The sequence below is a fragment of the Lithobates pipiens genome, unplaced genomic scaffold, assembly GCF_037356315.1.
Source record: "Lithobates pipiens isolate NorthernLeopardFrog02 unplaced genomic scaffold, aLitPip1_a1.2 Scaffold_13, whole genome shotgun sequence".
NCBI lineage: Eukaryota > Metazoa > Chordata > Amphibia > Anura > Ranidae > Lithobates > Lithobates pipiens.
In genome coordinates, this window is record NW_027507718.1 from 285,405,475 (window position 1) to 285,693,832 (window position 288,358).

Consider the following 288,358-nt stretch of genomic DNA (forward strand, 5'->3'; position numbering starts at 1 on the left):
AAGTGGATCTAGTCTATGGATGAGTCCACTTTGACATTACTTGCAGCACAGAGGGATGGCCATCCAAAAGAATATGGGCATACTGTGGGGCGGGAATGAGCATGCCTGTTGGGAGGATCATCTGCCGAGTACTCATCAGTGGCTGACAAGAACTCAACGCATCTTCGAGCAAACAGTCCCGGAATTGAAGGGACGCACATGCACAATAGCGCAAGGCATGTCGGGACATTTAGTCCCTTAGAGCTATGTGACGTGGCGGCCGGGAGCTATCTCAGTCGAACGGAAGTTCCAGAAAAGGAAACCAGGAAGAAACATGGAAAAAAAACATATACACATATATACAAATATAACATGCTAATACAAATAGTAGTTAAAACAAGTTAAAAAAGCTGAGGGTTTAAAACTTCTTTAAGGCCAATTTAGGCACAAGCCAAATACCGTTTCTGTTTATGACGTGGTTTGGAGGAGACAAAGGGGTTAAGGAGTAGAGACTGAATATTTACTGAGCTCACTGAGTTTGTGGAATACGATGAAGCTACATTGACTTGAATCATCCAATCCGGTACCCATTTTTAAAAACAAATTCTCTTGCACTTTCTTTTAGTAAATAAACCACAATTTCTAGAATATATAATCATCATAGCTATATATTTGTCACTGAACGATAATAAAGGAGCCACTGAAAATATAGCACAGAAGAAAAATAAAATAATAAAAAATAAAAAACAAGGTTTGGTCTTAAGATAACAAAATTGGGCAACGTGTACAGTCTTCCTCTCCCTTCTCACCTTGTCACTTTTCATTGGCGAGTGTCAAGATAAGTGTGAAAAGTTTGAGGCGTTTATCAGTGAGAAAGGAGTTTCCAGTGGAAAGAGCTGGAAGTCAGATTGATGAATGGCAAACAAAAAAGATTGAAATTAAGGTAAATTGTAAAAATCAGTCAAAAAGTAAGATAAAACCAGTGCACCTGGGTCACCGCTAAAAGCAGCTTTTGGTAAGGAATTTGCTTGTGTCTGAAGTGCTTGTTAATATTGAAGTATAGTCCTCCCACTCTCTGGCATTTTAAAAAGTGAGCTGCTTTTTTCCTATCACTCAAGTCGAACATCCCCCAAACAAATCTGTTCTCCAGAGGTGGAGCTGCTGCCAGATGCAAATATATCTTATCATGTAGCGATGGTGGAGTAGAAGGTTTTTTTGTTTGCTTTATGGAGTTACAGTCATTCCCATAACACGGAGTAATAACCATTAAGGTTGTAATTCTGTTCTTTGTGGTACTGCTGTAATAGATCAGAGACACTAAGCAGCCTGCACACCCCATGATATAGCTATGTAAAAGTTTACTTTACTGGAATAAATTATTTTTTTTCAGCCAAAAAAACTTTGGCTGGAGTTGTACTTTAAGATAATTTTTTTGTGGGGGAAAATACATTTTTAAGAAGAGATAAAACATTACATGTGCACAGAACAGAAAAATAAAATAATAGGCACAAGTACTAATACCTTAAAGTGACACGGAACTCTAGTTTAAGAATTTATACATGAATAGAATTTATTTAAAGAGGAAGTAAACTTCCATCTTTACATTTTACCTATAGGTAAGCCTATAACAAGGCTCACCTATAGGTAGTGTAAATATCTCCTAAACTAAACATGCACCATTTAGGAGATATTTACGGTACATGCAGCCAGTGAAATCACTGGTGCAAGCGCTCTGAAGGAACGGCCGACCGTGCCGTTTCTTCAAAGCAGTGTACCGTGAGTGGTGACTCCCGTGCGCATGTGATGTTGTTGTGGCTCCAGCCAGTCACTGAGTGAACCCAGAAGCAAGATTAGGAATTATGGATCATGGTATGTGTACTGTTCAAAGAGCATGGCTGCAACTAATTTGATTAGTACATGTGTATGGACTATATTTGGAGAATAAGGATATTGTTTAGGATATTGTCACACTGAGGCAGTTTTCAGGCATTTTAGCATTTTAGCACTAGAAATAGTGCCTGTAAAGTGCCTGAAAACTGCCTCCCATTCGTTAAAATGGGTGCATTTGTGGGACATTCGGAAAAGTCCTGCAAGCAGCATCTTTGGGTCAGTTTGGGAGAGCTGTATACAGTGCTCTTAAAACGCCCCTGCACCATTGCAATGAATGGGGAGCGCTTTGGAAGCGCCTGAAAAAGCATTTCGGTAGTGCCGCAAAGCAAGAGTTTTTAACCATTTTTGGGGTTAAAAGCAAAAGCGCCACTTAGACAGCGCTAAAGCGACGCTAAAACAAGCGGCCATTTACCTCTAACTGCCGGCACTTTCAGTGTGAAAGCAGCCTTAATATAATTATTTTAATTGTTTAGTACATGTAAACTCAATCACTAAAGTCTCATATAAGTATGTAAACACGCAACAATTAACCCTTCCTATTTGCTCCCTTTTGTTTGCTAAGTGCACTATTGAAAGTTTTTTTTCTTGTATTTGCACCTTATGGTAGTTGTCCCCTCCAACAGAAAGATCTTCCCATCCACTAGAAGGTGAAATTAATTTTACAGCCTTTACTCAGCCAGAACCTGTAGAAAAAAAACATTTACACCTAATGAGACTGGTGGGTTGTGGTTAGTATATTTGTTGGTATAATTTACCTTAATTGTACTTTAAGCAACAATAACGATTATAATATTTCGTAATACAAACTGTAAACTAACAGGCCCTGGATAACTACAGAATTAACATTTTTCATAGGAAAAAAATAATATCTGCTAATATCTTCCTCCTGCACAGCATCCAACTTATAATGGTGATATAGTTAATTTTGTGACATTCTTTCCCAAGTGTCAGTGGTCCATATGATTATGACATTATTTACATCTTACAACTTTTATAAAGACTCCTTTGTGACCACATTTTTTTTTAATTTAGAAGAGTAGTGCCAAGTACTTCATTATACAAAACAAATGAGGGTAAATGTTCTCTACTCCTCAGGACTTCTCTTATTCCACTCCTCTTTCCAGGATTCCTCTCCCACATCATTTGGCATTGGTGAAACTCTCCAACCATAAAGCTGAACTCCAGGCTAAGCAAATATTGTCATGTGTCTGACTTTGTAAATCATTTGTGACTTGTGTGTTTCTTCTAAATCTGTGCAGCAATTCATTGTGAAGCTTTGCCCCTGTTGTGAAGATCGACCACTGTGTGGCTGTCTTTCCTTGTGCAGGGTGACTGGTCTCATATCTGCCCCCCTCCTGTCGTTTTCTGAAGGCAAAAAGTAGTAGGCAGACCTGCTAGGTCATTCCCACCGCTCTGCACAGACTATGTGCAACATTGTGATAATGTCACTGCTGTTTTTACAAAGTAATAACTGGGCTTTCAAAAGCATTTGGTGCGCACAAAATGCACCACGATCCTTTGTGGCTATTGAGGAATATATTTGATTGAAAGCTTTTGTGCATGGAGATCAGCTTTAAAGACAGTTTTACATAATTTAACACTCTGCTTTTCAGACAGCCATGTAATCTAGTCTTATATGCTGTCTTCAATAACTGGTCCACTGTTATTTACATCATCTACCAAAGTAGACAATGCCACTTCCTATATGACTAACTCTTTCCTTGATACTTGTTTTTACCCCCATTCTATTTATTAAAAGTATGATTAACCACTTGCTGTTTGCCCTATAGCTGTGTTACTGCTACAGAGTGGCAGCTGTGTGCCGGGTGACACATACAGTAGCTCACAAAAGTGAGTGCATCCCTAAGTGAAAATGTCCAAATTGGGACAAATTAGCCATTTCCCTCCCTGGTGTCATGTGACTCATTAGTGTTACAAGGTCTCAGGTGTGAATAGGGAGCTGGTGTGTTAAATTTAGTGTTATCACTCTCACACTGGTCACTGGTAGTTCTACATGGCACCTCATGGCAAAGAACTCTCTGAGGATCTGAAAAAAAGAATTGTTGCTTTACATAAAGATGACCTAGGCTATAATAAGATATCCAAGACCCTGAAACTGAGCTGCAGCACAGTGGCCAAGACCATACAGTGGTTCAACAGGAGAGATGCCACTCAGAACAGGCCTCGCCATGGTTGACCAAAGAAGTTGAGTGCATGTGCTCAGCATTACATCCAGAGGTTGTCTTTGGGAAATAGACGTATGAGTGCTGCCAGCATTGCTGCAGAGGTTGAAGGGGTGGAGGGTCAGTCTGTCAGTGCTCAGACCGTATGCCAAACACTGCATCAAATTTGACTGCATGGCTGTCTTCCCAGAAGGAGGCCTCTTCTAAAGATGATGCACAAGAAAGCCCGCAAACGGTTTGCTGAAAACTAGCAGACTAAGGACATGGATTACTGGAACCATGTCCTTAGTCTGATAAGAGGAAGATAAATGTATTTGGTTCAGATGGTGTCAAGCATGTGTGGTGGCAACCAGGTGAGGAGTACAAAGACAAGTGTTTCTTGCCTACAGTCAAGCATGGTGGCGGGAGTGTCATGGTCTGGGGCTGCATGAGTGCTGCCAGCACTGTGGAGCTACAGTTCATCGAGGGAACCATGAATGCCAACATGTACTGTGACATACTGAAGCAGACCATGATCCCCTCCTTCCAAAGACTGGGCCGCAGGGCAGTATTCCAACATAATGACCCCAAACACACCTCCAAGATGAGAACAACCACTGACTTGCTAAAGAAGCTGAGGGTAAAGATGATGCCTGGCCAACCAAGCATGTCTCCAGACCTAAACCCTATTGAGCATCTGTGGGGCATCCTCAAACAGAAGGAGGAGTGCAAGGAATCTAACATCCACCAGCTCCGTGGCAACCTATGAAGCTCTGGTGAACTCCATGCCCAAGAGGGTTAAGGAAGTGCTAGAAAATAATATTGGCCATACAAAATATTGACACTTTGGGCCCAATTTGGACATTTTCACTTAGGGGTGTACTCACTTTTGTTGCCAGCAGTTTAGACATTAATGGCTGTGTGTTGAGTTATTTTGAGGAGACAGCAAATTTACACTGTTATACAAGCTGTACACTCACTACTTTACATTGTAGCAAAGGGTAATTTCTTCAATGTTATCACATAAAAACATATAATAAAATATTTACAAAAATGTGAGGGGTGTACTCACGTTTGTGAGATACTTTGTATATATATATATATATATATATATATATATATATACATACAATGAAACCTTGGATTGCCAGCATAATTAGTTCCGGAAACATGCTTGTAATCCAACGCACTCGTATATCAAAGCGAATTTCCCCATAAGAAATAATGGAAGCTCAGATGATTCGCTCCACAACCACAACCACAAGAAAATAAAAAGGTTCAATGAGGAATGCATAAAGCCGAATACAGCAGGAGCTGTAGTTTGAACCTATCATTGTTCCTCTCTGTGACATTGACAGCCCCTCTCACTGAAGTAGCACTGAAGTCATATCAAATCATTATAAATCTCACAGTAGTAGTGCTGAAGTAGTGGTTGAAGTCGGGCTCTAGGTCCCTTTGCGATTCAACAGTACGACTTTAAACAATTTAGACACAATTTTGACACAAATTCAGCACGATTTTGATGTGATTTGGAAACAATACGACTTTATACGACTTTGCTGCAACTTTGGCATAACCAGCTTGTGCTTACAAAGTCGTACTGAAATAGTACTGAAATCGCGTCTATATTATTCAGGTGCGATTTGCATGTGACTTTGAGAGTTTAACATTGAGGCTTATGGACCTCAACTCGCATGGAAGTTTGACCAAAGTAGTGCAGGGACTACTTTGAAGTGGGCATAACTTGAAGCCGTAATAATATGAATAGTTGTCATTGGAAATCATAGGGAACGACATGTCATACAACTTTGCAGTCCCAAGTCTCTGGACAAGTCGTACAAGTGTGAAAGGGGCCTTAAAGTGAATGTAAACCTGATTCATGAAATTTGAGCTGGGCACATTTGTCTGCAGTGTTTTCTTATCTCTCTTTAAAGTCCTAAGTCCCGTGGCTTTCTCCTGCTTCAACTTTGATAAAACCAACCCAAATTTTACGTCAGGGTGGGTGCTATATATCAAGTTAAAATTTGTAAAACAAATTACTCTTGTAAAACACTCACAGACCAAGTTACTCGCAATCCAAAGTTTTACTGTATGTGATTTGGCTTTTCCACCTGTTGGGGGCACAGCAGAAGCCAACCTGTGGGTGCTGGGCACTCAATGTCCTCCAGCACCCAGACGATCGTTGGCAAAGAACACTGAATGTAAACAAGGCGGATCGCCATTCTGACAGGGTGGAAGAGATAGATTCTGTGTTCCTGAAAAGCAGGGACTAGAATCCATTTCTTCCCTTAGTAAAAACAGCACACAGTTCACAAAAACAATGTCTTGGCACACATTTAACCCTTTGATTGCCCTAGATATTTAACCCCTTCCCAGCCAGTGTCATTAGTACAGTGCCAGTGCATCTTTTTAGCACTGATTCCCACAAAGTGTCAAAAGTGTCAGCTAGTGTCAGATTGTTTACCTCAGCATTGCAATCTCACTATAAGTCTCTGATCACCACCATTACTAAAAAAAAAAAAAAAAAATTCCAGTATACAACCCATAGTTTGTAGAAGTTATGATGTTTGCGTAAACCAATCAATAATTTTTTTTTTACCAAAACCATATAGCAGAATACATATTGGCCTAAAATGATGAAGAAATTAGATTTTTTTTTTTATTGAATATGTTTTATAACAGAAAGTAAAAAAAATGTTTTTTTTCTTGTAATAGTTTTTTTGTTTAAATCGCAAAAAATAAAAAACACAGTGGTGATCAAATACCACCAAAAAAAGCTCTATTTGTGGGGTTAAAAGGACAGAAATTTTATTTGGGTACAGCATTGCACGGCCACGCAATCATCAGTTAAAGTAATGCAGTGCCGTATCGCAAAAAGTGGCCTGGTCATGAAGGGGTGTGAATCTTCCAGGGGTCAAGTGGTTAAAGAGGCCCCCCTCACCAACACCACCATCTTTGAAGGTCCACCACAAATGCAGATATGCCAAAGGGCTCTTCCCTTTGGGACCTGGCATGGCAGAGCCCTGCAGCACAGAGGAAGGAGGGACAGGAGGAAAAAGGAGGAAGTGCTGCCATGCAGTACAAAAAAGTTGAAAGTTTTTTCCAGTTGTGTTATACACACCGTCGGACTTTCTGCCAGAAAAAGTCTGATGGAATCATTTCATTGGATATTCCAATTGTGTGTGGGCTTCATCTGACTTTTTTTTTTGGGAAAATTCTGATGGACCTAGAAATAGAACATGTTTTAAATCTTTCCGACGGAATCAATTTCTATCGGGAAAACCATTCGTCTGTATTTTGTTCCGACAGACCAAAAACAACGCAAGGGCAGCTATTGGCTACTGGATATTGAACTTCCTTTTTCTAGTCCCGTTGTACGTCTAAACGAACGGACTTTGGTGTGATCATGTGTAGGCAAGTCCGTTTCAGCGGAACTCCATCGGAAAGACCGTCAGAGTTTATTCTGACGGAAAAAAAACGGTTGTATGTACGCGGCATTAGAGTGAAGGGGGATGGAGCCAAGTGCAAAGATTTTCTTTAGTGGGGTAACCGTCTGCTGAATGGTCTATTTTCATGTATATGCTTTTCTATGAAAATGAATTTATTTTATATGTTTTATGTATTTGTACAATCACTCTTACATTGCTAAAAAGCCATAGCATTTTTTTACCATTTATAATTAATAATAATTATTTTTATTACGAATTAATTCTAATAATATTAATAATAATACTAATGATAATAATAGTTGAAAGACTCACATTTCCTGGCATATTGTTGCGCTATGCATCAGTAAGCAAACATTTGGTTGGGTGTAATGAACTCATACTGACAATGGAAGGTTCAATCGGTGACAGTGTGGAAAGAGAAAGCAAGCGGACTATGCCAAAAAATAAAATAAAATCCAGAACAACAATAGCAAGAGAATTTAAATAATTTAATTTCGTTTCTAGGCTTAGACCAGACAGAACTTTAATAACCTCAGAGACTATTAGCAACCTGCAGGGACAAAAGGAGTGACTAACATATCAGTTCAGCCTGTAGCAGACATTTCCTGCTAAAAAGCCTGAACCAAATTGTAAATAAAGGGAAAACACTGATAATGACGAGTGCTTACAACTTAGCAACAGCTTCAAAAGTATCGTCACAGCATATGCACTGGTTTGAAAGCAGGCCAAGAGATAGTACGTGATAATGCTGCACAATTGAAGCAGCACTTCAGTATCTAATCTCTGGATTATACTTGATCTGGAGGTTTACACCACTGAGGCAGCTCTAAGATTGAATTTATAGTTGCATTTCTCTGATATAAATAAAAGTCATGGATTAACTCAGCATGAAAAGAATGAGGAAAGAAAGAGGAAAAAAATGAAAGAAAACCTGAGGAGATTGTGCAAGTAATGGAAACTTATCTTTTGGTCCAAGAAGACATAAAGTAGACATTTCATATAAGTCTAAGAGCATCTGTTTTCCACTAGTACCATGTATGTCTGAGAGTTTCCGAAGATGCTGTCTCTCGATAAATTTCTATGCCGAGTTCACTTCAGAGCCAGGTTTGCTTGTGAAACAAGTGCCCACCTCTTAACATTGTGGCCATAGACATAAGATAATTAATGACTGATTGGGCCTATTATGGTTAGTTCAGGAGATGAGTGCATGCCTATGGGCAGTCAAAGACTTGAACAGACTATTTTGGCCAGATGGGTCACAAATGTATAGGCCAGTGTTTCTCAACTCCAGTCCTCAAGGCGCACCGACAGGTCATGTTTTCAGGTTTTCCATTATTTTGCACAAGTGATTTAATCAGTTTCACTGCCTTAGCAATTACCAAAGCCATTTCATCTGCGGGAAATCCTGAAAACATGACCTGTTGGGGCGCCTTGAGGACTGGAGTTGAGAAACACTGGTATGAACAGAACATAAAACCTGCATATCTGGCTTATACTAATAAGGCACAAGGTTATAAACCAATATGCTCACAATCGGTGGTTTGTTGATTGGAATCAACAGCAATCATGTTGCAGCAATCATATGTTTATGATTAGTCACTATCATTAAGTGCAAGCAACATTGCAGCACATGGGTGCATAAAAATGCATAAGTCATACATTCAGGACAACACCAACAAATTTCAGGTCTCTAGGTCTCCATATTGAGAGTTCTTATCATAGGATATATATATATTCTCCTCCTGTTACCTGTGGTTCTTCAGTGATGCGATAGCACTGGCAGCATATTCTCTCTCGTCCACCGCATGCACCTGTGGGATGAGCCGACACTGCGCCGGCCAGATTGGCATAGCGATGTTACACAGGCAGGCTGAGGCAGACAATTTTTTTTGGTAGGTGACACTGGCAGGCAGTGACAGGTGGCACTGGTTGGCACTGGTAGGTGGCACTGACAGGTGACACTGGCAAGTGGCATTGCTTGGCACTGGCAGGGGGCACTTCCAGGTGGCACTGGTTGGCAGGTGGCACTAATTGTCACTGGCAGGTGGCACTGGATGGCACTAATTGGCACTGGCAGGTGGCACTGGCAGGTGGCACTGGATGGCACTGGCACTGGCAGGTGGCACTGATTGGCACTGACAGGTGGCACTGGCAGATGGCACTGGCATATGGCACTAATTGGCACTGGTAGGTGGCACTGACAGGTGGCACTGGTTGGTATTGGCAGGTGGCACTGGCAGATGGCACTGGGTGGCACTGATTGGCACTGGCAGGTGGCACTGATTGGCACTGATAGGTGGCACTGGATGCCACTGGAAGGTGGCACTGGATGGCACTGGCAGATGGCACTGATTTACACTGGCAGGTAGCACTGGTTGGCACTGGCAAGTGGCACTGGCAGGAACTGGCAGGTGGCTCTGGCAGATGGCACTGGCAGGTGGCACTGATTGGCACTGGCAGGTGGCACTGGCTGGCAGGTGGCACTGGCAGGCACTGGTTGGCATTGGCAGATGGCACTGGCATGTGGCACTGGATGGCAATTGCATTGCACACTTCCTTCTCCACACTCTGTTGGCAGTGCAGCATCGCATGGTTTGTGAAACTGTATGGAGAGAGAGAGGGGACAAATTCAGCGTGATGTCGGAAGTGGGCTGTCGGAGGTGGGCGGGACCCGTGGTGCGCGGGACCCGTGGTGCGCGGGACCCAGCAGCTATCCAGCTATCCAGCTATCCTATGGTTGGGCTATTTAAGAAAGGGGGTGGGGACACATACATGTAGCGGCCTGCCCAGATCCAATCATCATCCAATTGGCTGGTGTTGGATAGCAGGGTCCCGCCCACCCCGACATCCAACCTCAATTTTGACAGTTCCTCTCTCTCTCCATACAGTTTCACACACCGCTACGCTGCTCTGCCAACAGAGTGTGGAGAAGGGAGGAGGGACCCCATGCTCCTCCTCTCTTCTCCGATATATTGGTCGACCTCTACCTTCTTACGATTCCAGGAGGGGTTGCCCCCCTTGCCCTATGCTGTGGATGCCCATGATTACAGGTATTCATATAAATACCCGGCTGATGATTGCTCTCATTGCCTTGGTATCTTCCTTGTGCCCTGATCCGTCCCTGCTTCCTGAAGACCTGAACCTGTTACCTGATACTGTCTCCCTGTCCTAATCCCTATCCTGTCCCTCCTGTTACCTTGTATCCCTGCCCTGCAGTCTGATCTGTCCATCCTCTCCCTGTCCTGTGTTCCTTACCCCAACTGCTGATCTACCGTTGATGACCCTGGCCTGGCTTGCGGCTGTGATTCTGGAACTTCCCTTTGTTTATCTGCTGACCCTCTGTGCATGACCCTGGCCTGGCTATTGTTTATGATCCTGGTATTTCCCATTTATTGTACATATCTGTCTGTTGTTATTTGTGGGTCTCTGTCTGTTGGTTGGTTTATTGCATTGCCTCATAATGGAGGTGGTTGTATTCATATTATTCACTTACCTTAATAAATGTTTATATTCACTTACATGCGTTTTTGGTTCTCTCTGTGCAGTCCACACAGTCTGGTCTTACCAATTTATGACACTAAGACAGTGAATATTTGAACAGTATATACATTAAATGGAAACACTGACAATACCTATAACAAAGTCATTTGCTTGGTTTACACTTAAAAAGTCAACACAGAATGAAATTATCAGCCCCTGATATTTACTGGCAGTTGCAAAAATAAATCACAGATTTTTACAAACTGTCAGTAAATTTACTGGCCGTTGCCAACCCTGCTCCCTCGCTACATTTATACATTTATCCCAGCGTTTAACTAATGCCTGGAAAGCTTTGACATAGAATGATTTGCCAGTATACCTGGACCATCATAGTAAAGCCTGCTTCCGTTTGCCATCAGTGCTGAAATGCTGTCCTCCAAGGAACTCTTTTAGAGTCCAGACAGCCTTGGTACCCAGCGTGTGCTAACTTTTCAAAAATATCAGGATTGTCATTGACGGCTGTATGGCCATCTTTCAAACGGTTACACCATTCAAATGTCTTACATCTCATCACTGTACTGTGCTTGAAATCATCTTTAGATATCCTTGGGCTTTACACCTTTGTTCACAAGAAACTACTACTACAGTTACTACTGTACCCTACTGTAATACTGTACTCTACTCTACGCTAGCATCCCTTTTTATACCTGTAAAATTAAACACTTGAACACCCTTAGTGTATACTGTATGTTTATACTATATATATATATATATATATATATATATATATACTGCAGTGGTGGCTGGTGAGGCTCCTTCCTCCTCCTAGGCGGCCAATAGGATCGCTTCTCCTATCAGCCAATCAGGTGAGAGATCTCAGGACCTGCTTCCTGTTTGGCCAGGAGGAGAATCGGGAAGAAAATAATGAATATTCATTCGCTATTGTCACACAACTGGGTGGGCTTGGGGCGCAGTTCTCTATACCTCAAACCCACCCTTTTTTAAGTCAATTAGAGCCTCAGGCTCTAATCACGTGCTTCTAAAAAAACAAAACAAAAAAAAACATTGGAATCCATGCATCCAGTGCCCTGCATATAAATTAGGGGCCAGGCGCATTAATTAAGGGGGAGCGCCCCTGTGCCCCGTATGGACAGGCTGCCACTGATGTACTGTATATTTATATTAAAATTGTAAAGCAATAGTTTAAAACTTTAAAGATGAAAATGAGGACCAACTAAAATTAAATGGACCCCGTTAAAGCTTTCCTTAATATTAATGTAGGCTGGAAGAACTAACTTCCTGTGTACAAGCTTATCCTGTTAACATGTCAAAATTTTGCATACAATTTCAAGATGTACAGCTATGTATATACATACTGTATATATTATATTATATTCAATGTATTTTGGTTGTTTAGAAGCAAAACATAAAAAAAAAAAAAAAATCACATTTGGTTGGGTGTGGGGCAGCACCCAATTTATAATACCTTTGTGGAATCCTGCGTTTTTGCGATTAGTTCCTTAGCTGATAACCTCATGATGCTGCAATGCACAAAATGAAACACGTTTCATGCTGTGTAAGCTACTCACTGCTTGTTTTTGATCATATTAACAACAACGGAGCTAATCCACTTCCCAGGATATCCCACAGAGTTACAAGGCATTTTATCAACTGCAATCATTGCTTTCAGTGAAGTTCTGCAGAGGCAAGGAATCTCCAATTTTAAAATCCCTAGCATTATAAATGTATCACACACTCACAAGGATTATAGTAACTTTACAAGATTCCAAGTGAAAAAAATTACTAATTGAAATAGGTCTGAAAAAATACTCTCCTTATAAATAAGATAACTTCTTTGTCATCTTTCTATGACTGTGGAAACCTGTACTGATACAGTATAGAGGCTCACATTGTCAATATCCGCTTTCAAAAATGCTAAAATGTTAGTTGACAGGCTTCCATGCCACTTAATTGCTTTATTACTTTGCTTCACAGATCCAGAACGAGGATGTAGATTAGGAATTCTGACTTTTCTGATCTACAGGTTAAAGCAATTACAAATTTAGTGGTTCTGCTACACATTATACAATCTGCAACCCCAGATAAATAAATTCATCCCTAAAATGAAAAGTATGCCCCAGTAGGCCGGAGAGATACTTGGTGTACTTATGTGGGGCTAGGTCCTCTATGCTGGTACTTGATGTGGAGAGAAAGAATAGGTTTCCCCTTATAGGCTATCTTTTCTGACAGCTTTTTGGAACTCCCACCATCAACAGAATAACCTGCAAGGACTTGATACCTCTACCAGGGAAGTGCTATGGTCTGTAATCTCATATTACAGGCGGTCCCCTACTTACAAACATCTGACTTACAAACGACTCCTACTTACAAATGGAGAGAGACAACAGGAAGTGAGAGGAAATCTACCTCTAGGAAGGGAAATTTTCTCTTGTAAGAGTTAATATGGGAAAAAAGGTGTCTCCACTGATGCTTTATCACCAATCCTTGTTTCCCTAATAACCCAAAATTTTCAAAATCCAATTGTCATTGGGACAGAAAACGAGGTGAAATCTTCTGAACAGGGGCACATACAGCACAACAAATTTTACAGGGGTATCAACCCTTCTCTATGCAATCCAAAAAGCTTAAAAAAAAGATTTTTTTGGCTGGAGCTACACTTAAAAATTGTACCTGTTCCAACTTACAAACAGATTCAACTTAAGAACAAGCCTACAGTCCCTATCTTGTTTGTAACCCAGGGACGGCCTGTATATTGCTATTAAAAAAGTGCCTTTTTGACAGACATTACCTTTATGCATAAAAGAAGTGTTCAACCTGCAACATAGAGTATGTTGTACCATTTCTGTAAACGACCTATTTTCTGTAATTAATCAATTTCTACACAATAAAGTAACATTTAAATACTAACGTGTGTTTACTCCTCCCACTTTTCTGAGTACATGGGCTAAGCCTTGCCCACACGCTAATATCAGGAGCACAGAAAATGACTTCAGAATTGTTGCCACAAGACAGAGATCTCTCATTGCAGCTGGTGTAATTAGTTATTGTGACCCCTGAAGGACTGGTGTTCTGCTCAGGCTTGTATGCTTGTTAGGGGAGCAATGTAGATGGTGAATACATCCGCTGCTGCGGGAGTGCCAGAAAGGGAGTGGAGCTCATTCCAGCTCCTGTCTCTACTAGAGAGAGGAGGGAAGGGGTTTCCGATGCCACAAATCCACGCAAGTAGTGCGAGAAAACCTCTGCCAGGCCACGCACCCAACATGTTTCGTCCACCCCTCGGAGCTTAGTCATGGGGATGGCCTGGCGGGAGCCCAGACAGAGGTTTTCTCGCACTACTTGCACTACTCACTCTACTTGGGAATTTGTGGCATCGGGGACCCCTTTCCTCTCTCCTGATGGGAGCCCAGGCTGAGGTTGTCTCTCCTACTATCACAATACTCACATGAATGTGGGGTATCAGGGACCCCTTCTCTCCTCTATCCTGTAATTAGTTATTCTTGGGTGAACCCATAATCTTGAAATAAAGGACTTTAAAGGTGGGTGGTCTTTCAAAGGAACATTGCAACCTACTTAAAAACAACTTTACTTCATAATAGTTTTTTTTTTTAAAGCATTTAAGGGGTAGCATTTAAGGCCCCTTAGATGGCATGATTGTTTAGAACTCCATATAGAAGCTCAACCCCATAATGAATGAAAAAACATAATGCGCATTCCCAATACCTATGATATGGTGCCAAATATATGTATCTCAGTTTGCACCAATATAGTGTTGATGTGAAGCAATGAATATTCCAGTATATTCCAACGCATTTTCCCCAAAATAAAGGAACTTCTTCAGGAAAACAATAGGGATTATTTCTGTTAAGAAAGAATGAAGATTAAATAAAAAAAAACATAAAATTATTATAGAATAAACATATAATTGTAACTTACAAAGCATATAATTGCAGCAGGATACACATGTAAACTTTGCATGAAAAAAAGCAGCTGTTGTAGTAAGAAGAATTTGTTTAGATGTATTAGAAATGTAAACGTATTACCCTCAGAGCTTCTAGTCATCCTAGCCGGCACTGAAAATAAACGAACATCTAAACAGTCTTCCTTCAGCTGAATGATCTTGCAGGGAGTGACTCTAACTTGCAGTTATCTATACGGCATGGGTGCTCAACATGTGGCCTGTCAGTGGCTTGTAATGCCTCGTGGGACTTGCAGCTTACAAAAAGAGAAATGATATTCCCACCTAAATTATGAAATAGTAGTACTCACCGATTGTATATCGGTGGTGTAATCATTGTCAGTACTGAATTAAGAGAAAAAAATTAAAAAATAAAGCGATATATACACACCCTAAAGAGTTAACTACAACAATTCAGGGAATAAACAGGAATTTTTGCTTGCTGTGACTTTTTGTATTTTGCTCTTTTTAAGCAATAAATTGTACTGTAGTTAACTCTTTAGAGTGTGTATATATCTCTGTATTTTTTATTTTTTCTCTTGATTCTGGACTTGTAGCTCCACAATATAAAAAAGATCACAGAAGCTGCACAGACACTGGCTCTTCACAACAATGTCTCTATGACTCAGTCAGGGTAATGTGGCTGCATCGGATAGTCTCTATAAGACCCTATAACAACAGAGTCAATACAAGAATCACTACATCTGTATAATAGCTTAGAAAACAGATTCTTGCAATTATCTTTATAAACAGCATCCCTCACAGTGAAATCCATGGTAGTTCTGATGACATAGGTTAACAGCTGGAAGGATTCAAGGTCATTCAAGGACAAAGGTACCCTTTGGTCCTTATAAATCTGAAGCAGGGGTCTATGTTTATATCTGGGAACTTTGAAATTTAGTATAGAGGCAGAGTGGGGCTAATAGTATCATGAGTATCACACCATGTTGAATGGTGGATGCAACAGAAAATACACTTACAATGGGAGTGGCTTAAAATTTGTCTAAGTACATAGTGCAGGAGTCAGAAGTATGTAACATACACAGTGCAGGGGTTTAGGTTGGGTAATGTACATACTGCAGGGATTTGAGGTGGGTAACGTATGCTGCAAAGAGATCAGAGTTAGATGTATGTAGCATACATAGTTTACGAGTCAGAAGTATAAACAGCCAAGCCCCCCCCCCCACTGCATACAAATGCATACAACATACAAACAACTGTAGCACTTAACTTGAAGACGGTAATAACTCAGCAACTGGAGCAAAATTCTGGTATTGCTGGGTCAAATTCAGTAAGTTCCCAGGTATGACTATGTTGAAGCACACTCAGCACACTGTGCTGAAAAGTTTCTATGGCTTATTCATAGCACCACAAAAACACAATAAGGCCTCTTTCACACGGGGCGGATCAGTAAAGATCCGCCCCGTGATGATCCGCTCGCTCAGCGGGGATCGCTCCGTTGTCCCCGCTGAGCCGGCTGCGGACAGGGCGGTCTCCGCACACTGTGCGGGGACCGCCCTGTCAGCTCTCCGCTCTCCTCTATGGGGATCGGACGAGCACGGACCGTGTGTCCGTGTTCATCCAATCCGCTCTGCAGACGGACAGAAAAATAGGATTTTCCTCCGTCTGCAGAATCGGACAATTGCGGAGGCGGACAATAGCGGGTGTCTGCGGATGCTCATCCGCAGACACCCGCTATCCCATAGGGATGAATGTATGGCCCGTATTTCATCCGCAAACGGATGGATGAAATACGGACATACCATCCGCATGTGTGAAAGGGGCCTTAGTGTGCATATGAAAAATCTGGAAAAAAACAAGAGATGTTTAAGTGTATGTACAGCAACAACAATTCTTTTTAGTTTGGGAGGGTTGAAACTTCTGTCAGTTTATGCTAGTTTATTCAGAATGTATTTCTTAGTGAAAACCGTGCACTTGTGCACAAGTAACAAATAATGTGAAGCAAACGATAAGAGCAGCAAACACAAACAAGAAGATATACCTCCTAGTGTATATGATTAAAATATAAAAGTGCTGCGCTAAACAATTACAAGCAAAAATATACAGTGACTACTATGTATTAATATGAAAAAATTAAAATAAAAACCTTACAGAATCTCACAAAAGTGAGTACACCCCTCACATTTTTGTAAATATTTTATTATATCTTTTCATGTGACAACACTGAAAAAAATACCCTTTGCTACAATGTAAAGTAGCGAGTGTACAGCTTATATAACAATGTAAATGTGCTGTCCACTCAAAATAACTCAACACACAGCCATTCATGTCTAAACCACTGGCAACAAAAGTGAGTACACCCCTAAGTGAAAATGTCCAAATTGGGCCCAATTAGCCATTTTCCCTCCCTGGTGTCATGTGACTCATTATCGTTACAAGGTCTCAGGTGTGAATGGGGAGCAGGTGTGTTAAATTTGGTGTTATCGCTCTCACTCTCTCATACTGGTCACTAGAAGTTCAACATGGCACCTCATGGCAAAGAACTATCTGAGGACCTGAATAAAAGAATTGTTGCTCTACATAAAGATGACCTAGGCTATAAGAAGATTGCTAAGACCCTGAAACTGAGCTGCAGCATGGTGGCCAAGACCATACAGCGGTTTAACAGGACAGGTTGCACTCAGAACAGGCCTCACCATGGTCGACCAAAGAAGTTGAGTGCATGTGCTCAGTGCCATATCTAGAGGTTGTCTTTGGGAAATAGACCTATGAGTGCTGCCAACATTGCTGCAGAGGTTGAAGGGGTGGGGGGGTCAGGCTGTCAGTGCTCAGACCATATGCCGCAGTTTGCTGAAGACAAGCCTATGGATATGGATTACCGGAACCATGTCCTGTGGTCTGATGAGACCAAGATAAACTTATTTGGTTCAGATGGTGTCTAAAGTGTGTGGCGGCAACCAGGGGAGGAATACAAATACAAGTGTGTCTTGCCTACAGTCAAGCATGGTGGTGAGAGTGTCATGGTCTGGGGCTGCATGAGTGCTGCTGTCACTGGGGAGCTACAGTTCATTAAGGGAACCATGAATGCCAACATGTTAGTACCCATGTAATACCCACAAAATGACCCCATTTTGGAAAGCAAACACCCTAACATATAATCTATGAGTCATAATGAGTCTTTTGAACGGTTAATTTTTTTCCAGAAGTTTTTGGAAAATATGGAAAAAAATGAAAACACATTTTCTTTCCACAAAGTTGTACATTTTTAAGATATTTCCAACACATAGGATGTACAAAGCAAAAATGACACCCCAAAATACATTCTGCTACTCCTCCTGAGTATCGTGATACCATATGTGTGAGACTTTTACACAGCCTGACCACATACAGAAGCCCACCATTGAAGTAGCAACTTCAGGCATTCTAAAAGCATACATTACACATCTAATTTCCTGACAACCTAACATTTTTGAAGGCCTTTCATATTTCTAACACATAGCATTTACAAACCAAATATTACACTCCAAAATAAATTCTATTGAGGAAAAGGTAAAAAAAAAGTATTACCTGTGGTTTTAGTAGTTTTCCCAGAGGAGAGAATTGGTCCAGGCAGGCAGCAGGCAGCAGGGAGCAGGCAGGGATGTGCTAAGCAACAATAGTAATTATCCAGACAGCAGGCAGGAATATTGTCTATAGACAGCACAAGGATATCATCAGCACAGCCAAAGCATTTGTTCATAGAAATTGTCTAGGCAGAGAAAGCCAGCACAGCCATAATATTGGTCCTGGTTAGGGATGAGCTTCGAGTTCGAGTTGAACTCATGTTCTACTCGAACATTGCCTGTTCGCCTGTTCAGCGAACAGTGAACAATTTGGGCTGTTCGCAGCAAATTCGAAAAGCCGGAACACCCTATACAAGTCTATGGGAGAAATCTAAAGTGCTAATTTTAAAGGGTAATATGCAGGTTACTGTCCTAAAAAGTGTTTGGGGACCCGGGTCCTGCCCCAGGGGACATGGATCAATGCAAAAAGAAGTTTTAAAAACGGCCGTTTTTTCAGGAGCAGTGATTTTAATAATGATTAAAGTGAAACAATAAAAGTGTAATATTCTTTTAAATTTCGTAGCTGGGGGGTATCTATAGTATGCCTGTGAAGGGGCGCATGTTTCTGGTGCTTAGAACTGTCCCTGCACAAAGTGTCATTTGTGCAGGAAAAAAAGTCTTTTAAAATCACTTGCGGCTATTGTCGGGTCCCGTAATACAGAGAACACTCAATGAGTGTTCTCTGCATTAGCCGACAATTCATTCATTCATTGATAAAAAAAAAAGCGTGGGGGTTCCCCTAAATTCAATTACCAGGCCCTTCAGGTCTGATATGGATATTAAGGGGAACCCCGCATCAAATTTAAAAAAAAATTGACGTGGGGGTCCCCCTAAAAATCCATATCAGACCCTTTATCCGAGCACGCAACCTGGCAGGCCGCAGGAAAAGAGGGGGGACGAGAGAGCGCCCCCCCTCCCTCCTGAACCGTACCAGGCCACATACCCTCAACATTGGGAGGATGCTTTGGGGGTCTGTGACCCCTCAAAGCACCTTGTCCCCATGTTGATGAGGACAAGGGCCTCATCCTCACAACCCTGGCCGTTGGTTGTGAGGGTCTGCGGGCGGGGGGCTTATCAGAATCTGGAAGCCCCCTTTAACAAGGGGACCCCCAGATCCCGCCCCCCCCCTGTTTGAAATGGTAAGGGGGTACAAAAGTACCCCTACCATTTCACAAAGAAAGTGTCAAAATGGTTAAATAAGACAAACACACTTTTGAAAAATTCCTTTATTAAAAATAAAAAAAATAAAAAAAAGATTCCAGCGGTGCTAATCCACTCTTGCTATCCAGCGACGGGTCTCCGGGGTCCAGCGATGGATGATCATATTCAGCGACGGGGGATCTCTCAGTCCAGCGCTGTCCATACATCCTTCTTCTATCTCCACTGCGGAGACTGCAGAGATCCCAGCGCTGACGTTTCTTATATTAGGAGGGCGGGCCACCCGTCACCTGACCCCGCCCCTCTGATGCTGGAGAGGAAAGCTAGGGGTTCCCCAGTGACGTGTGGGTGACCCCGCCCCCTCTGATGTAACGCAGGTTTCCGTTACATCAGAGGGGGCGGGGTCATCCACACGTCACTGGGGAACCCCTGGCTTCCCTCTCCAGCGTCAGAGGGGCGGGGTCAGGTGACGGGTGGCCCCGCCCTCCTAATATAAGAAACGTCAGCGCTGGGCTCTCTGCAGTGTCTCCGGAGTGGAGACAGAAGACGGATGTATGGACAGCGCTGGACTGAGAGATCCCCCGTCGCTGGATATGATCATCCATCGCTGGACCCCGGAGACCCGTCGCTGGATAGCAAGAGTGGATTAGCACCACTGGAATCTTTTTTTTATTTTTTTATTTTTTAATAAAGGAATTTTTCAAAAGTGTGTTTGTCTTATTTAACCATTTTGACACTTTCTTTGTGAAATGGTAGGGGTACTTTTGTACCCCCTTACCATTTCAAACAGGGGGGGGCGGGATCTGGGGGTCCCCTTGTTAAAGGGGGCTTCCAGATTCTGATAAGCCCCCCGCCCACAGACCCTCACAACCAACGGCCAGGGTTGTGAGGATGAGGCCCTTGTCCTCATCAACATGGGGACAAGGTGCTTTGAGGGGTCACAGACCCCCAAAGCATCCTCCCAATGTTGAGGGTATGTGGCCTGGTACGGTTCAGGAGGGAGGGGGGCCGCTCTCTCGTCCCCCCCTCTTTTCCTGCGGCCTGCCAGGTTGCGTGCTCGGATAAAGGGTCTGATATGGATTTTTAGGGGGACCCCCACGTCAATTTTTTTTTTTATTTGATGCGGGGTTCCCCTAATATTCATATCAGACCTGAAGGGTCTGGTTATGGATATTTACGGGGACCACCACGTCAATTTTTTTTTTAAATTTGACACGGGGTTCCCCTTAATATCCATGTCAGACCTGAAGGGCCTGGTAATTGAATTTAGGGGAACCCCCACGCTTTTTTTTTAATTTTTTTTTATCAATGAATGAATGAATTGTCGGCTAATGCAGAGAACACTCATTGAGTGTTCTCTGTATTACGGGACCCGACAATAGCCGCAAGTGATTTTAAAAGACTTTTTTTCCTGCACAAATGACACTTTGTGCAGGGACAGTTCTAAGCACCAGAAACATGCGCCCCTTCACAGGCATACTATAGATACCCCCAGCTACGAAATTTAAAGGAATATTACACTTTTATTGTTTCACTTTAATCATTATTAAAATCACTGCTCCTGAAAAAACGGCCGTTTTTAAAACTTCTTTTTGCATTGATCCATGTCCCCTGGGGCAGGACCCAGGTCCCCGAACACTTTTTAGGACAGTAACCTGCATATTACCCTTTAAAATGAGCACTTTAGATTGTGAACGTTCGAGTCCCATAGACTTTAATAGGGTTCTAAAGTTCACACGAAGTTTAGGTCTGTTCGCAGGTTCTGGTGCGAACCGAACAGGGTGGTGTTCGGCTCATCCCTAGTCCTGGTACACCATTACCTGCCTGCACTCATTATTGTACCGCTCTCCAGCCCTTCATAAACATACTGCATCTTGCTACAGCTAATTATTTCCATAGTCTGGGTAGTTGGCAGAGGTGTGGTCAGTTAATGCGGCAGGCAGAGGCATGATGGCAGTAAGTCAGCAGCAGGCTGAGGGCCGCAATCAGGTAAGACCTGTGCATAGGGGCACAGGGGTAGAGGCTTCAACCCACCAAATCTCTATGAAGCCTCCAGACTCCAGACCCTAATCCAGAAATTACGAAATCCGGAGAAAACAAAAAAATAGTTTCTCTGTCCGGAAAACTATTTCTGGAGCCCCTCACATGTAAGACCCCTGTGTACTACAGTAGCGGGGCAACAAAACAGTCCAAGCCGTAGGCAAAAGCATAGTCCATTAAAACAGACCAGGGTCAGTTCACGGGCAAGCAGTTCAAGTGGTAGGCACAAGCGTAGTTGATAAAATAGGCCAGGGTCAGTTCATGTGGAAGCAGTCCAAACAGTTGGCAGAGGCATAGTCAAAAAACAGGCCAGGGTCAGTTCACGTGGAAGGCAGTGGTATGGTTATTTGAGGAAGCATGGGAAATGGTCAGCACAGATGATAAAAATGGGAAAATGGTTAAGATTATGGGCTAATATTTTAGGGATGTGTGATATAGTCTGAAGCATTCACCAATGCAAAGGCCAGGTTCTGAGGAACACTTGGGACAATGGTAGCTGGTATCACTTCAAAATCCTTTTTTGCTGCATACTCGACATATTTTTTGGCGTCTTCGGCCTGCTTCATATGGTGGAATGTTGTCCGGGAAGTGGCGTTCATGAAGTCGGCTAACAGCATCAGAGCGATGGTTTTCTAGGGGGGGTCTTTGATGGTAGACGTGACAACTTCTTCAATTAATTTTAAGAAGTGGGTAGGGCTTTCTGTGGATTTGGTGTGAATTATGTAGGCATTATAAATGGTCAAATGAATTAAATAGATTGCTACTTTCTTGTACCAGAAACTGGACCTCCTTATTGAAGCATTTGGTCGTTGAAATCCACCCCCCCCCATGTAGAGATTGTAATCTTGTACACATGTTGGCTTTTCAATGGGACCTCCTCTTCTCTGAACTTCAACTGCAGTGTCATCATGGATGGTGGACATCATGTACACATTCCTGGTATCCTTCCACCTCAAGGCCAGCACTTCGTTGCATCTCAAAGTTGCTCTTTCTCCCCTTTCTTATTCACTGTGGCTCGTGGGAAGCCCTTCCTATTTTTTCTGGAGGTTCCACAGGCCAGGGTTTCTGTGAGGTATAGGTGTTTGAAAAGGGGCAGGCTGGTGTAGAAGTTATCCAGGTATATGTCGTAACCTTTCTTCAGCAGTGGGTATGCCAGGTCCTATAAATTTTACTAGTTGTGCCCATGTACGCCAAGCACTCAGGGGGCTGGAGCTGGGAATCTCTTCCTTTGTATATGCGGAACACATACAGATATCCTGTGACTCTCTCACAAAGCGTATATCATTTCACTATTTGACCCTTTTGCTAGGAATGTATTGCTTTATTCCTAGCCGGCCCGAAAAGGGTACCAGGGACTCATCTACACATATATACTGATCGGAGACATTGAGTTCTGCAAATCGTTGGGAAAAGAAATTAATGAGTGGGCGAATTTTATATAATTTATCGTAATTTGGATGATTGCGGGGAGAGCACTGGATGTTGTCACTGAAATGAAGAAAGCGCATTATCATCTCGTATCGCAACCTGGACATTACAGAGGAATAAATGTGCATGTGGTGGATGGGGTTGGTGGACCAATAGGCATGCCACCTGTCACTGATGGGTGACAGGTGACGGGGGACAGGGACTGTCTCTGGCGGTGATTGGTGCACTTTATTGGACTGATAGGTGACAGATGAGGGTCACAGATGGGTTATTAATGAAGGTCACTGATGGCGGTCACTGATGACGGTCAATGGCAATGGTCACTGATGGGTGACAGGTGCACCGCTGAAGGCAGTCTCTGACGATGACAGGTGCACTTTATGGGCATTGATGGGTGACAGTTGCACTCTGTGGACACTGATGGGTGACGGGTGCACTTTGTGGGCACTGATGTGGTGACTGTTGGGTGACAGCTGTAATGGGGGGGTGGGGGGGCGATGTGACAGGTTCTCTTTACTGTGGTGTTAGTGCAGTGCACTACACTACATAGGTCAGTAACTCACTACTCCTGGCTCTTCTCTCCTCACACTGGAAACGGTGTGTGAGGAAAGAAGAGCCGGTAACAGCCAGTAACTGTTCTATGCTTACATTTAGTGATCGACTGTAAATGGACCACAGCCGATCATGAAGTAAACAGCCACCAGCCATTAGCTGTTTACCCTTGTCTGTGACGAGCAGTGTTCCTGGGAACATGCCCCACTGACATGATCCCGCTGCACGCTCCTGATCACGTACATGTGTGGTCTTAAGAGGGGAATACCCATTTGTGATCGTCCATGAAGTAATTGCGGCCGATCACATGGTGAAGAGCCATGCCCAATGTCTACTTACCCCTGTCGGTGACGTGCTTTGTCTCAGGGGCACACCGCCACCGACAGTGCAGGGCTACGTGCCCGTATGCCCTGTGTGAATGGGCTGCCATCATATGACGGTGGCCTAGAACAAGAGCCACACTGCTCTGCCATCATATGACTGCGGGCGGGCGGCAACAGGTTAAAGGTCAATTAATTATAGATATAATCAAGTTAGAATACTGATGTTGCCAAATTCACTTACCAACAATACAGTGTATGCAAGCTCCCTTGCCAGTGCTGGCAGCTTCACCTATGCTTCTTCTGGGTTTGGAATCTTTGGCCATCTTGATTGCACATGGAAGTTAATTTATCCTGGCACCTGGCACATACAGGAACTGTACAATGATCTGGACATTTACAAACAAGATGGTAAGCAGTTTTTTTTTTTGCATAAGAGATACACTGCATTCTTGCTTGCAAAGGTTTTTCTAAAAGATACGCTTATTTAAAAGGTGGATACCAAAGCCGTCCTCATCCTCCTCATCCTCCTCATCCTCTGTCACCCAGGCTCAGAGTAGTGTACCTTCAAATGCAGCTGCCAAAGCAGCCTATTCCACAGTCACTCCTTCCGTAGCCCCACCATCATGCATGGAGGAGTCCCGAGAATTATTCCACCACAGTGTCGGTTACCTGCTGCTGGAGGATGTGCAGCGATTTGAAGGCTCCAATGTTGGTTCACAGGTTGAGGAAGGGAGTAACGTGAGCCTAGAGAGAGGAGGTGCCACAGAAGGACAGGAAAATGTCAGTCATGTTCCCCCAGCTGCAGCATGCTGCCAAGTTTGTTCCAGTGATGAGGAGGGAGGGGATATTGAGGTCACTTTTCTTGGGTGCCTAAGAGAAGAGAGGAGGAGGAGGCACAACTCCAACAAGGCAGGATGTCTTCTAGGGGGCAGCTTAAGGGCAGCCACCCTATGGCATCACACCACAGAGCTCCGCAGATGCAGGGAGCTACTGATTCCCCGCTGACTTTTAAAAGTTCCTTGGTGTGGGTCTTTTTCAACATGTGTGCAGCAGATTGCATCATTGCTGTTTGCAACCTATGTCTCAAGCGAATCAAGCGTGGCCAGAACAGCAGCCGCTTGGGCACCACATGCTTGACCGAACATATGACAGCCTGCCATGCAGTCCGTTGGCAACAGCATTTCTGCGGGTTTGTCCTCTGAATCAGCAGTACTCCATAAGTGTTCAAGGAGCTACGCAAGCAGTCAGGCTAAAAGATGCCATGCGGTGCTTGAGTTGGTCTGCCTAGGGGACAGGAGCCACACTGGGGCAGAGATTCTGTCAGCTCTACAGGGACAGTCTCAGAGGTGCTGGACGCCACACCATCATCAGCCAGGAATGGTTGTATGGGCCAATGGCACCAACCTTCTCTCTGCCCTCCAACGGGGACACTTGACCCATGTTCCATGTTTGGCACATGTCCTGAATTTGGGGGTGCAGTGGTTCTTGACCAGGCTTACAAGATCTCCTGAGGCAGGTCAGAAAAGTCATCATGGTGGTCATTTCCACTGGTCATTTCCACTGGTCATTTCCATCGGTCAAACAAGGCCAGTGCTCGGCTGGCTGACATTCAAACGGAATGCAACCTGCCCACTAACCCCCTCATTTGTAACATGCCCACCAGGTGGAACTCAACGTTGGCAATGCTGCAGCGGCTGCCCCACAAAGCAGAGGGCCATCAATAAGTACCCATGCGTGTATGGCACCAGGACAGGATCAGGGGAGCTTGGCTTCTTTTCGCCATGCCAGTGGCTACTGATCAAGGTTGCATGCACTGTCGTGTCACCATTTGAGAAGGCCACAAGGAAGGTGAGCAGCGACAATGCATGCATCAGTGACATTGTCCCTCTAGTGCTCCTGATGGAGCACACGCTTCGTGGAATCATGGACAGGGCAGAACAGCGCGAGGAAGAGGACAACTTCTTTTCCTTTTAAGGCCCCCCTTTATCCAGATAGCATTCCTGCGGGCCCACCAAACACAGAGGAAGAAGAGGAGGAGGAGTATAATGTCAGCATGGATGTAGAGAATAACACTCAGCAGCAGTCTTCAAGGGATATTTTTCAGTCCCAAGAAACCCAAGGAGTTGTACGTGGCTGGGAGGAGGTAGTTACGGATAATGCGATCCTTAGTCACCCAGAGGACTCAGAATTGAATGCCTCTGCAAATTTAGGCTACATGGCCACCCTGATTCTGCAAAACATGCAAAAGGACCCTAAGGTTCATGGTATCAAGGGGATCATTATCGGCTTGCAACCCTTCTTGATTCATGTTACAAGGGTAAAGTTGCAGATCTCATCTTGCCTTCTCAGAGGGAGCAGAGGATGAAACATCTTCAGGAGGCCTTGAAGAAAGGTTTGTGTAATGCATTTCCAGACCCTGGAAGGTTACCATTTCTTGTTGCTGGACAACATGTTGCCGAGGCTTCATTCAATCAGAGGAAGAAGGGTGGAGAAGGTGGCCGGCTGACCGATGCTTTAAATAATTTTTCAGTCCTCAGTGCCAAGGTCTGATATGTTCAAGCAACCATCGCCAGCATCTGTATTATATGGTGCAGAAATATCTAGGGGCAAAAGCAGACCTTTCCAACAGAGCATCCACTGGGTTACTGGTTCTTGAGAATGGACCACTGCCCAGAACTTGCTCAATATGCTATTAAGCTACTGGCCTGTCCTGCATGCAGCGTACTCTCTGAATGCACATTCAGTACTCACATTTATAAAAATGAATCAGTCCTGGATCAGCAGCTATCAAGCACCTGATGCTGATGTAACTGATTGAATTTGCTATAGATCTGGGATCCCTTGAAGACCTTGGCTATGCTGCCTATCCTATTCCTCATGAATCTTGATGATACTAGTTTTCAATTTTGTATATAATATTTCACAGCAGGGCTCTTTCCTGCGTCCAACAAGAGTATCTGTGAAGGGTTACAGTGTTGTGGCACCCCCACCACCCACCCAAGGCCCAATTTTTCTGCCCCTGTTTAAAAGGGGCATGTAATTACAATTTTTGATATAATATTTCACAGCAGGGCTCATTCCTGTGCCCAACAAGAATAACTGTGAGGGGTTACAGTGTTCTGGTACCACCAAAACCAAAGGCCCAATTTTTCTGCCCCTGTTTAACAGGGGCATGTAATTACAGTTTTTTAAATAATAGTTAAGCAGGGCCCATTCCTGCACCCAACCAGAGTAACTGTGAGGGGTTACAGTGTTCTGGCACCACCAACACCTAAGGACTAATTTTTTCTGCAGAGTATATAGTGCAGTCCATATAGTATATATACTGCTGTTCAGAGTATATAGTGCCGGGGGGCCTGGGGAGCCCCACGCCATTTAAAAAGATTTTTTGATATGGTGTTCAACTTAATATCCATACCATACTGAAGGGCCTGGTATGGATTTTGGGGGGGACATCCACACCATTTTTTTGTGTAGTTTTGGCCCGGGGTTTTTATCTATATTGCCGACAATATACAAGCTGTATTTTAAATGACATTTATTCCTTTAGAAATGTCATTTTGCTGTGGTACTGCTATAAACATGGGAAAGATGCGCTACTTTACAGGCAGACTAAGGAGACCTCCCAGGCATGATATTTAAAGGAATATTTAATTTTTTTGGTTTCACTTTAAGCATTTTTAAAATCACTGCTCCTGAAAAACGTCAGTTTTTAAAACTTGATTTGCATTGATACATGTCCCCTGGGGCAGGTCCCAGGTCCCCAAACACTTCTTATTGCAATAACTTGCATATAAGCCTTTAAAATTAGCACTTTTGATCTTTCTCGCATGTTCTGCTGCGAACTGACCCAGGGCGGGGGGATTGACTCAACCCTAAAAACCAGCATCATTTTGAAACTAGAAGCCCCTGCTGTGGGATCCTGGTACAAAAATGGAATGTAGATTAATGTTCCCTTGGCATGAGGCATCTAGAGATTGCAGGATAGAATGGGTTAATTTGTACGACGTAAGAAGACCTATCTGGAACCAATTTGTTAAAACATAGATGAGACCAAAGATGAAGCTATGGTAGGAAAGATTTGTAAAGCAATTCAAGCAACCTTTAAGCTCACCTTGCTGCAGTTAGTGTAGACAGGGTATACTGCTATCTCAGAGGAAGTGCAACCAAGCAGTAAGTAGCAAACCATCCATACAAAAGCTCTTAATTAGGAACATCTTACATTAGTGCAACAGGCAGTTAAAACTGAACTGTGGTCATACCATCTCCTGTCATGTGCCACCAACACATTACAGAAAGTAAAATCTTTTTTCCTGAAAGTATATCTGGTCTGGGTTTCATGGGGCAGAATTCCTTTTTCTTCTTTTCCCAGAAAGTTAACAGACACTAAAAGAAAGTGTTTTCAAATGTGCCACCAACACATTACAAAAAGTAAAACCTTTTTTCCTGAAAGTATATCTATATCCAAAACTGTTAACCCCTGTTGAGTTTTTTTTTTTGGGTGTCTGGGTTTTATGGGGTAGAATTCCTTTTTCTTCTTTTCCCAGAAAGTTAACAGACTAAAATAAAGTGTTTTCAAAGTGAGGCAAAAATCTCTTCTCAGACAGTTGTCTCTTAAACAGGGATTCCCTTTGGAAAATATTACTCCGAATACAACCACAACATTTTGGATTTCTTATCTCTCTAGAAAGTTCAAGTCTCCAGCCGGGATACAGACAACTAGAAAAAGCTGACATAGTCTCCATTACCTACTCTATCCCTAATTTAAAATAAGTCTTGGCTAGACATACGCCTAACATGAATTTCGATTTTTGCATGTAGAATATAGTTTTCACAGGCACCCACCAAATGTAATATTCATAAAAAACATAATTGGAAAAATAAAAAGCAAGATTGTTAACTAGATTTATAAATAACAGGATATACCAAAAACCTTTGAGTGATGTGCACTGTTACATCTATCACCTTTACTTAGTCACCCATAACAATATAAACATGTAAATGTAGCTCTGGGCTGCTGCACTTGACTGTTTTCTTGGGTTGTGTGATCTTGTGCAATTGTCTATAATGTTTATGGCCTGAAATGTGAGACCTGCAATAAAACTGTTGTCTGGCAAAGATCAAATCTTAAAATGACAAAGAAAACGCCATATACTGGAATGCAATAAACATATAGATCATAACCTATTTAAATGTGTAGTTCACACTAAATATTTATAATTGTAATAATTCCATAAAAGACAGATCTGTACAGCATACCTTCATATAAATCTAATAAACTGAAGATGATATCTTATACATTAATGACATCAAAAGGTAATCTTCACATATGTGGAGGAATTGCAATTCCTTCTTCCTATTTTACGCGACAAAATTATTATTCTTTGGTTTGACAAAGAGAGTGAAAAATATAAAGTATACGTATAAAAGTAAAATCTAACACAGTGGCCATCAACCCTGTCCTCAAGGCCCACTATCAGATAAGGTTTTATGTATTACCTTGGGGAGATGCAGACTAGAATACTGCAATCACTGAGCAGCAAATTATATCACCTGTGATATATTTCAGTTATCTTACAAACCTGGCCTGTTAGTGGGCCCTGAGGACATGGTTGATGACCACTGACAATAATGGCTGTAATAAATGTATAGGCCCTGGTCCCCAACCTTTGGCCCAGGACCACATGCAACTATTGCAGTGTGAGCAGTCTGTAGTGGATTGTTAAAGGGGTACTAATCTCATATAACATTTCTCCAGTTCTTATGTCTTCAAGCAGTTCCGTAGCATATCCACAGTCTCTGACCATCATATTCTTAAGGGCACATTTACACCAATGGCTGCTCTAGAATGCAGCTGCTGGTGTGCTGTAGGATGACAGCAGTGTTGATGCATTGATTGTCATTGATTGTCATTGATTGAATCTTGTTAGGGTCTTGCAATGTCTCATGGGACTTGTAATTTCAAAACAGCTGGAGGGCCGAGTTTGCCTACCCCTGCTTTAAAGTCTCTACTAAAAAAAAAGCCATAATGTTTGGGGGTTCCAGGAAATTTTCAAGCAAAAATTACTGATTTAAACTTTTTTTTTTTTTTTTTTGAAGTTTAAGTTTTTATTAAAATATAGCAAATAAAACATAACCTTAGCTCCCGCGCAGGGGATTACAGTAAAGGTAATGCAAGACAGGAATGATAGCTCAGAGAGCCAAAATAAAAAAAAAATAAAAAAACAAAGAAAGACCAAAAACGAGATAGGGACCCCTCCTGATGAGGAAGAGGCTCCAAGTCTGAGAATATCAAGACCATCCAATGAGTAATATTCAGTGTTCTGAGCAAATATCAAAAAGAAAGAGAATAAAATCCCTCAGGCAACAGAAAGAAGTCCAACAAAAGGCAGCAAAAGACATATGAGCAGGCGGAAACAACCTCTAGGAAGACCGAGGCCCCGACACCCCAACTGGGAGCACGCTGTGCTGGGATCTCGAAACCCCCCTATCCTGCCGATGTAACTGGAGGACTTCATGCCTAACAGTAGCGAAAAACGACTGGGTTAAGTAATAGGTCAAGAGAATGTACAATGAACTAGTTGTAGGCCTCTGAGAGTCCCAACTGCTAACATAGCTTCAGACAACGTATGAGGCAAAGGCCCAGGAGTGATGGGACCAATAGTGCAAAGCTAGTGAGTCTAAGGCCACGAGGCGAGAAAAAACAAAACTGCTATGACCTGTCCTGAGTCCTAAAATTCCCCAAAGCCCAGTCCAACTGGGCTTGACGAGGGAGATGATGTAGACGAGAGAAAGATAGGAAAGAATAGGAAAGAGAGAGGGGAAAAGAGAGAGTGAGATAGGTGTACAGAGAGGGGTGCCTGGACCAAGGAGAGTCCATGGAGACCATGATACAAATTGGAACTGGGAGCTAAGCATGAACCGAGTCCTGAGTCTGGTCTTATAAAAGGATCCCAATAAAGTTGGCCCAAGGTTCCCACACCCGCTTAAATTTGTCTATTTTGTCCAAAATTGAATGAGAAGTTTTTTCGTTGAACATAATCCAAGTAATTTTTTGTTTAAGTAATGGGAAGGAGACCCTGGGGGACTTCCAAGACCTGGCTATCGTCATTTTAGCACCAATGAAGAAAAAGTGAATCAGGACTCGGCTATGTTTAGTGGTTAGGGGTATCGTTTGATTTAGGAGGGCAATTGCTGGGGATTGCGGAATAGCAAGACCAGTGACTCTACGAATAAGGCCAAAGGTCTTGTTCCAGAAGTTTCTGATCCTGGGGCACTCCCACAGGATATGGAGGAGCGACCCTAGATGGCCGCAGCCCCTAAAACATAGGGGTGAGGATTGGGGGTAAAATTTGGCAAGACGTGTCGGGACCAGGTACCAGCGAGAGAAGACTTTGACGTCTGCCTCCATCAGAGAAATGTTAAGGATCCCCCTGAAGGCACTCGAGAAACAGGAGTGCCAAGTGTCCAAATCCCACTCAATATCGAGGTCACGCTCCCAGCTCAGCATGTATTGCGCTTTTTCCTTTGGATCGGCCAAAGCAGAATAAATCAGGGAAATGCCCCCCCTCACGTCCATGGCTGACGAGCACCAAAGTTCATATGGGGAAACAGAAAGGGGGAGGGGATGATGGGAAGTCAGAGTGTGTAGGAAATGGGCAATTTGGCGGAACCTAAATCTTTCTGAGTCCGGCATCTCCAGTTTAGAGATGCAATGCCCAAGTTTGAGTGGTCCAGACGGATTGAGAAAGTGCCCTATTCTATAAAGGTCTTTATCTATCCACCACTGGAATGCCCTAATATCCATCCCAGGTGGGAATGAGGGATTATTGAAGAGATGTGTAAGAGGTCGCCACTCTGAGGTGAGAATGTTGGCCTTATAAAGCGTGTCGCATAGAGCGAAGGAATGGGAGAGGGTAGGGGCCATGATCGGGGGTCTAGTTTTCGGGGGGCGCCACATCAGAAAATCAATAGTGTGTTTGGGGATAGCTTGTCTTTCCATTTCCAGCCATTCAGGCTTTGGACCTCTAGAATATACGTTAGAAATCTGGCAAAGTTGTGCTGCCTGGTAGTACCACCAAAGGTTAGGCAGCCCAAGGCCGCCCTTCCGTCTAGGTCTAAATAGCGTTGTCTTAGGGAGTCTGTGGTTAGACTTGCCCCAAGTGAATCTAATGATCGCTGACTGTAGGGTTTGGATGTGGGATTTGGGGACCGGTATCGGTAGTGATCGGAAGAGATACAATAGTCTAGGGAGAAGAGTCATCTTGACAGCATTGAGCCTCCCAATCCATGACAGCTTGTGGAGGGACCAGTGCTCCAGGTCCTGTTTAAGTTTCTTAAACATGGGTGGGTAGTTATGTTTATATAAGTGTTCGATGGTGGGCGTAAGCTGGACCCCTAAATAGGTAATGGACGAGGTGCTCCAGGAGAATGGGAAATGCTCCTTGAGCCTGTTTACAAGGTCTGAGGGAACAGAAACATTGAGGGCTGTCGATTTGGCCATATTAACTTGCAACCCGGATACCTCCCCAAATTTTTGGAGGAGTTGGAAAATGTTAGGAGTCGAGGTGAGGGGAGAGGTTATAAAGAGGAGGACATCATCCGCGAACAAAGCGCATTTATGTGTTGCTTTTCCGCATTTAACTCCCTGAATGTCTGGGTGGCTCCTAATGGAAATAGCTAAGGTTTCAATGCCAATGGCGAAGAGGAGGGGGGAAAGCGGGCATCCCTGTCTAGTACCTTTCCGAATCAGAAAGGGTTCCGAAAGGTGGCCCTGGAGTCTGATTCTTGCCCTAGGTTGGGAATAAAGGGCTTCCAGGAGAAGAATGAAGTGCGGGCCAAAGCCCCACCTTTCTAGCACGCCAAATAGGTATGGCCAAGTGATAGTATCGAAAGCCTTTTGCAAATCTATAGAAAGGAGGAAGCCTTCCTGTGAGGATCCCCCGTCCCATCCTGATTTAAGTAGAGAAATAACATCAACCGCTCTTCTTATCTGGTCCGGTCCCTGCCTTCCTGGGATGAAGCCAACCTGGTCCTTATGGACATAAGCTCCAATAAAGGAACCCAAACGGTTCGAGAGAATTTTAGTCATTATTTTTAAATCGTTATTAATCAACGAGATAGGTCTGTAATTGCTGACCAGGCTCTGGTCTTTACCCGGTTTTGGGATGACTGAGATGTAAGCTAAGTTGGCTTCAGGGTCCAAGGGTGACGCTCGGTTCAGGGAATTGAAGAACCGGGCCAGATAAGGGGACAGGATCTCAGAGTAGGTCTTGTAGTAAGGTGTGGAGAACCCATCTGGTCCAGGAGCGGAGCCATTCTTAAGGGTTTTAATGACTGCTTTAATTTCAGCTTCTGAGATGGGGGCTTCCATCATTGATCGGTGTGCTTCCGATATCTTGGGGAGGGGAATGTTATCCAAGAAGGTGTTAGACGACTGTGTGTTGTCCGGGTCAGGGCTAGAATAGAGCTTCGAGTAGAATGCATGGAACGCATTCAGAATATGTTTTGGGTTTTGTGTGAGGGAGCCAGAAAGAGATTTGATTTTAGGGAGGGCCTGGGTTCTAAATTTAGGGGACAGCTTCGCCGCAAGGAGAGGGCCGAATTTGTCCGAATTAAGATAAAATCTGCCCTGCACCCATTGCGCATGCCTTTCAGCACTAGAGGTAAGGGCAGTGTTGAGGGCAATTTTGGCTGCCTCCAACAGAGCTAGGGAGGAGGCCGTGGGATGTTTCTTGTGTGCTTTACTTAATGCCCGGAAATTTTTCTCTAGGTTAATAATGTCAATATGTTTTTCGCGTTTAAGACGCGAGGTGAGTTGTATAAATTTGCCCCTCATTACCGCTTTATGTGCCCCCCCATAACACCCCGGGGGATATGCCTTCAATATCGTTGTTGTGAAAGTATTCCTTGAGGTCACTTTCAAGGGCAGTACGATGAGCTGAATTGGATAGCAATGTTTCCTTCAATCGCTATTGTGGAGTATTCGCTTGGGAGAGGCAGCCCGAGATTTTCAGGAGAACCAAGGAATGGTCCGACCAAGGCACCTCGACTATAGTAGCGTGAAGCGCTTGGTGGATATCAGAGGAATGTAGGAAGATATGGTCTATACGGGCTATGTCCTATGTGGAGCAGAATAGTGGGTGTAGTCCTGGGACGTGGGATTAAGTTCCCTACAGGAGTCGATCATGCCCAAGGCATGAAAGAGTCTAGCAATGCTGAGACTCTGTTTGGGAGGTCTTTTCAGGAGGGCTTTATTAGGGGCAGACTTGTCTAGCACATGATCAAAGGCGACGTTAGAGTCGCCACCTATGAGCACCTTACCTTCCAAATGAGGGGAAAGAAGGGTTAGCATGGAGGAAAAGAATCGAGTTTGGCCCTTGTTGGGAGCATAATAAGACACCATAGAGAAGAGAGATCCATTGACATGACCTTTGACTAAGATATATCTTCCCTCCTCATCCCTGATAACTTGGGACAGTGCGAAAGGGGTGCGTTTTGATATAAGGACTGCTACTCCCCTCTTCTTGTCATCTGCATTGGCCAGAAAAAGGGTAGGGTAGTTTCGGTGCAGGAAGGAGGGGTTAAAGCTTTTAGGAAAATGCGTCTCTTGGATGAGGACGATGTCCAGGCTCTTGGAATGGTAGCTGTGTAGGGCTTTGCGCCTTTTCATGGGGGAGTTTAGGCCCTGTGTATTATGAGATGCGATCCTAAGTGGATGTAGTTTGGGGTCGTCATCAGCCATGGGCGTGAGGGAAAAAGCGCGAGTGCATGCTGGCATTGCTTACCTGATCCAAGCGACCAATGGTCCCGACACGGGGGATCCGATCATGACCCAGTATCCGAAGGGGTATAAACCAACTCGCTCTCCTTGGAGGCACCTGAGAGGGAAGAGATCCGTAAGTACCAGGAAGAAGGAAAGGACAGAGGAAAAGAGAGAAGAGAGAGGAAAAGAGAGAGGGAGAGCCCAGACGGAAGAGATGTCTGGATTCCCCAGGAGAGGGAGGGGGGGTGGCAGGTCCGAACCTGCTCCGATTCCCTCTGAATTGCAGGGATCGGAAGGAGGGCAACCCACAGCTGGGTTGCGGTCCTGGTGTCACCAAGGGGGGGTTAGGCCCCAGGCTAACAGCAGGTGGAGTGGCAAGCAGGCCCGCTCCGGCCATGCGGCACCTGCCATTTAAAAAAAAAAAAAAAAAAGAAATGACACCTAAGGCAAAGAAAAAAACAACGTTATAAACATTAATAACGAGAATAAAATGTAGGAAGGGCAACTTTAACATACACTTAGTAACCATAGTATAGGGGAAGGCCCCTAGGGAAGAGTCACTCATGCCCTGCGGGCATATTAGAGTTCACTAACAGCGAGATTCTGTTACAAACCAGACATTCAGGGGAATTGGGACAACCTCTGTGGAGGGGTAGGGGGGGCTAGCTGGAGGGGGGGGGGCGTGGGTAGGGTAGGGAAGCTGTGGCCCTTCAAGAGAAGTGAGTTGGGGGGCCCCCAAGTTCACCTGGCCTGTAATGAAAAAAGAAAGTCAACACTAAATAACAGGAAGGGGGGAGGGGGGGAGGGAGGTGTAACAAGTCAATCTGAGATGACTCTAAAGTCATGGATGTGAGGACATCAATTCCAAAAGATCCGGTTAGGATGTAAAGAATCAGACAGACCCTTAAGGGTCAGAAGTGGAAGATGATCATCTTGGGGGAATCGTGTCCCGCTGTCTCTTAGGTTGTTGCTTGACCCAGAGGGGGGTCAGAGGGCTCGACGGTGGAGGTCTTTTGGATGAGGTCGGGCGTGTCTCCATTTGTTCGGGTGACGAGTCCTGGGAGATGAGCCCCAAGTGGAGGAGCAAGCGTTCGCCACTCTGGAAATCCGTGAAGCTGTGCGACTTTTCCTTGTAATGAAATTGTAGGCGGAAGGGGAAGGCCCATCTGTATTTAATCATCTTCTGGGAGAGAACATCAAGTAAAGGTTTTAGAGCCCTCCTTTTTTGGATTGTATTGGGGGAAATGTCTGCAAAGATTTGGATTTTGACGCCATTGAGAAAGATATCTTCCTTGTTGCGTGACATTTTCATTATTTCCTCCTTAACCCCATAGTAGTGTGGCTTGACCACAATGTCCCGAGGGAGGCCGTCTTTACGGGGGGGTTGCAGGACTCTGTGTGCTCTGTCCAATTCCAGCCTCTGGTCCGGGATGTCAGGGATAAGGTTTTTAATCAGGGCTTTAACAGAGTCATGTATATCCTCTTGCGATTCCAGGATCCCTCTGATGCGGAAGTTGTAACGCCTGCTCCTGTTCTCCAAATCGTCGATTTTCGATAGGGCAGTGTCTAATTGATCTTGGAGAGTCTGGATACAAGCAGTATTCTGATTTGTGCGGGCTGCGTTGTCATCCATTGTCTGCTCAATGACATCAATTCTGCTTCCCAAGCTCTGGATGTCAGCCTTAATAGCTGCTGTAATCTGAGCAGCATTCTGGGCCAGACCCACTGCCAGCATGTCAGAGAAACTGTTCAAGAGCTCTGACACATCAGGGGGGTAGATGGGCTGAATGGGAGAAGCTTGTGGAGAATCAGCCATGCAGCTGGGTGGGTTAGACAGCAGGGAGAAAGGATTCTCGGTCTGCAGCCTGCCCAGGAGAGATTCTGTGGATGCAGGAGAAGGGGAGAGATGCTGTGGGTTACTCACAGGTACAGAAGGAGTTGTCCCAGTAGTTGTCATGTGTGTGAGGATTGCGGCCTCGCCGCATGTTGTTTTAGCTGCCGCCATCTTGGGAGGCTGGGGGCCCGTCAGGCCGAAGTGTAGTTTGCGGCTTACGTCTTTCTTGGCCGTCTTCCCCGGCATTCAGAAAGTTGCCCCTAGTGTTCCGGAGCATGGGGATGGTCTCCCCGAAGGTGTCCGCTGAAGAAAGCGCTGGGAAAGTGCCACGGTGCGGAGCTCCCGTTCAGAACGTCTTCCCGGAAGTCCCGCGCATTCGCACTCCTGTGATGATTTAAACTTTTAAACAAAACGTTAAAGAAAAGGCCTGGTCTTCAAGTGGATACTAAGCCAGCGACCACTAAGAAAATAAAAATCTCAGGAAGCCAGACTCAGGAAGCCATACTAGTCCCATGTATAAGGTCATACCCCTTCTATTGCCTTTGTGGCGGTGTTAGCTTGGTTGACCCCTTAGGGCACATCCCTTAAAAACCATTCCAGAACTAAAAGCGCCCACTCCCAGTCTAGATTAGAAATGGCCACAGCAGATTTTTTTGTTTTTAAATTTAAAGGATAAGTTTACCTTTCGTAACGTGTAACATGTTACGAATGGACCCGCTCTTGCCCCTCCCCAATCCCCGCTGTGACATCTATCAGGGTTCTTCTCCCTCCCCACTAGCTGTCACAATTTAAAAAAAAATGTTGCCAAGTGAGGCTCCGTCTGCCCAGCCGCATTACTGGTTGACAGGGCTCTGTGCAAGGAAAACGACAAGTTCTGGAAGCCTTTGTGGCTGTTACCTTGTAGTTTTCAATGAACTACAACGGCACTGTGGAGCGCTGTGGTGGTTCATTCATGCTTCCGGTCAGATTGTATCTGCTTACTCATATGGGGTGTATGAGCAAGCAGATACACTGGCAGAACTGCTGGAGACCTGTATGGCACCAGCGATCTGCTGATCACTTGTGCAATGCTTTACAGGCTCCAAAATAAATATAGTAAATAAATAAATGTACATTTTTTTACCTGCAAAAAAATGTGCATTGATTTACTTTTTTCCAAAAAGTGAACTTATCATTTAATTTTTATTATGAGCACTGTATGAAGTCCCAGAGAATATAAATATAAATCCACATATACATTTCATTATAAATCACATCCACAGAAAAATAAACACATTGATAATCACCGTACAGATTGAGAAAGACCTGAAATCCATCAGTTATTCACATGCAAGGAAGTCCAATAGTAGATGTGAAATTAGCAAAGGGTATCATGGCCTCTCAAACCTAACTTTAAGGCCCTCCCTAACTAGATCACCCCCTAGCACTCTACCAAGAGACATTTTAATTTCTATAGGGAAAGAATATACATATCAAGGATATTCCTTGTAATAGAAGGGAAAAAAAGAAAAATGGGGGAAAGGGGAAAAAGAAAAAGGGCAAAAAAACTGAAATAAGCTATCACTGACAGCAGCTTAGAGGAAGAGGAATAGAAGACTGAAGATAAGTGCAAATAGCTAGCATTGAAGTTTCACGTAATTGCTTCTTGTGTATCATGAAGAAGATGGGCACTATATTCCTCAGAGGAACAGAAATCATATGTGTGATACCATATTCTGCAAAATTTCCCCTCTCGTTGATAGAGACAAGCAAGTAGATTTTCCATCTGCATGGTCTCGTTATTGCGACACAGTGGGCAAAGAGAAATAGGTATACACATGCTTGCTGCATTAAGTGGATAAGCAAGTAATATTTATGCCTTTTAATTAATAATGGCATGAGGTGAAAAACAAAAGTCAACGTAGCATTGTCGATAGAGACACCTGGTAATTTAAAGCAAATAAGCCTACATCTCTGACCAAAACAAAGTGAGGAGAGGACAGTCCCAAAAATATGTAAGAGAGTATCCTTTTTCCAACAAAGCAGCAAGTGTTGGGGAAAACATTTTATTTAATGCAATCAAGGTTATATAGCACTTTGTAAGAAGTTCCCAACTACGGCACAACCTGCCTGGGATTTGCATGTTCTCCCTGTGTTTCAAGGTTTCCTCCCAAACTCCAAAGAGATGCTGGTGAGTTAATAAGAGGGACTGATGTGAAGCCATTAATGTCTAAACTGCTGGCAACAAAAGTAAGTACACCCCTAAGTGAAAATGTCCAAATTGAGCCCAAATAGCCATTTTCCTCCCTGGTGTCATGTGACTTGTTAGTGTTACAATGTTTCAGGTGTGAATGGGGATCTGGTGTGTTGAATTTGGTGTTATCGCTCTCACACTCTCATACTGGTCACTGGTAGTTCACCATGGCATCTCATGGCAAAGAACCCTCTGGGGATCTGAAAAAAAAGAAGTGTTGCTTTACATAAAGATGGCCTAGGCTATAATAAGATTTCCAAGGCCCTGAAACTGAGCTGCAGCACAGTGATCAAGACCATACAGCAGTTTGACAGGACAGGTTCCACTCAGAACAGGCTTCACCATGGTCGACCAAAGAAGTTGAGCTCACATGCTCACAGTCATATTTAGAGGTTGTCTTTGGGAAATAGACGTATAAGTGCTGACAGCATTGCTGCAGAGGTTGAAGGCATGGGGGGTCAGACTGTCAGTGCTCAGACCATACACTGCACACTGCATCAAATTGGTCTGCATGGCTGTTGTCCCAGAAGGTAGCCTCTTCTAAAGATGATGCACAAAAAGCCTGAAAACAGTTTTCTGAAGACAAGCAGACTAAGGACAGGGATTATTGGAGTCATGTCCTTTGGTCTGATGAGACCAAGATAAACTTATTTGCTTCAGATGGTGTCAAGCGTGTGTGGCAGCAACCAGGTAAGGAGTACAAAGACAAGTGTGTCTTGCCTACAGTCAAGCATGGTGGTGGGAGTGTAATGGTCTGGGACTCCTTGAGTGCTGCTGGCACTGGGGAGCTACAGTTCAGAGAGGGAACCATGAATGCCAACATGTACTGTGACATACTGAAGCAGAGCATGATCCCCTCTCTTCGGAGACTGGGCCACAGGGCAGTATTCCAACATGATAACAACCCCAAACACACCTCCAAGACAACCACTGCCTTGATAATGAAGCTGACGATAAAGGTGATGGACTGGCCAAGCATGTCTCCAGACCTAAACCCTATTGAGCATCTGTGGGGAATCCTCAAACGGAAGGTGGAGGAGCGAAAGGTCTCTAACATCCACCAGCTCCGTGATGTCGTCATGGAGGAGTGGAAGAGGACTCCAGTGGCAACCTGTGAAGCTCTGGTGAACTCCATACCCAAGAGGGTTAAGGCAGTGCTGGAAAATAATGGTGGCCACATCAAATATTGACACTTTGGTCCCAATTTGGACATTTTCACTTAGGGGTGTACTCATTTTTGTTTCCAGAGGTTTAGATATAAATGGCTGTGTGTTGAGTTATTTTGAGGGGACAGCAAATTTACAATGTTATACAAGCTGTACACTCACTACATTTCATTGTAGCAAAGTGTCATTTCTTCAGTGTTGTCACATAAAAAAATATAATAAAAATATTTACAAAAATGTGAGGGGTGTACTGACTTTTGTGAGGTTTAAGATACTGTATATATATATATATATATATATATATATATATATATATATATATATATATATATATACTATAGCACTATATAAGTACCTGTAATAGATAAACCTGTACCTGATAGATAATTATAAATTGGCACAGCAATTTAATGATTCTTAGCATTTCATCAATAGCTTCCATAGAGACAAGAGCTGCTGATGCCAATAGCAGCCACATTTTGTTAACACTCTGGAGGGTGACCCAAATCCCGCTCAATCAAAAGAGCAGAGGGTTTAATGTTTATGGGCTAAAATGTTTAAATATACATTAGTGGAAGCTCCCTTAATTCCACTTGTTCTGACTATAAAGATTTTTTCCAGATGACAAGGTTTATAGTCTGACAACCAACAGATTATTGAACAGAATGAAATTAAAATTGCATATACACTACTATAGTTCCTATACATATTCTCCATAGGAGATGTAATGTTTTCCAATCTACTTCTGCACCTTGCAATATACTGTAGGTGTATATGACTGGTTGTTATTTTCTTATACATGTATAAACACTGTTTATGAATGTAATTTTATCACAGAAACAAATGGAATATGAATGAATTTCGGCTGGTAGTTAAAAAAAAACTGACTCAAAATGTGCACATTTTCAAACTTTTAAATTGATTTTTTTTACGACCAGTTTACAACAGAACTAATTGAGAATTCTGGCTAACTGGCCTGTCATCATCCCTATGACCAATTAGGCCAGCTGACTGCATGGTCATTGCAAATACTTATGAAATCTGCCTCTCTATTTTTACATAAATAATAGCTCTCCAACAATAGTTACTGATAATATAATTTACATACAGTTTTCCTAAACTGCTGTCAAACACGTTCGCTTTAACAACATCCTCGCCAGAGACCCAGCTATTGCAGTAATATAGTTGATCACACAGTGAAGCTAAAAAAATCAGTTCATGAGCATTTGCTTACTTAGGCCACACACATTTTTTTCCTGAACTGAATAATAAAAATAAAATATAGGTTGCATTACAAGTGGGATGTGACCTTTCCAGTGACACTGGAAAAGGTGCAGTAATTTTAGATAACACCATCTAGAAAATTTAGAGTTGTGAATACCGAAGAGGATAGATAATATAATCCAAAATGTGGAGTTTACATATAGAGATTTATATACCTTTCATGGAATGAAATGGTCTGGAATGTAACCATGCAAGGTCATGCACTTAAAGTCAAGTGACAAGGAGCACTCTCCCAAGGGCCAAGATGGAACAAGGGGAGTGCTATGGGTCTTGGATTACATTTTGGTACTATATTAACTCACAATGTTTATAGCATTTGTGACATCTCTATGGTAACCAAATACTCTCAGAGGATTTACTATGTTCAGTTAAACTTTTTCATTGTCAGTATTCCAGTCTTTAACTACAGCAGAACTCATTATTTAACCTGCTCAAGGTGTGCATGGATTTATCAGATTTGTACAGTGAAATGTAGCTCGGGAGTCACATGCATCCTTAGTGGTTGTAGAATTGAACTAGAACAAGGACATCCTAGAGCCTTGGCACAAAAGCATGCAGTACTATTTTTCTGTGTGCCTTATATCTAGAGCCTTAATTTGTATGTACTTCCAAAATGCTATAACTGCTATAAATGTTTATTTCAGTACCAGTCGTCATTGTTGCAAAATTGACTAAAGCACTAGGAGGTTGCTGCTTCTATCGCATGGCTGAAAATGGCAATAAGAAGGAAGCCTCGGTATGATGGCTAAGTGGTTAGCATTGCTGACTGGTACCATTATCCTCTTGTTCTTTGTGTATTCTTCATACTGCTGGGACAATTGGCCACGATGTGCACGAGTGTGAAAGGGAAGATAGAGTGTGAACAGGGACTGCTATAAATGGATTTATGTTAGGTGCTCCATAATATATTTTTGCCATATAAAGAAGTAAAATGAATACATTATGCAAAAGAAAATAATAGTTTAAAGAAGAATAAATAGTATCAGGTGTAGAAAATGTGTTTGGAACTATTGCAACCATAATAACACATGCCTAACATAGTTACATAGTACGTAGTTGGTAAGGTTGAATAAAGACACCGGTCCATCCAGTTCAACCTGTGTAGCTATGGGTCTGTGTTTTTATGTCAATACCAATTCCCATATCCCTGTATATTCCATTTGCTAAGATGTCCATCTAAGAGTTTTATGAAACTATTGACACGTCCCGCTGACACCACTGATTGTGGAACGGCGTTCCACATCCTTACTGCTCTGACAATAAATTACCTCCTACGCAGTTTAAGGTTATACAACTCCACCAGTTCCATTGAGTGGCCATGTATCTTCTTAATCCACCTTAGCTTAAAGGGGTTGTAAAGTCTCAAGGTTTTTCACCTTAATGCTGCCGGGGGGAACCCCAGAAAAGGAGGATCGGGACTGCTCTGTTCGAAACCTTTGCACAGAGCAGGTAAACATGACATCTTTGTCATTTAAAAAAAAATAAAACAAACCTTTACAGCCACTTTAAAGAGGAGCTCCATGCTCCGTCATAAAAAAAATAAAAGCCAGCAGCTACAAATACTTTTAATATTAGAACACTTACCTGTCCAGGAATCCAGCAGTGTCTTCACCTGAGCCAATTTTTCAATTGGATAGGGGAAATGCCATTTTGGGAAAGGGAAATTGGCAGTGGAGCTTTGCGGCTTCACAGCCAGTAACCTACTGCGCAGGCACGAAGTACGCTGTGCTTGTGAATGGTCTGGTGGCGGGGGAAGGAGTAGGGGGGACAAATTTCCAGATGACTTCGCCCTGCTGAAGTCACCCGAAAGTGGGAGGGGGTACCTAGCAAAACCAGGTACTTGCTCCTCCTTCCCCAAAAGATGCCAAATGTGCCACGGGGGGGATGGTGGAGACAAGTAAGCAGTGCTTCCCCTTTAGGGTGGAGCTCCACTTCAGGTGCATTTACAACATGCAAACATGGTTGATTTGACTTCCAGAGCTATTGAGTTATATGCATACACATTGAGGGTAGTTACTCCCACTCTTTTAGGGGAGTTTGTAGTTGTTTTTAATCCCCTTCTTACTATTATTGTAAAAAAAGATTATGTCTGTCTTTTTATAATTATGAATATGATTATCACATTGTTAACATTGTGGTTGAACCTTAAGCCCCCTAAACATGATCATACAATTGTACAAAAAATACCAATTTTGAAGCGGTCCTACGATAATCTGATCATTAGTACACAGCTTTTTAAAGCCAATCAGGATAGGTCATGCAAAATTATCCAGTGTGACAAGCACAAAAAGTTTTTTTACCAGAGCATGTGATTGTACTTTGGAGCACAGCCTGCCTGTACTCCAATGATCAGGCTTGTATTGACACATCCCCTTGCACACTTCTTCACAGGGAAAATCAGTGTACTGCTGTTCCTCTGTCTCCTGCTAAAACACTCCCCCTGCAGTCTCCACCTCCAGCTCTCTAAACCCCTTATGAAGTTGAGAACAGAGGCCATGTGATCACTTAGAAAAAAAAGAAAACATTTTTTATTTATAATAAGACCATTAGAGATATTTCCCCTTATTTTGTATTATTTTGACAACAGTTCCACTAGACAGGAAGTGAGAGTAAATCTTCAATGCCAATGCAAACAGAAAAAAAGCTTTTTAGGCAGAGTAGAAGGCTAAACTCCTTGTCAGCTTTTTATTGCTTTCATTTTTTCAGTTTAAAATGAACACCGTCCTTTTTACTCATTATTCACCTTTGAGTGATGTTCTTATTGCGCTTTTTAGCATATCTATACAAGTATTAGCTATTTTTAATTGTGGGTTTAGTAGTGATTTCCGGAATGCAAGTCATTTCCGGCCTGTGGAAAGCACTAAACTTCTGTTGTTTAAGTCAGCCCGTCCCCTATAAATAAAAGTATCACACGCCCTAACCACGCCACTGATGATGCATTTTCATGACAAAACGTTGGGTGGAGCTAAGTACGTGTGACATAGGACATGGACCAGGACACGTCAACCATCTTGTTGGTTTAAAACGCTGGTCGTTTCCATATGTCTGCTAGTAATTTTAAACATGTGAGTTTATCAGCCTTTTTTCTTATTTAATAAATTGATTGCTTGGATGCCTGTGCAATGAGCGTTCCTTTCCTTTATTTTAACGGGGATGCTGAAGTTTATCTGTTGAAATCTTAAATGAATGGAAGCGATCTCTGTGTTCCTTGGCTTAATGTGAAGAGGATCATTATAAATCTTTGTGGAGTGGATCGATCTGTGCAGGAGGATCGCTGGTGTCATTACCTTATAAATTTATTGTGTGTTCCCTACACACTGATGGTAAGAGTCAGTAGTATTGGGTGCTGGTGGTGGTTATTCTATTAATTCTTATCCGGACTCATCGAGTTGTGAACTTTGCCTCAATGGCTTTCAACAGCTCATCATTGATGAACGTTATTGTTTATTCTTATATATGTTTTAGCACTACTTCTTTTTATTCAATTTTTTTGTCATTGTGCCCAGAAATTGTGTCAGCTGCTATTTTATTGTGCATTGCGTTTTAAGCGCAACAGATTTGTATATTTTATTGTTGTTCTTGGTTATATTGTGTTGCAGCTTATTAGCCATTTTTAAAAAAAAAATTATTTTTTATTTCCAGAGCTTCATATGCTATCAATACAGAGGGTATTTTTTGTGAAATCAGTGGCCATACTGATGGTATCAGTGGCCTTTTTATGCGACTTAAAAACCTGGTTACCACTGAGCTTCATACAAATTGGGACATAGCCTTTTTTGAGAAATATCTTGCCGATAAAATGGTCCCGAAAAGCTTACGGTGGCATGTCACCCCTTTAAGTGTTATCCCGGATACCAAAGAATGGTTCCAGTATTTTAATCAAGCTGGTTTGAATCTCGTTCAGTTTCTACTTGCTAGGAAGCAACCACAACTCCTCAAGTTGTGTGCTCTTAGGGAAAAACGGAACCCCTATAAGGGAAATGAGGACTATATAAAAAATACGAATTTTTAAGGAAACATTCGGAAAAGGGGGAGATAGAACAGAGAAATAAAAAGAAGAAACAATATCTTAGGGATGTCTCTGACTACAAGAATAAGGGAGTCTTTAAATGGCAAATGAAAGACAGTATGGGTGGTAGCATTTTACCAGTAGAAGGAAGAGTGAATGGGGTGTCGACCACTCAGGGTCAGGTTCTAAATGTCCCCCAGTCTTCCCCTGCACACTCTGCTCTTAATCAACCTTTGTGGTCTACCTTTAGAGGCGGTTTATTGAGGCAGAGGGGGGAAGGAAGAGGGGAGGATAACAGACATGCCATACTCCTTTGCCCACTGCTGTCCACAATCACTTTGGACTCTTGGGGAGCAGGGATAGTCCCCATAGGGATGACAGATATATCACTCAGCGCCCCAATAACTGGATTCCCCCATTAACAATCGCAGAATGGTTACTCTCTGAGGACCCCCTTAGGATGTAATTGGTGGCAACAACAGAATCGTCCCTCTGTATTTAATTATGCGGGAAGAGGTCATCCAGTCAGTGATAGTTATAACAGTAATTTTTTTCACGGAGCTCAAAAGGAGGCATAGAACCAAAATGGGTTGCAGAGGGGGGAGGAGGATCCACTCTAAAAAGGCAGATCTAAAGGACTCCGGCCTTTTTAATTTGATTAAAGCCAATTTGTCAACTGAAGAGAATCATGGCCTGAAGTTTGCCCCTTTGATAGCTTTAAATAAGTTTGAAACGTTTATTGACGTTCAAAAGTTCATACGCAAGGTCAGTATTCAACGTTACATGATTTCATACCCTTATCATTCTAACACGGCAGTCTGAGTTGATATGAGGAATTCTAAGTTCATTGTTCAACCTTCCGCGTCATTTGCCCCCTTTAATCTCCATTTTTAGAGGTTTGGTTAACAATGACTTGCAATCGTTACAGATTAAGAAGAATAGGAGAGAGTTCACTTTTAAAAAGGGACTGGAGCTTCTTAAAGAACGAAATGACATTATCGTACGTCCCGCCGATAAGGGGGGTGGGATTGTCATATTAGATAAGGAAGCTTACAATATGGAAATGCTAACGTTACTCTCTGACCAGACATACTATATTCTTCTGAAGGGGAATCCTACCTCCAAATACAAAAAAGAATTAGCTGTATTCGTGGAGGAGGGATACCAGAAGAGGGTTATCTCTGAAAAGGAGAAAGCATTTTTAATCCCAGTGGCTCACAGGGTTCGAGTAATTTATTACCTGCCCAAAGTACATAAAGATCCGATTTGCCCCCCCTGGGAGGCCGATCGTTGGTTGGTATTTGGTTACTTCCACGGTGGGCAAATACATAGATCATTTCCTACAACCTTTCATGGTCAATACTCCATCTTATTTGAGGGATTCCACAAAGGTTATCAATGCACTCAAGCTTGTGGAATGGAAGGAGAACTATATTTTTGCCACTGCAGATGTCTCTTCATTATATACAGTAATTTCACACTAACATGGCAGAGAAGCATTGGAGTTTTTCCTGAAAGCTGATACCCTTCATGATAAGCAGAGGTCTTTTATATTTAGCCTCTTAGATTATGTCATGGAGCAAAATTATTTTTGGTACGATGGTTCTAATTATGTGCAGAATAAAGGGTGTGGCCATGGGGGCTAAATTTGCCCCCAGTATGGCCAATCTCTTAATGGCCAAATGGGAAGAGAGTGTCATCTATAAGGAATCCAGATCAGAACTGGTATTCTGGAAAAGATATATAGACGACATCCTCCTCCTGTGGGATGGATATTTTGAATCCCTTAATAATTTTATAGCAGGGCTGAATATCAATGACAGGGGCATTTCCCTTACACATGAAGCCAGTAAGTCTGATATACATTTCCTTGATCTTCGGATTAGAGTTGTAGACAGTGCAGTGATCACATCAACCTACTTCAAGGAAACTGATCATAATGGCTACATTGATTCCAGGAGTTGGCACTATAAATCCTGGCTGAAATCGATCCCTAAGAGCCAGTTTCTGAGGTTGAGGAGAAATTGCACAAATCAGGATGATTTTGTGGAAGAGGCCTCAATACTCAAAGAAAGATTTTTAGAAAAATGTTGTGATGGTAATGAGCTTGAAGGAGCCTTTAGATCGATGGCCTACTGATTCCTAAATCTAGGAGTCTGGAGTTCCTTTTTACTACCTATTTAAACCAGCACTATGAAATTTAGAAAATTATGCAAAGGCATTGGAAGGTTCTAAATGGGGATAGGGTTTTGGGATCAAACCTACCTGACATGCCTCGAGTGGTTTATAGAGGAGTCCCTCTTACCTTATTTTTTTCAGAACACGGGGGGTTTCTTTCCCTGTAGGAAATGTCCAAATTGCTAAATAAATGCTAAAAGGAGTAGGAGAACCCAGTCCTTCCAGTCCACCTCGACTCAGGAAACATTTCCTATTAAACCTTTGATTACATGCTCTACCAAGTATGTTGTATACATCGTTTGGTGCCCCTGTGGGCTTCAGTACATAGGGCGCATTATAAGTATATAATTGCCAACCACTTCAAAGACAAGATTGATGCAATTCGTGAGGACACCTCCGCTGTGCGTACATCTTCCCCACCCAACATACCTGGCCCAATAGCACATTCAACACTCTCCTCTTTTGAATTGGCTACTACTGAAGAGGTTGCAAAACTTTTCTCAGATGCTCGCCTAACTAATTGTCCCCTGCACCCTGCTCCCTCACAACTATTAAGGTCACCCTCTAATTCTATCCTATGCTCCCTCACTCACATCTACAATCTCTCACTCTCAAGTGGCACCTTCCCCTCTCTGGACCCCACCAACCTGAACAACTTAAGACCTATCTCGTTGCTCCCATTCACCTCTAAACTTCTAGAACGCTTAGTCTACAACCGCCTTAGCTCCTACCTCAGTGAAAATAACCTTCTTGACCCATTACAGTCTGGCTTTTGCTCTCAGAACTCCACGGAAACTGCCTTACTAAAACTCACTAACGATCTACTAACTGCTAAAACCAACAGCCAGTACTCCATACTCCTACTACTTGACCTCTCTGCTGCCTTTGATACTGTTGACCACCCACTCCTCCTCAATAAACTACATTCCCTTGGCCTCCGAGATTCTGCGCTTTCCTGGTTCTCTATCACAGCGCTCCTTCAGTGTCACCTACAACTCTGTATCCTCCTCTCCATTGCCCCTTTCTGTGGGGGTCCCCCAAGGCTCTGTTCTTGGACCCCTTCTCTTCTCTATTTATACCTCCTCCCTTGGTCACTTGATAACAGCCCATGGCTTCCAATACCACTTATACGCCGATGACACCCAAATCTATCTGTCTACTCCTCACCTCACTCCTTCAGTGTCCTCTCGCATTACTAACCTGCTAACTGACATATCAGCATGGATGTCACACCATTTCCTTAAACTAAACCTCTCTAAAACTGAGCTATTAATAATCCCCCCTGCACATGCCCCCCTCCATGATTTTTCCATCAAAATCAACAATGCAACCATCAGGCCCTCCCCTCACACCAGGGTACTAGGTGTAATCCTAGACTCTGACTTGTCATTTCAGCCCCAAGTCCAATCGTTGTCAAAAGTTTGTAGATTTCACCTCCGTAACATCTCTAAAATTCGCCCCTTTTTAACAAATGAAACTACCAAGATCCTCATTCACTCCCTTGTTATATCTCGCCTTGACTATTGCAACTCCCTTCTCATTGGCCTGCCTCTCCATAGGCTATCTCCTCTTCAGTCTATCATGAATGCTGCTGCCAGACTTATCCACCTTACCAACCGCTCAGTGTCTGCCAACCCTCTCCTCCAATCCCTACACTGGCTCCCAATCACCCAGCGAATTAAATTCAAAATACTAACCCCCACATACAAAGCCATTCACAACTCTGCCCCGAGCTACATCACCAATCTTGTCTCCAAATATCACCCAAACCGCCCCCTCTGTTCTTCTCAAGACCTCCTACTCTCAAGCTCTCTCGTCTCCTCCTCCCACACTCATCTCCAGGATTTCTCCAGAGCCTCTCCAATCCTCTGGAACTGGCTACCTCCACCGGTCCGGCTATCCCCTACTCTTGCTACCTTCAGGCGATCCCTGAAAACTCATCTATTCAGGGAAGCCTATCACATCTCAAACTAATCTCCTACCACTTCCATCAACTCATTCCCGACAGTTATAACCTTCTGTACCACCTGCCCCACCCTTTTAGATTGTAAGCTCTTCTGAGTAGGGCCCTCTTAATCCTCTTGTATTTAATTGTATTGTAACTGTATTGTCTCCCTTTTATATTGTAAAGCGCTGCGTAAATTGCTGACGCTATATAAATCTTGAATAATAATAATAATAAAAAAGTATGTTGCAGACTGGGTGAGCATATGGCCAATATAAAGAGGGGTTTTCCTAAACATAGTCTTTCTAAACCCTATGCCCTGAAGTACGATTGTAATCCTGAAGGTACCACCTTCCAGGGAATCAACAAGTTTTCTGGCTATTGGAGAGCTAGCAATATGGTCAGGGAGGTCACCAGTTTAGAAACTAGGTGGATCTATCAAGCACAAACATTCATCCTTTGGAATGAATGTTGAAAGGGATATTAATTATTTTATTCATAATGGTTGAATTGTACTAATGTATTACAATCTATCCTGTTGCTATTTAGTATTATAAGTGTCTGGAAGAGACTTGTAATTGCATTTGTTTTGTTGTGGAGATATATGTGTTTACCCTTTAGATAGATATGTATTAGAATTCCTTTACATTTTCTGTACTAAATTCCTCCATATCCTTTGGTGATGTAATATTGTTTTTTCACCACAAGATGTCGCCGTTTCCTAAGTCCGTTTGTCCACATAAAAATTTTTCAGTTTAAAATTCATGTCATCCCCTTTGCTCATTATTCACCTTTGAGTGATCTTATTATGCTTTTTAGCGTATTTATACAAGTATTAACTATTTTTAATCGTGCCCAGGGTTTGGTTGTGATTTCCGGTTTCTGGAATGCAAGTAATTTCCGGCCTGTGGAGTGCACTAAACTTCCGTTGAGTAAGTCGGCCCATCCCCTTTAAATAGAAGTATCACACGCCCCAGCCACGCTCCTGATGACGCATTTTCATGACGAAACGTTGGGTGGGGCTAAGGATGTATGACGTGTGACGTAAGACGTGGACCAGGACACAGTGGCCATCTTGTTGGTTGGAAACACTGGTTTCCATATGCCTGCTAATCATTTTAAACATGTGAGTGTATCAGTCTTTTTTCTTATTTAATAAATTGATTGCTTGGATGCTTGTGCAATGAGCGTTCCTTTCTTTTATATTAATGTGGATGCTGGAGTTTATCCATTGAAATCTTAAATGAATGGAAGCGGTCTCTGAGTTTCTTTGCTAAATGTGAAGAGGCATTGACTTTAATACCTTATTTGATAGGATAACCTGGAAGAGAAAAAAAGAAATGCAGCTAGTGGAAAGTTTGACCTATAACAATTTGGAGGGATTGGCTCCCAACTACCAAGCATATCTTCTTTTAGGTCTGTTTTAATACACTGGTAAGCATGATACAGAGGAAGGGACATGTACCAACAGCCTGTTTATAGCTAATGAAGAAACAGGAAAAATTGGGACTTTATAGGTGCAAATCAATTGAGAAAGATATCAAATATAGTATATAAAGAAAAAACTCTTTTATTTTGAAGAACAAAAAATAAAATAAAAAATTAATTAAAAAAGGGTAGATACAATAATGGCTAGTTTAAAGCTAGGTTGTTACTTACTGGATGCTTTTATTGAAATATTACATAGCTAAAACTAATTTGTATATGCAAAAATATTACATATTTCTGAACAATCTTTATATACTGCATTCCAATATTTGAATGTAAAAAAAACAGCATCTCTTGCACAACCAAGACCAGTTCATATATTTACAGTAAATATGGCTTTACGAGTCAGCAGGAAGATGCAGAGTAGATGTTTGAATTCCTAGGTAATGTAACACATTGAATGGGCTTTATAGCTGCACCATATGTTTCCAAATGGGGGCAGCACTGCCTTTTCTTTTCCAAATCTTTAATTTTTGCTAAAGCTTAGTTCTAATGGTATGCAGGGGCTCCCTCTTCTGTTTATAAATGTTAATATTACTAATAAAACAGATCAGATAGAAAGCTAGTGCAGCAAACACTATAGAGGATCTGTATTTTAATTTTTTGTAATATACTTAAAATTAATCTGTAAATGATATCGAATTTTAGGTAATACAGAAAGGAATAACACACAAAGCGTAATGCACTCACTTTGCAATGTACATTATCAAACAAAGGTCAGGGCTTAGATACATTATTTTTTGTAAAAGTAATTACAAAATCTGTCATAGAAAGTTGGCATTAATGCTTAAAGTGATTGTAAATTATTTTTTTAAAAATAACAAACATGCCATACTTACCTACTCTGTTCAATGGTTTTGCACAGAGCAGCCCCGATCTTTAATTTTTCTGGTCCCCCGCCAGAGTTCTGGGTGCCTCCTCTTCCCCATGCGCCACCACTGGAAGCCACTTGATTCTAAGCCAGGCTATGTGTGCCCATTGACACACACAATTCAGACTGGCCCCACCCCCTGCTCCCTTGTCACTGGATTTGATTGAAAGCAGGAGGGGCCAATGACTCACGCTGCTCTCACTGAATCCAGTGAGGAGGGAGAGAGAGGGAGCAGCACCACTGCTCTTAGGCACAACGCTGCATCAAGATCAGTCTCTGGCAAGTATTTGGGGGGCTGGGGGCTTACATTAGAAGGTTTTTAACCGTAATGCAGGATTCACTGAAGTAAAAAACTTCAGCCTTTATAACCGCTTTAAGGTGCACCACTGCATTATGAACCACACCTAACTCAACTGTTTTTAAGCCATACATTTGCAGGTGGCAGTGCATATTGTTCGATCACAAGCTATTTGTGGTGTATTATGAATTAGTGGTGACATTAAATAGGTTTCCTACATTAAGCTATAAAAGGGGAATACCCACACAGTTTTCAGTGGGCTCTTGATGGCATGACTGTAATGCAGCAAACAGTTCCAAGCACAATGGTAACATTGTAGCTTTAAAGCAGCACATTTCAAATAGCTGGTTAGTAGGAATAGAAAGGGGAGGACTAACAGTGGTCAGAAGCTTATGAGATGTACATCAGTTGCTATTTTTGTTGAAAAGTAAAAAACATCTTTAACATATATTGCAGTATCTGAAAGCATTTTGATGTTAATGAACACATGGCTTCTCCAATTGGACCCCTTTTACAGTTTTACTGTGTTAAATAAAGTATTTATTTCCTTATAAACAAAGCTACATAACAATGCATCTGAGCATGACATGGCTATGTTTATAAACAAAGCTATGTAAAATATCTAACAATTTATTTTAGCAAATTTTATCTAGTAGTGCAACATAGAGAATTTAAAGGCTAGGGATGAGCTTCAGATTTGGGTTAAACATTGTTTCGTAGCAAACCCAACTAATTTGCAGTTTATGGATTTGGCAATCTAATGTGGCTACTCATCACCATAGCAACTAACTAAAAATAATGGACTTTCCAGCCTGTCAACGTGGGTCAGGTCGATTAGAATGAATGGTAATGGGAGAATTATGATGTGTCAGCCCCTCACTATAAAAAGACAGGGATACTATCCGGAAGAGATGGGCCGAACAACCCCCTGTTTGGTTTGCTGCACAGCTTTTGAACATGAAAGTTTGGAATTGAATAATGAACCCCATTGAAGTCTATGGGACCCGATGTGGGAAAATTAAAAGTGTCCATTTTAAAGACTTATATGCAAGTAACTGAGCATACAATGGTTTTGGGGGTCCGGGTACTGCCATGGGGGACATTTATCAATCAAAAAAAGTTTGTAAAAAACATACTTTTTAAATGTGCAGTTATTTACTGATGCTTAAAGTGAAACCATCAAAATGAGAAATAACCATAAAAAAATTAAAAATATCTTTAAATATAGTGCCTGGGGGGTCCCCTTAGTCTGCCTGTAAAGTAGCACACTTGTACTGTGTATAGAACATGCTTCAGCAATAATGACTTTTATATAGCCAAAAATAAAAATTAATTTCCTTCAAGCTTTCTTTATTTCATAAACAATGGCATGGGGAGCCAGACTGTATGATGTGGCCACAATTTAGTACACTCGGAAAAAGATTAGAGATTTTTTGGATAAATTCTGGTGTCTCTTTCACAGACTTTGGATAGAAGTAACACATGCAGAAAAAATGGGCTTTGGGTGTTGGTGGTGCCTTCACACTGCAACTGCAACTCTATAGAGGTACTCTAGATGAAAGCAAGAATTGGCTTTGCTGTCAAAAATTTTAATTTGATGCCCCGCTCAAGCAATTGCGGAAAAATTGGTCTTTGGGTGTAGGTGGTGCCTTCATGCCCGTAACCCTATAGAGGTACTCTTGATGAAAGCAAGAATTGGCCTTGCTGGCAAGATTTTTTATTTGATGCCCCGTTCAAACAGTTGAGGAAGAATTGGCCTTGCTGTCAAAAATTGCAATGATATGCACCTTTTGAACAGATGTGGAAAAAATAGTCTCTGGGTGTCGGTAGTGCCTTCACACATAACCCTATAGAGGTACTCTTGATGAAAGCAAGAATTGGCCTTGCTGTCAAAAACTGCAATAATTTGCACCTGTCGAACAGGTGTGGAAAAATGAGTCTTTGGGTGTCGATGGTGCCTTCAAACCTTACACCTAATGAAATACTCTTCTTGGTCCAAATTGGTCCTTCTTGCATCGCCTCTGACGATATCCTGTTGGATGAAACATGTCAGGCGGGCAGATGCAAGCACGCTGAGAGCCGTGGACGTTACACATCATGATGATTGTTTTGCTGTTTTAACTGTAAGTTCACTACAATAAATCTGTTTCTTTTACTTGACAGGCTTCACTATTGTTGCGTTATTCTTTCATTTGTGAGCCATTTACCTTTTGATTGGATGACCATACTCACTCTACAACTGTAATTCCTGTATCTGGTGACCTATTGTGAGTAGTGTCTGTTACAAGTGTATTCCATGATTGGATCATCTTTATATTTTCCATCATTGTCAGTTGTGATTCCCTGTGATTGATTTCTACATGCTTATCTATCTCTTCCTTTTGGTAAGCAAACTTGATACTCACTGGGTGTAGTGTGCTTTCCTACACACACTGAAGTTGGTGAAGGGTTCCATTTCTTCTTTCCCTTCTTGAAAAAGACTGAATAATTTAAATAGCACTGCATATGGGCTTTTACTGATATATGCTGCATTAAACATGCAGTAACGCATTGATATATACTGCGTTAAACATATAGTAACACACTGCTATATACTGTGTTAAACGTACAGTAATGCACTGATATATACTATATTAAACGTACAGTAAAGCACTGCTATATACTATGTTAAACGTGCAGTAACACACTGCTATATACTGTGTTAAACGTACAGTAACGCACTGATATATAATGCATTAAACGTACAGCAATGCACTGATATATACTTCAGGAAACCTGCCCTGACATAATAAACTGACACCAAAGTAAAAACTTATGTCACACTACACACACACCGAACTTTCACTAGATTCACACTAAACTGATATTCTACATTGACTAAAATAATCAAAATAGCACACTATAGCACACTAACTCGCTAGTTACACTGAACAGAGCCCTATCTCTCTCCACGCCAATATCACACTGCATATGGCCACTATGGGGAGAATTTTTTTTATAGTGTGGGGCGGAACTAAGAGCAATGAGCCATGATTGGATAGAGTGATCATTACTTTCTCCAATCATGGCTCTGACAGTGCTCTGTGCCCTGAATGGGCAAAGCTTTTATTGCTTCAGCCAATCAAAGGCCGATAATTCAGGTGAACGGACGAACAGCCAATGTTCAGCCCAAACTCATGCTCGGGTCAAACTGTTAAACCAACTCTAACCATTAGCCATATCTAAAAATGTTTTTACCTGGGATAGGGAAAGTATACGTTTTTATTGCCGAAAAATTGCATAGGTGCACAATAATGTAGGGCTTGTATGAGCTGAACTCACTTAAGGCAACATCCTATGACGAAATGTGTAAGGTGGAGCCTAGTACGCACCAACATCGCTTCCGGTTAGTGGTGTTCCAACGGGTGGAACACACGCTAAATGGGACTCTGCATTCTGTTTTCTTATTATCAATACGGTAACTGGCTTTGTTACGCTGTGCCATTTTAAACTTTTATTTTAATAAGATAGGAATCGTATGGAATTATGCTGAGTGCCTGTCTCTTCTATACATATGAGGATAATCCACAGCTTTAAAGTGCCATGGAGGAGGTGATCATCCAGGATTTAGCAACCACGTCCACCGATATTCATCCCAGTAAGGACACACGCTCTGGATGCCTCAGGATTGCATACATCAAGGAGGAGGACTGTTCCAGACATATCCCCACTTTATGAGAGTTACCCCTGCAGGGGTTTGAGGATCTGGTGAGTGGGGAACCGAAGGGGAGCACGAACGTCACTCCATGTTGTTTGTACAAGATTTAATTTAGGAAAGATCTTTGCAATAGTCACTTTGGATATTTTTGCACTTTAAATAGCACTTTAGACTGGACTTATATATCATTATTTTGCACAAAAAGAATTTTTTGCTGTTTTCATGATATTTTTTTGGATTCTGTATATTATATTCACTTAAGCTATCCAATTACATACCTCTGGATGTACATGTAGGGATTAGTACATCCTGTACAAAGCGTACACCTACTCACTTTTTTGGTATGATACACTCCTTTTCATTTTTATTTGGCCATAGAAGATATCATTAAGGGTTGTATTTTGGACTATATCATCACCCTTTTGGATCCACACATAGGGATTTACCAGCACTCTTATACATAGTCAGTTACTGTATCACACATGTGGTATGATATAGTTTAACAGGGTATTAATTAATTACGTGCACATCACACTTGTCACTCTCCAGGTTATAGGCAACGCCACCCACCCCTGTGTGTATATATATTTATATATATATATATATATATATATATATATATATATATATATATATATATACATACACTTTATTCACTTAAAAAACAATTAGTTTTTTCGTCTCTCTCCCATGTGTGTTTATTTTCTGTGTAGGCACATAAATGCCATTGACTACTATATTGCTCATCCACCAGAAGTTGTGGCATTTGATCACATGCCTAATGTGTGCAGATGTGCTACTGGTCTTTTCCAGTGGCACATGTGACAGGCGGCACCGATTCAAGTGGAAGTTTGGCCCCCCTCCTTCCCCTGCAACTGTCTGGGACACATCATAGGTCACAGAAAGCGGCAGAACTATTCACAAAGCACAGCATGACTCACGCATGCATAGTAGGAAGTCGGCTGTGAAGCAGCAAGCAGTCACAGATAGCATCCGAAAGTAAATATGGCTGAAGAGCTGGCTTGGGTGAAGACAGAAGCGGATCCATGGACAGGTAACTGTACTGTATTTGTAGCTGCTGAATTTTAAATGTTTTATTTCTAGGGTGAAGAACTGCTTTAACTACTTGCCATCCGCCAATTCCTTATAAAGGGATGATCCTGCTCGTCAGTCCTGCCTACTTAAGCCGTCCAGTCCAGAGGAGCTCTGCCTTTGCCTTGTGTTCCTGTTTAAAGACTGGCTTTGCTGACATCCCTTCTGGCTCCAGATCCTGCTTGCTGTTCCACAACTTTGATCCCCGACTTCTGCTTGGATGACTATCCTTTCCGGTTACTGAACTTTGGCTATGTTTTGACTATGTTTTTTCTTTTTACTTTTATTACTAAACAAGTGTGATTTAACTGTACTTCTGTCTCGGTCTGATTTCATGGTTTCTGACAATTGGTCACGGCCATATACCATACCAGCATCCTGTTTACCACCATACCCTTTATCAGCGTTCTGATCACCCCATATGCCATACTAGCATCCTGATCATCGTCACCACCTATACTAGCATTTTGATCATCCCCTATGCCATACCAGCATCCTGATCATTGCAATACCCCATACCTGCGTCCTGATCATCGCCATACCCCAAACCAGTGTCCCAATCACCCCATAGGCCATACTAGTGTCCTGATCACCAACATGACCCATGCCAGCATCCTGACCACCGCCATTACTCATACCAGCATCCTGATCACTGCCATACCAGCATCCTGCTTTGGCATCCTTTTTTACCTTGTCAGAAATCCCTGTTGCTAGGCAGTCTTCCTAATCTGCCTTCTTCCTGCTCCTCGGTGATCTTCGTCTTCTCTCCTCATCGCATTGTCTTCTGGGTAATGGGGCACGCTATGTTCTGGGAACTGTGTGTTCCCTAACACAGCGTATCCCATTCACAAAGCACTGCGCGAGTTAGGAAACGGGCAGTGAAGCTGCAAGGCTCCACTGCCGGTTTCCCTTAGTGAGGATGGCAGCGCTGGGGCCCGAGAGCCGAGGGACACGTCGGCCTCGGCAGCCAACATCGCGGGCGCCCTGGAAAGGTAAGTCTCCTTATTAAAAGTCAGCAGCTACTTTTTTTTTTTAGCTCCTGACTTAAAAAAAAAAAGTTTTCAGCTGAAACACCGCTTTAAGCACTGTTTTTGGATTTTTTTTTTTTTTTTTTTAGCAAAATGCATTTTTTCGGAGTGCAGCTGTCCAGAACCATTTCCTATTCAATGATCTATATCCACTTCCCAACCGGCGCACGCCAATGTAAGTCGGAAGAATGGCACGGGCAGGCATATTGGCGTACAGGTACGTCCATTTCTATATGCCGCCCTGCCATCCCCTATTTTGTAAACGCTATAACTTTTGCGCAAACCAATCAATAATCGATTATTGCGATTTTTTTTACCAAAAATATATAGAAGAATACGTATCGGTCTAAACTGAGGGAAAAAACAGGTTTTTTATATATTTTGGGGGGATGTTTATTATAACAAAAAGTAAAAAATAATGCGTTTTTTTCAAAATTGTCACTCTATTTTTGTTTATTGCGCAAAAAATTAAACACTCAGGGGTGATCAAATACCACCAAAAGAAAGCTCTATTGGTGGGGAAAAAAAGGACACCAATTTTGTTTGGAAGCCATGTCGCGTGACAGCGAAATTGTCAGTTAAATCGACGCAGTGCTGAATCGCAAAAAGTGGTCTGGTCTTAAGCCAGCAAAATGGTCCGGTTTGAAAGTGGTTAAAGTTGTATATAAAATGCACTTTTTATCTTTCAAAAAAAGTGTTTCTCAGTGCTAAACCTTTCATCCAAATTCTAAATTGCTGCATTTGTAAATTTTAAAAGCCAAAATTAAGGAAAAGTAGCAGTTAAAAAAAAGCCCTTGTGGATTTAAAGTGAGGTGCCCCTAGAAAAAAAAAAATTTAAGTCAGCAGCTACAAATACTGCAGCTGCTGACTTTTAATAATTGGACACTTACCTGTCCCAGGGTCCAGCGATGCAGGTGGAACAAAGCCCCCCTCGTTCCCCGATCCCCTCGTTCCCTGATGCCGTCATTCGTACTGTGGGCACCCGGCTGTGGCTTCACACCCGGGCACCCACTGCGCATGCGCGAGCGGTGCAGGGCGCCGTGATACACCGCACAGTCACCTGGGACACGTGACAGGTCCCAGATGACTGTGCGGCGCGAGGGGAAGCGATGTCACCAGCCCGGGCAAGGAAGAAGGCAAACTACGAGGGACCCCTAGCAACAGGTATTTAGAGGTGAGTAAAAAAGTTTTTTTTCAAATTATTATTATTATTTTTTTTTTAAGATTTTTAGTCACTTTTTTTTTTTTTGGTGGCAACACCACTTTAATGAACCTTTTTTTTCTTAATTCTCCTTTAAGGGGGTGTGGCCGGGGGCGTGTCCTATGCCTACATGCGTTTGCTAGTAGGTGTCCCTCATTCCCATCTCAAAATGTTGGGAGGTATGAACCAGGGACGAAATCCACCTCTGCAGAGTCCCTTATTGGAACCGCGCCAGGGACTAAGTACTGCAAAGCAGGAGGGCAAACCACTTAGCTACACCATTACTTGAGAAAACATTTAGGAAACAGGACCCTAATGTGTAATATTTAGGATAACATAAAACGTGCTCACAATTCATGTGAAATAATCCTAGCATTGTGATAAAGGAAGTAAACCACTGTTTGCTTCCTGCGGCCAATTACTGGCAGAATAAAAACAATGCATTCGTCAAAAACACTCAACCATCCGTCCCGACACAAACAGTAGACACTCCAGCACTCAAAAGATTACTGAAATCCATTTACTGGTTCTTCAAACCAAGTTGTAAAAATAAATCTACATTTGTATTGTACCTGTGCAAGAATCTGAACCATTTTCAGCACAAGGCAAGGAGGTGTTGAGCAACTTCTTGACTGCGGGCTATAAATGTCAGCTTCAGAAGGAACATCTTTTGTCTTTTTGTTTCCTAGGTTTAGTTTCCTAAAGATACACACTTTTCAGAAACATTCACAGCCCAGCAAAGCCAGTGAGTCAGCAGCTTCACATAGCAGCCATTTAGACAGTCACTAATCCTCCCTGCATTTGGCCCCACTGTTCCTGCCTGCATTTCTTGCCTGTACCCGCCTCTGTGCTCTGAAAACTTCACAAAGCAAAACAAAAGTGACAAAATGCTCTTTTTGTTTCTGAGAATGCCAAAACATTTTTTAGAGGCAGGTACACTTCAAAAGATTCTTTTTTTTTTTTTATGATTGCTACAGAGTTTGGTTACTTTTTTATTTTTTTGGACTCTCCAACATAATATTTATAAAGGATCAATCTTGAGCTTATAATTACATGGAAATTCCAGCTTTTAAATAATACCTAAGATTTCTCTTTGTTACTTTTGCATTATATACATATACTTAAATGTATTATATCCCCATGGGGAAAATATTTCTTTTTTTTTTTTTTGCTGGATTTGGTAATATCTGGGGTTTCCAACAAATTCGAATTCTCTTTCAGGACACGGTCGGTCCTGCAGATAAGTCAAAGGGGTCATCTCAGAGGACCACAGTGTACATAATTCCTAGTGTAGCACATTTATGAATTGAACCATAACAATGTATCATATATTTCAAATGGAAAACGTATGAAATGCTGCATATCACTAAATATTAATGAAAAAAGCCCATTAACAAACAAAGTTGATCAATGCAGAAAATTAGAAACATTTGGAGAGGCAAAACTGGAAATCAGGTCCAGCTAGCTAAAGCGGAGCTCCACCCAAAAAGGGGAAGCTCTGCTTCATTTGCTTCCTCCCCCCTCTGCTGCCACCTTTGGCACCTTTCGGATGGGAGAGGGGAGTGGGTACCTGTTTTTGACAGGTACTTGAACCCACTTCCGGGAGACCTTGCCACGGCGAGGTCCCTCGGAAGTATGACCCTCCTCCTCCTTCCCCCACCGCTGGGCCATTCACAAACCGCAGCACCCTTCGCGCATGCGCAGTAGGGAACCGGATGTGAAGCTGCAAGGCTTCACTGCCGGTGTCCCTTACAACGAATGGTGGCAGCAGCACCCCGAGAGCCAATTGGAAAATCGGCTGGGGTGCTGACATTGCAGGATCTCTGGACAGGTAAGTGTCCTAATTTTAAAAGTCAGCAGCTACAGTATTTGTAGCTGCCAACTTAATTTTTTTGTGGGTGGGGCGGAACACCTCTTTAATGTAATTAAGTCTTAATCCCACTAATTTCTAGTGGATATAATCTTATGTGGATTAAGCTAAAAGTTAGTCCATCTATCTGGAAGAATTCAGTGATATTTCTAGAACTTAAAGCAGTATTAAACCCAAAAAACAAAAATATATATATTGCAGCTTACCATTTCTTCGATATTTTGGCTGCACTGTTTTCTTTTTTAATCTTTTATTCTTTTTTTTTTTTTTTTTTACCTGTAAGGCCCCTTTCACACTGGGGTGGTGCGGGCGCCAGCAGTAAAACGGCGCTATTTTTTACCGTTGTCTTAGCAGCGGTATTTGGCCTCTAGCGGGCGGTTATACCCCCCTGCTAGTGGCCGAAAAAGGGTTAAAACCACCGCAAAGCGCTGCTGCAGCGGCGGTATAGCCGCGCTGCCCCATTCATTTCAATGGGCAGGAGCGGTGAAGGAGCAGTATACACAACGCTCCTTCACTGCTCCAAATATGCTGCTAGGAGGACTTTTCCTATCGGGCTTCCACATTGGCGTGTGAGGAGCGGCTCTTTCAGGACGCTTTGCAGGCACTATTTTTGCACTGTAGCAGCTGCAAAGCGCCCCAGTGTGAAAAGGGTCTAAGTCTGTTATTTTGCAACTTCCTGTAACAGACCAAGCTGTCCAACAAAAGCTCAAATTAGAAGATTGAGACAAACCATTTAACACTGACAGGTGTGCTTACAAAAAGAAAGTAAACTGTTGCTGCAACTGCTTAACCAATAGAAAGGTTTTACCTCCTTCATGACCAGAGCATGTTTTGCTATTCAGCACTGAGATCATTTAACTGGAGACTGTGCGATGCAACACTACGCAAATGAAATTTTTATACTTTTCTTCCCATAAATAAAGATTTATTTTGGTGGTATTGGAATACCACTGAATTGGTTTTATTTTTTGTGATATAAATTAAAAAAAAATTAAAGAAAACAAAACAAATATTTTCTACTTTATGTTAAAAAAACATATGCAATAATAATAAAAAAAAAAATCAAATTTTTTCATAAATGTAGGCCATAATGTATTCTGCTACATGTCTTTGGTAAAAAAAAATCCCAATAAGTATATTAATTGGTTTGTGCGAAAGTTATAGCGTCTACAAACTATGGCATACATACTGGAATGTACGCAGCTATGACACTATACTAGTATGGCAGCGATCAGTAACTTATAGTGTGACTGTGATAGTGTGGCAGGCAATCCGGCGATAGCTGATGCTGGCTGGGAGGTACACTAACTAACTGATACTGATATCAACTGACATGACATCATGTGTAATGTGTGTTGCTTTTACTACCTGTCTGTTTTTTTATGCTACTATGTTTTTATTCTGCTTTGCAGGGAGAAGAAGCAGCCAGATCGCTGTTGATATTACACAGTTCGGTGTTTTTTTAAACACAGAACTCAATGTGTGATTGGCTGAAATCAGCTGCCAAACTCGTGCTGCATCCAATCACAGTATGGGTCAACAGGGGGCATGTGCATGCACTCCCCGAACCCAGAAGAAAGGCTGTGACGTACAAGTACACATGGCCAGATCTAGCCTGTCTGATCTGGTGGGTGCAGTAAAAAAAGTAAAGGGGACTACTCTCCAAACTAAAAAGAAAAAAAAAAAAAAGATATATAACAAACTATTAAGATAATATAACAAAGACAATGAACTTAGGTAACACTAGCCAAATGAAGTACATGTACAGTACATGCATGCACACTGCACTGCACATATTTTTCTGCACTACACACCACATCATAGATAAACCTCAAAACAATAATTTTTAAAAACTGAAACCCTTCCATTACATATTTTTTTCTGCACACGTAATATAAAATGAGAGATAACACTTTGAGCCTACCATAAAGAAGGAGTTCATTAATATAGTCAAGGACTACTTTAAACCAGCAACTGTTGAGACAATATACACTTTAGTCAGCAGTTTGTAACTACAATATAGCATATGAGTATAGGGGTCAGGGATTTATAATGCACAGAGTGTACTGATCAGAATTATGTCTTGTATACAGGGCTGGATTAACGTAGGGGCTATTGGAGCTGCAGCTCCAGGCCCATACTTTAATATAGACCCAGCCACCCAAAAAGGACAGCCTGCCCATGGAAAGCAATGGGCCAACAGGAAGAGATCTCCCCTGACGGGCTCTGCATTCCACATGCATCGCCTGGGCAGGGTGGTGGGATTGATAATGGGCACTGCATGAGCAGTCCTAACAGAAGCCTGGGGCATGCCAATGCAGGGCTCTTACAGAAGTCTGGGGCTTCCATAGTGTTAGGCCGGCGCAGCTGCACTCTTTCAGCTCAGAGTGCACACCAATGCACGGCCCTTACAAAAACTTGGCAAATCAAATGCCAGGCTTCCCTAGTGTTATGCCTGTGTGGCTGAGCCCTTGTGAGTTTGGACACATGACAGCACAGGCTCTTGAAAAGCAGAAGGGTGCCCAGTAAAAGATCCACCAAAATCCTCAGCACCAAGCACATGATGCTCTTAATTCGGCCCTGCTTGTACAGTACACAGTATAGAGTGCAGCAGTCATGATTATACAAGATACAACAATAAAAGTTATGTACCACACAGCACAGCATACAGAGTATGGGCAGGATCATGTAATGTGTGCTCTACATTACATAATCCCACTGCAATCTGTATCCTGTATCGTACATTGCATTCTCCCAACCACTACACTGTATTCCGAATTGTACATTATGCAATTCTTACCTCTGCTGTTTTTACGCCAGGCTATGTGTTACATACACATGAGCATTGCACTCTGTAAGCTGTGCCGTACATGACATACTTCTGACGGTGGAATTCGGACCATGCATACCATTGTCTAATGGTTTGCTGCACTTCGAGTATACAGAGTGGTGAGGATTACATAATGTATAGTCTCACATTAAGCATCCACTACTCACTTCTACATCCTTCTTCAACAGCTCACCTCTACAACTCCTGGTCACACCTCATCCCCCCACTACAGCTTAACTGTGCATCAACCATCCATATCTCTCCTCTATGCTTCCGTCTACAGATCTTCCATGCTTCCCCAGTTCACAGCTCCCCTTTGCATCCCCTGTCTACTGCTTACATCTGTGTCCCCATCCACAGCTCATCTCTGCATTCCGTGTCCACAGCCCACCTCTGCATCCCTATCCACATCTCACTTCTGTGTCTCTGTCCTCAGATTACCTCTGAGTTCCTGGCCACAGCTCACTCTGTGTACCAATCTATAGCTCACTTCTCCTCAGTCCACAGCTCAGCCCTGTATCCATGTCTACAGCTCACCTCTACATCTCTGTCCACAGCTCACCTCTACATCCCTGTCCACAGCTCACCTCTATGTCCCTGCTTACATCTGTGTCCCCATCCACAGCTCATCTCTGCAGTCCCTGTCCACAGCTCACCTCTGCATCACTATCCACAGCTCACTTCTGTGCCCCTGTCCACAGCTCACCTCTACATTCCTGTCCACAGCTCACCTCTACATCCCTGTCTACAGCTCACCTCTACGTCCCTGTTCACAGCTCACCACTACGTCCCTGTCCACAGCTCACCTCTATGTCCCTGTCCACAGCTCAACTTTACGTCCCTGTCCACAGCTCACCTCTGCATCTCCGTCTACAGCCCACCTTTGCGTCTCTGTCTACAGCTCAATGCTTCCATCTACAGATCTTCTGTGATTCCCCAGTTCACAGCTCACCTTTGCATCCCCTGTCTGCTGCTTACAGCTGTGTCCCCATCCACAGCTCATCTCTGCATTCCCTGTCTACAGCTCACCTCTGAATCCCTATCCACAGCTCATTTCTGTGTCCCTGTCCTCAGATTACCTCTGAGTTCACTCTGTGTACCTGTCAGAAACCATGAATCAGATTGAGACAGAAGTACAATCAAATCACACTTGTTTATTAGTAAAGTGTCCATTAGCCAGATCGGGTAGTCAGCCAGTCCAAAGTTCATTAACCAGATCAGGTAATCAGCCAGGCCTGAAGTCAGGGATACAAGGAGAGCAACTGCAAGCAGGATAAGAAGCCAGGAGGGATGTCAGCAAGCCAGTCTTGAAACAAACAGCAGGAGATGGTTCCTTGTGATGTGACCAACGTGAAGGCAAAGGAGAAGTGAGCTGGAAGGCTTTAAATGGGCAGGTCAGACAAGCATCATCGGGAACAGCTGGTAACTGTGGAAAGAGAAGAGAGCTGGCAATTAGCCGACAGCTGAGCGGCCAGCCCAGAGGAGGAAGGGCTAAGCCAGCCCTGACAGTACCCATCTACAGCTCACCTCTATGTCTCTGTTCACAGGTCACCTCTACATCCCTGTCCACAGCTCACCTCTATATCCCTGCTTACATCTGTGTCCCCATAAACAGCTCATCTCTGCATTCCCTGTCCACAGCTCACCTCTGCATCCCTATCCACAGCTCACTTCTGTGTCCCTGTCTATAGCTCACCTCTACATCCCTGTCCACAGCTCACCTCTACGTCCCTGTCCACAGCTCAGCTCTACGTCCCTGTCCACAGCTCAACTTTATGTCTCTGTCCACAGCTCACCTCTGCATCTCCGTCTACAGCCCACCTTTGTGTCTCTGTCTACAGCTCACCTCTGCGCCTCCGTCTACAGCTCCCCTCTGCGTCTACAGTTCACCTCTACGTCTCCATATACAGCTCAGCTCTGCGTTCCCATCCACAGCTCACTTCTGTGTCTGCGTTCACAGCTTACCTCTCTGTTCCCATCCACAACTCACCTCTGTGTCCCCGTTCACAGCTTACCTCTGTGTCCCCATCTACAGCTCACCTCTGCATCCCCATCCACAGTTCACCTCTGTGTCCCTGTCCACAGCTAAAATATGCGTCCCCATGCACAACTCATCTTTGCACTCCCTGTCCACAGTTCACTTCTGGGTTCCTGTCCACAGCTTACCTCTGCGTCCCTATCCGCAGCTTACCTATGCACCTTCTGTCCACCACTCACCTCTGCATCCCTGTCCACTGCTCACCTCTGCACCTATTTCACATCTCATGTCTGCCCCCTTCCAAATCTTACTTCTGCACCCCCTTTCCACAACTCACTTCTGCGTCCCCTGTTCACAACAACACTTCTACACCCCCCTGCACACCTCTTCTCTGCCCCCCGTCCACATCTCACTTCTGCAACCCTGCACCTAGAACCATCCCCAATACACAGCTGTCGCCTTTGCACCCACCACCCCACTATCTAAAGTTCTCACCTCTGAACTCAGTAGACCCCCTTCTCTCCTATCCACATTTTTTTCTTCTGTGCCACGCACCACCTATCCTTAGCTCTCACTTTCAGCTCTGCATACTCCCTTCTTAGACTCACTTTCCATTTCCTGACATCACTCTATTAGGCAGTGGCCAGCGGGGGACACAGCACATATCACACTCGCTACTCTGCCTCTCACACAACAGCATGGCTACTGGGCAGTATTGGCTCCTGGGGCACCATTATAGAGATCTGGGGCACATATGCCAGGTGCTGGTGCTTGCAAATGCCCTGTCCCAGTTTTTTTTAAGGGAGCTCTACAGTGTGGTAACTAGCAGAATAGAGAGGAGTAGGAGCACTTAGAACCATACAACATCTGAAGTAGCCTGGGGGGGGGGGGCGCCACTTAAATCTGGGGGGGGGTGCTGCCTATCCTTTACTTTGAAAAAAAAAATTGGATAGATGAGGTGTTTAAGGTTTAGAATCCCTGTTAGGTTTTTATTGGTGTGTGTCCCCACCTAGATTTGGCCCTGGTCGCACTGCCTGGAGCTGCTTTCCACTTGCAGTACAACTACAGTGGACAAGCGGGAAGTAGGTAAAAAGCATTAAGTGGAGTTCTGCTTTAATTAATTATTTAAGTCCATCTAAATCTGCTAGCTCATCTAACACCACCCCCTCTCCTGATTGACAATGCTGCTGCCCAAAGGTGTCTCTGCTGCTCCTCCATTCAGAGTGGGGACACCCTAAGACAGGAAGTGTTTTCTTGACATCCCCACCAGGTGATAATAAAGGGAAAAAAGGTTAAAAAAATCAAATGCTGCCACCACTTCTAAGGACCAGTAAGCTGCAATATGCAAAATTTTTGGTTTTAAGTTTAATACCACTTTAAGGCACAGAATGCCTGATACTGCAACAATATTAACTAAGGTAATCCCTGTGCTATTGCTCCCCAGAGTAAACAGAAATATTGCTTCATATAAATAGTTATATCACTCCTCTATAGGTCTTTTTCTCATGAAAAAAGTAGAATTGTGGATGAAAGTATGAGCACACTAGATTATATAACTTTCAGTTATATATAACTTGAACAATGTGTTTCCTTGTCATAGACCAGCAAACTAAACGGAATGATAAAAAAACAAGTTCCATGTGATACTTAATTATGTCACTGGAACAGACACATTTCTCTTACATTCCGACACTAAAATATTCTGTGGTTTAACTTTGAAATAGTTTCGTAGAAGACTGCAGGGTGACAGGGATATTAATGTAAACTGCATACAAATGTTGTAATACTCGATTTGGCCTGTAATCAACACTGAACAGAACTAGTGACCATATATTTTTATCCTGGGTAGTGGATGCTTAGCAGAAAAACACCTTTCCATATAGGATAGATATTTAGCATTACCAAAAAGTAAACCATGTTGCAAACCATATGACTGACAGGCTTCAATAATTCTGTTGTCTTTATTTGATCACAAAACAATTAAAAGTTCCAATACAATAACACAAATTAATAAAGAATTGTATTCTATTTATTTTTAAAATAAATGATTAATAATAAAATGAATTATTTATTTATTAAATAAATTATTAATAATAAAACATACCAAAAAAAAATAACATAACGACTGTTTAAAAAGGGGGTCTTTGATTACTAACATTAAACAAGTGTTGCTGATCTTTCCTCCCAGCAGCCTCTGCAAGTCCTATCCCTGTGGTTCCTCCCTGACCCATGACCCATGACCTCTGATCAGGTAAGGACTATTATTTTCCTCGAACCTTTAACTCTTTCTTGGGGACTATTCTTACCCTCAGTCAAACACCCCCTTGGTCTATTTCCTGTTGTCTCTCTTTCAGTGAATTGCCAAGAAAGTGTCTAAGGGCTTGTAAAGATGGGTAAATTCAGAATGCTTCCAGGTTGCATTTAAATTAAGCTTTAAATGCTAAGAATCTTTAAAAATGCTTTTGACCTCTTCTGCTGAATTAAGTTGCTACAAAGCTGTTTTAGAATTCCCTTTCCTTGCTCGGGTTTGGGCTCCCTGATAGTGACAGTTATGTGGACTGTGTACTTGTAGTCTTCACCAAAAAGGTATGTGACAGAAAGGGAACACAGTTGGGAGACAAGAGCTGAGCATTGTCATTCTATAATAAGATTTGGCTGGACTTGAACCTTCATGGCAGGATCATCAGTTATTATATTCAAGAAAGCTACAGATTTTAAAGATTGAAACAACTCTGGAAATTACATTAACCTATTTGTGACTGAAATAGGCCTCTATAAGCCCAAATGTAAAATGCTTGCCGCAAGAAAATAAATTCATCTTCCAGCAGAGAACTAGGAATAGGTCACTGTATGTGTACCTAGCTTTGAGACCTGCTTTCAATCTTTAAAATGAGTAATATAGTCTTTGTCAAGTGAACTGAAAACTCTTTGCATGTAAGGGTTAACATGGGATTATGGTTTATAGGAATTTTAAGTGATTGGGCTTAGATCTACTTTAAAAAAATGGACAGAAACTTTCAACTGTGTTTCTCAAGCTGGCCAAACATGGATCGAAATGCAACCAGTTCAGCAAGTATCAGCCAAATTTAGATCCCTGTATGGCCATTCTCATTCATGAGTAGTCAATTCATTGAATGACTTTTCATTAACTGGCTTGTTGGTATATTTTCACTCAATCAGTGTATGCAGCCGATTGGCTGCAGCTCTGATCAGTGTATTTTGAGGAGTCCCACCATTAGAATACAATGGCAAGAGGGTAAGATCTCCCAGTCCACCTCAAATGTGTGGATTGGGAATTAGGTGCAGTTTTTTTTTCGTTCAGCTACCTGGTTGAACAAAAAACAAACAAGCCATGTGTGGCCAACTTTAGGTGTCAAGCAAGCTAAACAAATATAACTAAAGTCTGGGTTGATTTATTTTGCTAATGTCCAGAAATCTTTGGGCTTACACACAGGAGATTTTAATCCTCTGATTATCTATCCTTTACAGTTGTGTACTAACATGTAATTGGCTGTGTCCCAAGTGACATTATTCCTTGTACTCACAATTGGAAATTGTAATATGTGTTCATTCACATGTACATCTATGGGGTGGTAAAAGCACACACTTGAGCTGTGGTTTTATTCCCTTCATTGCCCACCTAAGCAAAGGCATGCAGCTACTCAGGGCTGTATACAGTTAGTGGCAAACTGCATATCGCATTTGGCGAACAGTATTGCCACTGAGCATGACTCAACCATGCTACAACTATATGAAATGCATGTGGTTATTGTGCAATGGTTCATATTTTCTAGGGTTAAAAGAGGTAGTGAGATGGTGACATATCATCCCCTTACCGGAAACACCCCATGAAAAGGGCAGCAAGTGCTGCTGCACGTAAAAACAAAGCATAAATGGGTTGTTTTATTTAAACCATTTGATTGAATTGACGCATGATCCCAGATTTATGTTGTAGCAAAGCTGCTCGCACTTCAAACTCTGATGAAGTGCTGTTGCAATAAACACATCTGGTTGCAATGCTTGAATATGGCCTGCTTCTATTTTCTGTGAAATTTAATGAAAACTTCATTTATCTTCAGGGATCTTAGAGAGGTTCTTTTTATGAAGATCTTGGAATAAAGGTAGTGGTTCCAAGAGTTATTGCATTGTCTTAACAGACCCCCAATTCGAAAAAGAGTAGTTGACATCAGTCTCTCCAAGGAGAGGAACACTTCTACCCAGACACATTAACACCTTACAATTTTTCTGCTGTAAAATTGCCCTGCCTACAGGAATGAACTGAAAGTTTGACAGTAATGCCAGTATCCATATTTATTATCTGAGGTCGTTAAACATTTACTGAAATTGTAGATGGTGAGGAACCAATACAGCCAGGTCTCAACTGTGAAATTACTGTTTGAAACATTATTTTTGTATTATAAGAAAAAGTTACTAAACATGATCAAACGCTATGTAAAGCATAAAAAACGTGCATGGGGAGACTTGGGACTTTCAAAACGCTTTTCGCAGAACTCAAATATTACCTAACGTCTTCCAGTGTTTCACTCTATCATTCAAAAATGCCAGACTAATTTTTAACATTTATTCTTTCCAGAAGACACAAGTGCTTCCAAGCCATCCTCGCAGTCACCTCTTCTTGCTATTGTTACACAATGCAGAGTCCTGGACAGACACGAACATTTACACCATCCATACTGAATATGGAGAGAAAGAAAAGAACTGACATAGAAAATGACATTCCAAGGCAAAATCTAAAGCAGTGCTTAATGTTTATACAGAGGATGAGGAAACCGCTTAACCTTCGGCATACATATTATGCTAGAGACTCATACCAGCTAAGCTCATAAGCTAATAGTTCCTAGAGAAAAATGTTTTTGTAGTTATTTAGAATTAAGAAAACAATATGAAAAAAAAAATGATGCCTAGGATTACTGAAGTGAGTGCTCATAACTTGGACAATGTGAAAAAATCAGTGCTAAAAATTCCTCAGTATTAAAACAAATAATAGTATTTTGGTTCAATTAGGCAGAGCTCACACTATCTTTTAACTAAAATTCAGTACACATGCATGTTGTCTTTTTCCTCATTGAATAGATTTTCTTTCACTTCCTGTATTGTTTCCAATATATAAACTGAAGGGAAATCACCCAAGCAAGAAACAGCCAGCAAAAAAATGAGGATGATGTTCTGACCCTCCCCAATGTATTTTTTTGTATTTCTGTGTTTTCCCTAATGTCCTGGCAGTCATTAACTGCAGAAAACTAAGTAAAGCTAAATTGTTCTAACGGGGCACAGACAGCCATAAGAAATTCAAAGAGTTTGAAAAACATACTTGGAAACTGCAACTTGAACAACTTGAACAAGTTATCAAATATATTTATTTACATAGAGTTTTGAGCTCTAGATCAAATTTCCTGTCCGATAAATTGCAGCTGTATGAAAGGGCTTATTACTACATTGGAATCTTCTAACGAAAACCTCTTGGAGTCTCATTAAAGACACCCACGTTCCCCAGACTTTCCTAGGCAGGTGAGTCATGATTGAGGGAAAAGACTGGTTTCATAAACTGAATGACAAGTTTTGTACTGACCTCCCTCATTCCAGAAAAGACACAGATATGTTTTGGAAATTAAGCTAAATCAAACATATGTATATTAAATCTGATTGGTCAATTTTCTATCAAATCTAAAATTTTACTTTAACACATATACATCACTTATGACATGGTTACAACTGACAACACAAATAGTGGTTACCATTGTTTTGAGAACATATCAAGATACTAATATGTAGTCAGCCACAAGAATGCACTCTAGTCTGTTTCAGGGGCTCATTCTCATGAAATTTTAAGCACCCAGCTTTCTCAGGAGGCAGCGACTGGACACATGATGCTCCTAGAACTGTTTGAAGCCAGGCCGAAGTAACACATTTTATTTTCTTAAGAGCTTAATTTTTAAAACACCTACATAGACTATCTGAGTTTTGGGGAGTGAGAACCATTTAATAGAGTGGATCTTTAATTATTATGGAATTCTATCCACTGCGGACTCAGACTAGCACAGTTCAGCACATGAGAAGAAACGTTTACAGTGTCCTTGCAACATTTTTATGAAGCCTTTTTTACACCACCTGTATCTAGCTGGATAAATAATTTACACTGTCATGTGTATTCAAAACAATTAAACACTTTTGATTCTCTAAACAATATCCAATACCAGTGGCTCCATGTGAATTCTTCCTATACCAAATTAGTAATACTTCATATATATATACATAAACATTACGAACCACATAAATAAATAATGAACTTATATACATAACTGTGGCAAATCCATGTGTGCAGCTGGGGGCTTTGCCAGCTGCTGGAGAAGAGAGCTGTGTGTATGTGTGTGTGTGCGCCTGCTCTTCTCATTTTTGCCCCACCAACAGCGTGTAGCTGGGTGTGCTTCCAGCTGCATGTCTGAGGAACGAGCTCTGCATGAATTCTCCCCACTTGCCGCCCTTCCTTTTGGCAACACCAGAGAGCGGGCTGTGTTTTGCTCTTACCGCAGCCACTGCACTGTGACAGAAGTTGTGTGTGCTCCTACTCCTTACTGCCCCATGTTACCCCGCTGGAGGTTCTCTAAAGCAGTGGCTCACAGCTGATCAGGGTAAGAGAACTTGCTATAGAGCCCCTCACTCCCTCCCTTTTGGGTGATGTTACTGAGCCTGGGTTTCATGGGATATGTTGAAGCCCACAAGTAGTGCTGTGCAATTGAGGCTGATGGGCTTTAATACCCATGATTCCCTGCATACAGTGGAGGGGAGGACAGAACTTTCCCCAGACAATTCTGTTGAGATCTGGGCAGAACAGCGTCAGGAGCCAGAGAGTGTGGACCTGTTGTTGGGGGTGTCTGCACCAGGGAGACAGCCACAGAGGGCTGGTGCACAAATTTATTGAGACTTGTGAGGACTTGATCATGAGGACTGAGCCTTCCAGGACACCATGCTACCAAGCATATTAGGACCGGATCTGTTGCATACCCGGAGTGGTAAGCAGAACTACCAATCTTAATCCCTTGCTGCACACAGCTAACACAAGAGACTGCTCCTTTCTTTGTAGCCAATCAGCCATCTATGACACATTCTTAAAGGGACAGCTTCACATGCACCACCCTACAGAAGGGCCACAATGAAAGCCGGCTAATACTGACAATTAGGTGCCAAGTACTTTACAGCCATCTATAGGGGTACCCCCTTTGTCAGGAGCACATACACCCACATATTTTTGGGACTTTATGCATAGTATGCACACAAAGACCTTTATTCTTGGGATAGTTAATGCTGATGATCTTAACACTGTTTACACCAGTTATACATTTGTTTAGCATTACTACCATTCAGTTGATTGGCATCTTATGGTTCACTGTCCACATTATCTGTTCAGCATCTTAAATCTAATCAATTGTCTGTTTATTAATTTATGCATTGTTTAAATGCATTGCCATAATTCATCCATTTAACCTACCATCCAGTTGCTTGTGGCCTAACTTTTAAGTTACCCATGTGTGTCAGTGGGGTCTGAGCAGCTTAAATAGTCATGGCAAAACAGACGATATTTCTTAACAAGCACCTCCTCTGGGGTAATGCTACATGTGTATAGAAATGCCTGTGACAAAAATATACCATACAGCATCCATAAATAAAAATAAAAAACAAATGCTTATATAAGTGAAATGCCCAAAAGACTGCCTGTCTTTTTCCCACACCATGCAAATATCAGAAATAAGGCTGTCTGGTGTTAACCCCCCCAAAAAAGCAGCTCACCCTCCTTTTTGACCCCCAAAATGGAAGGTCAAACAAAACTAAGAAATCCACCTTTGACAACCACTTCTCCATTGAATAATGAATCCTGGAGGACATGAATTCACATCAGTATATTAATAAAGAAAAATAGACTCACGATAATGAAATACTGTAAAATGGCTTTTATTAAAATAAATTCAATTATGTTCAGGTGACTGAGATTTATAAAAGCATAAAAACATCCATAAACAGCTGGTTGGCTTGTAAGCGCACTATTGGACCATCCAGTCCCATGACGGCATTGAACATTGTGCTGCAATCCACAGGTTAAAAAACTCACCTCCTTCCCTGCGGTTTGCAGCACCTGCTACGAGCATGATATGTTTATATGGAAGCAATTTGTTTTGAATAGCAGACATTTATTTGAACCATAAGACTTGTATATACTCTTCTTATATGTTGAACATTTATGTGTAAAGCTATGATGAATGTAGGATGCTAATATATATATTTATGCCCAATTTTCAGAATACCACAAGTTCCTGAAGAAGCTTAGAGGCAAAACATTTCTATACCAATACAGGATGGTTACACCATATCATAATAATAAATCTCTAGTTATATGTTGAAGTTAGTATACTGTACAGAGGGAAAGACAAATATAGTTATGTATACGCTACAATGTATATGTGTACACATTACATTGTAACTTGCTGGCATTTTACTTTTATGTTGGTTATTTAATATCTTTGTGTTTTGTATAAAAAAAGTTAAAGCTTAATTTTAAATTGTGTAATGTAATGCTATTATTGATGGCTAGCCCCTATACATTCCCAATACTCTCTGGTAATTATTTTTTGACTCTAAAATAGTTTTCAATGGCACTTCGATAATTATTCAATCCAATTTATACATGCTAATTTAGCTCAGTCATGCTTGACGACTGTCCTGTATTTCCTGGGACAGTCCCGCTTTTTAGTAAATTGTCCCATGACAGCTGTTTTTCCAGCATTAGGCTCACCTAGGTTTACTGCATTTACTTGTAAACACCGAGCCATGCTTTACAACAGTCTGGGATTTTGCAGGACTGTCTCATATTTTGAAGAAAACCCTAGGGTCCTATGTACTCCAGGATGATCTTGATGTGCCCCACTTAAGCAAATCAAAAGTCCTGCTGCTGAATTGCAAGTTCATGGAGTGAACTTCATCTCTCTCATAATGAATGAATGATGTCATGCCCCCTTTCATATTAATGAATGATGTCATACTTGTGTGCTGCCCATAGCTGTAAGCAACAGTGCCATATTAAGAAGGGGATAGGGTAGGCTCCAGGTTAGACGAGGGAAGAAGAAACCTGAGCAACAATAAAACTGCAGGTGGATCCACCATGCCATGCTGGGTGGTAATCGGCACAAGCTGATTTACAGTCTGTTTGCTCATTTGTTTTTCCCATAAACGGAGTGTTGCTGTTGTTTTTCTCTGCTTCCAGTGTGTGTCACTAGTACCTCTATAATAGAATGAGATACCAAAGTAATAAACAGTTATGAATATTTATGTTTCTTCTGGCCAACCAGTGGCAGGTTTATTGCCACTGGTGCATGCTATGGGAAGTGCATAGATATTTGAGATGGAAATTGTAAACTCTCTCTTCCCCCTGGGCTCTGGGCTGAGGAGAGTGTGTGATGTACAGTTGTGTGACTAGGTTTGAGGCCTAGGAGGCCTTTGTATGTGCTAGGTGTTAATGTCTAAGAGCAGAAGACTACCTGTCTAGTGGGACCATGCTGTTGGAGGTCCTAAGCTCAGGAAGCTTCAAAGAGGACAGTAGTCTGGAAGGAGAAGTGATTCCTTGAATGGAGTACCAGAGGTGGCTCTGGGGATTCTGAGGCTGTGAAATTAGTGGAAAACCTGGGAAAGCATTAAGAGGATCACCAAGGTTGCTGTATCTAGGGGAAATACTATTTCTTCAGGAAAAAGTACAGGTTGCAGGATTCATCTTAAGGCCCTTTCTGCCTGTACTGAAGTCTATGGTTGGAGTCTGTTAGTCAGTAAGGATGTTCTGAATTCCCTATTCCTCTCTCCCATGTTTTGCTGTGAGGAATAACAGCTTTATAAGGTCTTTAAAGTGACTGGTGCCCAGTTGTTACACCCTCCCCCAACACCCTGACTATATGTCTCCGAGGTTCGGGGAGGTGCTACATGGAGAACACCTTTACACCACAAATTCCAGTATTGAAAGATGGTGAAAAATGTGTTTCTGTCTTTACTGTTTACATTGTCCATGTCAGGTAGATGTATTATTAAGGCCAATGTTCTGCTTCACCTTATTTTAGTACAGTTATATTTAAACCACAGACCTCAATGCCAGCTCCCCCACAAAGCTCATTCACACTAATCAGGCGCATTGCATTGCGTTTAATGTAAGCAGGATAAAGCACTTTATGTCGCAAATTAACATGCAATGCATTAAGGCAGCTGCCTAACACATCACAACAAATGTAAATTCCTACTTGCTGTATTTTTTTATATAGAATCACACCAAAGCACAAAGAAGTGTGTTGCCAAGTGTTCCAATGTGCTGAAATGGTTGGCGTGTCATTTAAAATTAATGGCACCAACACAGAGTAACAGGTGCATTACCACAGCATATTGCAAAGAATGGACCCTTATAGTTCAGTGTGCTCAACCACAGGCACTGTGCTCTCTTCCTCAACTCCAACATTGCAGTACATTGAAGAAGGCCCAATGATTGCCCACCTCTTTGTGTCCTTTTCTCCATTTAATTCTTTGTACAGGAGGGAGCAGTGCTAGGGAATTTTTGAGGTGGAGGAGAGTTTCACTACAGGGAGATGATTGAGGAGGAGCAGAGCCATCATATTAGATAAGTTACATAAGATTGAGATTGTCAGGTCACCTGAGACCAGGTGACACATGCACTCCGTGGAAGTCAGGAGTGTACCGCTAAAGTAGTGGACTCTAGAACTGACTGCTGCGGATTGAACCCTGGGAGGTTCAGGAAGCAGGTCTACTGGATCACTAACACAGATCCCACTGGGAGCTATAGCATAGATTGCCCAGGGAGCAGAGTCTAAGAGCCAGCAGGTGTTCACCAGAGCCTCTAGTGGTGAGGATGGACTGCGCTGCAGTCTGACTCAAGGTCATGGCCTCCAGGGTCTCAAAGCTCATGCTCACGGTAGACTACAGGAGAAGAGGAAGGAGGCAGCAGGCTGGAACAAGGAAAGTAAGGGATAAGCTAAATGTTGGAGTGACCAGCAGACAGGGCCGGATTAAGAGCATCATGTGCTTGGTGCTGAGGATTTTGGTGGACCTTTTACTGGGCACCCTTCTGCTTTCCAGGAGCCTGTGCTGGCATGCGCCCAAACTCAAAAATGCGCAGCCGAACAGGCATTACACTAGGGAAGCCTGTCATTTGATTTGCCAAGGTTCTGTAAGGGCCGTGCATTGGCGTGCGCTCTGAGCTGAAAGAGTGCAGCTGCGCAGGTATAACACTATGGAAGCCCCAGACTTCTGTAAGAGCCCTGCATTGGGGTGCCCCAGGCTTCTGTTAGAACTGCTGATGCAGTGGCTATTATCAATTCCACCACCCTGCCCAGGCGGTGCACGTGGAATGCAGGGCCCGTCAGGGGGGATCTCTTCCCGTTGGCCCATTGCTTTCAATGTCCTTTTTGGATGGCTGGGCCTATATTAAGTTAGGGGCCTGGAGCTGCAGCTCCAATAGCCCCTACGTTAATCCAGCCCTGCCAGCAGATAAGGATAAACATAACTCGCCAAAGGTCGGGATCACAGGCAGACAGGGATAGTCGAGAACAGGCCAAGGTCAGTAACTGGAATCAGACATAGGAAACACAGCAAGTACACACGGAAGCTAACACACAATGGTTGTTCAGCAAGGTTGGCTTGCAATGCCCAGGTTAATATAGTGTTCCTAATTAAAGACCGGGGTACTTTCCTCCACCTACTATATTTCTAATAACTCTATAGCTTATATCCTCTATTTTTTTTGAACAGTGACTCTCATGTTGACTACAGTAGACCACTTTTCTACACAAAAGGAATTTTACCTTTGCCTCCCTTAACCTCTGTATTGAGATTTAAGTTATTACAATTACGCTATTTTCCCTTTGCTCTCTCCTCCTGCTGTCTGTCTATTATGTCAGGAACAGTACAGGGAGGTGATAGAGCAGGGGAGCAGCAGGGAAGCAGTAAAGGTAGATGTCTGAGGTGACAAGAGGACTTGTACAGGGAGATGATTAAAATAGAGTAGAAGAGCAGGACAGGGGGGTGACTACAGCAGGGCAGATAAGAAGTACAGGAAGCTGGCTGAAGTGGATGGGGGGAGCAGTAAAAGGAGATGATTGAGATAGAGTATAGGAGCAGGACCGGAGGATGAAAGGGCATATAGCAGGACAGGGCAAGGGCATATAAGTACACAGAAAGATGGCAGAGGTGATGAGAGGACCAGTACAGGGAGATGCTTGAGATAGGGTAGAGGAGCAGGACAGGGGGATAGGGCAGATAGGAAGTACAGGAAGATGGCTGAGGTGGATGAGAGGAGCAGTACAGGTAGTTGACTGAGATGGATGAAAAGAATAGGACAAGTGAATGGCTAAGGTAGAGGAGAGGATCAGTAAAGGGAAATGATTCAGGTGGGCAACATGAACATTACAGAAAAATGGTTGAAGTGGATGACAGGATCAGTACAGGGAGATAATTGAGCTGGATAAAAAGAGCAGCACAGGTAGATGTTTAGTGCAGGGCAGAGGTGACATATATGGGGATGACTGAGGTGTAGCAGAGGAGCCATACAGAAGGATATATGAGACAGAGCAGAAGGGAAGTACAGGGAGATGAATGAGGCAAAGCAAAAGAGTAGAACATGGAGATGACTGAGGTGGAGAATATCAGTACAGGGAGATGGTTGAGGCGGAGCAGAGAAGTAGTACAGGGGGATGACTCTGATGGATGAGAGGACCAGTACAGGGGAATGAGAGAGGTAGATGAGAGGAACAATACAGGATGATTGAGATGGATTAGAGGATCCCTTCAGGGAGAGGACTGAGGAGGATAAGAAGAGCAAGAAGGCAGAGAGCAGAGAAGTATGTGAGGATTAGTGAAGTGGAGCAGGGGAGCAGTACAAGAAGATGATGGAGACACAGCAGAAAAAAGTACAGAGAGATCAATGAGGCAGAACAGAGGAACAAAACAGGGAGATGGAGGATAGGATCAGTACAGAGAGAAAATGAAAGTGGTTCTAAAGGTTGAAGTTTTTTTTATATTCACGCATTCTATGCATGAAGGTAAAAAAACCTTCAGTATGCAGCATCCCCTGCAGCCCCCCTAATACTTACCTAAGCCCAATCACGATCCAGCAATGTGCATGAGAGCTCTCCCAGCTTTATGCCCCCTCGTTGGCTGGGAGGCAAGAGCGGGAGCCATTGCCTCCCACTGCTGTAATTAACAGCCAATGAAGAGGGAGTGGGGGGCAGGGCTGAGCCCCATTAAGTGCCTTAAGGAGCTGCTCAGAGAAGAGGAGGAGCCAGGAGCACTGGCGGGGAACCCAAGAAGAGGATGATCCGACTGCTTTGTGCAAAACCACAGAACAGGTAAGTATAATATGTTTGTTTTTTCGTTTTTTTTTTTTTTTTTTTAAGTAACCTTTAATATCACTTTAAGGCTGAGTAGATAAGCAGTACAAGGATAACTGCAGCAGATCAGAGAAATAGTACAGGGAAATGACAGGTGGAGCCGAGGAGCAGTAAAGGTAGATTGAGACAGAGCATAAAAGCAGTAGAGGGAAAAGATATAAGCAGAGTAGAGAAGCAGTAAAGGGAGATGATTGAGTCAAAGCAAAAAAGCAGCACAGGGAGATGTTTGAGGAAGAGTAGAGGAGCTGGAGCTTCACTGAGGTGCTGGAGAGTATCAGTACAGGTAGATATTTAAGACAAAGCAAAGGATCTGTACAGGGAGATAATTAAGAAGAGCAGATAAGTACTAAAAGGAGATAACTGAGGCAGGGCAGAGGAGCAGTACAAGGAGATGACTGAAGCAGAGCAGAGCAGCAGTACAAACGAATGATTGAGGTATATGAGAAGAGAAGTTCAACGTGATGATTGAGGTGGTTGAGAGGAGCAGTACAGAGAGATGACTGGAGTGGAAGAGAGTAGCAATACAGGATGATGACTAAGGTGGGTGAGAGGATCAGTAGCGGAAAATGTTAGAGGTGGATAAGAGGAGCAATATGGTTAGATGATTGAGATGGATGCGAGCATCAGTACAGAGAGATGATTGAAGTGGAAGACGAAGCAATACAGTGAGATGATCAAGGGAGATGAGAGGATCAGTACAGCAAGATGACTGAGAAGCAGAACACGGAGATAACTGAGGTAACTGAGAGGAGCAATGCTGTGAGATGACAGAGGTGATGAGAGGATGGGCACAGGGAGATGACCGTGGTGGATGGGAGAAGCAGTACAGGGAGATGATTAAAGTGTATTTCCAATTTTACAGCTAAATTAGGATAACAACTGCTTTATCTTTGTTACATATCCCATAAAAAAATGAAAATTAAATATTGCAGAGAATTGCAATAATTTAATTGCTTAATGTAACTATTTTTACTGTGACAATACTGTTTTTTTTTCACAATAAAATGTATTGTATTGAAATTATTGAACAGGTTTTAGAATGTCACCTGTAACAAATATATCTGAATATGAAAGGTGAACATTTGCATATTAAAGTACATTATACATAACATATAAGCATATATGCATTTTAAATTCTCTTGTCTAAATAAGATGTATATCATTCTTTGTCTGAAAGGGGTACAAGTCTTTAGGAAAGGTTTAAATATTACACACACCAAGGGCAAAATATATTACATAGTCTTTTGTGTTCTTCCTAATTTTTAGACTAAAGGCATAAATGTACTAATTTTGTCCTCCGATAGAGTAAAATGATACCAATGTTCCCACATTTTGTGTAATCGTGAGGTAGATTCTTTTTTTAGGTAGATTCTTTTTTTATTGCAATAGTTTCTTCCATATCATATATTGGTTTTATTTTTAGTAACCAGTCTTCAATAGATGGTGTATGTCTGGTTCTCCAGTGTATCGGTATCAGGGCTTTGGCTACATTCAAAAGGTGTCTTGTCAGTTAATTTTTGTATCTTCTATATTAAAAGGAGTTGATGTGTAGGAGACAACACGCTGGGTCGAGTTTAAGCTGTGTGTAGGTGATATGGAGTGTTCATTCTTTGATTTGTTGGTAGTATTTTTGAATCAATGGGCAAGACCACCAAATATGTAGAAAAGTCCCTATATTGCATCTTCAACAGATGTCTGACTCTTGAGGGAACCAACTCTTCATTTTATTAGGTGTATTATACCATTGGGTGCATATTTTAAATGAAATCTCCTGAATCTGAGTGTTCGGTGAGCATTTATGGGTGAAGATGTATGCCTTTTCCCATTGTTTTTCTCAGATTTGCATTTTTAGTACCTCCTCCCAAATTTTTTTGTATTCATCTGGGGAATCAGAGTTAGGATGCAACATCCAACTGTGGGCCAAAGAGGTGACTTTCATAAAGGGTTTTTATTATAGCATAGATGTTCAAAAGTGGTAATTGGTCTCAACATCAATTCTTTTTGTATATCATTCTGGATAAAGTTGTGTAGCTGTAAATAGAACCAATACTTCATGGATGTATTGTTGAATTCAATCTTCAAATCTTTCCTTTCCAATCTGCAGCCAATGTAATACATTGCAATGTGGCTACCTGGAGTTTTCTGTACACAGAATGTGTACTGAACGTTCCTCAGAAGCATAATTTCCTGCATGTGTGATTGGCTTACCAATTTTCCCAGAAGTCTGCCTAAGATACAAGCAAGATTTCACTCATCCCCTGCAACAAAAATGGCATTTTTTTAGAGATACTTTCAATAGAAACACGTCTAAAGAGATGCAGGCCCAACAGATTTCTTCATTAGTGCCCTGTAGCTCCACACAAGCAGTTAATTAAAAAAAACACTCCCATTAGACTCACTCATAACAGAGACAAAGAGAAACACACATGGATAACTTCAGAATAACAAAAGGCAGGAATCTGCATCAAAGTTTGTTACAATCCTTGCAATGTACATAAACATAAATCACCCAGAGGGAAATGTTTTTTTCTCAACAAAAGTGGAGTTATGCTTTAAGTCTTGGGGCATCTTAAGTAAAAGAAAGTGATATACTAAGACAATGCTAAAACTACGCATCAGAGTGAATAATAGTCTTTACTTTTTGTTATTGCTAATATAATTGGTAATGGTGGGTAGGTTCCTGTCTTCAGGGGTAGTGCCTCATCCTTGTTAGATAAACTACAGAATATACACTCTCCACTCTCCTATATGGGGCTAATTTTGGCACAAAGTATAAGTTGAAATATAAAAGAGCAATTTTATTCATACATAATCCAAAAGCTAAAAGCATGGGTATGGCATACAATACTGCTGATACAGAGACTGTCCTGGACATAATACGTGGTACAGTGTGTCTTCCTTTACCTGACGTGTTTCAGAGAAGCCATGTCTCCATCATCAGAGGTATATGGAATGTCACATCTCTATAACATAATTAAGATATGTATAATACTAGGATATAGTATACATTACACAGTCATTCTTAAAGTGGAAGTAAACCCATCGATTTAAACAGTAAAAAAAAAAAGGCATGCCGGGAATGCTAACTGCACATTGGCTGTGCTCTCAGCCAAACTATCAAACCATCCAATGGCTGGTGTCATAACGAATCACATGTGCAGCACCATAGCAGTTGAAGATTAAACAGAGGCAAAGATGGCAGCTTCCTTGGCTGAAAACGATAGGGGAGTTTACTTCCACTTTAATATATATATATTAGTACAGAAAGATAACTTACAATCGCTTGAACAGTAATGTACATCACAATGCCTTACAGGGTTAAAAAGATTGGTCAAGTATCCTTTAACCTGCCCAGTGTACACCCAGAGTCCACCCAGAGGTATGCAAGGCATTAGCTCCACATGGGGAAAGAGTGGAGTCAACAAACGACCACTGGGGTCAGGATTGCCAATCCTAGAGAGGTATAGAGAAATTACAGGAGAAACCATACTATACCTGTAAGAGTATATAGTAAAGAGTGTAGACATGTAGCTGATTAGTCTGTGCATGTAAAATGAGGGGAAAGATAGTGATATAGAGATCATATAGATAATCATCCCTATCTGTTATGTTGGAATGAGTGTTGGGACTAGAATCCTCAGTATGGCTGTTCCAGATCCCAGAGATCAAGAAATTCTGGGATTTCTACTAAGGAGGCATTTGGGGCCGGTGGAGAAGATGGCCGCATAGCTGAGAGCTCCTGCTGCCTTGCGCTACAAAGCAACTCACTGCAACTTACCGGAGGGGTCCCCACTGCTTTGAAGCTGTCCCTGCCTTGGCGGACATCACTGGCAGCGATGAACAAATGGTGGAAAAACAATAAGCCGCCCCAGCACCTCACAGACTTTTATCCGGCGGTGCCACAGCAGAACATCCAAGATGGTGCCGGCGCCTGCTCCAGCGGAGGGAACCGCTCGCATGTCAGCCTTCAGAATTGGGTGAGTCAGGCTCCTGCCGTTCTGGCGGACACAGCGGAGATTTCACCCCCTTCTACCTCCACTATGCGCAGCCCAGCTAAGTCAAGACAGCGCAGAGAGGGAGATGAGTTCTCCGCTGGGCTGCAGCATGTCACCTCACAGCTCTCCTCACAGAGCACACACGCTGAGCCCATAATAGAAGTGTTCCCAGCCTCAGATCAAGCTATTTCAGAGAGCACCATGAAAAATATGCTCTTATCCCTCAGGAGAACCTTATTCAATGATTTTTCTGATATGTTTGCTTCTATAAACAATACTGTTCATATTCACTCTACCCAAATCCAACACTTGGAATCTAAAATGGTGGATCTTTATATTGCCCATAATGATCTCGTCAATGCATATGCTGATCAGGAATCTGAATTACAGCGCCTCCAAAATAAATTATCAGATTTGGAAGACTGCTCAATGTGGAATAATATCAAGTTCAGAGGTATTCCTGAAACTATCCCTCCGAGTGAACTCACTAATTTTATTCAACGCCTTATGAAATCCCTTATTCTGTCCCTGCCGGATATTGAATTGTGTGTGGACAGAGCTCACCACATTCCTAAACCAAAATTTCTTCCTGACACAGCACCCAGAGATACACTGGTGCGCATTCAGTACTACCACGTGAAAGAATGGATCATGGTGGCAGCTAAACAAAATCCGGTAGTCCCAGATGACTTTACTAGTATCTCTCTATATACCGACATTTCACAACAGACCGCATTGAACAGGAAGAAGCTTAATCCACTCACAAAAATTCTGCACAACAACAGCATAATGTACCGTTGGGGATTTCCCACAAAGCTCCTCGTCTCGTGGAATGGCAAATTATTCCCCATACATAGTGTGGAAAAAGGTATACAATTGTTTAAACAATGGAACCTGCTCCCTCCTGATGCACAACCCCCCCATTCAACCCGCTCCGGAACGCCTGGATACGGAATGGACTTAATCCGCCCTGTTGAGCCGGTCAACGCCTCTCCCTACCATTGCTACTTATTTGTAGCGTGTGGCACTGAGGTCAAACGTTCAGTTTGTCCCTTTCTTTTTGTGTCTAGTGCACCGCACCATTGGCCTATTTACCCCATACTGTTGCTGTAGCAGCTTTGGCTGCCCATTGTCCTATATTTACAGGTCCTTTTTATTCATGTTGTTCTTCATCCTCCTCTCCCCCTTTCTCATGTGGTTTCTCATTCCCCCTTTCTGTTGGGTCACTACCTATGGTATATATTTCACTACGATTGAGCATGGATTATGGAACCCAACGCCTACATGGATTGCTGACGAAAATAAAATATTGCTTTTTAAACTACTGGTAAGTTGCTTTATCCACATGACCGCATGCAATAAATTTATCCGGATCCCTATGCTTTGGCCGCACAGGTCTCATAGTTTCATAGTTTCATAGTTAGTAAGGTTGAATAAAGACACCAGTCCATCCAGTTCAACCTGAGTGAGGTGTCTACAATAGACCCTATCCCTGTACATTGCACACTCACATTGGTCCCTACCCTCAAGGTGCCCACAATCCAAGGTCCCCATTCATATACTAGGGCCAATTTTGGACAGAAGCCAATTAACCTACCTGCATGTCTTTTGATTGTGGGAGGAAACCGGAGTACCCGGAGGAAACCCACGCAGGCACAGGGAGAACATGCAAACTCCAGGCAGGTAGTGTCGTGGTGGGGATTTGAACCAGCGACCCTTCTTACTGCTAGGTGAGAGTGCTAACCACTACACCACTGTGCCGCCACTGTGGTCTCCTGAGCATCCTCTTCAATATGACAGGAATTTTCTGTACCGCAACCTCTCAGCACACAACCGATCATTGTCATGCCCTTGAAGTTTATGTCCATAAATGCGAAAGGCCTCAATAGCCCCTTTAAGCGATCTGCACTACTGAAGGAAGCCTGCTCACTTAAAGCGGATGTCATCTTCGCCCAGGAAACTAATTTTGCTGCCCACAAGTGTCCTAAACTAGACTTCAGAAACTACTCCCAAGTATTCACATCTAATAGTCCCAAAAAGACATGTGGAGTTCTAATTGCTATTAGGGATTCTGCCTTGTTTTGCCACATCTGCACCATCCAAGACCCCTTGTCAGGTACCTAATCCTTATCTGCGAACTCAACAAAACCATGTTTACGTTAGTCAACCTGTATGCTCCTAATACTCAGCAAAAAAAATTCCTTGCCCCTCTGCTTGCCACGATCTCAGAAGTTGTTCAAGGTACTCTCCTTATGGGTGGGGATTTCAACACAGTCCTAGACCCCACTATGGACTCCTCAGCCCAGTCCAGGAGACCTTTACATTCTATTGTCCCTCTGCTTGTGAAGTATGAATTATATAACATATGGAGATGTTTCCATGGCTCCGAAAAGGACTACACGTTTTTATCAGCGGCACATTCTTCTTATTCCCGCATAGACTTATTTTTGACTGGGAAAAAATCTCTCCAGAATGTCTTGGGATCAAATATTGGCACAATATCTTGGTCAGACCACGCACCAATTGTGCTGAACTTTGATGATAAACTACGTAATACAACCCCTCCACTCTGGAGGCTGAACGCCTCCCTTTTGGGAGACAAGCTATTGTGCCAAGCGATCTTACAAGAACACCAGAATTTCTTTCACTTTAATGACACCCCTGATGTTAATAGATTCACACTATGGAATGCTTATAAAGTGTATATGAGAGGGGTATTGCTTAAAATGGCTTCAATTGTTAAAAAAAAGAGGACGAAGCAGATTGACAACTTGTTACATTCCATAACCTCCAAAGAACGAGATAACAAACTTACACCAGACCCCCAACTAACGCAGGATATCCTTCGGGATAGACAGCAGTTGAGATCTCTACTTCTTTACAAGCAGGCCAACCCCCTTAAATTCCTTAAAGCCTCCTATTACGGGTTGCATAACAAAGCAGGAGCTTGGTTGGCTAGAATAGTGGAGGCAAAACAGATCAAACAAAGAATAGCCGTCTTTACCCATCCACTTACTAAAAATTCTGTTACCAACCCTAAAGACATAGCCAATGTGTTTGCGGATTATTATCAGTCCTTATATGACCTTCGTAATGATGTGCCCTCAACCATCTCCAGAACTTATGAATGAGTTTTTACAAAAAATAAAACTCCCCACCCTTTCTAGGGATCAACTTGATTCCATATCTCAACCATTTACAATCCAAGAGATCTGTTTGGCCATCAACAAACTTCCCAACCGTAAGTCTTCAGGTGATGACGGCTTCATAAATGAGTACTACAAACACCTCGCCAAAGAAATTGCCCCACATCTACAATCAGTCTTCAATTTTGCTTCATCCTCAGGAACTTTTCCACCTGAAATGCTTAGAGCGGTGATAGTGATGTTGCCAAAATCCGATAAGGATCGTACTAGTCCTACAAACTACAGGCCCATATCCCTCCTCAATACAGATGTGAAACTGTATGCCAAACTCCTAGCTACTAGAATGCAAACAGTTCTTCCCTGCTTTGTCCACTCAGACCAAGTGGGCTTTGTACCCGGACAGCAGGTCCCGGACGGTACTACTTATCAACCTAATATCACAGGCTGGATCCTCTCGAGTGCCTTCTCTGCTTCTCTCCTTGGATGCGGAGAAGGCATTCTACAGGGTCCACTGGGGTTACCTTAAGGCTGTACTCAACACCTTTGGAATTGCGGGATGGATACAGACAGTCATCTTAGCCCTTTACTCCACTCCTTCAGTCACTGTACTTACATCAGGGATTGCCTCCAAGCTGATACACATAACCAATGGGACAAGGCTAAGGTTGCCCCATTTAACCGATAATTTTTACACTCCTCATGGAACCACTGGCAGAACATATCAGATCCCATCACCACATCACAGGACTATCTATAGCTGGTAAAGAGCATAAAATCAGCTTATTCGCTGACGATGTTATGCTTATGCTCTCTAACCCCCCAACATCATAGACTGAGACACAGAAATTGTTGTAGGAATTTAGTGCCCTATCTTATTACAAATTGAATGCCACAAAATCCCAAATACTAGGTATCAATGTGCCTGCTTCCATGCAATCCGCTTTAGCCAGGGAATTCCCTTTTACTTGGTCTCCTCACTCTATACCCTTTTTGGGTACCCAATTGACCCGCCATACCTCACAAGTGTATACTTATAATTTTAAACCCTTTTGTAATCTTTACCCCAACAATTGTTGCATCTACATACCCAAGACCTGTCTACAATGGGTAAAATAGCGGCACTTAAAATGATTATCCTCCCTAAACTCCTCTATTTATTCCGTACACTAATAATCCCTGTACTGCGCACCTTCCTTTCCTCGGTACAAACAACATTTAACCAGTACATGTGGAACCGTAAACCACCTAGGTGTTCTATCACTATTATGTTGAAATATAAGAAACATGGCGGTATGGGTGCCCCTAATGTAACAGCGTATTACAAAGCATGTGTCCTGGATCAACTTAAATATTGGTGGACCCCCTCCAAACACAAAACATGGATATCCATGGAAGTCGGTAGTACTATAAAACTATAAATAGGGACCTTAAATCAACCCTTATTGCTATTCAATTAGGAGCCCCTGTCCCTTCTTCCTCTATACCCACAATCCAGATTTCCACCAAACTATGGTCCGAGCTCCCCATCTCCTCCATACCTAACCAGCCGTTCTGTAAAATTTCTACCCCGATTTCGGTCCTCCACCATTTCATACCCTACCTTGATTTGAAACTTTGGATCTCCAAAGGCATTACCCTACTCAAAGATTTATATCATGACACAGCCCTTTGCAAATTTGATTATTTGGCCTCTCGATTCCACCTTCCTTCATCAGCATATTTCACCTATTTACAAATTTACTCCTTTCTACTGAAGCACCCTTTACCTTTCTACTTGAAATTACCTTCATCTCTCTATAAGTTCCTTCAGGACCCTAGTAGCCCCATTAAAGGAATACCTCTGCTTTATGGTATTTATAACGCCCAAGACTCCTTTTCTAAAACAACTACTATCACTAAATGGGAAAAAATCCTAGGTAAGTCCTTCCCTGACAACTACTGGAAGTAAGCATTTTCTACTACGTACACATCCTCCAGATGTGCCAATCACTGGGAAAACTTTCAAAAAGTAGTTCACTCCTGGTATTTCACCCCTTACAAACTTAGTAAATTTTGCCCTGACCGCACGGCCCTTTGCTGGAGGGGATGTGGAGATGTAGGTACATTGTACCACATCTTGTGGTCATGTAAATCCGTGCATTCCTTCTGGAACAAGATTTTCACGCTGATATCTGACATATGTGATCAACGTGTGGATCCCACCCCTGAACTCGCGTTCACCTAACGATACATGAATTCCCATCCAAGACCAGAGTAGTGCTTACACAACTATTGCTAGCAGCTAAACTAACTATCACTCACTCTCAACCACCAGTGCGAAATGGAGAAACTATTAGCTATTACAGATCTCAGGATCACGCCATTTCGGATCAAATGGAAGGGCTGGTTATCGAACCCAAGGTGTACGGTTAAAGAATGATAACTTATTTTCCTTACACAAGCTACTCCATGCACTTATATATATCTTTCATCTTTGTCCTTAATACTTACACACGGTGACTCTCCCTCTCCCCCCCCCCCCTTCCTTTCTTCTCTTCCTCTCCTTCTTAATCAATTACAAGGGCACCTTCTCTTCAATATAATCCCCAGAATGGAATTGGGAGGCTATCTATGGTGACACTGTGAACAGTTATATTGGATTTACTGGCACCTTCACCAACCAGTGCTTCTTGTTGTTTGCACTTATCGTATCTATATATCGCCTCTCATGCTTTTCCTCCTACTGTACCCTTTCCTTCTGTGTATGTCTACGTCCCTTTCCTTGTTATCTAATAAATGTTTATTTTGACAGGTGGGGGGTTCCCTTCCCTCTCTGGCATAGTTTGATCCCATTGGGGTGCCAGGGAGGGAGTGGGGGACGCCTATTACCTGGTACTTCAGCAAGTTACTCCTACCCAACATTAATTTTCTTATTGTTAAGATTTGCCATAGTACGCAACTATTTCATGTTAGCTGTTAAATGTATTGCAGATACTAGTTATATGACTTTGTTCCATTGCTGTTTGTGTTATTTCTATAAAAATTCAATAAAAAACTATTGAAATAAAAAATTCAACAGACCTTAAAAAAAGAAAAAAAAATTCTGGGATTTCTAGAAGTATGCTGGCATCTATAGAGCAAGTATAGAAATCAAAAGTGTACATAGTATACTGAAGTATACACAAGTATACACTATGTGAAGTATATAGGGATCTCTCTGGGGCCATAAATTAGATGCAGGTTATTTATTATTATTATTATTATTATTCAGGAATTATATAGCGCCAGCAATTTACGCAGCGCTTTACAATATAAAAAGGAGACAATACAGTTACAATACAATAAAATACAAGAGGATTAAGAGGGCTCTACTCAGAAGAGCTTACAATCTAATAGGTTATGACATAAAAAGGGTTATTATTACTAGCATCATACGAGGGTCATGTGTCAGGCTATAGACTAAAAGAATCCCACAGGGGATTTAAAATATCAAGAAATATAGAATATAGAAAAGGGCACTTCTCTGCTACGGTCAATATCAAGCCATATTAAAAAGAAATTGCACCCAGAAGAGTCAGAGAGGTCCACAAATAATATCAAATATTGTAGCTCTATTGATGGGTCTTACCACGCAGTGGGAGAGGTGAAAAATGCAGTTGCATGTGTCCATGGTGGAGGACAGGAAGCTCTGAATGCCAAAGGGGTATCTCCTTATATGTGTTATTGAGCCCCCACCCAAATTGCAAACAGCTGGTCAAAAGGTGGGATCAGCTTGGATTGGCATCCTATGGCCCCCTGAGTTGCCTGCACGTGTCGTCAGCCCAATGTGCATGCGCAGAATGATAGTCCCATCTGGAGGAGTGTATATTTTATAGTTCACTCTTTGTTATTGGTATAATGAGGTTTACTTGCTCATGTATCTCTCTTCTTGTGTATTATTATTATACAGGATTTATATAGCGCCAACAGTTTGCACAGCGCTTTATAACAGTAGTGTAGACAGTACAATTACAATACAATTCGATACAGGAGGAATCAGAGGGCCCTGCTTGTTACAGCTTACATGCAATATTCTGTGTGCAGACCAGGCTGTTTCCAGCGAACGGCCTTAAGCAGGGCAGACTGATACTTGGGCCCAGTGGAGAAAGGGCAAAGGAGGCCCACTTGGTGGTGTGTTTCACATACTGTGAAAAGAATTGTGAATAGCAACAAGGAATTACATATTGGGTGCCCTTTCAGGTGCCATGGTTTAATATATTCTGAAAAACAAGGACACACTTAATCTTTCCCTCCATCTATTGTGTATCACCACTGCGCTAAACAAAACACTCTAAACTAAGCCGCCACTTTAAAAAAACAAAAATGTGTACAATATTCCTTATCTAAACAATAGAAAAAGCAGCGCTGAATATAAATCCACACCAGTGAATTCAAAAATATTAAAGATGATAGACCCAGTCCAGTGAACATGAATTACTAAATGTTACTACACTGTGCAAGCCCTGCCCCGAGCATAGAGAAAATTAATAGTTTGTATCGAAATTAATTAACACAAATTATTATATAGTGCATATCACCAGATGAATAGTGATAACAAATATATACGATCTGTTGAAGAAAATATCCTGTGACTAAATATTATTCAACACTAAAAAGTAAATAAACAAATAACAAGAATCAAATGAATTGTTTCAAGTTCTATCAAACAATGTCCACTTCCTAAAAACATTGTTACCAACACCACTGTGAAAAGCTCCTGAGAATATAATGTATCCCAGTAACATCATAGTCCATACGTTGAATCTTCAGATCATAATCCAAATAGTGAAAAAAACGTTTAACCAGTGTCTCTTGAATAAACAGCAGATTACATCTACACTCCTCCACCACACCGCTCTAGATGTGACTCCTCTCCCCTTATGTGATTACACTCACCCGCTGTATATGCCTCACACTTTCGTGTTTGGCTGGATGTGCTTTTTCCCTTTACAGGGTTTAAATGGGGTATCCAGGTTTCCACTCCAGAATGCAGGGCTAGTACCATGGCTGTTCTCATAGACGCCACGGATGTTTCCATAGGTGTCATGGCTGTTCCCATAGATAATCTCATGCAACAAAGAAAAGATTTGCTTCCATAGCGTGATACAGTATAAAACTTTTTAATCACACATAAAAATCTCTCACATTGCACTCACATCAAAGGATGAATAAACACGCCAAGTATAAAAATTCACAGCACTCTTGAGTAACCCATACTGAAGCATAGGTGGTCACGGCGGACCCAGGATATGCGGGAATAATGGATAGTCTCTCACCGCTCCTTAACTGTACCGCCGCTTTACAGGGATCAATGTAAGATGTTCAGCATCCTATATGTATCTCTCTCATTCGCCTGGCTACTAGGCGAATGAGAGAGATACATATAGGATGCTGAACATCTTACATTGATCCCTGTAAAGCGGCGGTACAGTTAAGGAGCGGTGAGAGACTATCCATTATTCCCGCATATCCTGGGTCCGCCGTGACCACCTATGCTTCAGTATGGGTTACTCAAGAGTGCTGTGAATTTTTATACTTGGCGTGTTTATTCATCCTTTGATGTGAGTGCAATGTGAGAGATTTTTATGTGTGATTAAAAAGTTTTATACTGTATCACGCTATGGAAGCAAATCTTTTCTTTGTTGCATGAGATTATCTATGGGAACAGCCGTGACACCTATGGAAACATCCGTGGCGTCTATGAGAACAGCCATGGTACTAGCCCTGCATTCTGGAGTGGAAACCTGGATACCCCATTTAAACCCTGTAAAGGGAAAAAGCACATCCAGCCAAACACGAAAGTGTGAGGCATATACAGCGGGTGAGTGTAATCACATAAGGGGAGAGGAGTCACATCTAGAGCGGTGTGGTGGAGGAGTGTAGATGTAATCTGCTGTTTATTCAAGAGACACTGGTTAAACGTTTTTTTCACTATTTGGATTATGATCTGAAGATTCAACGTATGGACTATGATGTTACTGGGATACATTATATTCTCAGGAGCTTTTCACAGTGGTGTTGGTAACAATGTTTTTAGGAAGTGGACATTGTTTGATAGAACTTGAAACAATTCATTTGATTCTTGTTATTTGTTTATTTACTTTTTAGTGTTGAATAATATTTAGTCACAGGATATTTTCTTCAACAGATCGTATATATTTGTTATCACTATTCATCTGGTGATATGCACTATATAATAATTTGTGTTAATTAATTTCGATACAAACTATTAATTTTCTCTATGCTCGGGGCAGGGCTTAATATATTCTGAGCCTAATCCACACTACAACACGTAAGAGAGTTTTTGTGTGTCATGGCTAAAGCTGGGGCTCTGCATGTGTGCTACTGGCTATTAGGGCAGAATAATATTTTTTCTCCCCTAGGCCAGGAAAATTGTCCCCCATCATACAACAAATGCTAATTGACCAGCACTTGCATTATTATAGTCAAATGAATACACAAAAACATGTCTGCAGAAACAACAAAAATAACATACTGCCTTAACCACAAATATAACCACAGAAACATAATCAGTACCATATTGACACAATCAAAAACAATCAGTACTGTACGGACACACCAATAAACATATCTGCATCATCTATGCCATTGGTTTTGTACTGAAACACTTGTCATGTATAGAATACAAAACACCTGAAGGTTTTATAGGGACAATTGTAGGAAAAGCCTGGGCTGTAAAAGAATATCATCTATATTTAAAGTGCCAATGCTCCTGGCCCCTCTATCCTGCTGCATACCCCCAGAGTAAGCAGCTTGCTATGGGGGCACCCTGCGTGCCCATTCACACAAAGAGTGGTGGCTCGGCCCCACCCCCTCTCTCTCCTTGTTGGCTCACTGGCTGTGATTGAGAACAGTGGAAGCCAATGGCTCCTGCTGCTGTCTCAGCCAATAAAGAGGAAGAGTCCCCAGAGAGCCAAGACTCTAGTGCACATCGCTGCATGAAGGTAAAAAAACCTTGAGTCTTTACAACTACTTTAATAACTTTCCAGTGGTCACTTTGAAAGTTACTGCTGTGCTGCACTGCAACCACTGCAGGTATTTCCATACTTTCAGGTTTGGTGAATACCTGCTCCACCAGATGTATGCTGTGGTTTTCCTTCCAGCTTATACAGCTTTACAAGACATAGGAACAGCATGTGGCATGCAGAGCAGGTATTCAACACACTTGAAAATACCTGTAGTGGTTGCAGAGAAGCCAGGCAGTTTTTAAGAGGCTGCTGGGAAAGTAATAAATATATATGATATTCTTTTATAAGTGACCCTGCAATTACATTTTTCTTCTTGATACCTTTAGGGCATCCCACCTGCATGTTTTTGTGCCTCTTATCTCAACTGTGTATTTGGTCTTTGTATCTTGAATCTGCTACTTGCCCAAAAAGTTTGTGATCAATTATTTGAGTGTTAAAAATATGAGTGTGGTTACTTGATTTTGTGTGTGGTTATAAGTGGGCGTGGTCAGTAGGATTGCCTCAGATTTAATTTTGAAATTCTCCTCACTTTAGTCAATAGGAAAGTCTCTGGAACAAACTTACAAGTGTAGATAGGTGTTGGAGTGCAGTTTGTCTGCTGACCTAAAGGTGGCACTGTACTACTTCTAATTTTTCACATTTTATGTGCTCCAGACGCCCATCTAGGGTGGCTGACATGTCTTATTGGATGCCGAAATCCCATGAGAAATCTTGAAGGGTTTTAATAGACATTTATGCATCATCATCATAAGTTAGGGATATAACCTAGCTTGTTAGGGAGAGAGCAGTAGCAATTGTGAGGCTTACAAAAGTTCTAGATTGGCTGGATGCAAGTTACTCTGGATGTACAACATATGTTGAGGCTTGTACATAAGCAAGACATGTGACACTCTCACCTAAATTCTATTGCAGCAAAAGGTTTTGTAATTGTTTCAGGTATATATGTGATATGGACTGTAGCTGATAACTGCTGTGGAACTTTTTATTGCTGCTGTATTATGCACTGCTGTACTCTGCAGTATGGACAGGGTTAAACTGAATATTCATTAATGCAGAAGTACAGCAGCCATATTTTAGGAGACCATTTTTCAATAATCATCTATGAAGTGCAGAGAGCAGCCTTCTTGTGTCTGGATTAACTGGAGGATAGTGATTGGCTGATGCAAGGGTAAGTATGTCAGTAGGCTGCCAAGGAAAGAGGAGAGGATGGGCTTGAAGCAAGCAGGTGCGCAAAAAAGAGACAATGAAGGGATCCCTGCCATAGCTGACCACAGTTGGGTGAGAACTCAGAGAAGTCTTCCCCTCCGTTTGTAAGGAAGGAAAAGAAGGATTGTGGCAGCAAGACTGAAAGAGAAACATCATAGCAACTTTTCCCTGTTTGACTTGAGCTTGAATTTTAATGAATCAGAGCTTGTGTCCTGAGACCCAGAAGAAATAACCTGGAAAGAGAAAGTGAGAGTGTTCCAAAATGTTGTAGTTGTCACATAGATGAAAATCTTCTAATGCAAACATTTGTTCTGCAGAAGACTGCCAGAAGTGAAATTTCCCTTTAATTTTTGGGACATTATTATTATTATTATTATACAGGATTTATATAGCACCAACAGTTAGCACAGCGCTTTACAACATGAGGGCAGACAGTACAATTACAATAAATTGAAACTTGCTTCAAATTACTGTATGTTTCTGTACACAAATCCTGCATATAATATAAATCTAATTTGGAGCAATTTTACAATTCTTGGTCACATGTGCAGCAAGGATATGCATGTTTGGAATTAGGCTGCCACCCGAAGGATGTATGCTTGACTCAGTATGTGCATTGTCACAGTGCAGGCAAGTATGTGCATTTCCTGCAAACTGTATATCTTTTATAATTGTGTTTGTTTTGATCAAATCTGAGCAAAGCATGCTTAGTGAGCAAACATATGACCTCCGGTCTAAATTACTCTAACTAAATAAAATGTAGTTTTTAGTAAAAACTGTTGCCATTTCTTTAATCTAAACACTCTTTTCAAAATGTTTCACTTTTATTTCAGCTCAGAGCTTCTGATCTCATACAGCCAATTTGCAGCTACTTCATGGTTATATGCATGCACTGCAGAGAAGGCTACATGCCATTTTTCAGAGCTTGTTTCCTGATGTTGACAATCGTTGACCATGCTCTGTCAGAAGCCTTTGTGATAGGGTGAGCAGAATTGGTAGACAGGGACAGAACACTGTCATTCTATATTACAGGGATATGCAATTAGCGGACCTCCAACTGTTGCAAAACTACAAGTCCCATCATGCCTCTGCCTCTGGGTGTCATGCTTGTGGCTGTCAGTCTTGCTATGCCTCATGGGACATGTAGTTCTGCAACAGCTGGAGGTCCGCTAATTGCATATCACTGCTATATTAGGATGTTTCTGAACCAGGACCATCATAGTAGAACTGAAATATATTATTTTAATAAAAGCTGACATTTAAAAAGATAGAAAATGACTTTTAAAAATGACATTAATATGTAAAAGCTTATATGAGATTTTATTGATTGGGCTTACATATGATTTAATGCTTGAACCTGTGCTGGAGATATACTAAAAAGGGATAACGCTCATTAACCCTTTCCCACTTGCAGTAACTGCAGGAGGCCAAAAAGCCTCTTGTTTAGACAGAGTTAAATGACATTTCAAATCTGATAGATAACATGAAAGAATTCAATTTGATTTTGATTGCTTTTAAAGACCTTTAACAAATACATCTTTCCTCTGGAAATGAAGCCACCTGGCTTCCTTATGTGTTCATTGATTTGCAAGCTGCAGATGCAGTGTAATGTAAAACACAGGCTATGGATTAAACATGTAAATCACACTCACTCATATTTTTTTTTCCTTTTTTTTTTCAAGCATGTACTCAATTGCTTTCCTCTCCAGCATGACAATAGGTTACCAGGCTGAAAAAAGCCGCCATACCCATTTGCAACGATTGACTGTACATCAGCATTACCGGGCTAAAGCCTCGCGTTTCACATCAGGCATTAAATGGGATGAATATTGATCTTCTAAAGAGGATTTATTTATTTCTAGCGCTATCCAAAGATCAACTGAGAGCAGCTTTCAGAGGATCTGTTCAGCTCTAACAGCACAAATCTATTGCACACATGACAGTGGACTTGACATTTTAGTGCTGGAAGAAAACCAAACAGTAAATTTAGTGCAATAATCCTAGATAAATGAGATGATCACTAGAAAAGCTGAGATAGTTAAGTGGGCTATCGCTGAAGTCCAAAGGATGATATTGAACTGTTACACAGCAGCATACTAGCTTGTGTCAATACCGACCAATTGTTGCCATATAGCCTGACTACAGCTCTTTTGGTGCTTTTATTAAAACACCTTGTGTTCTGCCATTATATAGCATAAATTATGGCATGCTGTGTACGCTAAAGTACAGGGATTTTGCAATCTTGATGTCAAAGTTAACATATTTTCTATTTGCATGAGGCAAATATTTTCATAAGATTCATCTATGACATATTTTCTACAATATACACAATTAGGTGCCTTCCTTATGAAGGCATGTTGAAATGTTGAATATATAGAATGCTTTTAACTTTACATAGTATTTTGTTCAAGATCTAAACAAAAATGTTCTTGTATCCTTTCTAAAGTGCATGTCATAATTAGTCTTGTACTGAAGCTGTACATGTAATTATTAGGCACACTGAATGCATACTTTATAGCAATATTTTAACATTTCAATGCATTAACAAAGCTTACTTAAATGTATTCTGTTTGACAGAGAAAGGAGCAATGATTTGCAAGATGCTGTAACTTGCATGAGTGAATTGTATCAGCCAACCAGAAGTATTCTTATCATGACTTCTGGTTCAGTGATCTTGCATGATCCTACCAAGCTCCCTCTATGATAAGCTTCTGGTCCAGTGACCCTGTATGATCAGCCAAGGCCTGCTATGGTCAGTTTCTAATCTAGTGACCCTTCATAATCCATCAAAAACTCTTCTATGGTCAGCTTCCTGTCCAGTGATCCTGCGTCTTTAAACCATGGCCCTGCTATGGTCAACTGTTAGTCCAGTGATCCTACATGATTCAACCAAGACCCTAATATGGTCAGCTTCTGGTCCAGTGACCCTGAATGATCTAACCAAGCCTCTACTTTGGTCAGCTTCCGGTCCAGTGATCCTGCATGATCCAACCAAGCATCTACTATGGTCAGCTTCTGATCCAGTGATCCTGCATGATCCAACCAAGCCTCTACTATGGCCAGCTTCTGATCCAGCAATCCTGCATGATCCAACCAAGCCTCTACTATGGCCAGCTTCTGATCCAGTGATCCTGCAATATCCTACCAAACCCTACTATGGTAAGTTCCTGGTCCAGAGACCATGCTTCATACAACTATGACCCTACTGAAAGATCCTGATAAAGTGACCATGTGTGATTAAAGAATGCTGGTCTTTTTTGTGGCATCAGGGGACTTCTGCAGACTCACAAACATTCCCAAATATAATTGTAAATGGTTGGATTGATTGTATATTGTCTTTGTAAATATCTTGATAAACATTAAGTTATGCAGCAGCATAATTAAAGTGAAAGTAATATTTTTATATCCCATTTCCACGCTGTGAAAATGTATTGTCTAAAACAACCCCAATAATAAAGTGTTTCACTGCTGCTTTTTTACATGTTAACTCGCATGTACATAAATATAAAAAAAAATGTGGAGAGCAAATAAGAGCAAAAGTTGCAAAAGTTATGCTTTCTTCTGTGACTGTCAGATTAATCTCATGTGTATAGAAAGTGTGCTTAAAGAGGAACTCCAGTCTGCTCACATAATGTGTAATAAAAACATCTTTGTCGTTCTGAGGCTTTCCTCCAACCACTTTGCATATTATTTTATATATATACTGTGATTCTGTACTTGCCAAGTATGCTGCAGAAATCTTCCTCCACTAAGTCTGGCTGCATCCATTTTACCCGTGGGCAGCTGAAGCTGCTGCCTGTTCATTCCCTGGATTTACACAGACACACACCTCCAACTCTATAGCTTTCATTGGCCCTCGTATGACTCATCCCCCCTCCCATCCTGGCAAACTCTCACGAGAGAGAGAGAGCTGTGCATGATGTCATAAGCGTAGGCTTTTTACCAGACAAGAAGCAGGAAGTGGGCTGTATAAGGTATTTACTGGCTGAAAAAAAATGTTTTACTATCCAAAGTTAAAACAACAAGGGCAGAAGATTTAAAAGATGGAAAGATTAAAACATGGCTGGAGGTTCGCTTTAACATATAAAACGTTCTACTTTATCCATGCCACTGCAATCTGATCTGCTTATTCAGATAAGAACATGCAGGGCATGCAAGAGCCCTGTGAGCACAAACTCTATAAAATGTAAAAAAAAGAAGAAAATAGACCATCTTCATTTCTACTAATCTTATGAATATAAAAAAATATATAAAATACACACACACATATACATATATATATATATATATATATATATATATATATATATATATATATATATATCCTGACCTTTAATGGAAGGCTTCTGGCACTTAAAATGTTTACTTTGACTATATGGAACAGTCAGCCCATAGCCAAACTTGTGCTGCCACCTAGCTGTCCTTCGTAAAACATTTGCACCCAGTGATTTGAGTATCCACATAAGGCCTTAGCTTTGAACATGAAAATGAGAACTTTCCTGCAAATATCAAATGAATCACATTACCCATAAGTGTCATGGATCATGCAGCTATACATTTATTTTATTTGAGTTTAGGAACATCTGGGGGTAATTGAATGGATAGATGAGTGAATTGGATCTCCATTTGCTGTTAGCAGATTTTATTTGCAGGCTAATAGTTTCTGTTGGGTAGTCTGATGTACGCCTTAAATAGTTGAGAAAACAAATTTTTGTTTTTAATAATGGCTGATTGGTTTAGATTGTAAGCTTTCACGAGCAAGGCCCCCCTGGCCCTCTTGTCTGATATTGTATTGCAACTATACTGTCTCCCTTTACATTGTAAAGCACTGCACAAATTGTAGTCACTAAATTAATCCTATTCAATAGTATTTTTTATTATTATTATTATTATTATTAGTATTAATAATAATAATAATAATAATAATACTTATTGTTATTATTATACTATTATTTTTAATATTATAGTATTGTCACTGAATGATATTTTCCATCCCACACACAAACAAAAGCATTTTTTCTAAAAAGAACTGTAACTGCTTAAAAAAATGTTAGCTGTTGTTTGCCTTCGGTTTCTTTAGTGTATCCAAATGTGCTAGTGCATCTAACACTACCCTTGTCCAGACTGACAATGCTGCTGTCCAAAGGTAAGATGCCCCTGTACTCCCTCATCCAAAGTTTAGGCACTCTAAAATAGGAGGTGTGTTGTTGGTCAGATCAGCAGGTGAAAACAGAGGGAAAAAAGCCTTGGAAAATAAAACTAATGCAGCCACCACATCTAATGATTGGTAAGCTGATATATATTATGTTTTTGGTTTTGGGTTTAAAACCACTTTAAGTAAATACCAAGCATAACTTCAAGCAATGAGGGGTAGTTTATGCATACCTATGGCCATTTACTAACCTTTACAGGTCCCAAGAAAAAAGATTTAGCCGCAAGGATTGTCACTGCCACCTATGATCCCCGTTATAGTATTTGTTCTGCTTGGAGTTGTATGCAAGCTCTATTATTATATTATTAAAAAACAACTCAAGTGTACTCTACCTTTCATCTATGGTAATTAAATGCTTAACTAAAATTTGTAATTTCAATGAAAAAGTTTGAAACTCGGAGAGACAATGTCATCTTACCTATGACATTTATAAAAATACATGTGCCTGTATAAATTAAAGGCTACGTTTACCTGTTGATTAAAATGGCCCATGGGATCAAGGGGCCCCAGTATGTTAACATACACTGTGCCATTTTGCAAAATGTACTTGGCACACCTGTAGGCATGTGCTGTCACCTCTGACGTGTACCTGAAATACTTCCATATTGTTTAAATTTTCTTTGAAAAAAATTGCTGCTGTGACCCTTGGAACAAACACCTAAGGTCCTCGGTGTCCCCAAAAGTTATAGGGCAAGATAATGTAAAAAATAAAGGAGTATAGTAGGGGGTGACAGCATAGGCCTACTGGTATGCCAAAAATATTAAACTATATTGTACAAAAAAACACAGTGCATTTTAACATACCAGGGGGCTCTTGTCTGTGTAGGTGGTTTTATTTAATATGTGAAGTAGTCTTTAAAGTGGTTCTATAGGCAGAATTTTTTTTTTACCTTAATGAATTTAATCCATTATGGTAACAAATGTCCCACTAGTTGTATTGCCCCCCCATTTCCCTATATACCTAATGGGTTCTATCTTGATCCAGTACTGTGCCCATCTGCAGTGGCACCGGTCTCTCTCTCTTTCCTCACAAGCTCAGAGACAGCAGCAAGAGCCATTAGTTCCTGTTGCTGTCAATCAAATCCTGTGAGCAGAGAGCAGGGGCGGGGTTAAGCTGTGTTGTTTGTTTCAATGGCTACGCACAGCTCAGCTCTGGAGTGAGCCTGCAGATGTGCCACCAGAGGAAGTGGCACACTGAGCAGAGGAGGAGCCAAAAGTGCCAGCGGGGGACCCCAGGAACAGAGGTGCTGGGCTGCTCAGATAAGTATACCATGTTTATTATTTTCCAATACATGTAGTGTGTTGTCCAAAAACCTCTTGCAGCATCCTGAAAATTCTGACAGATAGATAGATAGATAGATAGATAGATAGATAGATAGATAGATAGATAGATAGATAGATAGATAGATAGATAGATAGATTTAGTTCTTCAAGTTATGTTGAACATGGCCTGACCCTGTTTTATTCTCCTTTGCATATATAGGTGGTATAGAACGAAATAAGCAGGGATTGGACCTGCACAGAGGCCTATGGTATTCTGCTTGTTATCATATTTCATTTTACAGTAACTGTAATGTCTTAGCATTTTAGCACTATTAAACAGGTTTGTTGAGACAGTTCAAGTGCTTGGGAAAAAGCATCATATATTTTAGCCATCATATCAGTCAGCTACATTACATTTTTCCATTGTATGAGAGAATCCAGAAATGCTCGTAATATATTTAGTAGTATGCAGAATATATACAAAAGACACATACATTGTTATAGATAAAAAATGAATATAGGATATGTAACATATTACTATCAGTGACTTAGAAATAAAATATGCCATAAACACGTACATACTTTATATTTTTGCACAGCAAAACTTGAACTGATAATTCTTGGCAGTGCATGGTTATATAATAATACGCATAATATTCTTATGCAATCATATTAAATTATAATATGTTATCGTGCTATATACATTTGCTATATACATTTGTGTATTGGTAGGTGATCTCAAATACTGCCAGTAGTAACTTGTAAGCTTTGTTTAGTCTATAATGGCAACTGATATGTAGCATTTTTATACTTTAAAAAAAAAAATATTACTGTATACTCAATGGTCATTTTCAGTTAAATAAAAATGATAAAGATACAATTTCTGTAGTCCTTGATTTTACAGATTACGTGCCCAATTACATGAATGTGGGCCTTTGTGACACACAAAACTACGTCATGTGTCCCTTTTAAATCGACATGTTTTCGCTATTTGCACGTAGCATTGCGTCTAACGTGTTAGTGATGGGCCTGTGTCATGTTTGGTACGTAATGTAGCAAAAAAGCTTTATTCAGCTCGTTGGCCGAGGAATGCATAGTGGCTTTACCAGCCAGAAATAGGGCTAACTAAATCATCCCAGTCTTTAAAGATCTTACGACACTCCAGTGCAAGAGCCCTGTCAAGATGAAAGGCTGAAAGGATACAATGTACCATCTTAGCAGTAGCTCTCTGTAGGCAGACCTTACTGTAAATGTAACTCCACAGTAAAGCTGATTCTCATATACATGGCATAACACTTAATAAATCACAAGCAAATCAGGTGGATGAGAGCCAGCAGTGCCTAACTAGTAATAAGAGATTTATAGACAGACAGACTTGGTCTGGATTTTGCTCTTTATTAGGCTCATGCTGTGAAGAAGTGCCTTCCAGGGCTTCACAATAGAACATCCTCATTGCTAAAAACTCTGAATGTTAGTCAGGTTCCTTCATACATATGCCTATTTACCACTAGATGTCATCACTACTCTACTGTGCAAGCAAGAAGGATGAAACAAAGCGAACTGCTGGAAACACAAACTGGGTGCCTATTATTTCACTTTAAAAAAAAAAAAAATATATATATATATATATATTTCTTTAGCTATAATCATTGAGTCCACATGGCATTTATATATATTATATATATATTAAAAAAAAAAAAAAAAAAAAAAAAAAAATATATATATATATATATATATATATATATATATATATATATATATGTAGATAAATCTCTCTCTCTCTCTCTCTCTCTCTCTCTCTCTCTCTCTCTCTCTATATATATATATATATATATATATATATATAGATATATTGTTGGAACTCCATGATATGATTCTTGAATACAATTTCTAAATAGTAAAGTAATTAAGGCTAAGCCTCATTGCAGCATTCAGATTGTATTTTTTATTATAATGATGTGGTTATATTGCTGTATAATGCAAGCAATCAATTAGAGATTAGAAATTATTTTCTATTTCTGTTATTTGGGTCTATAAAGCACAGACATTTTTGCTCTTTTTGGTCTGTAAATTGCGTCTTTGGTGTATGGAGCTTTTATTATTATTTGGTATTTTAAATGCATAGTAATGCATGTATTTGCTTTTGTTTTTGTTCATGTTTTGTTTTTTTTGTTCATGTTTTTCAGTGGAAGAGGAACGTTTAAACGTATTAATTGTCTGTGTTGCTATAATTGCACAAAAACATTTAATACATGTATTTTTGTGAGTTACTCATTCATTCAATGGGATTTCCTATTGCACATTATTAACCAAAGATGCTACGTGTCTTATTGTTTAAAAAGTCGCCAAGCTGCAGTGCATAGATATGAGCTAACCACATAAAAATTAACTTGCGTTTTACTTGAAATGCATGTAAATGCAATAAAAGGCAACAGAAAAATGTGTAAATAATCCCTTAGTAAATATTAAAGCCTTGGATTTGTGGATATTAGGATACTGTATTGACTGTATGAGTTACTGAATCCCCCAGAGGTATCATATTGAATTTGCTCTTTGCTGTTTAAAATTCTCTATCAAAATAGACATAAATATCAGAGAAATACATCTTTTTCCCACAGGCTTTGTGCTATTTTACCAAATTTATCAACCTGTTCCTACAGTATAACAAAGCTATATACATTGGGGTTAATTTTCTTAAACTGGAGAAAGCAAAATGTGGTGCAGCTCTGCATAGAAACCAATCAGCATCCAGGTGTTTTTTTGCGAAAGCTTAATTGAACAATCTGAAGTTAGAAGCTGATTGACTACCATGCACAGCTGCACCAGATTCTGGGTGCTCCAGTTTTAGTAGATCAAATCCCCTTATCCTCTACATAAAGGTATTATATTGTGTAACCAATTAGAACACTTTAAAACTGATTTTACAGACATTTCTTAAAATGGCTAATATATATGTTTGCACATTTAGGATATTGCAATGATTATTTCAACATCACACTAGGAAGTCATAGGAAGATATACAAATGTTTTATTAGGATTTTTCTAAGTGTTTAGACAGTGTCTAGTGCTTAACAAATAAAATGTGAAATTAATATGAGTTACTTAAATAAATGTATTTATTTATTAAAAAATCTAAAATTGTTATAAAGGCACATTCCAGTCAAACATGTTTTCCTTAAAACTGATTAAAAAAATACAGACTTCCAAATGAATGGCTCTTATTTCCATCCAAGCGTTTATTAGTTCAGCTGTCTTCCCTGCTATCTAGATCCTAATAATTGCCAGTTTTCTTGTCATCAGAATTTGAGCCAGGGAAAAGGGGATGTGCTCTTTTCCTCTTGGATTAATCCTCCCTGAGTCCACTGCAGCTTTACTGTTGCACACCTAAGCATGAGTAGTAGGTTGCACACCAGTGAACAATGTAACAAGAAGTTGTAGTGCTGTGAATATTTTGCTGAACCTGACCTGTGAAAACAAAAATAAAGGGTCTGCTGTTGTTGACTCGTTTAAGCTGTAGGTTCCAGAGTACCCAATCCTGGGTTCTATAATGAGCTAATGGCTAATGAGTCATTAACCTGCAGCAAGTATTCAAGATGTAAGTTTCAGCTTTCAGTGGCTACATGCTTATCCCAGGTGAGTGTCCCACAAAGTAGTACATTTTGTATTTAGCCCTTTTTTTGTAATGAAAGTATTTATGTATTAGTGCAATAAATATTAAAGGGTATAAATAGCACTTTGGGCTTAGAGCTAGCGGTGTAATTCATGGTAATATATAGCAATGACCTAATGATGGTGTACATTGGGTTTCAATACTGAACTTGACACCTACCACAAAAGTATACTTTCCAACTGAGCTCAATTTATGAATTACAGAGTAGGACATTTCTACTAATTGTTACAATAGGCAAATGTTTTGTAGTGCAAATTAAATCTGCTTGCTGTAATCCGGAGAATGGGAAACTTTCCAGAATGCAGACATCTGAAAAAAAAAAAAAAACAACTTAAATTGTTTCACCCGAGGATGTAGACATTTGCCAATGTAGTTTTAGTAAACCGCTTCAAAGATACATAAACAGAAGACACGGCGCTTGTAAGAACAAAGACGACAGATGTGGCTTTATTGTCTAGAGAGATGCAGATGTTTACAAAATATGGGGAGGTGCTGCGACTTATAATGTGCAGTGGAATTCATAAGAAATGTTACCGCCACTAATAAATAAGAATTTCATAGAAATAATGATTTTGTTGTTATCAATTATCTATCTATAGGAGTCTTAGAAACGAAAGCCTAGTGTTTCCTGCACTGCTCATAACACACCACTAGATGTCGACACTTGACTGGTAAATGAAACGATCCCTCCTTTCCATGACTCTGCTTGATGCCAGTCTAAGGATACAGACAATATTAGATTAAATCAAAGGTTGACAAGTATATCCCTGAAGTTCTTAAGGAAATACCTAATCCAAGTTTGTTGATTTAGAAAACTTCACATTTAATCCAGGCTACTATTTGCAATGAGCATTGTTGGTGTATCATTATGTGTCGTGATTAAATATGCGCTCTCTGGCTTTCAAATTTTTCAAATGCTCATTTGTACCCCTGCTAACTGACAGTTGGGGACAATTAAAGAATTACAACAAGCCGGGAATTAAATTGGTTAAGTAATCCCTTCAAAAGTCATCATTAGCCCCACTATGGTCAATGTTTAATAGTATGGTGCAGTTAACAATAATAGTATACCACAGTGCCAGAAATGTTAGAGGTTTACAGAGCAGCTCCGAGAAACTAGTAAGCCAGGCCACTTCATAGGTTTCCAGGAAACACTGGACCTCATTCCAAGTGCATGGACTGATTTCCATTGTGAATATTCACATCAATTATCCAATCTTGCCAAATGCAAATTTCTGTTTACTTTGAATACCCAGTTATGTGCAGGTGCTTGTCACTTGATTGGATAATTGAAGTAAATATTCTTACAATTTGAAGCGGTGATTTTTATCTCTTTTCGTAAATCAGCCCCACTATGTTAAAGCATTGCTTTATATTATAAAAAATAAAAGCTTGCCTAATTTATAGAAGAGTTAAAAGTTTTAGGCCAGATTAACACCATGTATATTTCCTTCGGGTATAAAAATCTTATTTACAGAGATTTTTACATTCAGTAACACAGGGATATTTAGTGTCTAAAATTAGGGTAACTCCACTTTCATGGGGGAAAAAATAGCAAATAAAAAATAATAATAATATAGCATATACAATTGCGACTCAAGTCATATTGCAATTGAATGTTATTAAAAATGACCTTTTCTTTTCAATCTGCAGCTCTGTAATTTTCTGTAAAATGCAACGCAAAATGGTTGAACAGAATGTGTACAGAATGCCCCCCCAGAAACATAATTTCCTGCTTGCGTGATTGGCACACTGATTTTCCCAGATTTTCTTCTGACTAAGATACAAATCAGATTTCAGGCATCTCCTGCAACAAAAACATGGTGAAATACTCCCTATAGGAAATCACGTCTAAAGAGATACAGACCCTGCAATTTTCCTCATTAGAGCCCTGCAGGTGAAGCAGCTGGTTGATAATTATAAAACCACTCCCACACAGATTCACAGGGACACAGACAAACACACATGGATTTGTTCAGAATAACAAAAGGTAGGAATCTGTAACAAAGTTTGTTAAAATTCTTGTAATGTACATAGATTACCCAGAAGGGAATTGTTTTTCTCAACAAAAGAGTTATTCATTAAGTGTTGCTAAAGCCAAAACTTTTTTTTGTTTTAGATAGAGTGGGGAAGAGTTAGAACCCATGTCAGGTTTTAATGACTGTCTGTGTTCCTTATGTCTGTGTTCCTTATGGGCAATTTGCTCCTTTAGAGTTTACGATATGAGTTTGACTTAAAGGAGGCTGTTCACTCAGAAAACATAAAGGCTAAGTTCAACTTCAAGAAGAAAAATAATAAATTCTAATATTTTTGCAGGAAAAAAAAACTGCATTTATTATTTTCTTTCTGATTACCCTGCAGAGCATTGCACCCGTGATCAAGAAATCGTGGGTGCAGTGTAAGGTTCATGCAAACACTGACTCCAGCTTGTCTACCTTCATACTGGCAGACAGTTATAAGGTTGGAGGAAGTGTCAATGAACTTCAAGAACACTCACCAGCGCTCCTCACAGTTCATTGAGTACTACAAGCAGTCTGCCATAGTGGCAGATGGGACTTATAGCTCATTCATTCACAGATTACTGTGAATAAATTATTCGGCTGTGTGGGTAATCAAGGTGGCATAAGGGGGTCAGTGGAGCCTATGCTGGTAACGTGTAACATGCTCCAAAAGGTGAACGTGTCCTTTAATATTCACTTGCAAAGTTAAAGCGGTAGTAAACCCAGTTTCAAAAAACACTTACATTCCCAGCATGCCGGAAATGCTAACTTTCACATTGGTTGTGCTCTCAACCAAACTTTCAAACCATCCAATGGCTGGTGTCATAACTGATCACATGTGCAGCATTATGGCAGTTGAAGAATTATTAGAGGCCAAGATGGCAGCTTCCTTGACTGAAAACGATAGGAGGGTTTACTTCCACTTTAATGCTAGTAAATAGGGCAAGGCTGTGTTCACCCAGCATACCTAATCATGTGCAAGGGAATAAAAAAAAAAAGATTTATTTTTCTAGCACATGATTGAGCATTCAGAGTGAATGCAAAGTTAGCATTTACTTTGCTAAGAGAACAGACTCTACTATTTTAGTTAAATAAACTCAAGTGTCTTGTATAATCCAATAGAAAATGTCTATGGGAAAACGTCTATATTTTGTACTGCTGCGTTGTCAGACCAATTAGTAAAAATACATTGGGGTTGATTGACTAAAACTGGATAGTGCAAAATCTGGTGCAGCTCTGCATACAAACCAGCATCCTTTTTTGTCAAAGCTTAATTGAACAAGCTGAAGTTAGAAGCTGAGGCTACCATGCACAGCTGCACCAGATTTATCACTCTCCAGTTTTAGTAAATCAACTCTAGTGTATAGTTTTCCATGCAATTATGAGAAATTTATCCAAAACGTGATTTCCAGTTAGGCAATTCAATCTTCCTCCAGGTCAAATACATTTTCTTTACGATCAGCTTATGCTCCTGGTTTAACCAACCCATATATGTCCAGTTTGTAGGAGGCTTTGACAGCCCTTTATCACTGCTCTATTTAGGAAAGATACAGATTGTAACACTTCTTTTTTTTTTTATTGCCCATAAGTTGAAATCTGATATTAATAGATTGTCTGGATGGAACTGTGATGAATGGAAAACCAATTCAATCACGTGAGCAAAAAGGATTACTTCAAGTGACAACATATGTCATAACCAGGTCAATATTTTCATGGACAATTTTGTAGCCAAGGGTTATGACAAACAGAGATGTGAGTAGATTGAGTAGAGGCTCAATTGAGTGTTCAGAATTGTACTAATATAGGCCAAGAAAAGATATTACAGGTGTACTGTATATGCTTTTTTCATAACATCATTTGATAATCGCGACCTAGTAGTGTGCAAAAGTGTTTAAAAATATCGGGAGATTATTAGAACCATGTAAACTTTTCCAAATTTATAAAAAAAGGAGCAAAACATTGGTAAATTCTTTTGTAAATTTGCAAAGTCACCATCAATGTAAATGTAATAGCACATACATGCATACACAGAATAATTTCTATTGTACAGATGTATCACTTAATAAAAAATGTGGACAACTTTCCCCTAAAGTTGCAAATGCTCTTGGGCTCTGTGGATGGGCATTGTAAATACTGTATCTGGTACTGATCCTACCACACCAAATAGATCAAACACTGCATAAAAATGTTTGGTTACTAATAACATCTATAAAAACAAAACTGATGGTTGGTCCAGACATCCAATCTTGGTTCGTGGTTCAATCAAACTTTTTAAACCAGTGATTGAATCAGAATGTTCGGTCCCCGGCATTAACCGGGGGCCCGCATGGGACAGGGCAGAGGGCTCTTTGCCTGTGCATTTTCTCTCCTTTCTCTCAGCAGGGCTATTGGTGCAATATCCCTTAGCAACAAGCCGTCATTGGAGGAATTTGGCGGGCTGTTTCTTCGCGCCTATGACTGCTTATATAAGCCGGACGCTACCTCAGCTTCACAGCCACCTGAAGAGGACCAGTGTGCGCTCAGGTGTACATTTAGAATGGAGTCTCTCCTTCGTCAGCTTTTGGAAAAAGCAGAAATCTCCGGCGGTGAGGAGTGGCTGAGGCACTGCTTAGCTGAAGACCCTCCTGCTTTTTCTTCTCTCCCTGCCTGTCTGACGCCCATGCCGAACATTATGGAGGAACACAGGAATTCTCCTTCAGCTGGCAACTCCCGCACACCTGTAGGAAAAGGAAAGAAGCAGAAAAAGTCGGCAGCCCCTGCTGTTCCTTATTCTAAGGAAGATTCTTTCACTTCTACTTCTCGTTCCAGGTATCTTAAAGATGCTGCAACTTTATCCTCCTCATCCTCCATTCCAGAAACCAGCGCTGCAGCTCCTTTGGGACAGAATGCTGTATCAGATATTCCGCCTGGTGAGAATCCTGTTTCTTCTTTACCTGACTTAATTGTTATCCTTAATTCATTAGCAAATGCTTTTACTAGCCTGTCAGAAGGGGAACAAGGATCTCCCTCTCCCTCTCTCATTGCCAGGGCTCTGTTTGCAAGCGCTGGCAGTTCTTTTCAGAATAGACAGCAATTAAACAATGTTTCAGTTCAAACAACTATCCCTGTACAGGAGGCACTGCCTTCTGGTACCTTACAAGGGGCACATTTATTTGGTGCAGCTCAGGAGACACAGCCTGCTGGTGCTCCTATTAATACTATGTCAGGTGTACAGTCTTCTGGTACTTTTTCCTATAATTTGCAGCCAGGTGCACAGTATTCTGGTGCAGTGTCAGGTGCTCAGTATTCTGGAGCGATATTACAAAATCCTGTTAATCATTTGAATATTAGTACTGCTCCCCCTATTGGTGTAAGGGAAGATGTGCAGCCTTTGCTTGCTTCAGGTGCACAAAATATTGGTGCTTATCAAGATGGTACTGGGTTGCAGCAGTCAGTCACTGCGGATGCTTTAAAGGTTGGCCCTGTCTGGAACGCTATGCGTTCGCAGGGTAATGTTACTATTCCTATGGAGAAACAGTTTAACCCTTTAAGAACTCAGAGCATTTTAGTGAATACTGGTGGTCTTTTACAGCCTAGTTCTTGTAATAATACACCTTGTCAAGTAGCAGAAGCTTGTATGAAAGAGGCGCTTCCGTGCGAAATCTCCCCGTTAGGTTTCCACTTGTCTTCCTCAGTTAAGGAGAGAATTTGGAGAGGAGAATTTGTTGATTTATTATCCCTCCTGCCTTCTTCTAAAGAATTACTTTCTAAATTAGATAAGAAATCAGAGGAGCGTTCAGAAGAAGATAGAAGGAGAGCAGTACCTAGAACATTCCAGAATTGGCTTCAAGCATTCTGTATTTTCGCTTCAGTTATGGGTGAAAAATTTTCAGAAAAATGTTCTGGGCTATTTCAACATCTAGACATTGTTGCTGAGGCCTTTAGGCATTTCGGGGGTATTTTATGGTTTCATTATGATGAGAATTTCAGGCAGAAGCTGGCGGTACACCCTTCTCTGCGTTGGGGTGTGAAAGACGTTGGCCTTTGGTTAAATCTGATGTTGCCTCCAAAACCGCAGGTGCAATTCAAAGCACCCAACTCTACTAATAATTCATTTCGCAAAGGTTTCTGCTTTGCATTCAATGAAGGACAATGCAGATTTCTGGCCAAATGTAGATACAAACACGAGTGCTCATATTGTACAGGGTCACACCCGGCTTGTAGATGTTATCGAAAGGCCTCTGCCATGTCAGGTCAGCCTCAATCCAGGGATGGGTTTTCAAAAGGCACAGACAACGGTGACATTGTCAAACATGCTTCCTTGGCTAGAAATGTATCCAAACACCAGGATGGCGGAGCTGCTTTATAGCGGCTTCAAGCATGGTTTTTTAGTCCCTGGTTTTTCTGGGTCTGGTTGTAAGTTAGTGGACAATTTGCGTTCGGTCTTTTCACACCCAGAGGTTGTTAGGGTTAAAATTGAGAAAGAACTAACAGAGGGCAGGATTGCGGGTCCGTTCTTCTCACCCCCTTTCTCCAACTTCAGAATTTCTCCATTGGGCGTAGTTCCCAAAAAAGAGCCAGGCTCTTTTCGCCTAATACATCATTTGTCATACCCTGCTGGCGAGTCTCTTAATGATGAGGTTGCTGATTTCGATGCTTCAGTTACGTATGCTTCTTTCGATGAGGCCTTGGTTCTCCTTGAGCATTTTGGAAGGAATTCATTAATGGCCAAGGCGGATATTAAGTCTGCATTTCGTTTACTCCCAGTACACCCGCAAGGCTTTAGTTCTCTAGGTTTTCATTTTAACGGATATTTTTATTTTGATAAATGTATGCCAATGGGCTTCTCCTTATCTTGTTTTTATTTTGAGGCTTTTTCTTCTTTTCTTCAATGGGTAGTGTCTGTGGTGCATCCCGGTGCTGGTTATATTCATTATCTAGATGATTTTCTTTTCATAGGTCCACCTGAATGTTCTGTTTGCTCTGATTCTTTGTCAGCCTTCTTTGATATTTGTGAAAATTTTGGCATTCCCCTTGCCCAGGAGAAGACAGTGTTTCCATCTACTAGTCTGGAATTTTTGGGCATTGTCATAGATTCAAATGCCATGGAATTCAGATTGCCTCCATCAAAGCTTTTCAAGATTAGGTCGCTAATATCCTCTTTTCTATCTAGACGGAGAGTTCTGCTTAAAGATGTCCAATCTCTATTAGGCTTGTTTGCTTTCGCTGCAAGAGTAATTCCGGTAGCTAGGATTTTTTCTCGCCGTTTTGCTAGGGCTACAAAGGATTTAAAAAATCCTTTTTCTCATGTTACCATGTCAAAAGCCATTAAAGATGATTTAAAGGTATGGGATGAGTTCTTGTTAGGTTTTAATGGATCAACGGTATGGCAGAAAGAATTTATAGACGATTTTGAACTAGGCCTTTTTACCGACGCTTCAGGTTCTATAGGCTTTGGTGCCTTCCTGGCAGGTCATTGGTGTGCTTCAAAGTGGCACACATCTTGGAGGATTCCTGACATTGCGCGTAACCTAGTCTTGTTAGAATTATTCCCAGTAGTGGTGGCGGTAGTTATTTGGTGTGATTTGTTTAAAAATCGGAGAGTTTTAATTCACACGGATAATAAAGGTGTCCTATTCGCGATTAATTGTTTATCTTCTAAGTCTGATTTTGTAATCAAATTGCTTCGTTTCTTAGTTCTCCATTGTATGAAATATAATATTTGGCTTAAGGCTAAACATTTACCAGGTGTAAGCAATAGCATTGCAGACTCGTTATCTCGTCTTCAGTTTTCCAGGTTCCGCGAATTGGCTCCGGAGGCAGACCCAATTGGCTCCCAATGCCCGGAATTCCTCTGGGGCTTGATTTGGGATTAATCTCCGCCAATTTAAAGAACTCTGTTTCACTAAGAACATGGGAGGACTATCTGCGAGCATGGTCGAGATGGGATAGTTTCTGCTCTACATACAATTTAAGTATTGCCAGTTGTAATGCTTACACAGCTCTGTCTTTTGTTACTTTTTTAATCCATTCTAACCTTAGTGCAGCTTCTATACATAAAATTTTGGCCGGTGTTTCCTTCTTTCTAAAATTTTTTGACCTTCCGGCTTTGTCTTCTTTCTATACAGTACGTCAGGTATTGAAAGGTTTTAGGCGTTCCCATTTGGTTAGAGATGGTAGGAGACCCATTTCTATTGATCTTTTGGTTAAATTAATTCAGACTTTGCCTTCAGTATGCTATTCCCCTTATGAAATTTTATTATTTAACGCAGCTTTTTCTTTGGCATTTTTTGGCGCTTTACGGCTGGGTGAGTTTTCCGCCTCAAATAAGTCTTCATGCGCTATCCTGTTAGATAGTGATGTGTTTGTTTCTTCAGATTCTATCACTATATGCATCAGAAGATCAAAAACCGATCAGGTTGGGAAGGGACGCATGATTAAGTTGGGTCGGGCAGGGTATATTCCTATCTGCCCGGTCCAAAATTATTTAAATTTTATCGCCTTTAGACCTTTCTTTCACGGGTCATTCTTTATTCACAATGACCTGTCTCCTCTTACTCGTTATCAATTTTCTTCTGTCCTTTCTTCTTGTCTAAAAACCCTTGGTTTGTCAGGCTTTTATTTTTCATCTCACTCCTTCAGAATAGGGGCTGCCACTGCTGCTAACTCTATGGGTTTTTCTTCTGAGGAGGTTCAGAGGTTGGGTCCTTGGGACAGTGTTAGATATAAGTCTTACATTCGACCTGAGTTAGTTACTAATTAAGTTTCTCTTCAGATTTTCCTAGGTTCAAAGTCTGGATTATAGGCCATTCATTTATTCATTGGGCCTACAAAAGAGCCGAAGCACGGAATTTCGAAAAGACTTTGGGTTTTAAGGTTCATGCTTTGCAAATCTTTTGGCATGGTGTTAGGGGGTTACGTTGGAAAGATGTAAGAAATGAATTAATTTATTTAAATAATGTTTGGCCCAGCCCGGATCTATTAATAATCCACGCTGGGGCAAATGATATTGGTAAAGTTAAAACTTGGAATCTTTTATGTGAGATGAAACAGGATCTCTTTTCGTTTAAGGTCCTTTTTCCATCCGCAATTATCGCTTTTTCTGAGATGATTCCTAGGTTACTTTGGTCCCCCTCTAGCAATTTGTTTTATCTAGACAAGATTCGTAGACGCTTAAATAGGACCATTCATAATTTTTTGGTTTCTTCCAATGACTTATCCTATCGCCACGTTGAGTTGGAAGGTTTTATCTCAGGTCTGTATAGATCAGACTTGGTACATTTGTCGGACATAGGTCTGGACATTTTCAATGTAGGTTTGCAGAATATGATAGAGAAAGCCACGGTGCTGGGGGGCCTCAGCGTTTTGTTTCACAATTGGCTTCGGCCGGTGGGGTTCGTCTTCCAGTATAAGTCTGGAAGGACATGGTGATTGAGATCTGGTATTGGATCATTTTGTTAATTTTGAAATTTAATTCTATGCTGAAAGCTGATTTTTTAGTTAATGTGAATGTAGCTAATTTGGGTTACCCCTTGAATAAACACCGTGGCCATTTATGACCAAATATACTGTGTGTCAGTTTCATTTATTTATTATTAGCTACTCTGTACTGTCCCATGTCTATATGTCTTAGCCCAGGCGGCAATGGAGATTTTATTTATGGGTTGTCTTCAGGCAAAAACTACCTTTATCCATGCTAAAAAGACCTAAAGAACAGGCTGGTATGGCCCTTCTAGAAATGCAGATTTATTATCTGGAAGGTCAGCCATTGGAAAAATCTTGAAACATATCAGAAATCTTAAACCATACCCACTGTGATAAATATTAAACCATAAAGCTGCCATGTTATGCACTAGACATATCTTAATTTTCTGAGATTGTTTTATGTTGGGCAAATGGTCAAACTCTAAGTGCAGTAGATGTTTCCATGCTGATGCAGATTTCTGACATGCGATACTGGACTTCTTAAAAACATTCGAAGGTGATAATATCCTTTCTGGATAGATAAATACTGGAAATGTAAGAACTATACAGTGCCTTGAAAAAGTATTGATACCCCTTGAAATTTTCCACATTTTGTCATGTTACAACCAAAAACCTAAATGTATTTTATTGGGATGTTATGTGATAGACCAACACAAAGCGGAACATAATTGTGAAGTGGAAAATGATAAACGGTTTTCAATTTCTTTTTACAAATAAATATATGAAAAATGTGGCATGCATTTGTATTCAGCCCCCCTGAGTCAATACTTTGTAGAACCACCTTTCACTGCAATTACAGCTGCAAGTCTTTTTAGGTATGACTCTACCAGTTTTGCACATCTAGAGAGGGATATTCCTGCCCATTCTTCTTTGCAAAATAGCGCACGCTCTGTCAGATTGGATGGGGAACGTCTGTGAACAGCAATTTTCAAGTCTTGTCACAATTTTGACTTTGACTGGGCCATTCTAACACATGAATATGCTTTGATCTAAACCATTCCATTGTAGCTCTGGCTGTATGTTTAGAGTCATTTTCCTGCTGGAAGGGGAACTCCGTCCAAGTCTTTTGCAGACTCTAACAGGTTTTCTTCTAAGATTGCCTTGTATTTGGCTCCATCCATCTTCCCATCAACTCTGACCAGCTTCCCTGCCGCTGCTGAAGAAAACCATCCCCACAACATGATGCTGCCACCACCACCATGTTTAAGGGTGGGGATGCTGTTTTCAGGGTGATGTGCATTGTTAGTTTTCCACCACACATAAGGGTTTATTTACTAAAGGCAAATCCACTTTGTACTGCAAGTGCACTTGGAAGTGCAGTCGCTGTAGCCCTGAGGGGGACATGCAAGGAAAATATAAAACAGCATTTTTGTTTGTACACGATTGGATGATAAAATCAGCAGAGCTTCCCCTCATTTCAGATCTTTCCCTCATATTTGCAGTGACTGCACTTCCAAGTATATCATAGTGCACTTGTATTGCAAAGTGGATTTGCCTTTAGTAAATCAACCTCAGTGTGTTTTGCTTTTAGGCCAAAAAGTTCAATTTTGGTCTCAACTGACCAGAGCAAGTTCCTCCACATGTTTGCTGTGTCCCCCACATGGCTTCTCGCAAACTGCAAACGGAGTTGTTGTGGCTTTGCTTCAACAATAGCTTTCTTCTTGCCACTCTTCCATAAACACCAGATTTGTGGAATGCACAACTAATAGTTGTCCTGTGGACAGAATCTCCCACTTGAGCTGTGGATCTTTGCAGCTCCTCCAGAGTTACCATAGGCCTCTTGGCTGCTTCTCTGATTAATGCTCTCCTTGCCTAGCCTGTCAGTTTAGGTGGACGGCCATGTCTTGTTAGGTTTGCAGTTGTGCCACACTGTTTCCATTTTCAGATGCTGGATTAAACAATAGACATGTGCATTAGTTTTCATCCAAATGCATTTTCGTCTGAATTTCAGGTATTTTCGTTTTCGTTTTGACAAACAATAACAAAAGTGCAGAATCCGAAAAAAAGAAAGATCCGACATAAATAAATGCTTTATTTTGAACCTGTGGTCGAATGTGCCTAACCTTACCTCTATTAGTCCAAGATTATATAGAGAAAAGATTCTACAGAGAGAAAAGATTCTGGAATTTGGTGGGGGATGTAAAATAAAAATAATGATGAGATGAATGTTATTGGCTGATTGTAACCAAAGAGGAGGAGCAGTAAAATAGCTAGAACTAAGTACACACGTACAGCCAACTTACTTTCACTTACGATTGCTAGCAGAGAGAGACACACACACTGAATCATTTCAAAGACAGTCAATCTTAGCTGGTCCGTTTGAATTGTCACTTGTCAGAGAACCTGAATTATTATTAAGCATAAGCACAGCAGCAGAACAATAGTGAAGCAAGCTACAGTTCAACTTAGCTTTTTCCTAATAATTTGCTGCTATTGTGTTAGTGTGAGAACCTTATAGTGATACTAGTGTTGCTGCTAGTGTTGTTGTGATAGCCTCAGAGGCTGCCTGTTTTGTGGGGGGGGATTTATTATTACAGAATCTTGTTACCTGTCCTATCAGTGATCGCTATCACCAGTCCACCAGTTTCTGTTTGAACGAATATATAATATATATACAGAAACACTTGTAGATGGCCCAGGAACGTCCTCCAATGCCTCCATGTCGCTCTCAGAATGGGTTGCCGCCATATTCGTTATTATCAGTCACTCACTATCTGACACCTGACACTGTGAGACTTAGACCATTCATTCGACATGAATGACGGAGATTCGACAAAACAACGAAAACACACACGTTTATAATAATATTCGACGGAGCATCGAAACTGTACGACGCTGCAATCGTACATTTCTGGAGTCAAATGCTCCGCCTACAGGCTATATAGAGTTTAGCAGCTCTGTCGAATCTTCTTTATACATTCGACAGACACCATAAGCCTTCAAAGACAGAGTCGACCGTAATTCATGTGGATTTTCGGACGAATGCAATTTTTGAACAAAAAACTAAATACTGTAAATAAAAACGAATTTCGGGAGTAACTAAATTAATTTATTTTTCGGACGAAAACTAAATTCCGAAACGAAATATTTCACTATGCACATGTCTATTGAACAGTGCTCTGTGAGATGTTCAAAGCTTGGGATTTTTTTTTATAACATAACCCTGCTTTAAACTGCTCCACAACTTTATCCCTGACCTGTCTGGTGTGTTATTTGGCCTTCATGATGCTGTTTGTTCACTCAGGTTCTTTAATAAACCTCTGAGGGCTTCACAGAATAGCTGTATTTATACTGATTGATTGGTACTCACCCCATCCAGGTCACAGCTGCGGCTTCCCCCCTCCGTCTCCTCTGTGTCCTGACGGTCACTGCTTTTCCTCCCAGCCAATAGGGTCTTCAGACTTTTGACCAATGAGGTCTTAGGACTCCTGGCCAATCAGGTCTCAGGACCCACTTCCTGATTGACCAGGAGGGGAAACAGGAAGACATTAGCGAATATTAATTCACTACTGTCACACAACTGGGTGGGCTCAGGGAGCAGTGCCCTGTACCCCAAGCTCACCATTTGTTGACGCCAATTAGGTCCTCAGGCTCTAATCATGTGCTTAAAAAAAAAAACAAAAAAAACATTGAAATCCATGTGTCTGGCACCCTGCATGTAAAATAGGATACCTTATGGATGGGCTGCCACACACTGACAGTCTGCTGGAGTCCTGCATGGCCCCCGTGATCTGCTGATCCCGAGTGAATTGCTTTCTAGGTTCCTACAAAAAAAATTCAAAAATTTTTACCTGTCAAAAAAATGTGCATTTATTTTTTTTTTTTAAAAAGCAAACTTATCCTTTAATTAGTATGAATGTCTTTTTTTATGCCTACACAGTATCTAGTATGTAGGGGAATATTTAAGTGTATTTTTATAAAATTAGCTTGGCTAGTACTTATACAACATATACAGGATTTGTGCACTGTTCACTCTGTAACTGCCTTGTTTTCAATGCTGGAATGCCCATGTGTCCTTAAATGTGTTGACTGCATTTGTTTTCAGTTTCCAAGTCTTTGCACTTCATTTCCGCGCTGTCATCATGCGAATAACACGCTTCCTGTTCATTTGTGAATATGCTCACTTCTCCACCATCCACCATATCTATGGAAAGAGCCATTGTAGTCATACATACTGGATTTCAAATATGTCTGCCTTTGTTGCTGGAGTACTAAACGGGTGTGGGTGGTGCAGTCTGCACAAGGTGTGGACTTACTGGGGGGGGGGGGGGGCTGCGGCTGCCTGACACTAATCTTTTTGTGTTGCACCATGCTACATTGCAGTGCTGTGCAATACAAAAGAAAAGCGCTAGACGGCAACTGCTCCTCCACATCTGCAGCTTCAGTTATAGCAGTAGCTTAGAGTGTGAGCATGTCTTCCCCCTGCTCCATCCATTGCTTTTTCTTCCCCTCTCCAGAATTCCTCTCTGAGCTCCGACTGTACAGATCAGTGAGTATATAATAATTATATATATATTATATAATAAGCTATTACCTTTTGTACCACCACCCCCTCCCTTTAGAATGTAAGCTCTACGAGCAGGGCCCTCCTGTACCTTTTGTATTGTACTGTAATTGTGTTGTCCCCCCTTATACATTGTAAAGGGCTGCGTAAACTATTGGCACTATATAAATAGTGTATAATAATAATAATATAATAATAATGTGTGAGTCTGCACTGAGGGGGTAGGCTGGGAAGCGGGAAGAGGAGCTAATTATTACATACCTGGTGAAGACTGGAATGTTGAGTAGGACTCCCTTGCACTTCCCAAAGTGCAAAAGATGAAAGATGAAAACAGAAAGTGTAAGGCAAGGAGTGGCATGAGTGCTGTAGGTAGAGCTGGTAGTTGCAGTGTCATGGTTATGCAATAGAGTTCGTCTGCTTACCTGTCTGCATGTGTTCATTTCTAGAGACCAGCCGAGCCTCACCTGACTGCTTTTATAATCCATCCTCTGGCATGGCTCCACCCTAGCTCCTATCAGACAACTCTATATTAACCTGTGCACTGCTAGCCTATCCTGCTGATCAACCTTTGTGTGCTACTGTTTTCCGTTACCGACTTTGGCGTGTCTTGTCTATCCCTGTTTGCCTGTGATCCTGACCTTTTGGCGTGTACCCGACTATTCTTGTCTGCTTGTGGCCCCGACCTTGGCTTTGTCCCTCACCATCCCTATCCTCCTGTTGCCTACTGTGGGTGTGAGCTGGGGGACCCTAGGGGTCGCGACCTGGAGCCAGTTGCAGCCAAGTCCATCCTCACCACTCGAGGCTCTTGTGAACACCTGCTGGCTCTTAGACTCTGCGCCCCAGGGAATCTTACGCTCTAACCCCAGTGGGATCTGTCCCCTGTCTACAGCAGTCAGCCGTAGGGTCCACAACCTTGCGGTGCACCCCTAAATCCTACGGTGTGCATCTGTCACCTGGGCTCTAGGTGACCTGACATGCAGTCATCAGAACAGAATGCAACTTGGCACCAGAGCAGCAGGATCAAGAGGCAGGCAGTGGTCAGCAACAACCAAAGAGCGAAGAACCAGATCAGCAGGCAGAGCAATTCCAGGAGGCAGGCCAAGTTCAGTAACAGCCGGGCAAAGCAGTACAGAATCAGCAGGCAAAGATAAGTCCAGTAAACAGACCAAGGTCAGAATAATCAGGTGAACAGGGATGGGGCAGGAGCGGAAGCGAACTCCAAAGGCAAGCTGGGTCATACACAGATAAGTAAGTAGAGAGAATCAGGTCTCAGGAACACAGGAACAAAGCTGAAGACCATTCAGCAACTTCTCATAGTAACAGACCAGTTTAAATAATCCACTGGGGCCAAGTACGCACGCTAATTGGTAAAGTGGAACAGCCCATCTAACATTGCTTCTTCGCATGGAAATACAAGCATGCGTGCAATTCACATGAGCATCAATCCTCAGTGGTTTTCAGGTGCTGGAAATCTGGTTTACCTTGCAGTAATTTTGGCCATACTCTGTAAAGTCACCTGTGTATTACACACTCCTGAATCCTGCACTATAGACACGTTTGACATAAAAGAGTTTATCAAATTGAAGAAGACATAAGGTGAGCATAGTAACCAATCAATTCATACCGTATTTGCCAGTGTATAAGACGGCCCGGCATATAAGACGACCCCCTAACTGTACTGTAAAATGTTTTGCCCGTACTCACCGTTTAAGACGACCCCCCATTCCGAGGCTTCCGACGCTTCATATCCCTCTTCTTCGTTCTTGCTGGAGCCATTTCCTTCTTCCTTCTTGCTGGTGCTGGAGCCAATCACGGCGAGCAAGGTATTCTATTAATGAATACAAAGCCTGCTGGGATTGGCGGAGGCTGTAACATCATCAGCCCGCGCCTCTCTCACTCTCAACTCTCAAAGCCAATCGGAGCAGGCTACTGTGTGTAGCCTGCTCGGATTGGCAGAGATTGTTACTCCAATCCGAGCAGGCTCTGTATTCATTTGAATACATCGCTCACTGGGATTGGCTCAGTGGTATAAACTGTATGTAGCCGAAGCTACATACAGTATTACTGGACCTCCAGAAGGCATCTGACCCGGCGTATAAGACGACCCCTCCTTTTTGCCCAGTTTTTTTAAGTGTAAAAGGTCATCTTATACGCCGGAAAATACGGTAGTTTTCATTTTCAAAGCTTAATTGAACAAGATGAAGACCAAAGCTGAATTTTTTGTCATACTGCCCCAGATTCTATCTGCTCCAGTTTTGATAAATGATCTAGATGAAGGCAAACGCCCCCTCTCCAATAAAGCATCAGAGGCGGTTCTTTAATGTGTGCTCGCACGCACAGGAACCTCGTGGCCACCTAATTTGCCTGTGATTAATCACCAGGGTGGCGTTCACTTCTAAATACAAAAGCCTGGCTTCTGCAGAAGTGACAGCACAACTCTGGGAGGCCGCACTGACCCTTCCCCGCCCGGGTGCAGCTTGTGTAATGTACGGGAGGTGGGGAGGGGTCTGACATTGCAAGTTCCAGGCATCCATCCAGACGCTGCACTTGTTTGAGCCAGCAGCATCTCCTACACAAGTTTTTGCCCACCAACCTAACAGAGTCGAGGATGCTTTTCCTAGGCTCCTCCTCGGCTCTGATGACAGACCACATGAGGAGGAGCCTGGAAAAAAGAACATCTGCCCCCTGCATGGAGCCTGAGACATTTATGGAGGATAAACAAGGATTTATGGCAGCGGAAGACGGGGTACAGGAGGAACAACTTTTGCTGGTAGAGGAATATCAATCCTGTGTAGGATGAGGGTATTGTTTTTGTGAACTGGTGCCCAAAACTGAACTGCATATTCCAGATGAGGTCTTACTAATGATTTGTACAGGGGCAAAATTATATCTCTCTCTCGGGAGTCTATGCCTCTTTTAATACAAGAAAGTATTTTGCTAGCTTTAGAAACTGCAGCTTGGCATTGCATGCTAATATTAAGGCTATAATTTACCAGAACACCCAGATCCTTCTCCATCATTGACTCCCACAAACGTTCTCCTTTTAGAATGTATGATGCATGCATGTTTTTGGCCCCCAAGCGGATAACTTTACATTTATCAACATTAAACCTCATTTGTCACATAATTGCCTAATTTAATAGTGCATTGAGGTCAGCTTGTAAGTTGGAGACATCTTGTAAGGACATAATTCCACTGCACAGCTTGGTGTCATCTGCAAACACTGAAATGGTACTTTTAATCCCAAACCCTATATCATTTATAAATATGTCAAAAAGTAAGGTTCCCAACACTGAACCTTGGGGTACACCATTAATAACCTTAGACCATTCCGAGTATAAATCACTAACCACTACTCTCTGAATACGTTATTTTAGCCAGCTATCTATCCATTTGTAATCTGAATTTTTTAAGCCTGTAGACTTTAATTTACACATTAGCCTCATGTGGGCGAACTGTGTCAAACAATTTGGCAAAATTCTGTTTTTGCTTACTTCCTCATAAAAATAAATTATATTTGTTTGACAACTTCGGTCTTTAGTGAATCTATGCTGGCTATTGCTTAAAATATTTCTTTCTATGCGTTCTTTAATTAAACTCCAGTATCTACTAGGTAAACTAACTGGTCTGTAGTTACTTGATAAAGACTGGTATCCATTTTTAAACATAGGCACCATATGGCCTTACACCAGTCTAGTGGTACTTTGCCAGTCATTGAAGAGTCTCAAAAAATTAGAAACAAGGGCTTAGATATGACAAAGCTCAGCGTTGTAAGGACCTTTGGGTATAAGCTGGGTGCTTTATTCACATTTATTTTGTCTAAATATTTTTGCACCATGTCAATTTTGAACCATTGTATAATTTGGGGAGATGTCAATGCTATCCCCATTAACCGCTTCTGGACCATCTGCTGCAGTTTCACTGCGGCAGGTTGGCTCCCCTGCACTAAACCACATTACTGTACGTGTGCTTGTCGGCTGCACAGCAGGGTTGCCGATGCTCTTGGCCGAGGGTCGCGATGACCGCCAGCAACAAGCAATCATGACCAGGAGACACAGAACAGGGACGAGTGTGTGTAAGCACACACTTCACTGTTCTGTTCTGACAGGAGTGACAGTTCGTGTGTTCTTATTAGCTAGGAACCATGATCTATCACTTCCTGTAGTTAGTCCCTCCCCTTTTCAGTTACAATCACCTCCCAGGGAACACAGTTAACCTCTTCACTGCCCCTAGTGTTAACCCCTTCACTGCCAGTTAAATTTTTACAGTAATCAATGCATTTTTAACCGACTGATCGCTGTATTAACGCCAATGGTTCCTAAAATGTGTCAAAATTGTCCGATGTGTCTGCCATAATGTCGCAGTCAAGATAAAAATCGCAGGGGGGCGTGGCTTGGTGTCTGAGGAAGATGGACGCACGCTGCTGAAGCTCTCTCTCCCAGAGGTCCAGCGATCATTCCCTCGGCTACCTACTCCACAGAAAACATGGGGAGCACACCACAAAACTCCTCGGGACTACCCACCCGTTCTTCCAGGGGCCAAAACGTCCATGCCAGCCAACAAATACCGGAGATCTTCCGGGCGCGGCCTAGAGGCCCGGCGCCTGATCCGCACGCAGCACAACGCGAGATATCTCCGCATGGCAGGGGAGTTCCCAGATCCAGAAGCCGAAGCCCGCAAGTACACTCTCCAGACCCGCCACCTCCGCAGGCTCTCAGCCTAGCGGATTTACGAGCCATGACTGCGGACATCAAAGGGGCTCTAGCAGCTGCAGTCTCGGAACTGCGCGTCGACTTCCAGTCGATGGTCCTGAGGGTTGAGGACATTGAAGAGACACAGGCCCGCCATGACACCACTCTTTGCCATGTCCAACAAGTCTCCGAATCCCACGCAATCCACCTCAGAGACATCAACCGCCATCTGGAAGACCTCGACAATCGTGGAAGGAGACACAACGTGCGGGTAAGAGGTCTTCCAGAATCTATAGAACCCACACAGCTCACACACGCAGTCACAACCATCTTTAATGGCCTCTTAGAAAGGCCCCCTGACACTCCTATTATCTTGGAGCGCATACACAGGGCCTTGAGACCCAGAGGAAGAGAGACTGACCCCCCTAGGGATGTTATTTGCTGTGTAGCTGACTACATTCTAAAAGAGGAAATAATGAGAAAAGCCAGAAATGGGGGACGATTACATCACCAAGGAGCTGAAATTAAACTATTTCAGGACCTGTCAGCGATCACCCTACAGAGAAGAAGGGAGCTAAAACCCATCCTAGACCTGCTAAGGGCGCGTGCAATCCCTTACAGATGGAAATTCCCTCTCTGTCTTTCTGTCACCTATAATGGCCACACTGTTAATCTTAGGGTCCCTGAAGATTTGGAACACTTCTGCAGCACCCTTAATTTGCCACCTATGGAAGTTCCTGATTGGTACAGTGACTTCCGTCTTCCTCTGCTTCGCAGAGTGGACTCCATGGATGGCATAGCTGAGGCAGGCAATTTTAACATCGGTAGGCGCAGAAGAGCTCACCCGCCTGCCTCTTCTCCAAGGGCCCACGGCAACTTACGTAACCTCAGCCCCACTGCTTCTCCTGACCATAGGAAACCAAGAAGATCATAAGGATCCCTCCTATATCATCACGACATGTTGGATCACAGTTTGTTACACTTCGTACCTTGTTATCTTCGTCACCTGAGGCTTGTTCGGCTTTTTTCTCATTTTGTTTTGCTGTTGCTACAAGACTCTCCGTCCATCGCTACCTCTCCAGGCTTTATTGGTAAGAGGAGGATCTCACAGATGTTCATGTCTTGCAGATAACTTGTCAGCCATTTTGCTTATAACTTTCTCCCCACGGCTGCTGCCCACCCTCCCCACTTCTTCTCCGCCACAATTCTTCAAAGACATTGCGCTTGTCGTATGACCGTTGCTGGGCTATGTGACAAACTTCTCCATTAACTCAAACATTGGTTCACATCCTAGCCCTCTATCTTTGGAACTTCCCCTACCCTTCGGCTAACCTCCGAGGAATGGAATAGCATGATCCCCCTCATTATCATCCTTTTTTTAAGTAATGTACCTTCTTTTTTGATCTCCTTTGTCTGCTTTTGTTTTTTTTCTTTCTTCTTTTTCTTTCTTTTTTCTTTTATTTAGTGCCCGACGGATCAGCTGGACATACACCACGGGTAAAGGTATTGTTTCACTACTCCAGATTGCCTTTCTCTTCTCTACTTTAGCCTTGCTTAGCCCTGCAGCCGGGCTCCATATCAGTTGAATAATGTACTATATCTACCGTTACCAAGTTAGTACTGTCAGTAAGATCCCCTCGCCTGCTTTATTAGAGGGGTAGATGGACTTCTATAGCCTAGTGTCTTTACTGCGAAATTAATCACTGCTATGTTTATGGTCTCGGATCTCCTTGTTACTGAAGTATATGTAAGCCATTTTGTTACTCTTATTCTAGGGTACATGTTTTTCTTTATAAGCATTATCTTTCTTCCTCACCCTGACTGTATAACATTCCTAATACATTACGGAAGATGATAGCACATTACATTTCTATTACACCTGAAACCCCGGGTCTCCGTGATTACGTCATCATGCTCCCATCCAAGCTCATTTTGCCAGCCCAGCTCCTCTAGGCTGCTGACGATTAAGATGATCATTCCCCAGACACACACATACGTACACGTCTGCCCCCACAGTCTCGTTATGCTTTCTACCCTCTCACTCCCCATTCTAAAGCCATCAGACTCGTTCACTATAGGTATCCTCTTTACTCCCTTTTGACCTCAAGGGATATAGAGTCCACACTCATCCTTGCTCGACCACCTTCCACCCTCCACCACAGGGATCTCCGTGAGACTTCCCTGACCTATACTGGTGTTGTTTCTAGTCAGGAAGGTTCTAATTAGACCCCCTGACCCCAGTAATTGTTTTACCTCACTCCCCCCCCGCCTACCTGTATACACTTATACTCTCTACGTGACCTCGATCCCTCACCCCCCCCTCCTTTTTTCTTTTTTTTGTTGTATTTAACCCCCTTCCCTTACCCTTTCTTTCACTACTATTTCTGTAGCTCCGCCACTCGCCGTTCTCTCTTCCACTAACGTAATCCCCTCTCAATCATCATGTGCCCGCCTAAACCTCTACGATCACCAGGCTCTACCTCCCTTAAGGTAGTATCCTTAAACGCAAAAGGTTTGAACACCCCAGAGAAACGCTCTCAGCTTCTAATTCATATGAAATCTATGAAAGCCGATGTTATCTTTATCCAAGAGACACACTTTAGCTCTCAATCTGTCCCTAAATTTGCCAATTATCACTATCCGACCGGATACCATTCAACCACCCCCAATTCTAAAACCAAAGGTGTCTCCATTTTAGTGTCTAAAAGTACCCCTCTTCAAATCACAGACACAATGATTGATGACCAAGGTAGATACGTCTTCATTAAAGGATCCCTACACAACAAACCTATTACCCTAGCTAACATATATAGCCCCAACACGGCTCAAGTTCCGTTCTTCAGGACGATCTCAAACCATCTGGCGACGTTTCAAACTGGCCTATTGATACTAGGGGGCAATTTTAATGTCTCCTTGGATCCTCAAATGGATACTTCCGCAGGATCCTCCCACCTCCCCTATAGGGCCCTTAGACAAATCAAGTTGACTCTCCAAACTCTTCTTCTACACGATACCTGGAGGACTCTCCACCCGACGGAGAAGGATTTCACATTTTATTCTAGCCCACATGACAGGTACTCAAGAATTGATTATATATTCCTGACACAGACTGATCTTCCATATCTCACACAAGCGACAATAGAACCTATGGTTCTCTCAGACCATCACCCCACTTCGATTACTTTGCTCTTTCCGGTAATTCAAGAACGATCGCGTGTCTGGAAACTAGACCCAAATATCCTGACTGACACTACTCGAGCGTTACAGATCCAACAATGTCTCACTGAGTATTTCACAGAAAATAACACGCAGGACACATCCTTTATTACCCAATGGGCCGCCCACAAAAGTGTGATACGTGGGAAACTGATATCTATCTCAGCCCAACTTAATAGAGAACGAAAACGCCGCTTATCCGATCTTTACTCATCACTTAGGACACTTGAAACTGCACACAAACGTACGTTGGCCGAGCAGACCCTCCAAGAATTACAGCAGGTTCGTTCCTCCATTCAAGAGGAGCTGGGAAAATCCGTTAAGAAAAAATACATGCTTTCCCAGAAGCTTTTCTATGAGTTCGGCAACAAAAGCGGTCACTTTTTGGCCCGAGCCTTGAAAGCCAAACAATCTAAGAACACAGTACACTCTTTGCATACATCTTCTGGTACAAAACTTACATCCAATTCGGACATAGCTAGTGAGTTCGAAAAATTTTACTCTGATCTATATAACATCAAACAACCTGACTCATCCCCCTCTACCGCTTTTACCAGACAACAGACGATGGAACAATTCCTAAATAAATTTTGCCCAACCATCCAAAATCCTAACATAATATCTGACTTAGATGGCCCTATCACTCCATTGGAATGGACAAAAGCCCTTAAGCAGACGAAAAACGGCAAAAGCCCAGGCCCAGATGGGCTCCCCGCGGTTTATTACAAGACCTTTTCAGAAGTTCTCCAAGACCCCTTTAGGAGAGCCTTTAATTCCATTTCTGACACCACACCCCTTCACCAAGACATGCTGGAGGCCCATATTGTAGTCATTCCGAAAGGAGACAAAGACCCGACCAAGACTGGAAATTATCGACCAATATCGCTACTCAACGTTGACCTGAAACAGTTTTCCAAAATTATTGCCAACAGACTCCTCCCGCTCATCCCCACACTGATTTCCCCTGACCAAGTCGGCTTTGTCCCGGGCCGGGAGGCGCGGGACAACACGATAAAAGCTATCAACTTGCACCACTTAATTAATAGTACCGGACAAAAAGGTTTTTTTCTTTCACTCGACGCGGAGAAGGCATGCGATAGGGTTGCATGGGACTACATGCACTGTGTCTTACAAGCCATTGGTTTGGGACCCCAACTGCTATGCTTCATTAACGCTTTATATATCACACCGAGAGCTAAAATAAGAGTTAACACCCTATCGAATGCCTTCTCCATACGAAACGGGACCAGACAAGGATGCCCCTTATCCCCTATCCTATATATCCTCACACTGGAACCTTTCTTAAACAGTTTGAGACGAGATCAAGATATCTCAGGGATTCGTTCCAAATCCAAAGACTATAAAATTGCCGCCTACGCGGACGACATCTTACTGTTCCTGACCAACCCCCTGATCACGATCCCATCCCTTCTAAAAGCATTTAAACTATTCAACATGTTGTCCAATCTAAAAATAAACTTTAATAAGTCCTACGCTCTCAACATATCCTTAGACCACGCCATGACTCAACAGTGTAAACTTAACTTTCCATTCCAATGGACTGATGATGCCATCACGTACTTGGGCATACAAATTACAAAAAACATGAGTGATCTCTATAATAAAAACTATGTACCTATTTTACACAAGATTATAATGGACCTAAAACAGTGGAATAAACCAATTTTCTCCTGGTTTGGCAGGGCCTCCATTTTAAAAATGAACATCCTTCCTCGCATCTTGTACCTCCTTCAAGCAGTGCCAATCAAACTCCCTCCTGCTTTTTTCAAATCGTACAGACAAACTTGCTCCAATTTTCTGTGGGGTTCGCATAGACCCAGAATTAGCTACTCTCAGCTCTCTCTACCTAAAAGTAAAGGTGGTATAGGCCTTCCAGATATTACCAATTATTATAAAGCTGCCCATTTGACACGAATAATTGACTGGAACATTCATTCACCGTATAAAGACTGGGTCAACCTGGAAGCGTCATTTGTAGACTCTCCACTCCACTCTCTACCTTGGGTACAGCGTGCTCACGTCTTCCCCAAGGTCAAATCCCATCCACTTATTGCCCCGACACTAGTTTGCTTCCACACTGCCTGCATACAAGACGGTATCTCATCCACACCTGGGCCACTGACCCCACTTAAAATGAACCCAGACTTCCCCCCGGGTATGCACGAATCCTTTCTTATCAAGCATTGGACACAAGTACCTTTTACTGATCACATCTTTTTACAAAAACGGGCGGCTACTTACAGCTCAGCAATTAGCCACTGACCTGAAGACACCTCCTATTCCCATGTGGACCTATCAACAGATCCGACACTACCTACATTACACTAACAAAAAAACAGATTGTACTAGACCTCTGACCCCCTTTGAGAAATTTTGCTCTTCTAAAACGCCTCTGACTCATCTCATCTCCTTAACACACTCCCTATTATATCAAAGATATACTCCTGGAGATTCTTTGGCTTGCAAGGCTTGGGAGAAAGACCTCGATTTATCCCTTTCCAGTGAGGACTGGGAAAATATTTTTCTTAATATTCACAAAGGCACCCTCAATGTATCCACTCAAGAAAACGGCTTCAAGCTTCAATGCCGATGGTACAGGACCCCTGCTCAGATCCATACCTGGGATACTCAGGTATCTGATACCTGCTGGAGATGCCAAAACCACCGCGGCACTCTTTTACACTTATGGTGGCTCTGCTCGGCCATCCAACCTTTCTGGCAGAAAATACATCTGCTGATTAGCGAAATTACAGGCACGGACTTACCCTTCAATCCAGCCTTATTTCTTCTGCACCACAAAGTTCCCTTTAAAACATCTTATCGTAAATCCCTTACACTCCATCTAATCAGTGCGGCCAAACAATGCATTCCACTCCATTGGAAGTCTTCTACTACCCCCTCCGCTAATGCATGGCTTTGGAGAGTGGATAAAATAGCACAACTGGAAGAACTCATTCACATTAACAATGACACCCCGACCAAATATGGTTCGAAGTGGGCTCCTTGGCAACACTTCAGAACCACTGAAACCTTTCGCAACCTAACCCAACATCCCACCTAATTGACTGCCTACTGCTACATACTCATATGGCTCTGTACTCCCTGGAACCTTCCCATCGGTTACTGCCTACTTACTTCCATTATAGCATATCCGCTACAATTTAACCTTACAGAAGAACACTTTCTTCACCCAGGACCTGCGAACGGCGAGTGGCGGAACGCCCATAGTCCTTCTTATAGTCCTACCTCACCCAATTGTCTACCCAAGAAGTCCATCCTCACCGTAGGTCTTCCCTCCTATTCTTTCCCCCCCATTCCCCTTTATTCTCTCCCCTCCCCCCCCCACCCTCCATAACCTTGCACACACTCAGCATGATGGACGAAAACCTCCCCCCTATCCCTTCCTCCCTCTCCCTAATTTTTTTCCTGTCTTCCCTCAATTAGCTCGACATGGTATTCTAACAAGGTGCACATTGCAGACTCTCTCAATACACTACACACACGCAAACAAGAACGCTATATTTTGATTGCACTTAGCAACTTCTCCAGCACCTCTTTTCATATTGAACGGATGAACCCATATATTCTATATCTATGTTTCCACTGAGAAGTTGTATTCTATATTATTTGATACTGTTTAAACTGTTTGTTCACTTATACCGTTTATTTTCTCTCAGTAATGAGTACCTGCTATAAGGTATCTATTTCCTGTATACTGTTTTATTGAAACATAATAAAAAATTTTTGGAAAAAATAAATAAATAAAAATCGCAGATTGCCGCCATTACTAGTAAAAAAAAAAATAATAAAAATGCTATAAATCTATCCCTTATTTTGTAGACGCTATAACTTTGGCTCAAACCAATCAATACACGCTTATTGTGATTTTTTTTTTTTTTTTACCAAAAATATGTAGAAGAATACATATCAGCCTAAACTGAGGAAAAAAAATCATTTATAGATTTTTGGGGGATATTTTTTATAGCTAAAAAGTAAAAAATTATGTGTTTTTTTCAAAATTGTTGCTTTTTATGTTTATAGTGCAAATAATAAAAACCACAGAGACAATCGAATACCACCAAAACAAAGCTCCATTTGTGGGAAAAAAAAGGACGTCAAAGTTGCACGACAATTATCAGTCAAAGCGATGCAGTGCTGAATCACAAAAAATGCTATGGTCTTAAAGTGGGTAAACACAACTCTGCAGAATCTAGTCAATCATTTTGCCTTTTCTATGACCTCAGTAACTAACTAAAAATTATCTAGTAAAGGGTATACATACTCAGACTTTCCCTTTTTACTGTTAATACATCTGAAGATTTTTTGGGGATTTGTCCTACTCTCATTTGCAACCTTGCAAAACATTTGTTTTCAAAGTCTTAATTACCCTTTTACATATTCTGTTATATTCTTTGTAATTTTTACATGACTATAGTGTTCCTTCATTTTTATATTTTGAAAAATGTTTTTTTCTTATTATTTAAAGATATTTTAACCTTAACGTGAGACACATTGGTTTTATTATTAGCCTTTTAAACTTATTGTCCATGGGAATATACAGTATTTTGCAGAGTGCTTGTATACAGTTGATTTGAAGCATTCATTCACATTTCTGTTCTGTGTTCTTTAACCACTTGTCCTACGGAAGATGTACTCCCCTTCCTGACGAGGCCCTTTTTTGCGATAGGGCACTGCATTACTTTAACTGACAATTGCATGGTTGTCCGACACTGTACCCAAACAACATTTATGACCACAAATAGAGCTTTCTTTTGGTAGTATTTGATAACCTCTGTGTTATTTATTTTTTGCACTATAAACATAAAAATGATCAACAATTAAAGAAAAATCCAAAACAATATGTTTTACTTTCTGCTATTGAACATATCCAAAAAATTAAATAAATAAAAAAAAAAACACATTTATTCATAAATGTAAGTCAATATGTATTCTGCTACATATTTTGGTAAAAAAAAAAAAAAACAATAAATGTATTATTCATTGGTTTGTACAAAAGTTATACCGTCTACAAACTATAGGATATTTTTATTTCTTTTTTTTCCTTTTTTTGTTCTTTTTTACTAATAATGGTGGCAATGAGCAACTTATAGAAGGACTGCTATATTCCAGGGGATAATCTGACACTGACTGACAATTTGATTCTTTTTTGGTGACCAGTGACACTAAAACAGTGATCAGTGCTAAAAATATGCACTGTCACTGTACTAATGACACCGGTTGGTAAGGGGTAAACTTCAGGGGCAGTAAAGGGGTTAAATGCCTAGCTGGTGCTTTCTTACTGTGCGTGAGGAGCTTGTACTAGGGGGAGACATGAATCCATGTCCCTGCTTTGCCTCCTAAAAGAACAACCATCTGCCTGTGTACCGAGTGATCGAGTCCACAGTACCCGTCCATCGGCTCACGCTGTGAATTATCACAGCAGGGGCAAGCTTCCAGCGGCGAACATTCACATCCGCTTCCTGGAAGTGCAGGATCATGTAAATATACGTGATCCTGCACTACCTTGGATGGTTCTGCATTTATCATAGGGATTTCAGCCTTTTATAATTCTCACTTGGCTACTCTTATTCAATTTCTCACTGAGACTATTCATTTTATGGATATTACTTTTTATCCAGACAGACTCATTGGCAGTTATCACTTGTATCCACCATTTCCGTTTTACCATGAAGATCGGCAATCTGTGTTCTGGGGATGCTCTGTGTGTGCCTTGCTTGTACGCTGCTTTAGTACACCTCAGCTCCCGGGAGAGACAATTCTCTGGTCCTGGCCCCATGTCTACTACGTACCATTGCATTACTCTATGTAAGTAATCAGGATTGGCAACTGCTTTTTCCTGCTATGCTTAGTGCCCCACTAGATTAATCCTATTTTGTTTATTGTAGATTCAATTTGAGCATTTGCCCCTGAGGAAGTGTTTACATACACAAAACATGTCGGGCTCTTAGGATGCATTCTCATGCCTGTTAATAGGAACTCATCATCTACAACCAAAAACAATCATACTGTCTTCCTTACCATTTACCGCACTGCATAGTGCTGGTTAGACAAAACATTATATATATGAATTTGCATTTATTTTTTATCCATACTAGTTTTTGTCAATTCTATATGCCGTCAAATTGATATGTATATGTATTCATGAGGTCCACACCGTATGTGTGTGCGTGTGTGTGTGTGTGTGTGTGTATATATATATGAAATCATTTTTACTATTGCATCATTGTTATGTATTTTACTATGTGCACCATTGTTATGTATTGTTATGTATTGTTACACCCAATATGGCAATTAAATATACTTTCAAATTACGTCACCCCTACGAATCAATAACCTAATTTAAAGTCCCATTTTTCCTTTCTCTTATACTTGAACCAGGGATGGTGGCACATCCCGGGTGCTTCATTTAAAGTCCCAAATTCCCCCCATTATTTTATACCTCCAGCAAGGTGCATGCCACCCCGTGGACTTAACTCTGACAGTTTTAGTATGTGCTGGGAGTGCAGCTGTCATATTCCCAGAGCTCTCACAGGAAAGACACTGCCTTCTCTTACAGCAGCAGCTTTGCCTGCCCCTCCCCTCTGCTGTTCATTTACAGAAGTCCTTGTATTTTGTGAAATGGGTTCACATAATACAAAGTGCACTGTGACTGGGCAAGAGGAGGGGTGAGTAGTGTATCTGCACTGGATGTGCAGTTGCAGGAGTCAGTGCAGATGCACTACCACTACCAGAAGGTCCAACGCTGGAGTGCTAGATGTATAGCGACAGCTATGATTCCGGCACTCAGCAAGAATAAAAACTGTAAATTATAGAGATAAGTCCAAGAGACATGCACCTTTGTGATCTTAACCCCTAGTAATTCAGAACAAGTGGTTGAATTCCTGGAGTTCAAGGTGTTTGAGGAAGTGCCATGACCAATAACATTTCTAAAGTAGAATTTGTTACTATGTTGATAATCTAAAATGTCACTACGCAGGGTCACTGAAAAATATAAGACATCAAAGGCCTAAGTCTGCAGAGACAGTTCATCTGAATAGGGGTAATCTGGGATCCTCTTGCAGGAAATTGCACAAAATTTGCATAATGATAAACTGGGAGAAAAAGTGTCAACCCGTCCATAGAGGGCGCATGGGCGCCGCCTTCCATATCCATGAGTCCAGCCACCGGATCTACATATCAGGGCGCTGGACTATGGATTCCAATGCAGGGTGGGTGTTTTTTTGAAGCACCTGATAAGAGCCAGATGCTCTAATAGGCTTCAAAAAAGGGTGAGCTCGGAGCGTAGAGCATTGCGCTCCACGCCCACCCAGTTGTGTGACGATAGCGAATTAATTTTCGCTATTTTCACACTAAAGTTCCTCCCCGCCAATCTCGATTGTCCTGTTTCCTGATTAGCCAAAGTGTCTGGCGATCCTATTGGATGCCTAGCGCTTGGCAAAAGAGGAGACACACAGTGGAGGAAGCTTTAGGAGCGGACACCAAAGCCGCCCCTGCCCGCACACCAGGAGGGGACACCACAGCCCTGCCACACAAGCGGGTAAGTACCTGACCGCGCTGGGGCGGTGTTGTTTGTTTGCTGCCCCCCAAAATAAGAACCCACCAACTGCCACAATGTATGACTTTAGTACAGTTGCAGTGCTGGAAAGCATTAGTGGCTCACAGATTGCTTGTAATTGGTAACAATTACTCTTTACTACGGCATGTACTTGACTAGAAAGTGTATATAGGATTTTTAGGATAGGTTATGCTTGCAAAATGTACCCTTAGGGACTGCCTGGCAACAACAAGACTGAAACTTAAAATTCATTTTAGTTACATCACTTGGTAAATATATATAGTGACAAAAAAACAAACGATCAGTATTCTGAGATTTTTTTATGGACTGAATGACTAAAGAATGTTGGTCAAAAGCAATAACTATAGAGGGCAGTGTCAGAGGGAAGCAAAGTGAGTCACTATTAAAGACGGCTATAGTTTTTTGGCAGAAGATATACTTTTGTGAGCCAGATGGGAATGTCATCAGCAAGTTGAGGAATGCATTAGTGACATAAACAGATTTTTTAAGTTAGTATCAGACAGATATTGAATGACAGATACTGTTTGTACAGTAAAGCAATCAGTGGGATGTGGACATCTTCACTAAGACAAAATGTTGGTTTCAATGACCATGTATTGTATAATGGGCTTGTGTACAAAAATGGATACAAAATACTCTATTCACAATCACTGGCTAAAATAAAGATCCCACCTTTTTTGTTAAAGTTTTGTGAATTGAGCCTAAAATGTGGACAAGACAAGAAAAATGGATTGCTGGGCCCTAGGGTGGCAATCAGGACACCCTAATTAATAAATGTGCCACATCCTATTAATAGATTTGAAATGCGAAGAGAAAAATGGACTTTGCAGGCACATATAAAAAATATATCAAAAAATCTTTAATAGTTCACAATATAAAATATACAAATACACATCAAAATACAGATTAAATAGACAATACAAAAATAACAAAAAGAAAAATTGAAAAATACAGGGGGACCCATTGATCAACCTAAGAAGGGTAAAACCACTTAATTATACTTCCTGTGGGGTATTAATATCTGAATCAAGAAAACCTCCACTAGGGTATGACATAGGTTGATGGGATGTTCATAGGTTCTAATGGTTAAAAGACAACTGGATGCTCGACATGTTTCATGATTTGCATATTATCGCTTCCTCAGGAGCTTCACACTTAGTATTTAAAAAGGCTCAACCTTGCCTTGCTGACAAAATACTATCGCTAACACACCACAAAACCTCCTGATGGACCAAAGGGGGTGACCTCAAGGATCCGTGGGGTCCCCCCAAGAATTGAAAAGGACATCAAACTGCAGATTGCATAAATGGGGGTGCATTCGGTAGAACAGTATTATTATTGCAGGCCACTTTTCCAGGCTATTACCATGTATTGGAGAAAGGTTGTTTATACTGACTATATTAGGTTTCTAAACAACCCGGTCTCTATTCGAACAGCACTGATCCCAAAAATCCTTAGAGGGTAAGAAACAATTGCATGCTGGACATCTCCACTACAAAGAGCAACTCTATGTTGGCACATGGTTCCCCTTAATATCCATACGAGACCTGAAGAGCCTGGTATGAAATTTGGGGGGACCTACACGCAATTTTTTTTCTACATTTTGGTTTGGGGTTCCCCTTAATATTCATACCAGACCCAAAGGGCCTGGCATGGATTTTTAGGGGGACCCCCATGCCGTTTTTTTCAATGAATTTTATCTGTATTGCCGAGACCCGACAATTCTTTATAGCCGCGAGTAGTTTTAAATGACTGTAGTGGCCACATCCCTTGCTGGATGGCCTTGACTTGTTGGGCTTACCAGTTACCTTCTCTTGGCCTGCTCTTCCACGTCTAGGGGTTCTTAGGGTTGATACCCAATGACTTGAACACTGACATAGATGAAGTCCTTTAACAAAGTTCTTATTTTGCAGTAGAAACATCCAATAACGCAGTCTCTCATCAGAACAGAGGGCACGGGTGAAGAACTCAGGCACCTTGAACTGCAGGTCTAGCAAAGTCTCGAATTCCACCCAGAGAGTAGCCACTCGCAGCTGGGTACTTCAAGGCTGAACAGATCTCTAGCCAGAGATCATGGCAGTCAGCACGTTGACTCAGAACTTGAGGAAATCCTATGAACGTGTACAACTTGTAACTAACGGTGAACAGGAACCTTTTCCTCAGTACCTGGAACGTTTCCCGTCTCCTCAATGGTACTGGAAAAGAATGAGTTCGTCAATGTCCTTCCCAACTCAGTAACCAGGAACTTCCCTGGATGCCACTTGGCTAAAATGGTTTTGTTTTTTATGCTATGACTGTGCTGAGTTAAAAGGGGGAGCAGCACAAGATAGGGGAAAAAGAGCTCCAGCACATAGCCTGTGATTGACAACCACCAATGTGCATTCTTCCATGTACTGCAAGGGTATTGTGTCCCTTCCCTCCAATGAACTCTCATAGCTCTCCTCACTGAGCTCTACAGTGTGAAACGTCAAATCCCCACCTTCTGCTTTTTAGAGCTCAAAGACACATGTAAAATGTGTGTTTCAGAAGGCTTTATGAAGAGAGGGCTACAGATAAACAAGTACAACTTATGTAGGCGGATTTGTTAAATCTCTGTGTATCACCAGATGCTAGTTACTTCACTGGGTATATGTAAGGATTTACAATCACTTTAAGTCAAAGTCCTTTTCTGCATTCCAGGTCAGTGTGTTACTATTTTAAAGCATGAAGATGAACACAATAACCAGGCAAACAAAGAATTCAGCAGTAGCAACCTCTGTGTTTCTCCCCTGGTCTTTTGTACAGGCATACCCCACTTTTAAGTACACAATGGGATTTATTTACTAAAGCTGGAAAGTGCAAAATCAGACTCACTTCTGCATATAAACCAATGAGCTTCCAGGTTTTATTGCCAAAGCTTAAATTAAACAAGCTGGGGTTAGAAGCTTATAGGTTTCTATGCAGAAGTGAGCCTGATTTTGCACTTTCCAGCTCTAGTAAATAAACCCTATTGTGTACTTAAAAGGGAGGTATGCCTGTATACTTGAGTCATCTTTGGCAGAGGCCACTTATTTTGCCAGTCAGAGTGAAGTCCTCCTCCCTGAAACACTAACGATTTTAACCACTGCAACCTATGTAGCTTTAGCACTGTCCATGCACCCGGGTAGTACAGATTTCACATAAGTCAAAAACAATTAAAACACTTTGTCAGTGCAAAGACTTTACACAATATACTAGTGTATTATCCAACAGTCAATATAGATGAATTAAGAAAGTAGTTTAGCAGTGTGCATGCAGGAGTAAAATTGTTAGCACATAACACCCGACTTTGAAGTTGCTTTATACAATCAAGTTCTTCTTTTTGTAGCTCAAGTAATGATCTATATAAAGATTTTGACAGTATTCCAGGATGACCCTGAAATGATTAATTTTCTAAAGCAACAAAAAAAATAATCTCCCTGAGAAATTTACTCAAACCTGCCAACCGAAAAAACCAAGAAAGTGTTAGTGTAGAATTCATGACTTTCTATTAGCATTAAGCAATGATTGGTCTGCTGGCTCACTGATAACATATACATACTGAACAGTGTCAAGAAATGTGGTCAGGTCATGGAGATTTTATTCCTCAGTCAGGCTATTTTGAGTAGAAAATGATACCACTCAAGCTCTGAAACACAACTACTTAACCACATAGCAGGTCTCTTAAGGAAAATTCAAAGCAACCAAAGAATGTACATAATAAGTGCCACAAGCAATGTGACTACCCTTTGAAATAATAGAAAATTCAAAGATGATTGGATCAACTCCAAAAAAACCTCAACCCTTTTCTGCCATGTGATAATTACATGTTGCCTAATGAGACATATAAGAACATTTAAAGTATCAAAATCACATCTATTGGTTAAGCATTGGTTAAACACAAATAGCCACATTTACTCCACTAAATGGAGAGATTTCCTGGGTAGCTTAGCTCCTCTATGGGTTCAATATGACAGGCATAAAATGTGTACAGTCCTTACAGCATTAAAAATAATAGAAAATTTCCCAGAGCAACAGGGCCATGAGAACACTGCTAGGTAACACAAGGAAAGAAACATATACCAAGGGTGTTCCTAAAAAGAGAAGTTAATTGTATATAGTATTTTAATTGCATTCGTTTTCATTTTTTACTGGGTTTACACACAAACCCAACTTACCAGCGAAAGTAGTTGGGGGACAAACTATGACACTGCTATGGGTGCTTCCAAAAAAACTCCAAAAAAACAAGAAAGGTTGCTACAATGTTTAACCACTTGCTGATCACCCTATAGTACTTTTACTGCTACAGGGTGGCAGCTGTCGGCAGAATCATGTATATATACATGATTTCGCATATCTGTCTGCAGGGGCCACCGGCGGGCTGCTTCTGCTGTGTTAATTCACAACTGAAGCTGATCTGCGAGTCCCAGGGACTCAGTGTCCTCCAGAACCCACCCGATTGTAGTAAAGTCCGGAGAACTGAGATATGCCTGTGTAAACAAGGCATATCTCAGTCCGGACAGGGTGGGAAGGGATGATCCTGTCTCTCTGCAGAGCACAGGCAAGAATTGGTCTCTTCCCCTAGCGGGACAGCACATTGTGTACACAAACACACTCACTATGCACATAGTTAACACTTTTCGCCCACATGCTCTGCGTATGAGCGATCTCTTTTTAAACGTCTGTATACAGGCCTTTTTACTTGCTAGCAACTCTTGCTGTGAACCTGTTTATATGCTAATTCGAGACTTGTGGAAGCTTCCAAACAGCATTTGTATCATTTACTCCAATAAATCTTTTTGATGAGACAATATCACACTATTTGGAGTATCATCGCTTTTTTGTAAGATGTTCACAACGTTTTGAACATATGGGAAACTTACTGTGATTGAGAGACCGTCCAGGACACAGAGGTCATTGACAAGAGACGCCCAGGAGATCAAGGAGGCCCAGGAGATCTGGAGTTCATTTCTGGGGATCTGTGATCCAATTCGCGCTCTTTGACCTCCCTGATTAAGGGGGGTCGCTAGCGGTCCGGTAAGCCTTCCTTTTACTAGAGGTGATGGGTATCACGAGGTCAAGCAATCACACCAAGTCACATATTCATATGAAGATTTTTTTAGTCACTTTTATGGACTTCCTTTAGATATTAACTATATATTTATTTTTTCTCATCATAATATTACTTTTATTGTAGCATTCTCCATATAGCTTTTGGTCTTGTATATTTCTTAGTTTTACTTGATCTATGCAAGTTTTATTTATTTGCAGTATTCAGCAATTTCTTGGTTTATATGCAATTTTATATGCGATTTATGCAAGTTTTTTTCAGTATTTAGCATTTTTTGTTTTGTATGTGATTTATGGTAACACTGTTCACGTTATATGATCACTAATTTGCACTTTTTTTGTAAGTTGTGCCCAACAACTTTCTTCATATATTTTAGCGCTGCACTTTTTTCTACATAGTTAACACTTTGATCGCCCTAGATGTTCAACCTCTTTCCCAGCCAGTGCCATTAGTACAGTCAGTGATTACTTTTTTAGTGTTACTGGTTCGCACAAAGTGTGAAAAGTTTTATTAGGGGTTTATTTACTAAAGCTAGACAGGGCAAAATTAGTCTGCAGAGAACACAATCAGCTTCTAACCTCAGTTTGTTCAATTAAGCTTTGGCAATAAAACCTGGAAGTTGATTGGTTTCTATGGAGAATTGAAACACATTTTTCCCTTTCTAGCTTTAGTAAATAAAACTCTTAGTGTCAGAATGTCTGCTGCAATATCACAGTCCAGCTATAAATCACTGATCGCTGCCATTTCTAGTATAAAAATACAAATAAAATAAAAAATTCTATTAATATATCCCATAGTTTGCAGACTCTATAACATTCAGCTAAACCAATCAATATATGCTTATTGGGAATTTTTTTTTATACCAAAAATATATAGCAAAATACATATTGGCCTAAATTTAGGAAGAAATAAGATTTTTTACATTTATTTATTATTTTGTTTTATAGAAGAATGTAAAAAATATCTATTTTTTTTTTTTTCAAAATTGGGGCTATTTTTTTGTTATAGCACAAAAAATAAAAACCACAGAGGTGATTAAATACCACAAAAATAAATCACTATTTGTGGGGAGAAAAATTACATCATTTTTTTGGGGGGTACAACATTGCATGACCACACAATTGTCAGTTAAAGTAACGCAGTTCTGTATCCCGAAAAATAGCCTGGTCATGAAGAGAGGCAAATCTTCCAAGTGGTTAAGCACCCCTGAAAGTGTTAACTTTCTCCTAATTCCTATCCATTCTGCTGGACAACTTGGTCTGAATGGAAGAATAGAAATATTATCATTATTAAATGTAATTAACTACAGACAGCTATCAGAATATAATATTTATGTTGTAGTGAACCTGTTAGTCTGAGGTTTTTACCTTCAATTACAATTTGATTTACCAATGTGTTAAAGTGTATCTGAACCAAAAGCATAATATAAATACAGTTTACCAACACAAAAAATAAAAAAATAAAGCCAATGTAGCCACCACATTATCTCAACTTGGTGACTGTTGATGTTATTACCATAAAAAATAAAATAAAAAATAAAAATGTAAAAATAAAATTTACACTAGGAAATATACAAATGCAAACGGTGGTGTGCTTGTACATGTTCTGCAAAGTCTGCTATCAAACTGATTTTGACATATATTTATTTATATCTTGATGGGTGAGCACACATGCTAACACTTGTCAGAGACTGTATGCTTTTGTTTTAATGTAAGCATGGCATTCATTAAAAAATACTTGCTGAAGGCTGAGCAGGATACAGAATGGGGCACTAATGTCCATTGAAGGCACTGTTTTTGAGCCAGAAATGGCTTCATTTCAAGAACCGAGGGAGAGAAAAAATGATGTGTTAACTTATTTGTTGTGAAAAGGATTAACGTGGAACTGGTATTTTCAGTTGCATGTACTATGTTGAATCATTCATCTGTATAATATTGTTGTACTGACAAGCAGTTGTTGTTAAGTGGTTCTGCATTTTTCTGTCTGATGTTGGTCATGTGAAACTGCAGGGCTATAAAATTAAAGATTAGTTATAATCTTTAATTATAAAGTTATAAAGTTATAAACACACCAAATCCACTGAAATCTTAACCCCATGAACCTTGACATGACAAGAAAAACATGTCACCACAGTTGTATATAACCCACTGAGAAAATGTCACAAATAGTTGTAAAAATGATTAAACTGCCCAATATAAATCTTACCACAAACTGCATGTACATATGCAATCAGTAAAGGCAATTTCTATTATGGGATCTACTACGCATTTAAAAATTCAGTAGGGTTTATTTTTAACTGCTTCCCGCCCGCATCATTGTAAAATGGCAGGCAGGCGGGAAACCTATTGTTGTGGGAGGATGTCATATGACATCCTCCTAAGTACGCGATTCGCACCACCACTCCGGCGCGATCTGATATCCGCTGTGTCCACTGGACACAGTAGATGACTGATCAGTGTACCGGCCCGCTGCTGACACCTTGTGATTGCTGTGACCAATCACATCAGATCACATGATAGTTGTAAACAATGAATGGCTTTCTTTTATGCCATCCATTGTATGCAATTGTGTTGCTAGAAGTGGCCATTTACAGCAAATTACAACATAGACAGTGTCTACACACTGTGATTGAGTAAAATTATTTGCTTATAGCAGTGAAATAAGCAAACATTTTATGTAAAAAAATCTTATTGTAACACTATATTGACCTGGCCACAGTATGTAAAAAAAAATAAAAGTAAAAAAAAAATGTAATAATTAAATAAAAAAAAGATACAATGTAATGGACGGACGGAGGCTTACTGCTAACTGGGGTCGCAGAGCTGGTTTATGGTGACATCATCATCTTAGCACGTATGGCCATGTACACAAAGGCTTGTTTTTATCTACTAAATGTGAGTGCATATTTGTTACATGCTTTTTACGAATAAATTATTTTAAACAGTAAAGAACTATTGCAAGTTTTGCTTTTGCATGTGGGCAATGTAAATGGAGACCAAGGGTAATAATAAGAAAGAAGTATATCCCATGGTGAAAAGTGCTTGAGCAAACGGATAAGCCAAGGAGGAATATTTGAAAGGAGCTAATCAGAGAATTGATTACTATTCAAGGTGTATATATTAAGCCTATAAGGTGAGGGCACAACTGGTGGTGGTGATTACATGAAGATTGCCGGAGCACAGAGCTAGGTCAGTGTGAAGATATTGTGTTTAGTTTCATTGACTTCAGAAACCATATAATGGTCTGTTTTTGCTGTTTTGACAATTGATTGGATCTTATAAGGACACTGTGTGGCGTACAGAGCACATTGCACTTTTTTTGTTGATTCTGGCATTTATGGAAATTTTTCACATATGAATTTTGGTTACTGCACAGTAATTGATAGGTTATTTATTTATATTTATATTTCAATTTCATTTCACATGATGTATCTATGCATATTTGAATGTTTATGAGGTTCACTTAGCGCTGCACTTATTTGATAAATTACACTGTATTGCTCTGGCCACAGTATGTAAAAAAAAAAAAAAAAAGTAAAAAAAATAATTAAAAAATAATGTATTGTTATATATTTTTTTTACGTACTGTCACCAATTAGTGCCACTGGGCACCGCCACACCAGTTATATCATGATGCTGTACTGCACTGGTGACAGTATGTAAAAAATAATAAACAAAAACTTTTTTTCCCTTCATTACACTAAAAATTGTGACAAAAAATTATAACTTAAAAACACTTGCCATGCCTCTCACTAAATACTTCAGACTGTCTACTTTCCAAAAAGTCAATTTGGGGGGGTATTTGTACTGTCCTGGCATTTTCGGGTCTCAAGAAATGATATAGGCTCTCAGTATATCAGGACTGATCGATTTTCAAATATATATACCCAATAGTTTGTAAACTCTATTACTTTCCTATAGACTAAATAAAAAACACCTATTTGGGTTATTTTGCCAAAAAATGCAGCAGAATACAGTTTGGCCTAAATTTATGAAGAAAGGTTACTTATTTGCAATAGAAAATATTTTTTTTTCACAATTTATTTTTGCCCTTTTTTGTTTATCTAGCAAAAAAGAAAAACAAAAGGGTGATTAAATACCACCAAATGAAAGTTCTATTTGTGTGAAAAAATAAAAATGTCATATGGGTACGGTTTTGCATGACTGCGCAATTGTCATTCAAAGTGTGAGAGCGCTGAAAATTTGGCCTAAGCAGGAACGGGGTAAAAGTGTCCTGTATTGAAGGTGTTAGGGTAATAGAGCAGTTTTGCTTGCAAAATCTGAGGAAGACCTCTGTCATCCACTTAAATTGGAGACAAAGATAAAGAAACTGCAATCCAAATGAACACTCAGAAGTTAAAAAAAACATGGTTGTAACCAATAAAGAATATAACATTTAAAACCATTCCTTGAAAATAAAGGAATAACTCAAGTAACCAACTTCCAATACCTTGGAATATGGATTAATAAATAGAGCATAATGAATGTGGTGAGGTTTCACTTTGCAAAAGAATAACCAATCATGTGCTGGAAAAATAAAAACATTGAATTTTTTACTTGCACGTTTGTATGAAGCCAGCAGAGTTTCTCTTCATTTATCAAGTTCTAGGACACATTTGCTTGTGCAAATTCCCTTGCAAAGTTTTCAGTCTATTTGCCATTAGTCAATGGACCCCAATGTCTCTAAAAAGAAAATTAAGTTTTGAATTATGGTGCAGCAAAGAATCAATGGTTATGAATGAAAGGGTACGGCAAAGAATCAATAAATCAAACCCACATCTGTTTTAAGAAATATTGAAGAGAAAACGCCACATTTGTGTCCATATCACATGGCTGAGGGATGTGCAGATTATCGAGGCTCCGGTTTCCTGTAAAATAAACAACTAAACCCCATTCCTTCACCCCCAAGATTGATCAGACAACAAATATTATTTTGGAGTCGAATGGCCATAGCAGCCTTTTTTAATACAGCAAACTGAAATACAAATAACAACATAAACAATTGTAATGCATATAATACATTTTATACGTAACCAGAAACCAAAAAAACTCAGCTTACTCCTATCTGGTCTAAGGTCTTTGAAGTGCTAATTTTCTCTCGACCAACCGGTTGTTTCTGTCACCCCATGAAAGTCCCCCAGCTGCAACTTACACCAGCTCAGGGAGCATTACCAGTTTAGCATTGTATTATTAGGAAGGGAAGGGATACCCATACCTCCAAATGGGCTCAACCCCCCTAATTCTCCATTATTTTATCCAGCACCGCCTCCAAAGACCCCATAGACCTCCTGCCACAGCACACAAGCGTGAGACTTTACACTTGTGTCACCCTCCCAACTCGGAAGGCCCACTGTATACCATCCTGCAAATCCAACTGCCGTAGATCAGTGTCAATGGCATTCAGGTAAACACCATCCCATCATAAAAAATGCCTTTTCTCCTCCTCCAACTCTAGATGACATATTGCCAAGCCCCCATTATGTACAAAAAAACTTGGCTACTGCCTTGTTGACATTGGCCCTGGCTCTGTTGATACTGTCAACAGAGCGACGTAACGTATGAGTGACCCAGGACCCACACCAGGCATTCCTTTGAATCTGAAAGAAAAAGAAAAAAGGGGGGAAATATAACACCCCCAATAAACCCAAAGAAATCCCCCCACAAAACACAACACGGACATGATAATAAACCCTGGTAAGAGAGGAGAACAGCTTGTAACCCGGGCAACCACCAGCGAAAAAAACACCTAAACCCACAAACCCCCGAACTCACAATAATTGAGGGCGCATATAAGACCGAAAGTGAACAGTTTCCCATCAACCAAAAGGCTGTACCACCCCATCTGGCCGCTTCATTCGCCGCTCCAATCCGGAATGAATGGGAAGAATAATTGTCCGCACTCAACCCAGCTGCCAAAAGACATTTTTGGAACACAGCCTGAAACTGGAATCGGGACAGAGCATGTTTATAGAAAAGACCCCCGGGAATATCGGGCCGAATTCTGGAAAAAACCCCAACAGCCATTTCTGGGCAGACCAGAGAAGAGGGGACTGCACCCAACTTGATCCATCTTGGATTTAAGAAGAAAAAACCCCATGGTATCATTCTGCACTCACACATCATGGACCCCCAAACCACCCTTGCCCCACGAATGACAAGTTCTCCCACTCAAAAAGCCCCAAAAAAGGCCAATGCAAAGACAGCCTGGAATAAAGCAACTTCATATTTGGACAAACAAACCTTCCCCAAATGGTCCACGACAGCACCAAAGACTGAAAAGGAAACAGGGTGTCTAACATATGCAGGACTAACCTTTTAGGTAGCCCTGCATAGCTTGCTGGACCATAAAAAACTTTAGTGGCACTACGCTGACCGGCCAACTTAAACTTGAATGCCAGCCCAGCCAACTTCCGAGACATAGAAGAGACAGAAACCTCCTCCTGAAAATTCCTACCGATAAAATAAAGTAACAAATGCACCCCATCCTTCTCCCGAGAGCACCCCCCAACTTCACTTACCAGGTCCCTCCATTCCTCCATTCCTGCCACACCCTGTTGTTCGAAGTCTAAGTAGCCGCAGAGACCAACTTACATGTCAAGAGCTGGGAAGTGGCAATGCAATGCTCCACAGTCATTCAGGGCAGGGAATCTCATGCTGCCAGAAAGCGGAATCTGTCCCACTGGAAATGAGACAACACATCTGCCACTGAATTATCAATTCCCGATGTGGACCCCCGATGCTGCCAGTCGTCTACAGAAAACACGGCCCATGGGCATAATGCGGCAAGCAAAAGTCAACTTGCCCTAAAGAGATTGCAGATCCCTAAACTGAATTTCCTTGCTCTGCAAAGCCACGGAGACCACCCCCTTCAGATCCACAAGCTTGTCCAAAGGCAAATGGCACTCCATAGCCACGGTATCAATGACAATAGCCAAAAAACAAGTCTCTGTGTCCGGGCCCTCGGTCTTGTCCGCAGCCCATATGGGGACACCAAAAAACTCAAAAACATGTTGGACAGTAGCCAAAAGGGAAGCACAGATAGTACTACCAGCTAGCCCTATACACAAGAAGTCGTTCAAATAGTGGATGACTAAAGCTAGGCCGAAACATCCCGCACCACCGATTCCAAAAAAGAACTAAACTGTTCAAACAGCAAACACGAAATGGCTCAACCCTGGGTAAACACCTGTCAACAAAAATCTGGCCCTGCCATTGACAGCCTAACAGATGGCAGCAACTAGGATGCACCAGTAACAGACGAAAGGCTGCCTCAATATTCATCTTAGCCAGCCACGATCCCTGATCATACCAGCACACCCATGATATCGTTGTATCAAAGAAGTATATGACACCGTACAAAGGTCCGGGTCAAAGGATTTGACGCAACCCCCTCTTGGGTGAGACAAATGGTGAATGAGCCCAAACTTGTTTGGCTCCTTTATGGGAATAGCACTCAATGGAGAAACAACCAGATTGGGCACTGGCGGTGACTCAAAGGGGCTAGCCATGCGACCCAACGAAACTTCCGCAAATAATTTTTCCGTAATGACCTCCAGATGTGATCGAGAAAGCTGCAAGTTGTCAGCCATAGGAGGAACTACCCACAAATGACATAAACACTCACAGTATGACCCTTTATATATAGGGGTCCGCCCTGGTCTCTTTGGCGATGGAGGTTATCCCCACGGGCTCCCCGGGCTTACTGTTCCTTCTGGACCGACACACTAGCTGCACAGTCTGGAGGTAAACTATAAATGAATGTACTTATGCAATATAATCAGTTCATTTCATTCTTTTGACCAACCTTGCATTTGTGAGACACCACTGATCACCAAATAGAATGGTATGCAACTGCATTTTTGTTAAAGCTTTAGGCTGATGTGTTTGAGTTTCATTAGTGGGCAATCACAAATGCCCCACAATGACATTATGTTTTTATTGAGAAAACGATTTTTTACATGTTGCATATGAAATGTCAATATTCAGAAATTATTATTCCATAATGTTGTCAAGACTGTATTTTTTGGTTATTTGCGGTACTTAAATGTTTTTTGTGCTACTTTAAAGGCCCTAACAAAGCAGGGTTTCCCGTGAAAACATGTAGGCCACACCTCTGACACTTCATACCCAGACGTGCACACCCTGGACCAAAGAAACAGTAAGCTGGACTTTTTTCAGGCTGTAACATATTTTGAATTTCTCATCCATGGATGGCAAATCAAGTTTTTCTACATTGTTTTAAAATTCTGGTACAGATTGTTATTTAAACCCCCCGAGGAACATTTAAAGTCCCATTCTACCCTAGTTTTAGTTTGAATTTTGCATTTTCCAGGGATGGTGCCTCTGTGGAGTTATAATTATTTCACGCCTACTTCCACTGCTGTACAATACCCGTAACTTAAAGCCCTCCAAAAAAACAACAACCTAACAACAAAGCCACCTCCCGATTAAGGTAACGCTTTAGGAAAGGTGCCATCCTTCCTACCCTCATTGGCGTCCTCCTTTTTTCCAGCATCGCCCCCTGTACCCCTTCCTTGCTTGAAGCACTAAGACTGCAGATGAGACCCCCTGCAACCTGAACATTCATGACAGAAATGGCACTTAGCTCCGAACTTGCAAGTACCGGCATTGTATTGCCAGAAGAAACCCATGCGAGTGCCGACCAGTTATGCAGCTGAGGCTGCACCTCCGGCCTCACCCTTAAAGGGAGCAACCAAACTCCGGAGACAACATCAGCTTCATTCAAAGACTAATGTCCTTATGGTCCCATGCATCCCATGTCGCCAATGAAGTCTAGATAACAAAAGAGGGGGGAGCAATTTTCAGGGGCCTTTTCACCGATTAAGCTTGCCAAAATCCCTGCAACCAGTTTGCAAACGTGCGGGGAATAAGCCGATACCGCCGTTTCTCCTCCTCCTCCTTTTTACTTTCATCTGGTTTAACTTTGTCCAAGTTAAACTTCTCTAAGGGCAACAAAAAAACCTCAATATACTCACCCTTCCTGATACGCTCCCTCATTTTCGGATTCAAATGAGCACCCAAAGGACCCTCAAAACACACATAAACTTCGCATTTGGTGGCATCCGTAACACTTATCTTAAAGGGACATCAGTCCCAAAAAGGAAGAGGCAATTATGCCTCATTTATAGAGTCTAACAGTGCCCACAAGTGCCACCTATCAATGCCCACAAGTGCCACCTATCAATGCCCACCAGTGCCACCTATCAATGCCCACCAGTGGTGCCAATCAGTGCCACCTAGAAGTGCTGCCTATCAGTGTGACCGATCAGTGCCCATCACTGCCACCCATCAGTGCCCATCACTGCCACCTATCGGTAATACATGGTGTGTTTTTTTATTTTTAGGTGATGTGGATGTTGTGGAAGAAGAAACTAACTTCAACAGTGCAAGTGCACATGTCCTCATCAGCGAAATAATGGTGTGCAATCAGGATTTACAGAAGGTCAAGCAAAACATAAATGATGTTGAAAAAAGACTGACCAACATCATTGATATTTTAGCCAAAATATAAAAACAACAACAAATGTAAATGTCTTTATTGTTTATCTTTAAAGTAATTGCAAAGCCAACTTTTGAAGATGCACACAGTGTGTCAACATGTGCTATCTGCCATCATGGGATATCAATGTATGAGTTTTGTGGGTGCAACCCCTTCTTTGCAACTATAAAGTAGATGAGAGGAAGGGGTTGGACCCTGAACACGTCCATTGATCCCCCATGATGGGAGCTAGCACATGTTGACACAATGGGGCTTATTTCAAAAAAGCCAAACCACTTTGCCCTTCAAGTGCAATGCAAGTGCACTTGTAGGGCAAAGTGGATTGTCCTTTCTGAAATAAGGCCCAGTGTGTCAACATGTGCTAGCTCCCATCATGGGGGATCAATGGACATATTTTGGGGGTGCAACCCCTTCCTCTCACCTGCTTTAGTTGGGAGGAAAGGGTTGCACCCACAAAATGCGTACATTGATATCCCATGATGGCAGATAGCACATGTTGACACACTAGGGGTTATTTACTAACTTACCTTAATATAGTCCTTCTGCAGGACCTGAGTAATGGCAGAACAGGTCTCTGAAATAATGATTCCCAGAGCCTGGGGAGAGATCCCAGTTGTAAACGTAATATCCTGGAGACTTCTCCCCGCCGTCAAGTACTGCAAGGTGGCAACAAGCCTTTACTCAGGAGTGATGGCTTGCCGCATGCAGGTGTCCTGCTTGGTAATATAGGGGGTAAGCAAAGCCAACAGACGGTGAAAAACGGGGTCCGTTATCCAGAGATAATTTCTGAAATCATCAGGATTATTCTCCTGGAGCTCCCGCAGCAAAGGCATGTGAGAGAATCGGTCACGATTAAGTAATCAATTCTTGGCCCATTAACTCCTCCTCACCCTGTTCATGGACTGGACTTGGGTCAAAGCAAGAACTTCAACACCAAGCCCAACATTGGTACAAGCTCTCCGATGAGAACGTAACCACAAATGATCGGCTGCTCAGAACGAACTGACAGAACACACTGAAAATCAGAAAGGACCTGAGAAGAATGAGCTGAAAATCAGAAACGAGCGGACAATAATGCACAGAAAAACGGAAGCGAACTATAAATAGAATGCACTGAAAGACAGGAACGAACTGACAACACGCACTGAAGAACAGATACAAACCCACAAGCACTAACTGAAAAGCAGAAATTAACTGAAAAGCACAAGGCTGAAAAGCGCAAATCGTCTCTCACCAAACTTTTACTAACACGAGATAAACACGAGATTAGCAGAAGGAGCCCAAACGGTTGTGCATGGCTATAGAACTTCATTTTTGTATGCTCATCATACGTGTTGTACGTCACTTGTGTGACCGTGTGTATGCAAGACAAGTTTGAGCCAACAACCTTCAAACAAGAATCCATGGTTTTGTTGTCGGAAAATCCGATTGTGTGTACACGGCATTAGTGTTTACTTAGTCTAGCGATTAAGGTGAAACTGTACAATTTAAGCATCCAATTATTAGCATCCGTTTTTTTCTCATTTCCCTTAAACACAATTTGGTCTTACTAAGTTTAGTGAGCAAGTGGACAGCCTCTGTTATTGCTTCATTAAATCAACCCCAGTGTGTCCATTTATTTTTTGGTCTATATTTTGCTTATAGTATAAACAAATTCACCACTATACTTAGTTAGCGTTGCGTGAACGGTTTGGCCTGAGCATGAATTTGCGAACACCCGAATCGCTTGTTCGGACCACCGTGCGTTTACTGCAGTATATTGACATGTGTTAATGCACGTTTACTGCAGTATATTGAGGTGTGTTAGTGCACGTTTGATGGAGGCTCTTTACCACGTGATCAGTCATGTCCAATCACAGCTGATCACAGTGTAAACAGGAAGAGCCATTTATCTGCTTTTCCTCATTCACGTCTGACAGACGTGAGTGGAGGAGAGCTGATCAGCCGCTCTCCTGACAGGGGGGTGTAGCATGACCGCGCAATTGTCATTTAAAAAATGACAGCGCTGAAAGCTGAAAATTGGCTTGGCCAGGAAGGAGGGAAAGTGCCCCGTATTGAAGTGGTTAAACTGCATCAGTACACATTTACTTCAGTATATTAAACTGCTTTAGTGCACAGTTACTGCAGTATATTGAGGTGCTTTAGTGCACAGTTACTGCAGTATATTGAGGTGTGTTAGCGCACGTTCAATGCAGTATATTGAGGTGTGTTAGTCCACGTCTATTGCAGTATATTGATGTGCGTTAGTGCATGTTTACTACATTATATTGACGTGCTTTAGTGTACGTTTCATGCAGCACATTGAGGTGTGTTAGTGCATGTTTACTACAGCATATTGAAGTGAGTTAGTGCACGTTTACTGCATTATTTTGAGGCCAGGGTTGTCGGGAGAGGTCCTTGTCCTCATCAACATGGGGACAAAGTGCTTTGGGGTGGGGGGCCGCGCGGCCCCCCTTCCCCAAAGCACCCCCCATGTTGAGGGCATGCGGCCTGGTATAGCTCAGTACGGGGGGGTGCGCTCGCTCGTCCCCACCCCCTTTCCTGACCGGCCGGGTAGCGTGCTCAGATAAGGGTCTGATATGGACCTTGGGGGGGACCCGCATGCCATTTTTTCGGAGTAGGGCTTCCCCTTTTTAAGTCCATACCAGGTGATGGGGCCAGCGACGTGTCAATCTCGCCGCCGGAGGCGGCGACATTGACTTCCTTCGCTAGTCCCGGCTACCTGGAGCCGTGTTCAAAATAAACGGACCTTCCTCCGCGCGTGGGCAAGTCCGTTCATTTCAAAAGTATGGCGGATATTCCGGCGGACTATGTCCGCCAGACCTAGTCCACCAGAAAAGACCGGTGTGTGGGCAGGTCCGCTCGTTTGGAAATATGGCAGACTTTCCGGCGGTTTGTCCGCCAGACTAAGTCCGCCGGATAGTCTGATCGTGTGTACACGGCATTAGTGTACATTTACTGCAGTATATTGAAATGCATTAGAGCAGGTTTACAGCAGTATATTAAAGTTCATTAGTGCATGTTTACTGCAGTATATTGAGGTTCGTTAGTGCATGTTTATGGCAGTATACTGAACTGTATGTTTACTTCAGTACAGCCGTAGCCAAAAGTTTTGAGAATGACACAGATATTAATTTTCACAAAATCTGCTGCATCAGGTTTAATGATTTTATGCAGTTTGCATATACTCCAGAACGTGCCTTAGTCCAATTTTATGGCAGTATATTGAAGTACGTTTTACTGCAGTATATTGAATTGTGCTTGTGCACTTTTACTGTAGTATAGTGAAGTGTGTCAGTGCAGTTTTACTGCAGTATGTGAAGTGCATCAGTGCAGTTTTACTGCAGTATATTGTAGTGTGTCAGTGGAGTGTGTCTGTGTAGTGAGTACTCAAGTTAAAGTGCACCAAACAACACTTTCCATTGATTGAAGTGCATCCAAGTGCACATTTCCCCTTTTCTATTACAGTTTGGTATTAACCCTCCCCCATCATGTCTGGGAGGCCAATAAGAAGAGGCAGACTTTCCCATGGCATTGTGAGGAGGCCAGCAGCATCTGTGTCCACAGGCAAAGGTGGTCATGGTCCGTCTTCAGGCAGGACACCATTTTCTCTGTTTAGTGATGTTGCCTGTGCTATCCAGCCACAGCATGCAGAGGAGGCGGTGGACTGGTTTACTAAAGCATAAAGCTTACTAAAGCATCCTCATCCTCCTCACCCTCTGTCACCCAAGCAGAGATTAGACCGCAGCTGACAGAGTGGCTTATTCTGCCTCCTTGTCCACAGCTACTCCTGCCATAGCCCCAGGATCATGCATGGAGGAGTCAGCTGAGTTAGGTCACTGGGTCTTCAGATCCTATACCACAGGCAGGCAGCTGCGGTAATTAGAGTTGGTGTACTGTGTCATCTGCACAGTGTGTACCTAAAGCTACCCCAATTGCTGGTGCTCCAGTAATTACAGTTGGTGTATTGTGTTATCTGCACAGTGTGCACCTAAAGCTACCCCAATTGCTGGTGTTCTTCAGATCCTATACCACAGGCAGGCAGCTGCAGTAATTACAATCGATGTACTGTGTCATCTGCTCAGTGTGCACCTAATGCTACCCCAATTGCTGGTGTTTTCATCTCCCTGCAGGCCATTAGTATGTCTGGAAGGCCAACAAGGAGAGGCAGACAGTCACGAGCCAATAAAAGAGGGCAAGCAGGCGCAGTGCTGGTCATGGACGCAGTGCATCATCATCAGCATGTGGCCATGGGACACGCTTGTCCTTATTTTTGGCAGCTGGACGCGTTGAGCCGCAACATGCCGAAGACTTGGTAGAGTGGATGACCAAGCCCTCCTCATCCTCCTCATCCTCTCTCACCCAGGCTCAGGGTACTGGCAAAGCAGCTGCCAACACAGGCTCTTCCCCCGTCTCAATGGCATCAGTCACTCCTTCCCTAGACCCACCATATCCTCCTGAGGAGTCCCCCAAAACTGTTTGAGTACAGTGGTGGGTACATGCTCCAGGAGGATGCCCAGAGTTTTGAAGGCTCTGATGATAATACCCAGCTAGAGGAAGGCAGTAGCATGAGCCCAGATAGAGGGGATGCTCAAGAAGGATGGCAATCTGGCAGTCATGTTCCACCAGCTGCAGCATACTGCAAGGTTTGCTCCAGTGATGAGGAGGGAGGGGATGATGAGGTCACTGACTCCATGTGGGTGCCTGATAGGAGAGAGGAGGAGGAGGCACATCTTCAACGAGGCAGGATGCCCTCCAGGGGCCAGATTAAGGGCAGCACACCAACTGAATCACACCGCAGAGCACCGCCTGTGCAGGGCGCTGCCTCTGCGCGTTATTCCAAAAGTTCTTGGTGTGGGCCTTTTTTGAGACGACTGCATCAGATCGCACCGCTGCTATTTGCAACATATGTCTCAAGCGTATCTCGCGTGGCCAAAACATCAGCCGCTTGGGCACCACATGCTTGACCAGACATATGTTGACCTGCCATGCAGTTCATTGGCAAGCGTACCTTAAAGACCCACACCAAAGAACAAAGCTCTTTGCTCCTCATCAGCTGGGGGTCTCCAACCCCACTATACCTTCAGTCCTCTCTGAAACCTGCACTGAGAGGAATGAAGGTGTATAATTAGGTGTGTCACAGCCAAGTACTTGCGGGCACTCTGCTAGCAGTACACCGACGTCCGATTGTACCAGACAAATTTCCCTGCCCCAGCTGCTGGACCGTCGAAAGAAGTTCACTCCCAGCAATCCACATGCCCAGTGGTTGAATGCTAGCTTGGCTCAATTGCTAGCACTTCAACTGCTGCCTTTTCAGTTGGTAGACTCGCCCCCCTTCCGTGAGTTTCTGCAATGTGCGGTTCCTCAGTGGCAGGTTCCCAAATGCCACTTTTTCTCACGGAAGGCAATTCCAGCTCTCTACTGGCATGTGGAAGGCAATGTCTTGGCCTCGCTGGACAGGGCGGTCAGCGGTAAGGTGCATATTACCACTGACTCATGGTCCAGCAGGTATGGACAGGGACGTTACCTATCCTTCCCGGCACATTGGGAGACTCTTCTGGCAGCTGGGAAGAATGCAGGACAAAGTGCAGTAGTGTTGGAGGTTGTTCCACCACCACGCCTCCAAAATGCTACTACTGGTTGTGACACACCTCTCTCCTCCACCCCCCCACTTCTTCTTCCTCCATGGCCCCTTCCTGTGCTTTGTCCTTGGAACCAGCCGTGCTCCGTAGGCATCCAAGGGGCTACACAAGTACGCAGGCAAAAAGATGCCATGCCGTGCTTGCGCTGGTGTACTTGGGGGACAGGAGCCACACTGGGGCAGATATTCTGTCAGCTCTGCAGGGGCAGGCTGAGAGGTGGTTGACGCCATGCTAGCTTAAGCCAGGAATGGTGGTTTGCGACAATGGCAGCATCCTCCGACAGGGACAACTGACCCATGTGCCCTGTCTGGCTCATGTGCTTAACTTGATGGTGCAGCAGTTCTTGGGCAGATACACGGGCTTACAGGATGTCTTGAGGCAGGCCAGGAAAGCCTGTGTTCATTTCCGCCGGTCATATAATGCCAGTGCTCGGCTTGCTGAGCTCCAAAAGGAATTGAACCTGCCCAAGATCCACATTATCTGTGACATGTTCACCAGGTGGAACTCAACGTTGGCCATGCTACAGTGGCTGCACATGCAGCAGAGGGCCATCAATGAGTACCTGTGTGACTACGGCACCAGGACAGGGTCAGGGGAGCTCAGTTTTTTTTCCCCACGCCAGTGGGCCATGATCAGGGATGCATGCACTGTCCTGTCACCATTTGAGGAGGCCACGAGGATGGTGAGCAGTGACAGTGCATACATCAGTGACACTGTACCTCTTGTCCACCTGTTGGAGCACATGCTGCATGGAATAGTGGACAGGGCACTTGAGGCAGACCAGAGGCAGGAAGAGGAGGACTTCCTTGCCTCTCAAGGCCCCCTTTATCCAGACAATATTCCTGCTGTCCCACAGATCACACAGGAAGAGGAGGAGGAGGATTGTGTCAGCATGGAGGTGGAGCCTGGCACTCAGCATCAGCATCAGCAGCAGTCTTTTAGGGAAGATTTACATTCCCAAGAAACCCGTGGACTTGTACGTGGCTGGGAGGAGGTGGCTGTGGATCATGTTGTCCTTAGTGACCCAGAGGACTCCGGACCGAATGCCTCAGCTAACCTACACTGCATGGCGTCCCTGATCCTGCAAAGCCTGCGGAAGGATCCTCGTATTCAGCAGATCAAGGAGAGGGATTATTACTGGCTGGCAACTCTCCTTGATCCATGGTACAAGGGTAAGGTTGTGGACATTATCTTGCCATCGCAGAGGGCGCAGAGCATGAGACATCTCTGGGAGGCCTTGCAGAAAGGTCTGTGCAATGTGTTCCCAGAGACTGGGAGGTTACAAATTTCTGGTCCTAGATAATGTGTTGCTGAGGCTTCGGTCAGTCACAGAAGGAGCGGTGGAGAAGGTGGCCATCTGACCGATGCGTTCAGACAATTGTTTAGTCTGCAGCCCCAAGGTACCAGCAACCATCGCCAGCGTCTGATTTACACGGTGCAGGAATACCTAGGGGCAAGGTCAGACTTGGACACTTTTCCCACTGAAACTCCTCTGAGTTACTAGGTCTTGAGGATGGATCACTGGCCAGAGCTTGCACAGTATGCAATTGAGCTACTGGTCTGTCCTGCATCCAGCGTTCTTTCAGTGCTGCTGGAGGCTTTGTAACCGATCACAGGGTGTGCCTGTCCACCGACTCGGTTGATCGACTGACCTTCATAAAGATGAATCAGTCTTGGATCACCTCCAGCTACCAAGCACGGGAAGCTGATGTAACCGAAATTTTTTTTTGAAATGTCACATCCCTTCAAGACTGCCTATTCTGATGCTGAGTGACTATCTTGTTATGCTGAGTGACTATCCTCTTCCTCCTCAATGATCCTGCTGATATCTTGGAAGAACATTTTTGGTTCTGGATGCCGCCACCAGTAGCTAAAGCCCAATTTTTCAGCCCCTGTTTAACAGGGGCATGTAATTACAATTTTTGATGCAATACTTTGCAGCAGAGCTCATTTCTGCACTCCAATAAGAGTATCTGTGAGGGGTTGCAGTGTTGTGACACCAGCACCAGCGCCTAAGGCCCAATTTTTCAGCCCCTGTTTAACAGGGGAGTGTAATTACAATATTTGATGCAATATTTTGCAGGAGGGTTCATTGTTGCGCTCAACTACAATATTTGTGAGTGATTGCAGTATTGTGGCACCAGCACCAGTGCCTAAGGCCCAATTTTTCAGCCCCTGTTTAATAGGGGCGTGTAATTACAATTTTTGATGCAATACTTTGCAGCAGGGCTCATTCCTGTGCTCCAACTAGAGTATCTGTGAGGGGTTGCAGTGTCTTGGCACCAGCACCAGTGCCTAAGGCCCAATTTTTAAGCCCCTGTTTAACAGGGGCATGTAATTACAATGTTGCATGCAATACTTTGCAGCAGGGCTCATTCCTGCGCTCCAACTAGAGTATCTGTGAGGGTTGCTGTGTTCTGGCACCAGCACCAGTGGCTAAGGCCTGATTTTTCAGCCCCTGTTTAACAGAGGAGTGTAATTACAATTTTTAAATCAATACTTTGCAGCAGGGCTCATTCCTGCTCTCCAACTAGAGTTTCTGTGAGGTGTTGCAGTGTTGTGGCACCAGTGCCTAAGGCCCAATTTTTCAGCCCCTGTTTAACAGGTGCATGTAATTACAATTCTTGATATAATATTTCACAGCAGGGCCCGTTCCAGCGCCCACCGAGAGTAACGGTGAGGACTTACAGTGTTGTGGCACCAGCACCACCACCACCACAACCACCAAAGGCCCAATTTTTGTACCACTGTTCAACAATGGCATGTAATTACAATTCTTGATATAATAGTTCACAGCAAGGCGTTCCAGCGCCCACCAAGAGTCACTTTGAGGGCTTACAGTGTTGTCGCAACACTAACACCTTAGGCCCAAATTTCTGAAGAGCATATAGGGCAGGCCCCTACTTTCAAACATCCAACTTATAAATATTTCCTACTTGCAAACGGAAGGAGACAACAGGAAGTGAGATGAAAAAAGACGGACAGCAAACAAAAATTATACAGGGGTGATAACCCTTCCCTATGCTTTCCATAAAGCTTAAAAATTGATTTTTTGACTGGAGCTACACTTGAAAAATGTACCATTTCAAAATTGCAAATAGATTCTACTTAACACAACAAACCTACACAGTCCCTGTCTTGTTTGCACCGCCTGTATACTGCTGTTCTGAGTATATAGGGCCTGGGGCCCCCACGCCTTTCCTTTTTTTAATTTGGGTATGGGGTTCCCCTTAATATCCGTACAAGACCCAAAGGCACTGGTAATGGGCAGGGGGTGCTATCCATGCCATTTTTCATAATAATTTTCATCCATATTGCCGTAACCTGACATTACATTAAAACCGCAAGCAGTTTTAAATGACTTTTTTTCCGTTAGAAATGTAATTTTGTGCAGGGACTGTTCTAAACACGGGAAACACGTGCCACTTCACAGGCATACAATAGACACCCCCCAGGCACGATATTTAAAGGAATAATTCACTTTTTTTCACTTTAAGTATCATTAAAATCAGTGCTCCTGAAAAAACTGCAGTTTTTGAAACTTTTTTTTGCATTGATACATGTCTCCTGGGGCAGGATCCGGGTCCCCAAACCCTTTTTAGGACACTAACTTGCATATTAGCCTTTAAAATTAGCACTTTTGATTTTGAACGTTCGAGTCCCATAGACTTTAATGGGGTTCTAAAGGTCGCAGAAATTTTCGGTCCGTTGGCAGGTTCTGGTGCGAACTGACCCCGGGGGGGGGGGAGGGGGGGGTGTTCGGCTCATCCCTATTTACCTGTCACTTCTATCCAAGGTCTGAAAAACAAGACACCAGAATTCATCTAAAAAATCTCTAATCTCTTTCTGAGTGCACTAAATTATGGCCTCATTACACAGACTGGCTCCACAAACCGTTGTTTATAAAATAAAGAAAACTTGCAGGGAAAATGTAATTTTATTGTCTTTATAAATGTAATTTTTCCTGCAGCAGTTTCTCTACATGGTATAGGTGCGCCACTTTACAGGCTGACTAAGGCACTATTTTTAAAGGAATTTTTCATTGTTAATATTTTCACTTTAAGCATCAGAAAATCACTGCTCATTTGAAAAAATGTTTTTTACAAACTTTTTTTTCATTGATACATATTCCCCAGGGCTGTACCCAGAGCCCCATACCCTTTGTATGTCCAATAACTTGCATCTAAGCCCTCAAAATGGGCACTTATGATTCTTCCAGTTCAGGTCCCATAGACTTCAACAGGGTTCGTTACACAGGTCCAAATTGGCCCATCTCTATACTTAGTGCTACTCTAACACCAAAGAGCCACAAATATGTAATTTTTAAAGCTAAACTCAAAGGTCAACAGAAGGTTGAGAAGAGGTCTTACACACAAATATACACACAGCAGTGGATTCTAGCCCCTTTCTCTATCCAAAATTATTTAAAAAAAAATATGTACAGTACAAATTAAATGGAACACAAAGAAGTCACGCACACTCCTAAAGGTGTCTACTATTATGTACTTTTTCTTTATCTAATTATTTATATTTAAAGTGTAAGATAAGACTATCTATAACAATTCTTAAAAATGTTCCTTCCCTGTCACACGCTTAACCCTTTGATTGCCCCTGATGTTAACCCCTTCCTTGTCAGTGTCATTAGTACAATAACAGTACATATTTTTAGCACTAATCACTGTAATAATGTCATGGTGTCCGGTTTGTCCCTTACAATGTCGCAGTCACGCTAAAAATCGCTGATTGCAGGCATTACTAGTAAATAAAAAAAAATGACATAAAAAATTCCCATAGTTTGTAGACGTGATAGCTTTTGCGCAAACCAACCATCAATATACATTTATTGGCATTTTGTTTTACTAAAGATGTGTAGTAGAATACATATTGGTTTAAATTCATGAAGAAATTAGATGTTTTACATTTCTTTATTGGTTATGTTTTATAGCAGAAAGTAAAAAATATTGTTTTTTTTTTTTTTTCAAAATTGTGGCTCTTTTTTTGTTTATAGCGCAAAAAACTAAAACTGCAGAGGTGATCAAATACCACCAAAAGAAAGCTCTATTTGTGGGAAAAAAATACATCAATTTTATTTGGGTACTAAGGTACTGAGTATTAAGCTGGTAAAACATTCTGGGACTGAAGTGGTTAACCACGGCCAGGCCATTTTTTGCGATACTGCACTCTGTTACTTTAAATGAAATGAAAATTGCGCAGTCATACGATGCTGTACCCAAATAAAATGTATGTATTTTATTCCCCAAAAATAGAGCTTTCTATTGGTGGTATTTGATCACCTCTGCAATTTTATTTTTAGATTTTTGGTGCTATAAACAAAAAAGACCAAAACTACTTTGAAAAAAAAAAAAATTTTACTTTCTGCTATAAAACACATCCAGTAAGGGATTGAAATTAAAATTGCGCAGTCATACGATGCTGTACCCAAATAAAATGTATGTATTTTATTCCCCAAAAATAGAGCTTTCTATTGGTGGTATTTGATCACCTCTGCAATTTTATTTTTAGATTTTTGGTGCTATAAACAAAAAAGACCAAAACTACTTTGAAAAAAAAAAAAATTTTACTTTCTGCTATAAAACACATCCCAGGAGACAACAGTCATCATGACATTGTATCTAGGTCATCTTGGTATACCAGTACTCGTCCACAGTAAGCCTAGAGTTAGAAGTCACCAAGCGGACATCTTTATACACCCACCTAAGTCTTGCTTTTCACAGATATTTTTAACAGTAAACTCAGCTTATATATACTGTATTTCACTATATAAGATGAGTTTACTGTAAAAAATAACTGTGAAAAGCACGACTCCGGTGGGTGTATAAAGATGTCTGCTTGCCAACTTCTAACACTAGCCTTACTGCGGACGAGTGTGGGTGTACCAAGATTGCAGCAATACAACATCAGTTTGGTTGCATAGTCTGATGGGTAGTAGCTTTATGACAGGACACCGGGTCGAAGCTTCGAGAGATCAAGAGGTACATACTGGGCATACAGCATCACCATATCCCAGAAGAGACTGCTAGTGGATATCACATGTGCCCACAGTACAGATGGAAGAGCACTGCAGAGCAAAAATAAACAGTAAGTCATTTAAAAAAAACGAGGTTTAAGCGGTGATATGTTAAATGACATGGATTTAATGTTGTAATATAGTGTAAAAGAATGGATTACATTAAAAAAATAAAAATTCTGGGTGGAACTCCACTTTAACCACTTCAGATTTTACTCCCTTCCTGACCAGAGCACTTTTTTGCGATTTGGCACTGCGTCACTTTAACTGACAATTGTGTGGTTGTTCGCCGTTGCACCCAAACAAAATTGACGGACTTTTTTTCCCCACAAATAGAGCTTTCTTTTGGTGGTATTTGATCGCCTTTGCATTTTTATTTTTTGCGCTATAAACAAAAAAAGAGCGTAAATTTTGAAAAAAAAAAATATTTTGTAATTTTTGCTATAATAAATATGCCCATTTTTTTTATAAAAAGCAATTTTTTTCTCAGTTTAGGCCATTATGTATTCTTCCACATATTTTTTGTAAAAAACAAAAACAAAAAAACAATACGCGTATATTGATTGGTTTGCACAAAAGTTATAGCATCTACAAAATAAGGGATAGATTTATACCATTTTTATTATTTTGTTTTTTTTTTACTAGTAATGGTGACGATCTGCGATTTTTATCATGACTGCGACATTATGGCAGACACATTGGGCAATTTGTACACATTTTTGGGACCATTGGCATTAATACAGCAATCAATGCTATAAAACTGTGATCAAGGGGCGATCAAGGGGTTAACTGTGTTCCCTGGGAGGTGATTGTAACTGAAGGAGGAGGGGACTGATTAGAGGAAGTGGCAGATTGTGATTCCTAGCTAATAGGAACACACGATCTATTACTCCTCTAAGAACAGAACAGGGAAGTGTGTGTTTACATACACTCGTCCCTGTTCTGTGTCTCCTGCTCATGATCGCTCGTGGCTGTCGGTCATCATGACCATCGGCCACAAGCATCAGCACCCCTACTGTGCAGTGGGCGCACGCCTGCTATCCCGACCCCACGAGCTGACTTAAAGCTACGACGGCTTGTGCAGGGGAGCCAACCTGCCGCAGTATAATTCTGGCAGCTGGTTGGGAAGCCGTTAAACATTGTGAAGAACTTGATCCCTAGATATTGGAAACAAGGTACTTGCCCCACAGTCTTGGAATTTAATGGAACATGAATAACATTATGGAGGCTGAACGCTGGATCTATGATGTTAAAGTGATCGTAAATGATCGTCTTTTAAAACAACCCATTCAGTTTAAAATAAAAATGAAAGGCAAAACATGTTTGTATAGATATAAAAAAGTATTATAGCTAGAGAACTGACCACACTGTGTTCTCCTGCTTAGTGTGGTCAGTTTTTTTTATAGGAAAGTAGAGGGACTGGCAGGAACACCAGGGATTTTACATGAAGGAAGCATATAAAGAGAACAGTCTCATACAAGTACATGATACATAAAGCACATATCAGGAATATGAAGTGTTGGGGTAGCAAACGCTACCAAAGAAAAATTATTGTATTATTTCTTTGAGGTAGAGGATACATAATGGTATATCTGAAACATGCATACTCCTAGCCTAATTCTTGTGATGGTTTATTAATATGACTGTTGATCTTCTGATTGTATAGCATGTAATCCAATTGATTATTATATCTGGCCTCTGGCACATGGAATTCGATTTCTGTTATTGTTATTATTTTACTTGTGTGTTTCCTTAGTTTTTCTTCTCCTTATGGTTTTCCTCTTCATCTTCATTATTCTGGCAATGCACTGCCTAACTGCCTTAATACATTTCTTAGAGGGCCTGGCTTTAAATTTGTGAATGTTGCTCTTAATTACTTGTATTCATGTACTGTATGGTTCCTGCTTATAGGATAAACCAATTATAAAATACTATTTGAATCAAACCTGGGTCTAGGACTAATATTTTTTTCACAAAGAAATGACTTGGTCTTTACATTTTATAACTTTGAGGATTTGATTAATGTGTCATTAAAGCGGTAGTAAACCCGCAATTTTTTTTTTTTTTTTTAAACCTGCAAAGCAAAAGGCATAATGAGCTAGTATGCACCGCATACTAGCTCATTATGAAATACTTACCTTAGAACGAGGCCCCGACATCTGGCCCGATCCACGCCGAGGGAGCTGACGTGCTCCCTCAGCGTTTCTTCCGGATATCGCGGCTCTGGCGCTGTGAGTGGCCGGAGCCGCGATATCGTCACTCCCGCGCATGCGCGCGGGAGATTTCAGTCCGGCCGGTCGGCCGCTGCCGGATTTTCACGGCGAGAACCCCCTTGTGCGCATGCGCCGCTGCAGTCAGCGGCGCATACCGAGGGGAATATCTCCTAAACCGTACCGGTTTAGGAGATATTTCTTTTACCTACAGGTAAGCCTTATTATAGGCTTTCCTGTAGGTAAAAGTTAAAAAATTGAGCATACAACCACTTTAATGCTTAAAAATAGAAAACGTCATAATGTTCCAAAGGTGAAATGTGCACAGAGATCAATAAACAATAATCTGTTAAAGTGGAACTACACTGCATCTGAGCACCATAAACCAAAAACACTATTTCATTGATTTTTAAGATTCAAAGAACTCTTCCATGTCCCAATGCTTTATTTTGCTGAGAAATCGCTTAAGAAAACAGCATTTCTGGCTGTGACCATCTTGAGTAAGGACTGATGATTCATGTAGTATTTACTTTCTGGAATCCATCTGCCCTTAGCTCAGGTATGCAGGTTGGATGGTGTATTTAGCTGAGAAAATACCTCCTCCCCTCCTGTAGACTCCGGGGATTTATGACACTATTTGCCTAGGCCTGGAAATCAGAAAGCAACTGAAAATTTTTTTTAAAAAAAGTTTAAAACAAGTAAATTTTGATATACTTCTCTACCTATTTACCAATACTACCAGCATTAGGATCAAAAGTAGTCTATGTTGATTGAGAGAGTAAAGTTCCTCTTTAAGTGAAAAAATTCTCTAAAAAAAAAAAATTTAAAAAAGAGGAAAAAATGCTGTAACTGGTGAAGGTAAAAATATTCAACATAAAAAAATTCTTAGAACCAAAGCTCAGCAAATATTAAAGTACCAACCATTCACAAATTGAGAGTATCACCTCTGATAAGTATTGCTTATAATCAGTACCATCATCCACAAGACATTATATCCAGCAAAAAAGAAAAAGTCCCATTGGGGTAAGGGTACCAAGACTAGCTGCTTGTACTGATCCTAAAGGCAACTCCCTCCCAAAAAGGATTTTTTTTTGAAAATTGGACTATACCGGTACTATCAGAAAAAGAACAAATAACATTTAAAATATCATCCTGTTTAATAAACATATAAAGAGTACAAAAGACAAACAACACCTATATTAAAATACAGATTATACCCATCTCTGTCCCTACTTAATCTCCCACCGCAAGACTTTACTAAATCGCAACTGCGTCTCTTTTTGCAACTCACTACAGCTGGCAAGCAGACAATAGCGAAAGCATGGAAGTCCCCACTTCTGCATATTGCGGAAGTTAGGAATAGGGTCACCCAGGCTATGATACACAGCAAAATAGAGGCCACAATAGTGGATAGGATCCCACACCATCTTAAAGTCTGGCGCCCTTGGTTGGACCATTTTCTTCCCCCTGGATTCGATAGGCAGCTTTTGAAGCCCTAAGCTCTGCCCATAAAGGGCCGGAGAGGCTCATACTCATTTGTGACATCCTTGAGCCACCTGGTCAGTGCTACCCTCCTTCCCAACCCCCCTCTTTCCTTTGTTCCTTTCTTTCCTCTGTGGTATATCTTTAGTTCTGGTTCTTCTTTTTTTCTTCCCTCTTCTCTCTTTTTCTGTCTTACCTTTCTCTTTTTCCCGATATGCTCTTTTGATAATGAAGCTCAATCTACATAATGCGTGTACGAACACTGTTGCCACAGTAATCTGGACAGGGCCCCGTCCACTTACTTTCTTTGCAGTGTTTACTAGGCTCTGCCCTCGTGATACTACTAATGATGTGAGTTGTAGGCCCAAGTTCTAATCCGCGCTCTAGCGTGTAGTTCATCTCGCAAATCTGAATGTAGCCTGACTCTATCTCTATGTCCGAAACTTTGTTGTAAAATGTATTTTTTGGACATATGCTTGTAACAGTGACTGTTTATTCTCTATGCTTGTTATCAATAAAAATATTTGAAAGTAAAAAAAAAATACAGATTATACATATCACAGTAATAGCGTCTTTAATAACTTCTCCGAAAAGTGTGAAATTCAAAAGCACATGGGGGGTCTCCTCTACTAGTTTCGTGGTATAAAAGCCGCTTCCTCAGGAGGATATCTATACAGAATATAATGAATTAGTATAAAACAACAACAGCAAAATGTAAATAAACATAGTAGTCAATAGTAATCATTCGATAGAAAGGGAACAAAAGAATCAGCTCACACCTGACTTCAGGAGAATGGATTACACACAGCGGGATTCCCATATATATCTCCCCCACGGCGGACATGGGGGATTGGCCCAACGGCCCTAGTGGAGGAGAGGAGAACAGACTTCTTAAAAAAAAAAAAAAAAAAACACAACACCTTTTGGTGTGAGATTATAAATTGAATTAACTCACCAGGAAAGGAGAAGATTCAATTTCTTGATGTATCAATTGTGTTGGTCTATCAGTTAAAGATCACTAAATTGTGTTTAGTAACTGGCTCTGTATTGCGGTTCCATAAGGGTATCATGTGCAGTCAGGTAGTATGAATGGATTACCACCTGTGTAAGTCTGCAGATAAAATAAGGCACATGCCATAATGAGCCAGGTGAAAACAAGAGCATCTAATGTTAATCGTATAGAAAATAGTATACCTGGTAGTAAGGACTGCCAACACGAAAGTTAGTAAGAAAGTCTGTTGATCCGTCTGGAGCCTCCAACACAACCGCACGGTCTGCCCACTCAGCGGTCAATACGATCGCTAAAATAGGCTCCCCAACACACACGCGTCGTGACGTCGCAGAACGTTCGGCGGCGTCCGACGTCATGTGGTCAGTTCCTCCACACTGCGCATGTGCGGTACCATTAACGCAAATGCGGAAGTGCGCAGGGAGACGTTGACGGACCCGTAGGTCCCAGCGTTAACCCCTGCAAAGGAAAAGTATAGTCCAATTTTCAAACAAAATTCCTTTTTGGGAGGGAGTTACCTTTAGGATCAGTACAAGCAGCTATTCTTGGTACCCTTACCCCAAAGGGACTTTTTCTTTTTTGCTGGATATAAAGTACCAATCATAATGTAGAATGGTGAAGAAATACACTGTGTATGTGTATGCATGTGTATGTATATATATATATATATATATATATACACACCAAGGAACGGTGCTCAGAGGTGGGTAGGGGGTGGAACCAAGGAACAGTGTTCAGAGATGGGTAGTGGATGGAACCAAGGAATGGTGGTCGCAGGTGGGTAGGGGGTGGAACCAAGGAATGGTGGTCGGAGGTGGGTAGGGGGTGGAACCAAGGAATGGTGCTTGGAGGTGGGTAGGGAGTGGAACCAAGGAATGGTGCTTGGAGGTGGGTAGGGGGTGGAACCAAAGAATGGTGCTCGGAGGCAGACAAAAGAGGTGACTCGGAAGGAGGGAGTTCCTGCACCTATTCTCTGAGAAAAAAAGCCCTGTATATATATATATATATATATATATATATATATATATATATATATATACACACACACACACACAATATACAGTATATATATTCTTCAGAATGTTAATTTTTTTTTGTTTTTTTGGAGATTAATTTGGGAAAGCAGACCTAGCAGGCATGCATATGGACCTTTTTTTTTAAAACCATTTCTGTCCCACTTAACAGTGTTTGTACCCATGTCCCATCTGATGATAATCATTACAATATAAGCTGTGTTACACAAACGTAGCTGACCCTCATTCTGTTCTGGAGCATTGATCACTGTCTATTCACCTATGTCACGCTGTAGCACAAATCTGCTCAGGCTTGTTTCTTATACCACCACACCATGTGAAAACTCTGGAGTCTTTCTGTATAAAGATCTCTACTCTGAGGATGATCTTTCTCCCATGGGCCTGTGAGACCGCACCTCACTGGATATTCCACCAGTGCATCTCTGTATACTGTGTGGTCTAGTTCCAAGATGCATGAAAAGTATATAAATTGAAATCTCCAAAAAATAATCCACTTGTGTGATCATGTACATTTAAGAGTTCCTGAAGAAGCAGTAATTTCCACAAAACGCATTGACCCTAGTTCCTCATCTTGACAAACAGCTATACATGTTTGTAGTGGATAATGTTTTGCTGGTATCAGTATGCAAGCCATTGTCACAATTTGTGTCACAATTTGACACATGTTTTTAATATTTTATTGTTAAAATAAAGATTTTATACATATGTTTCTTACATAGGTGTACTTGTGTGATCTGGAAGTGTATTTATAACCTTACTATCTACCTTTTGTTGTAATATATCTACTAGTAACCTTCTATGAAGAAGTGAGTGGCCATCTAGATAAAGGAAGGTCCGTAGACGTGGTGTATCTGGATTTTTCAAAAGCATTTGAGACAGTTCAGCATAAACGTTTATTGTACAAAATAAGCTCCATTGGCATGGACCATAGGTTGAGTACAAGAATTGAAAACTGGCTACAAGGGCAAGTTCAGAGGGTTTTGATAAATGGGGAGTACTCGGAATGGTCAGGGGTGGATAGTGAGGTCCCTCAGCGTTCTGTGCTGGGATCAATCCTCTATAATTTGTTCATAAAGGACCTGAAGGATGGGGTAAACAGTTCAATCTCTGTATTTGCAGGCAATACTAAGCTAAGCAGGGCAATAACTTCTCCGCAGGATGTTGAAACCTTGCAAAAAGACTTGAACAAATGAATGGGGTGAGCAACTACATGGCAAATGAGGTTTAATGTAGAAAAATGTAAAATACTGCATTTGGGTGGCAAAAATATAAATGCAATCTATACACTGGGGGGGGGGGGGGGGGCTCTGGGGAAATATAGGATGGAAAAGGACTTGGGGGTCCTAATAGATGATAGGTTCAGCAATGGCATGGAATGCCAAGCTGCTACTAACAAAACAAACAGAATATTGGCATGCATCAAAAAGGGGATCGACTCTGGAGATAAAATGATAATTCTCCCACTCTACAAGACTCTGGTCCGGCTGCACCTAGAGTATGCTGTCCAGTTCTGGGCACCAGTCCTCAGGAAGGTTGTACTGGAAATGGAGCGAGTACAAAGAAGGGCAACAAAGCTAATAAAGGGTCTGGAGAATATTAGTTATGAGGAAAGGTTGCTAGCACTGAACTTGATGGGTACATTATCTGGGCACTAAGGCTGTCCTACATGCAAGATACCCCTGTATGGGTGATTGGAGCCGGTTTACATCTGCACGAGTGTCTGAGTCTTAAGGAGAGATATATATCCATTAAAGCTTTATGTGACATCCTGTAACGGGATGTCATAGACTTCTGGTAAGAAGTAAATTCTTCTCATCTTGGTGGTGGATCACAAACGGCTAATTATTTGAAGATTTCCTTTGGCTATTGATGGACTCTTTCTGAACTATGGTGTTTAATTTCTAATTTTTTGTTTGGCAAATAATTTTTTCTGAGGATACACCTTAAGCTGATCAATTGTTTTTCACTTTATTTAACTTTTGTATTTCTTAATTTCTATTTCAGCGTTACATCAGAGGGGGGCGGGGTCACCCATACGTCACTGGGGAACCCCATGGCTTCTCTCACCAGCGTCAGAGGGGCGGGGTCAGGTGACGGGTGGCCCCTCCCTCCTAATATAAGAAACATCAGCGCTGGGATCCCCGCAGTGTCTCCGCAGTGGAGACAGAAGACGGATGTATGGACAGCGCTGTACTGAAAATCACCCGTCGCTGGATCAGATCAGCCAATGCTGGACCCCGGAGAGATGATCATCCATCGCTGGATAGCAAGAGTGGATTACCACCGCTGGAATATTTTTTTAATTTTTAATAAAGGAATTTTTCAAAAGTGTGTTTGTCTTATTTAACCATTTTTACACTTTCTTTGTGAAATGGTAGGGGTACTTTTGTACCCCCTTATGATATTGGAAAGAACACACTGCTGACAAGAGCGAGAAGGGTGCTGCTCACCCCTATAAATCGAAAAAATAAAACAAATTCCCCCACCAACGGGGTTTTTAGGCAGCAATAAACAATAAGCGTAGCATAATATAAAAAAAGATTATTTTATTGTATGGTAAAAACATGAGCTTCACCCAGGTATTTAAAACAAAAAATAGATAGAACCAAGCTTTTGTATACAAAAAATACAATAACATCAATGGGCATACACTAAGCAGACCTAACTATAAATATACTGTATAAAATTAGTAACAGCAAAAAAATTATAGTTCTAACGCGTTTCAACCACTAGGGTCTTCTTCAGAGATAGTCTGTTGGTAGAGAGACAAGATAAAACTTAATAAGTCTATCGAATAGTATTAATATTAAACATATTCTAAATTTGTTAGTGTAGTTACCCAATATAGTATTGCCGAGAGGTTCACGTAAATTATAATGCTTAATGGTGGAGTTTACCCAGGTTCATGCTTAAACGTCCCTCACAAATCAAAGAAGGTACATGGTCCATACATCTCGCCACAGAGTCCAGCAGTGGGGTGAGGGTCGGAAGCCCAAAGGCGCGGCTCACGAGCGGTCACACGACAAAACCCTATGCCCCACAAAGGTTGTAGGAAGTAGGTGCAAATGTAGGCAGCCTGCCCGTATGGTAAGCCACGCCTGTGATGGAAATCCCAACATAATCGGAATTAGACATATATATTTTTATTTATTATATTTTATATATATAGGCCCACATATGTGGTATGAAGATATCATGTACATGATTTGTGTGCATATAGGGGGAATATCCCCAGATATCTGCATCCACATCTACATCAGAGAGAAAAAAAAAAAAAAAGGGGGGGGGGAAACAAAACTCAAAAACCAAACACACACTAAAAAGGAGGGACAGAATAATAAAACAAACGTAACTCTAATCGAAAGAAGACAAGCGTGAAATGACATGTAATAGAGATAGTGTGTGTAATAACATCCCAATACTGGGTAACTAGAGTGACTGAGTGAGTGGATGTGTGTACACGGAAGGTGAACTGTGAGGTGAAAGGTGTAGGTGTTGGTGTGGTGAAAAGAATTTAAAAGATGACATATAGGAAATCGGGGTGACAATGGAAAGAGTGCATTGGGGTGCTGGTGACGGGTAAAAATAAGATTGCATAAAGTACTAATGTGGGACTAGTGAAAAGTGACAAAAAAAAATAAATAATAATAATAATAATAAAATAATAATAACTATTCAGATGTAGTAAACCATGTTTATACTAAGGGTAATAACAGTTACCTGGATAGCTAGGCTGGACAGAAGATTCCCAAGGTGGAAAAGGAGAGACAGTAGCTGGGAAACTATCCCGGGAAGAGTGCCAGACACGGTCAATGACTCCTAATCCATAGGGGCACCCCCATCTAAAAATGAATAGAGTGGTAAGGCGAGCTAGCTGTTAAAAAAGCTAGTTTGAGAAAATTATTTAAGTAAAATGGGGGCATGTCAGCCAAGCTAGCAAATAGTCAAACTTACCAACCAGGGATTCAGAGATAAGAGAGTCCTTGTTTGTGTGTAGGAGCTGACGTTTACTGCCAAGTGTACTGTGTTATATAGTGCCCCGGGATTGCATCACAGGCAATGGCCGCCCACCCATTGGCTGGTACTGCCTATTATTGCTTGGCCGCCTAAACAGGTCGACCACGTGTGACCGCCCCGGCGTCCCGGAAGGTCGTAAAGCGACCCCGAAACGACGTCAGTTCCGACGCAATTGCACGACGCGATTGCATCACGTCCGTCCGTACGAAGGGTCAGACGAACGTGAGGCACGTCCGGAAGTGTTCAGGGACGCCGCTGACAAGGAAATACGTGTCTCCAATGGCTGGGCGGGACCAGCCCGCGCCAGTCATATGGGGAGACATCTATGGAGAGAGCCCTGCATGTGCACAGACAGGGGTCCCTCCTACCCTTGTCGGGGAGTCGCGCAAAAAAGGCAAACAACCCCCCACACACCACCTCCTCCACATAAAAACGGGAGGGTATTGGAGGCAATATGCAGAGGGACCGTAAATGTGGGGGACAAGCATAGACCCGGATCTACCCCCTTACCATTTCAAACAGGGGGGGCGGGATCTTATCAGATTCTGATAAGCCCCCCGCCCGCAGACCCCCACAACCAACGGCCAGGGTTGTAGGGATGAGGCCCTTGTCCCCATCAACATGGGGACATGATGCTTTGAGGGGTCACCCCCAAAGCATCCTCCCAATGTTGAGGGCATGTGGCCTGGTACGGTTCAGGAGGGGGGGGCGCTCTCTCGTCCCCCCCTCTTTTCCTGCGGCCTGCCAGGTTGCGTGCTCGGATAAAGGGTCTGGAATGGATTTTTAGGGGGACCCCTTTGTCAAATTTTTTTTTATTTGACACGGAGTTCCCCTTAATATCCATACCAGACCTATAGGGCCTGGTAATTGAATTTAGGGGAACCCCCACGCTTTTTTTTTTTTTTATCAATGAATGAATTGTGCTCCGTTAATACAGAGAACACTCATTGAGTGTTCTCTGTATTACGGAGCCGACAATTGAAAGTCATTTCAAAAGACTTTTTTCCTTGCGAAATTACACTTTGTGCAGGGACAGTTCTAAGCACAGAAATATGCGCCCCTTCACAGGCATACTATAGACACCCCCCAGGTACGAAATTTAAAGGAATATTACACTTTTATTGTTTCACTTTAATCATTATTAAAATCACTGCTCCTGAAAAAACGTCAGTTTTTAAAACTTTTTTTGCATTGATCCATGTCCCCTGGGGCAGGGCCCGGGCCCCCAAACACTTTTTAGGACAGTAACTTGCATATTAGCCTTTAAAATTAGCACTTTAGATTTCTCCCATAGACTTGTACAGGGTGTTCCGGCTTTTCGAATTTGCCGCGAACAGCCCAAATTGTTCACTGTTCGCTGAACAGGCGAACAGGCAATGTTTGAGTTGAACATGAGTTCGACTCAAACTCGAAGCTCATTCCTAGACCACAACATAGGACATATACAATGGATATACAATGTAATACTGATACATAGGTTGGACTTGTCTTTTTTCAACCTAAGCTACTATGTAACTATGTAACTATGTAACCATAGGGATGATACCCTCCACTGGCACAGCTTGCTAGTTGATCACCTCCCCTATTTATATGTTGTTTAATTTCAATTTCTAAGTACTACATATGTAGTCTGTTGCTAATTGTGAGAAGTGATCACTGTACTGACTCCGTTTCCTGAAACTCCTCCTCTCAGCTCCTCTGTAGTTCAGAAGGCAGGCTCTGTGAAATGTGTGACACAGCATTGCCGACTCATAGGACATAGCGACTACATGCCACAGAATTCAAAGAAGTGAATGTGTGGGGATCTTCAGAAAGTACGTTTTCCAAATTCAAGATCATTTAGAGTATAGGGAGTAGGCTACAAATAATAAAATATAATGTGGAAATGAATATATGATTTTATGTTTTGATCATAGATATGCTTTTGAAACAGTAGTTACCGAACTGCAGTTGGATCTGAACTGCATAATATAACTTCAGTGCAATTTCTGAGCCAACATTTTTTTTTTGATGTGCAAGAACATACATAAAAAGAGAAGTATGGAGTTTTTTTTTTTTTTTAAGAATCATACATACTGTACCTAGGATGATCTGTGCATCTGTTCCCCCACCGATTCTAACACTGAGAAGTGAGCAATCAAACACCGCTGATTGCTCGGTTCTCAGGGCTCCCTGAGCAGAGAGCTGGTGACTGCCAGTCACCGCTCTCTGCTCTCCCCCCCTCGTTCACTGGAGCACTGGAATGTGGAGGGGATGGGAGTGGTTGCCTCAGGCTTTCAGCGGCTCACTGAGAGGCTGAGCTAGGCTCTGGTCCAAGCATGTGGGTGGATCCTAACTTCATTGTCGCAATCTTGCCTGAGCCTGGACCGACTCTGTGACATCAGCTGTCAGCTAAGCCCGGTGTCTAACCACTTCACTGTAACAAGAATGCTTGAGTATGTTTGTTGCTCTTTTCACCGATCAGCATCAATTTTGTTTGTGATTTGAAAGGTAATGAGATAATGAATGGAGTATATTTCTTAACCAAATTATCATTTTTAACTGTCAAAAGCTACTATGACCAAAGCACAGCTACTCTGTCAGAACATGGCGCTCTGAATACATAAACTGACATCTAATTGGTTATTTTGGATTATTTCACTATGCACATCTTTAATGCTTTTTCCATAGCCTTCTTGCATGGGCCCAAGTGCTCTTTAAGTATTTAAACTATTCTTTCTTTTTTTTTGGAGCTACTTTTTGTATAATTTACAAAGCCCTGTTAATTGTTTTAATTCCATCTGGCCCACACAAGCAGTAATTTGCTGGCTTCAACAAGATGTAAATGGCTAGCAGATTGTGAGTGCTCATTGCAGTACAGACACTTCAACATGCTGATGGTATTTGCTCAATGAAAGCATGCTGGCCTCATTACAGGTAATTAGACTTAATAAGCAACAGTTGTTTTGACCAAGATAAAGATCAGCACTAAGAACTTTCCTAACCAGGCCTGTAACGAGTGTAATAGAGGATGAAAAAATCCTGATTAAACTTGAATGGTACCCAGTGATGTGAGAAAACGATATACCCTTTCTCTCCCAAACATTTCTTGTAAAAGAGAATAATTAAGGACTCTTCCCTCCGTCAGGTATGGGTACAGTATGTCACAATGACTTTCTAGTAATTAGTGTATTCATAGAAAAGTTGAGTAAAGTTGCAGCATAAATATCAATTTTAGAAGAATCAAAATAAGCTTTAGCTTACAAATTACCGTCACCTATGCAAATCAAAACTAAGAGCCTGCAGTCACAGTTCTCTGGCTTTTGTCCTCCCCAAAATCTCAGCAACAGTCCCTTATCTCATTGAAACCAGTCTCTCCATGTGTTTTCAGGCAGATCTACAAAACTATGGAAACTATTGAAACTATCGAAATGATATTTGAAGGTTAAAAGCAGCACTGAATGGCTGTAAAAAAACTAAAGAGTAGGTATACAAAATAACAAACACCATAACAAGCCAAGGCATTTTTTTTTTCAAAACATCTTGGGTGGTTTTAGTACAGATATCCTTTAACCGCTTGCCGACCAGCCGCCGCAGATTTACTGCGGTAGAATGGTACGGCTGGGCGAAACAATGTTACCTTACTTCGCTTCACCTTTTGGCCATTAGGGGCTCATGCACATCGCCTGAGGCACGCACGCGTGCCCACAGTGTGTGCCAGGAGCTGATGCGAGTGCCCGACTGGTGCGATGACAGCCGGGGCTCCCACAATCGCTTATGACAGAGCGAGAATCGGGATCTGTGTGTGTAAACACACAGATCCCAGTTCTCTCCAGGGAGTAGAGACAGATTGTGTGTTCATAATATGTATGAACACCTATCTCTCTCTCCTCCTAGACAGTCCCCTATCCCCCCTACAGCTAGAACACACTGAGGGGACTCAGTTAACCCCTTGATCGCCCCCTAGTGTTAACCCCTTCCCTGTCAGTGACATTTATACAATAATCAGTGCATTTTTATAGCACTGATCGCTGTATAATTGTCAATGGACCCAAAAATGTGTCAAATATTTCCGATCTGTCTGCCGCAATATCACAGTCCTTATAAAAATCTCAGATCACCGCCATTACTATATAAAAAAAAAAATAACAATAAAAATGCCATAAATCTATCCCCTATTTTGTAGAAGCTATAACTTTTGTGCAAACCAATCAAAATACACTCATTGCAATTTTTTTAACAAAACTATGTAGAAGAATACATATCGGCCTAAACTGAGGAAAACAAATGTTTTTTTGATAAAAAATGTGGGATATTTATTATAGCAAAAAGTAAAAGGTATTGCGTTTTTTCAAAATTGTCTATTTTCTTTTGTTTATGGCGCAAAAAATAAAAACTGCAGAGGCGATCAAATACCACCAAAAAAAAGCTCTGTTTGTGGGAAAAAAAGGATGTCGATTTTATTTTGGTACAGGGTCAAATGACTGTGCGCTTGTCAGTTAAATTGACGCAGTACCGTATCGCAAAAAATGGCCTGGTCATTGAGCAACCAAATCTTCCTGGGCTGAAGTGGTTAAAGCCTAATACTTTTTTTTTCTTGATGGCCTGGGCTCACAGGAAGTAGGTTAGATAACTTTGGGTGTCGCTCAGCCTAGAAGATTTGATGCGTTAGACCACGGAGGAGGACTCTCTGTGGGGGACAGCAATTAGGAGGAGGCAAGTTTAGCCTTTCAAAATGTCTACACCTGCTGGCTCCCAGATTTCCAGAGCCTATACAACTATGCAAGACTAATGGTTGGACTGGAGTTCAGTTTTAACCACTTAAAGGGGTTGTAAAGGTTCGTTTTTTATTTTCTAAATAGGTTCCTTTAAGCTAGTGCATTGTTGGTTCACTTACCTTTTCCTTTGATTTCCCTTCTAAATGTTTTTTTTTTCTTTGTCTGAATTTCTTACTTCCTGTTTCTCCTCAGTAAACTTCACACCATCATCCGAGTGGTGATTAGTCAGCCAGAACAGCTTATTGAACAACTTACTGAGGAGGAACTGGAAGTGAGAAATTCAGACAAAGAAAACAAAGAAAAATAAAATTTAGAAGCGAAATCGAAGGAAAAGGTAAGTGAACCAACAATGCACTGGCTTAAACTAACCTATTTAGAAAATAAAAAACGAACCTTTACAACCCCTTTAAGCCCCAGACCTTTTGGCTGGTCAAAGACCAGAGGACTTTTTACAATTTGGCACTGCACTGCTTTAACTAATAATTGCGTGGTCATGCAGTGTTGTACCCAAATGAAATTTGCATCCTTTTTTTCCCCACAAATAGAGCTTTCTTTTGATGGCATTTGATTGCCTCTGCAATTTTTATTTTTTGTGATATAAACGGAAAAAAAAATGATATTTTCTAATTTATGTTATAAGAAAAATCCAATAAACTCAAGTTTAGTCATACATTTAAGCCAAAATGTATTCAACCACATGTCTTTGATAAAAAAAAATGTCAATAAGCGTATATTTATTGGTTTGCGCAAAAGTTATAGCGTTTACAAACTAGGGTACATTTTCGGGAATTTACGCAGCTTTTAGTTTATGACTGCCTATCTCATTTCAAAGTACAACCCCCCCCCCCCCAAATGACCCCATTTTGGAAAGTAGACACCCTAAGGAAATTGCTAAGAGGCATGTTTAGCCCATTGAATATTAAAAAAAAAAATTGTCCCAAGTGACTGAATAAAAAAATAAATAAAAAAAAGTAAATTTTTGATTTCACTCCTCACTACCTATCACAGTTTTGGAGGCCATAAAATGCCAAGATGGCACAACCCCCCCCCCCCCCAAATTAGCGCATTTTGGAAATTAGACACTCCAAGCTATTTGCTGAGAGGCATGTTGAGTCCATGGAATATTTTATATTTTGCCACAAGTTGCGGGAAAATGACAACCTTTTTTTTTTGCACAAGGTTGTCACTAAATGATATATTGCTCACACATGCTATGGGCATATGTGGAATTACACACTTAATGCATTCTGCTGCTTCTCCTGAGTACGGGGATACCACATATGTGGGACTTTTTGGAAGCCTAGCTACGTACGGGGCACCGAAAACCCAGCACCTCCTTCAGGATTTCTAAGGGCGTACATTTTTGATTTCACTCTTCGCTACCTATCACAGTTTAACCGAATAATCAAAAGTGGCTGTGGACTTAATAGAGCATGGGGATGGTGGCCATGGATAGACGGGACAGCGCTCGGGTGCCCTTAATGGACAGGCCAAAACTGCAGGAGACACCTTAGTATAGCTACTCACCCCTGCTCATTCAACAAGGGTTAGGAAGGAAATTGTAAATTACCTCATTCAGTGGAGATAAACTAATGCTGGGGTCAAGTATCACATGACACTAAATAAACTGAAGAAAATGTATGTGCAGAGATGATGCTGGTGGCACACTTCTTCATTCTTGGTAGATGATCTGCCTCTTTTAGGATGAGCAGGTAAAATAATAAGGGAGTGTCTAGAAAGGACTATAGCAAAAATATTGTCTATGCACCCTGTCATTTAAAGTGGCTACAGCATCAGATATATTTTCTCATGTTAAAGCAGATCTTTACCACGTTTGGCATGAGTAGGCTTTTGCCTTAATGTGCTAATATGTGTAGATTACTTGCACAATTATGGCACACTTACCTCTAATGCCACGTACACACAATCGGAAATTCTGCCAGCAAAAGATCGATGAGAGCTTTTGGTCAGAAAATGTGAGCGTGTGCATGCTCCATCTGACTTTTTCTGGGCAGCAAAAGATTGAGAGCATGTTCTCAATTTTTCGGTCGTAAAAAGTTCCTATCCGAAATTCCTTTTGTGTGTATGCAATTCCAAAGGGCAAAAACACATGCATGCTCAGATTCAACTACGGGATGGAAGCTATTGGCTACTGGCTTTTGAAATTCCTTTTTTTAGTCCCATCGTATGTGTTGTATGTCACCGTGTTCTTGACAGTTGGAATTTGGTGTGACCGTGTGTACGCAAGACAGCTTGAGCGAAATCCCGTTCGAATTCCGTCGGGAAAACCATCAGAGCTTTTTCTGACCAAAATTCCTATCGTGTATACGCAGCATTAGTGTGCCCTGGTGTGCAGCAATACACCTCTCAACTACTGACATTTTATACTAGTCTTTTTGGGTCTGGTGTCTTCCAGCTATGTCATTAGGCAGTCACTGAATATGTAATTCCTGTGTACTTGAGTCGCATCATTCCATCAACAAACTCCATTCTTGGCAGTTTATGATGGAGCACTGGGCTGGACAGGCGCAGCTGGTTCAGGCTCTCATTGGCTCGTTGATAGGCTGAGCCAGCTGTCAGTACAGGCATCTGAGTGGATCCCAACATTAAAGCCGGGATCTCTTCAGAGCATGAACTGGCTCTGTGACATCAGCCCTAGCACTGTTTGAGCTTTGACTTGAAGCTTACACAAGACTTTCTCTTTTCACTCCCACAGACAAATGGAGCAATGGTATAGCAAAGGGAAGTCAGTATCTGCAGCTGCAAGAGCAGTGGTAGTTGGAGGAGGATGGTGAAATGTACTGATTGCTATGCTCTCCATTGGAAAAGCAAATCTTACTTTAACCACCTCAATAAAGGGCACTTACACCCCCTCCCTGCCCAAGCCAATTTTCAGCTTTCAGAGCTGTCGCTGTTTAAATGACAATTGCGCGGTAATGCTACACGGTACCCAAACAGAATTTTTATAATTTTGTTCAGAGAAATAGAGCTTTCTTTTGGTGGTATTTGATCACCTCTGCATTTTTAAATTTTTTGCTAAACAAATAAAAATTGAGCTAACATTTTGAAAAAAATAAAAGTTTGTCTTTTGTTTCTGTTATAATATTTTGTAAATAAGTACGTTTTCTCCTTCACTGATGGCCACTGATAAGGTGGCACTGACGGCACTGATAAGGCAAAACTGATGAGGTGGCACCAATGAGGTGGCAATGATAGGCACTGACAGGCACTGATGATGGACACTGATAGGTGGCACTGGTAGTCAGCACTTGGGTGGCACTAATATGCAGCACTGATGGACACTGATAGGCGGCACTGATAGGCACTCATGGGTGGGACTTGTGGGCATTGATGGGCACTGGTAGGCGACACTGATGGGCACTGAAAGGCTGCACTGATGGGTGCTTATGGGTCGCACTGATAGACAGCACTGCTGGGCACTGATAGGCACCGATAGGCGGCCCTACTGGGCACTGATAGGAGGCACTGCTGAGCACTAATGGACACTGATATGTGGCACTTATAGATGGCATTGATAGGCATCACTGATGGCACCGGCACTGGCAGGCATTGGGGATGGGCACTGATTGGCAGCTGTCTGGGCACTGATTGGCATTTCCCTGGTGGTCTAGGGTGGCATACCTGGTGCTCCTGGGCAGTGCCAATCCCTGGTGGTCCTGGCAGCAGGTGGTGCTGGGTGGGCATCTGAGGGGGGGCTGCTCTCATAATCAGCACAGACTCCCCCTTTCAGGAGAGCAGCCGATGTCAGGCGCGAGTGAGGAAAAGCCGATCAATGGCTCTTCCTGTTTACATTGTGGTAAAGAGCCTCCGTAAGCGGCTCTTTACTGAGATCGGTGTATTGGTGTATCAGACTGACAAACTGCACCACCGATCGCCATGATGCGTGCCCCCACGGGCCAGCAAGAGCGGTCGTTATGGAAGGACATCATATGACACTCACCCAGAATGAGAGCTGTGCTGCCTGGCCATCATTTGACTGCTGGGGGGCGTGAGGGGATTAAGGTTAGTTTGAGATCCGTTTGTTTACTGCTCCATACAAGACAACACAAATGCACGGTGCACACATGATGACAAATACATGTTAAATGTATAATGTAGCTCTGTAATCAATAATACATCATTCAATCTATTTCTAAATGCATGAAATGTAAGTACCTGAATTTGACCTGGCAATAGACTCTTCTGGACCCTGTACAACAGAGCTGGAGTGTGAAATGAATAAGCAGTACAGGGAGTGTGCTGACAAGAAGCATACTGATTGGAGATAAGAGATGAGAGCAGAGTGACAGAGAGTGACAGAGAGATGAGCTCATCAGTGTGCTTCTTCTTTCACTGTTCAGCCACAGGCTGGGGTGGGCCCAGGATGATCTGGGCTCAAAGGAAATGGGTTAAACAATGCTGGATATCAGACTGAGGACAGAAAGTGGTAGGACATTTCTGAAATTATGCTGAAATTACAGCCAGGGCTGGCTTTGCTATCTAATGTTTGAGTGCCCATTTTTATCTTGTATTTTTTGTCAGTATTTCTGCTTTAAAAAAAAACAAAAAAAACATTTCAGATATAGTCTTTATAAGATGAGAGAATTATAGGCATAAGCACTGACTATCAGTGACTGACAACACATCCCATAATTAGTAGCAAATTCTTATGTCCAAAAAAGACACCTTACATCACTATATTTTATATCATCATGTATTTTGTTGTGGCTGCATTATAGCATCTCGTTTACTGAATTATTCACATGCATTGTTGTGGTTGTTAACGCTGCAGCGCCCCACTCCTGAGGAAGCAGCAAGTATTGAGAGAGGCCTCATCCATATCCATATATACTTAGTATACAGTGCCTTGAAAAAGTATTCAGTTTGCCGATTTTCATCTTGATCATGTATATCATCATGTATTTAACCACTTCCCACCCGGCCAATGCACATATACGGCCGGGTGGGAGCCGCCTACTCCTGATATGACGTTCAGGAACGTCATTCAGGAGTAGCGGGATCGCGCGCGCGCGCGCCCGCGCAGCGGCGCGATCCCGATGCGCCCGTGTCACCCGGACACGGCGCATCTCAGATCGGCAGGAGGGCTCTGTGATTGGCCCTCCTGATCACATGACGGCCGTGTCCAATCACGGCCGTCATGTGATGTAAACAAACAGCCGGTTGCTAGGCAATCGGCTCCTCCTCTCCTCACACAGAAGTCATCGCTGTGGAGAGGAGAGCAGATCGCTGCAGCCGGCTGCTGATCAGTGAGTATGGGCTGCTTTTTACAGCTTTTTACTCACTGATCACCAGTCTAGTGTACACAGTAAACACACCACACAGTAAACACATCACACAGTATAAACACAATGTCCCCACACATGTCCCCAAAACATACATGTCCCCAAATAATAAAAACACATGTCCCTAATAATAAAAACATGTCCCCCACATATGTCCCACTAAAATCACATGTCCCAATGATTATCTGCACACATATGTACGTGATCACCTGCACACATATGTACATGATCATTTGCGTACATATGTCCGTGATCACACAAACCAATTATTATACACTTAACGGATTTTTTTTTACCAAAAACATGTAGCAGAATACATTTTGGCTTAAATTTATGACAAAATTTGATTTTATTGGATTTTTATTGAAGTAGAAAAAAGAAAATAGTTTTTTTTTTCCAAATTTCCACTTTTTTGCGCTTATATCGCAAAAAATAAAAAACGGAGTCGTGAATAAATACCACCAAAATAAAGCTCTATTTGTGCGAACAAAATGATAAAAATTTCATTTGGGTACAGTGTAGCATGACCGCGCAATTGTCACTGAAAGCGCTAGAGCGCTGAAAGCTGAAAATTGGGCTGGGAAGGAAGGGGGCGAAAGTGCCCTGTATTGAAGTGGTTAAAGCTATTCCACGCAATCCATTTGCATGCTGTAGAATAGTAAGTGATCCCACATGGAAAAAGAGTAGGCTTCAGAAGATGCCAACAAAGCTTGAATTACATGGGTACCCAACCATACTATTAGACATTAAAAGATTGGCTAATAGAGACATGATACAAGTCTTACAGTTTTAAGAAAAAGCAAAGACACATATGATTCCTTTTGTTTCCAAGTATCATAAATTCTCAAAACAATTATCTAGTCATGATATATATATATATATATATATATATACAGTGCCTTGAAAAAGTAGTCCTACACCTTGACATTTTCCACATTTTGCCATGTTACAACCAAAAACATAAATGTATTTTATTGTGATTTTATGTGATAGACCAACACAAAGTGCCACATAATTGTGAAGTATAAGGAAAATTAAACATGGTTTTCATATTTTTTTTTTTTTTACAAATAAATATGTGAAAAATGTGGCATGCATTTGTGTTCAGTCACCCTGAGTAAATACTTTGTAGACCCACCTTTCACTGCAATTACAGCTGCAAGTCTTTTTGGGGATGCCTCTACCAGCTTTGCACATCTAGAGATTGACTTTTTTGCCCATTCTTCTTTGCAAAATAGCTTTAAGCTATACAAGTGTCTGTGAACAGCAGTTTTCAAGTCTTGCCACAGATTCTCAATTGGATTTAGGTCTGGACTTTGACTGGGCCATTCTAACACATGAATATGCTATGATGTACATTCCATTGTAGCTCTGGCTGTATGTTTAGGGTTTTGTCCAGCTGGAAGAAGAACCTCCACCCCAGTCTCAAGCCTTTTGCAGACTCTAACAGGTTTTCTTCTAAGATTGCCCTGTATTTGGTGCCATTCATCTTTCCATCAACTTTGACCAGCTTTTCTGTCCCTACTGAAGAAAAGTATCCCTCACAACATGATGCTGCCACCACCATGTTTAACGGTGGGGATGGTGTGTTCAGGGTGATGCACAGGGTTCATTTTCTGCCATTTACGTTTTGCTTTCAGGCCAAAAAGTAAAATTTCGGTCTCATCTGACTAGATCACCTTCTTCCAAATGTTGCTGTGTCCTCCACATCGCTTCTCTCAAAACTGCAAATGGGACTTCTTATGGCTTTCTTTCAACAATGGCTTTCTTCTTGCCACTCTTCCATAAAGGCCAGATTTGTGGAGTGCGCGACTAATAGTTGTCCTGTGGACAGATTCTCCCACCGCCTGTCAGTTTAGGTGGACATCCATGTCTTGATAGGTTTGCAGTTGTGCCATACTCTTTCCATTTTTGGACGATGGATTGAATAGCGCTCCGTGATATGTTCAAAGCTTGGGATATTTTTTATTTATAAGGTTCTCTAACAAACCTACAATAGCTTCACAGAACAGCTGTATTTATACTGATATTAAATTAGGCCGCGTACACACGCGGGGACTGTTCGCTCAACTTTGTCCGTCAAACAGTTTCAGCAAACAGTCCGCTCAAAATTAGCATGGACGGACTTGCCCACACACGACGAACGAACAGTTTGCTGAAACCGTGAGCGATGACGTGAACGGCACGTACGACGGGACGGAAAATACAACGTCCTATACACTGCATTACAACTTTCGGCGTGTAAATCCTTTCTGAGCATGCGCGGAACTTAGTTTGACGAACAAGCCTACACACGAGGGGACTGTTCGCTGAAACCAAGTTTCAGCGGACAGTTTTTCGGAAATTCCGAAAAACCTTGTTCAGCAAACTGTTCGCTGAAACTGTCCGCTGAAAGCCCACACACGGGCGGACTGTCCGCCGAAACACTGTTCAGCGGACAAAGTTGGGCGAACAGTCCCCGCGTGTGTACGCGGCCTTAGACACATGTGGACTCTATTTACTAATTAGATGACTTCTGAAGGCAATTGGTTCCACTAGAATTTAGTTAGGGGTATCTGAATACAAATGCACGGTGAATACAAATTCACGCTATATTTCAGATACCTTATTTATTTGTAAAAAAATTGGAAAACCATTTATCATTTTCCTTCCACTTCACAATTATGTCCCACTTGTTGGTCTATTATATAAAATCCCAATAAAATGCATTTGTTTTTGGTTGTAACACCACAAAATGTGGACAATTTCAAGGAGTATGAATACTTTTTCAAGGCACTGTATGTGTGGATTTTTTTTTTTATACAATAAATAAATATTTTTTTTCATCTTCGTTGGGAAGAACATTTCAAGCATGCTCTAAAATCCATATGACCATGCTTCAGGGCTACGTGTTGCTCGTCAGCCCTTACACATTATCAGTAGTAGTAGTGTACATTAAGTACAGCATAGTCATCATCTGCAACCTGTTTAACTAGTGCTTGAAAACTGCCTAGCAAGCAATGTGTGCAAGGACTTGTTCTGTGCTTTACCAATGTAGTAAAATAAAGTAGCTATGATTTAATTTGGAGAACAGAAGCATCTCCAAACCATCTTGCAGCAATGAGAGCAATTATAAAGAACAATTCATGGCATTTCATGATTTGTAAGAATATGATCCTAATTTGTTTTTCCACAGGTCTGTGTGTATTTTAACAAGATGTTTAATCTTAAGAGCTCTTATGGTATAAAGCATTCCTCGGAATAATATAGAATATCTGAATCATCCATCACACAGCACTGCCGTACCACCGGGACGCTCTCTTGTAATTGGAAACAGGCTTTAAAACAATGATTTTTACAAAATGAAAGAACAGTGTGTATTGACTGACAGGTGATTTAGTTTTTAGCCATTAGAGAGAGTGCATGTGTTGCTTAATACTTTGAAGTATAAAACCAGTGAATGATAGATCATTTTTGTCACTTTAACTCTAAACATACTCAGAATAGACCAAATGGATCTGTTACCAGCTTTTAAAACAATTAAAAATTAAATATACTGAAATATATCTCTCCAATGTTACAGAATAAGATTGCTGTAGATAAATATTGATATAAAGCCAGGGTTACAAAAAACTGGAACTGTTTGAATATTTGAGTAATTTTCTGCATGACTGGCAACTTGTTTTCCTGCACTTGGTTTAAGGATTTGTCACGTAAACTGAGCAAGACAGTAAAGCCCCTCCTATGGAAAATGGAATGGTGAAATACTGAACACTTTGCTGAGCTCTTGATATTATCTGCTGGGGTTGAAAAAGCCATTGTCGGGCCCTAATGCTCTGATAGTGCTTATGGGTTTCCTCCCAAACCATTCATGAATTTCTTCAAATGTTCTTCCATTACCCAATGATGCTTGTTCTACAAGTGAGTGTGTTACTGAATCCCAGCTGCAGGAAAAAAAAGAGCATCAGCAATGATGATCTATGTACACCCCCCTCTGGCAGCAGAGCAATCAGGTTGGAGTAATAGGGGCTGCAGAGGTGGGGGGAAATATAAATGCATTTATTTTGTGCCTGAAAAGATTGCATTACTTAAATTTTAACTCCAGGCAGATATTGATGTGGCAGGGAGCTGGCTAACTTACCTGCAGTATCAGTTAGACTGTTTCCCTCTAGTGCCAGCTAAGACTTTGTGTCATCACATCTCGTCAGCAGAGTGATTACCATCAGGGAGCAAAGCATAAAGGGAATTGTAGTTCCAGGACTCAAGTTTCACATTCAGATTGAACTGTATGGAACTGCAAGCTCTGGAGAAGAGGAACTAAAGACCCCATCCTGCTTTGCTGAGGGATTTTCAGAAAGCACGAGGTGGAGGAAGAGATCAGACCTAAGCAAGAGGTACTGCCTCCTAGGTGATTTGACCATGCAATTTAGACCTCTGCCACCAGGCGGAACTACAAGCCTGAGTGAGGGGGTTCCCAGGTGCACATCCAGGCGCACCTGCACGGATGGTGAAGCAGTCATTCCAGTGTGAGGTGAACAGTCGGGCCACCAGGAGAGCCAGCTTGTTCCAGGATGTTCCTTTGGGTCTTGACCACAGGATTGGGTGAGGGGGCTTTTGCCCATTTGCAGGGAGCAGGCACACTGCACCACAGAAGATGTTAAATGGACACTGTATACAGACATCAATGCTGTTAGTCATCATGCTTACACTTGTAGTGCCACGGGGCTAAAGGATAAAGTCGTCCATTCCTAGGGACACTGTATACAGACACCATTGTCATTTCACCTTATTGAGAAAAATCTTGCCTTTCTCACTTGATAATCCGGGCCAGTTGTGTTGTTTGGCTGTGCTATTCAGGAGTTTAAGTGCATCAATGAAAGTGGCATGCTGAAGACACAAAGTCTTATCTTTTCTTTGAAAAAAGACTGATGCTACTAGTGCAGGGATATGCAATTAGCGGACCTCCAGCTGTTGCAAAACTACAAGTCCCATGAGGCATAGCAAGACTCTGAGAGCCACAAGCATGGCATCCAGAGGCAGAGGCATGATGGGACTTGTAGTTTTGCAACAGCTGGAGGTCCGTTAATTGAATATCCCTGTACTAGTGCCATACGGACACGCACACACATATTCAGGGCTCTGTATATGCAGTGAGTGTGTGTAGGACAGTTTATCTGGGAAGTTAAACCATTACATGTTGATTTGAATAAAGTGTTTAAAGTTGGACCTGTGGTGTCAGGGGGCAGAAGAGAGAGACCTGACATAATAGGGTCATTCTTCTGCTCTCCTGCCTGGACTCATAGAACTGACCTGAGTAAAGGTAACTAATCTGGTACAGATTGCCATATTGTGATTTATTGTTATTGAAGTGTTTGCCCCTGCTCTTGGGGTTATTCTCAAGTTTTGAATCCCCTGAAACCAGCCTGAATATGGTATTGAGCTATATTGCTCCTAAATTGTTACTAAACCCAGTAACATGAAAATAGTTCATTTGCTCCCCCCACAGTGTCCACAGCTTATAAAGCTTTTTTTTACATTAAAATACTGCCACTATATACCTTTTGGATGATCTGTATACCACAGTTGCATGATAAACTGTACAGTTTCTCCAATGCTGAGAGTTCAGGAAGGAGGAGATTTTCACTACAGCCTGCATACACGCCCACACGTGTGATGTTAATATCACGTGACCTGGCTAGCTCTGAGAATAAGTGACTGTTCTCTCCAGCATAAAAGACACAACTGAGCTTGTGCAGGTCGGCTACTCTGCCTGTGTTAGCTGGCCTTCCCCCGATAGACAGTGCAGGAGAGGGAGGATCTATGCATACAGGATAAGACAGCCTTTTTTACATAACACAGAAGATTAACCCCTTAAGTTTCACAGTGAGTATAACAAGCATGTTATGCTGCATATACAAACTGGTTTTCCTTTTGTGGGTTTTGTAACACTTTAATCTCAGTTAATGCTCTCCAATTGCATTACTTGAATATATATAGTTAATGTTTGTTATCTCTTCCACATAAATATTGTAGTAAAGACAATTTCTGTGTTTTATCGTAATGTGTGTTTCTCATTGGTCCTTACACTTATAGGATTGCCAGGTGTGCCAGAGGTGCTGGCTAGGGTTGAGAGGCACAGTACGGAACCAAACATACTTAAGCGGCTCCTACGGGGGTAGCGTTACATAAAAAAAACAATTAATGCAGTATGAATCTATTAAAAAATTTTATCAGGTTACTCTAAATCCAGCTCACAATATAAACTAGACATGTGCGATTCGTTTCGTACGAATCTCAAATTCGTACGAATTTCTCAAAATTCGTACGTTCCGGAGGATCCGAAATACGAATTGCCGTGCGTCCGAATTCTGTATGGAATACGAACTTTTATTTACGAATTCCGGATCTCAGTCATTATGCTTATTATGACTTGCAGAAGACTTCTGTGGTAGAAGTCAATGTAAATTGCCTGAATACATCAGTGAAGGACTTTCCTCCTCTCTGGGCTGCCAAGAAAATAACAAAATGATACAATGTTTCTTCTTCAATAGGCTGAACTCCCTGTGTAGAAGTTTTCAGTTTAACCATTTAAAGACTAACTCTTTTCTGACACTTGTTGCTTACAAGTAAAAATCCAGTATTTTCTGCTAGAAAATCACTCAGAAGCCCCAAAAATTATTTATATTTATATGACGCGGTATTTGCGCAGAGGTCTTTCAAACGCAAGTTAGCCCTTTATCACGGTGCAGGTGTCATTGCTGTATGTCACGCTGCTGATGTCAGTGCTCTCTGTCATGGTGCTGGTGTCAGATCACTCTATCACGGTGCAGGTGTCATTGCTGTATGTCACGCTGCTAATGTCACTGCTCCCTAGAGGTCGACCGAAAAACAAAAGGGCTAACTTGCGTTTGAAAGACCTCTGCACAAATACCGCGTCACATAAAATATTGCAACAACCGCTATTTTATTCCCTAGGGTCTCTGCTAAAAAATATATATATAATTTTTGGGGCTTCTGAGTGATTTTCTAGCAGAAAATACTGGATTTTTACTTGTAAGCAACAAGTGTCAGAAAAGATTTAGTCTTTAAAGGGTTAAACTGAGAACTTCTACACAGGGAGTTCAGCCCATTAAAGAAGAAACATTGTATCACTTTGATCTTTTCTTGGCAGCCCAGAGAGGAGGAAAGTCCTTCACTGATGTCTTCAGGCAACTTACATTGACTTCTATTACAGAAGTCTTCTGCAAGTCATAATAAGCATAATGAGCAATGTTTTTGCCTTTAAATTCATCGTAACGAACGTTCGTACACGTTAACGACAATTCATATTTCGTACGAAACAGAACGGAATTTCGGACACGAAATACGAAGTACGAATTAATTTTATTACGAATCGAAACGGAACAGAACGAAACAAATTTATTGACGGCGCCCATGTCTAATATAAACTCAGCATGTATGCAGACAACATGTTATTATTTATCACTCAACCCTCTATTCCTCTTACAAATCTGCTACAGACTTTTCAGGAATTTTCTACTCTTTTAGGTCTCAGCCCTTGTACACACGGTCGGACATTCTGACAACCAAATCCGTTAGATTTTGTCCGACGAATTTTGTCCGAAACTGTTGCATACACACGGTCGGACAAAGTTGTCGGAAAATCCGATTGTACATAACGTGATGACATTATTTCGTTACGACGGGACTACGTTCAGGCTAGTAGCCAATAGCTTTGGTCTAGGAATTTGATCTGAGCATGCGTGGCACTTTGTCCGTCGGAGTAGGCTACACATGATCGGAGTATGTCCGATCAGAGCATTTTGTCGGAAAATATTACCGGCAGGTTGGAAAAGTTGGTACATCGGATATTCAGACGGAAACAGTCTGATGGAGACCACACACAGTTGGAATATAGAACAAAATGGTCCGATAGGACACATTCCGTCGAAATCTCCGGCCGTGTGTACAAGGGCTTACAGTAAATATTGCCAAATCTATAGGGATGCCTATCAATATACCTGACTCACAATTTCAATTGTGACACTCTTTTACTTTTCAATGGTCAAAATAATCACTCTCATATCTTGGGGCCCCTGATTTGCATTCTTTATTCCTGAAAAATTACCCACCTTTGGTTTCTAAACACAGACAAAAACTTAAACTTTAGTGATCCCATCACATCTCCTTAGACAGAGTTACAGCAGTAACAATGACTATGCTTCTTAATTTGTTGTACCTATTTAGGGTCCTTCCCTCTTAAGATCACTAAATCATTTGGCACTTCATTTCAACAGGATATAAACAACTACATTTTGGCAGATTCCCCACCCCGAGAGTCTCTAAAACAGTTTTATATACGTTAACTTACAAAGGAGGTCTGGGGGTGCAGAATCTGTGGCATTATTACCTGGCATCCAGACTCTCCCAACTAGCTCAGTGGAATATCTATAAATCAAAGGTGCCTTGGGTAACTCCAGTTTGGAGTAAGCTAAAATCTTTTGCATCTTCAATAGCAGATAATCCGATAACGCTCACCCCACGCACTGCCTATTATTTGCCCCCATTTTAGAGGTTCCCACCTTACTGATGGGACTGATTCACACTATTTGTGTCTCTGTCCACTGGGTAGTTGCCTTACACTGGAAAACTTCCTCAGTTCCCCTCTCCCAAGAGTGGAGTCTATCAATAGAGTAGAGAAAATATTTCACACTCTATACAATACTATGCCTTATTATTACAAAAAAGTGTAACCCTTGGTTTAATAACCGTAACATTTTTGATTGAATTGCCCCTGGAATTTAGCACAGACTATTTGTCAGTTAATTGCTTGATGATGTCTTTCTTTTTGGTTTGCTTGGAAATTATTTTTTTATCTCCAGAGATGGCTTTTGCCATTCTTCTTGGCTCCTCATTCACTCCCTTGTTATCTCTTGCCTTGAGTATTGCAACTCCCTTCTCATTGGCCTGCCTCTGTACATCTAGCCTCTGTACATCTAGTCTCTGTGCATCTAGCTATTGTAATAAATATGTTTTATTTCGAGCTGTACCTTACTCAGGTGATATCTATATGTGATATAAGATGCATTTGTTTTATACTACATATTGTTATCTCTAAATAAAAAAGTTTCTAAGCAAAAAATAAAAATGTTATCTATTTTAATAACTAATGTAAGTACCTGAATTTGACTCAGTATAGCTCTCTTGTTATTCTCTGTTTAAAGGGAAGGACAGTAGAATGGCCAAATGGTTGTGTTGCAAGAATAAATGCTGTTAAGGAACCTACTGACTGAAGAAGAGCAGTGGAATTATCTAATCAGTTTGCCTCTGCTTTTTCCCTATCTAATCCCAAGTTAGAGGAAGGGAAGAGACCTGGCTGTGTTGCTTAGCTGCCATTTAGACAGGATACCAGGGTGACTGTGCGTTTGAGTGGTATAAATCCTAGATCCTAGTATGTACAGAAATACAAATTCTTTAGAAGTACCAGCTACTACACATGCTTTTTAACTGTATATTTAGCTGTTTGCCTGGAGTCCACATGGTTAGTTTAACCACTTAAGCCCTGGACCATTTGGCTGGCCAAAGACCAGAGCACTTTTTGCGATTTGACACTGCATCATTTTAACTGACAATTGCACGGTCGTGCAATGTGGCTCCCAAACAAAATTGACATCCTTTTTTCCCCACAATTAGAGCTTTCTTTTGGTGGTATTTGATCACCTCTACGGTTATTCTTTTTTGCGCTATAAACAAAAAAATAGCAACAATTTTGAAAAAAAACACATTATTTTTAACTTTTTGCTATAATAAACATGCCCAGAAAATATCTAAAAATATATTTTATCCTCAGTTTAGGCCAATACGTATTCTTCTACATATTTTTGGTAAAAAATAAGCAATATGCGTTTATTGATTGGTTTGCGCAAAAGTTATAGTGTCTACAAAATAGGGGATAGTTTATGGCATTTTTATTAATCTTTTTTTTCTTTTTTTTAACTAGTAATGGCGGCAATCAGCTATTTTTATCATGGCTGCGACATTATGGCGGACAGATTGGACACTTTGGCGTGATTTTGGGATCATTCATATTTATACAGCGATCAGTACAATTAAAAATGCATTGATTACTGTGTAAATAGGACTGGCAGTGAAGGGGTTAACCACTAGGTGGCAATGTAGGGGTTAAGTGTTTCCTAGGGAGTGATTCTAACTGTGGGGGGAGGGGCTATGTGTTACATGACACTGATCACCGTTCCTGATTACAAGGAGCTGTGATCAGTGTCAGTGTCACTAGGCAGAATGGGGAAATGCTTGTTTACATTAGCACTTCCCTATTCTTCCTCTCTGTGAGATGATCGCGGGTATCCCCGTGGACATCGAGTCCACGCGACCCGTGATCATACTCACAGAGGTCACGGCGGGCGCCCGCAAACCGCTTCTTAAAGGGCAAAATCTGCCTGTACGTGCCCTTCTGCCGACGTATATCGGTGTGAGCCGGTCGGCAAGCGGTTAAAGTGACACTAAAGGTATTTTTTTTAAATAACAAACTTGTCATACTTACCTGCCCTGTGTAATGGTTTTGCACAGAGCAGCCCTGGTCCTCCTCTTCTTGGGCCCCCCACAGATGATCCTGGCTCCTCCCTGTCACGATCGCCCTAACGTCTCGACTAGACATAGAAACCTTACCCGCCGGAGCCTGTCGTGGAGAGTCCGTCGTTCCCCGTCAACGCGCGTCAAAGCTAACGAACGCACTCGCGTCGACACGAACACGTGCACGCGTAGGTCACGAACGGGTGCACGTCTACGTGCGAGGGCGCGCTGACCCGTCGTACGTTCGCTTGGCGCCCTGAAGCCTTCTTTAGTCATTGGCTCCCTTCCATCTGTGCTGTCCAGTCTACAGCGTGTCCGTGATCCGTGCTGCTTGTATCCGAAACCTGTTATCTGATTCCTGACATCCGGCTTGTTCCTTGACTCTGATTGATTGCTGCCTGCCTACGACCTCTGCCTGTTTGACCACGTCTTCTGCCTCATCCCTTTGTACCTTGCTGATCGTCTCCTGCTGACCCGGCCTGTATCTGATTCCGCTGTTCCTGCTACCTACCTGAGTTCCTGCTTTACGGAACATCTGCTCACAGCCAGTTCCCGCACTTGTGCCTGCCAGCGACAGTCAAGCACCATCCGCTATACCAGCCTGTTATCTGTGCCCAGCTGACCTCCCGGACTAATACCGTCTACCAGGCACTTGTGCCCTCTGGACTGTTGAATACCTGTCTCCACCTTCAGGGGTTCAATAGCCAGGGGATACGAGGGGCCGCTCCCTGCACTCCAGGCTCGACCATCAGGTACGTGACAGTACTGGACAGCCATGTCCGAGCCTGCGCAGGGAGCCTCCCCCATGGATGAACTCTGCCACCATCTGGCCGGCCTTACACAGGCAGTTAAGAATCTACAAGAGGGCTACGGCAGACTGGAGGAACAAATCCAGGCGCTATCCGCCTCTGCACCAGCGGCTCCTGGGGCCCATGCCCCGCCGTCAGTCGTAATGCTGCCACCGGAACCCAGGGTCCCAACCCCGGAACGGTTCACAGGGGACCGGAGCAAGTTCAGGGCATTCCGCAACTCCTGCGAACTCTACTTCGCCCTACAGCCCAGAACTTTCTCCCTTGAGGCAACGAAGGTGGGGTTCGTCATCTCCCTATTAAGCAATGAACCCCAGGCCTGGGCTCACCGACTGTTGGAACAGAAGGATCCGTCCCTAGACTCCATGGACACCTTCTTCCGGGCAATGTCCAGGCTTTATGAGGATCCCCAGCTAGCCGCCACTGCCGAAGCAGCCCTACATGCCCTACAACAAGGACGCAGACCCGTAGAAGACTACGTCTCTGAATTCCGACGTTGGAGTGCAGACACGGACTGGAACAATGCGGCCCTGCGGTACCAGTTCCGCATGGGGCTTTCCGAGGCCCTGAAAGACGAGCTGGCACGAGTGGGTGTTCCTGAGACCCTGGAGGCCCTGATTGACATTGCTATCCAGATTGACAGGCGTTTGAGGGAGCGCCGCCAAGAACGATCCACCACGACTCCCCGTCCGGTTTGGATGTTACCACGGGTGCCTAGTCACCCACCTCCGCCTGTTCCAGTTGCATCCACATCGGACGCTCCGGAGCCTATGCAGCTGGGGCTACTACGCCCGTCCCTGACCCTGGAAGAACGCCAGCGTCGTCGGGTCAATAACCTATGCCTATACTGCGGGGAACCAGGGCACTTTGTTCGTTCCTGCCCGGCGAAGATGCGTAAGTGCCTCCGTGTTCCACCTGTCTCGTCTCCTATGTTGCCAGATAACATCTCCCATCTAGCTGTTCCTGTTCTCTTGCAGCTCCCAGGAAGGACTATCTCAACCCACGCGGTAATTGATTCCGGGGCATGCAGTGGCTTTATTGACTCGTCTTTCGCCCGAATGAACAGGATCCCTCTTAGACCACGAGAGAAGGGGCTCTCGGTATACTTGGCTGATGGGTCTACCTTGGAATCAGGACCAGTAATTCAGGAGACCAGTCCTCTACCCGCCATCATCGCCGGGTCTCACCAAGAACTCCTTTGCCTGGATGTCATCCAGTCTCCCCTGTTCCCCATCATCCTAGGCATGCCTTGGCTGAGGGCACACAATCCACACATCAACTGGGCCACCGGAGTAATCAAGTTCCCCTCTGACTACTGCCACCAGCATTGTTGTCCGACTCCCAATGGGGACTCGTCAGTCCTTCTCTGTCTGGATGCGGATGAAGAAACCCGACAGGCTGTACCTGAGCAATACCATGCGTTTCTCGATGTTTTCAGCAAGAAGGGCGCAGAGACTCTCCCTCCTCATAGGCCTTATGATTGCCCTATTGAACTGCTCCCGGGGGCAGAAATTCCGTTCGGAAGGATCTTCCCACTGTCCGAATCCGAATTAAGTACTCTAAAGACCTACCTGGACGATAATCTTAGAAAAGGGTTCATCCGACCTTCCACCTCCCCAGCTGGCGCTGGGATCTTCTTTGTCGAGAAGAAGGACCAATCCTTACGTCCGTGTGTGGACTATCGGGCACTAAATAAAATCACAGTTAAAAATCGCTACCCTCTGCCATTAGTACCTGAGCTTTTCCAGAGACTGGGTTCCGCTAAACTCTTTACCAAGCTGGATCTTCGGGGGGCTTACAACCTCGTCCGTATCAGAAAAGGCGATGAGTGGAAAACAGCTTTTCGTACCCGCTTCGGACACTATGAATATTTAGTGATGCCTTTCGGGTTATGTAACGCCCCGGCTACGTTCCAGCATTTTGTGAACGACATCTTCAGAGACTATTTAGATTTGTTTGTTATCATTTATTTGGATGATATACTAATCTTTTCCTCCACTTTAGTCACCCACAGAGAACATGTCAAGAAGGTCCTGACTCGCCTCCGCTCTCACGGCCTGTATGCCAAGCCAGAAAAATGCGTTTTCGAGAAGGAAAGTATCCAGTTCCTTGGTCTGATAATCTCGATTCGAGGGGTCGAGATGGATCCCCAGAAGATAACTGCAATCCAGGACTGGCCTGCCCCATCCGATAGAAAAGGAGTTCAGCGGTTTGTGGGCTTCGCGAATTTCTATCGCAAATTTATAAAGGGATTCTCCTCCATCATCGCCCCCATTACCGGGCTAACCAAGCTGGACACCAAGTTCCGCTGGACACCTGAGGCACAAGAGGCCTTCGAAGCCCTGAAAAAGCTATTCGTTTCAGCTTCGATTCTGAAACATCCTGATCCTACCCTGCCATACACCCTTGAGGTTGACGCTTCGGAGGTGGCAGTCGGAGCTGTGCTGTCCCAGAGGCAGGGACCTAAGTCCGTACTCCACCCAGTTGCGTTCTTCTCCCGCAAACTATCCGAAGCCGAGAGAAACTACGACGTGGGCGACCGTGAGCTACTGGCAATTAAGTCGGCACTGGAGGAGTGGCGCTATCTGTTAGAAGGGGCTATCCACCCAATCCTGATTTATACAGATCACAAAAACCTCGAATATCTGAAGACAGCTAAAAGGTTGAAGCCTCGTCAAGCCAGGTGGGCACTCTTTTTCTCACGGTTCGTATTCCACATAACCTTCCGCCCCGGATCCAAGAACACGAAGCCAGATGCTTTATCTCGCATGTTTAGCCAGCCGGAAGATCCACCTCTCAGTGACACCATCCTTCCTGCTGGAAACTTCCTCTTACTCCAAGGAGATGTGGTCTCTCAAGTTAAACAGGCCTCCAGAGGCGCCTCACCTCCACCCGGTATCCCGCTGTCCTCCAGCGATGATCTTATGTGGCATGGGAACAGGATCTTCGTCCCCCAGACAGCTCGGACCTTAGTTCTGGCTTCCTGTCATGACCATCCCATGGCTGGCCACTTTGGAACGTTCAAAACATTAGAATTACTCAGGCGTAACTTCTGGTGGCCGAAGATGAAGAACGACTGCAAGAGTTACGTACAGACCTGCACGACCTGCATTCGGAGTAAGGGCAACAAGTCCAGAGCCTGGGGCTTACTAAAACCTCTACCTGTCCCTGATAGACCATGGAGAATGATCTCCATGGATTTTATCATCGAACTCCCCCCTTCGGAGAACCATACAGCGATCTTCGTCGTAGTCGACAGGTTCACGAAGATGGCTCATTTCTTGCCCATGAAGGGCACTCCCTCTGCCGCAGAGACAGCTAACGTCTTCATAAAGGAAGTTATAAGACTTCATGGCATCCCCACCAATATCACGTCTGACAGGGGGGTGCAGTTCACATCTAGATTTTGGAAGGCACTCTGTGCAACTCTGAAGATCGACCTCTGCATGTCCTCAGCCTACCATCCGCAGACCAACGGTCAGACCGAGAGGACGAATCAGACCTTAGAGCAGTACCTGCGTTGCTTCTCGTCCTTCTCACAAGACGATTGGGTCTCCCTGCTACCTATGGCCGAGTTCGCCTACAATAATTCAGTCCATTCAGCCACCAAACAGTCCCCGTTTTATGCAAATTTCGGGTACCATCCGTTGTTCTTGTCTGGCGATCTTCCTGAATGTCCGGTGCCAGCGCTTCAGAAGAGACTTGCTTTCTTTGAAGAGAATAATAAACTCTTACAGGAAACCTTGATTAAGTCGCAGGAACATAATAAGAAAGTCTTCGACAGAAGAAGAAGAGGGGAGCTGGATCTCAAGACCGGGGATAGGGTCTGGCTGTCCACCTTAAATCTCAAGTTAACCTGTCCCTCCAAGAAATTGGGTCCAAAATTCCTGGGTCCCTTCCCGATCAAAAGGAAGCTAAATGATGTGGCATTTGAGTTGGAACTCCCTGAGTCTTTCCGAATTCACCCGGTGTTCCACGTATCGCTCCTCAAGCCTGCAGTTGAGGATCCTTTCTCTGACAGGACTTCCTGCCCTCCGGAACCGGTGTTGGTCGATGGAGAGATCGAGTTCGAAGTTGAGGCCATCATGGACTGTAGGAAAAGAGGAAACCAGGTCCAATTCTTAGTTAAATGGAAGGGCTACGGACCCGAGGAGAATTCCTGGGAGCCAGAGGCTAATATTCATGCCAAGAGACTCATCCGCGCCTTCAAGAACTCTCACCCGAACAAGTGGGCTCGATTGGGCATCCGGGGGCTGCCCCTTGGGGGGGGGCAATGTCACGATCGCCCTAACGTCTCGACTAGACATAGAAACCTTACCCGCCGGAGCCTGTCGTGGAGAGTCCGTCGTTCCCCGTCAACGCGCGTCAAAGCTAACGAACGCACTCGCGTCGACACGAACGCGCGCACGCGCACGCGTAGGTCACGAACGGGTGCACGTCTACGTGCGAGGGCGCGCTGACCCGTCGTACGTTCGCTTGGCGCCCTGAAGCCTTCTTTAGTCATTGGCTCCCTTCCATCTGTGCTGTCCAGTCTACAGCGTGTCCGTGATCCGTGCTGCTTGTATCCGAAACCTGTTATCTGATTCCTGACATCCGGCTTGTTCCTTGACTCTGATTGATTGCTGCCTGCCTACGACCTCTGCCTGTTTGACCACGTCTTCTGCCTCATCCCTTTGTACCTTACTGATCGTCTCCTGCTGACCCGGCCTGTATCTGATTCCACTGTTCCTGCTACCTACCTGAGTTCCTGCTTTACGGAACATCTGCTCACAGCCAGTTCCCGCACTTGTGCCTGCCAGCGACAGTCAAGCACCATCCGCTATACCAGCCTGTTATCTGTGCCCAGCTGACCTCCCGGACTAATACCGTCTACCAGGCACTTGTGCCCTCTGGACTGTTGAATACCTGTCTCCACCTTCAGGGGTTCAATAGCCAGGGGATACGAGGGGCCGCTCCCTGCACTCCAGGCTCGACCATCAGGTACGTGACACTCCCTCCTGGCGAGTGCCCTATAGCTGCTTGCCCCACTCTGTGTCCAAAAGACATGCGGAATGAGGCTTGGCCCAGCCCCCCACTCTCTCCTCACTGGCTGTGATTGACACATGCTGGATTGAGATCAGGCTCAGGTAAGGGCTGGGGGTAGCTGCATACTGAAGTTTTTTTTTTACCTTCATGAATAGGAAGCATGAAAGTAAAAACCTTCAGCTTTTAGAATCACTTTAAGATAATACTTTATGGGATATGATGTGCAGCGCTAAAAGTAAATAACGCAAATAATATCACTTAAATGACATCATCAGGGGCACCTGTGCCCCTGATGATGTAAGTTGTGACAAAACCGGTCAGGTGGATATACCACTACGCATGCACGGCCGAGGATCGGCCATCTTTCTTTGTGGAGTCATAGATTGTTGGCATTTGTAATGCTGTATATGCCTATATATGTCTGGAAACATGTGAGTGTACCTTAGTCTTTTAATAAATTGTTGTTTTAAACAATGTTACACTATTTCTGGCCATCTCTGCCTTTTTATATTGGATCTATCTGGATCTCTGGAGTACTTTAGAGTGTACCCTTTTTCCATTTCATGGTTGTATTGTATATTGGATGGTATCACATGCTGGGGAGTGATCGTTTGAACCAATGCCAGTGAGCTGGAATACACACAAGTGCAGATTGACCGCTCTAATAGGTGGTCACTGACTTTCTAATAAGCAGGATCAGAGCGTGTGTGGTGTTACTGGGTTCCTATGAGATTCCTACTAATCAACATGGCTGTGGGATTACTGCACTATCTGAACTATTTTCCTTGGGTTTTTTTGGGGACTTTCTTTTTATAATTTTATTATTTATGTATATTTTATATATATTTACATTTTTTGACCATTTAAGTGATATTATTTGAGTTATTCACTTTTAGCGCTGCACATCATATCCAATACTGTCTGTGTGTTATTGTATCTTTGGTACAGAGCATAGCAACTTTTATAACATTATTTCTGCCGTGGATTTATAAATTTTATTTTCAAGATAACACATTACTATGTTGAATAATGAAAAATAGGTGGCCTTTTTTTCACTGATCAATGGAGTTTCATACTAAAGAAAGTGGCACAGCATGCACCATAGTCAAGTACAAGTTCTAGCAGGGGTGGATCTAGAGTGTAGTCTCGGGAGGGCCACTGCCAGAAAATTTTGCGGGCAATTTGTCGGGGCAATGGCTGGTGTTGGCACTTCAATCATCATGGTGCTATGGTTGATATGGTGCCAGGATGATTGAAGTGCATTATTTCTATTATTACATTGTAATATAAAATTAAATAGTTCAACTAACCATAATGTAGAATCAGTGGGAGCCCTAAGTGTGTCACTTGCCACTGTTGCCTGACACCAGATGCAGCATGTCACTTGCCACCGTTGCCTGCCACCAGATTTGGATTGTCACTGTCCTGCCACCAGATGCAGATTGTCACTTGCCATGTCACTTGCCACATCACCTGCCACCAGATGTGGATTGTTACTTGCCAATATCGCCTGCCACAAGATGCGGATTGTCACTTGCCAGTAGCTGTGTCCCTATCAGCAAAGAGGTACTCACCGAGGCCAAGATGCAGAGAGCGGTGGCTGTTGCGACTCAGCGCACACCTCCCCTGGAGGTGATACAAGGAGTGGGTTGCACCAAGAGGCACAGGATGGACCGGACCAGAAGGTAAGTAGCAAACAAGTCTGTAAAACAGGTAAGAAAAGTGCAGAAACAGGCCGAGGGTCAAACACAAGTAATCAGTCCAGGAGCCAGCAAGGCTGAGTGCAGAGGATAATCCAGAGGCCGGCTGAGGGTCAAACACAGGTATCAGTCTGGGAGCCAGCAAGGCTAAGTGCAGCAGACGGAGGATAATCCAGAGGCAGACCGAGGGTCCAACACAGGTATCAGTCCGGGAGCCAGCAAAGCTAAGAGCAGGAAGTCCATTAAACAAGCCAGGGGTCAGGTCAGGAGAGAATCAGTGTAGTCTTCTGGCAATCCGGGTCACAACAGGAAGTGGTAAACAGGAACAGGAAGCAGAGGAACACAGGTGAGCTGAGACAAACCAGCAACTGGTCAGGGAATTCACATCATGCGTGTGCTTGTGCTCACTCGCGCGCGCCGCTCAGTAGGGCCGCAAATGTGCGTGCACCGGAGTGCCGATCCATGGTGAATTTGTGTGCATCTTTGCGCAGGGAGATGGTGAGCTTGATCCAAATTACTTCCCTGATAGTTCCAGAGTGAGGGAGGGCAGTGAGAGATGATGTAATCTCTCTGCTGCCCGCGCCTGCACAGTGATGGCAGTGTTCTGTCAGAAGCTGAGCTGCAGTGATGCAGAGGGGCGGTGATAGATGATGTCAGAAAGCCGCTACCCAACAAAAAATGCAACCAAAGTGAGGTTGCATTGCGGCCATCTTGGTACACCTGCACTTGTCCCCAGTAAGCCTAGAGTTAGAAGTCAGATAGCGGACATCTTTATATACCCACCGGAGTCTTGCTTTTCACAGTTATTTTTAATAGTAAACTCAGCTTATATAGTGAAATATAAGTTGGGTTTACTGTTAAAAATAGCTGTGAAAAGCAAGATTTTGGTGGGTGTATAAAGATGTCCACTGGCCCACTTATAACTCTAGGCTTACTGTGGATGAGTGTGGGTGTACCAAGATGGCGATGACACAATGTCACTTCAGTTGCATATTCAGATGGGTAGCGGCTTCCATGCTCACACACTCACTGGCCTGCTCACCAGCCTGCCCGTCCACTCACTCATCTGCCGGCCTGCTCAGTCACCTTCCGGTTCACCCGCTCACTATTTTCTCGGGGGGCAATTTCCCCGTTGCCCCCCCCTCGGATCCGCCCCTGCCCTGAACGGACAATTTTCTTGGTGTTATTTCCAGATTGATGTATAAAGAGATGTTTCCTTGTACCAAGCACAGTTCATACGTAATTTTATATTGTCGATCAACAGTGATAGAACCTTTCACAGCTCACAGATTATGCAAACAGTGAAGAGCAAGGAGTAAAGAAAAACCTTGGCCCTCTTTCATGCAGGTAAAAAATAAACACTGAAACTCAAAGCTTTATCTTCAATCATCTTTCTCCAACACAGAAGAAAAAAGTATGTACAGAACAACTTTCAGTTTTATTTGAATCTTTGCAAAGAGCCAAGATTATGATTTACCATTGTTTGCTTTAATCAGATGCATAAGGAAATCTAAATTTCTGTGCAAGAACTGAAGTGACATCTGCATGGGTCCCAGAATCTCTCACCTTATATAAGAGCAGCCTGGTGTCATAATTCCCATCTACACAAATCATCTTCAAGGCTCCAGCAGTCCAGCTCCTGTCACGTCGGCTCTGAGACTCTGATTCCTACATGACTCACTGACGTCACTCGTTGCTAGAAGCCAGACGGCCCATGTGCTGGCAATAAGTGCAGGGTTGCCAAGCCAGCAGTGCAGCTCCACCCACCTCCAGGCTCCTCCTGGTCCAGCCAGCATAATTACACCCTAGACGAGTTTCTCTCCGCTGATCTGCTGATGTGAGACAGACTTAGGCCCCTTTCACACTGACGATCCATTCAGGCCCGCCTGTCAGTTTTTCAGGCGGACCTGAACGGATGCTCCATAGAGCTCTATGGAGCGTCGGATGTCAGCGGTGACAAGTCCGCTGACATCCGAGCCGCTCCGATCCGAAAAAGTGTGACGGAGGAAAAAGCTATTTTTCCATCCGTCTGCGGATCGGATCGGGTGACAACGGACACTGCGGTCCGTCGTCATCCGATCTCCCATAGGGGAGAGCAGCGCTGTGACAGGTCTGTCCCTGCGCAGTGTGCAGAGACGGACCTGTCATCTCCCTGCTCAGCGGGGATCGACGGAGTGATCTCCGCTAAGCAAACGGATATCCACGGGGCGGATCAGCACTGATCCACCCCGTGTGAAAGGACCCTTAGGCAGAGCTGCAAGTGATATGTCAGTGTGATAGTTTCGGGGGGGGGGGGGGGATTTACACTGATGCCTCCCCCCTGGATGTGCCCCTGAGTTCTAGACAGGTGCATGAGTTTGGTGCATTCTGCACCACTTTTAGAACTCATTAGAGACACTTTTGCATAATATGTCTCTCCAGTTTTAATGAATTTCAGGGATTGTTTGTTTGTCTGCTTGTTGTACAAAAATTATTCAGCACTCAACTCTGTTTTAATGCATATATTAACAAATAGACATGAAGGTACACTGCCACATCAAGGCACCTCTGCAAAGTGATTTTCCGAACTCTAAACTATATAATCTCCCAATGTGTGACTCATACTGTATATAGCCATAAATAAAGTGAAAGCAGGCATGACTTGAAGGTAGCACAAGATACAACAAAAAATTAGCACAATACATAAAATGCACATAAAAAATAATGACTGCAATTCCTGGTAAAGTGGCAAAAGTTCAGTCCAAACCTAATATAGAATAAAATGTAAAAATCTACATCAAAATAAGTGGCTAAAAATGCATAATTCTATGCATTAAGATAAAAAGCCTTCTGTATGTAGCAGCCCCCCATCAGCCCCCCTAAAACTTACCTGAGGTCCCACCCTGTTCAGCAATGTCCACGAGTGTCTCAGCCATGCGAGATTTTCCCTCCTGATTGGCTGGGAGTCAGCAGTAGCGTCATTTGGCTGATGCTGCTGTCAATAAAAGTCAGCTAGCCAATCAGGGGAGAGAAGGGGCAGGGCCAGACTGAGGCTCTGTGTCTGAATGGACACGGGGAGCTGTGACTCGGTTCAGGTGCCCCATAGCAAGCTGCTTGCTGTGGGGGCACTGAACATTAGAGAAGGGCGAAGACCACAGAAGAGGCACCCGAGAAGAGGAGGATCTGAGCTGCTCTGTGCAAAAGCACTGCAACAAAGCAGGTACCGTATTTATCCGCGTATAACACGCACCCCAAGTTTAGGAGGGAAGTTTAAAGAAAAAAACTTACATTTAAATGCCCCTCAATGCAGAATTGTCAGTGCCATTTGCAGCCTTCCATTTCAGCCTTGTCAGTCATTTGCAGCCTTCCATTTAGCCTTGCCAGTCATTTGCAGCCTTCTATTTAGCCATGTCAGTCATTTGCAGTCTTGTCAGTGTGTTAGTCATTTAAAATGGCGCCATCGAGATACAGAGTGGATGTCCTGTGTATCTCGGCAGCGCTCGATAGTCCTCGTTGACTTTCGGGTTTTTTCGACTGCACTCGGCCGCTCTCGGCAGCTTTCGGAAATAAATACAAAAAAAACAAGTGCGGCCGAAAATAGACGAGAATGGCTGAAAATAGCCGAGAATGGCCGAAGATAGCCGGGAACGGCCGAGTGCGGCCAAAATACCCGGAAGCCGCAGAGAATGGCAGAAAGGGTTAGAAACAGTGGGGGGGGGGTCGGCGTATAACACGCACCCCTGATTTCCCCCTGAATTTAAGGGGGGGAAAAGTGCATTTTATACGCCGATAAATACGGTATGTATAACATGTTTGTTATTTTTAAAGAAAAAAAAAACGATAATTTGCAATCACTTTAATATAAGGAGGCGCATATCACATACAATATGAGTAGTGAGTAGATAATAGTAGTCAGAAAGTCAAAAGGAATATTTCCCTTTTCACCTTGACTTGTGTCTTGCAGGAAGGAGAGCAGGAACTCATAATGAAGAAGAAGGAAATTACATCACACAAAGGGGAAGATTTTCAGAAAATAACCACAATTAATATGAGTAATGGGAGGCAGCATGGTAATGAGCATTGTAAAGTCCCAGAAAATAAACATAAATGTAACTGAGTTTAGGAAAACTGTTAAAGATAGCTCAGCAGCAGATTGTTTAAAATATTACCCCTCTCTTCATTTTAATGAACTTATATTTCCTAAAATTATGGAAAAACATTTTCAATGGAATATGGTATATGAGTCATATACATCCTTGTAGATATATATTCTATAGAAAATTTTGCATCTAAGTCTGCATGGAAATTGCCAACACCCATAGTTTATGAGGAGCTGGCCCCACAAATCTGTCAAACCAAAATTTTGGAGTAGTAACTGTGAGATGGATGAGGGTGTAATAAGAATGCCCTATTTGCCTTTCCTTGATCCAACATTTGCAGGGTTATTAATAAAAAATGGTATTGCCCTTTAAGAAATGGTAGAAAAACCCACATTTGTTGGGCTGGGAGCATATAATCTCTTGAATTAAAATTTGTATTAAACAGCAGCTATCACAATATGCATGGACAAAACACAAACAAAATATATGGAAAATGGGGAAGTGCTTGAAAAAATTCCAACATGAGCCCAAAATATATTGCTGGCATAGACTCAACTGGCAAAAACATATAAATGTAATGTCCAAAGTAAGCCACGGGGATGTATTCTGAGGTATCAAATAAGTGAAGAGACCAACGCCGTCAGCCAAACACACTGCTTCTTTCCCATAGGTAGATGTTAACAAGCAGGATGTTCCAGGTGAGGGGTCAGTCAAGAGGAAGTAGAGAGGAGACATTTCTGGAAGAGAGGAGACATTACTGAAAGTGGTAGCAGAGGAGACTATGAAGAAGATACCGAGTCACACCTGTGCTGCTGAGGAGCTGTCAGTGATTTATATCCATGCTTGTTAACATCAACCAATGGATAAGAGGCAGTGTTTTGGGTGACAGTGGTGATCTCTTCACGTATTTGATAGCTCAAAATACATCCCTGTGGCTTACTTCTGGACTTTTAAAAGTGGATTACATGTTTATGCCAGTTGAGTCTATGCCAGCAATATATTTTGGGTTCATGTTCATTTTCCATATACTTTAAGAAATGGTGTTCCATTTTCTTTTGCATACAAACACAACTTTCTTATTTCCATGGCTTAGTAAAAACAAAAGAGCACAGCCTTACAATGTAGGAAGCGCACATTCCTGTAAGTGTTGGCCATTCAAAGCCATATCTATGAATCTTATATGGACATTTGCTGAGATACGCAGTTGTAAATGCAGACCTATGCTTTAGGTAATGTTTAGTGTAAGATAATGTTACAGCACTCGGTACATGTGTTTTGCTTATTTGCTTAATTGCTAATTGTTTGACCCATTACGCAGTCTATAGAAACACTAATTGTTTTGAAGCGAACCTTGGCTTCTCAGGTTACTTGCCTCTGGAACTGTCTGAACACTTATTTGTAATTACAGACTAGCATCTATTGTGCCTAAATAGACAAATGTTTTCCTCCAGGTGAGCTGAGAGTTAATCTGCAAAGTAACCTTGTGTAGTTGGAACAAGCTGTTCATTGTGTCAATATGTGTGTGTACCATATTGCCATCAGTGGATATCAGTAAGCCTGGTTTGCCTATTTTATACGCCTAATATCAGCAGTATTATAACTTAATAGATGGGAAAGAGTTAATGACTTCAGTTGAAGCTAAGGAAATACAAAGCCTTTAGTTGGATTACATATTGGATCACCGGATTTGAAAACATTTATAAAAGTTTTAGTGTAAAGCTTCTCAGAGTACCACACCCTGGGGAGAGGACATGTAATGGTCTTTAGTTTCTTTGTCTGTTTGGCTTATTATGAGGAAATCACTAGTGTTTAAATACATATTTTCTGCCATTTTGTACAATAAATGCTTCACATCAGTTAAAATGGCTATGTTTCTCCTATATCATGTATTGCATTTAACACAGACAATGCAGAAAGGATTATGGTCAGCTATGTGTTTGCTCTCAAAATCAAAATGGGTACATAGAATATGTATGCTGTCATCACTATGTCATTGACAGTGGCTTTCACTTAAAAAGATTACAGCTATAATGGCCTTATATTCAAGAACGTCTTTGATCTTTATTTTACATTCATTGCAAAATAGTAAATAAAAACCCAAGAATATCTTGTAGGAAGAAAATTAGGTAGTATATGGATTTTGCATGGATTATTAGTGAGTGCCAGGAGGGTCTTCCTGGATACTGGTGTTGAGAAAGGGATGCCTAGAAGACAAAAAGACCTTGGTTCCCTCACACAAAATGCAAAAAATAAAAAACCGGCTGTGGAGATAAGTTCTATTTTTAGTCAGCAAATGCAACTCTGTGCTCAGTATCAAAAACAAATAAATAAATAAATACAAAAAAACTGTTGTTGATTGAACCCAGAGGAGTTTTCATTCTCCCTTCCTTCCTGCTTTCTACAGCTAATAGAGAAGCTAGTGCTACATTCTTTCTTCAGAAACCACAAAATGTCCTGAAAGACCAGTGCCATACAGTAGGTACACCTTATGTTTAAAGCCTAACTCCATGTTGATGGAGATAATTACAGTTTACACAGCGCTGACAACTGCCACATGTATTGGTAATGGAAACTTGGTTTAAGCAAGCTATTTGAAGTTAAATTGAACCTGGAGTTAGGCTTTAATGTAATTTAAAAAATACTTTACATTGTCAGTTTAAAAAAAAAAAAAAAAGAAAAAGGAAAACAACGTTTTTTTGTTTTTTTTTCAAGGTTTAAATAACAATTAGAATCACTGTCAGGTTTTTTTCTACACCCCCTCTGGAAAGATGCCCATTGCCACAAAAAGAAAGTCATTGAAAAGATTGAAAAACTAACATCAAAACGAGTGGTGACATCTGTTCTGATGACAATGAAATTTAATTAAAGGAGAAAACAGGGCGCCAGGTCAGTGTGAGTAAAAACAACAACACTTTATTCCAATATCCACTTACATCTAAAAAAACGTACAGACTGCATGCAGAGGTGCCGAGATATCATGCATGGTAATCCAAAACGGTAGACAGGGTAGACTGGAGGGCTGCTGGCACTGTCTGGACACACAGAAGAGGATAACTGTGGCTAACAGCATAAGCAAACTCCAAGACTCCCATCAAGTGACCGAAGGAGATGGAGAGACAGCCGCTCACACAAGCCCAGACCCGCCACATAAGAGCGCAGGAGAATGGCGGTGTCACAGGCTCTCACGCATCACTATAAGCTGTAACAAAGAGCTGCCATCTTGTGTGATTTCTGTCCAGTCACCACCTGCCATTTTTCCCATTGGCCTTGTCATCCTGTGGTTTCAACCATTTATGGACTACATAAACTTGATTTACTATAATATTATTTTATTTTCTGTTCTCATCAGTCTGCATAAGTCTGTATTTTAAAAAAAATTATATTCTATCACTTATAGGTGTTAGGTTGGGGAAATGTTTACAATTGAAAATTTAATCACACTTTGCAGTTTTCTTCTCACATCCTGTGTCTAAGAGATAGCTAGTGACAGAAAGTCTCCCCAATTGAACACAGACAGCATAAGAAAAAAAAAAATCTATTTATTCCCTATTTTATTCAATACAAATACTGTACAGATGTTTTGGTTTTAGATATAATTTAATAAAACAGGACATTTTAGCAAATTTTCTTTTTCTTTCTTTTGTGGGAGTATTGTGGGCACATCTTCTCTTCCTATAAAACAACTACAAACTAAATAAAGAGTAGTCCACATGTTCAATGTCCTGTGTGCCCACTTCAAACCGTCTATTCCTAATGTGCGACCGTATCACATAGTCACCATTATTACGAGTCCATTGTTAGAGTCTACTGGAATTTGGTGTTGTGAGCCAAGAAAAGTTGTTTTCAACATGGAGATTTTGGCACCTGAACAAGTGTAAACAATTTCTCTGATACTTAACTTTAACTTAATCCTTAAGTTAACTTAAACCTTTAATGCTTTCCATGTCCAGACACCTAACCCCTTAAAATCAAACTTTAAAAGTGAACCTTCTCTTAAAGTACATGTCCACCCAAATCCTTTTTATCATTTTGGAGTGAGGAAGGGTTAGAGCGACTGCCTGATTTAACTACTTTCTGTGGTATGGTTCTGGGGATTGCCCCTCACTTCCTGTTGAAGGTGTCTAGTCGTATGGTTTCTACTTGCCTTTTTAGGCAAAGCATTCACAGCGTTCTCTAATTTATCCTTTGCGGTTATAAGAAACCTATACTGAGAGAACTATGTAAATTGCCACTGATGACCTCATTCTGAAAATTCTGGTTGCCTACTTCTGAATTACCTACCCCTTTACCTAACAACAAGCTAACCGTAACACTTCCTCAAAATGCCTACTTATTTTATTGATACTGAATGCTTACTATGCAAAATTCTTACAATCCTTGTACCAAGATCTTATAAAACCAACATTGGAGCACTGAGATGGAATGATCTTCATGGTCACATGCATATTGCAGTAATGCAAGTTGTATTGCATGGCAACTACAGTTCAAGTACAATTGAAAAAAAATAGTGCAGGCCCAATTTTCTTTTTTTTTCTAAATCAAAAGTTTTATTGAAAACAAAGTCATGTTTACAGTCAATGTTTGAATACACATATTTTTGCAGTCAATCTGTAAACAGTAAAAACAAATAATTACATCTCCATTGTGTTCTGATTTGGTTAACGATAAAGTATGAGGTGATTACACAATAGAAGACCTTAAATAGCGTACAATATTTGAGGAAGGGTGAGTATTGAGTGGGGTGTATGGGAGGGGGAGGGGGGAGGTGGTGGCAGGGGGTGAGGGGAGGGGAATGTAGGATGTGATTAGCCCTTTGCAATAGTATATAACTCCGCTTGTTACAGATACTCTTTGTCATTCTGAGCCTGGTTCCTACTCTGTTGAGGGTCAAAAGATGTTGGAAAGGTTAGCCTTTAAGTGTACTGAATTCGGGAGAGATTGTGAAGGCCAGCCATGGTTGCCATGTTTTGTTAAAATTTGTGCTGTTTTCATGTTTGGTTGCCACAATCTCCTCCATCTTGTAGACATATTGTACTCTGTTAAGCCAGTCTGTAATTCCCGGGGCTTTGGTCGTTTTACAGTGAATTGGTATCAGTGTTTTAGCAGCTGTGAGAAGATGTCGGGTCAGCGATTTTTTGTATCCGTTTAAATTGATGGGGACCAGATTAATCAAGCATGTGGCCGCATTCAATTCCAGGCGAGTTTCTGTGATGTGTTTTATCCAGGTTCTAATTACATCCCAATAGGTTCGTATTAGTGGACACTCCCACCATATGTGCATGAAGGTGCCTATGTGTGTTTTACATCTCCAGCATGTGTCCGGAGCGGAGGAAGACCATCTCCTGGCTTTTTGTGGTGTAATATACCATTGAGCGAGAATTTTATAGGATATTTCCTGGTATTTGGAGCTTAAGGAGCACTTGTGTGCCAAAATGCATGCCTTATTCCATTGCTCATCATATATACTAGTCTGGAGATCATATTCCCACTTTGTTTTGAATTTAGTTTTGTCATCATGTGACGCTTGAGTTAACACTGAGTATGCAAGAGATGTGGTATTCGCTATTGGTGATCTCTGTAGGCATATATTCTCAATCTGAGTCAATGGGAGGCAAAATTGATGCTTGTGTTTGTTATTTACCAGGAAGTCCTTCAGTTGGATGTAAAACCAACTTCCAGGAAACAGCTCGGCGTTTAGTGTTTCGAATGTCTTGACTTGTGAACCTGACATACAAGTGTGCACCAGGAAGTCTTGTGGCATTTTGTGGTGTAGGCCAGGAATTAATTCAGGGTTGTTCGTGAGTGGTGTCAGGGGACCTGGGATGGTTGCGATTTTTTGCGACTTTACCAGTGCTTGCCAAATCTTTATTGTGGTTTCGATTAATGGGTGGTCTATAAGTTTGGGCTTTCTGGAATGAAGCGACCATGGGAGGTAGAGGGTGTTGCGCGTTGCCAAGTTGCTTTCTAGTTGGACCCAATCCTTATGTGATCCGTGGCAATGCCAGTCTATCACTCTTGTGATGTGGGTGGCCTGGTGGTACTTTTTAAAGTCCGGCAGTCCTATACCCCCATCCCTCTTAGACAGTGTTAAACGCCAGAATTGAATTCTAGGCTTCTTATCTGCCCAAAGAAATCGTCTTTGAATTTGACTCAGTGTGTTAAAAAAGGTTCTGGAATTTTAATTGGTAGAGCGTTAAATACGTACAGAAGCTTGGGAAGTACCGTCATCTTTAATATTGAGGCCCTTAAAAACCAGGAGAACATTTTTACATTCCATTTGAGAAGGTCCCTTTTGATCGTGGCAAGTAGAGGTTTGTAGTTTACATCATATAGTGATTCAATTTTACTGGTTAAGTTTATGCCCAAATACTTAAGGGTGCCTCGTTCCCATTTATAGGGGTGATTGTCTTGTAAACTTTTAAGGTGGTTCTGTGATAGGGTAAGGTTCAGGGCCTCAGATTTCGACTGATTTACTTTAAAGTTGGATATATACCCAAAGGTTTGAAATATTTTGTGGAGGTTAGGTATCGAGATGTGGGGATTGGTGAGAAAGAACAGGAGGTCATCCGCATAAGCAGCAATTTTGTACTCTCTATCCTTTAGCGTAAAGCCCTGAATATCAGCGTTTCGATTAATTGTTCTGATTAGAGGTTCTAGGGTAAGGATAAAAAGGAGTGGCGATAAAGAGCAACCTTGGTGGGTACCATTATGGATGGATATAGGTTCTGAAAAAATATTATAAATTTTGATTTTGGCTTGGGGATTCCGATAGAGAGCCGAGATCCATGTTTCCGTTTAGGCCAATATGAGCGCATGTAGCCATCATTTAGTCCCAGGAGACCCTATCGAAGGCCTTCTCGGCATCGGTAGAGAGCAGCATGCCTTTGGTGTCAGATTTCCGTGCAAAATTAATTAGGTTCAAGGCCTTGATGGTGTTGTCACGGGCCTCCCTCCCCGGCATGAATCCCACTTGTTCGGGGCCGATTATTTTTGCTAAAAGAGGTTTTAGCCTAGTGGCTAGAATTTTAGCTAGGAGTTGAAGGTCTGTGTTAAGAAGTGAGATAGGTCTAAAGTTAGCGCAGTCCGTGTGTTCTTTATTGGGCTTGGGGATTACAGCTATATGTGCCATAAGGAAGGAGTGGGAGTCATGTTGGTTCTTTGCTAAAAAATTTAAGGCCGAACGATGGGGCTTTATAAGAGAGTTAGTGTAAGTCTTATAGTACTGAGACGTGAAGCCGTCGGGTCCGGGGCTCTTTCCTGCTTTTAAGTCTGCAATCGCGTTCGAGATTTCAGCGGTGGTTATGGAGTCCTCGAGTGCATTTGTATCTTCTGTCGTCAGGGAGGGCAGTCCACTATTCTGTAGGAAATCACGTATAGTGTCCTGTTTTTTGCCCGTCAGGTGAGATGGTTTGTGTTGGGCCGAAGTTTATATAATTTATAGGGATGAGCTTCGTGTTCGAGTCGAACGTACGTTCGACTCGAACATTGGCTGTTCGGGCGTTCGGCGAAATCCGAACTCTTGGTCCGTTTGCGTCAAAATTCGTATGGCACGCGCGGACCACAATGCACTGCGATGGCGCAGTGCATTGCTGGCTCATGATTGGCCAAGCATGCACTGTGACCCCGCATGCTTGGCCAATCGCAGCGCCAGCAGCGAGGAGAGCCATGATTGGCCACAGGCATCCTGCCTGTGGCCAATCATAGCTCAGGCTGTGTAGTGCATGCCCCACACTATATAAGGCCGTCTTTGAGGTGGCCTCGTGTAGTGTGTTGGCATCTGAAGCAGTGGGTGTTCTGTGTACCTTCAACACAGTTACACACCAATCGTTTTGGCTGATTTCCTATCTTGCTCTTGTGTAGTGGTTATTGTCTGTGCCCTGACCGCAGTATACACCACTATATTCACCTCACCTATATAGCTAGTGATCTATCTTTAATAATAGAGCTTGCAGTCAGTAGTGTTAGGAGATGCTGTGCTGTGCGTGCTGTCTGCGTGCTCTGTACCCAGTACATACCGCTATAATCCACCTACATAGCTGTTCTCTATTTGGGCCCAAGTGCCATCTGCAGGAGTTATTGGAAGTTGTGTGTGCTTCCAGCACAGCACAGTATACATCTGTATATACCCCTTTAACTCTGCTGTTTTCTGGTTATTGTCTGCGTGCCCTGACCGCAGTATACACCGCGATATTCACCTCACCTATATAGCTAGTGATCTAGCTTTAATAATAGAGCTTGCAGTCAGTAGTGTCAGGAGATAGTGCGTGCTGTCTGCGTGCTCTGTACCCAGTACATACCGCTATAATCCACCTACATAGCTGTTCTCTATTTGGGCCCAATTGTCATCTGCAGGAGTTATTGGAAGTTGTGTGTGCTTCCAGCACAGCACAGTATACATCTGTATATACCCCTTTAACTCTGCTGTTTTCTGGTTATTGTCTGCGTGCCCTGACCGCAGTATACACCGTAATATTCACCTCACCTATATAGCCAGTGATCTAGCTTTAATAATAGAGCTTGCAGTCAGTAGTGTCAGGAGATAGTGCGTGCTGTCTGCGTGCTCTGTACCCAGTACATACCGCTATAATCCACCTACATAGCTGTTCTCTATTTGGGCCCAATTGCCATCTGCAGGAGTTATTGGAAGTTGTGTGTGCTTCCAGCACAGCACAGTATACATCTGTATATACCCGTTTATCTCTGCTGTTCTATAAAAAAGGCATCTGCAGGAGTTAGTGGGTGTTGTGTGCCTCCAGCACAATATAAACTACCCAACTACTGTTTTACCCAACTCCCTTCAGGCCATTACCATGTCTGGAAGGCCAGCAAGGAGAGGCAGACAGGCGCGAGCCGATAAAAGAGGGCAAGCAGGCTCTGTGTCTAGAGACAACAGTGCTGGTCGTGGACGCGGTGCATTGTCATCAGCACGTGGCCATGGGACATGCTTGTCCTTCTTTTCTGCAGCTGGACATGTTGAACCGCAACATGCCAACGACTTGGTAGAGTGGATGACCAAGCCCTCTTCATCCTCCTTATCCTCTCTCACCCAGTCTCAGGGTAGTAGCAAAGCAGCTGCCAACACATCGTCTTCCATCCTCTCAATGTCATCATCAGTGACTCCTTCCCTAGACCCACCACGTCCTCCTGAGGAGTCTCCTGAACTCTTTGAGCACAGTGTTGGGTACATGCTCCAGGAGGATGCCCAGTGTTTGGTGGGCTCTGATGATGACACTCAGCTAGAGGAAGGCAGTAGCGTGAGCGCAGAGAGAGGGGATGCTCAAGAAGGACAGCAATCTGGCAGTCATGTTCCACAAGCTGCAGCATACTGCCAGGTTTGCTACAGCGATGAAGAGGGAGGGGATGATGAGGGCACTGACTCCACGTGGGTGCCTGGAAGGAGGGAGGAGGAGGAGGAGGAGGAGGCACATGTCCAACGAGGCAGGATGCCCTCCGGGGGCCAGCTTAGGGGCAGCACACCGACTGAATCCCACCGCAGAGCTCCGCCTGCGCAGAGCGCTTCCTCTGTGCGTTATTCTAAAAGTTCTTTGGTGTGGGCCTTTTTTGAGACGAGTGCATCAGATCGCAACGCTGCTATTTGCAACATATGTCTCAAGCGTATCTCACGTGGCTCAAAGACCCACACCAAAGAACAAAGCGGACCTCTCCTTGCCCCTCATCAGCTGGCATCTCCAACCCCACTAGACCTTCAGTCCTCTCTGAAACCTGCTCTGAGAGGAATGAAGGTGTAGAATTACGTGTGTCACAGCCAAGTGCTTCCGGGAACTCTGCTAGTGGTACATCCACATCCGATTATAGCAGGCAAATGTCCCTGCCCCAGCTGCTGGACCGGCGGAAGAAGTTTACTCCCAGCCATCCACATGCCCAGTGGTTGAATGCTAGCTTAGCTAAATTGCTAGCACTTCAACTGCTGCCTTTTCAGTTGGTAGACTCGGCCCCCTTCCGTGAGTTTGTACAATGTGCGGTTCCTCAGTGGCAGGTCCCCAAACGCCACTTTTTCTCACGGAAGGCGATTCCGGCTCTCTACCGGCATGTGGAAGGCAATGTCCTTGCCTCGCTGGACAGGGCGGTCAGCGGTAAGGTGCATATTACCACTGACTCATGGTCCAGCAGGCATGGACAGGGACGTTACCTGTCTTTCACGGCCCATTGGGTCACTTTTCTGGCTGCTGGGAAGGATGCAGGACAAGGTGCAGTAGTGTTGGAGGTTGTTCCGCCACCACGCCTCCAAAATGCTACTATTGGTTGTTACACACCTCTCTCCTCCACCCCCTCCTCTTCTGCTTCCTCCATGGCCTCTTCCAGTGCTCTGTCCTCATAACCAGCGGTGCTCCGTAGGCGTTGCAGGGGCTACGCAAGTACGCAGGCAAAACGATGCCATGCCGTGCTTGCGCTGGTTTGTTTGGGGGACAGGAGCCACACTGGGGCGGATGTTTTGTCAGCTCTGCAGGGGCAGGCCGAGAGGTGGTTGACGCCACGCCAGCTTAAGCCAGGAATGGTGGTTTGCAACAATGGCACCAACCTCCTCTCCGCCCTCCGACAGGGACAACTGACCCATGTGCCCTGTGTAGCTCATGTCCTTAACCTGGTGGTGCAGCGGTTCTTGGGCAGGTACCCCGGCTTACATGATGTCCTGAAGCAGGCCAGGAAAGTCTGTGTGCATTTCCGCCGATCATTTAATGCCTGTGCTCGGCTGGCTGAGCTCCAAAAGGAGTTGAACCTGCCCAAGAACCGCCTTATATGTGACATGCCCACCAGATGGAACTCAACATTGGCCATGCTGCAGCGGCTGCACATGCAGCAGAGGGCCATCAATGAGTACCTGTGCGACTACGGCACCAGGACAGGGTCAGGGGAGCTTGGTTTTTTCTCACCACGCCAGTGGGGCATGATCAGGGATGCATGCACTGTCCTGTCACCGTTTGAGGAGGCCACAAGGATGGTGAGCAGTGACAGTGCATGCATCAGTGACACTGTACCTCTTGTCCACCTCTTGGAGCATACGCTGCGTGGAATAATGGACAGGGCACTTGAGGCAGAACAGAAGCAGGAAGAGGAGGACTTCCTTGCCTCTCAAGGCCCCCTTTATCCAGACAGTGTTCCTGCTGTGCCACCCATCACACAGGAAGAGGGTGAGGAGGAGGAAGAGGAGGAGGAGGATGATTGTGTCAGCATGGAGGTGGAGGCTGGCACTCAGCATCAGCAGCAGCAGTCTTATAGGGATGATTTACAGTCCCAAGAAACACGTGGACTTGTACGTGGCTGGGAGGAGGTAGCTGCGGATCATGTTGTCCTTAGTGACCCAGAGGACTCCGGACCGAATGCCTCACCTAACCTACGCTGCATGGCCTCCCTGATCCTGCAAAGCCTGCGGAAGGATCCTCGTATTCTTCGGATCAAGGAGAGGGACCATTACTGGCTGGCCACTCTCCTTGATCCACGGTACAAGGGTAAGGTTGCCGACCTTATCTTGCCATCGCAGAGGGAGCAGAGGATGAGACATCTCCGGGAGGCCTTGCAGAAAGCTCTGTGCAACGCGTTCCCAGAGACTGGGAGGTCACAAACTCCTGGTCCTGGACAACGTGTTGCTGAGGCATCAGTCAGAAGGAGCGGTGGAGAAGGTGGCCGTCTGACTGATGCTTTCAGACAATTTTTTAGTCCGCAGCCCCAAGGTATGATTGGTTCCAGCACCCATCGCCAGCGTCTAATTTACATGGTGCAGGAATACCTAGGGGCAAGGTCAGACTTGGACACCTTTCCCACTGAAAATCCTCTGGCTTACTGGGTCTTGAGGATGGATCACTGGCCAGAGCTTGCACAGTATGCAATTGAGCTACTGGCCTGTCCTGCATCCAGCGTTCTTTCGGAACGCACCTTCAGTGCTGCTGGTGGCTTTGTTACCGATCACAGGGTGCGCCTGTCCACCGAATCAGTTGATCGACTGACCTTCATCAAGATGAATCAGTCTTGGATCACCCACAGCTACCAAGCACCTGAAGCTGATGTAACCGAATAATTTTTTTTGAAATATCACATCCCTTCAAGACTGCCTATGCTGATGCTGAGTGACTGTCCTGTTATGTTGATTGTCTATCCTCTTCCTCCTCCGCTGATATGTTGGAAGAACATTTTTGGTTCTGGGTGATGCCAGCAGCCCAATTTTTCTGCCCCTGTTTAACAGGGGCGTTTAAGTGCAATTTTTGATGCAATACTTTGCAGCAGGGCTAATTCCTGCAATAAAACTAGAGTATATGGCAGAGGTTGCAGTGTGATGGCACCAGCACCAGTGCCTAAGGCCCAATTTTTCTGCCCCTGTTTAACAGGGGCGTTTAAGTACAATTTTTGATGCAATGCTTTGCAGCAGGGCTAATTCCTGCAATAAAACTAGAGTATATGGCAGAGGTTGCAGTGTGATGGCACCAGCACCAGTGCCTAAGGCCCAATTTTTCTGCCCCTGTTTAACAGGGGCGTTTAAGTACAATTTTTGATGCAATGCTTTGCAGCAGGGCTAATTCCTGCAATAAAACTAGAGTATATGGCAGAGGTTGCAGTGTGATGGCACCAGTGCCTAAGGCCCAATTTTTCTGCCCCTGTTTAACAGGGACATGTAATTACAATTCTTAATATAATATTTCACAGGAGGGCCCCTTCCTGTGCCCACCCAGAGTAACAGTGAGGATTTAGAGTGTTGTGGCACCAGCACCACAACCACCAAAGGTCAATTTTTCTACCACTGTTCAACAATGGCATGTAATTACAATTCTTGATATAATCGTTCACAGCAGGGCGCTCCAGCGCCCACCAAGAGTCACTTTGAGGGCTTACAATGTTGTGGCAAAACCAACACCTTGTTCCGCCATTTCTGCAGAGCATATAGCCCCTACTTTCAAACATCCAACTTACAAACATCTCCTACTTGCAAACGCAAGGAGACAGCAGAAAGTGAGATGAAAAAAGATGGACGGCAAAACAAATTATACAGGGGTGATAACCCTTCCCTATGTTTTCCAAAAAGCGTAAAAATAGTTTTTTTGACTGGAGCTACACTTTAAAAATGTACCAGTTGAAAATGACAAACAGATTCAACTTAACACAACAAACCTACACAGTCCCTGTCTTGTTTGCACCGCCTGTATACTGCTGTTCTGAGTATATAGGGCCTGGGGGCCACACGCATTTCCTTTTTTTAATATTGTTTACAGGGTTCCCCTTAATATGCGTACAAGACCCAAATAGGCTGGTAATGGGCAGGGAGGGCTACCCATGCCATTTTTCTGAATGATTTTCAACCATATTGCAGGAACCAGATATAACATTAAAACCGCAAGCAGTTTTAAATGGTGTTATTTCCGTTTAATGTCATTTTGTGCAGGGACTGTTCTAAACACGGGAAACACGTGGCACTTCACAGGCATACTACAGACATCCCCCAGGTACCATATTTAAAGGAATATTTTACTTTTTTTTTCACTTTAATCGTCATTAAAATCAGTGCTCCCGCCAAAACGGCCGTTTTTAAAACTTTATTTTGCATTGACCCATGTCCCCTGAGGCAGGAGTCAGGTCCCAAAACCCTTTTTAGGACAATATCTTGCATATTAGCCGTTAAAATTAGCACTTTCCATTTCGAACGTTCGAGTCCCATAGACTTCAATGGGGTTCTAACGTTCGTAACGAACGCGGGGTCCGTTCGAAAGTTCTGGTGCGAACCGAACCGGGGGGTGTTCGGCTCATCCCTAATAATTTAGAATAGTAGGCATGGAACAATTCCGCTATTTCTTCCGAATTGTGTTTTAAAGTACCCCCTTTGTCTTTTAAGGCATGAATATGGTTCGACAACGTGGCATCTTTTAGGGCTTTGGCCAGTTGCTTGCCACTCTTGCCTCCGTATTCATAGAAAATGCTTTTCTTAAAAAAAAGAGAACGTTTAATCTTCATGTCTAGCAGAAGCCTCAGGGAGGTTCTGTGTTGTGTTAATTGGTTTTCTAGTCTGAGTGATTGGGATTGTTTATGTTGTAGTTCAAGGTTTGCTATTTGCTGGGAGAGTTTATTAACTCAATTTTCACTGCATTGTGGGGCATTGGCAGCCCATTCATTTGAAAGCAACATGCATTTTTTCATGCACCACATTAAAAAAATAGGCACTAAAGGATATCTCCAAATAAGTTGACTTCTTGTATAATACAAAACACACCATTGTGATGTAACAAAATTTTTTTTGTGAAGCCTGAGGCTAGCTGTGGTAGTTGGAATTTATGAAAGGCAGAATGAAAGATAGTGCAGGCAAATTGAAAAGAAAAGACATGCAGTGGTGCCAAAGTGTAGATCTGATATCAGTCAGGAAGATGTGTACACTGTGATGCACTTACCCAATGAACAGGCTGCTTGAACATTAGAAATCCTTCTGTAAACAGCCATGTAGAACTTCCAAGGTAGATTTGCAGTTAAATGCAAACAAAAAGTATTTTAGTATATTAGGCTTTGAAACAACAGTACCTGTTACATGGTACCTTAGTCAGAAGTGAATTGAATTCTTGAATGTACAATCCTAACCCTATCTCATTTTTTTTACCAGACATGTACATCCTCTTGTTTCACATCTTTCAGGTCTGTACAGAATTATCTCTTCTCCAAAAACGAAAAAAAAACTGATGAGAATTGCTCATTGTTGCAACATGTTCTTCCAAGGTTGCATTGCTTAGAGAACATTTGTTTCATAATTTTCCCCACTTTTTTTGTCAGATTATTGTATTGTTGATATAGAATAGTCCATATCAGACAGATATAGAATAGTCCATATTAGACAGTTTAATACAGTATAGTGCTCATGCTCAAGTTGGTATAAGGTCAGGTCAACCAGACTGTTGGCAATTTTTAATCTATAAAATTTCCTAGAATCTGCAAATATGGAAACATGGCCACCATTTGGAAAACATATATATTGCTTGGGATAAGTGAGAGATTTAGTACAAGCTTCTGATCTTTTGTTTGTCAGATGGCTGAGATACATAGCAGCTGGCATTGAAAAACCCTAAGGCATTGGCTTTTCTACTGGGTTTAAGCCTTCTATAAAGAAATCTTGACTGCCTCAGTGAGCTCTATCCACACATCTATATGAAACATTGGTTTCCAACCTGTCTGTCTTAACAACCACTGCACTATTTACTATATTTAATTCAAAGTAAAAAGAAAATAGAGAATGCTAAACATGGTTAAAGCTATGAATTTTAATTGGAAAAATATGCTTACTTTTGTTTTCAAATAATAATAAAGTAACAGGTATTTTGTCAGATGTGCTTTAATAAACTGTTAACTGCAGTATATCTTGTACAGTATATGAGTTTTATTTACCTTATAGTAAGTTTGTGATATTTATTACAATCACATGTCCTTCAGTAATTATTACTTTTCTAACATAGCTTGGGCTACAGAAAGTCATATATTTGCATGGTCTTTTCAGTTTATTAGTTCGTAGCATTGTCTTTTTATCAGACAAGTATGAATCTTAAGCATAAAAAATATAATACCTAGAGGCCTAATCCAACATAAACTGCTTAGGGTAAGGTTGGTTCTGACAAGAACCAGTGATCTATTGACTCTGGAAAGCCAGTAAGAAGTTTTTTTTTTCTTTATGTTCAAATGCGTGAGAAACTTTGCTCAGCTTTACACCAATAAGCATTGTTATCTGGCTTGTGGAGGTCCCAGTACATTCCTAGATTAGAATGCACACAGACGTAATACTAGCATTTTCAGAAATGACCAGAATTGGCAGCCTACATATATTTCAACAAGCTTGCCAAATTGCAATGACTTAATAGTTTTGATTCAAGGGAGCCTACCCTTTAAATTACCTGATCCATTTATTTATCTTCAGGCCAAGCTTGTATTGATGTTTGGTGTGTGTGGTAGTGGCTTTGAGGGGTTTGTGTACTTTTCCCTGAAGCAAGTATCTGAAAATGAAGCCTATATTAATCACAACCAAACACTGTTGGTGTCAATAGTGGCAGACAGAGAATGAAATGGACCCACTATAGTTTGGAGTAAAGAATTGTATTGTTTAGATTAGTCTCTTTTGTTATTGGCCTCCTGCTGGCATGTGGTACATAGATGTCACTCTGTCTCCAGGAACCTTATTCATAGGCATATTTAGGACTCAATGGTCCTTCCTGTTCTTCCATCATGTATTATATTGCCAAAAGTATTGTGATGCCTGCCTTTACACGCACATGAACTTTAATGGCATCCCAGTCTTAGTCTGTAGGGTTTGATAATCTATAACAGCTTCAACTCTTCTTGGAAGGCTGTCCACGAGGTTTTGGAGTGTGTCTATGGGAATGTTTGACCATTCTTCCATAAGCGCCTGGCTCACAGTCTCCACTCTAATTCATCCCAAAGCTATTTTATCGGGTTGAGTTCAGGACTTTGTGCAGGTCAGTCAAGTTGCTCCCCCCATACTGGTTCATCCACACTATATTTCTAAAAGTATTGGGCCACCCCTCCAAATTATTTGGTGGAGGGGGATTATGGTGTGGGGTTATTTTTCAGGGGTTGGGCTTGGCCCCAGTGAAGGGAACTCTTAAGGTGTCAGCATACCAAGACATTTTGGACAATTTTTATGCCTCCAACTTGTGGGAACAGTTTTAGGGTGGCTCCTTCCTGTTCCAACATAACTGCGCACCGGTGCATAAAACAAGGTCCATATAGACATGGATGAACGAGTTTGGCGTGGAGTAACTTGTCCTGACCTCAACTCGATAGAACACCTTTGAGATGAAATAGAGCAGAAATTGTGAGCCAGGTCTTCTTGTCCAGCATCAGTGCCTGACCTCACAAATTCACACCTAAACCTTGTGGACAGCCTTCTCAGAAGAGTTGAAGCTGTTATAACTGCATAGGATGGGCCATCTCCATATTGAACCTTATGGACTAAGACTGGAATGCCATTAAAGTTCATCTGTGTGTAAAAGCGGGCATCCCAATACTTTTGGCAATATAGTGTATATTTAATATACTCCTACTCCTTATAATTCCATGTTACTACAGTGACTGCATGGAAATACCAAAAGCCGAAACAGCAAAGGTGCCTATAAATAAAAGCAGTAATCTATAAATTTGAATTGGGATTATTTGAAGCACATGTTTGCCTGGAAATGATACTATGGTGCAACCCAGTCTACATTCAGCAAATAGTGTGTGTTGATTTATGCTTTTAAAATCCCTTCTGAGAGAGGTCCTTGTTGTTCTCACTGGTAAGTATTAAGATTAATGATTCTGCAACCAGATTTATTCATTCTTTATAACCCTTGTTGCTGTTTTGTATCTACAATGAAATCACTGCATCGCTTTGCCAATATCTGGCAGTAAAATCTAGCATATACAGTAGAGGGTTTAAGATAATTGCAATAGACAGTTATTTAGTAGGGGTCCTAAATGTGTTATTTTAATATTAATTATTATTCTTATTATTATAAACAGAGCTTTTGTTCCAGCCATGCATTTATGATATGAATTTTGTGAAGGAAGCATCATTCGTTCATTTTAATGAATACTAACATAGTCTTCTAAATTAGTGAAACACATAAAAAAAAAAAATGTTCATCTGTCAGTACTGGTGAATTGTAAAGAGCCCTGCAAAAGGAAACATTTTGTTAAATGTATACTTTATTTTTAAATTTTCATAAATATTGCAATCAGGAACCCACTTTTGTTTGGCTTTGCTCAGATGCAAGTAAGACAACGTTGCGAGAGTTCCAGGATCTTTGATTTTTACTAAATTCAATTTTATACTCATGCCAGACAGTTATTTTTGTATCCAGCCATGCCTGCCTTATCTTATCATGGCATATTAGGGGAAGACTGGTTGTGAGCTACCGAGAAACTATACTCCACTTTACTGCCAAAAAGTTGTAAACTAATAAATTACTTTTATGTTTTATCACTGAGATACAATATCAGTGCAGCATTTTTTTTTTTCATTTTACATAGTTACATAGTAGGTGAGGTTGAAAAAAAGACACAAGTCCATCAAGTCCAACCTATGTGTGTGATTATATGTCAGTATTACATTGTATATGCCCGTATGTTGCGGTCATTCAGGTGCTTATCTAATAGTTTATTGAAACTATTAACGCATCCCGCTGAGACCACTGCCTGTGGAAGGGAATTCTACATCCTTACCACTCTTACAGTAAAGAACCCTTTACGCAGTTTTTTAGGTTAAATCTCTTTTCTTCTAATTTTAATGAGTGGCCACAAGTCTTGCTAAACTCCCTTCTGCAAAAAAGTTTTATCCCTATTGTGGGGTCACCAGTATGGTATTTGTATATTGAATAATATCTCTTCTGAAGCGTCTCTTCCCCAGAGAGAATATTAGCTTTATTGGCTTTGTTGCCCTTCTCTGTATTTGCTCCATTTCCAGTACATCCTTCCTGAGGACTGGTGCCCTGAACTGGACAGCATACTCCAGGTGCAGCCAGACAAGATGCTTGTAGAGTGGGAGAATTATCGCTTTATTCCTGGAGTTAATCCCTTTTTTAATGCATGCCAATATTCTGTTTGTTTTGTTAGCAGCAGCTTGCCATTGCATGCCATTGCTGAGCCTATCATCTACTAGGACCCCCAGATCCTTTTCCATCCTAGATTCCCCCAGAGGTTCTCCTCCAAGTGTATAGATTGCATTCATATTTTTGCCACCCAAATGCATTATTTTACATTTTTCTACATTGAACCTCATTTGCCATGTAGTTGACCATGCCATTAATTTGTTCAGATCTTTTTGCAAGGTTTCCACATCCTGCGGATAAGTTATTGCCCTGCTTAGCTTAGTATCATCTGCAAATACAGAGATTGCACTGTTTACCCCATCCTCCATGTAATTTATGAACAAATTAAAAATGATTGGTCCCAGAACAGAACCCTGGGGGACCCCACAACCCACCTCTGACCCTTCCAAGTACTTCCTATTTATCACCACCCTCTGAACTTGCCCTTGTAGCCAGTTTTCAATCCATGTACTCACCCTATGGTCCATGCCAACGGACCTTATTTTGTACAGTAAACATTTATGGGGAACTGTGTCAAATGCAAAATCCAGATACACCACGTCTACGGGCCTTCCTTTTTCTAGATGGCAACTCACCTCCTCATAGAAGGTTAATAGATTGGTTTGGCAAAAATGATTCTTCCTCTGAATCCATGCTGATTACTGCTAATGATACCATTCTCATTACTAAAATCTTGTATATAGTCCCTTATCATCCCCTCCAAGAGTTTACATACTATTGATGTTAGGCTAACTGGTCTGTGATTCCCAGGGATGTATTTTTGTCCCTTTTTAAATATTAGCGCTACATTGGCTTTTCTCCAATTAAGCTGGTACCATTCCAGTCAGTAGACTGTCAGTAAAAATTAGGAACAATGGTCTGGCAATTACTTGACTGAGTTCCCTAAGTACCCTCGGGTGCAAGCCATCTGGTCCTGGTGATTTATTAATGTTAAGTTTCACAAGTCTAATTTTAATTCTGTCCTCTGTTAACCATGGTGGTGCTTCCTGTGATGTTTCATGAGGATAAACACTGCAGTTTTGGTTACTGAAGCCCCCCCCCCGAGGAGAAGAATAAATTCAATACCTTCGCCATCTCCCCATCCTTTGTAACCAGATGTCCTTCCTCATTCTTTATGGGGCCAATGTGGTCTCCCTTTTTTACTGTTTACATACTTAAAGAATTTCTCAGGAGTTTTTTTGCTCTCCTCCGCTATATGTCTTTCATGTTCTAGCTTAACCGTCCTTATTGCACCCTTACATTTCTTACTGCATTCTTTATAAAGTCTGAATGCTAATGATGATCCCTCAACTGTGTATTTTAAGAAGGCCTTCTCCTTTGCTTTTATATGCATTTTTACATTGGAGTTAAGCCATCCAGGACTTTTGTTTGCTCTTTTTAATGTATTACCCAATGGGATGCATTGGCTAATGACCTTATTTAATATGCTCTTAAAGCAAACCCATCTCTCCTCCGTGTTTTTTGTTCCTAAGATTTTACCCAAATTTATGACTTCTAGCAAGGATTTATTTATTTTATGAAGAAGAATGTAAGAAGATGCTTACACAGAATATGATTGAGATGTATGACCAGAAATGAATGCAACTAATATCTTTTGCCATGTTTGCCATCTATTAATTGTAATGGCAGGTTAGATTTAAGAGTAAATAGAGCTTAGTAATAATTACATTTCTTCAAATTTGGACTCAAAGTAGCAGAGCCTGTGTTGTCACCTACATATGTTTTCAGAAACTGGGACACTAGACAGTAGTGAAGGGCCATTTCAGAGGGAAGAGGAAAGTTAAACCTTAGTCTACGGAATTATGTAAGGCAAGCATGCTGTCACATTGCAAAAGAATTACATTTATTATCATGTACAAAAATAGGATAGTCTAACATACATTACTTATTAGATGGGAATAGTAGCCAAACCATGTTCCATCTATCCTTCGTTATTTGCGTGACTTGATCTGAAAAAGCACATTTGGATCTGTTCGATCCAATAGCTGTAAATGAGTTACATTCCAGAAGTAGATAAAATTTTACAAGGATGTAACTTAAAAAAGCACAAAACTATACATTTGGAAACCCTAGCATTCCCAAACATGCTAGTACAAACAAAGTAAACAATCATTTAAACAAGTTTATTATTGTAAATGTAAAATTTTGGATAGATTTAAAAAGAATTGTAGAAAAATTGCTGGTGTTTTATTTTATGTAGGAGGACCATTTTAATTCATGTTTAGCTGGAAATATATGACTCAAAGTTCATTTGAATAATCAAAACTTGTCTGGTGTCATCCACTAAATATTAACGTGCAGGAGAAATCCCCACTCTTCTCTGCTTGTTTCAGTGTTTTCATGTTTTATGCATTAGGGTTATTTGGTAGCTTCTATATATAAAGGACAGTAAGTCAAACAAGTAGGGAAGAGAAAACAGAAATATTTAAAGAGGATCATAGGCTTCAAAATCACCCCATAATTAACGCTCAATATGTAGATATTTTAGGGTGTGAGCAAATTAGACAGATGTTCCAGGGCATCTAATGCAAAGGCAAACAAGAGGAGACAGAGAGCACCTCTACCTCATGCCATTGTTTTTTTTTACAATGTTTTCAGTAAACTGTGGTGGGACATTTAGGTTCATAACTGTGAAAAATATGGGAATTCGTTAGCCCGAAGAAAAATATTTTTGACTCCAAAACTTTATGGAACATCAAACAGAACAGACCATTGAATGGAGTCATAGGGTCCTCCTATGGCAAGTTTTATGGCCATAGGAATATATATAGGCTTGGGTTTTGGGAGCAACAACAGTAACAATTCAGACTGTTTGCCAAAACCCCACTCATGAAAAATAAATACAGATGTACTGTGGTAGCCAATCAGCATCTACCTTCAGTTTGTTCAATTAAGCTTTAACACTAAAACCTGGAAGCTGATCAGAGCTGCACCAGATTTTGCACCCTCCAGTATTAGTAAATCCCTCACCCCTGTATCCAACTGTAGCAATTTCCTACCACTTCCTGTCCCAATTGGAAGTAAGGGGTATCTTTACTGGAGGCATAGACCACAACTTAAAACCTGACAGGGGTTTTATCTCTTTCCTACTTCTAACACAAAAAATAAATATTCAACTTGCCCTTGCCCAAGATGTCACAGAAAAAATAGCCCTAAGTGTAACATATTTCTAAAGGCAAAAGGTTCAGGAAGAAAATGTACACACATTGTCTGGAAATGTGTGAAATGTTTTATTATAGCATGTATGACATAGGCTGTTTCCTTACCAACAAAAATCATTACCAGGTTACCTGATATTTGAAGCTGGCTCACTGCCGTACATTACATCTGTAAAACTCACTGACAGTTTACTCTTGGCTGTGGCTACTAATAGACTGTGTTGGTTGCTTCCAGTTCATAAAGGCTTTAGGAACACTAACATACAGCATATGTCATTTTGACACAAAAAAAGGAATATGTGCATTTATCTTATGTGCTTATCCATTACAGATGAGTAAAATAAGAAAATGTCTGAGAAAATCTGTGTATTTATGCACCAATGCATCAGCACATTCCATGTCACAAATCAAGAACAATCCATTATAAAGTTTATGGCATTTTGTACACCTCTGTTAATGGTAACAGTAATAAATATTTCTGAAGCGTAAATGTATGTATTGCTGCAATAAAGAGAAACCCCTTCCAAAATTCTAAATTTTGTGTTTGATTAACTATATCAAATGAAAATGAAATGCTAAATCTAAAGCTGTTCTTCAGGCAGATCTTTCCTCCAAACCCATCCTGCTTTCAATGGCTTATAAAAAAGTTACTTGAAAGCCCCTTTTGCTTAAAGTGATAGTAAACCTAAAACCAAAAATTAAATATATTGTAGCTTTCCAATTATCAGATGTGGTGGCAGCATTCGTTTTATTTTTTTAAGTTTTTTCCACTCCGTTTTCACTTGATGATCTGGCCAGCAACACTGTTCCTGTATTAGAGAGCCTACGCTCTGGATGAAGGAGCACATAGACAACTTTGGACAGCTTTGTTAGAGTAGTGTTAGATACACTAGCAGATTTAAATACACTAAAATGTATTCCAAACTCCAGCTCACACTTTATAAACAGCTACAGCAATTTTTGTTTTCCTTTTGGGATAATGGTTTTCGATAAAAAATAATAGACATGTGCAGACTAGAATATTTTGTTTCGTTTTTTCGTTTTCGTCCGTGAATTTTATTTATTTAGTTACTCCCGAAATTCGTTTTTATTTATTTCGTTTTTCGTGCAAAAATTGCATTCGTCCGAAAATCCACATGAATTACGGTCGAATCTGTCTTGGAAGGCTTATGGTATCTGTCGAATGGATAAAGAAGATTCGATGGAGCTGCTAAACTATATAGCCTATAGGCGGAGCATTCGATTGCCGAAATGTACGATTGCAGTGTCGTATAGTTGCGACGATCCCGTCGAATATTATAAACGTGCAACGATCCCGTCGAATATTATTATAAACGTGCAACGATCCCGTCGAATATTATTATAAACGTGCAATGATCCCGTCGAATATTATTATAAACGTGCAACGATCCCGTCGAATATTATCATTTTTTTTTAATTTACTTCCCCCACCCAATTCCAGTATCGTTTGTCGATTCTGTTCTCTCTATGTCGAATATTTACTCTCTGTCGAAGCTTTTCTATATAATAGGACTAATAGAGGTAAACGAAACTTAGGCACATTCGACCACAGGTTCAATAGACATATGGAGTCATGTCGAATCTCCTATTATATATCGAACGGTCACTTCGAATCTCCTATTCTATATCGAACTGTTGTAACAACGAAAACGAAAAAAAGCATTTATTTATGTCGGATCTTTCGTTTTTCGGAATCTGCACTTTCGTTATCGTTTGTCAAAACGAAAACGAAAATACCTGAAATTCGGACGAAAATGCATTCGGACGAAAACGAATGCACATGTCTAAAAAATAAAAGCTGATCATTGCAAGCACCCCTAACGATGTCAAATGGTTTGTCTCATCCCTGTAAGAACATTGTCTGTAGAACAGCTTTTTCTGTTGAAAAACAACAGACTTACTGGCCAGATTGCCAGAAGAAAAAAAAAGGGAAAAAAAAAATGAAAAACACAACGAATGCAGCCATCACAACCAAGAACTAGTAAGCTGCAATATAAAAAAATGTTTGCCTTTTGGGTTTAATACAGCTTTAATAAATTATATTATCACATGGCAGACCAGGTCTGAGTCCTGTCTTCTTTTGGCAGCAAATTGGTGGGAGTCCTTCTTCAGTTATCCACATGGCTTGTGTTGGCAAGGGACAAGGACAACTCAGTCAGGTCAGGTAGGTGAAAAGTGGGTTATGATATTTTTTTTTCCAAAAATCTGTCTCTTAATGGAAGGGAGGACAGTGGTAGTTTGCCTGGAAAGGGCTTTAAGAAAGTAAACATACAAATCCTAAATATATTCTTTAAACTAAGCAATAGTAATGATGTTTTCACTCATTTACACTTTCCCCATCTCTGTCTACAAATGTAGATTTAAGAAGCAGTCACGCTTAAAGGACACAGAACAGACTCGGAGAAGTTAATTATGGGTGCAGACTGTTCACTTAGTAAGGTAGGTAAACCTTATTGGCCAAATGAATGTGTAAGGGAATTTGTAGTAAAGATCCTTTATAGTATTTCTGTCCATTGTTTATTTGTATACAGTATATTAATTTAGCTCCTTTATGACTATTATATTTCGAATGTTACCAATTTTTTTTTGCCATGGTTGCCCACCTTCTCTAAGTACTTGCAGTGTGCATGAATATTTTCTGCTGCTACTGAATCTACAGTGGAAACATATGCATAATTACCATAATATAGATCCTCTTCTCTGCATATTTGCATTTTTAATATGGGAACCGGCAGGCATGCTGCTTGCTTTGCTAATGTAAATGGCATTATATCCATACTCCACTATAGGAATACCCCCAGCGACTAAGTTATTATTAATATGATATACATAAACTCTTCAACTCATCCCACTAGGACTGGCAAAATGTAGTTGGGAAATATACAACCACAGATGTGAGATTCTATGCTAATGCATGACTCAAACAAAGAAATTTAGTTGAAACTATTTTTTGGTGTTATATGTCAGCTAACATACGCAAAAAAAGCTCCACTCTGGGCAGTTTAAAAAACATTATTTTTTACCTTCTCCACTCCCCTGTAAATAATCCCTAATTTAAGAAAAAGAAAAAAAAAAATTTTTTTTAGTTATTACTGTTCACAATACACAATACAGCCTGGGTCCTATTTACACTTCTACTGCCAAGCAGTGTGGGAGGTTCCCCTTACAGCATCTATTTTGCTTCCTAGTGAAGGATGCTGCCCATTGACTGATGAAAGTGTCCATCACAGGGGTGCCCAATGGGTCCTTTACTGTCAAAGAGGTGCCAGTTATGATGGAAAGACAACAAGGCCGGACTTCTGATCAGCAAGGAGCCATTAGCTCTCGCTGTGTCAATCACAGCCAGTGAGAAGGGAGCGGGTTATTACTGTTCACAATACAGCCTGGGTCCTATTTACACTTCTACTGCCAAGCAGTGTGGGAGGTTCCCCTTACAGCATCTATTTTGCTTCCTAGTGAAGGATGCTGCCCACTGACTGATGAAAGTGTCCATCCCAGGGGTGCCCAATGGGTCCTTTACTGTCAAAGAGGTGCCAGTTATGATGGAAAGACAACAAGGCCAGACTGCTGATCAGCAAGGAGCCATTAGCTCTCGCTGTGTTAATCACAGCCAGTGAGAAGGGAGCGGGGGGGTGGGACACACAGAGGAGGCTCAGGAGCGAGCATGCACAAGTGCTCCCAAAGGAAGCAGCTTGCTCTGGGGGCACTAGGTAAGGGGAGGGGCCAGAATCGCTGGCAGGGGACCCGAGAAAAGGACGATTCGGGGCTGCTCTCTGCAAAACCATTGCACAGAACAGGTATTATTTTAAAGAAAGAAAAAGGCTTTAAGAACCAGTTTAAGGCCTATGGTCAGGGATATCATGAGCAGGCCTCAAGTCAGCCGTTTGACACAATGAGGTTGATTTACTAAAACTGGAGCGTGTAATATCTGGTGCAGCTCTACATAGAAACCGATCAGCTTCCAGGTTTTTTGTCAAAGCCTAATTGAACAAGCTGCAGTTAGAAGCCGATTGGATAAAATTCACAGCTGCACCAGATTCTGCACTCTCCAGTGTTTGTCTGCCTATTATGGCAGATAGGTAACTTTACAACAGGTAGGTAGTTGTAATATCCAAAGAGAAGTGGGGCACAGACTTGCTCAATTTGGTGGCAACACCTGCCCTAATTGTAGTCCCCCTTACTGTCTATATGATAGCTAGGTAACTAAGATTTACAGATGGGTGCCAGCAATGGCAGCATTCATGTTTTTCTTATAACAGGTGAAGATGAGAAATAAAAAAATGTCTTTCTATGTACGAACCTACACCTTTAAGCTGTTATTTCATTAATTTTAAAGGCTCAGTTTTGTCATTTTTAATGTAATTGAATATTAAGATAAAAAAAAAGCATAAGCAAGAAAGTTGTGTTTGTATATACAGTGCATATATCTATCTATATATATATATATATATATATCTATCTATATATATATATATATATATATATATATATATATATATATATATATATATATATATATATATAGTTAGTAAAGTAGAATAAAGACACCAGTCCATCCTGAGAGAGTGTGGGTACATATTTGCAATTAACCTTAATTTATTTAAGGTCCCCAAATAGTGCTGTCAATTTATGCAGCACTCCACATGTACATTGCACACTCACATCAGTCCCTACCCTCAAGGAGCCCACAATCCAAGGTCCCCAAATCACATTCATATACTAGGGCAAATTTGGACAGAAGCCAACTAACCTAATAGCATGTCTTTGGAGTGTGGGAGGAAACTGGAGAACCCAGAGAAAATCCATGCAGGCACAGGGATAACATGCAAACTCCAGGCAGGTAGTGTCGTGGTTGGGATTTGAACCAGTGACGCTTTTTACTGCTAGGTGAGAGTGCTACCCACTACACCACTGTGCTGCTCTATATATGAACGAATGAACGAATGAACGAATGAATGAATGAATGAGTAACTTGTATAGTGCTACATGTGCAAACTAAATTGCCTCAAGGTGCTTTTGCCACCAGTGTCCATCTGGGTCTTCAGAAAAGATAGGTCTTGAGCTTCTTCCAGAAGGCCAGATGGTTTTCATCCGAGCGGATGTCCACGGGTAGAGCATTCAATAGCCGAGGTCCTTGGACTGTGAACCTTCGTTCGCCCTTTGATTAATAACGGATCTTGGGGATATGGAGGAGGTTCTGGTTAGTTAACCAGAGGGAGAAACTTGGGGTTTAGTGCTTTATTTTGTCACAAAGGTATTGCGGGGCTTTTCCTTGTGAGGCAGAGGGTCTTGAATGTAACCCGGTCCTTCAGGGCTAGCCAATGGAGGGTCCTCAGGGACAGGGAGATTGATTCCCAGGTTTTTTTTTTCCAGTTACCAGTCTGGCTGCTGTGTTTTGGATGACATGTAGACGTGAGATTTGATATTTGGGAAGTCCTAGGTAGAGGGAATTTGCGTAGTCGAGTCAGGAATTGATAATTGTCAATGGTGATTGGGGCCAAAGTAAATCTCAGTGATTGTAGAATATTTGTGTGGTTTTTGTCTTCTTGCTCTGGCCAAGTAGGGTTGCTTGCTATGTCCTGTTGAATTATTTCCTGAATGTTTGTGATTTTGTCAGTGAAAAAATCAGATAACGCATTGCAGAATTCTTGTGTTTCGTTTGCTGGAGGCTCTAAGCAGGTGGGGTTCATAGTCTGGGAGACTAATTTGAAAAGAGCACGAGGAAGGTTGATGTCTTTTGAAATGGTTTTGGAGAAATGTTCTTTTTTTGCTATGAAAATGGCTTTGTGATATTTTACGGTGAGTGATTTGTAATTTGTGTGATTTTCCATTGTTAGGTTCCTTCTCCAGGCTCCTTCAGATCTTCTGCATTCTTGTTTCAATAATGTAAGAGAGTCGTTAAACCAGCTGTAATTGTTTTTGTGGGTGGAGGCTCTGCGTCTTGGTGCAACTATGTCTGCTGTCTGTAATAATGCTGTGTTGAGTGAGTTGAGTGTATCTTCAGTTGAGTAGTTTTGGGTTAACACCGCTATTTTGTTGGATAGTGTAGTTTTGAAGAGTTGTGAGTGTAGTTTCTTCTGTGATCTTGTTCAGTGTATTGTTGTTGAGTGTGTTGGTTTTTGGTAAATTATGTTTATTTTGAATCTGTGGGCAGTGGCATGTTTTCAAGTGTGTTGATGTCAATGTTTTGTTTAAAGATAAGGTTGAGGGTATGACCCGAAACATGCGTGGGAGCATTTATCAGTTGCTGCAGACCTAGTACTTCCAGTTGGTTGATGCAAGCGATGGCTATGGGGTCCTGAGAGAAGTTTGCCCAAAGGTTAAAGTCCCCAAGTAGCAGGAGATTTTTGGTTTTCAAGGTGTGTATAGAGATAAATTCGATAAAGGGTAAAAGGAAGTGTGTCTTTGGTCCCGGTGGTCTGTAGCATAGTAGTATATGAATGGTGTCCTGGGGTGTTGTCTGACATTGAAGTATGAGTGTTTCCATGAACGGCAGTGAGCTCTGTAAAGTTAGTTTTGTGAAGGTGAGGTGAGACTTGTAGATCACTGCTAGGCCACCTCCTCTTTGTTCGACTTTGTGCTCAGTTAAGATGCAGTAGTTCTCAGGCACTAAATCAACTTTTCATGATAAAGAGACAGTCTGGGTTGTGTTGAGTGATAACATTTTGAATTTCATGTTTGTGCTTGACTGCTGATTTAGTGTTCAACAGGGTGCATAATAGGTGTTGTACTGAAAATGGTATAGTCCTGTTTTGGTTGGTTGGTTGCAAATTCGTTTTTAGAAGTTGTTCTTTTAGTAGTATTGTCTGGGTGGTGGTTGGTAATGTTGCAGTATTCCTTAAGCTGCAAAGAGTACCAGCTGAATAATTGAGCTGTTCAACTCGAGGTATATATATATATATATATATATATATATATATATATATATATATATATATACATGGTTGTGCTCATAAGTTTACACACCCTGGTAGAATTTATTATTATTATACACAATTTATATAGCGCCAACAGTTTATGCAGCGCTTTATAATTTTTAGGGGGGACAACACAATTACAGTACAATACAAAAAGTACAGGAGGGCCCTGCTCATAGAGCTTACATTCTAAAGGGAGGGGGTGGTGGTACAAAAGGTAATAGCTGCAGAGAATGATTTGATGGGGGTGAATTTATTATTTCTTGGCTATTTTTCAGAGAATATGAATGATAATATAAAAACAATTCTGTTACTTATAGTTAGTGTTTGGCTGAAGCCATTTATTATCATTTTTGTGGATGAGGTTCTTTATCTTCTCAGATTGTAAAGCTGCCCAATCCTCTTGGCAAAAAGCCTCCAGTTCCTGTAAATTCTTGGGCTGTCTTGCATGAACTGCACATTTGAGATTTCCACAGAGTGGCTCAATGATATTGAGGTCAGGAGACTGGGATAGCCACTCCAGAACCTTCACTTTATTCTGCTGCAGTCAATGACAGGTCAACTTGGCCTTGTGTTTTGGATCATTGTCATGTTGGAATGTCCAAGTATAAGTCCTATACGCAGCTTCCTGGCTGATGAATGCAAATGTTCCTTCAGTATTTTTTGATAACATACGGAATTCATCTTGACATCAGTTTTGACCGAATTTCCTGTGCCTTTGTAGCTCACACATCCCCAAAACATCAGTGATCCAACTCCGTACCTTTCATTATAGGCCTTGTTGACCCCTCTCCAAATGTAGTGTTTATGGTTGCGGCCAAAAAGCTCAATTTTGGTCTCATCACTCCAAATGACTTTATGACAGAAGGGTTGAGGCTTGTCTATATATATATATATATATATATATATATATATATATATATATATATATATATTATTCAGCTGTAAGGGATACATTGGGTGGAGTGGAGATCGTAAAGGGGAGAAATTGAACAGCTGAGTCCTGAGAGAAATAAAAGACATTTGGGGAGTGAAAATAAAGAGTTAATTTGAGACTTCTTGACTCATCCTTGAGGTGAGCAGATTAAATAGCTGATAGTGGTTTGCACAAGCAATACAAATTATTGAGAAGCACAGTGAGATGATAATAACACTGGAGCACTATATATATATATATATATACATTTTTTTAAAGTGTAGTGATTTCACTTACAGTGTATAGCAGCTGCAACTTTGCACTTCATTGATTTAGGGCGGCGTTGATGGCTTCACACATTTGTATATTGCATAGTAATGGCTTTCTTCGACCATGCAGCCCATCTTTCTTCAAGTGCCTCCTTATTTTGCATCTTGAAACAGCCACACCACATGTTTTCAGAGAGTCCTGTATTTCACCTGAAGTTATTTGTGGGCTTTTCTTTGCATCCCAAACACATTTCCTGGCAGTTGTGGCTGAAATTTTAGTTGGTCTACCTGACCGTGGTTTGGTTTCAACAGAACCCCTCATTTTCCACTTCTTGATTAGAGTTTGAACACTGCTGATTGGCATTGTCAATTCCTTGGACATCTTTTTATATCCCTTTCCTGTTTTATACAGTTCAACTACCTTTTCCCATAGATCCTTTGACAATTCATTTTCTTTCCCCATGACTGGATGAAAGATGCAAGGGTCTGTCAGGAGTCCAGAAACTCATTGACCTTTTATGCACACACACATTAATTACAAGCAAACATATCACAGGTGAGGATGGTTACCTTTAATAGCCATTCAAACCCCTTTGTGTCAACTTGTAAGCATGTTGTCAGGCCAAAATCACTGGGGTATGTAAACTTTTGATCAGGGTCCTTTGGGTAGTTTCTGTTGCCATTATGATTTAAAAAGAGTAAACACAGTTGATTTGATAATGTTTCAGCCAAACACTAACCATGTGTGAAAGAACAGTTTTTTGTGTTATCATTCATATTCTCTGAAAAATGGCCAAGAAATCATAAATTCTGCCAGGGTATGTAAACCTATGAGCACAACTGTATATATAGATAAACTTTTATGAGAATGGACATCACTGGCATGATTACAATGCAATCCTATTCTTGGAACCTGGTATATTAACAAAAATACACAAGAAGAAAGGGGTTAGTTTAAGCGGAGCTCCACCCAAAAGGACAAGCTCTACTTGTCTGCCTCCCCCCCTCTGGTTCCACAGGTTTTGACAGGTACCCACTCGGATTTCGCCCCCCTGCTCTTCCTCCCCCCTGCTCTTCCTTCCCCATGCCGCTGGGCCATTCACAAAGTGCAGCACGCTTCGCGCATATGCAGTAGGGAACTGGCTGTGAAGCTGCAAGCCTTCACTGCCAGTTTCCTTCACAAGCAATGCCGGTGGCAGCACCCGAATGCTGAGGGAAAAATCAGCTGGGGTGCCGACATGGCTGGTGAACAGGTAAGTGTCCTAATATTAAAATCAGCAGTTATAGTATTTTTAATAATTTGTACAGTATATGTATTTCTGTACAGTACTGTATTTGTATTATTTTTTTTTATGAAGGAGCCTGTACTTCCTCTCTAAAGTCATAAGTATTACTGCAATGTTTTAGCCCTTGTACACACGGTCGGAGATTCCGACAACCAAATCCATCGGAGTAATTCTGACGGATTAATTCTGGAAGAGGTCCGGAAGTGATGTTGCATACACACGGTGGGACTAAGTTGTCGGAAAATCTGATTGTACATAACGTGATGACGTTATTTCGTTACGACGGGACTACGTTCAGGCTAGTAGCCAATAGCTTTGGTCTAGGAATTTGATCTGAGCATGCGTGGCACTTTGTCCGTCGGAGTAGGCTACACATGATCGGAGTATGTCCGATCTGAGCATTTTGTCGGAAAATTTTACAGGCAAGTTGGAAAACTTGGTCCGTCGGATATTCAGACGGAAACAGTCCGATGCAGATCACACACAGTCGGAATATCTGACAAAACGGTCCGATAGGAAACATTCCGTCGGAATCTCCGACCGTGTGTACAAGGGCTTAGGCATCCCTGCCTTTAATCAAGCTAAACATTGCATGCCAATAATTAACATATATAACAAAAAAAGTAGCATAAAAAATGCACATTGTTGACTGGTACAGTTTAACAATTGGAAAATACAAGCATGGAATCAAGCAACATGCATGGTTAGTGAAACATACTGAAACTATATCAGTTTTTTTTTTTTTCAGTTTTTTTTTAATCCAAGACAATCTGAAATGAAACATATTGTAAAAATGACATAAAAAGATACACATCAAAGTCACAATTTAACCCACAAAGCAGCATTATATCCAAGTGTGTATCCAATTAATATACAAACATTTTGTATACTACTTCAGGTTTCTGTGTTATAATGTGTAATTATATGTAATGGATATTTAGCTTGATAAAATATTGATCTACTGTATATATATTTATATATACTAGATAGATACTGTAGATATAGAGATATCTATCTATATATATGAATATCTATCTATCTATCTATCTATCTATCTATCTATCTATCTATCGCTATATATAAAACTTTGTTTTTTGCTGAAAACCACATTTTAACCTGGGATAGCGTTAGGGTAGATGATGCAAGCCTTTAATATATCTTTTAAATTGCAGTTGTTAAAATATTTCCAAATGTTTATAATCAAAAGTGTTGCTGTCTGTTACTTTAAGGACAAGGGGTATGTAGGAGAGTGAATTTCCAACTTTTCTCGCACCTGGTGTATTTTTATACCACGTGTGATCTTAGCAGGGACAGACAAAAGTCAGCACACTTCAAACAGGATGTATACGTTAGACTTTCCATGTCATCACTATAACAAGTGAAAGTCACAGATCTGAAAAATAATATATTATATGTAAGGTCATTACTTTTCAGGCTGAATACCACAGTGTATTTTCTTTTTGAAGAAAGTGGAAATAAAAGCAACATTTATGTAAACCAAGCAGATGTTTGTGATCAGTTTTATTTTAACATTACCCAGCTGTAGGAATAATCTAGTAAGATGGGGCGAGGAGAAATCCTTAAATAATTATTTCTAGTTAATGTACTTGTTACAATTAACAGTCTGACTGAATACAGTTAATTTAAAAAGCAAGGATAGGATAGTAAACTATATTTCTAATATCTAATCATGTAGTTATTATTACTAATGGTCTATATCGCCAGCAGAATTTACTCCTGATATATTTGCTTTCATTATTAATACATTCAGTAAAGACATTTTACTTCATAATAGCACTTTTTATTTGTTTATTTGTATAAATGTACACACACAATGACAGAAATTAAACATGTTTTTCACTTACAAATATATAGAAGGAAAATTAAATTTATGAAGGAGATTTTACAAAACTGGTATGTCCTCTGAATCATGTTGAAATATACCATCATAACACTTTCTACGCTAGGAAAGGGGTTGTATTAGCCCAATATTTATATCCAATTTTTTTCATTGAGCACAAATTTAAAAGATTATTGCCAACAGAATCTCAATAATGATTGCCAACAGAATCTCAAAATGTGTACTTCTGTTCATTAAAGAGGACCAAGACATATCCTAAATGTCATGTACCAGGTTGAGACCTGTGAAGTGCCTTATCTGTTTCTGACTTTAGATGCATAGAATGTCTTCAACAGGATTCATTGGGAGGTTCTTACTAGGTTTGGTTTCTATGGTAATTGAAGGTCAGCTATCTCAGCTCATTATACCTTCCCTTCAGCACAGAACTATATAGAACTATTCAAAAGCTCCTAATAGAAGCCTTGGCAGAGAGAATTAGAATTCAGACATTAGAGGACTACTAGTTCCATAAAATGACTCTTTTTACAGATGACAGTATTCTGTGCCTATCTGAGCCATAACAAATATACAAGAGTTTTTAAGAATACATCACAAACGTAGAAGGGATCTATCCAAATTGTGTGGTAATTAAGATGTAATCCATGGGGACCATGTTCTCTCAAAATTGTCTATATTATCACAAACAATAATTTCTTTCTACTGTACTTAAGACTTTTTTTTTACCCTTGCTAACGAAAATGGAAATAGATCTTGAAAGAACAGGTCAATTTTATATTTCATTGTCAGGCAAGTTAGCATTCTTTCAAAATGCTGATTTTGAAATATATAACACCGCTATGCCCACAATGCTCTTTATTTAATGGTTCTCTCATCCACATGCTCTGGCGATGTTCAAAGCGTCATCGTTATTGGGATAAAGTATTTACAACCCTGAATTCATTATGCTCCACTTATTGATAATAGTGATGCCTAAACTTGCACTGTTGGGTATAATACCTGATGGAGCACTACCAGTAGATATGCATACTATGTGGATAAGATCCCTATATTTAGCACATAAAGTTATTTTACAAAAATGGACATCCGCTGCCCCTCCAACCCATAAACAATGGGTTGAGAAACTTAGTTATATACTTAAAAGAGAAAAATTAACATATAAGCATAGAGGTACACCTCAAAGGTTTGGCAAAATATGGCCACGCTGGATAGAATCTAGTAATGAACTATATGATGGTTTAACTGTTAGCCCTTGTACACATGGTCGGAGAATCCATCGGAATGTGTCCTATCAGACCATTTTGTCGGATATTCCGACTGTGTGTGGTATGCATCGGACTGTTTCCGTCGGAATATCCGTCGGACCAAATTTTCCAACTTGCTGGAAATATTTTCCAACAAACTGAACCGATCGGATCATACTCCGATCATGTGTAGCCTACTCCGACGGACAAAGTGCCACGCATGCTCACATTCAAATTCCGACACGGAAGCGCTCGTTCAGGTAAAACTACTGCTCGTAAGCGATATAGCACATTCGTCACGCTGCAATGTTAAAAATTCTTTCATGAAGCGCATTCTCTTGTTCTTTACAATGCTGCAAGAAGGAACTTCTTTTGATGCTCATAGTCATACACACTTCTCCCGAACGTATTTCATGACTCTTTTTTAACCATTTCGGCAATACAATTTTTCAAATCTACACAATTTTAGATTTTGTTTATTCTTTTTTGGATGCTTTTTTTTTTCTAAAAATCTCCTTTAAAGACAGTTTGCTCATTTCTCCTTTTTTTGGGGTGTTTTTTGTGTGTAAACTTACCACAACAACATTATTGTATTTTTTATCTTTGGTTTTTCGTTTTTAATCTACAGGAGGTTGTTTAGTGTTGGTGCCCCTTGTTATTCATTTCACTTTGTATTTGTGAAATGTACCTGCCTGCTCACAAATAAACTGGCCTTTTGGAAGGAAAACACATACACAAGTATTTCATCAAACCAAAAAAACCTTTATTTTGGTCGCAATAAAATAAAAAGAGGAACGCAGTGCTGGAGAAACTTGTTACTTTGGTGCAGCCTTTGGCCCCCAGGGCAGACATGAACAAATTAGAATAATAAAAATTGGTGGCCTGAGGAGTACATATCTCAGGGAGAGAAGTCTGGTCCAGAAGTCCTAGAGAACAGGAAATTCAGATGCCATTTATGTCCCCAGGATGTGGTTCTTCAAGAGGCTGCATCTTCTGGCAGACCAGACTGAACCCAGGCCCTCACTCTCTCGTCTTCCTTAGACACTTCCCTCCAGGCATCTTTCGAGGCTGTGGCTGGGCTCCTGTAGTTGGGGCAGGAGGAGGAGGGCGTTGGTCAACCTCCTGGCTGCCACTTGCCACAGCCTCCCCCTGACTGAGGTCTTCCTGTGTATGAAAAGGGGACATAGTTTTAGTTTTTTGCTCATCAATCACACCATTTTGTGCTCCTGGCTTTTGCAAATTGAATGTTACCAAATAGAACAGACTATCATTCTGAGCCCAGCATTTTTCTTTCCCGTCCCAATCATTTTTGGTCACTACTGTCTCTTGAAACCACTTTTTAAATCACAACTTACTGATCAATAAGAACATCTAGTTAACATCATTAAATGTAACACAAGAAATATGTTCAACAATGCAATACCTGTCTCAAGCTGGGCTACAGCACATATTGCTGCCTGGAAGGCCCAGGTTGGACGTTGGAAGCCTCAGCTGGGGGTGAAGGATGCCTTGAAGGAAGACTGGAGAGTGGTGGCCTGAGTGGTGGCCTGGGTACCCCCTGATCTACCAGAAAATGCAGCCTCTCAAAGTAAACCATCCTGGGGTAATAAACGGCATCTGGATCTCCTGCTCTCAAGGACTCCAGGTGCTTCTTTCTCTCCCTGAGATATGTAAGCTTCACGGCCACAATTTTCATATTCAGATAGGCCATGTCTGCCGTGGGGACCATGATCCGCACCAAAGAAAGAAGTTTCTCCAGCGTTACGTTCCTCTTTCTTATGTCGTCGTAAAACTCGTTGTGGAACTGCCACAGGCAGGGCATCTCCTTGTACATTTGGAGGAATAGCCCCATAAAATTGGGGTTTTGGAATGGATCGATATTGTCTGCAAGACACAACACAAGACAAACCCTCAAATACTAATAATGCCATTAAAAACCCTCCTAATCTTGTCCCAACATTGGCCTAGATAGAAGCAGTCTAGTCTAGTGATGCACCAAGTTAAAAATGTTACCTTCGTTTGCACGATCGTCGCATCCACGCCTCACTCTCTTCCCAGATCGTACGGACGATACACGCGTGTTGCGTTTTATACACAGTGCGCATGCGTGACACTCCGCCCGCCCCTGACGTTCTTTCAAGACTATTCCCCGCCCCTTCGCTTTCGGCGCAGTGGGGAGAGCACATGGCGGAGAAAACGCAGGTGTACACTAATAATATTTCCACTAACGAGGAGGAGGGGGAGGAAAGTCCAGAGCCTGAAATGCCCCAACCCAGGAAGAGAAGATTTAAGGCCTCAAATATGTCTTTTGGAGAGATGTTGGAGATGGTGGACATATTGAACAGGACCGACTATGATGGAAAGTATGGACCTTACCCAAACCCAAATATCAGAAAGGCCAAGATCATGACTAAAGTTGTGAAGAGTCTTCAGAAGAATTTTGGGGTACGACGATCCAAGGATCAACTGAGAAAACGCTGGTCAGACCTGAAACTGAAGGAGCACGAGCAGTACATAAGGATCAAGCGTGTTCTTAAAAAAAGTAAGTAGTTGTCGTATGTTCATATCATTATTCTTGCTTGCATACTGCTCCATGTGCTTTGATTTCATGTTGTGCATTTTAAAATGGCCACTTTCAAGTTCATGGTTTCATTTGTTCGTAAGCAACATCGTTCTGCAGGTAACTATTCCAGCTTAACAAAGTGTCCCCAATAATGTTCTAACCTTGGAACTCGGCCAAAAAACAATTGTACAACACTTCCATGCATTGTTTTATATTCCTATTTCTGCCCTCTGTGTAATAATTTTTTTATTTTTACATTCTCATAGGGGAGAGAAGACTCGGCAAGTATTAGGACACCAGGGACCACACCCCTCCCAAAGAAGGGCAACTTCGAAAACCAGAAACAGAGGAGGAGGAGGAGGAAGAAGGAGAGATTGTTGAGGTTGGGCAAATTGTCACCACAACAGGTGAGTGTCAGAGAACACAGCTTCCAGTAAGCTCATCAATGTATGTCACCATATTTTTATTACATGGTGTGTTTTTTGCTTTGTTTTGTAGGTGATGTGGAAGAAGATTCCCGTTTTACCAGTGAAAGTGCCCAGATCCTGATTGGGGAGATAATGGGGTGCAATCGGGATTTGCAAAATATATAGCAAAACATCAATGATGTTAAAAATAAAATGAAGAACATCATTGATGTTTTGGGGAGAGTGTGAAACTGAAAAAACTAGATAGCGTTTTATTTTTGCTATTTTAAAACACAACTTTTGTATTTATCGAAATTACAAATTTGGAAGATGCACAGAGTGTGTAAACATGTACTATCTCCCATCATGGGGGATCAATGTACTTGTTTTGTGTAAAGTGGCTGAGATGAAGGGGTTGCAGCCCCAAAGCATGTACATTGATCCCCCATGATGGGAGATAGCACATGTTGAAACACTGTGTGCATCTTCCAAATTTGGATTTTTCAGGGGTCACACCCCATGTGATGAAGGCAATATCAGCCCAGTTTGTACATACTCATGTCTGATATTGTCTTCACTTTTCAAAGTTGAACTTTGTAAGTTCCTGTGTTCTGTATTTTACGGTTTGATACATGCCTGTTTACACAAAAACACCAAGTAAACCAAATTTTGATTAAACTCTGTTTTTGATACACACAATTTCTTGGTTTGTTGTAAAAACCTTTTCTAAATGCACATGTGAATGTGCTTGGATTAAAAAGTTTAATTGTCAACAATGTGTGGCTTCCTTTTTCATTGCTTCAAAAATGTATTTGGAGTAAAATTTTAGTTTGTGCTGAGAAGGAGTGTGATTTACTAAAGGAAACTCCACTTTGCACTCCAAGTGCAGTTTCAGGTGTACTTTTGCAGTGCACTTGTAGTGCATCCTGGATGTGCCTTTAGTAAAAAACATCCACAGTGAGGTGTAAATTTGGACAATCATGCCATTTTCCTGCCATGGTGCTGAAAATGAGCACGATTTTGGTCAGTAATGCACTACATTAGTTACAAAAACAAGGTGTGTGTGTAGCAGACCCACAACATAATAAGATTATCTGAAGAAGAGACTGTCCCCTCATCTCGCTCTGAACTTGGGTTTGCACTGTTGTTGAAAAAGGCACAACTTGAAAAAAACTGGCATGAATTGAAGCACACACATCACATTTGTAGACATTATAGGGGGTGTTTAGGGGAAAGCAATACTATGGAGCTTTGTGAAAAACAGTGTAGCGCTTATTTGTTTTTACCACATTACAATGTGACCAATGTAATCAGTGCATACATTAGACTGTGCAAACAAATAAATACATTTAAACACTCTATGCTGTATATGATAATTGAAGCTAGAATGTCCAAACAAATATATGAAAAAATAAAAAAAAATGGGAAAACAACGTGAAAACAAGTGAAAAGTTCTCCAAATTTTCCAAATTTTCTGTGTATGATACGATGAAGTGAAAACAGTCCTACACCTTCTCCAAGGAATGATCGTACAATCACCGCGTGAACCCTCCACCACAAAAAATGGGGACTTACCAGATTTAATGGATCCTACTCAAAATTATATTTGGAGGATCATATAGGCTTGTAGATATACATAGGCTTTTTTGGTGTTGTCCTTTTCTGGAAGACTTTCAAGTGTGGCTATTTCCTCTACAGTATGTCTCCATCCATATAAATCATCATAGGTAGTGGGATAGATATAAAAGAAGAAAGCAGGGACCACAATAGTGTAACTCCGTTTTTCGTTTCAAATAATTTAATAAAAAATCATCAAACTCACGTGTACAAAGAACATAAGCGCTTTTTCAACAAAATCTCAGGCTGCAGTGAAGTCCCGACGCGTTTCGTCTTAAGCAGACATCATCAGATGATGTCTGCTTAAGACGAAACGCGTCGGACCTTTACTGCAGCCTGAGATTTTATTGAAAAAGCACTTATGTTCTTTGTACACGTGAGTTTGATGATTTTTTATTAAATTATTTGAAACGAAAAAAGGAAGTTACACTATTGTGGTCCCTGCTTTCTTCTTTTATATCTATCCCACTACCTATGATGATTTATGTGGATGGAGACATACTGTAGAGGAAATAGCCACACTTGAAAGTCTTCCAGAAAAGGACAACACCAAAAAAGCCTATGTATATCTACAAGCCTATATGATCCTCCAAATATAATTTTGAGTAGGATCCATTAAATCTGGTAAGCCCCCATTTTTTGTGGTGGAGGGTTCACGCGGTGATTGTACGATCATTCCTTGGAGAAGGTGTAGGACTGTTTTCACTTCATCGTATCATACACAGAAAATTTGGAAAATTTGGAGAACTTTTCACTTGTTTTCACGTTGTTTTCCCATTTTTTTTATATTTTTTCATATATTTGTTTGGACATTCTAGCTTCAATTATCATATACAGCATAGAGTGTTTAAATGTATTTATTTGTTTGCACAGTCTAATGTATGCACTGATTACATTGGTCACATTGTAATGTGGTAAAAAAAAATAAGCGCTACACTGTTTTTCACAAAATTTATTATGCCACATTTGTACACCTAGATGTTGTGTTAGCTGCTGTTTGTATACCGTCTACACATTTGAATAGCGCAGTGTTTTTGGTTCTTTTTGAAAAAATTTGATTAATACTATGGAGCTGACAAAAGACATTGGTAAGTGACTAGACTATAGTTTGATGGGCCAAGAAGAGCATGGTGGGGAAGTTAGTGAGGCAAATATGCCTGAGGACAAAGGGGCAGAGCATATGAATTAGAGCATATTGCAATGATGGTAATTAGGGAATGAGGAAAGAAATGCAAGACATTAGCAATCATGAAATACATAGAATGTGATGTTTAAGGAGAAAACTTAGCTTCATATAGTCCTTCTGCAGGACCTGAATGATGGCAGAACAGGTCTCTGGAATAATGATCCCCAGAGCCTGGGGGGAGATGCCTGTAGAGAACTTGAGGTCCTGAAGGCTTCTCCCTGTCGCCAAGTAGCGCAACGTGGCGATGAGCCTCTGCTCCGGAGTGATGGCTTGCCGCATGCAGGTATCCTGCCTGGTGATATAAGGGGTCAGCAAAGCCAGCAGATGGTGAAAAATGGGGTCCGTCATCCGGAGATAATTCCTGAAATCATCAGGATTATTCTCCCGGATCTCACGGAGCAAAGGCATGTGCGAGAACTGGTCACGCTGGCGCAACCAATTCTTGGTCCACAAACGCCTCCCCTCCCTGTTCATGGACTGGGCTTGTGTCAAAGTAAGAACCCCAACACCAAGCCGCTGCACAGCACAAACTCTACAACGTGTACGTAGACTAAACATGGTTTGAAAACGGTCGGCTGGTCAGAACGGACAACAGAAAGCACCGATAAACAGCAAGGCCTGAAAGAACAACCTGAATAGAAGAAGCAAGCAGACAATAAGAAATGCCTTTCAAAGCGTACTATACCAAGATATAGTCCACAATGAGAAACAAATACTTACTGACTGCACGCACTGATTATCAGATACGCACACACAAGCACAAACCGAAGAGCAGTAGCGATCTGAATCACTAATCTGAAAAGCGCAAATCGTCTCTCACCAAACTTCTACTAACACGAGATCAGCAGAAGGAGCCCAAAGGGTGCCGGACGTGGTGCTGAACTTCCCTTTTCTAGTCCCACTGTACACGGCTTACGTCACCACGTTCTTGGCAACCGCAAATTCCGACAACTTGGTCCGACCGTGTGTATGCAACAGTTTCAGACAAAATCCGTAGGACAAAATCCGTCTGACAAAATAATAACGGATTTGGTTGTCAGAATGTCGGACCGTGTGTACAAGGGCTTAGACTGGAGTGAAGGTAGAGGAGACAGACAGGAGCAAAAAGCTGAGGTAGAAGGGTGAGGAGTAGAAGAACGTTAGGGAGAGATAACTTGAAGCTACTTGGAGGAAGTTGCCATAGACTGATGATTGATACTGGATGAGCCCAAGATGTCATGCAGAATGTATTTATGCTTCTACTATGTTTCCTTTATTATATGTTAAGCTATTTTAGTCTGAGAGGTGCAAGGTTTGTTTGTTTTGTTTGCTCTCTTATTTCACGATATCTTATGGATTAATTTGACATATTATTTGTTTATATGTATCACAACAAAAATACCTTATGGATTAATTTGATATATTATTTGTTTATATGTATTATAAAAAAAAAGAAAAGTAATTATTTGATTAAAAAAATGCTGATTCTTCCTAAAATACTGTATGATTTCAAACCCTTTCCAATTTTACTTTCAAATTCAGGTTTTTTTGGCAACTTTAAAACAAATTTTGTGAAAATAGGTATGCTTCACTTGGAAAGCTAGATGTTCATACTCTATTCTCATTAGGCACAAGAAAGCAGGTGGTATAGGATTCCCTGATAAATTATCTGAGGCACTTCACTGGGTATATGTAAAGGTTTTCAACCACTTTAAAACCATAGATTTACACATGTCTTGAGTAAGATGGTCAGCCCACAATCGAAACATTAATACAATAAACATTGCTGATTTGCACTAGTTCCTGCTTCAAGACCAGTGAGTGCCTTCAACACATCTGAATATATATACACAGCCTTGAAAAAGTATTCCTACCCCTTTACATTTTCCACGCTTTGTCATGTTACAATCAAAAACATAAATGTATTTTATTGGGATTTTATGTGATAGACCCCCTTTACTCTGATACCTCTAACTAAAGTGTAACCAATTCCCTTCAGAAGTCACCTAATTAGTAATTAGAGTCCACCTGTGTGTAATGTAATCTCAGCATAAATACAGCTGTTCTGTGAAGCCCTCAGAGGTTTGTTAGAGATCCTTAGTGAACAAACAGCATCAAGAAGGCCAAGGAACACACCAGACAGGTCAGGGATAAAGTTGTGAAGAAGTTTAAAGCAGGGTTAGGTTGTAAAAAAATATCCCAAGCTTTGAACATCTCACGGAGCCCTGTTCAATCCATCATCCGAAAAAGAGTATGGCACAACTGAAAACCTACCAAGACAAGCCATAAGAAGTTCCGTTTGCAAGTGCAAGAAGCCATGTGGGGGACACAGCAAACATGTGGAAGAAGGTGCTCTAATCAGATGAGACCAAAATTTAACTTTTTGGCCTAAAAGCAAAACAATGTGTGGCAGGAAAACGAACACTGCACATCACCCTAAACAAACCATCCCCACTGTGAAACATGGTGATGGCAACATCATGTTGTGGGGATGCTTTTCTTCAGCAGGGGCAGGGAAGCTGGACAGAGTTGATGGGAAGATGGATGGAGCCAAATACTGGGCAATCTTAGAAGAAAATATGTTAGGGTCTGCAAAAGACTTGAGACTAGGGCAAAGGGCCACCTTCCAGCAGGACAATGAACCTAAACATACAGTGGGAGCCACAATTTAATGGTTTAGAGCAAAGCATATTCATGTGTTAGAATGGCCCAGTCAAAGCCCAGACCTAAATCTAATTGAAAATCTGTGGCAAGATCTGTGTGCAAAGCTGGTAGAGACATACCCAAAAAGAATTGCAGCTGTAATCTCAGCGAAAGGTGGTTCTAAAAGTTTTGACTCAGGGGGGCTGAATACAAATGCACGGCATACTTTTTAGATATTTATTTGTAAAAAAAATTGAAAACCATTTATCATTTTCCTTCCACTTCACAATTATGTGCCACTTTGTGTTGGTCTATTACATAAAATCCCCAAAAAATAACATTTATGTTTTTGGTCCATATGCACTGCTGGAGGTAGGGGATAGATGAAGAGACAGTAGAAGAGAGTACAGGTGGATGTAGAAATGAATAACTTCTCCCCAACTTTAGTGCATAATAAACACACACCACCGTGCTGACAAATATATCTTCTTACCAGAAACAGACGTAAAACAAGCATAGGGTAACTGGCACATCCAAACATTTAGGCAGGTAACATCATCAGCTGACCACCAAAATCACACCTGTGTGTATGTATATATATATATATATATATATATATATATATATATATATATATATATATATATATATATATATATATATATACATACATATATATATATATATATATATATATATATATATATATATATATATATATATATATATATATATATATATAGGTAATTGTTTAGAGTATTTATGATACTTGGAAACAAAAGGAATCATGTGTGTCTTTGCTTTTCCTTAAAACTGTAAGACTTGTATCATGTCTCTATTAGCCAATCTTTCAATGCCTAATAGTATGGTTGGGTACCCATGTGATTCAAGCTTTGTTGGCATCTTCTAAAGCCTACTCTTTTTCCATGGGGATCACTTACTATTCTACAGTATGCAAATGGATTGCATGGAATAGCTTTAAATACATGATGATATACATGATCAAGATGAAAATTGGCAAACTGAATAGCTAGCTACAATCTGTATTTTTAATTTCAGTGTTAGTAATGTCATGTTTAATATACAATGTATATCTGAGTGTCCAGAAATATTCAACAAAAATCAACTCAAATAAAAATTAACCTGAAACTAGGTCAGTTTTTCTTTAACTGTGCTGTTAGGCTAACGCTGACACTTAATCAATATAAAGTAAAGCAAAGGGTCCAATAATTCCACTCCTCATATACACACCTTTCCTCATGCTTCTTCTTTTGGCAGCTGGAGCGAGGAAAATAAAATCCTGTGTTAGCTCTAAACTGAGGTCATACGTGGCTATGGACCCTATTTTGCAGTGCTTCGCCAATCGTGGTGCACCAGTGCTGTCACATAGGTGAGGGGGTGAGTCACATAAAACAACCAAGTGTTCCAACCACTAGGGGCTATAGCTCATATGTCACTGAGAAGGGATGGGGTAAACCAGGCCTGACCTGTGCAACTGTTAATACACACTTTGGATAGTGCAACATCTAGACACATTCAATAATGACAGCGCTTGGGGTCCTCAGTGGTCACTGTTGGAGGAAATAGCTGCAGTTCATTTTATTCGTTTATTCAATTGTCCACAACATAATAAAATGGGGTTAAAGAGTAAAAATCCAATGATATCAAGCCAAGGTCCCTGGGCATTGATGGGATAAGGCCATCCAGTGCCGCAGCGGGGGGCTACTGAGTGGGGTGCCAAATCCAAAAGCCCTTCTGGAGATGAAAAACAAGCTGCTTTTGATGCCAGGCAGGGTGCGCCGGCACGCCAGGGGGATGTCACGGTAGGCCACCTGGTGGAAACCAGGAGGAACCAGCGGCAGCCTTAGGGTGTCAGCGTGGATTGCAAGTGTAACTAACTTTTGCCATGATGACGTGTTTCACGCATATGCGCTTTGTCAAGTCCAGGTATTGAGCTGTGGGATGGTAATGAAAATATGATATGTTCTTAGAAAGGGGCCCTTTTTACTTTGCCCTACATGAACAAAGAAAGGCATCACATTAACCCCACACAACCACCTGAACTATAAAGCCTAATCTCACCCCTAAAATTAACCCTTAACCCCTAGGCACTGACAGTATGCAAATATTCAGCTTCCCAGCGGGTGAGCTTTTGCCGCCGATGTTGAGGGAGTATGTGGCTACAATACCTAAACCTTGCAAAGAATCAATATCCCCTGCAAACTTTAGGTAGTGGTGGAAGTATAGGGGTCGCTAAGGTAGTCAGGGCGACCGGGCCCCATGCTGCAGGGAGCCCTTGAGTGGCCCTTGCCCCGTATACCTCGATAGGAGGAGTGACAAGGGTGGCTGAGACCGAGATCCCCGACCCTCAGCCGAACTATAATCGGCACTGCAGGGAGCTCATCACACTTATTTGACCTAAAGTGATAGCACAGTGGGGGTTATTTACAAACGGTAAATCCACTTTGCACTGCAAGTGCACTTGAAAGTGCACTTGGAAGTGCAGTCACTCTAAATCTAAGGGGTAGATCTGAAATGAGTGGAAGCTTTGCCGATTTTATCATCCAATCATGTGCAAGCTAAAATGCTGTTTTTTATTTCCTTGCATATCTCCCTTGGATCTACAGCGACTTTACTTACAAGTGCACTTTCAGTGCAAAGTGGATTTTCCTTTAGTAAATAACCCCCATTGCATGCTGTGCTCTTTGTCTCCCCCTACAGTGCAGTGCGGCAGGAAGAGGTAAGATAAAGCACTGCCATTTAGAGCTGGTAAAGAAGCAATATGTTACCTCCTGACCCTCTGTTTTAACCCTTTAAATGCATCATAACTATACTGCAACTGCATGCAATGCACACAGTTGCAAGCTGGCTGCAGTGCAGCCCCACTCATCTAGGGGTATACTTCAAGGGTGTCCTGACTAAAAAAAGATTGACAAACACTGGAATAGAGGAACCGATCTCTCCATTTTCCTCCTGCAGCCACTGAATGCCTGCGGGAGGGAGAGGAGGAGAAGCTGGGGGAAATGTGTGTGTGTGTGTGTGTGTGTGTGTGTGTGTGTGTGTGTGTGTATATATATATATATATATATATATATATATATATATATATATATATATATATATATATATATACATATATTCTTAATTTTGACATCAAAATGTATGCAAGCTTTTGTTTGTTTGTTGTTTGATGTTTGTTTGACATTCTCCCAAAATTGATTAAACCTGACCAGTATGTGTCAGCCATGATTAAAGACTAACATCTGAAACACGTTAGAATTAGCTGTTTTACAACTTTGTACATGTATTTAACGACTTAAGGACTGCCCCACATACATTTACTACGGCAAGGCATCTCTTAAGTGCAAAATCACATACCTGTACGTGATTCCTTCTTCAGGGTCTGAGGTGCGCACACACGCCGCTGGAGACCTGCTCCCACTTTGATTGGACACAGCAAGAGTCATTCAGCGGGTTCGGTAGACACGATGCCCGCCGGGAACCCAGCAATCATTTGTAGAGAGACAGATCGCCATCCTGCTAGTAAAAAAGATCTTGTGTTTCTATTACTATTTGGGATGTCATTCTGAGTGCCTACCATCCCTTTTCTTATTCTGATCAGTATGTGTTCACTAAAGGCAAACAGGTTTCCGATGCCACTAGGAGGATTGTCAATCTCCTGCATCATGCCGAGTCCAGCCGAATGCTTTCTCTACTTTTTTCTTTGGATGCTGAGAAGACATTTGACAGGATACACTGGGACTATAGGGAAAGGCTATTGATGAAATTTAGCTTTCAAGGATCCATCCTCTCAGCCAGTATGGCCCTCTACTCTTGCCCCTCAGCTCAAGTTTATACATTCCTCCTGTCCAACACCGTTAACATTACCAATGATACCCACCAAGGCTGTCCCCTCTCTCCCTCTATATTAAATCTCATAATTAAGCCCTTAGCTGAAGCTGTGCATTCCCACCCACAGATCAAGGGGTTTCACATAGGCCAGTCTACCCATACAATTAATTTATTTGCAGATGACATCCTTCTACTGCTTACACTTCCAACTACTGCACTGTCCCATGCTCACTAGCTTCTTTCACAGTTCAGTGCTATTTCCTATGATAAGTTTAACTGCTCTAAATCCCTAATACTAGACTTGAATCTCCCTAAGGCGCAGAATTATTCCTTGCAGAACTCGTTTCCGTAACCCTGGAGTTCACAAGGTATATCTCCCTGTGTACATCTCAATTAGCAGCTAGAAACATAAAAAGTTAATGCAGGAATTAGCTCATTTATCTAAATTTGAATTAGCCTGGTCAGGACGCTTGGCATCTGATAAAATGCTCATCCTCCCTCAGATACTCTGCCTTTTCAGAAATTTAGCAGTCCTATTTCAGCAAAAGTGCTACTTATACTTAACAATATGCTCATAAAACTTTGTCTGGCAAGGCAAAAGGGCAAGATGCTCTCTCTCTCCTACTTAAACATAGAGGTGCTGGTGACACGAGGCTAGTTGATGTTAAAGATTACTATTTAGCAGCACGTCTAGACCAGATTAAACATTGGTTTAACCCAGTAGACACCCTTCTTTGGACAGGAATCAAATAAATCCTCATTTAGGCCCCAGATCTCTGTACTTTGCTAATAGCAGATTTATGGCAACCCTTTCCACTGAAGGGCATATCTCCACCTATTAAAACCACGCTACTAGCTTGGAGAGCCCTACTTACTACTCCTGACTCAGAGATCTTTGACACATCAGTTCACTTTCCCATTGTTGTCTTGCCTTATCCTACCCCTCATATTACGATGCTTCCCTGGGTGTCTAAAGGTATCCAGGTAATTGACGATGTATCAATTGACGGCAGACTACATGATCTGGAGGAGCTGTGGCAAAGATTTGGGCTAACGTCTAATGATCACTATACATATTATAGGATTCAACACCTCCTAAAGCACTCCCCGCCCCCTGAATTAAAATTGCCTAAAAAGTTACTGAAATTGTATCTCTCAACTCCTACCAGACAAAAGGAATTTCCCTTATTTACAATATATTACAGGAGAAATTGATCTTCCATAAATCTAAACCTTTTTCAGCAAGGAGGAGGACTTAGATTCTACTTTCTCCACTTCACAGTGAAGTAATGCCTTGAGGTCCTTTTACAAAGCCATGCACTGTGTACAACACTGGGATCTGACCCAAAAAATTGCTCTCCGCTGTTTTTTTCACACCTCTACATCTGACCCAAATCTCTTCTGCACAATCTCCCCTCTGTTAGCCCTTGTACACACGGTCGGAGATTCCGTCGGAATGTTTCCTATCGGACCGTTTTGTCAGATATTCTGACTGTGTGTGGTCTGCATCGGACCAATTTTTCCAACTTGCCGGTAAAATTTTCAGACAAAATGCTCCGATCGGACATACTCCGATCATGTGTAGCCTACTCTGACGGACAAGGTGCCACGCATGCTCAGATCAAATTCCTAGACCAAAGCTATTGGCTACTAGTCTGAACGTAGTGTCGTCCTAACGAAATAACATCATCACGTTATGTACAATCGGATTTTCCGACAACTTAGTTCCGACCGTGTGTATGCAACATCACTTCCGGACCTCTTCCGGAATTAATCCGTCGGAATTACTCCGACAGATTTGGTTGTCGGAATCTCCGACCGTGTGTACAGGGGGTTAGAGAGGATATGGCCAAACAGAGAATTTCATTCACATGTTCTGGTCTTGCAAATGCATTGTAAGCTTTTGGAAAAAGATATTCTGATTAATGTCTAAAATAACAGGATTAATTGTGCTACCTTTCTCACATTTGGAAATCCTGAATCTAGGTATTGACAAAATACCCATCCCTTTAGGCATGGTAGTTACGCATATACTTATTGTGGCCAGACTCATGATTACCAAAACCTGGAAAGCCCAGTATGCCCCTGGGCAAGAATTGTGGAGCATATGAATTCATGTGGCACTGTGAAAAGGAAGTCATGGTGATGGATGGATTATCTTATCCTATCAGGCAATTTATCAATTGTGGGTCCCAATTTGTGAACTATGGCCTAACATGTCCATGTGGGCTACTGTGTGTGGGATGAACCTCTAGGTACCTTAGAACTAGGTCCACTAGGAGTCAACTCCAGTCACATGATTTCCTGTGTCAGTGAGCAGCATCTGCAGGGGAGAGGTAGGAACACTCAACAATGGTTGTGAATTCTGATTGCCGTGATGCAACTCAAAGGCTCCTGCAATCCAAGTTGTCAGCATTCTTTCTTATCCCCTGCAACAGCCACTGGATGAGGAGAGAAGAGCTGTGGTTCACATGTTCCGGACTGAAGCAGATTAAAAATAGGTAAGTATACACAGTTTTTTACACAGGTATCAGGAGGAGGGATGAAACATTTTTAAGTCTAGTTAGTGTTAGGCTGGAATTTTACATTTTACACCCTAAAATTTAAACATATCCACTAACCTCTATCGTAAACCTAACACCTAATCTTAATCTCTAAAATACTACATACCTTATTGGTGTCCACAGTCGAACATGAAATGCAAGCATGGTGAATGCAAGTGCTTCATCTGACTTAATCGTGACTTTTTTTTATCTGCACAACTATTTTTTCCCATCTCTCTTATCTTAGAGGGTATTAATGCCAGAGAAGTGGCAAGACATCTAGGCAATTAGCATTTACGGAGGGAGGTAAGCAGTTAACAGGTCTCCTTAAACCTGCTTGGGTGACTGAGTCAAGAACAAATTTAGAGCCTGATTTACTGAAGAAGTACAGTAATTTTTAGTTTTTGTGCAAGTAAACCTGTGCTCCCTTCAAAATGTTTACTTCTGTCATCGATCACCTGTCTGCTCTGACAAGTTCTGCTCGCCTTGAGTGGGTGGTGTGCAGGATTCTTGTTTCAAAATAGTTGCTTGCTGCTGAAAAAGAAAAAGAAAAAACACTTAGATCTATCTAAATGTATGCCTTACAAATAAATATTTATGGACATTGTCATGTTCTCTTGATTTTGTGCCTATTAACATCCAAGCTCTAAATGTATAGACAAAGAATGAATGGAAATATATAGCATGGCTGTTTCAGAGGTGTGTCTAACAAAGCCCATTCCTACTCACTTCTCAGAAACCTGAGTGTGTGCTGATGATAAGGTAAACATATATGACTCAATGTGTACAGTACAATTACAGCAGACTTTTGGAGAAGTCTTTTAAACTGCTACAAGCATACTACGATCCAAGACGTTTATGTTTAGCCCACCATCCTTGTGTGAGAGAAAAATGTCACATTATGTGATTTCTGCTGCTCTAAACTGTTGTAAAAATAAATCATTGTAATGTTCCACAAGGAATCTTACTGATATTTCCTAGTACATGTAATTGTTCTAATAATAAAATGATCCAGAAACACGTTTTTAACTGGCCTTCCACATGCATTTTTTTTTTATCAGCGTTGCCTTTAGAAATTCAGCTTCATAATAGACTTATCTTGTGCTCAGTTTAAAGGCTAGAATAATTTCTCATCAGTAATTAGTTGTTGTACAAGGCACAATGCTGTTACAAAAAAAAAGGGACATTTGATTCTAGCACATTGAATGAGTAATAATTCTCCTTTAGAGGTGCATTTTGGTAGAAAAAATTTAAGTGGCTCTGTTGCCATATTGAACTTGCCAAAAAATAAAAACTGTCCCTGCAAGGAAGAAATTAAGAGATTTTTCTTGAAGAGAAATCCCCAGCTAAAGCTTCTTCAGAAACTGACACTACTACAATCTTCTGGTCTTCCTGCATTCAGTATAGCCACAGTAGTGAGTAGGGATGGGTGAACGATTCGGCCCGAGCATAAGTTTGGTCCGAACTTTGGTTGTTTGGCCGTTCAGCGAACAACGTACATTATGCGGTGTTCGCGGCAAATTCGAAAGCCGCGGAACACCGTTAAAGTCTATGGGACACTAACATGAAAAACCAAAAGTGCTAATTTTAAAGGCTTATATGCAAGTTATTGTCATAAAAAGTGTTTGGGGACCTGGGTACTGCCCCAGGGGACATGTATCAATGCAAAAAAAGTTTTCAAAACCGCCATTTTTTCAGGAGCAGTGATTTTAATAATGCAAGTGAAACAATAAAAATGAAATATTCCTTTAACCACTACAGATCCGCGCTATTGCCAAATGACGGCAGCAGCGCGGACCTACATTTCCGGGACTACGTCTATTGACGTCGTCCCGGATACGAGCGGCCTGCGCGCCCCCTGAGGGGCGCGCGCGGCGCGCTCTGTGATCGGCGAGTCCGTGAGACTCGCCTGATCACCGATCCGTGCAAGGGGTCGATCCCGACCCCTTATCACGTGATCAGCTGTCAGCCAATGACAGCTGATCATGTGATAGAACGGAGCCGGTAATCGGCTATTATTCCTCCTCGCGCTGACAGCGCGAGGAGAGAAAAAAAAAGCCGATCACCGGCGGCCGTGATCGGGACATCAGTCCCGATCACGGCCAGCAATACAGCTGACCACCTGCCCCCTGCCAGTGCCCACCTGCCCACCGCCGTGCCATCCTGAATAAAAGTAAGTGCCCCCCATCAGTGCCCCCCATCAGTGCCCATAGTGCCTACAGTGCCACCCACAATGCCACCCACAGTGCCATCCAGCAGTGCCACCAACAGTGCCACCCACAGTGCCCACAATCTGCCTCAAAGGTGCTGCGACCCAGTGCCGCCCATCAGTGCCCAGCAGTGCCGCCCATCAGTGCCCAGCAGTGCCGCCCATCAGTGCCCAGCAGTGCCACCTATCAGAGCCACCTATCAGTGCCACCTATCAGTGCCCATCAGTCCCATCTATCAGTGGTACCTATCAGTGCCCATCCGTGCCACCCATCCGTGCCACTTATCCGTGCCACCCATCCATGCCATCTTATCTGTGCCCATCTTTGCCCATCAGTGCCGCCTTATCTGTGCCCATCGGTGCCGCCTTATCTGTGCCTATTAGTGCCGCCTTAACTATGCCTATCAGTGCCCACCAGTGCAGCCCATCAGTGCCCACCAATGCAGCCCATCAGTGCCCACCAATGCAGCCCATCAGTGCCCACCAATGCAGCCATCAGTGCCGCCTAATCAGCGCACTTCAATGAAGGAGAAAAATGACCCGTTTGCAAAATTTTATAACAAACTATTAAAACATGATTTTTTTTTTTTGCATCTTTTTTTGTTTGTTTAGCAAAAAATAAAACTCCGAGCTGTAACTAAATACCACCAAAAGAAAGCTCTATTTGTGGGAAAAAAATGATAAAAATTTAATTTGGGTACAGTGTTGTATGCCCGCGCAATTTTCATTCAAAGTGCATCAGCGCTGAAAGCTGAAAATTGGTCTGGGACTGAGGGGGGTTTAAGTGCCCAGTAAGCAAGTGGTTAAATATTGTGCCTGGGGGGTGTCTATAGTATGCCTGTAAAGTGGCACAGTTTTCCCGTGTTTGGAGCAGCACCACAGCAAAATGACATTTCTAAAGGTTAAAACTGATTGCGGCTGTAATAAATTGTTGGGTCTCAGCAATAAAACTAAAAATAAAAAATGGCATGTCCATTACCAGGCGTAGGTGTCCCCCTCAAAATCCATACCAGGCCCTCGAGGTCTGGTATGGAAATTAAGGGAAACCCTGTGCCAAAATAAAAAAATAGCGTAGCCCCCCCCCCCAAATCCATACCAGACCTTCAGGTCTGGTATGTATTTTAAGGGAAACTTTGCGCCAAAATTTAAAAAGAAATGGCGTGAGGTCTCCCCAAAATCCATACCACGCCCTTATCTGGGCACGAAACCTGGCAGGCCACAGTAAAAGAGGGGGGACGAGAGAGCTGAGCCTCATCCCCACAACCCTTGTCCCGGTGGTTGTGGGGGAATGCTGGCGGAGGGCTTATCAGAACCTGGAAGCCCCCTTTAACAAGGGGACCCCCAAATCTCGGCTCCCTTATGTGAATTGGTAATGGAGTTTGCGTGCTCAGATAAGGGTCTGGTATGGATTTTGGGGGGACCCCCAATAAATTTTTTTTAAAAAGTTTTGGTTTGGGATTCCCCTTAATATTCATACCAGATCTAAAGAGCCCAGTAATGGGCTGGGGGGGAGGGCCCATGCTATTTTTTTTCAATGTGTTTTATCTATTTTTTAATGTGCTTTATCTATATTGCCGAGACCCGACAATTCATTACAGCTACAATCAGTTTTAAATGACAATTTTTCCTTTAGAAATGTCATTTTGCTGTGGTATTATTCTAAACTAAATGCACCACTTTACAGGCATACTATAGACACCCCCCAGGCATGAGATTTAAAGGAATATTTCATTTTTCTTGTTTCACTTTAAGCATTAAAAAAATCACTGCTCCCGAAAAAACTGTGTTTTTTTGTTTTTTTTTAATGTTTGCATTGATACATGTCCCCTGGACCCAGGCCCCAAACACTTTTTATGGCAATAACTTGCATATAAGCCTTTAAAATGAGCATTTTTGATTTTTCATATTTGTGTCCCATAGACTCTAATGGTGTTCGTGTGTTTGTCTGAGTTTTCTGCCTGTTCACATGTTCTAGTGCGAACCGAACTGGGGGGGGGGGGGGGGTTGTTTGGCTCATCCTTAGGTGTGGTTGGCTAGGAGATTGAAACTACTGGAAGTGTTGATTTCTGAAATCACCCAGGGATTTCTATTCAATGGAGTAGAATTTGGTGACAAACGCAGCAGGAGAGATACATGACTGGTTTATAGCTGATGCCCCGTGTGCTGCATCTACACCATAATACCCCCAACTACTTGATTACTTTACTTAAAATAAAACACACCACACCTTCTGGATTAAATGGCCACCTGGCCCCTTTTATTAACAAATACCAAATTTCTAAAAAATAAACTCAATTTAAATATATAACTATTTATAAATAAATAAATAAATAAATATATATATATATATATATATATATATATATATATATATATATATATATACAACAGAAATATATATATATATACCACCTATATAAACCCAACTTTTAAACTACTGTTCTGTCTAAGGTTCGAGAAGGAAGGCTTATCTACCGCATAGGCTGCACCACCACCATCTCAGCATCCTAGCCTCTAGCCGTGATCCCACTAGCACATGCACAAACTTTTGGCGCCTTCTTGCCACTGCAGCCCGATGACTGGTAGCCCATTATTTCCATCTAGGGAGGGTACCCATACCGAGAGAGGTCCAACCCATCCCCACACCATATCCTGTTTACCTATCACCATTCCAACCTTCCTGAACCGGAGACCCATGCCCACATAAACCAATACACACAACATAACCCACAACTAAACAACTGGAGGGTGGTTGAGAAAAAACTCTACCTATACCTTCTCCCTTTCTCTGCTGCTCCTGAATGAATTAAACCCCTCCCTCTGCAGGGGTTAATTAACCTCTCCTCCAAGTGACCAATGACAAGCACTCCCCCTCCCTTTTTCCTACCTCACTTCCCATTGTAACAACCTGGTGCTCACCCCACAGCTGTCCACAGTCATGCTATCCCTTCGCCTAAGGTTCCCTTTAGCTACGGGCCTGTTCTTTTTTAACTTATTTTTCAGGACAGCTTCAATTGAGAAGTTCATTTTGGCAAATAAATCACTTTAAATTAATATTTTGTTACTGGGCTCCTAAGAATATAACTTTCAGCTGGATCTTCTTTTTTCTTTGACATCTTGCCTGCTCAAAGGATCAAATTCCACCAGAATTGTATCATTAAATATATGATATTTTATTAAATTATCCAACATTTCTAGGAAAAATCTAGTTTTATGAATGATCTACTCTAATATTTCTATTTTATTCACATGCCCTGGCTGACCAACAGTCGAAATGTCTTTGTTACAACGCTACTTCAAATTGAGAAACAAGACTTCAATCATGTTAAATCATTTGAAAATGCTTGACTTGATACACCACAATTCTTTAAATGTTTCCAGGGTCATCAAATTTCCTTTGTATTTATCATCAGCATTTTATGCCTGATCTATGGTTAAAAGTAGGGATGAGTTATTACCTGGAATGCATAAAGACTGATGCAAACAGATTTTGTTAAAGTATTTCACATGTGTTCTAAGTGACGCAGTGTGCACGAAATGTATGTGCCTGCCTAGAACTTAAACTTGATTTTGATGTGTTCTGTGTCACTTTTAGAATAAATGTGAGACACTTTCACAAAATCTGTCCCTGTAGGTGTGACGTACCTGGTAGTAGAGCCTGAAATGAAGATGACGGCCTCTCTTGCAGCTCTGACTTGGGGTCCCTGATAGAGCTGACAGGAAGCTCTGTGGTGCAGAGTCGCACGAGTGCCTGGCAGGATCACTGAAACCAGGGCTGGATTGGAACTCATGGTAGAACTGTGGAGGGGTGCAGGTACTGCCAAAGTCCAAGAACAACAGCAAGCAGGAAGCTGGAACAAGCTGGCACTGGAACCCCACAGGCAGAGGTGCTGATGCAGCTACAGGAGGGATGGTGGCACCTCAAAGACTGAAGAGAATGCAGGTACAAGCAAGCCGGGTCATACACGAGCGGCCATGTCAGGAACTGGTATAGAGGCAGGAATGGAGTCAGGATACAGGCCGGGTTGGCAATGGGCTGGCAGTGAAGTAGTAGAGGGAGAAGGCAGGTGCAGAGTGGAGGACAAGCCAGGATCGGATGCAGGCAGAAGGCAGGAACGTCAGGAAGCAAGCCGGGTCATGACAGGAACAGGTATCATGTATAGCAATGCAAAGTCACACAGGTAACACTGTAGAGCAGACAGCATTGAGTCTGGGTACTGACCCTGTTTAAATAGCCCATTTTGGCGCCATGAACTGTCACAGTGTGCATGCGCACCCCTATCAATATCCTAATAGGAACTAAGGTTCTGTGTCTACGATTTTGGTTGCTGACATGGCCTTCCTGACAGTGGGACAAAAGAAAGTTGGTGTTACTGAGCCAGATCCATCACTCCTCAGCAGGGACCTGCTAAAGGTAACACAGTTAAAAGAAATGCACCCTCTAAAAGCCCACAATCTCCCCCTTCATACCCCTTCATCTGGAAGCTCTGAGAAGGCAAGATTGTGGCTGGATGCAATGGATTCAAGCCAGGAAGAAAGTCGGGCCCAGATTCAGGGGAGGACACGAGGGAGCTCCCTGACTCAATTAATCTCTTTCCTACAAACAACCAGCCAGTGCTGGACAACACGCTAAAAGAGATGTTAGCGTCCCTGAGGAGCTTACTACCGGCTGACATGTTTTAATGTGTTCATAAATTTGGGGTAGAGCTGCAAGTTACATCTTCCAGAGTAGATCACATAGAAACAAAGATGGAGGAATTTGTAACCACCATCAATGATCTAGTGGATGCCCATGACAACACAGAGGATGACATGGAGGCGATCAAAGCTAAATTAGCGGACATCGAGGACCGCTCCAGACAAAATAATTTAAAAATCAGAGGGGTCCCAGAATCGGTCCAACAACCTAACCTGTGTGAATGTGCAGTGCAACTTTTCAAATCCATACTACTAGATGTGACGGATTTGAATATCACCATGGACAGGATCCACCGGTTGCCAAAGCCGGCACACCTGCCTGACAAACATACCCAGAGACGTCATCTTACATCTGCACTTCTTTCAAATAAATGACAATGGCAGCATCACCCACCAAGGATCTTTTCCCCTTGCAATACAAGGATCTCCAACTTTTTGCTGACCTTTTGTCAGAAACCATGAACCAGACTGAGACAGAAGTACAATTAAATCACACTTGTTTATTAACCACTTAAGCCCCGGACCAATTTGCAGCCAAAGGACCAGGCCCCTTTTTGCGATTCGGCACTGCGTTGCTTTAACTAACAATTGCGCGGTCGTGCGACATGGCTCCCAAACAAAATTGGCATCCTTTTTTTCCTACAAAGAGAGCTTTCTTTTGGTTGTATTTGGCCACCTCTGCGGCTTTTATTTTTTGCGCTATAAACAAAAATAGAGCGACAATTTTGAAAAAAATATTATATTTTTTACTTTTTGCTACAATAAATATCCCCAAAAAATATATATAAAAAAAATGTTTTCCTCAGTTTAGGCCGATACTTATTCTTCTACATATTTTTGGTAAAAAAAATCACAATTAGCGATTATTGATTGGTTTGCGCAAAAGTTATAGCGTTTACAAAATATGGGATAGTTTTATAGCATTTTTATTAATATTTTTTTTACTAGTAATGGCGGCGATCAGTGATTTTTATTGTGGCTGCGACATTATGGCGGACACATCGGACATTTTTGACACATTTTTGGGACCATTGTAATTTATACAGCAATCAGTGCTATTTAAATGCTCTGATTCCTGTGTAAATGACACTGGCAGTGAAGGAGTTAACCACTAGGGGGCGAGAAGGGGTTATGTGTGACGTTATGAATTTTTTTTATTGTAGGGGGCATGGCCTGGCATGTGACGTCACTGATCATCTTTCCCTATAACAGGGAACAGACGATCATTGACAGCCACAGTAGGAAGTACGGGGAGAGGTTTGTTTACACAGACCTCTCCTTGTTCTTCAGCTCTGTGACCCGACACCAGCAGCGATCGGGCCCACTGGTCCTGCGGCCACGGTCACGGAGCTCAGGACCGGGTCAGGAGCGCGCTGCACCCGACCCACGTCCCGACCCGCAGCTGGGCACTGAAAGAGCAACGTACCGGGACGTGCTTGTGCCCAGCCGTGCCATTCTGTTGACCTATATGTGCAGGAGGCGGTCCTTAAGCAGTTAATAAAAAATAAAAAGGTAAATAGAGTAAACATAGTCAAAGCATAGCCAGAGTCCAGTAACCGGATCGAGTAGTCAGCCAGTCTAGAGTTCAATAACCAGATCAGGTAATTAACCAGGCCAGAAGTCAGGGATCCAAGTGGAGCAACAGCAAGCAGAGCAAGGAGCCAGAAGGGATGTCAGAAAGCCAGTCTTAAAACAGAACCGCAGGAGATGGTTTCTTGTGATGTGACCAAGGCGAAGGCAGAGATGTGAGCTGGACAGCTTTAAGTAGGCAGGTCAGACGAGTAGGATCAGGAACAGCCGGGTGACTGTGGAGAGAGATGAGAACTGGCAATTAGCAGACAGCTGAGCAACCAGACCAGAGAAGGACGGGTTAAGCCAGTCCTGACACCTTTCTCAGTTCATTTTACAGAAACGCAGAAATCTGAATACCATCTCAAAAGCACTAAGGAACCTCAAGATCACCTACAAGTGGGGGTTCCCGACTAAACTAACCATCGCCAAAGAAGATAAAGATCACATTGTGGATACTCTAGCCAAAGGCATACAGCTGCTCAAAACGTGGCACATTGTACCACATTGTACCAGATGGGTCTCCACAACCCTCCAAAAAACAAAGCCCTGACCCAATTGTGGAGGACAGGAAACTAGTCACTTCCAAAAATGCTCACAGACACAGCTCAACTGAATATAGCCAGCAATGGAAATACTTGCTGCTCCCTGATTAGGAGAAAGCCATTAGGCGGAACTGTTCTCTGTTTATACCCCCTATGCACACATGAGTGTACCAATGCCACACCCAGGTCGCACTGACCTATGTTTGTTACAACTATTGCTACTTTTCATTTTGTTTTTGACATTGCAGCTAACTATTGTTCACGCCAGCAGCCGCAGTTCTACCCATCTCACCTCAGGAATGAATACGACAAGTCACAGATGTAATGATGACAACCACAACCTCAACCACCAACACCTCAGAACCTGGCTTACCAAGACAAACAACTCATGTAAGTGTTACTGACACCTGCTACATAACACCATCCTTGCTCAATCTCCAAGATGACCATCACCTTTCTAACCATGAATGTTAAGGGTCTAAACCACCCAGCAAAACACAGATCTCTGTGGAAAGAGGCAACACAAAATAACTGTGACATTTTGTGTGCCCAGGAAACCCACTTTACTATCCACGCCAAACCCTCCTGTTCAAATCCCAAGTTTCCGCACATTTTCTTTGCCAGTGCGGATACTAAGGAAAGGGGTGTACTCACTGCAGTAAGGGACATGGTAGCCTTCCACTTACACAAAGAGATCTCTGATGCTATGGGCAGATACCCGTTCTGGTTTGTGACATTAATCCATCAAACTCGCTTTCTACACAAAATTCTGAAAAAGATCTCACAGATCAAACAGGGTTACCTACTGCAATGTGGAGATTTCAATCTAACCCGGATCCTAAGATGGACTCCACCACATCATCTAATAGACAGCGCCAGGCACTCCAACTTCTTCTTCTCCATCTATCTATACGATGCATGGAGATGTTTACACGCTACAGAAAGGGACTACTCCTTTTTCTCCACAAGCCATAAAACATATAGGAGACTTGACCTTTTTATAACAAAAAATTATTGCTAACCAAAATTCAAATGTCTAAGATTAACACTATCACTTGGTCGGATCATTCCTTCAGTGTCTCTGCGGGTTGAAGATACATTTAATGCCAAGTCCACATTTATTTGGAGATCCAACCCATAGATATACCAGGATGATGCCTCCAAATCAGATCTAATGAGAAACCTTAAAGAATATTTTGAGCATAATGTGAATTCTGTGAATGACCCTTCTATAATTTGGAATGCACATAAGACATTTATGAGGGGCTTACTGATTCAACTGGGAACCAGAGTCAGGAAGTTCAGGGGACGGCAGATCCAAACTATTTCTTCCCGTATAAAAACTCTAGAGGCCCAAAACAAAATGAATACTACTCCAGCAATGTCGGATGAACTAACTAAACTGAGATATGAACTTCGTGTAATATTGCTGGAGGACTTTGAAAAGACCTCAAAGAGGCTGAAAATGTCCTACTACGTTAATAGCAATAAAACAGGTAAATTACTTGCCGCTCAGCTTAGAGGCTACAGACACAAAGCGAAAATAGCCTATGTAATTCATCCAGTAAACTAATCTAAATTATTCCATCCTCAAGCTATAGTAGACGCTTTCAGCTCCTACTACAGCTCACTTTACAATCTAAAAACTAGATCCTAGCACAATCCAACCTACCTCACACATGATCGCTGAATTTCTTAGTAAAATCAATCTTCCACAACTTACAGAAGAACATATAACCAAATTAAACTCTCCATTTATGATACACAACATAAGATTCTTTACCTAATAACAAGTCACCAGGCCCAGATGGCTTTACTGAGGAATATTTAAAAAAATGCACAGATATAATAACCCCCGATTTGTTGGAAGTATACAATCAAGCTGTCTCCTCATCTTCTTTCCCATCTGAAATACTTAGAGCTATGATTGTTGCCTTGCCGAAGCCGGGGAAGTACCCCAACATCCCATAAACTCCCGCCCTATATCGTTACTCAATAGCAATCTGAAGATCTACGCCAAATTAATAGCCAACAGTCTGGTGGGCATTCTGCCCTCTGTGGTCCACTTGGACCAATCTGGGTTTACCAGGGGACAGCAGACGGCTGATACTACCAGGCGCCTAATTAACATCATACATTTTGCACAAAAAATAAAACGCCTTCTCTGCCCCTAGCTTTAGATGGCGTTTGATAGAGTCCAATGGGATTATCTGGAGCAAGTTCTCCATAAATTTGGATTTCAAGGCCAGATTCTTCAAGCCATTATGGCACTATATACAACACCATCAGCCCAGGTTTATATTTCGGGCATGCCCCATTCAATATAACAATCGGAATATGCCAGGGGTGCCCTCTATCCCCACTGATCTTCAACTTTCTCATGGAACCTATGGCTGAATACATCCGCCAACATCCTAAAATCAAGGGATTCTCAATCGGGGGGGGGGGGAAGGATGCATATCATAAGCTTATTCACGGATGACATTATACTGATGTTAACGGACATTACATCCTCCCTGGCTTCTGTACATCAAGCTTTACAATTGTTCAACACCGTATCATACTATAAAGTCAATGAGTCTGAGTCTTACCTTTTAGGGCGCGGTCTGAACAGTGATATCAGGAAGGATATCAGCACTAATTTTCCCTACACATGGAAAGAAAAAGGCATAGGTTACCTCGGAATCGCCCTCACCCCCTAGTTAAAGAGAACTACACCCAATGCCTCCACACCTTACAACACAAGCTGGACAATATAGGGAAATTTGAACTATCTTGGTCAGTCAGGCTAGCTGCATTTAAAATTCAAATTTTCCCACAATTTTTATATCTATTCTGGACACTACCTATCTCAGTCCCTAAAGCATTTTTTCAACATGCGCAATCCGAGCTGAACAAATTTTTATGGAGGGGGAAAAAAGGCATGTTGCGCCTTCAGCAGACTTATTGATCTTAAACAAGCAGGTGAGGTGGTACATACACATTTACAGGATTACCACACTGCAACGCTCCAAGCGCAGATTAGGACATGGTGTGATCCTCATGCCAACACCCCGTGGCCCGAACTTGAAAAGATCCAGGTGCCAGGGGGTAACTTATTCGACTATCGGGTAACTAGCTCTTTTCGCATATCCAAACCCTCAACACTAGCCCCTACTATACAAGCATCTATAGAAGCTTGGCAATACCTCTCTAAAACAGTAGGAAGCTCACATACTCTAACATCTCTGAAACTACCAATCACAGCTATAGCTCTCCTGATACCTGACATGTCCTTAAAATCTTGGTGTAACACCAAAAATCTCCTTCTGGAAGATGTAGGACCAGTAATGAAGACATTCAGAACCTTACAGATAGAATATTCTATCCCGTCATCAGATTTATTCAAATATATTCAACTATCCCACCTACTTAAACACCACAAAAAACTCACCACTCTTCTACCCTGGCAATTAGATAACTGGGGGGTGGGTTGCGCTATGGAACCTTAAGAGTGAATATAGAAAAGAAAAGAAAAGTTGAAAGGTAAGAGCAGCCTCTATTGATTTCCACCCAAGGGTGGAAAGATGCAAAAACAAAGGGAGATAATAGATGTGGCGCTTATACCTATATGTGGGGACTAGTAGTGTGTTGATATATAAAATGTGAATAAAAGTGTGCTATGTTGTGTTGGTCAATTTTCACATGTGTGAGAATATATAATTCTTAAAGTGCTAATTGATTTTGGACCAAAATATGTATAATATATATTTTCCAGCGTGCTGGTTCAAAAACCCAAAATTAAAAATTAAATAAAAATTAAATAAAAATACAATAAACTCAAAGTGCACAACAATAGCAACAGATCACGATATGGCAAAACCTATAACTTTCATGCTATATTTATCTCTATGGCAATATGCAGTTATTAAGGTGCACGTGCAAATAAATTCCTGTAAAACTATGAGTGGAGACTAAATGTGATACCTGGTAAACTAACCGTGAGAAAAGTATATTAAAGTATACTACGTATATTAAGGTGTCAAAATATAATAAATAAATATATATAAAATGTCACAGTGGTAGCATGAACTGGTCTGCTAGTGATGCTATACAAAAATTGATATAAAATTAATATAAAACCTAAGTACCATATACATGAAGCAAAAACGTGGTAAAATGATATAATGCAAAAAGATTAAAATAAATAAAGATAAGAATATGCAAAAAACGTGCAAAATTTGTGCAAGAAAATGTGCAAAAAATGCAGGCAAGTTCTAAACATTAGACGTGATGGAGCAAGTCTCTATTAAGTGGCGGAAAAAAACGCAGGTGCAAAAAAGGAGGGGAGTGCTGTTTTCCAACTGTGTTCTTCACATTCGGTGGCTTAAAAGGGTGTTAAATTATTATGCTCTCACCAGAAGGAGGACCCCATCCGGGGTGGATCAACTTTCACAATATTAGCTATTGTGTGGCTCTCTGGCTTCCTTCCACTTTAAAGGTTAGGGATCCCTCGTTCCTCCGTGAGTGCAATAAGCCCCGTTTATATAGAGTAGAGAAGAGGCACATCCATAGTGTGATACCGTTTTAAAGAATTTTTATTGCAGTAAATAGATAAAAAATTACTCACAAACAAGTAGTTTAAAAGTGCGGTTGTATGTACAGCTTTTAAAATTCCCGCTCTGCAATCTCCGTCTGAGCTCGAGGTGTACGCTGCTTGGCCACGCCCTACGCGTTTCGTCACACGGACGTCATCTGGAGCCAAGCGTGGCCAAGCAGCGTACACCTCGAGCTCAGACGGAGATTGCAGAGCGGGAATTTTAAAAGCTGTACATACAACCGCACTTTTAAACTACTTGTTTGTGAGTAATTTTTTATCTATTTACTGCAATAAAAATTCTTTAAAACGGTATCACACTATGGATGTGCCTCTTCTCTACTCTATATAAACGGGGCTTATTGCACTCACGGAGGAACGAGGGATCCCTAACCTTTAAAGCGGAAGGAAGCCAGAGAGCCACACAATAGCTAATATTGTGAAAGTTGATCCACCCCGGATGGGGTCCTCCTTCTGGTGAGAGCATAATAATTTAACACCCTTTTAAGCCACCGAATGTGAAGAACACAGTTGGAAAACAGCACTCCCCTCCTTTTTTGCACCTGCGTTTTTTTCCGCCACTTAATAGAGACTTGCTCCATCATGTCTAATGTTTAGAACTTGCCTGCATTTTTTGCACATTTTCTTGCACAAATTTTGCACGTTTTTTGCATATTCTTATCTTTATTTATTTTAATCTTTTTGCACTATATCATTTTACCACGTTTTTGCTTCATGTATATGGTACTTAGGTTTTATATTAATTTTATATCAATTTTTGTATAGCATCACTAGCAGACCAGTTCATGCTACCACTGTGACATTTTATATATATTTATTTATTATATTTTGACACCTTAATATACGTAGTATACTTTAATATACTTTTCTCACGGTTAGTTTACCAGGTATCACATTTAGTCTCCACTTATAGTTTTACAGGAATTTATTTGCACGTGCACCTTAATAACTGCATATTGCCATAGAGATAAATATAGCATGAAAGTTATAGGTTTTGCCATATCGTGATCTGTTGCTATTGTTGTGCACTTTGAGTTTATTGTATTTTTATTTAATTTTTATTTAATTTTTAATTTTGGGTTTTTGAACCAGCACGCTGGAAAATATATATTATACATATTTTGGCCCAAAATCAATTAGCACTTTAAGAATTATATATTCTCACACATGTGAAAATTGACCAACACAACATAGCACACTTTTATTCACATTTTATATATCAACACACTACTAGTCCCCACATATAGGTATAAGCGCCACATCTATTATCTCCCTTTGTTTTTACCCTGGCAATTAGCCTTATATTATACAAATTCTAACACCAAACTTAAAGGCACATCCTTAATATACAGACATTTACAGGACAAACAATCCTTTAAAAAAACTCCCAATATACAAGCTTGGGAGAGGGATTTTGGGGAAAGCTACACAGAGCACAAGTGGCAGAAAGCTCTTAAAATAACCTATGCATTTACAAGAAGTGCTGGTCTATGGGAACTTCACCAAAAGATTTTGCTACAATGGTATCTCACCCCAATCCACATAGCAACATTCACATCTGAGAAATCATCGGCATGTTGGAGAGGATATGGAGGAACAGGAACATTATCACATATATTATGGGCTTGTCCACGCATCGAAAAGTTCTGGTCTCACATCTTTCTCATAATTGAACAGTTAACTGGTATGAAGGTGGTTCCTTTCCCAGGACTAGCACTCCTATCACTTGACATAGAGTTATTTCCACCACAACTAAGAACAATGGTGACCCACATGCTCTTGGCAGCTAGCCTTACTATAGTCCGCCACTGGAAAGACAACAATCCACCCACTATACAGGAAGCTCTACATACAACGAATACACACAGTGTCTATGAAAAATAATTTGCTTATAGTATAGGTACTCATGAAAGAATCAATAAGCTATGGAGTTACTGACAAAACTGGTATGCATCCAACCAAGACCATGAGGGAGAGAAGCCTTTATTGTCTAACAATAAATAAAGATGAGGTAATGGATGGATTGACTGCTGGACATAGAGTTCTTATTCCTTTGGTTAGTTTGCTGCGCATTAATTTTCCTCTCTTTTAGTTGTTTTTATCTCTTATGTTCAGAAGTAGGAGTATGTGTACATCAATGATATATATAGGATAGGTCAACAGAACCTAAATGATAAGACCACCACCATAATGCAACATAACCTACTGTTTAAACCTGAACTATATTCGGAATTAACATATATCTATGATTGTACCTAAATATGTCACTCAGTATAACAGTTGGAACTAATCTTTATGTTCCTATATGATTATGTACCTCTTATTTGGTTACTTCATATAAAAATTTATAAAAACGACTGAAATAAAAAGAAGTGGAGCAAATCATAATTATCTGAATTTGGCGCATAAGTCCCTGTTAAAACCAAAACTGTTGCAGATTTTTTTTTAATTAGACGCAACACATTAACGTTAACAAGAGCAATTAACTCCACAAAAGTGGTGCAGCAGCTTTATTTAATTCCCCCCAATGTGTCTAGGTTTAGCTCAGGGGTGATTCCCAGCATGAAGTCCAAAACCCTAAACCAAACCCCACTGCATTACATGGGGTGCAATTCAATTGATAATCAGTTCTGGGCATTTTCTGAGATAATGCAAGGAGTGAAGGGTAATTTTTAATAATATCGTACAACCAATACAGGGGCCTATTTTTAATGCAACTTTGGGTGCATCATGGAAAACACCAATCCCTTAAATGACATTCTTGGGGGAATAACTTTAGGCTGTATGTAGTGTTATGGAACAGTTCAGCGGCACTGTATTATGGCATATTTTTCATGTGTAGTTTTTGTTTTGTTTTTTTTTTTTTTCCACAAAAAGATTTTTATTCGTACATAACACAAACAGGTACACAGCACATTACAAGGACAAACAAAAGCAGCGTCCTTAACTTTGCGGTACAGTGACAAAGTCTATAGACATTTGTACATAGCCGATTAAGCAAGAACAGGTAGAATACGGAATGTACTGAGTCTAAAAAATCAGGTAACAGAAAAAACAAACATATGAACTACCATCAATTGCATAAATCCAAGAGGCTTTGAGCTAACAGCAATGTGCGGGTAGGAAACATTGAACAGGAGAACCCCTCCCCCATCGGGCCCTTCCAAGGACCGACTAGGATCAGGGGGCCCGCCTCTAGGAGTATTAAGAAATAAAAGACATAGAAAGCCTCCTAATATCTTTGGTATACAGAGGTGGGGAACCTCCATGTTAGGTAGTGTGCCAATGGGATATGGTCTATGCATGAGGGGCGAAAGAAAGGAATAAAGAAAGGATGAAATTAGGGGGGTGGGTACGGAAGGGAAGGAAGGGCCAGAAGGGGCCGAAGTAGGGCTAGGGGGGGATGGAGAAGGAACAGAGGGGGGATTGAGGGGGTAGGGGGGGGAAGGTCGCCCCTCTCCCCAACCCCAGCCCACCACACAGCGAACACCAGAAATCATCTTGGGTGATTAATATGGAAAACACGACTTGTATCTGTCCGTGGACTTAAAGTGCGTCCAGCATGCCCAGGTGGCGGAAAATTTCTGCGTGCGATCATGAGAAATAGAAATTAGCTCTTCAATCTCTTCAATTTTAGCAACTTTTGTCAACCAGTCTCTGACAGTAGGAATCTGGGAGGAGCGCCAAAGCGCAGGGATGCAAAGTCTTGCTGCATTGACCATATGCATGGCCAAGGACTTGTGGTATGCCCGTCTGGAAAGAGAGGTGTGGTGAAGGAGGTACTGCCCAGCAGTGAAATCTAGTGTGTAAGTGGTGACATGTGCTATTATGGAATGTACCTCCTTCCAAAATGGTTGGAGCTTAGCGCAATCCCACCATATGTGGAGCATAGAGCCTTCGCCCTGGTTACATCTCCAACAGACATTTGGGACTGAGGGAGAGAATTTATGAAGTCGGGAGGGGGTCCTGTACCATTTTGTTAATATTTTATAGCCGTTTTCTTGAATAGCAACATTCATTGATCCTTTATGTGCGTACGTGGAGATGGCACTCCAGTCTTCCTCTGTAAACTGTAAATTTAGGTCTCTACCCCATGATGCTTTGGAGGATTCCGTCTGTGGGGATCCCGTTTTGTCCTGTAGGATAGAGTAAAGTAGGGATATGAGGTGTCTTTGTGGCATGGCCTGGGCGTGAAGGGATTCGAATGGGGTAAGTCGTCTTGTCCAGTCGTCTGAGTGGGGCTTGGAAGTGAAAAAATGCACCAATTGTCTGTAAGTCCAGAAAGGAAAGTCCCCCGTGCGAGACATGGCTTTAAGGGCGTCATAGGATTGAAGTCGTCCTCTGTGGAAAAATTGTTGTGCTAGGATATCGGCATGTGGCCATTCTCTTGAAAGGAACGTTGCCGATTCCCCGGGCAAAAAATCCGGGTTTCCCCTCAGAGGTGTCAAAGGGCCTAGGTACGAGGAGATCTGGTGGGAGGTTACCGCTTTCTTGAAAGCTAGCAGGGATGCGTGGATGAGCGGGTGCGTCTTGACGGAGACGGGCCAATGTGGCTGTATGATCCAAGGGAGGGTGTGTAAGGGGGAAGACGAAAAGGAGCCCTCTAAGTCCACCCAAAGCTTACCCATCCTGTGGAATTTCCAATCCAACAGTCTTGTTAGATGGCACGCTAAGTAATAATTATAAAGATCAGGAAGGGCTATGCCGCCATTAGTTTTAGGACAAGTCAGGCGAGAATATTTAATGCGTGGAGCATTCCCTTTCCAGATAAAAGTGGAGCATAGCTTCTTGTAAGTCAAGAAGAAGGATGGAGGGATATGGATTGGGATCGTCTGGAGAAGGTACAAAATGCGCGGAAGAATTACCATTTTAATTAGCGCAGAACGGCCAAACCAGGATACGTTAAGGTTGGACCAGTTCTTCAAGTCCGTTTGGATTTTTGCTAGGATCGTCAGGAAATTATGGGCATAGAGTTCAGTTAGGTCCTTAGTTATTTGAATGCCAAGATAAGTTATAGCATCTCTCTTCCAGTGAAAGGGGAAGGATGCTTGGCAATGGGAAACCTCCCGAGGGGGTAAAGAAATGTTGAGGGCGTGGGATTTGGAGTAGTTGATTTTAAAATTGGATATATAACCAAAATCCTTAATGTCCTTCAACAGGTTAGGTAAAGATGTCCGGGGCGATTGCAGAGACAACAGAATGTCGTCTGCAAACGCGGCGATTTTGTATTCTGTGCGATTAATAACGACCCCTTGGACGTCTGTATTGGTTCGTATCCTGTTAAGGAAGGGTTCTAACGTAAGAACAAATATTAGGGGGGAGAGAGGGCAGCCCTGCCGGGTGCCGTTACGTATGGAGAAGGCGCCTGACAGGAGGCCATTGGCCCTCACCCTTGCAGAAGGGTTCGTGTATAGGGCGTTAATATAGGCAAGCATACGGGAGGGGAGGCCAATGGTCCTCAACACCTCCCGCATATAGTCCCAGGCCACCCTGTCAAACGCCTTCTCCGCGTCAAGTGAAAGCAAAAATCCCTCTGACCTATTCGTGGAAAGCCAGTGTTGAATGTTTAGCGTTCGAATAGTGTTGTCCCTGGCCTCCCTCCCCGGGACAAACCCAACCTGATCAGGGGAGACGAGGCCAGGGACAAGTGGTGAAAGTCTATTCGCGATCATCTTGGCATAGAGTTTAATATCTACGTTCAGTAGAGAAATAGGCCTGTAATTGGAGACCTGGGATGGGTCCTTCCCCTCCTTAGGGATAACGGCTATGTGAGCTGCCAGCATATCCCCTGCAGAGGTGGAAGGATCTGTAAGGGAATTCAGGGTTGTCAGGAGCCGGGGGGAGAGAGTCTCGGCGAAGCTCTTGTAATAAGCAAGGGGAAAGCCATCAGGGCCCGGGCTTTTGCCTGCTTTCATTTGCTTTATAGCGAGGGACAATTCCTCAGGGGAGAGTGGATGATCCAAGGCCGCGGCCTGCTCTGGGGTGATTGATTGGGGACTATATTGGGCCAGGAATTCTTTAATGCGCGTTAAACGGTCAGGTGCGTCAGGGGGTCCTGTGTTAGGGTCCGGTAGATTATAGAGTGCAGAGTAGAAGTTCTCAAAGTGGGCCGCTATGTCTTCATTTTTGGAAAGGAGTGAACCCTGGCCGTTGCGAAGGGTGTGAATCAAGGACGGAGCTTTGGTCGTTTGAATCGTACGGGCCAGCAGCCTCCCACTTTTGTTGCCGTGTTCATAGAACACTTTTTGTTGGAGGACATATCTACGTCTAGTGCGCTTACCTAATTCATCTAATAAGGAGGATCGTGCGGACAGGAGTTCTTGTAAGGTGGCATGCGAGGACGATTGTTTATGTGTCGTTTCAAGTCTCTGGATTGTGTTAATAAGGGACGAGATCCTTTCTTGGTGTTGTCTTTTGGACTTTGCGGTCATAGAGATGAGCTCACCTCTCAAAACGCACTTATGCGCTTCCCAAATTGAGATAGGTGAGACATCAGGGGAAATGTTCTCCTGAAAGTACAGGCGAATCCTGGTCTCTAAGTTTTGAACGTTTACCGGGTCTTTTAAAAGAGAGGGGTCCATCCGCCAGGTTTTGGTTACTTGTCTAGATTCAGGAAAAGTAAGCGTCATGGTAATGGGATGGTGATCGGAGAGAAACATCGGCTCTATCGAGGCAGAGGAAAGGAAAGAGAGGTCAGATTGGGAGAGGAAAAAGAAGTCTATTCTCGAATATTTCTGGTGCGGATGGGAATAAAAGGTGTAGTCTTTGTCAGTCGGGAACAGTGTGCGCCATGTGTCATGGAGAGTCAGACTTTGCAGTTGAATCTTAATCTGTCGTAAGGCGCGGTAGGGGAGTGCAGACGTGCCCGTAGAGGAGTCCAGGGTCGGGTTGAGAGGGACATTGAAGTCACCTCCAAGGATCAGAATTCCCTCCTTGAATGAGGAAAGAAGGTCACATGTTTTTCTAAAGAAGGATACTTGGTGTTCATTCGGGCAATAGATGTTGGCCACTGTAACAGGTTTGGAAGCGTACATGCCCTTAATAAAGATATATCTACCTTCTTGGTCATACAAAGAGTCAGTCAGTTGGAAGTCAGCAAACTTAGAAATAAGGATAGAGACCCCTTTCGTTTTGGAGGTTGGATTAGTGGAGTGAAGCGCACGTTTGTAAATATGATTCGTCAGCTTAGGGATTGCGTCGGAGCGGAAATGTGTTTCCTGTAGCATGAGGAAGTGAGCCTTATGTTTGGAGAGGGCTGAAAGGACTTGCGATCTCTTTTCTGGGAGGTTTAAGCCTTTCACATTGAGGGAGAGGCATTTTAAGGAGAGGCGCTTCTGCGTATTCGAATCCCCCTGCATTGTAGTTAATGGAGAGATCCGAACAGCAGGGGCGCAAAAAGCAGTAATTATGTGACAAAAGTGTCGTATTTAGCAGGGATCAGCTGGGCGACACGCCAGTGGGAGGGCTGGGAGAGGAGCGACCCTAGTAGAGGAGAGGAGGATAGGGAAAGGGAAACAGGTAGGGGGGAGAGAAGGGAAGAAAGAAGAGAGGAGACAGAACAGTCAGAGGGTAGAGAAGGGGGGGAGGTAACAGCAGAAAGGGGGGAGAAGTAGGCAGGAATCCAGGCAGATCCCTGATAGAAGTTACACCGGAGGCGGACGTAGGCTTGCCTAGCCACCTAGAGGGGGAAAGCCGGACTGTCAGCTCAGGTCGTAGGACCAGCTGTGTGGGGTCAGTAAGCCTGGAAATGGACCAATGGAGTGGCACCAAGGAGAACGAGGATAGTAAGGGAGGGGGGGAGGGGGAGGGGGGTGGTAAGCAAATGAAGGGGGTCTCAACATACCAGCGTCAACATAAGGATAGTCCTGAAAGCAGAGCGGGATGCGGTAAAGTCTCAATGCACTACAGGATCTTAAAAAAAAAAGGAAAAAAGAAAAAAGGGGGGGGGGAAGCAACAAAGTCACTGGCCCGTGTCGGGTGGATGCAGGAGTATGGGCAGTACCTGGAGCCACGTAGAGAGGACGGCCTCAGCGAAAGGCTTAGGAGAATCAGCTACAACCGAGTTCCGGGAACAAGATACTGGGTCCAGGTAGGTAGGGAAATCCAAAGTGAAGATCGCAGAAGATTCATCTCCGCATGGAGATCTTGGAAGGCGTTGAAACCCCTCTGCTGTCCGTATCTGAAAGAGTCTGGAGAAAAGGAACAGAAAAAACAAAAACAAAAAAAAAAAGGGGGGGGGGGGAGGGGAAAAAAAAATAAAAAAATTAGGGGGGGGGACAGGAATGGAAGGGAGGGGGCAGCTCCAAGAGCTGGTGCTCTGTCGGGATGGAGCCAATGAAGATTGTCGTCGTCCTTAGTTGGTGAGCGGGAGAACTAAAGAAGGTGGCAGAGTAGCTTTATGCATCTTGGCGGTCCCTTCTTGGGGTATCGGCAAGGTGTGCACTGCATGAGGAGAGGTCTCTTCTGGATTGGCGGTCGCCAGGGGAGGTGGGATCCAGTCTTCGACGTCTGGAGCTTGGTCTTTGACTCTTAGGTGATGCATTAAGAACCACTGACTTCCATGGCTCAGTAGGGAAGTAAAAGGCACACCAGTCCGGTATGTCTACCAGTGGTATGTCCATTTGTTCACAGAATGAGGGCAAATCTTCCGGGGTCCTGAGCAATGCAGTGCGTCCTCTGGAGGTAGCAGAGAGGCAGAATGGGAACTTCCATCTATACTGGATGTTGCGCGTGCGCAATATGTCCAGAAGGGGGCGAAGAGTGCGTCTGTTCTGTAGAGTTATTTGTGAGAGGTCTTGAAAGAGTTTAACTTCTGACCCATTGAACAGAATGCGACCTCGTTCTCTCGCCTTCCTAAGGATTTCCTCCTTAAGTGGAAAGTTGACAATGCAACAGATAATGTCTCTAGGGGGTTCAGAGTCTCTGGGGGGGGGTCTGAGCGCGCGGTGGATACGTTCCATTTCTATAGGGGAATCGGCCGGCCGGTCCAGCAGATCATTAAAGATGGCGCATACTGTCTGTGGCAAGGCGGCTGCGTCAACCCCTTCAGGGACCCCTCTCAGTCTAAGGTTATGCCTGCGACCCCTGTTGTCTAAGTCCTCCACTTGACGATGGAGCTCAAATATGTGGGGCAGTTGTAAGTCATAAGACCTCTGTACTTGCCTGATCGCTGCTGCTTGTAGCTGGGAGGTATCCTCTACCACTGCCAGGCGATGATTCATGGCGTGGATATCTGTTTTCAACTCAGCAATGGCGGATATCAGGGTGTGTTTAATATCCAGGGCCACATTCTGTAAGTCTCGCTGGAGGTCTAAGAGACTCAGGGCTGCGGGACGTTCCGGTGAGCGGTCCGCGGCGTATCTTCGCGAGGCCGGGGATGCGGCCTGCGCGTCTTGGGAGGCCTGTGAGGCCTGTGTCTCCACGTGTTGGCCTGCCGGGCGGGAGCGAAACATCTCCGGGATGTTGTTACAGAGATGTGCCCCGGGGTCTTTAACGGGTTCCTTCGTGTTGCGGGGGGTCGAGGTGCTTCTATTCGACCTGCCCATGGTTGCTGCTAGCGTATGTCCTCTGGGGAAGCCGCTTTTCTTCTCCTTGGTGCGGGAGCTCTCCTCTCAAGCAGCCATCTCGGGTCCCGTCCAAGCCACGCCCCCCAGGGGTGTTTTTTTTTTTTTTTTTTTTCTATTATTTTTTTTGCTTTTTTATTTTATTTTTAAACTGTTCCTTTCATTTATATATATTTTTTAATGATTTTTATTGTTATCTCAGGGAATGTAAATATCCCCTATGATTGCAATAGGTAGTGACAGGTACTCTTTTTAAAAAAAAATAGGGTCTATCAGACCCTAGATCTCTCCTCTGTCCTCAAAGCATCTGACCACACCAAGATCGGTGTGATAAAATGCTTTCCCAATTTCCCAATGGCGCTGTTTACATCCCGCAAAATCTAAGTCATGAAATGCTCGTAGCTTCCGGTGTCTTAGGCCATAGAGATGATTGGAGCCATTCTGGTCTCTGATCAGCTCTATGGTCAGCTGGCGGAACCACCGGCTGCATTCTCAGGTTCCCTGTTGGGACAGGAGAGCCTGAGAAAACCATGGAAGATGGTGCGGGGGGGGGGGACATTCCCTCCCACTGCTTGTAAAAGTAGTCTAGAGGCTAATTAGCCGCTAGGATTGCTTTTACATAAAAGCCGACCGCTGGCTGAAAAGAATGATACCAAGATGATACCTAAACCTGCAGGCATCATTCTGGTATAAGCACTCAAAGTCCCGCAACATACCAGTATGTTGCTGGAACTGGTTGGGCATATATTGTAATTTTTTTTTTCATGCAGCCTGTGGGCTGAACGAAAAAAAAATATTGATCGGTGGGTATGCCCACCATTAGATACCTCCCTTCATCCACCCACTTCTAATGGTGGGCATACATGCACCATTTATATATGCCGAAGCATGGGGGCATCCTCCCGCAAAAGGTAGGAGCAGATCGCTCCTCCACCCCTTATGCCCCCATGCTTCGGCATATATGCTCTTTTTTAACTGTGGTGGTGAAATCACCCCCGACAGTGCTGGAGTCGCGGCTTTATGTATCGTGGGAGCAAACGCTGTTGCTGTCAAGATAAATAAATCCGCGCTGCAACTGAATGGCGTACCTGCTAAGCAAATGATGGTTAACAATAAAACAAAGTAACATTACAGTATAACAGTAAGACGTACCATACCTGCAAAGCAAATACAAAAAAAATAGCAAAAAATAACACATTTAACACAATCTGTGCCTAAAATATATATATGCCGAAGCATGGGGGCATCCTCCCGCAAAAAAGTTATGCCGCGTACATACATTCAAACTTTTCCACGGGCAAGCCCTCCGTCGGAATTTTGACTGTATGTACGCGGCATTAGGAGCAAAATCGCTCCTCCACCCATTATGCCCCCATGCTTCGGCATATATGCTCTTTTTTAACTGTGGTGGTGAAATCACCTCCGACAGCGCTGGAGTCGTGGCTTTACGTATCGTGGGAGCAAACGATGTTGCTGTCAAGATAAATAAATCCACGCTACAGCTGAATGGCGTACCTGAAAACAAAAAATGGTTAACAATAAAACATTGCAGAATAGAATAGAGTACAAAGGAGCAGAACGATAGAGAGAGAATAGAGAGAGAGAGAGAGAACAATAAAACTACAACTATTTTTGGTTTTTTTATTTTATATTTTTTTGGGTTTTTTGGTTTTTTTACTTTTTTTTTTTTTTAACACTTTTTTATGTAACTTTAACACTTCTGTTGTAACGGTTCCAGCGGTTTGGGTCTCTCAAAATGTGATGGCATCTTGGGAGACCCTGTGAACGTGTGCCTAGCCTGTGCAATGCTGTACCCTACGCTAATACTCAACTAGTTCATGGTAGCGTTCAAAACACTCACCCTGACAAAGACCAGGATTGCCAGGACAGCGGGGACAATAAGAACGGGTGTCACGCCTAAATCCGCGCTTTCTGCAGACACGACATTTTCTTTGGGGGGCTCGTTGGGTAGGGGTACTCGGGAGGACATAAGAATAATGCCTCTCATGCAGCCGGCTTACTGCATCTGGTAGGGGAAGGTGAGAATTTTTATTGCAGTAAATAGATAAAAAATTACTCACAAACAAGTAGTTTAAAAGTGCGGTTGTATGTACAGCTTTTAAAATTCCCGCTCTGCAATCTCCGTCTGAGCTCGAGGTGTACGCTGCTTGGCCACGCCCTACGCGTTTCATCACACGGACGTCATCTGGAGCCAAGCGTGGCCAAGCAGCGTACACCTCGAGCTCAGACGGAGATTGCAGAGCGGGAATTTTAAAAGCTGTACATACAACCGCACTTTTAAACTACTTGTTTGTGAGTAATTTTTTATCTATTTACTGCAATAAAAATTCTTTAAAACGGTATCACACTATGGATGTGCCTCTTCTCTACTCTATATAAACGGGGCTTATTGCACTCACGGAGGAACGAGGGATCCCTAACCTTTAAAGCGGAAGGAAGCCAGAGAGCCACACAATAGCTAATATTGTGAAAGTTGATCCACCCCGGATGGGGTCCTCCTTCTGGTGAGAGCATAATAATTTAACACCCTTTTAAGCCACCGAATGTGAAGAACACAGTTGGAAAACAGCACTCCCCTCCTTTTTTGCACCTGCGTTTTTTTCCGCCACTTAATAGAGACTTGCTCCATCACGTCTAATGTTTAGAACTTGCCTGCATTTTTTGCACATTTTCTTGCACAAATTTTGCACGTTTTTTGCATATTCTTATCTTTATTTATTTTAATCTTTTTGCACTATATCATTTTACCACGTTTTTGCTTCATGTATATGGTACTTAGGTTTTATATTAATTTTATATCAATTTTTGTATAGCATCACTAGCAGACCAGTTCATGCTACCACTGTGACATTTTATATATATTTATTTATTATATTTTGACACCTTAATATACGTAGTATACTTTAATATACTTTTCTCACGGTTAGTTTACCAGGTATCACATTTAGTCTCCACTTATAGTTTTACAGGAATTTATTTGCACGTGCACCTTAATAACTGCATATTGCCATAGAGATAAATATAGCATGAAAGTTATAGGTTTTGCCATATCGTGATCTGTTGCTATTGTTGTGCACTTTGAGTTTATTGTATTTTTATTTAATTTTTATTTAATTTTTAATTTTGGGTTTTTGAACCAGCACGCTGGAAAATATATATTATACATATTTTGGCCCAAAATCAATTAGCACTTTAAGAATTATATATTCTCACACATGTGAAAATTGACCAACACAACATAGCACACTTTTATTCACATTTTATATATCAACACACTACTAGTCCCCACATATAGGTATAAGCGCCACATCTATTATCTCCCTTTGTTTTTACCCTGGCAATTAGCCTTATATTATACAAATTCTAACACCAAACTTAAAGGCACATCCTTAATATACAGACATTTACAGGACAAACAATCCTTTAAAAAAACTCCCAATATACAAGCTTGGGAGAGGGATTTTGGGGAAAGCTACACAGAGCACAAGTGGCAGAAAGCTCTTAAAATAACCTATGCATTTACAAGAAGTGCTGGTCTATGGGAACTTCACCAAAAGATTTTGCTACAATGGTATCTCACCCCAATCCACATAGCAACATTCACATCTGAGAAATCATCGGCATGTTGGAGAGGATATGGAGGAACAGGAACATTATCACATATATTATGGGCTTGTCCACGCATCGAAAAGTTCTGGTCTCACATCTTTCTCATAATTGAACAGTTAACTGGTATGAAGGTGGTTCCTTTCCCAGGACTAGCACTCCTAATACTTGACATAGAGTTATTTCCACCACAACTAAGAACAATGGTGACCCACATGCTCTTGGCAGCTAGCCTTACTATAGTCCGCCACTGGAAAGACAACAATCCACCCACTATACAGGAAGCTCTACATACAACGAATACACACAGTGTCTATGAAAAATAATTTGCTTATAGTATAGGTACTCATGAAAGAATCAATAAGCTATGGAGTTACTGACAAAACTGGTATGCATCCAACCAAGACCATGAGGGAGAGAAGCCTTTATTGTCTAACAATAAATAAAGATGAGGTAATGGATGGATTGACTGCTGGACATAGAGTTCTTATTCCTTTGGTTAGTTTGCTGCGCATTAATTTTCCTCTCTTTTAGTTGTTTTTATCTCTTATGTTCAGAAGTAGGAGTATGTGTACATCAATGATATATATAGGATAGGTCAACAGAACCTAAATGATAAGACCACCACCATAATGCAACATAACCTACTGTTTAAACCTGAACTATATTCGGAATTAACATATATCTATGATTGTACCTAAATATGTCACTCAGTATAACAGTTGGAACTAATCTTTATGTTCCTATATGATTATGTACCTCTTATTTGGTTACTTCATATAAAAATTTATAAAAACGACTGAAATAAAAAGAAGTGGAGCAAATCATAATTATCTGAATTTGGCGCATAAGTCCCTGTTAAAACCAAAACTGTTGCAGATTTTTTTTTAATTAGACGCAACACATTAACGTTAACAAGAGCAATTAACTCCACAAAAGTGGTGCAGCAGCTTTATTTAATTCCCCCCAATGTGTCTAGGTTTAGCTCAGGGGTGATTCCCAGCATGAAGTCCAAAACCCTAAACCAAACCCCACTGCATTACATGGGGTGCAATTCAATTGATAATCAGTTCTGGGCATTTTCTGAGATAATGCAAGGAGTGAAGGGTAATTTTTAATAATATCGTACAACCAATACAGGGGCCTATTTTTAATGCAACTTTGGGTGCATCATGGAAAACACCAATCCCTTAAATGACATCCTTGGGGGAATAACTTTAGGCTGTATGTAGTGTTATGGAACAGTTCAGCGGCACTGTATTATGGCATATTTTTCATGTGTAGTTTTTGTTTTGTTTTTTTACCTTTACAATTATTGCTTGGCTTAAATACATCAGTAACACCCCAATCTCATTCTTTATAATTTGAAAAAAGGCTTTTATTAGATAGTTTTGCATGTGATTGATTTTGTATCCAGTGGTAATAGGTGTGTTTTTTTGTAAGTGTTTTTTTTTCTATAAAAATAATAAACATGCTACACTTACCTGCTCTGTGCAGTGGTTTTGCACAGGGCAGCCCAGATCCTCCTTCTGTGGTCCCTCTTGGGCTCTCCTAGCCCCTCCCTTCTGTTGAGTTCCCCCACAGCAAGCAGTTTGCTGTGTGGGCACCCGAGCCGAGTCACAGCTCCCTGTGTCCATTCAGACACACTGCTCTGGTTTGGCCCCATACACTCTCTCTCCTGATTGGCTAACTGACTTTTATTATCAGAAGCAGTAGCCAATGGCGCCACTGCTGTGTCTCAGCCAATCAAGAGAGAGAGAGTCCTGGATGGCTGAGCCACTTGTGAACATCGCTGGATAGAGGTGGGGCTCAGTATTAGGGGATGCTGGGGTGGCTGCTGCGCACAGAAGGCGATTTATCTTCATGCATAGAATACATTAAGATAAAAAACCTTCTGACTTTACAACCACTTAAATTGAATGGCAGAGGTAGGAGCCACTACAGATCTAAAAGAGTCAGATAAGTATTCCATACAAAAATACAGTTAAAACCCTCAACCTCTTTGCAGCCAAATTAGGATAACACATACATCATATTTGTTCCATGTGCCCATTCACATAGCATAACTTAAACAAAATATTTAAAATTTGCATCAAAAACACCACTGCTGTAAAGTATTGGCTATGGAAATATTTTTTACCACAATATTAAAAGAAATATATATGACCCAGTATCTATTTTATTTATTTATTAGGCCAGTACTAAAAACAACATTTAAAAAAATGTGCATTTTTTGTGTAGCAAAGTATAGCTTAGTGGCTGCACCAATAGTATGTGGCTGCCATTGCCTGGGGTAGACAATTGGCTGAGGGGAGTTAAAAACATGCCTCAACCGCTTTGTTTTGCCACCTGACAGTACCCATGTAAATAAAGGATCATAGACAATTCTCAACTTTGTCAGTTTCCCTGTCTTTCTCCTCTCTGTCTTTCTCATAGTTAATGTTTCCAGGTTTGGGAATAATATTTTATTTCTTATAAACTGACCTCCAGTCCTAGGGATCCCTCATGTAAATGATGTCAAATACATTAGCACATCTTATTAAAGTGGCATAAAGTGTGTTGAGGGACTGGTGCCATATTTGGCACCTCTTGGTGTCCAAGAAATACATTTCACATGAGCAGAACAGGTCTAAGGAAGGCAACCATTTCTTTCAGCATAGGATGAAAAAAAAGCCTGTGCTGGTTTATTGCTAGAAAAACACAAGCTGCTAATTCAGATGCATCTTCTGTATGCCAACTTAGCAGCTGTTATGATGCCAGGGCACTTTTTAGTCCAGACAAAATAGAGCTCGGTATTAAACATAATCCTACTTTGGGTGAAAACACAGAGAAGTAAATGAGCCTAATGGTTTAACCCCTGTAATATTTTGGCTTGCAAGTCCACTTTCTGTGCAGTGATTAAGAAACTAATCACCAATCAGCAAAGTCTCAGCTGACTTCGGATGCCTCCTCATGCACATTGAGAAAAACTACAAGCATGCTAAAAATACAAAGTGACCTATGTAAATATTTTCATCAGCAATATCTTTCACCTAACAAATAAACTGAAATATAACATTATAAATGGATATATCTTTTTGAGATTAATTCAGTTTCCACTTTGAATAGAAATCCCTATGTTTCTTAACCCCTCTGCCTTCACTTTTATCAATAGCGAATGAGAAGAAAATTGTTGCACTATTGCTTCCAATGACCGCTGGACTAAAGTCCAGCCATCAGCATACCATGTTTCTTTTAGATAACCATATCGTAGTCCTGTCCTGAGAGAAACAAGGAGACTGCCTCCGCAGATTTCTTCTTCTTTTTCATTTAAATGTATTTTAAAAGTGGTAATAAAATGAACTTCAGCAGCAAGTAAAGCGGAAACTTCAGTAAAATCTTTAACTGCAGCTTTCAGCCACATTAAAATCTGTGGTATGCTGTAGAGAAAAGTGTTCTGTGTTAGGGCATTGGGGTTGGGGGTTGATTTTTTAAAGGAATAGGAGGTATTAAACCAGAATAGAGAATGCCAGGGAAGGATGGAAACTCCAATGTCATACCTCTTTTAACTCTGTGTAGGTGGGATCTATCTTCCTAAACTGTCCAATGGAAGGAGAGACAGAGACAGTAGTTCTTTGAAAAAAAAGAACCCTGCTGGATTTACATAGGAGTGTGTACGTTTATTAAACTGAGAAGTTTTCTCTCAGTTCAGTTCTCTGCAGTTCTCAGAGGAAAATGATCTCCTCTGCAGCTTGTTTATGAATCCGAGGACTTCAGTTCTCAGAGGAAGAATAGAGGAGAACATCTCTGCATCTCCTCCCCCCTTCTGCCTGTCAGTTCCGAAGCTCTCCACTCCTCTCCTCATTGCCCCTCCCATCTCCTCCCCTCTCCATCCCTCCCTTAGCCTTCAATGACCATAATCTTTACCTGAAGCTGCTCGACCACAGCTCGTAGTAAAAGCAGCATTGTCGCAGTGTAATATTGGAGGAGAGAGCAGCTATCAGGCGCTATCAGCTACCAATCGGTACTGCATGGACACAGGGTCAGAGAGACAGTGGCGGCTGGTGCTCCATCGGTTGGGGGGGTGCCAGATGGACCTGACCATGGACCCCTTGTCACTTCAGCCCACCCCACGCACCATACCCACACCCCCCAGTCCCCGGCTCACTCTCCCTATGCTGCCCCCCGAACTGACATGTTAAGACAGCAGTGGTGGCGGTTTCCCACCTCAGTCTCCTCCGTGTCCAGGCTTCCATTTCCCCCCTCCATCGGTCAGGCTTCCCCTGTGTCTCTCCGGCATGATGGCCGCCGTACAAGTCCACCTAGGCCAATAGGAGGGCTTCTTCTTTTTGGTCAATCTGAAACGGGTCTCAGGACCCGCTTCCTGATTGGCCGGGAGGATAATCAGTGTGACAATAGTGAATGTTTATTCGCTATTGTCACACAACTGGGTGGGCTCAGGGTGCATCCTTTTTTGAAGCCTCTGGCTCTAATCACGTGCTTAAAAAAAACCTCATAGGAATCCATGCGTCTAGCACCCTGCATGTAGATTAGGGGGCCAGATGCATGAATAGGGGTGCAGCGCCCCTGCGCCCCTAATGTAAGGGCCGTCACTGGTCGGAGAGCAGATTCCTCATCTGACGTATCTCAGAGGAGATCTGTGGGCCCTCCTACTCAGCTCCCTTAGCTCAGGATAAGGAAAGCAGGAAGGACACATGACCGCTAATAAAAAGCAAAAAAAATTGATATTTATGATTGCAAAAAAAAACACACTGCACTGCTAATCGCAGTTTGAAACCACTTGCTGATGGTAACCAGTTGCTGATACTCCTAGAATAGATGTAATCAAATGTAAAATCTTCAGATAAACTGTGCTACACAGATGCATGGGCAGGCTGCTTCTTCCTTGTTCCTCAGATATCTGAAGGGGATATAATGTAACTAAATGTAAAAGATAAAGCAGACAGAGTGGAGGTACTTCACATCCCCAGACTGTCTGTCTTGTCCCCATTTGGAGTAGTTTACCTCTCATGAGTTGTGGCACTACACTCTTTGTTCAGTACGCTTTGCAGCAAGCAGTCCCTGGGCTAAGAACAAGACAGATTCTGTAGGTTTGTTCTTAAAGTGGATGTAAACCCTCCCTTATACCCAGTGAAGTGAACGGCCTCAGATGATACACAGAGGTTAAGCAAATCTCCCTACATGAGTTTTAAATGTACATCTGCTGTCTTGAGCTTGCTTGTATCTCCCATGTCAGAGAACTTGTCAGAAGTTATCATGCTGATAACAGAAGTACAGAGCAGCAGAAAGACAATGGACTTTGGAGAGAGATAAGAAAACACTACAGAAATATGTGCCCAGGTCAAATTTCATGAATTGGTTTTACATCCACTTTAAGTTGAATTGGTATGTAAGTTGGAACAGGTACTGTACATTGTTTAGATGTAACTCCAGCCCAAAAAATTTTTTTTACGTTTTGAGTAGCATAGGGAAGGGTTAAGTGACCATGCAGGGATGTGGGATTGCTGAAAAGTATGTCAGGTAGTAGGTGGCAGCATGTGGTGAGCAGCAAGATGGCTGTCTGGCTGTTTCCAGGACCAGTGTGACATCATGCAGCTGCCATTCTTAAAGTGGAGTTCCAATCAAAAGTGGAAGTTCCACTTTAAGGACTCCTTACCTCCTTACATGCCACATTTGGCATGTCATTTCTTTGTGGGAGCGGAGTGGGTACCTAGTTTTTACAGGTACCCAGCTCCCACTTCTACTTGAGCCATCTAGATGACTCAATCGGAAGTTCTCCTCTCCCCCTCCCTCCCTGCAATCTTCTGGGACACATCACAGGTCCTAGAAGATTATCTGGCCATTGAGCAGGCGCAGCGCGCCTCACACATGCACAGTGCACACCCAGCTGGGAAGCTGCCCACACTTGTGATGCAGACACAGAGGAGAGGCGGGGGCGACAACTTTTTGTAGCTGCTGACTTTTAATAAACACAAAAACGTCTGGAACTCTGATTTAAGTATGAGTCGAATGTAAGTTGGATGTTTGTAATTCGGGGACTGCCAGTACAGTATATAGCATATATTTTTTTTTCTCTGGCTATATCCTCTGAATAAGTATACATTTTGTAAGTGAATTTTAATCTATTATTTCTCCAACAAAAGGTGTAGAATCTGCACCATACAGTGTGCTTTCATTGCTTTATCTGTGACCAAACATGTCCAAAAAAATTACATTTCCTTCTTAGGATGGCAGTAATGGCTTAGAGAACTTAAATATGGGAAACATTTATTCATGTGTAATTAGGCTGAATGGGTTTTGACCGTGCAAAGTCCAAAGGATGGTTTAGAATAAGTAAATATGTGTGAGGTCTATACAAATGGACTATAGCCTCTTTAACCACCTCCTACAAAGCCACTGTAGATAAATGAGTGGATGGAACAAGTCCAAGACTGGGCACTTATGTGTGCCCCTGTCCCATTTGATAGCTGTGGCCAGTCACAGCAATCACAGTAGTAAACACTGTTAGGACATTTTTGCTGATACAGTGATCATCACTTTAAAAGAGATCATAGTGTAAAGAAAATACAATTCTGAAAATCCCTAGAGGAGTACAGTGTCACTGTGGTGACACTAAACTGCTCTGGTGAAAGTATTTAAAAAAAAAAAAAAAAAGAGTATTATATTATCACTAGAGTGCAGTGCTGCTATGGTAGCTGTGGCAGCTGCTTTGATATCACTTAATGTCCGTGATGCTTGCCATCGTCTCTGACCACAACCACAGCAGTACAATGTGACTAGACCAGTGCTACCAGTCAGTATCCTAATTACTTCTGCACCAGTCAGTATCCCAAATCACCAGCATTCACTCGGTGTACCTAATCACTACGCCACCAGTCACAGTGTCCCTGATCACCATCACACAAGTTCAAATGTTCCTGATCAGTGCCACACCAGTTCCAGTGTTCCTTATCACTGCCACATGAATCATAGTGTCACCATAAGGACTTGTTCACATCTACAATGCTTTCTGGAGAGTGATCCATGTTCAGATCATTCTTCAGAGAGCAATTAACAGTCTGTGAGAAGATGTTGTATCATTTCCCCACCATATACTTTAACCCCTTGAACCCTGAGCAAGCACCCCCATTAACTTGGATGGGGGACAAACAGTACAGGGGGTATAACTCCTGCCACAGCTGTGAAGCAAAGCAAGCAGGATAAGCTTGCTTGGCTTAGAAGAATGGAGACTGCTATAGATAATGGTACACTAAGCTATTCCCTGACCACTTATATAGAGACAACCATTGCAGTGCATTGGTTTTGATACAATTTGTTGATTTGAATGATACACAATGTCCAGTATATAGTCAGTCCAAAAAGCAAGAAAGTCTCATACATATGGTATCACCATACTCAGGAGGAGTAGCAGAATGTGGTTAGGGTTATAATTCTAAATATTATTATGCTGCTTGTGAAAAATATCTTATTCAATTGAGAACTTTGTGTAAAAAATACATTTTCCTTTTCTGCAATTTTCATAAACTGTGGCAAAAAAATCTGTCCTCAAAAAAAATAAAATAAAAAAAATGAAAATAAAAAATAATAAAAAACCCTTAAAATACAGCAATAACAATAAAAACTACTGCTCTTTTGACACCAACCTCTGCCCTACTGACACCATCCACACTGCATTACTGACAACATTCACTGCTTTACTGTCACAGTTCACACACCATCCACTGCCCTACTGACACAGTCCTCTGCTCTACTGACACCAATCTCTGCCCTGCTGACACCATCCACACTGCCCTACTGACACTGTTCACACACCATCCACTGCCCTACTGACACTGTCCAATGCTCTACTGACTGGCACTTTCCACTGTCCTACTGACACCATCCACTGCCCTACTGACACATCCACTGCCCTATTGACACTGTCCACACAGCATCCACTGCCCTAGAGACACTTCCCACTACTCTACTGACTGACTCCATCCACTTTTAGGTTTATATTTTTAAATTGACATGTGTTTATTATATTCTTCTAAGTTTTCCTTACTGTTTAGTTAGGCCTTTCTAGTTAATTTTTTTTTTTTTAAAGGCGTCAAACCCTGGTGATCTTTGATCTCTTTCATGTTGATCAGGTAGACTTCCATCTCTCAAAGGGTGCCTACCCCTGATCTAAACATACCTCACTCCCTCATGTCTCCCTCTGCTCCTCTGTGGTACCCTTTCAGATGTATAAACAGAGCTCCTCAGCTTAAAGTGGTTCAGCTGAATGTTTTCTACCTTAAAGTCAAACTTTAGTCAGAAAATTATGTCCTGCTAGATCTCGTCAGGTTGACCCCTTTTTGCAGGTATAGCTATGTGAACTATTAAATATAAGTGCCTTTACTGTTTATAATCTAGTAATACACTGCTTCACCCTGTTCTGCACATATTCAGTTGCTCGCTATTTTTAAGCCTTGGCCGTATTTGTAAAGGCCAATTTGCTGACAGCCTAAAGATTTACTGTTGATCAGGGGCCCTGGGCTTCAGAAAAATGGCAGCCTCCAACAAGAAAAAGCAGGAACAATTCTGGAGGCAATTTACAGCACACACTCATTTTAAGAAAGGCCCTGCTCCTAAATCTCACTATGTTTAAAATGGGAACAGTAGGTTGTAAAATAGTTTGTAGAATATACTGGTAAATCCCTTGGCACTGGGACTCTGTAGTAACTATGGGCTTGTTCACACATTTGTTGATTACAAAGAACGAAGCAATGCTCATTAACACTAGGGATGGGTGAAAGGTTTGGGCCGAGCATAAGTCTGGGCGAACTTTGCTTGTTCGGATGTTCTATGAACACCAAACAATATGCGGTGTTCGGGGCAAATTCAAAACCCGCCGGAACACCATTAAAGTCTATGGGACATTAACATGAAAAATCAAATATTCGTTTTAAAGGCTTATATGCAAGTTATTGTCATAAAAAGTGTTTAGGGGCCCGGGTCCTGCCCCAGTATGCCTGTAAAGTGCATTTTTCCCATGTTTAGAACAGTCCTTGCACAAAATAATATTTCTAAAGGAAAAAAAGTAATTTAAAAGTACTCACGTCTATAATGAATTGTCTATGGGAGAAATCAAAAGTGCTAATTTTAAAGGCTTATATGCATGGTATTGTCATAAAAAGTGTTTGAGGACCTGGGTCCTGCCCCTGGAGACATGTATCAATGCAACAAAAAGTTTTAAAAATTTAAGTTTTTCTGGGAGCAGTGATTTTAATAATGCTTAAAGTGAATAAATAAAAGTGAAATATTCCTTTAAATTTCGTACCTGGGGGGTGTCTATAGTATGGCTGTAAAGTGGTGCATTTTTCCCTTGTTTAGAACATTCCGAGAGCAAAATGACATTTATAAAGGAAAAAAAGTCATTTAAAAGTACTAGCGGCTATAATGAATTGTTGGGTCCTGGCAATACAGATAAAAGTCATTGAAAAAAATGGCATGGGATTCCCCCCAGTCCATTACTAGGCCCTTTGGGTCTGGTATGAATATTAAGGGTAGCCCTGAACCAAAATGTAAAAAAAAAATTGCATATCAGGCCCTTCAGATCTGGTGTGGATTTTAAGGGAAACCCTGCATCAATTTTTTAAAAAAAAAGGCATGGGGTCCCCCTAAAAATCCATACCAGACCCTTATCCGAGCACGTAACCTTGCAGGCTGCAGGAAAATAGGGGGATGAGAGAGTGCCCCCCTTTCTTAACCGTACCAGGCCACATACCCTCAGCATGGGAGGGTGTTTTGGGGTAACCTCCCAAAGCACCTTGTCCCCATGTTGATGGGGACAAGGACCTGATCCCCAAAACCCTTGCCCGGTAGTTGTGGGGGTCTCCGGGCAGGGGGCTTATCGGAATATGGAAGCATCCTTTAACAAGGCGACCCCAGATCCTGCCCCCCTTTTTAAAATGATAACGGTGCATTGTAACCATACCATTTCAAAAACAAGTGTCAAAATGTAAAAAAAAACACAAAGTACACTTTGGGTCAAGTCATTTATTAAAAAATAAAAAAATAAACATGTCCCA